This window comes from Podarcis tiliguerta, assembly GCF_965153285.1.
Source record: "Podarcis tiliguerta genome assembly, chromosome: 5".
NCBI lineage: Eukaryota > Metazoa > Chordata > Lepidosauria > Squamata > Lacertidae > Podarcis > Podarcis tiliguerta.
The window spans coordinates 17,723,623-18,011,980 of NC_139538.1; the positions used below are offsets into that span (position 1 = coordinate 17,723,623).

Here is a 288,358-nt window from a genome sequence, read left to right on the forward strand (position 1 = left end):
CAGAAAAAAAATCTGTTTACCACCTTGACCCAGAAAAAACATGGGAATAAAGTGGTGAAATTTGGGGTGGTATACCAGCATATAGTTCTTTCCTGGCGTTTTCATGGGGGAACAGAAGCACCCATGCAATGAAAGAGTGGCTGGATAGCTATGTGGTCCAGTAACGTTGTGCCACACCATGCCCACTGGTATGAAAGGAATTTAGCACAACATGCTGGTATATTGGTCAAAAAGCCACAGTTCCTTAACATGACAGGTACTGCAGTGTGAAAGCAACATTGGAAAATGGGGCAGAAGCAACAGCATTATAATCAGGAAAACTAACACAGTACTATGGTTTTCCAAGTAGTGATGTATGGAAGTGAGAGCTGGACCATAAAGAAGGCTGATCACCGAAGAATTGATGCTTTTGAATTATGGTGCTGGAGGAGACTCTTGAGAGTCCCATGGACTGCAAGAAGAACAAACCTATCCATTCTTAAGGAAATCAGCCCTGAGTGCTCACTGGAAGGACAGATCCTGAAGCTGAGGCTCCAGTACTTTGGCCACCTCATGAGAAGAGAAGACTCCCTGGAAAAGACCCTGGTGTTGGGAAAGATTGAGGGCACAAGGAGAAGGGGACGACAGAGGACAAAATGGTTGGATAGTGTTCTCGAAGCTACCAGCATGAGTTTGACCAAACTGCGGGAGGCAGTGGAAGACAGAAGTGCCTGGCGTGCTCTGGTCCATGGGGTCACGAAGAGTCGGACACGACTAAACGACTAAACAACAACAACGCAGTACAGTCACACCTTGGATCCCAAACGGCTTGGTACTCAGACGTTTTGGCTCCTGACACCGCAAACCCAGAAGTGAGCGTTTCAGTTTGCAAACATTCTTTGGAACCCGAACGTCCGACAGGGCTTCTGCGGCTTCTGCGGCTTCCGATTGGCTACAGGTGTTTCCTGCAGCCAATCAGAAGCTGTGCTTTGGTTTCCGAATGTTTTGGAAGTCTAAAGGACTTTCGGAATGGATTCCTTTCGACTTCCAAGGTACGACTGTACTCCCCATGTGTGCATGTAACCAACGTTGGAGCAATGCTTGCTGAAATCTCAGAAGCGAAAGTGGTGTGAGAATAAGATTTTGCTGTGGCTGAGATAGTAATTATGCATGACTCCTTGCTAGAGGAGCCAAAGTGCCTATTCAAAACAGTAAAAACTGCAGAATCAATTATGCAAAATAATAAGTAATGGGGTCATGGCCAATGGCCAAATAAAACCAAATGTGAATCCTGAAATGAGGGAGGAATTTGCTTGAATTCATATGATTTAAACCAGTTGTAGAGTTCATCTTTTATATAAGAAGTCAAGATTCCAGGACAGAATTTGTATTGCCCGGTTGCAAAATGTCAGTTTCACCTCTCCCCTTCATTTAGTTCTCAGAGCCTTGCTGCAGTTCTCACCAAATAAATACAAATTACAGATACGAAAAATTGCTTTGAACTAATGAACTGCTGGCAACATTGTAAGACAGTATTGCTGCAAATTATTACTTAAGAAGGCATTCAAATTCCATCTTAGTTCTGCTTACAAGCAGTATCTGTTTAATGATAAAAGAAAATCAATACGATTGCTGGAATTTAATTAAAGCACTGCAACGTCAGTTTGAGAAAAGGTAGCTTATGCTATGGGAAATGATGTCACATTTTGCTGTAAGAGTCTGTTCACTATCAGAAGCCCTGGCACTGTGGGTTAAGTGTATTTAAGCCACAAAGCCCTCATTTGTGTATTTTACTTCTTAAGGGTACAATCCTCTGAATATACACCACCATTTTTTTGTAGAAACTTCCATTCCATTCCCCATCCCCACTTCAACCAAATTCTAGAATATTAGATCCTGGGTACCATGGGAATGTAAAATGGTGGCCTTCTTGTGGATTTATAGTTTTAGATTTATTTATTTAACTTCATTCATTTATAAACAGCTTGATGTTTTAAAAATCTCTCAGTGGTGTATGATTAAAAAATGTAATTTAAATAAAAATATGACATCAAAACAACATGATGGAAGTATAAAGGCATATAAAAACAAAACAGTATAAAAACAAATAAAACAGTGTGATAAACAAAATCTGCCCTCATACCCTTATGGAGGACACAAGAGCCCTTATAGAGTTATTTGTAGGTTCTCCATTGGTAGGAGAAAATAACAGAGGCCAACCAGAAAATATTGAGAAGCAAAGCAGCTAGTAAGCCTGATCTTTATTGAACAGTTGCAACAGGGTGCTTCCCTCACATGCAGGAAAGGAGGAGGACCCAGAACCAAGGTGTGCCTGCCCTTATATAGACATTTTAAATTCCCTGCCCTGGAACTCAAGACCACCCCTCCATACATCGTACATACAGCACAGAAGGGGTGTAACCCACGACCCCCCTACCTACACCACAGAAAAGGTGGTCTACAACAGAAATTTGAATGTTGTTGTTTTTCCTGTTTGCCAGGTTATCTGATAATGCCTTATCTGATTGCCTTTCCTGGTAGTCTGGCCATTTCTTTGAGATGGTGATTACCCAATTCCTGAGACAATGGGAAGGTTCCCTCACCCCCTCCCTCCTTGCAGAGAAAACATTTGGTCAGTTTGGGAGTCAAAATGGTTTTAGGACGGTCTTCCTGTGCTGCTCCAGACATGTGGCCCACATATCTATGTACGTGCTTGGTTGGTACATTTATGAACATTTATTATATATATAAGACCTTAATTTTTTTTATTTCAAACTATAAAGGCATATAAAAACAAAACAGTATAAAAACAAATAAAACAGAAATTCACAAGTTTCTGTGGAAACAGGGTCCACTCCAATTTATGGGTCAGGGAAAACCAAGGCAAATAGATAAAGTTTTCACAAGATGTCTGAAGCAACTAGTGGTCACTGTTTCAGATACAGAAGAGGGAATGGTATTCCACAGTACATGGGGATAGCAGAAAATCCCCATTTTGTGGTCCCCATTCTATGAATATTCTGCCACAAATCAAGGCCGAGATGCCTATGCTGCTGATTGAACATTCCTTATTGAAGTAGACTGCTGTCTAGTAACCCAGATTTGCTGGCTGATGAGTGCTGCTCCCTCCGGACATCATTTTTATTGTGCATTCATGACAACTCGTGCACAGAGGCACACAAGTTGCACTTCTGCAAGTAAAAGTGCTACGGAGCACATGTGTCACATAAAAGGCCTAAGAAGAACGTCTATGAGAGAGAGAGAGAGAGAGAGAGAGAGAGAGAGAGAGAGAGAGAGAGAAATTAAAGTTTTTGCAGTTAAAGTGCTATAGCACTGAAAGAAGTTGAGGTGCCTTTTATGTCCTTATAGAGAGAAGGGAGATCTTCTTGCAAAACAATGCAGCTGTTTATAGAACAGAAACATTCAGATAAGAAAGGAGCCCTATTCTTTTCTTCTCCTTTGTCAGCAACATTAGCAGTAGATTATCCAAAGCTACCTAAAGGTTGGAAGCAGCTCCACGCTGTGTTTCCCTCATCAAATGCAGAAGTAACAAGATAGCAAAGTGCCAAGAGGAAAGGAAAATAATTTTCAGAAGGAGAGGCATCAGATTAAAACTTAAAACGCACTGGAAACCACCAAGGGTTCCTGTTCATGAGCGGAAGTTTCTGTAGTTAATTAGTTTCCAAGAGCTGGTGAGTAAAACTCCATCGTGTTAGGAAGACGGGTTCGTGTTTTGGGTATTAGTTTTTTGGTCTGGTGTCTTGGCTATAGAAAGGAAGGTAGCTTTTCCAGGATATTTCATGGTATTTTTAAATGTGCCCTTTACTTATGCTTCAGTATAGTCCAGATTTCAGGCTGCATTTCAGCCTTTGTTGACCCCATTTGGAGTTCTGGGCACCAGAGTTTGAAAAGGATATTGACAAGCTGGAATGTGTGCAGAAGAGGACGACCAAAGAGACCAAAGGTCTGGAAACCAAGCCTTTTGAGGAACGGTTGAAGGAGCTGGGTAAGTTTAGCCTGGAGAAAAGAAGACCGAGAAGTGGTAGAATAGCCATCTTCACATATCTGAAGGCTTGTCACATGGAAAAATGGAGCAAGCTTGTTTTTAATTATTTTGTTGCTATTTAAATTTCCCTGGAGACTCCCCAAAACACATTATGAAAACCTGTACTCCTGTAACATCCACCACAATTTACAACAGTACAGTGATACCTCGGGTTACAGTCGCTTCAAGTTACAGATGCTTCAGGTTACAGACTCCGCTAACCCAGAAATAGTACCTCGGGTTAAGAACTCTGCTTCAGGATGAGAACAGAAATCATGCTCCGGCGGCACAGGAGGCCCCATTGGCTAAAGTGGTACCTCAGGTTAAGAATTAAGTTCTTAACCCGAGGTACCACTGTATACATCCGTAAAACTAGTTTCTATTAAGTGAGCCACAAGTACAGTGGTACCTCGGGTTAAGAACTTAATTCGTTCTGGAGGTCCGTTCTTAACCTGAAACTGTTCTTAACATGAGGTACCACTTTAGCTAATGGGGCCTCCCACTGCTGTCGCACTGCTGCCACACGATTTCTGTTCTCATCCTGAAGCAAAGTTCTTAACCCGAGGTACTATTTCTGGGTTAGCAGAGTCTGTAACCTGAAGCATCTGTAACCCGAGGTACCACTGTATCAACATTTGGAAATTGTCTTTGGTTTTTCTGGAGAATTGGTAAACAAAATAAGGCCCCTCCATTCTTTGTGCTTTGTTCCTCTTCCCAACTTGTTTTCTGCTGTAGGACCAAAGAGTAGGACCAAACTAATGGATTCCGTCTAAACATCAAGAAGAACTTTCTGATGGTAAGTGCTGTTTGACAGTGGAACTGACTCCCTCAGAAGGTAGTGGGCTCTCCCTCATTGGAGGTTTTTAAACAAAGGTTAGATGTCAATAAGTCTTTAGCTGTAGTTCCTGCATTGCAAAGGGTTGGACTACATACCCTATTTTTTGCTCTATAGGACGCACTTTTTCCCTTCCAAAAATGAAGGGGAAATATGTGTGCGTCCTATGGAGTGAAAGCAGGCTTTCGCTGAAGTCTGGAAAGCGAGAGGGGTCGGTGCACACCGACCCCTCTTACTCTCCAGGCTTCAGGAAGCTATCCGCAAGCCTTTGGAGTGCAGCGGGAGTGCCCGCCGGGCTCCCAAGGCTTGCGGATAGCAGCCTGCAGCCCGAAGCCCGGGGAGAGCAGAGCTGGGCTCTCCGGTCTTCGGGCAACTATCTGCAAGCCTTCTGAGCACGGCGGGAGTTCCCGCCGGGCTCTGAAGGCTTGCGGATAGCAGCCTGTTCTGGGGGCCGGGGTCGGGAAATAATTCCCCCCCCCCCCCGCTTTATTTCCCCCCCCCCAAAAAAACTAGGAGCACCCTATGGGCCGGTGCGCCCTATAGGGCGAAAAATACGGTAAGTCTTGGGGTTCCTTCAAACTCTACAATTCTATGGTTTTACGATTCTATTTAATGTCTAGTCTCACTCCATCGGTTCCCCTTGTTTGTCCTGGTAAATGCAGAATGTTAAATGCTTCCCAGCAGTGCCGTTTCATGCATGTGGCGGCTGAATAAGAAACATTTACTACACATTGTATAATTCATTTCTCTTCCATTACCATGGTAACCTGCTGTGTGGCTATATCTTATGTAATTTCCACCCTAATATATATATAAAAAAATAGAATTGGTTGATGAAAAGCAGACTTTTCAAGAAGCGAAAATAAAACAGAATAGAATTGCAGGCGATGGCGCACATTAATGTTACGCACAAAATTGGTTTCCCTCAAGTCCAAAACATTTAATCGTAGTGAGGAAATACCTTTTTGCTATCTGATGAAACTGCCTCTCCTTTTTAGCATGGGCAGCTGTTTCTCGCAATAACTAAGATTTCTCAGTTGTGGAGAAATTTAGCACCTGCTCTCATTTTCAGTCTCCTGAGAAGGAGTTATCCCCACTGGGCTCCCAGTGGGGATAACTCCTTCTAAAATGACATAGTTGATTCTGAAAACTCTACATGCTTTCGGGTGGCTTTTAGTTGTCCCTATTTTCACTGGAGAAACGTTGGAGGGTATGGAGTTATCCGACCCCCGAGCCGTCTGAAGGCAATCCTTTATAGGGACGTCTTTTATGTTTATTGTTTTATTATGTTTTTATAGATGTTGGAAGATGCTCAGAGTGGCTAGGGCAACCCAGTAAGATGTGCAGGGTATAAATAGTAAAATTATCATTAGGGAATGCAACGTTGCTTTTTTCCATCAGAGAACAGTTGGAGGGTATGTGCAATGTGTGCAAGACTGACTCAAGATTGAGGGACCCCGGCCCTTAAAACAAATATTGAGGAGGGCAAGGTGCCTTATTGGCACGCCTGTTAGCAACGCTTCCTAAACCCTCAAAGAAAAGCTTTTCACCCAGCCAGAAGAGCAATCTGTAGAGCCCTGAACTTACCCAGGGACTGGCAGGACGCTGACAAATGTGGTCTGGGGGAAGAGGGGCTGGAGTCTGACTCAGGAAAGGGAACTGTACTGGCCAGAAGGCAGGGGAAGCTTCAGAGCTAGATGGTGGAGCATAGGATAAGTCGGAGGAAGAGGCAGGTCAGGCAAATGAAGGGCCAGGTGCTTCCCCACTGTTATACAAATTTTAAGGTAGAATAAATATTCATAAATGCACACGTATCTAAATATATGAACCATGTGTCTGAAATAGTATGGGAGAGCAATCCTGAAGCTATTTTGACTCTCCCAATGACTTCTAATATTCCTCTGCAGTAAGGGAGGCAATTGGGGAAAGCCTTCCCATTGTATTTTTCCTTGCAAATCCTGTCTTAAGGGTGCATCTGTGTATAAATCTTCTTCCTCTTCTTCTTCTTCTTCTTCTTCTTCTTCTTCTTCTTCTTCTTCTGCGATCACTCATAGCCGAATATGATTGTCTTCCATAAACACGGCTTTAACAATGAGTCCACAAGTGACGGTGGAGGCTAATTCTGGATTCACACATCCTTCCACAGTGGAGACATTGGTTCCCGGGTGAGAGTTGACCACGGTGTGGATTTGCCAAGCATGCCTTCCTCTTAGCACGTTTCTCCCTTGCATCTTAAGTTTGAGTGTCTTCAAGGCCCATGACACCTTTGGTAAAGGCTGTTCTCCAACTGGAGAGCTCACAGGAAAGTGTTTCCCAATTGTTGGTGTTTATGCTACATTTTTTAAAGATTTGCCTTGAGACAGGCTTTAAACCTCTTTTGTTGACCACCAGCATTACACTTTCCATTTTTAAGTTCAGAATAGAGTAGTTGCTTTGGAAGATGATAATCAGGTTGGATTCAGGAACTAAAGTATTGGCCAGACTGCCCAGGGAATGCAATCAGTGATCATTATCGGATACCTTGGCAGGCAGGATTTCTGCTGTAGACCGCTTCCTTCTGTGATGTATGTAGCTATGATGTTTTGCAGGTGTTCTTGGGCTACAGGGTGGGCAATTTCAAAAGTCTATATAAGGGCTTGTGCACCTTTTTTTCAGGGTTCTCCTCCCTTCTGCACGTGGTGAGTGGTGACCCTGTTGCAACAGTTCCTTGAATAAAGATCAGGCTTACTAGCCGCTTTGCTTTTTAATTTACTCTGGTTGGCCTCTGTTTTTTCTCCTACTGAAAGGGAACCCCCTTAAGGACTCTATACAGGTTCTGGAATATCCCATAAGGAGAAAGGAGCAGCCCCCCCCCCATTTCTTATAACACCACTCTCCTGCCCCACTGTCTTCCAGAACCAGGAGCGGATTGAGAAACGATGAGAGGAAGAAATTTCTGGCTGCATATGCACAGCCTAGCAGGGAAAGGTGCATAAACAGGTGGAGGCCCCTGTTGCTGCAATTCCTCCATAGAAGAGGGACCTGGGGAAAGCTGCCTAGATGCTAGATAGGTGTCAGTGGGTATACAGAGCTGTAGAAGTGACTGTGTTATCTTTGACAATAAATTGTTGACTATCTTCCGTGTGCATTACCTTTGGTTGTGAAGTGCCTTTGGCAATGCCCTAGTCTGCCCCCATCCTGGTAAGCAGTAATGGCACCAGTATAGGAAGGGTAGCAATGTAGCACTACTGCACCTGCCACTTGGCCTCATGAAATTAACCGTATCTGGGGGGAAATAGATATTTTTCATTTCCCATGAAGGCATATTGCAGATCTTGCCACATGAGGTGTCAGGAATGAGCCAGCTCCAAGCGAAGGTTTGCAGTCAACTGCAGAAAGCAGCCAGGAACAGAGAGGCTTAGATGTTAGTCAGGCAGGGGAGAGCTGGCAGCTGCAGACTTTGGCTTGTCCTGACCTTGGTGGGCAGGCTGATAAGGCAGTAGCTGAGAGCAGGCTAGAATACAGCCAAATCTCACCAGAAGCACAAATAGGCACAAATAGATTCAGAGACAGCCTTTCAAAAAAGGAGGAGGTTGGAGCTGATCCAGTAAGTCCGAAGAGTCGGTGAATGGGAGGGCTGCCAAATGGGAAGCAAAACAAAGGACATAAAGGTCATAAATTCAATATCTTCTGGAGATGCTGGAAGAAGTCTTGAGAAGGGTCATCTTGAGTAATGATGCTGGAGGCTTTGTCAGAGCCGTCTGGTGTGATCTGTTTTTTGTTATTGCAATAAATCCTCCTTTTTAATTACCTACGCTTACTGTGTCATCAAGCTGGGAACCTGGACTCCTGACATGAGGGCAACAGGAAAGGGGAAAAAATGATCAGGTGCAAAAGTCGACATGTGGTCACTTTTTCACATCGAAAATGTTTGCAGCTTGAGCCAAAGAGACACCTGCCCCTTCCTGATCTTACAGCTTGCAATTCTTGGTTATGAAGATGTTTACATGCCTTAGTAAACTGCTTCTGCATGAACATAGGAAGACAATATGATTAGCTGCATCCCCAACAGAATAGAAAGGGTCAAGCATGGAAAAAAGAAGGTCAGCAGCAACGACAAGCAGCAAATGAATGTTGTATTATTTTTAATCAGCAGCTTATGTTTGGCACACCTGAATTTACACCATCAATTCTCTATAGACTCTCATTTAACAGGTCGTTGTGATCAGAAACCTGAAAGCATAACATGGTTTGCCTCTTCTGTGTACATTTGGAATGCAGCCAAGAAAAATTTCTCTTTTTTTGGGGGGGAGGGGAAAATTATGAGAAAACATTGCCTTGCAGATCAAATTTGCCAATAGCAATAAATAAAGAAAAATAATATTTACAGGCAATGCAGTCTTTTTGATTTCTTTGCTTTCTAGTTTTGCCAAGAATGACCGCTCCCTGCTTAAAACGGGGGGTGCCCTTTGCATGGACGCGCGCAGCCCTAGATCTGGAGCGGCCCCATCAGCATAGGCTTGGCTTTGCCTTCCCTCAGGTGGGATGCCTGGAGGTCTCCGCCTACCTCAGTCAGCTGTCCAATCCCACCTGGGGGAAGCATTGCCAAGGAGACCAGGCCAGGTAGGAGAGGGATTACCTGCCCACATAATAGAAGGAGGGTCTTACCTGGGAATCCTCACTTGGCTCCAGAGCTTCTCCCACCCTACCCACCCTCAGTTAATGTCTTCTTTTGCAGGTTAACATTTCTTCACAGGTTTGCGGGCGCTGCTACATTAAGGTCGCTGTTAAAGGGCCGGAAAGGAATTTCCCTGCATTGGCAGGTTTCGCCTTTCCCGTAGCAAAACGTCACAACTTTGGCAGTATCAGGGCTTGGGCGGAATCCTTTAGTCCATCTTCCTCTTTGCGGCGGCGATACCAGGGTTCCCCGTTAAAGGGGTTTCTGAAGGGAGGCTTTGACCGTACGCCGAAAGGTCATCATTGCTCTCCCCTGCGGTAGCGGCGTAATGGGGGCGGCTATCTCTGCTTGAACATATGTTCTCCAGAGCCGGCCCACCCCCCCCCACACACACACTGGATAACCCTGAAGCTCCCTAGGTCCCCGGCTGGGGACTGGGGAAGGAGAACACCCAATGCCTGAGCCAAGGTATACCCACATTTGAAATTTAATAAAGTTTTGGCCAATTTAATCCCATAGCATGTTGTCTTGAGTCGTTATTCCACATGACGGGGGTGGGGAGTGGGATTTGCCTACAGTGGATGTTTAGGGCAGAGTTTGACCTTGGTGAAATTCTGCAGCTTCATCAGTGCCTGGATTAAAAATCCCATGGACTATGCATCAAATTCCATGATGGAATAAAGGTGGGATACGAAGGTTCTGAACAAATAAGCTTAAAATGGGAGGTTTGAGCCTGGCCCTGCTCCAACCTCTCAGTGTTTTTAGCCAATGAATGAAGTCATAGCAGCTACTGACAATAAGGAAAGCAGATCTAGCCAATTAGACAAATAAATGGTTAGCGTGATATACCCATTGTCTAGACACTAGATTAGAAACTTATTGGCTCTATTTTTAAGCCTTTTGGTCCTTCCTGGTGAAGAAATGATTGCTACCCTGTGGTAAACCATTCTGGTATAGATGATTTAGTGGATTTAGTAACTGAATGGGCAATAATGTACCAACTTCAAACAAAAGGTAGTAGCAAAGACATGATCTTTTTAACTCGAATCTTATTCCACCCAGAATTACCCAGCCATTGCATAAGAAGTCCATCATTATTGAACCCGTATTGTAAACGTGGGACTGTGGTTGAGGGAGTGTGGATTATGCCTATGAAGTAATACAGTGTGGTTATGTTCATTTTGCTTTGGGTAGGGTGGGGGAGATATAGGCTAGAGTTGCATGCCACGGCCCTGAACTGTACTGTAGCATTGCTATTCTGGTGTGGACACAAGGTGAACCCACCAAGAAACAACTTCCCAAAATCCTCTGCAAGAAGCAGAAGCTGCATCGACAATGTGCCAGGGCCCCACAACAGACAAATCCATGCGAAAATATCTCCAAAGCTAGGCGTTTTGTAAAGCACAGGCAAAATCATGTGCTTTATGGCAATATATGAATTTTAAGGGGAATGCTTCAACAATTGACTTTACTTCTACGCATAATAAAAATTAGAATAGCTTATGGAATGTTGACATCATGATCTCTGGTGTCAAAGGATGATGTGGTGTTTTAAGGAGCAATCCTAAAAAATGCTGTAGTGTTGCTATATCTTTAAGGGTCTCTGAGGCCTGTGAGGGTGAGATGAGTGGCCATTTACTGTTTGTTCTTCTTAAGATGCACCCTTTGCTCTCCAAATAAAGTTAGTTGAGACTTTATGGTGGACATGCTGTGAAGCCTATGCTTAGCAGATTCCAAATGAGCTGAGCCTTGAGCTTTCAATTGGTTCCTTTCATGTTTTCAAATGGTTTAACCTTCTCACGTGGGACTTTATAACTTTTAGTTCACATAACTGCTTTTCTACAAAAATGAAACAATTAAAACAAGGTTAACAGGGATGCCAGAATTAACGAACTTGTCTAATCGCATGCCTTTCCTCATCAGGATGCCTTTCTGAATAAATGGTATACATGCTACACGTTTAATGAATATAATTAATTGTGTTAGACTACTGTAGAGTTAAACACTATTAATTAACCAGGCCTCTGCAGCTGTAGTTAATGAATCCATGCAAATTTTCTGATTGCTGAGTGTTCTTCAGTCTCATTCATTAAAAGCATTTTTTCTATCAATTTAATCCCATTATGGTAAATTGAAGGGGAAATTGAATTGTGGGGTGTCCACCCTGACCAACACAGTTTCACTAACAGGTATTTCTATGTACTGTCTTAATCTTCCTGTGGGGAAAAATGAAAAAGATCTGAGATTTTTGTTTCTCTTTAACCCCCCACCCCCACCTAACAGATGCAGACACAGTGATATCAAATGTCAGTCATGCATAGAGTAGGCCAATTGAAACTAATAGACTTAAGCCCATTATTTCAATGAGTCTGCTCTGAGAATGACTAACACTAGATATCGCCTGTTCAATTCAGAGGCCTTAAAACAGCCGATTTTTGCTGAATTTCATTTTCCATTTATTATAGATGTAACCCACCATAGAACTCTATGGCACTCGTGGTGAATGCATGCCTTAAACTTCTATGTAGTATCTGAATTCAGCTATGTAGATCACAGGTGCAACTAGAGACTTGCACGAAACCAATTTCACAACCCCATCCTCGTTGCTTGCTTTATCACCTGGATTTCTGTCCTATCTTCAGAAACCAGCACCAGGCTTTTTCGTTTCATCTCCACCACCTCCAATCATGCTCCTGGGGTGCTTGATACAGTCACTGCCAGTTTGAAGTTCTTTCACTCCAAAGCTTGAAATGTAGTTAGCCTTGTGTAGGGATGGATGAATTGCCAGTTTTGGTTTCTCTTAGTTCCGCATATTTCAAGTCTTTCGTTTGCCCCATTTCTACATCGGTTTGCATTTAAAAAAATAAATAAAAGCTGGCAAAAAAAGATTTTGCACCATTTTTTGGGCACTCATTAAACTCATTTTGTAGGCTATCTTGCCTAATATATACATTTCACAAGCAACTTGTCCTTTTGTGCTGTGCAGTTGTAAACAAGGAAGAGGCAGCTTTTCTAGTTCATCCTTGGCTCCCTCCTCACTCTATGTTTAACCAGATATTACCTTTCCTCCTCAATTGATTCAGGACTTGATCGAGGTGAGGTGGCATGTTCCCTAGATTAGACCAGGTTTGGGTCAATTTGGGCCCCCAGATCTTCTCTCTCTCAGTGTGTTCATTCAGACATTATATGTAAATCTGGGTGTGACCTTTTCTCCTGGATTCATCTCAGAGAAAAACTATGAAAGTGAAGGAAAAATATTGGCTATTTCTTGACGGCTTCTACAGTGATATCACAAAATCACACCAGTTGCTTTCCGGTCTGCTTCATAGGACCAGAAATGTGTAACAACTGTCTTCTGATCCATTGGGTAATAAAATGTGTAACAACATCTGTTTTCCTGGAGAAACTTCACAAATGTTCATGGAGATGCAGTGATTCCAAATGAATTTCTAGATTTGAATCAAGCAGCATTTGAATCAAGCAGTGACCTGAAGACAGCTGCTGATTATATCCATCTCAAGACCTGTCAGTGACAGGTCTACTTACACTGTAACATGGCAGGCTAATATTAGACCCGGATGTGTGCCAGACAATCCTTACTTAATGAATCAGTCAAGAAAGGCACCTGGATAAATAATTATTTATGTTGCTTTTGAGAAACCATTTCCCTGTTTTCAGTGGCGTAGCAAGGTCAAGTGGTACCCGGTGTTGAACATTTCTTCTCACACTCTCCCCCTCCCCATTGAAATCTAGTTGGACTCCCTCCGCTGTTCAACTTCTGAGGCGCATTTGAAAATGGAAGCAATTATTTCCAGGTTTTCGGTGTCCAAAACCGAAATGTTCGGCTTCGGAGATGCTCGAAAACCAAGGTTCCATTGTACAGGCTCAATGGAAAAAAATTAGAAATCCATATAAAATCACTCCAGTGATGGATTAACACCATTCCAATATTGTTCTGCTCAAAAGGAAAATGGCTAGCAGGGGAGGAGCTTGGGACATGGGTTGGGGCAGCCATAATCCCTGAAGTGTGAGAACAGATACTCAGCAGCCCCACTGCCTGGGTGATAATTGTTTTTTCACCTAAAAGGTCACCTGAAAGGACTTCCGGGTTGGCGCTTCTGGTAATGGCGGATTTCCTCCGTCTCGGAGGAATCCGCTCCTTGGAAACCAGGGTCTGACCGCCAAGGCGAGGCCGAGACCCGCTAGAAACCACGGGCGGAAGAAGCCCTTGGACTTGGGATTCCGCAGGTACCTTTTGCGCCTCCCCTACTCGTGGGGAGACCCGGTTTTCTCTCTTTTATATATATACTGTGTTTTCTTTTTTTCCTTTTCCTTCTGTAATTATAAAACTTTTAATAAATATCATTTTTTAAAAAATAAAAAATAAAAGGTCACCTGAAAGGTGGAGGTCAGGTGAGAGCGGGGCAAGCCTGGTATGTTTCTGCCAGAAGACCCCTCCCAATTTATGACATAGTTATGACAAATATATGCTGTTTTACTAAGGGTGTTATGAGTAATTTGGGAAACTTATAAAAAGAGGAGGCATCCTTTGTTGGGGGCTTCTTTCTGCTTCTTCCATGTGGTAGTTTGAAGTCTTGTTGCAACAATAAAGATCAGGCCTACTGGCTGCTGTTTTGCTCCTATAATCTTGGCTGGAGTCTTTGTTTGACAATCCAAGTGAGCCGGGGAATCTTTCTCTAACACAAACAATTCAGGTTGGAAGCTTCGTAGCTCATGTGGTTCATTAGCAACAGATGTTGCTGGACTCTAATGCTGATCACCCTTGACCATTGGCCATGTTGGCTGTGGCAAATGTGGGTGGGGGAACTCCAGCAACATTTGGAAGATCCACAGATTCCCCATTCTTGGATTGCAAAATTTTGCAGGAGGAGCTGTGGCCTGGATGCTGTCGACATTTTACAGATGCATTACTGGAGGTGGAGGCAACTGATTCATGCTTGTTTTCCCCTCCCTTTTCAATCCAGGACTGAGCCTTGAGACTCTGCACCATCTGCTAATCACAGAATCCAAGGGTGCAAGTGACCAAGGGCTCCATATGTGGTTTATGTGGTTCCCAGCACCCTTGTTGCATTCAGATTGCCCTGCATTATTTCTTAAGCAAAATTGGGTGGGTCCATTCATTCCTAACTGGAAGCAAAATGATGAATCACTTGAGCGAGGTTATGATTTAACCCAAATAATACATACTGTATTTATGTAAGTACCCCTGCTGAACTTCCAGTCATGTGATCCAGTCCTAAACCTTCCGGAAGCAACCTTCTATGTAACTGTGTAGGGTGGGATCTTTTAACAAAAGCATTTATACAAATAAGGTGTGCTTGTTCAAGGATACAACTTTAGTGTTTTTGAACACAAAATGCTGTCTCATTCCTGACCTTTCGCTCTGATCACTGAGGAACATTTTTTTCCCCCATTTTCTGTTGCGTGAGATTTTTCAACTGTTCTTATATGTTCTTTTAATGCTGATTTCAAATCTGAAATCAATTTCCGTGTACATGCTATAGTTATCTTTCCATTTCCGACTTTTGCCGATATGTCATATTTACACTGGGGATAAGTGGACACTGATGCGTTGATCTACCCTAACCACATGGAAATTATTATTTTGCAAACTTAATTTTTATAGTTTTGTAACCTAAATATTTGTATTTTTCAGATCTGACCATGGCTTCTTCAAGTAGACAAAAATGTGTAAACAATCTGATTTTTAGAAGACATCTGAAGGCAGCCCTGTTTAGGGAAGTTTATAATGTTTGATGTTTTATCGTGTTTTTAATATTCTGTTGGGAACTGCCCAGAGTGGCTGGGGAAATGTAGCCAGATGGGTGGGGTATAAATAAACTACTACTAGTATTAGTAGTAGTATTTGTTGTTGTTTAGTCATTTAGTCGTGTCCGACTCTTCGTGACCCCATGGACCAAGCACTTCTGTCTTCCACTGCCTCCCGCAGTTTGGTCAAACTCATGCTGGTAGCTTCGAGAAGTAGTAGTAGTAGTATTAAGATATATACAATCCAGAAAGAAAAGCTTGTATCAGTGCAAATATAAAATTAACACTTCTCTAACCACCCACCCCTTTTTATAGTTCTTTAAAAATATGCTGGTCTGGTCAATGGTGCTTATTTGTAAAGGGAAACTGAGAAGAATGTAGACTGAAATGTAAAGTAACTTTGATCTCTTAGCTTGTGATCTGCAAGGGGAAAAAAACCACACCAACTGCTCATCTTGGCTGAAATCCCTAGGGAGACAGAATGCTTAGTAAAGTTATAGGAATGATGCCTGTCTTTGACAAACAGGGAGTGTTGAAGTGTTAAGGCTCCACAGCCAACTGCTCAATCTTGTGTGAAGAACAACATGGTACCATTAATGTTTAACTGTAACTAGCAATAAAACACATTAAATCTAATCTCTAGCATTCAAATCGATAAACTGGCAATGAGGATTACATTTGTCATTTGGGTGGAAGACGCTCTGCATCTGATTGTGCCGGCTGAAGTACAGCAAAATATATTTGCTTCAAATGGAAGAAGAACTATAAAAGATTATAGAATCTTTGAATCATAGAATTGAAGAATTGGAAGGAACCTCAAGGGTCATCTAGTCCAACCTCCTGCAATGCAGGAATCTCAGCTAAAGCATCCAAGACAGATGGACACCCAATCTCTGATTAAACACCTTCAACATGTCCGTTCCACTGTTGAACAGCTCTTACTGTCAGAAAGTTCTTCCTGATGTTGAGTCGGAATCTCCTTTTTTATAACTTGGATCCATTGGCTTCCTCTAACTTTCTCATAACTGGAATCCTTTGGAACAGATGAAAACAAGCTCCATCTTCCATGTTTATACATTTCTGATGGGGAAAAATGGGTAGCAATGCAGGAATATGGAGCTGCCCCATACGGGGATCGAACCTGCAACCTTGGAGTTATCAGTGCCATGCTCTAACCAACTGAGCTGTAGTTCACCAAAGTAAAAAATAAAAAAATAGCAAGTATCCTCTCTTCACACCACAAACATACCTTTAAAAACTTCTACGTTACACACAGACACAATTTATTCCCCAAGCTGTTTGTTTAAGGCATGGGGTTCATGCAGCAAAAAATACCAATGAGTTGTCTTTAATCCAGATTTTAGTTTGGAAAAATCCTCTATTTTTCATTCCCCCCTACCGTCATTTCTTTCTTTTCCATATCCATTTTTTTTAATCTGCCTCTGGGGCAGCCCCCACCCCACCCACCCTGCTTCCCTTTGAAAGGATGCATCTAGTCTCCACTTCAAATGAAAATAAATACCTCCTCCAGTCTAGACTCTCCAGTCTCCACTCCAGACTCTCAGCACTCTAGTATCCCTCAGTCTTTTTTTTTTTTTTTTTTTTCCCCTCACCTTCTAAGACTTGCTTGAGAAGAACAAAATCCAGGTAGCGGAGGTAGCTCCTGTTGCTCTTCCTCACAAGCTCTGTTTGCTTCTGCAGTCCTGGAGCTTACACCAGATGCACTCATAACCCCCTCATCCTCTTGAGCTCAGCCTAGTTCTTTTTCTTCCTCTGTGCACCATCCCACCACTGAGCCGTGGAGATGGAGGTTCATTGGGAGAGATAAGTTGGGAGGGGAGGAATGCAGACCCCTCTCCCCTAGAGAACCTAGGCAATAATTTGTTGTTGAAGAAAGTCCTGAAGCTTACACCAGATGCACTCATCTCATCCTCTCATCCTCTTGAGCCAGCCTAGTTCTTTTTCTTCCTCTGTGCTCCATCCCATCACTGAGCCGAGGAGATGGAGGTTCATTGGGAGAAATAAGGTGGGAAGGGAGGAATACAGACCCCTCTCAGCCAGAGAACCTAGGCAATAATTTGTTGTTGAAGAAAGGTGCTATAGACCTCCTGGAAAATCAAGCCCTCCACCGGCCACCTGGAGATCTGCCGATTGTAATCAAATTAGAGGTTTTTTGGTTGTTGTTGTTTTAATGATTTTAACTGTGAAATATCAACAGAGTGTAGCAAGTGGACAAAATTAAATAGATGTGCTGCACAACCCTACACAGTTACTCACAAGTAAGTCAGTGTGCTTACTCCCCAGTAAATGTTTTAAGGAGTGCAGCCTAAAAATGAAGTTTCAGTATACTTCTCCCCCCTCCCCAGCTGTTCTATACTGAGGTATTTTGAGGATAACCAGACAAATACAGGTCGTTCTGACAAACCATTTGGATTCCAGCAATCTGAGTCTCATTGGCAACATTTGGTCATTCAACGGTAGTAATAAAGGTAAAACAATGAACTACATTAGTGTTTGAGTTAGAAAAAGATGATTTTGAAAAAGAAAGGTGCATATTGCAACAGAACCCAGGGTGATGGTGGAATGATGTTACCTGTGCGTTTCAACATATATTTCCATTGAAGAAATTTAAAATTAACAAACACTGATGCTGGTATAAAGTGCACAATATTATTCATATTTTACATCTATTAATTGTATATGTGTATCCTCGCTCACGCTCCTGAGAGACTGTGTTATGATGTGGAAAGGCTTGAGGTTTCGTTTTTCTGAAGACCAAGCAGTTCATGATACAAGGGAGAGAGAAAATTGTGGGGTGAACTTTCTAAAACTAACCAGCTTCCAGACATAGCTTTCGAGGGGCTCCAACAAACTCATCAGTACTTCACTATGTTCTCAATAAATATATCCTCAAAAATCTAAAATTCACAAGGAATTGATTGTTTATCCTGCTCGCTCTGTTTCTGGGCTTCCTGTGAGCGTCGGGTTGCCCAGTGTGAGAAAAGGAGGATGGACCAGATTATATTATTTGCTCCTGTTTTAATTGGTTTGGCCCCTCCTGCACTGAACACATTTCCTTAAACTGCCCACATTTCCTTGGATGTCAGGACTGGACAACCACCCTCCCATTTATTCTGAACAAAAGAGAGGTGCAAAAAACAAAGCACAGTACTAGCTGCCTTTTCGTTGCTGATTCTGAGGGCATATCCATTCCATTTTGTTATCCTGATTCTCTATTGTCTCTTTCAGATGTAGCAACAATATATATATATATATATATATATATATATATATATATATATATACACATACACACACACACACACACACACACACACACACATTATATTAACTTTTTATCCCACACAGTCCTCTAAAGGAGCCTGAGGCAACCTTTTTCTATTATTCCATGTACCACAGCAGCCATTTTGTGTGATTCAGCGCCCCAGTGGCAGCCATTTTGTGACTGGGATCACCAACACTTTCTTAGAATTCAAAATGGATCACCTGGTCCCAAAAGAACCTGTGCAAACCAACACTCAACCTGTTGACATATTGCTAAAGCTCATAAATTGCTCTGGTTGGATTGTTTATCCACGTATAATTTCACTGGTGTACTGCTTTAATCCTAACTATTCTTCTAACTCCCAGACCTTTATTACTTCTGTTCCTCTAGTTTTGTTTTCACTGTCTCCATCCTTGTTGAGCCTTCCTTATATGTTTCTAGGGTGTGTGTGTGTATATTCCCCTGTTACTATAATTACTCTCTCTCTCTCTCTCTCTCTCTCTCTCTCTCTCACACACACACACACACAGAATCTCAATTGTGGGTTAAATATGGTAATCCCACCCATGGTATATTAGAGTTTAGAACAGCCCTTGCTAACCTGGTGCCCTCCAAAGGTTTTGAACTACATATCCCATCAGCCTTGGAGAGCATGACCAACAATCAGGAATGATGGGAATTTTAGTCCAAAACCTCTGAAGGAACCACAGTAAAGAAGACAGGTGCAGAATAACTATTGGAATTCAAAGCCAGTTGGAGAGATGACATTTTGAATGACTGGACCTTATAGTAGTGTAGTGCCAGTGTACCTACAATATGCTGTTGCACATGGCATGTTAGGGGCTCTGGATATTTTGTATATCTATTGGAAAATTGGCCAAGCAATACTTAAGAATCAATGTTCATTATAACCTGAAGGTGTTAAAAAGCTAATGCTGTCTGTGAATATTCCCTTACCTATGAATTTCCAAGGTTTCTTGTCATGAAATATATTCATATAAAATTAGGGCTTCTGTTGCTTAGTACTTCATCTGTTCCTGTTGCTTAATTCTCATTTGTAATCACTTTCCTTGGCTGGAAACATCATAACCATCTCCTAGGAAGCAGCTGTGATGACAGAAACATGGAATTATGATTTCAAATAAGGACAGTCAAGATAATTCCCTAAAAATAAATGGTATTCAATATAACTCTCTCTCTCTCTCTCTCTCTCACACACACACACAGTGGATACATCTTCTCCCTCCCCCCATGGTGTTCCTGGGAAACAAGGAATCTAAGAGTCTACATTTTGTGTGTGTGTGTGGTGTGGGAGAGGGTTCACATTATTATGGACACATATTATATTGATTCCTCAGTGACACATTGGGCAAAAAGATTTGTGCATTGCAGGGGGTTGGACTAGATGACCCTGGTGGTCCCTTCCAACTCAACAACTCTACGATTCTATAATTCTATGACTGCCATCAATGCTGAATATTCACATGGGAGGGTTGGGGTTAGAATTCTCTCACAAAAGATACATGTAAAAAAAGAAATTCTCAGTATTACATAGAACTACAAAGAAGCTATGATTTCAGAGCGAAGGTGGTGGTTCAGTATGGACAAACATGACGTCCATTCCTTCCTTCAGCAATATTTGTTGTTTAGTCGTTTAGTCGTGTCCGACTCTTCGTGACCCCATGGACCAGAGCACGCCAGGCACTCCAGTCTTCCACTGCCTTCCACAGTTTGGACAAACTCATGCTGGTACCTTCGAGAACACTATCCAACCATCTCGTCCTCTGTCGTCCCCTTCTCCTTGTGCCCTCCATCTTTCCCAACATCAGGGTCTTTTCCAGGGAGTCTTCTCTTCTCATGAGGTGGCCAAAATATTGGAGCCTCAGCTTCATGATCTGTCCTTCCAGTGAGCACTCTAGGCTGATTTCCTTAAGAATGGATAGGTCCATGATCTTCTTGCAGTCCAATGGACTGTCAGCAATATTACAATATACTTATTTGGAAAGCTGTTATCAGTCAGTGTAGGAAATCCTGGGGTAGATGATCTGACTCGATGGAAGGCAAGCATAGGCAAACTCGGCCCTCCAGATATTTTGAGACTACAACTCCCATCATCCCTGACCACTGGTCCTGTTAGTTAGGGATGATGGGAGTTGTAGTCCCAAAACAGCTGGAGGGCTGAATTTGCCTACGCCTGGTGTAAGGAATCTTCCAAGGTTCCCAAGATCCTCTGTTGAAGCTGAAATTATACATCATTTTGTAATGTTGGCAAATATTTCCCAGGGAACGTTACTGAAATTATCCAACAGCACAGCGGGAGCTTGAAAAGGACATGTCTCAGGCATGTTGCACTCAGGTCTTGCTTGTGGGCTTCCCCCCTTGGCATCTGGTATGTCCATACGAGAACAGGCTGCTAGACTAGATGAGACTTTAGCCTGATCCATCAAGGCTTTCTTTGTGTTCATATGCTCTCTGTTCGAGTAATGGACATCTTTGGATCCAAGCCAGAGGCCTCTCTTCCCCCCTCTTTTACTTCTCACTTCTAAATATCTTCAGTGCCTACAGCCAAATGGCTTTTTGTTCCACTTACATTTCTAGTTATCCTCTTCCTGCATTTCCCTAAAGTGTATCTGTGAACTCGTTTGCAAGGCATTATAGAAGGAAAAGGCATGCCGTGGCTGTGTATAATCCAGTGGGTAGTGGTTTGGGAGTAAGTCCCATGAAATCTAATCAGATTTACTTCAGAGTAAACATTAATAGAACTGAGCTGCATGACTGTTTTTATACGACACAATTAAAAACCACATTTGAGCTTCAGGTTATACATATTATATCTACAAGTGCTAGTTCCCTCTGTTCCCTTTACAATCAGCCAACTTTCTCCCAAAGGACATGTAGAGACAACAACTTTCTTTCCTTTCTTTCCTTTCTTTCTTTCTTTCTTTCTTTCTTTCTTTCTTTCTTTCTGTCTGTCTTGGCATTTGATGCTCTCTAAACCTCTGCACATTAACCCCATTGGGTCCTAGCTATGGAGTGCTGTTGAAGGTGTCACCTTCGAAACTCCAAAGTTTCCTTTCCATCAGCAGAGCCTCCTGTCGTCTCCCTGGACCTGTTATGGTACCTAACCCATTGGCAAGTGGCAGCAGTGGCATGTGTGCCCTCCTGGTGTCAATGCTGATTTCATGAATGAGTCTGATGTGGAGCAGGACAGCAATAAGGTCAGGGGTGCACTGGTGGAACCACCAGCATCAACTCGGCTCTTCCATTAATGCACCCACAGAGCCCTGGCCTTAGAGACATCCTTTCCCAGCCCCATCAAGTAAGCAACAGCAGGTGGGGAGGCTCTGCTGCGCCATCACTTCACTTGCACTACTATAGGTAGGTGAAGCACACACTTCCCTAAGAGGATGTGGCAAAATACAGTTATCAGACCCTCCAATTGACCCTATTCTCTAGGGATAGTCCCAGATTTGCAGAAGCCGTACCAGTTTCTGATCTGATCCCGGAATGTCCAGCTTTTCCTTAAGGTGAAGGCTAAAGGGACCACTGACCATTAGGTCCAGTTGTGGCCGACTCTGGGGTTGCGGCGCTCATCTTGCTTTACATGCCGAGGGAGCCGGCGTACAGCTTCCGGGTCACGTGGCCAGCATGACTAAGCCACTTCTAGCGAACCAGAGCAGCGCACGGAAACGCCATTTACCTTCCTGCCGGAGTGGTACCTATTGATCTACTTGCACTTTGACGTGCTTCCGAACTGCTAGGTTGGCAGGAGCTGGGACCGAGCAATGGGAGCTCACCCCGTTGCAGGGATTCGAACCACCGACCTTCTGATCGGCAAGTCCTAGGCTCTGTGGTTTAACCCACAGTGCCACCTGTGTCCCATCTTTTCCTTAGGACATCCCTATTTTCATTGGATAAATGTTGGAGGATGTGCCTGCCCTCAGTAAGGAGTCATCGATCTCCCAGTAATGGCAGCATAGAAATGGATTTACTTGCTCATAGTGGGTCAGGGTGCATTTTGATAATAATTATAAATGATAACAAGAGCTATTTGTGTACAAGTGAACCTTTTCTTCTTGTATCCAGTAATAAAACAATTCCGGACACGATACAGCATCCTTATCAGTACACAGGTAATCACAGAGTGCTCATTCAGTGATCAAAGCATGGTCAAAAGCAATGTACATGCTGGTAGGCATCGTGAAGTATCTTTGATGGTGTGTTCCAAATCCAAAATGTTTCTGTTGTCCGGACATCAGAGCAGTGATGGGTACATTTAGAGCACTTTGATAGCAGCAAATGAGTACATACTGCTCTACTAGAAGTTACAGAGAGTGAACTGGGCATGTTCCTTCTAGAAACCAGGCATTTAGCATAATGTTCGGTTGATGCTACCCCTTCCTCATATATGTGTGTCTCTTGATGGCTTGAAGAACATTGATCTCTAGGCACTCAAAATATTTGGGGGTGTGGTATGAAAAAGGGACAGGTTTCAGCAGTTTGGGAGAAGTAAAATTCTTAAGGTGCAACAATTTAGGGGACAGATGAAAAAAGCACCACTGGTACAGACCCATTTACTTTGTCAGATTAAGGATCATACTTAGGTGGTAACTGGACACAGAGAGGAGATACTCAGGCTGGATCCTAAACCCATTTAGTTTAGCCTTGCGACCTCAACAAGGCTTGTTTCCCCTCTGTCAGACTTAGGCAGAGAAACAGCAGCCTCACTGCTGGTATAACACCAGCTTACATTAGCTAAAATTAAACTGGCATGCTTTATGGTTTTTTTTTTAAAAAAATATTTTTTATTGCTCAATTTCCACATAACAAAATCACAAACATAATTACCCCCTTATTTCCCCCCCACTCTCTCCCCCCCACACACCCAAGACTTCCCTCAGCTCCTCTTCCTGATTTTGCTGCACATATTTTCTCTGCATATTATAAAATTGTATACTGTATATCCTTATATATCTGTCCATCATGTTATCAACAATAAATTTGTGTATGTTTATTCAAAACCTGCCAAGGAGTCCAGTTCATTTTGTTGTATTTTTAAATAATTTGTGAAAAGTACCCATTCCTCCTTGAAGTTACAGTTTTCCTTGTCTTGCAATTTGTATGTCAATTTAGCCAGTTCTGCAGAGTTCATCAATTTCTCTTGCCACTGTTCTTTTGTTGGGGTTTCCTCATTCTTCCATCCTTGTGCTATCAAGACTCTTGCCGCTGTTGTAGCATACATAAATAGGTTCCTTATATTCCTTGGCAGGTCTTGTCCTACAATCCCTAACAAAAATGCTTCTGGTAAACTGCCATGCTTTATGACAGCGTCCTCTGCATAAGATTCTTTCCTAAGTTAGCACTATCGCAGTGTGAAAGCACCGTTCTTAGAAACCTGGATGCTGCATGTGTTCTCCCCTGCCACACACACAGCAACCCTTTATACAAGGGCACTATTTCCCATGCAGAATGTTAGTTTCCACTTAACGTTGCCATCTTCAGGTGATGGCAAATCAGCTATTAGTTAACAAAGGGTGTTGCTAAGACATTGTATTCTCATCACATAATTCTTGACCTTTATTTATTATGTACCTGTGGGGTTTTTTGTGCAGGGGTGAGGTTTGCAAATCACACAGTCAAACATGCTCTTTAATAAATAGCAATGAAGCACAGATGCTAACCAGATCTCCTAACAACTCCAGTCAGCCAGAATAATCACTGCTGTCCCAAGCCTCAATAGTGCCTGGTGGCAAGTAATTCCTGCCGAACAGCAAGCCAACATTCAAGGAGAAGAGTGACCTTGTTATTTAGTTGTTTGCTAAATGCCAGAGCATCCAGAACGCCACCACTGGCTATTTCTGAGAGGGAGGGAAAGGTGGATTCAGGAAGTGATCGATGCTTCACAGGAATGAATGAAGAAGTCCTCCTTGGACCCAGAAGTGCTAAACTACCACTAGTGACTAATATTCCCTTTTTCCAGCAAGTAGCTTGAGAGGGTGGTGGCAGTCCAGCTTCAGCCATGCTTGGAGGTGTCTGAATACGTTGATCATTTCAGTTTGGCTTTAGGCCTGGTCATGGCATTGAAACTGCCTTGGTCACCCTGGTTGGTGACATCAGGTGGGAGAAAGAAGGTGGGGATTTTTGAACAGACATTGGATGGCCATTCTTTTCCTGAATGGCAGGGGTGGGACAAGAAGATCCTTGGAGTTCCTTCCAACATTACAGTTCTTTCATTTTATCAGTGTGATCCTGCTTGTTCTTCTTGACCTTTCAACAGCTTTCAATACCATTGACCATGGTCAATGGAGTGGCTCAACGGAATTGGGGGTTAGTGGCCCTGCTCCTACTTCCAGGGCTGTTTCCATAAAGTAGTTATGGGAGGCCACAGATTGACACCATGGGAGTTTTCCTGTGGTGTCCTGGAGAATTTTGTTTTTTCCCCTGTGTTATTTAACATCTATATAAAGCCACTAGGAGTTGTCATTAGGAGTAGAACATCATCAATATGTGAATGGCTCTTCCTCTCCTTTCCAGCTGAATCAGAGCATAGCTGTCAACTTTTTAAAAGGGAAATCCCCTTATTCCAAATAGGATTCCTCGCAAGAAAAGGGAAAAGTTGACACCTATGAATCAGAGAGGTGATTGAGGTGCTAGAAATGTGTTCGGAGGACGTGGTAGGCTGGATGCAGGCCAACAAACTGAAGTGGAATCATGAAAAGACAGAGATATTATGTGATCTAAGTTCCTGAATCCAGGAGGTGGGAAGACAGCCTGTTTTGGTGTACCTTGGGTATGAACCCGACACATGCATTCACCAAAGATCCATATGTCAGGGCTAAATGTCACACCCACTCCATTTCCCACTAGGTATAATGTACTGGTAGATCCCTAGAGGGTGCCCTTAGTTCAATAATGCCTTGTGTGCCTGGTGTTTCTCTCTCCAACTTCCTCACTTACCTGGACTCAATGCTAAAGATCTACCAAACCACACCCTTCCCAAATGCCAATCTAATTCTTCCCACTAGTATGAAGTGGGTGAAAAAGGAGGGAGCTTAAGGTAAAGAGATCATCCTTGTAACATGCAGCTAATCAGAGTCCCCACGGCATATAGGGAAGTAGGGTGCCAACTGGCTGTTGGGCCCTCACATGGCCCCCCCTTTCACTTGCCCTTTGGGAGTCAATCTGCTGAGTCCTCCTTAAGGAATGGGGGGGGGTGCGTGCTGTAAGCAGAGATGATATTATGAATATTAAGGGATTTAAAAAAGAGAGACCAAACTTCATCTCAAGCAACTCCCAGTTCAAGTACAGAGGTATCTAACTCCCATAGGATGAGCTGGTGGAGAATCTGTCTCGCTATCCTCATTAACTCCACGGGCACATTTGACATCCACCAACCTCTGCAGGTGAAGCAGAGATTATCACTGTGGTTTCACCACATCTGGCATAACTCCACCGATGTGACTGTATCCATAAGATCATTCTGCTCAAAGGACTTTAGAGTTCTGAGCTGATAACCCTGCATAGGGCCTTGCTGACAACACACAGTGATGAAGGGGCTAGTACAAAATTATGCTCAAAAGCTGAACATCCACAACCCATGCATAGTACTTAGATGCTGAGAGACATCTGCATCTGTGTTAAAGGAGATAACACATTAACCTCCTGCATTCAGATGTGGATCGGCAACACAAGAGGACAGGCTCGGTATCGACACTGCGTTGCCAGGGATGCAGAGGCAGCAGCAATACAGGGATGTACATTATTAGTGTTGAAATTTAATTAGAGACAGGTAATAAGCATAATCATGCACCTGGAGTTCTAGTGATTAAGACAATGATATTGCTGCGGATCATGGAGATGCTCATTAAGATGAAATTGATGAAAGCATATTTGTAGGTACAGAGTCTGTGTGTACACTGGGGGCAAGGGCCAGGCAAAAGCATTTGGGGCAATCGTGCTATTCCTTCATGTTCATCCCCCCCCCCCCCTTGAATGATAGTTACCTGCATGGGAATCTGAGCTAATTCCTATCATCTTATTTCTAAAAGCAAATTCATCTTAAACTGCAGGTGTTTAGAGTGTTTGAAGTTCCATGGTTAAAAAAGATGCATTGAAAGAACATTTGAGGAGCTGAGTCTTGAGATCATGCTGCATCACCAATATGCATGCCAGCCAACCCCACCAGCTGCGTGTTTTGGGGTCATGCGAAGGGGCCTTATACACATTAGCAAAAGGTAGAGGCTATCTACCTGAGAGCCAGTGTGGTGTAGTGGTTAAGAGCGGTAGTCTTGTAATCTGGGAAACCGGGTTCGTGTCTCCGCTCCTCCACATGCAGCTGCTGGGTGACCTTGGGCCAGTCACACTTCTCTGAAGTCTCTCAGCCCCACTCACCTCACAGAGTGTTTGTTGTGGGGGAGGAAGGGAAAGGAGAATGTTAGCCGCTTTGAGACTCCTTAAAGGGAGTGAAAGGCGGGATATCAAATCCAAACTCTTCTTCTTCTTCTATGCAGCACAACTCCATGGACTTCTCACTTGTTTATTAAATGTACAAGAGGTTTCAAGTTAACCCACCAGCCATAATTTCAAAATCCAATTGCCAGGAACCATAGGCACCAACTCTGCAGGGGGTCACGAGTGCTTGGGCACCCACAATAATATAATTGTGGGGGCTGAGCACCCACAAAGTCAATGAGAAAAGCTGGCAGGCGGCAGTGGTGTTGCTTGCGAGAGACAAGCAGTTCAGTTCTGCCCTCTGCAGCCAGCCAGTGAGGCACCCTTTCCAGTGGGTGAGGGGCTCAGAGAAGAGGAGGAAAAGGAGCCGCCGCCGCAACACAGATTAGCAATGTCACACACACATGCCTGCATGTCCACATTGTGGCGGTGGGCACCCACAATCCTGAGGGTGAGATGGCACCCCTGTCAGGAACATCAAAAGAGAGAGAAAAGGCGAGGAGAGCAGATGTGTTGACCTGCTTAACTTCCCCAAGGCTAGCCCAACTGTGCAAGCAATCTAAGTGTATTATGTATATGGGTGCATCATGAAACACGGTGCCACCTGGTTATACAAAGGATCCTGCCACACACCACTCAGATGGCCCAAGCATGCATTGCATCCCCTCAAGGAAGCAAAATATCTTGTATCAGTCCTGCAATACCTTCTTTTGCCAGCTTAAGCCCTGTTCAGGCATTCAGATGGCGGATTCAAGTATCACAGGTAAGGGTAGGGCAATGAACAGCCTATACTCAGCCAGTTTGACACGTGGAGAATTCTGTAAATAGGATCAGGAGCCCATTCTGTGACAGGGATCCCCATAACATGCACAACTGTACAAAACATGGGTCAGCTCAGATGTTCAAGGAACTAATCTCAATGAAGAGCCTGCTTCTTTCTCAGTATGTGTGTGCACAGAATGTGTGAGCTCAATGCCTGAAGGGGGTTTAGTTTAATGAACATCCGTCTGATTTTGTTTTTACCTATACCTGTAAATTGGCTTCCCTTTACTACTTCCTGCAAGATATATAAATCCGATCTTTAAACATCGTGTTCACTCAGTGTCTCCAGTTTAGTCAATAAATACCAAATACCCCCTGACACTAATCTCCTGGAACATCTTTTGTGGCTGCCTCTTTCTTGTTTTCTGAGGTCTCGAATTCACTACCGTTCTCTGTGATCCTCATGGTTTGAAATTTCCCTCTCAGGACAAAGACGGAGTATCTGTCTGAACTCAATGGCTGAAAGCATTTTCCTCTCTCGTCTCCCTTCCCATTTTCACTTGCCATGGGCTGTGTGCCAATCCGCCAATTGTCCTGTGGCCACCAGGCGCCAAAGTGGTTATGAGAAGAGCAAGCAAAAGCATTCGACGCACAATAAAAGGGATTCTCTGCATTATTTATTTCTGTGCTCCAGGCCAAACATTTAATGTCTCTGCCTGCTCAGGGTAGCCATCAACTGTTGAACTGTGCATATGGGCCCATCTACCTTAAAAGGTTGACTGTTAAAACAGACAGCTTAAATGGATCTGGCAGGAGAGAGAAAGGAACAGTATGAAAAGGTATGGGAAATCCAACCTACTCCATATGCTTGTTTGGGTCCCCCCCCCCACCCTTAAAAAGGCATTGATGTATTCTAAACCAAGAACAAATATCTGACTTCTACCTTAGTCTATCTAGCTTAGTCTATCTAGCTCAGTATTGTCTACAGCAAGCAGGGAAGCAGGTGGCCCTCCAGATGCTGTTAAACTACAGCTCCCATCATCCCTGGCTGTGCTGGCTGGAACTGATGGGAGTTGGAGTTTGAAAACATCTGGATGGCCACACGTGCCCCATCTATGGTCTATCCCAGGCTTTCTCAACCACAGCCCTCCAAATGTTTTTGGCCTACAACTCCCATGATCCCTAGCTAGCAGGACCAGTGGTCAGGGATGATGGGAATTGTAGTCTCAAAACATCTGGAGGGCTGAGGTTGAGGAAGCCTGGTCTATCCTGACTGACAGTGGTGTCAGAAAGGAGTTTTCTCTCTCTCAGCCTGATTTGGAGATGTCAGGGATCAAACCTTGATCCTGTACTCAACCACTGAGCTACAGCCTTTCCTCTCACGTGGAACAGAATTGTAGAGTTGGAAGTGATCCCAAGTCAACAAGTCCAACTCCCTACAATGCAGGAATCTCAAGTTAAGCATCCATGTTAAGCATCCATTGGCTCAGATCCTACCCTTCAAAGCAGGAGAAAACAAGCCTTGAGAATGATCAGTTTCTCTGCGGAAGTACACATAAATGCATGTGCGCATCTATCTTTTCCTGCTCCGCCTCCTTCCTATGGAGCAGTTGATAAGGGCACAATCACTGGTGGGTTTGAGGTTGTAGCATATCCAGTCTTGAAGCATGTGCGTAGGCAAGATCCGCCTGCCTGAACCTGAAAGCAGATTCCCAGAAGCAAACTATGACTCATATGAAGCCCAGCCTGGATATCAATCATATTATATCCACTAGACTCGGTATTGTATAATCACGTGGCTAAGCACTCTGTGGCTATGTGATCCTGTTATCTAGCGATTATTTTATGAATGCAAAGCCAATTCAGAAATGATTGTACCAAGCAAAATATAACCGCTAGTAACTTTAGAAGCTCGTTATCAAAATGAGTCAGCAGCATTGATACTCATGCTTTTCTGTTGTAGAATGTTTGTTGACGCAGCAAGGATATCTTCCACCCCGTCTGCATTGCATTATTGAGGCAATGCCACAAAATAAATAAATATCACAACTGAGTAAATTATTTAGATTTTTCTGGTACTACGATGCACTCTACTGGAGAAGAGAAACTGCCCAATTTGATCAAACTTTTTAAACAAACTTTTTAAACAAACAGCTGCAACGTCTTTTCAAAACATTTTTTTCATTTTTTGAAAGAAAGAGTAGAATGCTTCAACTGAGGAGAAACCTGAAATTCGCTTTGAAAGTTTCTTTAGGCATAACATGCAATGGCCACTCTAGGACCTAGAATCATATACTTTCAGAGGTGGAGTCCATTTAATCCATTTAAAGATGGGGGAGGAATTTGGATTTCTTAGGATTTTGAAGCAATTTGGAAAGTGCCCAAATTGCACTTTCCAAACAGTACATGAACTGAAATGTAGCCATCCTTTGAAATCTGCATTGTACTGAATTTCGCAATGCAGTTATCCAGTCAAGTAATAGGTGCAAATAAGCAAATGTGCATAAAGGTGTATATGTTAGTGGAAACAACATGCACAAGTGCATTACATTGGGGGAAATTGCTTTGCAAAAATGTGTGCATTAGAGAAAAGTGCATAGGAAAATGTATTGTTGCACACCACCCCAACCTTTGAGCAGTACAAAATTCCAAGCACTTACCCATGGTTCGTCTTGCCTTTGGAATGAGGTACAGCAGAGGCTGTGATATCTTTATGATATATGATTTATTTACATGTATATACAACTTGAGCATAAAGGATGTGTGTGGCGCTGTGGTCTAAACCACAGAGCCTAGGGCTTGCTGATTGGAAGGTCAGTGGTTCGAATCCCCGCGACGGGGTGAGCTCTTGTTGCTTGGTCCCAGCTCCTGCCAACCTAGCAGTTCGAAAGCACGTCAAAGTGCAAGTAGATAAATATGTACCGCTCCAGCGGGAAGGTAAATGGCATTTCTGTGCACTGCTCTGGTTCACCAGAAGTGGCTTAGTCATGCTGGCCACATGACCCGGAAGCTGTACACTGGCTCCCTTGGCTCATAAAGTAAGATGAGCGCCACAACCCCAGAGTCGTCCGTGACTGGACCTAACAGTCAGGGGTCCCTTTACCTTTACAAATTGAGCATACAATAGAGGGGTTCACAGGATTTAACACTCCAAGAGGGCCTTGCTTCCCCCCCGTAGCCGCAGCCTTGGATTCAAGCAGATATCAAGCATCACTCTGGTTCTCTCTGGCTTCCCAATTGGCAGCTTTTCTTCTAGCTTCTAGCACACATCACTCAACTCTCAACCCTCACCCTTGTCCTTTCTAACTCCCTGCAAGTTGAGGGAGCATACCTCCACCCATTTTCTGTTTGGCACAGATCCACTTCCATTTATGTGCCATTATCCAGGCCATCACCTCACCTGGAAGCTAGACTGGCTGATATTTTAACACTTGCTGGATCCAGGGGTTAGAAGGACCTTGGCATACAGTCCAAAGTAATTTTTCTACTTTGCCAGTCCCTGCCCATTCCCCGTGGTTACTCTTCTAGAATCAAAGCAACCATTGTGGGGAGACACTTTCCCCAAGTAATTCCCCCACAGCAAGTCATTTAGTTCATTGCTAAATTCTACCAACACAGGTGTGGTAATTGGGTTGATTGCAATGAAGTCTGTGGTACATAATCATCTCCAGTAGCATTGCTAATCCCCAAGTTAGTGTTTACAATGAATGAACTTGTCAGATATACGTTGACAAATACATGTGTATTGACACATGAACAGATCTTGTAGCAGCTCAGATGTGCTCAGTGCTGTTGGGAACTCTGAAATCTATAGGATACATCTTTCTTTCTTTCTTGTTTCATTATTTCTGGCTAGGTCCATACATCCAGGAGGTATTAAGAACTGCAGTTCCTGGAGTTCCTAAGCATTGGTAGAGTGTGTTTAGAGCCATCTACTGCTGCAGACAAGCACAAGGCTTTCCCCCATTGCAATGCCAGTTGTTGGAAATCACATCTGGGGAAATTGTTGCTGTGCACAGGTTCAGCTGGCAGGTTCCCCATGGGCATCTGGTTGGTCAATGTGACAACAGGATAGTGGACTACATGGGCCACTGGCTTGATCCAGCAGGGCTCTTCTTATTGCAAGGGTATGTAAAACTTTAGGAAAGGGGAAGTTTGATTGTGGTGCTGAGCCTTGTCAACCAAGCCCAATATGGGAGAAATTTGAATTCTTAGAAGAGTTTAGGATATGCAAGGTAGATTCCTTTTTCAATCAAAACACACCCACTTCCCAAATCTGCTATTATCATTAATTGACACCCTTTTCTTTTAATGTCTTCCAAATCTTGCATCTCCACATCCCTTTCCCAGCACAGACACCATCCGCCATGCAAGAGCTCTCAGCTCTTTAACTGTCAGCTGAGTCTCAGGTGGATCAAGATTGCCAGGTATGTACCAAATATGTGGTCACAGAACAAGCTGGTGATGACAGTCGTAAAAGCTATCAATGGAGGTCATGCAAAGATGTGGTCAGAAATGATACCGGGTTTGGAAGCAAGATATGAAACCAGAGCCAAATCAGCCATCGCAGATCAGACAATCTGACTGAGTGACTTCCAGAGGAATGGAGCCAATTTGAGAACAAAGATTTTGTGCTTAGCTGGCCAAAATGGGGCCAAGGTACAGCTGGAACAAGGTGGGGCTGGGACGAAACAAGCTGACGGCATGCAGGACTGGAAGAAAACCAACGCTGAAGCAAACACAAGAAAACTATGAAAAACTATGATCCTTGGAGCTGCTGACTGCCTGAGTAGGTGCCACTTTCCACAGAATGACATCTGTTCATTTCAGTGCTGTGTATAATATACCTTGGTCAGTGGGAATACATGCTTGAAAGTTTTCAGGCTTCCCATGAACAGCACAAGTCTGCATGCCTGCCCCAAGGTTGGTTCAAGGTGCTGCACCAGAAGGGGAAATTGACAATCACTTCATGTGTGAGAAATTGGCAAAGCCAGGCTGTGAAATTTCACCAATAGGTATGGGCATGTGCATAGATTTTATCAGTGCAGTAAAATTGTGCATGTGTTTAATTGCCATTTGGGATTATTCCCCCCCCCCCCCATTAGAATTTGTTTCTTTATTTATAGACATTTATAGCCTGCCCTTCACCTAGGGTGATCTGAAAGTAAACTGGTGCATAACCACCCACAACTCCATTATAATGAATGGATGAATGAATAAACCTACTGGAAGGCACTCTTTCTGTGTCTGTCATCTCACATCAGCTTTGAACCTAAGAGCATATCTGGGTGAAATTTGCCCATTCCTTACACATGAAGAGGTTGTCAATTTCCCCATGGAGGAAGCCTGGCTGATTTCAGCTGGTAGGGAATGCCACAGAACCAGGCACCCAATGCTGAATGCCTTAATCCTCGTGGATACTTGATGTGTCTTTTGTGTCAGGTCTAGTTCGGCCCTTAGGCTTCCGGTTTATTTAGGCAAACTGAATTATTTGTGGATTGCAGTGGACAAACACAAAGCTGATATCAAACTGCGAAGGGAGAGGATGGCTGAATGAGCAGAAAAGGGCTGTAGGATTCTGAAGACTCTTCCGTGGTCTTTTCCATGAATAGCTGATTTCTTTGCTTGCCTATCTCCACTTCCCATCAGACGTAAATGTGATATTTAGCAGACGTGCTCAAGAAAATATAGGTCATTTTTCTACAAATGTCAGACTTCTACTCAAAGAATGTGCTGAAAGTAAATACCATATGCCATACCAAGGAAAAACTATTGCAGTGTTTTTTTTTAAAAAAAAAGAATAAAAAGACCTACTAGGAAAAAGTTGCATTATCTCAAATGTATGATATTTAGGATTATATATGTATGCACATGCATTCAGAACAGGTGGGTATAGCAGACTGAAGATGTATGAAAAAGAAAAAAAGAAAAAAATTAATATGTGTGGGGTTTGTTTGTTTTTAAATCAACTATATTAACTTAACACAAATGTTAAAGCAGAACCAACACTTAACATAATCTCATGAAACAAAATCCACAACCCAAGAGCACGAAGGCAACAACAGAACAGGGTTGGAAGAGAAATGGGATTTTGTTCGCATTTCAGTGAGAAACCATCTAATTCATATTTCTCAAACCAATACATGAACTGAAGCACAATTGTCCTTTGAAATCTTCACTTCTCAAAATGGCATAGAAAAAAGTGTTTATAAGGGGAAATTTGCACTAAAAAGGTGACAAACTACTACAGAAATGCGGAGAGCTGAATTTAAGATCGGGGAAAAAAGAGAAACAGAAAAATTAACATTGAAACATTTGTCCATCCCAACTTCTGTAGCCCTTAATGCTAAATTGCATCTCATAGCCTTTGATAGTCCATTCTTCCAATGTACAGAAATCCTATGGAGTGGAGGTGGAGAGTCTGTGGCAGAAGAACCACGACTGTCTAAGCCCTGCAAGGCTTGCACTGGCCAGGACAGCTTGTATTTGTGTGTGAGGGACAGAGTCCACCCACCCTCTTCTATCTTGCTTTCTGGAAATGTTCCTTCTGTATGTCTCAATGAAAGGGGGAACAACTAAGCTAGATCCACAGCTGAGGCAGTTTTCCTTCCTTTATAGGTATTTGTCAGCAGAACTTGACAACTTTCGGCTCTGCAGATCCAAGGTCTCCCCCAGTCTGTCCCTCTCTCACACAAAACACACATCTTTTCACCTCCCATCACTTTCTCTGCTCACAGACTTCTCTCTGTGTAGGTGGAGAGGAAGGTTGATCACATCCAATGGTCCTTCAAACCTCCTCCCAGATTGCTCCCTTATTTGTCTATTTTGCTTAGCTTGTCTGTTTCTTGTCCAATAGTGTGTGTGTGTGTGTGTGTGTGTGAGAGAGAGAGAGAGAGAGAGAGAGAAGGTGTGTGATAGATAGATAGATAGATAGATAGATAGATAGATAGATAGATGATAAATATATAGATAGATAGATTGACAGATGATAGAGTTCAGCATAATTCCCTCCTTTTCTTTATATCAGGGTGGGCAGATAAATTAGGCCAAAATGTCACCCCGCCCAGCTTTCCTGGCTCAGACAGCCACCCACTCCACTCTGCTGGCATCAAACTCCTACTTACGCTCAATAAATGCCTAGCCAGGGGACATGCTATCAGGTTTCACAGTCATCAAGCAACTGGGTCAGGCTCATTCTCAATCCAATTCTCCTAACCTCACACCTTCTACTGTGGCGGCCAATATCAGGAGGGCTACAGGTGTAATGGTAACACCACCAGTCCACAAAGCACCACTGGTAGGTTGTGCCTTTATTTACGCTTTCTGAAACAATGCACAAAATTTGCACTTCTCCAAATTTTGCAATGCAGTTTTCCAGCAACAGCAAAATGAATATTAAAACAGTCTACATTAGAGGAAGGTGTACCTAAAAATGCATGCACGAGGGAAAATAAAATACAAAGCTGCACTATATCAGGGGGGATTGTTGGCAAATAATGTGTCGATTAGGCAAAACTGCTTATAATAATGTGTGTGTTAGAAGAAATGCACACTGGAATGCTGATGAGTTTCCATGAATATTTTAAAATGATGATGATGATCCAGAAAATTGGAAACTGAATTTGAGATTGGGGTGTGTGTGAGAAAATGAGATGGACCAAAACGGACAGATTCATCCAACCTTAGACCATCCAAACCACAACCAACAAAATGAGCAGTTCATCCAAATAGTCTAATACTTTTCACCAGGTAGGCATTCTGCTTAACCCACTTCCTGAAGTGCGTGCCAAAGGCTATGAAGGGAGACTTCAATGAAAGAGGCTCTCTGTGCAGCTTTAAAAGTTGCTGGGCTTAGCTCTCACATGACTCATGCATCTGCAAGGTGAGTCCAAAGCAAACCTTGGAAAAAAAATATTAATTGTATAGCTCCAAAGAGCGTGAAAAGGAGACAACATCAAAATATTTTGGCATTGTTACCCAAACCAGCAACAGCAACGGCACAAATGGGTTGGATTAAGACTCTGTTTCAGTGGTTTTTCAAGTATGTTCAGAAGCAGAACTTTTAAGACTGAAGCATTAGATCTTAAATGCATTCTGTGAAGGAGATTGTGCTCTCTGAAGAACAGAAGGAGCAGCAACTAACATAACCTAGAAAACTGAAGGGTGAATGAGTGCTATTCCAGGTATGAAACGTTTATATTATTATTAGGCTTTGTCAGGCTTTTGTTGTGTTCTTAAAAGGCATCAAACTTAGGAGAGATTTTAGTAGAATATAACCACATGCTGCCTCTTGAAGTGTTCTCTACGTTTCAAATGTCACATTTTGGGTTTATACAGTGGTACCTCGGGTTACAGACGCTTCAGGTTATAGACGCTTCAGGTTACAGACTCCACTAACCCAGAAATAGTACCTCGGGTTAAGAACTTTGCTTCAGGATGAGAACAGAAATTGTGTGGCAGTGGCGGTGCGGCGGTGGGAGGCCCCATTAGCTAAAGTGGTACCTCAGATTAAGAACAGTTTCAGGTTAAGAACGGACCTCCGGAACGAATTAAGTTCTTAACCCGAGGTACCACTATATACCGATTCCACCCCACTCTAGGTCAGATATTATTATAGGACATGAATGGGAGACTTTTTCCAGCTGCAGAGCCACATTCCCTCATAGACTACAGGTAAAAATTGGTTGGAGCAATAGATATGATTCTTACTTTTGCTGGATACATTCCAGCAGAGCAAAATCAGAGGTTTCGGCGCATCCCATCACACCACTCTTTTCTCTGTCCTTGCAAACAAGAGGCTTTATCATTCTTCAAGGGCACATTCCAGATAACCAAAAGCAATCCAGTACGATGCTGAGCCAATGAGGAATATGGCCCAGGGAGAGTTTCAAGGACCAGGCAGAGAGGGAGCCATACTCATCATCCAAATCTGAGATTACTTACCCCAATATTGGATCTACTTTAGTAGAAGTGCTGTTGATTCATTACTGTGTTTCTGTTTTCCAAATGTAAGTCAGCTCTGAGTTAGTGCTGTGAACTCTGTAAATAGCAACTTGAGAATGAACATGCAATTACGGCATTCTAGTCTCACAAAGTGACATGATCTGTGTCAATTTGTATTGTTCCTGGCTGTGTCACAGCACCCTAAATCTGTCTCTTTCTCCCTTGCATTGTTGCCAATGTGCAAGCAGAACAAAATCAAGAGAAGTGAGGTGGGGGGTGGGGGTGGGTATGATTTGCGCTCTTGTTGCCAACAGGTTTGATGATAATCAACAGATGGTTTCTGAATGAACAACCCAACTGGAATAATGTCAACAGCACCTCAATTGACTTTGCCCTTTACTGTATCGGATTATTCTCAAGATAAACTATAAGCTAAGCCTATTATCTACACAGGCCTGTTCCAAGTCAAATAATGCATGGTGGGGGGGAGAGAATGAAGGATACTGGCTGACAATGGAGCTTTGTGGAAATGGCTTATGACAGGGATGGGGAATGTTTGGTCCTCCAGGCGTCATTGGACTTCAACTCTCATTGGTGCCAGACAGGATGGTTAATTATCAAGGGTAGTGAGTTATGGCCCAACCACATCTGCAGAGCATCAGGTCCCTCATCTCTGGCTTATAAGATCAGCAAACTGGCTTATAAGAGCAGCAAGCCTCTGGGCACTAGAAGTGTTTACAAAAGAACTTAAGAACTGAAGGTGAAAGAGGAAGCGGATGCAGTAACAGTTTCACATCACGGTCCTTTTTCTTTCAACCTATACATGAGTTAGATTTGACGCTGTGCATGCATCTATTCTTTTTAATAAATGCTCCATTATTGTGTAGTCACACAGTTCTGGGCTTTGCAAGAATGTCACAAGACTCATTTGCAGGTTGCAATGAACAGGTACACACGTGTTTGTGTGAAAGAAAGCAGACTTGTTGATTTATGCTTATTTATTTGAAAACATAGGTGTGCAGTGTGACCTCTGCTTAGTTAGCCACACTGCTGTTTTCTTAGTTCTCTCTACTATTTGCTTTAGAATTGATCTTCCAGTCTGGCTTGCCATCAACTTGCTTTGTCTGAAATTGTCTCAACCTCACCTTGTTCTAGCAATGCCTTTGCCCAGTTTGGACCTGTTGAGTAGAACTTCCTTGTACCTAAACTGGCTTTCTTCTCTTGAACTGGCTAGTGATCCTTTTCTGATGCTTGATTGCTGATTTGGCTTTGGTTTCATTTGCTGATTCAAATCGTTTTTTTAACTCCCTGAGCACATCTTTGCTGAACCTCTATCAAATGACACTTGGGTCACCATCATTGCCAGTCTGTCTCTGACCAAATCTTTGACCCCTGCTGTGAGTCTCAATGGACAGATTCACCATGAGATTAGACTTACACATGAATGACGTTTTGCAATGGAAAGGCAGACTCTAGAATAAATTTCAAAAGAAAGGATGAATAGTTTGAAAATTATCAAGAAAAAATACCATAACACGATAAGCATTCAAGCACATGCAAGCCACCACCCTCCAGATGGTATCACTGTAAGGATATAGACACATAGATTCTGGGCTTTATGGGGACAGGAGCAAGCTGAGATTAGTGTTGTCTGGAATACAGTGGTACCATGGTTCTCAAGCGCCTTCGTTCCCAAAGGCCGAAAACCTGGAAGCAAGTGTTCTAGTTTTCAAATGTTTTTGGAAGCCAAAGATCCAATGCAGTTGGCTATTGTTTCAGGGGCACCTGCACCAATCAGAAGCTACGCCTTGGTTTTCAAACATGTTGGAAGGCAAACGGACTTCTGGAACGGATTAAGTTTGGCATTTTTGTTTTGCTATTTATTTTGCATTTTTGTTTTTGAGGCTTTTTCAGTTAATTTGTTTTTGTGACTGTGTGGAACCCAGTTCAGCTACTGGTTGGTTGATTGATTGATTGATTGATTGTGTGACTGTGGAAATGGATAAAAGCCTCCCATCCAAACAATGACTATCATCAGTACAGGAAAGGGGGGGGAAACTTTATTTTTTATCATCTGCAATAGTGTCTTATTTATTTTATAGTACAGTACATTCATTATTGCTTTCATTTTATGGATCAATGGTCTCGTTAGATAGTATAATCCATATTAAATTGCTGCTTGGGGGTTTGTTTTTAAATGCCTGGAATGGATTAATCCTTTTTGCATTGCTTTCTATGGGAATGTGTGCCTTGGTTTTGGAACGCTTTGGTTTTGGAATGGACTTCCGGAATGGATTAAGTTTGAGAACCAAGGTACCACTGTACTGAAATTCTCTCTCTCTCTCTCTCTCTCTCTCTCTCACACACACACACACACACACACACACACCAAAGTCTTCAATGGAAGAGTTACACACTTCCCTCCCCCCAATTTCACTCAAGCCATGAGGACTAACTATTTGCTGAAATGAAAGCAGAAGCTCTGTAGATATTGCAGCAATTTCTAAATATTGTTTGAGAGGCTATGGAATCGTGATGGTGTAAGATTCAGGGCCATCTGCACATAAACCATCGAACAGCTGTTTCTTACAACCTAAAAACAAAACAACAAACAATCCTGGTGCGTAAAACAGAACCTGCTGCAGAAGTCAACAAAATATTTGTCCTTCTGAGCCCAGTGTCAGGATTTATTGTATGTGATTTGGAAAAAGAGGCAATTGGTCAGTCTCACACTAGCTGTATCCAGAAATGATTGTTTTGAGTTTGGAGGAGATACAGAGGGTGGGGGAAACCCTGGCAAAACACAGCGTCACTGCAGATCAAGACTGGAGATCTTCCAGCAATTTTTCCCCCCAGTAAAAAAACTCATCTGATTCTATGAAGGTCATTTAAGCTGGCCTAGAAAACATTCAGCTACTGTGATATTGATGTAAAAGGGCTTAGTGGGATATAATGAGAGATTTGCACTTCTTAAACATCAGCCGAAACAGCTGTAGATTAAAAAAAAGGTTGTGGGTTACTCTAACGCCCCATCTACACTTTCCATTTAAAGCAGTACCATACCACTTTAAACACTAATGGCTTCCCTCAAAAAAAAACCTGGGAACTGTAGCTGGTTTAGGGTGCTGAGAGTTGTTAGGAGACCTCTACCCACAGAGAGCTACATTTCCCAGAATTCCCTGGGAAGTGAGATTCATTATTAAAGCACTCTGGGAATTGTACACCTCTGTGAGGGCGTAACAGGGGTATCCTAGAAGCTCTCAGGATCCTAACCATTTTCAACCCTCTTCTGCACTCCCTGGTACATACACAAACAAAAATGAATTGAAGTTGCGCTGATGAGAACATCTGGAGGGAAAGAGCTTGAAACATATGAGTTGGGGACAACTTCAATACACTTTAAGGTAGTTTTACTACGATCATTGAGGAAGGACAATGGCATATGATCCATATTATCCAGCATTTCATGGATGAAAGCAGACACACATGCATGAGAATTTGAGTTGACCCAAAGTCACTTGAGCTGCACAGTGCTGGATCAGGTGTGGGGGCCAGTGAGTCAGAGGACCACAATAACCACTTTTGACAGATATTTTGTGAACCAATTGGATATTATTTCACATTCAATCGTTCTATAAATTTCATGGAAAATAAAAAAATAAATTTGACACAGTGAATGAAGTATGTCATGGAATAACTACTGTATTTTTCCGTGTATAAGACTAGGTTTTCCTCCTAAAAAAAAAAATATGTCAAAAATTAGGGGGCGTCTTATACACGGATAGTGCTAAGGGTGGCCTGGCAATTGGTTGTTGCCACGAGCAAGATTTTGTCATTGGCGATAGGGCTGTTGATTGGTGCATGCGACAAGGGCTGCTGTTGATAGGCTGGTGCTGCAGCGAGCGGGCAGTCGAATGTGCTTGCTGGTGGTGAGCTGGCAACTGAATGGTGGTTCATGCAATTTTCGACAACCTCCCCCCCCCCCATAAAAATCTCAACAAGTCTGGGCAACCCTCCCTAAAAAAGCTCAACAACTCTGGGCCATCTACCCCCATCGTACAGATGGAAAAAATACAGTATTTCATATTACTCTTTCTTCTCTAGGCAGTCCTCTGAATCATTCCAATGTACTCCTGATTGTTGGTCATGAGGAGAAAGGCAGTGTAAAGATTTCAAAATACCTTGTAGATCAATGGGTTGTGGGTTTCCTTTGAAGGAGCAGAATAATGAATATTTTTTGAGATAGAAAACATTTTTTATGGTATGGCACAAACGTTGATGAGCAGTTCTGTACAACTGAACATTACACACTTCTGCCGTTAGACAAATTCAAGGAGCATAAGGCTATTAATGTCTAGTAACCGTGATGGCTAAGCTTAAGGGTTTCCCATAGTCAACTTGTTGGCCAATATGAGGACAGAATGCTTGGATAAATGGGCCATTGGTGTGATCTGGGTAGCTCTTTTTATGTTCTTACACAAGTTGATGAAATGAAACATGCCACTAGTGCTATTTGTATATAAACTATGGAACAAAGCTTTCTAAGTGATTCACACAAAACCATCACCCCTGTTCTCAGAAGAGACAAGATTTTTTGGCTATTTATTATGATATTCCATGTGTGTGGTACCATCACTGAGAAGGCCCACTCTCCAGTTGCTACAAGCCAGAGAGAGATCTCTGAGACTGGAATGCTTTTTTCAGAATAAGATGCATGCGTAGAGGACACTCAGAAAGGAGCATATCAATGCTGCCACACCCTTTGAGTCAGTCAAGAGGACAGCCAGCCGCATACCATTGATTTGTGCAATGTTCTTAACAGAACCTGTTCAGGTGCGTTGTCTTGCTCATTGGTACATTCTGGAAAGCTGTGGTCCTGATCCACCAAGAGGATGAACAAGCCTGGTAGCTTTACCATTTATCAAATACTGATGTAGATCTCACTTACCTTTGAAAATGCCTGCAATTTAGACTGGGGAATTATCTAACAAGGGAAGCAATGGGGTTTGAGATGTATCACCTTTCTTTTTGATAATGGGGTTTGGTGCAACACAATCTTCCTGATACTCATTTACTAACTTCAAACTCTATTCCAAGCATAGATAACGATAGAAAATTGCTTTGCTTCTGTGTTTAAATGGAAACTAAGAGAAAACACTCTGCTTAAGATAAAAGAATGGGGGAAACAACTGAACTATTAAAAATATGGGTTCCATTCTGGTTTAGGCTTATTAGTATTTTTAAAGTTTCTAACTTTTTTTTCTGGGAGGCAACTCCAAATTGTTTTATGAACTGGCTCAGATACATCTTATATAGAAGGATTATTGTCAAATATTTTCAGTTCTAGTCCTTGTTGTTGTTGTTGTTTAGTCGTTCAGTCGTGTCCGACTCTTCGTGACCCCATGAACCAGAGCACGCCAGGCACTCCTGTCTTCCACTGCCTCCCGCAGTTTGGTCAGATTCATGTTTGTAGCTTCGAGAACACTGTCTAACCATCTCGTCCTCTGTCGTCCCCTTCTCCTAGTGCCCTCCATCTTTCCCAACATCAGGGTCTTTTCCAGTGAGTCTTCTCTTCTCATGAGGTGGCCAAAGTATTGGAGCCTCAGCTTCACGATCTGTCCCTCCAGTGAGCACTCAGGGCCGATTTCCTTAAGAATGGATGCGTTTGATCTTCTTGCAGTCCATGGGACTCTCAAGAGTCTCCTCCAGCACCATAATTCAAAAGCATCAATTCTTCGGCGATCAGCCTTCTTTATGGTCCAGCTCTCACTTCCATACATCACTACTGGGAAAACCATAGCTTTTACTATACGGACCTTTGTTGGCAAGGTGATGTCTCTACTTTTTAAAATGCTGTTTAGGTTTGCCATTGCTTTCCTCCCAAGAAGCAGGCGTCTCTTAATTTCGTGGCTGCTGTCACCATCTGCAGTGATCATGGAACCCAGAAAAGTAAAATCTCTCACTGCCTCCATTTCCTCCCCTTCTATTTGCCAGGAGGTGATGGGACCAGTGGCCATGATCTTCGTTTTTTTTGATATTGAGCTTCAGACCATATTTTGCGCTCTCCTCTTTCACCCTCAATAAAAGGTTCTTTAATTCCTCCTCACTTTCTGCCATCAAGGTTGTGTCATCTGCATATCTGAGGTTGTTGATATTTCTTCCAGCAATCTTAATTCCGGCTAGGGATTCATCCAGCCCAGCCTTTCGCATGATGAATTCTGCATATAAGTTAAATAAGCAGGGAGACAAAATACAGCCTTGTCGTACTCCTTTCCCAATTTTGAACCAATCAGTTGTTCCATATCCAGTTCTAACTGTAGCTTCTTGTCCCACATAGAGATTTCTCAGGAGACAGATGAGGTGATCAGGCACTCCCATTTCTTTAAGAACTTGCCATAGTTTGCTGTGATCGACACAGTCAAAGGCTTTTGCATAGTCAATGAAGCAGAAGTAGATGTCTTTCTGGAACTCTCTAGCTTTTTCCATAATCCAGTGCATGTTTGCAATTTGGTCTCTGCCTCTTCTAAATCCAGCTTGCACTTCTGGAAGTTCTCGGTCCACATACTGCTTGAGCCTTCCTTGAAGAATTTTAAGCATAACCTTGCTTGCGTGTGAAATGAGTGCAATTGTGCGGTAGTTGGAGCAATCTTTAGCACTGCCCTTCTTTGGGATTGGGATGTAGACTGACCTTCTCCAATCCTCTGGCCACTGCTGAGTTTTCCACACTTGCTGGCATATTGAGTGTAGCACCTTAACAGCATCATCTTTTAAAATTTTAAATAGTTCAGCTGGAATATCATCACTTCCACTGGCCTTGTTATTTGCAATGCTTTCTAAGGCCCATTTGACTTCACTCTCCAGGATGTCTGGCTCAAGGTCAGCAACCACACTACCTGGGGTGTACGAGACATCCATATCTTTCTGGTATAATTCCTCTGTGTATTCTTGCTCTGTGTATTCTTGTATTCTCTGTGTATTCTAGTCCTAACTCCTATTAAATGAATATTTAATGAATATTTAACCCCAGTGAAGGTCTAAGCAGGTCTACTGAGAAGTAAGCCCCCCCCCCCCCGAGTTCAATGGACTGTACTCCCAGGGAATTGATTATAGGACTGGCAAGGAGATGTATCAACATGAAGAGGTCCATTTTTTGTGCCCTCCCCCCGGGCCTGCACACAAAGGGTTGTCAGGTTTAATGTTGGGTAGATGACAGAAACCACGTGTGCCCCATGAGTTCAAAGACTGCAATATTTTTACCCTGCCTTTAGAATACCCTTCCAAAGGAAGCCTGGAAATGACACTGTACTCTTACAAATATGAAAGTTAAGGCATTTTAATTTTCCCAGGATTCTTAAATCTTCTGCATCATTTCATTTCTAACAAAAATTATGTTTGTTTCATTATTCCACCGATATTGGAGTATGTTGTATGTGCAGCAATGTGGAATCTGCATTTGGATGAGGATGCAGTTCAGAAAATGTGAAAATAAATAAATGCATATATTGTCAAAATAATCCAGATACGGACTGGAACATTTTTGAAGCTTCATTTGACCAGGTGTCTTTTGCACTCTGAAATCTGAAAAAGTCTGTGGAATAGTTCAAGGTCATAATCTAAACAAGTCAGGCATTTCTGATGGGAGTTGGAGAGGAATATCAGACATACTCCATTCATCATTTGACATATAAGTGTCAAGGAATTTCAAATTAGCCTACAGTTCGGTTAGATTAGCTTCTGACTTTGTGTTTATCTGAAAGAAGCAGCTTGCACATGTAGAAAATGGAGAAATATCAGTCCCAGAAGCCTTTCACCTGCTCCTGCCTGTGCCTTCTTCCTCAATATCTACATGATACATTTTTTTCAGCCACCTTCAGATTCATGCTTATTGACCCACATTTATTTTATTAAGATGGAGATTGCATCCAATGAAATTGTGGTCCAAAGTTCACCTGATCTGCACCACCTGGGCCAGGAAGCAGATTAGATCTGGTGTCCATTTTGGAATCTGCAGTCCTGAGGATTCCACGATGAGGTAGTGTGAGGACTGCCTTTGAATGATGCCTTCCTAGGGATCTTAGGAAATATAAATTGCATATATATTATGTAAATTAATATGCTATTGGATTTATTTGTGTGCTTGTTTATTACATTTAAATCTTGCCTTTCGTCCAAGGTACTCAAGGCAGCACACAGTTATCTCCAGGACCTTTTATTTATTTGTTTTAAATATTCTATGTCACTTGCCGTTCAAACATCTTAAAGCAGTTCATGATATCAAAACTTGGGCTGTCCACCAGCTTCTGACAAGGCTGAAGCCAAACTGGGAAGATTTAAGCAGTTCTGGACTTCAACTGAGTTCTCAAGACAGCCAGAGATCAGCTAACCCAGGTTGGATTAGGAGCCTTGGAGCAACCTGGGGCTATCAGGAGGTAGACCTTGAGCAAGAAGGGTGACACTTTGTTATGGTCTCCTTCTGCACAGGTTCTCCTTACCAATCTGGGTCACATGTTTAATCAGAGCTTTAAACCCTGTTTAAACAGGCAAATGCAAGCAGCGTGTGTAGGGGAGGAGAGAGTAATGGAAACTTCTCATTCTCTCTCCTCCATCAGGACTGCTCCAGAGAAGCGGACACGGAGCAATGGACCCAAACTCCAAGAAAGAAGATTCCACCTAAACATTAGGAAGAACTTCCTGACAGTAAGAGCTGTTCGACAGTGGAATTTGCTGCCAAGGAGTGTGGTGGAGTCTCCTTCTTTGGATGTCTTTAAGCAGAGGCTTGACAACCATATGTCAGGAGTGCTCTGATGGTGTTTCCTGCTTGGCAGGGGGTTGGACTCGATGGCCCTTGTGGTCTCTTCCAACTCTATGATTCTATGATTCTAAAAGAAGAGCCTCTGCTACTTCACCCACTTCTTCATGCAGGTTCAGTCTGGGTTTTGAACCCTGATTAAGCAAGGTGATCACAAGATGAGTCGAATAAATACTCCACACAATCATGATTTATTACTTTTTTTTAGTACCCTTTGGAATGTTATCATAATACGGTAGCCTGAAAGGAAATCTCTGCTATTTTGGCTTTTAAAAAAACCCCATACACACAAGGAGAAAGCATGAATTGTTAACCATTAATGCCGTTGAATCAATTTCCATTTTGATAACAAGTTATAAATCTATATGTGGTTATATTCTGCTTAACATTACTCCTTCTCGATTGGTTTCGCCTCCATAAAATAATCAGTAGATAACAGAATTGCAGAGCCACAGAGCGGACTGTTCATGTGAAACACATTGTAGTGTGCATGTGATCAACATGCCACATTGGAGGTCTTTAAGCAGAGGTAGGATGGCCGCTTGTCAGGGATGCTTTAGTTGAGATTCCTGCATTGCAGGGGGTTGGACAAGATGGCCCTCATGGTCCCTTCCAACTGTACGATTCTATGATATACAGGCATGTGGCATACTGCTCAGGGGTCGGATGACTCTATTCCCTGCAATATTTCTCTGATGAAAATACAGATGTCCCAAAGAAAAGCAGGACATTCTGGGATCACATCAGAAACTGGGATGGCTTCTGTGAATCCAGGTCTGCCACTGGAAAATAGGGGCACTTGGAGGATCTGTAATACTCAATCCATGATTGTGATAAATCAATCCTTTGGTGTGGCAGCACCTACATTTTGAAACTCCCTGCCTAGGGACACCAGGCAGGAAGCTTTTAATGTTTGATGCATTACTGTATTTTAATATTTTGTTGGAAGCCCCCCAGAGTGGCTGGGGAAGCCCAGCCAGATGGGTGGGGTATAAATGATAAATTATTGTTGTTGTTGTTTGTTTGTTTGTTGTTGTTGTTGTTGTTGTTGTTGTTGTTGTTGTTGTTGTTATCTTCACTGTACTCTTTCTTGACACCTGCTTAAAACCTTTTTATTCAGGCAACCCTACATGGAAATGTAAAAATTATGTGTGTGTTTTTTTCTCTCTCTTTTTTTTATCCAGTGGCTTTTGGAATGTTTTTCACTGCTCCTCAGCGATAATTTTTAATGTTTTGCCTTATATTTGTGTAAACTGCTTGGAGGTTTCCCTACTATCAAGTGGTATATGCATTTGTTAAATAAATCAATTTAGATTAAAAAAACAAAAAACCCAAAGACATTGACTTTTAGATCATGGATAAGAAGTGCCCTTTCTGTGACCTTGCATTTCAAGCATCTTCTGTTGAGTTCTTTATCTGAGCTGTCTGCTGCCATCCGACCACCCGAGTTTAGGAATGCGCTGGAAGTGTAAGGGGCGGGGGGAGGCAAAGGTCTGACTTTTAAACACTGACTTGACAGAAATATACCATGATTAAAAACAAGGTGAAAAGGGCTGAGACCAAAAGAATAAATAAAAATCATGGGACTGAATCTTTCTATCTAGCTAATATTTTCATACTTAATATATTCTATGTTGAATATATTATGTTGAATATATGTTGAATATTGGGTGGAGGGAGGAAAGCTCTGCGTCGCATGATCACTCACAAGACACGGCACACACACACACACACCATTTGAATGGCAATGCCCATCAACTTTGGGGGGCTCCTGGTCCCCTCAGATATTTTATGGGGGGGCGAAGGGACCTCAGCACCTAGGACTGTGACTTGTTCTAACTAATTTTAATACTGTATTTTAAAATTGCTGCAACCCGCATTGGGACCTCCTGGTGAAAGGCAAGTAGGAAATCTGTTACTAATTACTACTACTACTACTACAAAAGATAGGTAACGATTAATTTAGTCCTGAGAATAGCTCACCAAGAAGGCTGTTTGCCAAAGCAATAGACTTAACAAGGTTCAGGAAAGCAGAAAAAGCAGCAACAAAAAATGGTTGAGCAAAGGCCTTTCAGCACTTACTATTTATGGTGGTAGAGTGGCTGTTTGATCTGCCATTTTTAGAAGTGAATTTGGAGCTGATTGTCTGCACCTTTGGCCCATGTTAATTTATTAGAGAATGAGTGAGTGCAGGGTTTTCCTTTCTACACTAATGCCAAGCTGTGCCCATCTTGAGAAGTTGAAAAGTCTTGAGAAGTTTTGTGGCTTTAGTTGTGCTTCTTATTTACCTGCTCCCGCAGCCAGCAAATGGCGTTATGGGCCTGCACATAGAGATAACCCTTTCACCACTTCTTAATCTTTATTAGCTTATTTAATGCTTACTATTCCAGAGTACTATTCTTGTCAGTGCATAAGAGATTAGAAGAGCAGCTACGTGTCTGTATGAGCTTTGGAGAACCTGGTTATTATCACGACACATCGTCTAGAGCATGGGTAGGCAAACTAAGGCTCGGGGGCCGGATGCGGCCCAATCACCTTCTCAATCCGGCCCATAGACGGTCCAGGAATCATCGTGTTTTCACATGAGTAGAATATGTCCTTTTATTTACAATGCGTCTCTGGGTTATTTGTGGAGCCTGCCTGGTGTTTTTACATGAGTAGAATGTGCTTTTATTTAAAATGCATCTCTGGGTTATTTGTGGGGCATAGAAATTCGTTGATTTCCGCCCAAAAAACATAGTCCGGCCTCCCACCAGGTCGTGGCTGCAGCGGCAACAGAGGGATCCCAGCACCGTCCGTACAGTGCTGGAGTGGTGCCGGTGGCAAACTGTTATACAGTGCATGTGCAGTGGCCCTACGTACGGCACATGCGCCGCATGTAGCAACACCACACATGCACCCTATGTTGTGAGGCCCTCCCCAGGTGTCACAACGCCTTCCTTCATCTGGGGCTGCCCTATAGCTGCCTCACAGAGACCAGCTTAATCAAGGCTATTATGCTGTATGCAAAATTGTGCCCCTCCATCTGAAGTGTGGAGGGAGAGAAAAGAAGGAGGATCAATGAGGGCCCACAGAGATGATCAAGGAATTTGAAGCCACAATGTCCACCTAAGCAGACAGTGAACTGCATACTACAGGGAACATAGGAGATGAAGCTATAAATGCTGCTCCAGATTAGTGTTCAGAGAATATTTGGCATTTACTGACTGAATTGCAGGCACTGAATGAGCAAGGCATTTAAAGATTGGATCTAAGTAAAAGTAAGCCAATAATCAGGCAATTTTTTTTTTAAAAAAAAAAATCACAAAATGAAGCTGGTGAAAGAGCATTTATCCAGGGCACATTTTCCTGCCTCGGCTAGGTGCAATACATAATCTGAGACCCACTGCATGATGCTTGTCAGTGTCATGGAGAATGCTGGAGCACCCCTTGCAAACGATAAAGTATTTTGTTTGTGGTGCACTTAGAAACATTATTCCCTGTCCAAATTGCTTATTTAAAACTGCTTGTACACATATCTAACTCTGTGTAATTTTCATTTTTCCACTCCTTTGCTTTGCAGCTGTTGTACACAAATCTCTAAACTGGTGTACCTAAAGACACGCGCACACATAACCAGCACGCTCAATACTTTGTGCATTCATTTGCCCTGGAAACAAAATAAAATTGGTCAGCTTCTTGGGGTTCTCAGCTTAGGCAAATAAGTGTACTTCTGAGCCAGAACCTAACCTCACTGTTTTTCCTCAGCAACATGTATGAGCCCAGTGAAGACTACAAGCCACATACCACCAAGTGTTTGAGAACGGAGATTGCTAACCCTTGATATTTTATTATTATTTCTGCTAACTAAGCAGGGACTAGCAGTGAATCCTGTTGGCAGGAGTGCCAACTCTATCGGGAAGAGGCCTCTACAGAGCCCCCATGTCCACTGGGATGGGGCTCAGCCCCCGCCCCATCTTGAGGGGGCAGAGGAGGCCTGGCACGATGTCGACCCGGGTCACACAGTGTTGGGAGATGTCACATGGACCAGTATGGCCTGGCGTGTGATTGTCACATTGGGAGGAGGTCTGGTCGGCCTCTCCCAATGCAATAGTCCTCACACATTCTGCGCACAAGGCATGTGACATCACACACATACGTGTGATGTCATCCCCAATGTCGGGTGCAACCCGGAGCCTGTGCCTGTTGGTATGGAGGTCATAAAAAGAGACTTTGAAATCTAAGACTTTGGAGCAAACGCTCTTAGAAATGTCTGACAGAAAGTAGATTACAGAAGCATGCCTAACCTTTCAAGCAAGAAGGTGAGCAGCGTCTGACAGGTGTCATATCATGTGAAAATAAACAAGAGTTGTGCTGCTGTTTTGCAAAGCAACCGGACTCCACAATTAGAGGCAAGCACATTCAGAGTGAAATTGTGAATTATATATGGGCAGATGCAAAATAATGAGAAACATGAATCCCAAGGCTTTCTTACTATATTCACAGAAGCTATGATAATGCAGGTTTTATTTATAACCCTGTTTTCCTGTGCAAATATGAGAGAAAAGAAAAGAAGGGTGAAACTAGAATGATAAACCAGAAAGAGACGGAGTTGGGAACCTCCAGTCTGGAAACAGCTCTCTAAACTTCTCAGGACCTCTCCCTATGCCACAATCTTCCCAAGCTACATACTTGAGTGTTTGGCTGGAATGTATCCTTAATTTTATGTTTTATTAATTAAATTTGTATACTGCCCTTCATCCATAGATCTCAGGGCGGTTCACAGCATAAAAATGCAAGATAAAAACCTAAATTACATAATAAGGACAAGAACAAAACAAACCCATAATCCCCTCCCCCACACCTCCCACAAAAGCATTTATTAATTATTATTATTATTTATTATTATTATTATTATTATTATTATTATTATTATTACACCCCACTCATTTGACTGTGATGCCTGAGCCACTCTAAGCAGCTTTCAACATACGGTATATAAAAACATAGTAAAAAAATTAAACATTAAAAAACTTCCCTATGCAGGAATGTCTTCAGATGTCTTCTAAAGGTTGTATAGTTACTTATTTCCTGGGCTCAAGGGTCGCAAAACTCCATACCCTCCAACATTTCTCTGATGAAAATAGGGGTGTCCTAAGGAAAAGCAGGACATCCCCCTATCAATGCAAGCTCTTGAATCAAGAGTCTTGATTCAAGAGTCTTGATGAGGAAGAGGCTTGACTTCAGCAAGGTGCAATTTGCTTCTGCGATGATGGAAAGTGTAGAAGCAAGCAATTTTACTGATAATGGGTCAAGGTACGTCTTGATAAAACTTATTATTCGTGGTTGATTCAAGTCATTAAAAAGCAAGGTGTGTTCTATTGACAGAGCCCTCCTCTTTAACCTTCATCTTAGGTTCTGTGTTGTTATTTTTTAATCTCTCTAGAGTGTGACAGAATATTGGGCGCAAAATTTTACCTAATAGCTGAAGGGTGGAAAATGTACTTTCACATATGTGTATTGTCATAGTTACAGTATGGGGTACAGGGTGGGGAATTTTTTTTCCAACTCAAGGGACTTCAGAAGACACATCCCAAACTTGGGCAGATCCAGAGGCAAGGGGGTGTAGCAATGAACATACATGCTATCTTTTTACAATAAGTTATTTTATTAGTATTTGTTCATATGTTGCAACAATTTATATCCTGCTTAACAACAATCGTCTCTAAGCCATTTACAAGGATGCAATACAGAAAAAGGTAATAACCAGTTAAAACTATAAAATCTAACTTCAGCTGACATGCCAGCTGGAATGACAAAAGTATTCAACAGGTGACAGAAGACAGAGAGCTGGATCAGTAGGGAAGGGGACTGTCTGACCTCATAGAATCATAGAATCATAGAGTTGGAAGAGACCACAAGGGCCATCAAGTCCAACCCCCTGCCAAGCAGGAAACACCATCAGAGCACTCCTGACATATGGTTGTCAAGCCTCTGCTTAAAGATCTCCAAAGAAGGAGACTCCACCACACTCCTTGGCAGCAAATTCCACTGTCGAACAGCTCTTACTGTCAGGAAGTTCTTCCTAATGTTTAGGTGGAATCTTCTTTCTTGTAGTTTGGATCCATTGCTTCATGTCCGCTTCTCTGGAGCAGCAGAAAACAACCTCCCTCCCTCCTCTATGTGACATCCTTTTATATATTTGAACATGGCTATCATATCACCCCTTAACCTCCTCTTCTCCAGGCTAAACCTCCACTTGAAGAGAATTCTATAAAATTGGGCCCGCATTACTAACAGACCCTCGAAGTGTCCCTATTTTCCAGGGACAGTCCCAGATTTAGAGAAGCTGTCTGGTTCCTGATTTGATCTCAGAATAATGCAATGCACATTAATGATCCACAACAGTTCTCTAAAAACAACAACCCGACCCAAGATTTTCCTGGTAAACTGGACAAGTTTAACCACTGAATATAATTTTTGTGGATGTATGAGCCCCCACTCTGCAACAACAAAGGACATGAATCACTCTGCTCCATTAGATGAAAGGAAGCCAGTGGATTTATAGTAACAATCTACTGTGAAATGCATCTTCTGGTTAGACTTTTCATGGGCCAGAGGTCAGCTTTGCCTGCTGAACAGCAGCCTGAAGGGGGAGAAGATAGAATGACTCCACCTGTAGCTGATCAGCCTTCAAGGACTCAAAGGAGAAGGGGCTGGTGAGAACCAGCTGGCTTCAACCTTCTTAACCAGAGCTTCCAGCAGCAGTCAGATGCTGGAAACAAGGCTTGTAGTTCCTGGTGCTACCTTGCTGCTTCCTGCTCATCTTGAGCCATGGCCCCATGATCACTGGATTCCCTCACCTCTGGACCATTTGACCATGTGGACTGCTGTTTGCCCAACCCTAGGACTTGAGCTGACTCTACCTCCAGGCAAATACACCTCAGAGATTCTTCTAGTTGGCTGGCTTCCCACTCCACTAAGCTCTACATGTTGTTCCTCAGCAATGAGATTCAGCCTGGTACCTTCACTACTTGGCAGAAAGTGGGGAAAGGATTGAGCAGCAAACTGTTGCTCCAGCATACTGTGGCAAGTGTGCTTATGAAACAGGAACAAATGCAGCAGATGGAAGAATCATACTAAGAGTCCTCTCAAAGTGACTTACAAAAACGAAAATAAATGCACAATAAAACATGGACTGACCTAGACCATGCAATCAACGTGAACCTCTTCTTTTCATACCCTCTCCATGAGAGTTTCAGGGGGTGGCAACATGAAAACAGGCCTTTTCATTGGTGTCCCCTTGAAACTTGTAGAATGCTCTCCCCGTTCCTTTATCTCTAAGTGCCAAGGAAAGACGTCTCACTTGACCCAGGCTTTCGGTCCTTAGTTTTAATGCTTTCATGCATCTGTGGGGGTGGGAGCTGTACGACCCATCATCTATTTAGGCTTTATTGGTTGTGTTTGTTTACATCACTTTTAATGTAAGTCGCTCTGGGTTGTAATATAACAAATTATCACTTGTGTTATTATTGTAAGTACAACAAATAATGATGGTAATAATAATAATAGTAATAATAAATACAAAAAATAAAATATTCTGAAGCAAAGCAAAATGCAAAGTAATCAAACCATAAAAGCAACCCCTCCATACCATAACATAGGCCTAATTAGGGATGGCGGAGGTATTAAACTTGAAATTGGACCACTACCTTGGGCATTATCCTTATATTTAAAAGGGCTCAGCTGATTGTATGCAAAATAATACACAAGCCTAAGGAATGGGCCGTATAGTTAAAGCTATGGTTTTCCCAGGAGTGATGTATGGAAGTGAGAGCTGGACCATAAAGAAGGCTGATCGCCAAAGGATAGATGCTTTTGAATTATGGTGCTGGAGGAGACTCTTGAGAGTCCCATGGACTGCAAGAAGATCAAACCTATCCATTCTTAAGGAAATCAGCCCTGAGTGCTCATTGGAAGGACAGATCCTGAAACTGAGACTCCAATACTTTGGCCACCTCATGAGAAGTGAAGACTCCCTGGAAAAGACCCTGATGCTGGGAAAGATGGAGGGCACAAGGAGAAGGGGGCGACAGAGGATGAGATGGTTGGACAGTGTTCTCGAAGCTACCAGCATGAGTTTGACTAAACTGCGGGAGGTAGTGGAAGAGAGGAGTGCCTGGCGTGCTCTGGTCCATGGGGTCATGAAGAGTCGGACACGACTAAATGACTAAACAACAACAAGGAATGGGCTTTATATGTGGAACTGGGGGTGTGGTGTAGCAACAACTTACTTCTCATCAAGAAAAAGGAGCAAGATGGGAATCGGTGGGAAAAAATCCCTGTGTGGGGAAAATACCTGTTTGGCATTTTCAGAAAATCCTATCCTTTGGTTTAACAGTCACTGACAACCCCCGAAGTATGAGTGTGTGTGGAGGAAGGAGTTGTTATGGAAAGAGAAAAGTGAAGTGAAAGAAATTGTAACAGTGTTTCTTGACATTGTTAAAGTGCTTGGGTAAAAAAGAGTAAACGGGTTGTCTGCATTGAGTGATGTGTTTAAGACCACAAAAGCACTTAGAGAAAAATCAGACGAATTGCTGCAGCAGAAATTTCATTCAATGGGTGGTAAAAGGTGAATTTCTTTTTCTTTGGGTAACAGTATGCTTTAAAGCACAGGTTTGTTCCTATTTTCGATGTTGCAAAAATATTTTTTTTTTAAAAAAAGATTTTACAGAGTCATTTTGATCAACAATGTGGATTACCGTTAAACTTATGGTTAGTCTGGGCAAAGTTTCAAAATGTTTGTTTTAGGCAAAAAAAGAAAAAAAGAAAAAAGTTACCAGTCATGCATTTCTTTGCCCCGTGTACTTGAACTTGGTTGGAAGTTTTTGAAGTCCTCAGTAAGCTCTTAAATTATTTGGATAGAGAAACCATCACCATTCTCCACAAAAACCAGCAGTCAAGTTGATGCATACCAAAATATATTTGAGCTGTTTGTTTTCCATATCCAAAGGTCCCAGTGTTGTCTTCTGCCGGTGACTGATTATATAACAGAGACTACAGGGAGTCTCTTTGGCATAGATCATGTTTTCAATGAGCTGGACTTTGCAGATGACATGGCTGAAATAACTGAACCCTCAATAGGTTACAGCCACATTTAAACAAACAAATAAAAACTCCTAGGAACTAGCACTAAATGTTTTACATTATTTCTTGGTTCAACTCCAACATATGATCGCTAACCATCTTATTTTCTTGTTGTCTATCTCAAGTGACGTTGGTCTACCTGCATCTAAAATGCTTGTACCGTGCCAGCTGTTTTTTGTTTGTTTCCCCTGTAGAATATGTGTGTCAAGTAAGGGATTTAGAGGGGAGCACCTTAGCTTGGACCTGGGGCAGGCAACACCCCTTGCCACTACATTTTCTGATAGTTTTTTGGGGGAGGAGGGTTATTAAATACTGTGTTCCTCCACCAGCAGGTAGGGTGGACCTTGACATCTCTTACTCAGGGTTGTATTCAATTAAGTTCTACGTATTATAAAACCTTTGGATAAAATTCAACATAGAATTGTTCCATTGATGGAACACTCTCCCCTCTACTCCCCACTGTATGCTGTTTTTGGGTCCTTCTGACACCTCCCTCACCAGATTTGGGGAAAGCACAGTGGCAGGGGCTCTCTTGTGCTAGCAGGGGTCCTCCTGGTTTCTGCTAGTGGAATGGGTTTGTTGAATCTGTTCCATAGAAATTAATGAACCTAAGTTGGTAATGTCTATTAGTTTCAATGTGTGAGTCTACAGTCCTATGATTCTATGAATACCACCCATTGTTGACATGTTCAAGTTACCACATTTGCTTCTTGTAGCTTTGTCTACAGCAGGGAAGGGTTATCCAGTTGATCGGTTTGATCCATGAATAGTTCAGCCGGTAATGTTATTTTTCTATGTGACATGGGTAGCTGGAGTGAGAGAAACCAGAAATACCCAAGTGATGGGCTAGAAGATAAATTGTATAAACTTCTGCCTCTCTCTCCAGCCCCTTGCATTTTATTGCATTTCAGAAAACATTCAGCCTGACTCCTTCCTTCCTTCTTCCTTTCCTGCCTGCCGGCTTTCCCTCTGCTTTCTCCCTCAGCCCCATGATTACCATACCTGACATTTAATCAGCCACAAAACCAGAAAAGTACCACTGACAGGCAAAAAAAATAAAGTTGCTTCCAAGTGCTTGAAACCAGATTTATTCCAGGCCCTACAGATTTTGGAATTCTCACCAACCACATGGGACACATGAATCATTACAGTGTAGGGATGGGGCAGAAATTCTGCTTCCCATTTTAATGTGAACCTACTTATTCTTAGGGTGGCACTGTGGGTAAAACCTCAGAGCCTAGGACTTGCTGATCGCATGGTCGGCGGTTCAAATCCCCACGGCGGGGTGAGCTCCCGTCGTTCGGTCCCAGCTCCTGCCCACCTAGCAGTTCGAAAGCACCCTTAAGTGCAAGTAGATAAATAGGTACCGCTTTATAGTGGGAAGGTAAACGGCGTTTCCATGTGCTGTGCTGGTGCTGGCTCGCCAGCTGCAGCTTCGTCACGCTGTCCACGTGACCCAGAAGTGTCTTTGGACGGCGCCGGCTCACGGCCTCTAGAGCGAGATGAGCACGCAACACTAGAGTCGGATACGACTGGCCCGTACGGGCAGGGGTACCTTTACCTTTTACTTATTCTTAAACTTCTGCAAACAAAATAAGAACTGGTCCACAACTCTCTTTTAAAACTCACACATCTTTGAATTTGTTTGCTGCAGTTCTCCAGCCCCAAAACTATGTGTGCAAAATATTAGGGGAAAGATTGTGTAAACTGCATATGTAATAATAATAATAATAATAATAATAATAATAATAATAATAATATCTTTATTGTCATTGCCCCCTTCGGGGACAACGAAATTACTTGGCTGCTCCATAAAAACAGTAATTAAAAAATATAGTAAAATACAGCAAAGGAGATTTGATGACTTTCAAAGTCCAGGCTTCCCATTCAGGGCCGAGATCGCTCTGGAGAAGAAGCTGTTCTTAAGACGGCTCGTTCTTGTCTTCATCGTCCTGTATCTCCGTCCCGACGGCAAGAGCTCGAAGAGACAGTGACCAGGATGCGATGGATCTTTTACTATGTCCAGTGCCTTCCTATGGCACCTTGTGGCTGCATGGCACCTAGTTAGGGAAAAGTAATTAGGGGAAATTGTTGCAAATGTATATTCAGAAAGGTGCATTGAAACACTGGCAAATTTTCATTCAAGTAATTTCCCAAAGGTCTTTCCAAACATCTTATTGGCAAGGGAATTCAGCAAAAGGATACAACACCTAAAAGGGCTATAATTCTTTTAGATACTTCCCTAGTTTTACTGGTTCAATGTTTCCAAAAGCAATGTTGCAGCTGAAGACCAACTTATACCAGGAGATTGAATGGGGAAAACATGTTTATTTAAATCCATGGAGCCAGATCTTGCAAAGAGCTGTAAAGGTTTAAACCAAAGCTACTGCAGATTTGTGGCTTGTACTGGGTAACAACTGGTACAGTTCTCCCTAGGTGTAAGATATCCAGTAAGAATAGCCCACATAAAGGATACTCCAGCTACTGTAAAGCCACTTTATTCAACTTAGGCAGTTTATGAATCATAGGCCTGCCTCTGAGCATGATGAAACTGTTTTGGTATCTTCCAATCTTTTATGCTATTATTCCCTACTTCCTTCTTGGAGACTCATTATTCTTCGCACCTTCCAACACAAAGGAGCAATAATTGATTGTATTTCTTTCAGGTTTCTGAACTAGCATGTGAGGTAAACAAAAAACAAAAAACCCAGCATATATTATTTGATTTTTGTGCTTTGTTTTAATAAAGGCACACCAAACCACAAACCTATTTGTGGGGACGCGGGTGGCACTGTGGGTTAAAGCCTCAGTGCCTAGGGCTTGCCGATCGAAAGGTCGGCGGTTCGAATCCCCACGGCGGGGTGCGCTCCCGCTGTTCGGTCCCACGCCTGCCAACCTAGCAGTTCGAAAGCACTCCCAGGTGCAAGTAGATAAATAGGGACCGCTTACTAGTGGGAAGGTAAACGGCGTTTCTGTGTGCGGCTCTGGCTCGCCAGAGCAGCGATGTCACGCTGGCCACGTGACCGGGAAGTGTCTCCGGACAGCGCTGGCCCCCGGCCTCTTGAGTGAGATGGGCGCACAACCCTAGAGTCTGTCAAGACTGGCCCGTACGGGCAGGGGTACCTTTACCTTAAACCACAAACCAATATTTTCAGTAGAAGGGGATTTGCAGGGCAGAGGGTTGAAAGCAGAGGAGCAGAACTTTCGTTGGCCTTTTCCAGGAAGTGAAGTGCCAGACATGACATAAGCCTCTCATGAATTGAACACAGGAGTATCCTGGTTGGTCTTTTGAAAGGTTCTCCTTTGACAGAAACAACTCTTTAACGTCAGTGAAGAAGGATAGGAAAGCAAAAGGCGAAGACAATGACACAACATGGCAATCCGGACCATGGCTTAGACCATGAAGATATGCATACTCTCAACAGAAATGGACGGGACTGGTGGGGAAAAGGCTTATCTGACTTCCCAACAGTTGTGTTACAACTACTAACCTGGAGGAAAGGGGTATGGGTGGAGATGCGGGCACACTGCAAATTCACGGACAGTATGTCCAACTGGATGCAACAATTCATTTGCACCACACTGGCCTTCCCACTGTCTCCCCGTCTCCTCCGTTAAGCAGCAGCAATTCAGTTGTTGAGAAGTCGGGTGAGCATTGCTGTCCCACCCCACTGTGTACTCCTGACTAGCAAGCCCAGTAGTGAAATGACTGGCAGAAGAAGCCTTGGTCTCAGCCATGGCTGCTCCAGTCACATGAGCTCATGCTTGCTCAATGCGCAAGTATACCTATACTTATGTGGGCTGCACAAGGATATTTGAAATGCTAACTTTTAGTGCAGACACTTTCTTGCAGTTGGGAGTTCACATTTTCATATTTCAAGTTTTCATATTGAGAGGTCGTAGAGAGAGATGCATTTTTATGCCCAGGCACAATACCAAAATGTTCGGAATATGGTATACACTACCAAGGTTGTGTAATTTGTCTCCCTGAAATGCCTGACATCATTATGCACTCAGGAAAAAAGCAAAATTAAAAGCAAACTTCAGTGTTTAGTACTCATTTTTGTGAAAATGTACATTTCACGTGGTATTTTTATCCTTCTTTCCCAGCATGATAGCTTCTGTATTAGCACTAAATGAACTCTTATAATATCACATTTTCTTCGTAGTGATCTCCATAATGCTGGTTTCCACAACCATTAGCTAGGGCTTTGCGGAAATCTGTTCTAGGAGGTGCTTAATTAAAGATGTTTGCCGCCATAAAGGCAATAGTCTTTTCTCTCCCATTAGTAAGGGATTGATTTGCTTTCCGCCCCATCTGTATCCTCATCTTATTGCGAGCTTATACTGTTTAGGGCTTTCAAGATCTAAACCTGTACTTTCCTTTGCACTTAGAAACGAATGCAAAGCTCTAAACACAAATGTAATCCATTCTTGTTATCTAGATTAGCCAATGAAAAACTTCAGAATGTTTTTCAAAAGCTGTGCCCCAGCCCATATAATACCACAGGGCTATGCTTATGTTCACCTTTAGGCAGTGCATTTTCTGGGGGGAGGGGCACGCAGGGGGACGCATAACCCTAAACATATATCTGTACAGATATCTGTACATGTATGCCCCCGTGAGTTCCTTTGACGAAAGGCAGGATATAAATGTGATAAACCAACAAGCAAACAAGTAAGTATTTAATATGGTTTAAACAAATTTCAGTTGCAGAGATGGGGTGGGTTCAGAAAACACACATCTTATGATTCAAAGGTCAGCATAAAGAGGTTTTTTATCAGTTTGATTCAAGAGTAGGGGACTTGGTTGCCCACAGAGAACCCCACTGTAGCCGCAGTGAAGGAAACATGGTAGCTCATATAGGACCCCAAAATGGGGCATTATGGGGGCACATCAGGGCCAATCATGGATCTCCTGGGTCCTAGGCTGTTTCCTTTTCCAGAGTAGGGGTCATTCCTGAATCAGGCCCAGTCTTCTTACACCTGTTGCCCTCCTGCTTCCCTCTGGTTGGCAGAAGCTGGCAGTGCTATGGAAATGACAGAGGGCATCTGCTCTCCTAACCTTGCTTGGAATTGCTCTGTTCATCTATATGTGGAGGCAAGCATGTGTAATGGCTTGATTCTCTCTTCTTTGGGGAAGAGAAAAGGCTTGCTTCTTGGTACTGGTCTCAAATCTTCTTTTTCCATTGCTGTTTACGAAAAACATCCCACTCTTGACTTTATACCTCTTAAATTTTGTTTTATAATTGCTAGATGCACTATTTGCCTGTTCAGACCCAGAACCACCACCACCCCCAAAAAAATTCACACATGATTCAATTTTTGGTTGGGTTTTTGGTAGAATTTAGGCCACAACTTTATTGATTACAGAAAGTGATTGGTTGCATAGGCTCTGGTTCGACTAGCTCACTGCCATTCAGGTAGCACCGACCCAGGGTTCCAGCATAGGTCAGCCAAGTGTGAACACCTGGATAAGCAGAAAGCTGGGAACGGGCTAACTCTGCCAACCAAATGCCCCCCTGGACTTAGGCACAGGCACAACCCCCTCTCAGGGGTTGACCAAACCACAGAGTCCCTGGATTCCTTTAACGGAATACCCTTCACATAGGGATGGCGAGAGCGTTCTCCCATCCCTATCACCTGAACCAGAGCCTATCTGCAACCTTACAAGTTGTGGTGATTTGCTATGCGGCAGGTGAAACCCAAATGGCAACAGCCAATCAGCCAAGTGAGGAAAATTCCTGCCGTGCCCCTGTCCCAATGACAGACGACACACGACAGCATAGCAAGGTCAAGCACAAGCCCTAAAAGTAGGGAGATGTGGGCAGGTGTTCCAAATGCACACACCGAAAGAGGAAGCTCTGGGTCACGTGCATGGGCATAAATAGGTCCCTCGAATCATTTGGACTGCGTCTCATTGGCCAGATTGCACCCAGCTTTAAGGGACCTACCAATCAGGTGTTGTAGCTGTCCAAACGTACCCACCCACAACACAGGGTGTCAGTTGTCCAGGTCTCACTGCAATACATGCCCTCTTTAAGGTAGGATCCAATTTAAAACAAGAAAAGGCTCAGAAAGGAAGAGCAATACATAGACAAGAATTCATTAATAAGGAGCTTTGGCTTCACTTTGTTTTCTTGCTGAGACTCAGCAGGAAGTGCTGGAGCTGGCGTGGGAGCCGTCTTCAGCAAAGATGAAGAAAGCCAGTGAAAGGAAAGAAAGCAGACAAACTTACTGGAAAACGAAAGAGCAAGAAATTCCTTAGAAAGATACTCCGCCTGAATGTGTGGAAAGTCCATAGATCACGTGGCAGGGCACGTGCCTTGCATGTAGTAGCAGGTCCTAGGTTCAGTCCGGGACATGTCCAGACAGAAGGTCTCTGATCTGAAAGCCAGAAAGCTGCCACAAGGGCCAATGATCTGACGCTGTGTGAGGCAGTTTCCTTTGTTCCATCTTCAAGGGAAGCACCAGGATTTCATTTTCCTCTTTGTCTCATGCAAACCTCCCAAATCTGCTTTGGATGATCCTCCAGTCATTTGGAAGCAGGTTTTGAGGGTGTGTGGGAGGCTGAAGCAAAAATGTTCCCCTTTAACCAGGCCTTTGGATGATTGACAACCGATCCCCTTTTAAAATGTGTTGGGGGTGGGAAGATTATTGGGTTTGGCTTTGTTAAGTATTTTGTGATTTTATATTCGGATTTTATGTTGTGAACCATCCTGAGCCCACAAGGGTGGCATATAATTTTTTTTTAATTATTATTATTATTATTATTATTATTATTATTATTATTATTATTATTATTATATAGTGTTTTTTTCTTTAAAAATGTTTAAGGGTACTCTCATTTTGACTCAAGCAAATCACCATTTTATAGTTCAAATCAGGGAAAATAAACACAGTAAATGGACAAAAGTACAAAGATTCACAAAATGTTTAGGGGTATGTGTACCATGTTTTGCCCCAGAGAAAAGCACTAATAATAATAATAATAATAATAATAATAATAAATAAATAAATAAATAATAAATGCTTAGAGTTCCATTGCACCAGCAGAAGCCTGTTCTGCTCATGCAAAGGACAGTGTTGGGTATAACAAAGGTCTGTTGCCCAGAAGCATTTTAACTAATAATACTTTAGAGTCACAGAATCCTAGAATTCTAGAGTTGGAAAGGGGTCCTGAGGGTCATCTAGTCCAACCCCTTGCAATGCAGGAATCTCAGCTAAAGTATACATGACAATTTGGCCATCCGGCCTCTGCTTAAAAACTGCCAAGGAAGGAGAGTCCACCACCTCCCAAGGGAAATAAATGATTTTGGTTCTTTATCAAAACAAGATAGACAATGTTTATTAAAAATATGCATGGGCAGGAGTCCCCCAAATAGCTGCTTCAGCGGAAGCCCTGCACAAGGACCTCCATCTGCACAGTGGGGCTTCCCCATGCCCCCCAAGCACCCTGCAACTGGCTCAGGGATGGGGACGGGGGGTCAGGAGAAACCTCCAGAACAGCGTGTAGAAGGAGAGGAGATTGTTCCATCTGGCAAGCTGAAATGATTGTGCAGACAGAATGCTCATCACAGTGGGGGGTTGAATTCCACCCACTGCTCATAAACCCAAGTGAGAATAAATAAACTTAACATTTTTAGTACTGTACTGCCGTATTACCAAACTACTTAATTAGTAGTGTTAATGCATCTGAATGAAAGCATACTGTTTATGACTGATCATCAATCTATTGGTCTTCAGCACATATAAGAGTGCTTTGCAGCCTTTTCTGTGAGGAAATGTCTCACTTGTATCATCAAAGTTTAGTTTTCTTGCACGTTTTGATTCAACGGCCAAGGTTTCCAAATCTGTGAGGTGCTCTTGGTACATTGTGTGACATGGATGGGGCTGTGGTCTAAACCGCTGAGACTTTTGGGCTTGCCAATCAGAAGGTCGGCGGTTCGAATCCGCATGATGGGGTGAGCTCCCATGGCTCTGTCCCAGCTTCTGCCAACCTAGCAGATTGAAAGCACACCAGTGCAAGTAGATAAATAGGTACTGCTTTGGCGGAAGGATAAATGGCATTTCTGTGTGCTCTGGTTTCCATCACGGTGTCCCGTTGCGTCAGAAGTGGTTTAGTCATGCTCGCTGCATGACTAAGCTGTCTGTGGACAAACACTGGCTCCCTCAGCCTGAAAGCAAGATGAGTGTCACATCCCATAGTTGCTTTTGACTGGACTTAACTGTCCAGGGGTCCTTTACTCTCCCCCCCTTTTTTTTTTACCTAAAGCAGTTTTTGACAAAAGCCAGAGTGCTGATGGCCTCTCAGCTTCAGCAACGGTCACCACAAGAGTGCAAAAGATACACAGCACTACACAAACATTTGAAAATAAGTGAAATTGTAAGTTCATGGCTCTTTAAGAGGTTCAGTGTTTCCAAAGTAATGTCTCCACAGTGAGCCACATGAATTGCTTTCAAATATTGTGCTTCTTCACTGAAGTCCGTAGCGGCATCAGAATGGAACTCTTCAATTAATGTTTGTTCAGTCTGGTTTTCAGTAATCTTTGTGTATTTTCCACAGAAACCCAGGTCTCTCATCTAAAAACTTCAGAGCTGCATAATGCTTTTTAGGGCTGGAAATCAGTTTGTCAACAATACATAAAAAACAAACAAACACCAGAGAACTTGAATAGCTCTTCTAGATTTCTAATTGTTACTTCATCCAGGGATTCATAATGAAAACGCTTCCTCTTCCTAATGTGTTTTTCTATAAATTCTGCCCTGATACTCATTGCATTGACAACAGCCTTAGCTTCAGAGAATGTGGCATTCCTGTTTCCTCAAATAAAGCTGAAGTCAGCTAAGAAGCTTTCTATGTTTTTGGCTTCAGCATCAACAGTAGCATTTCCAGCTTTTGCAGTTAACTTCTGTAGCCAATTCATACCAGCAACTTTAATCAGACTGATGTCATGATTGTGTGCTTGAATAATGCGATACATTCCTAACAAAAAAACCTCTGCCCAGAACGTGTCTGTACAGACAAATTCAGCTTATGCAAACCACATAGCAGTGACAATATTCTCTAAATCAGCTGCAACTTGTCTTAGAGAATCCACCCATGCACTCTGGTGCTTGAGAATCCCATGACTAGCTTTCACTATCTCCCTCAATGCCACATGATGATTTTGAAACATATCCCAGGCTGAATAAACTGGCCAGCTCCCCAGTACCCTGGGTCCTCCAGAAGTTCAGGAACTGGGGCTTTGGCCCCTTTCCATCCCCTCAGGCCTGAAGACAACAAGTCAAACAGTGGTCAGTGCATGAGGAGACTCCCCACATCATTAAGGCCATTTTAGTACATTACTTCTTCTTCTTCTCCTTCTTCTTCTTCTTCTTCTTCTTCTTCTTCTTCTTCTTCTTCTTCTTCTTCTAATGGATGTTGTGGCTTCCTTAAAATCCCAAGAACTGCATGCAATGCCATGTACAAGGCTGCTAGTATACAGGGCATCGTGCCAAGATCTAATTGATAAAATAACAGTAAAATGATAAGCTAAACAGAAGCAGCAACTAACTTTAAAAATGCTGCGTTGTTCACCAAAGGCAGGGACAACTCCACAGCAAAAGCCTAGTCACTATCCACCTGATTGGACAGGACATGTGTCTCAGACAGTAGATTATAGAGCGGCTATTTAACACATCACCAATACAGTGGTACCTCGGGTTAAGAACTTAATTCGTTCTGGAGGTCCGTTCTTAACCTTAACCTGGGCTTGCCAGTCAGAAGGTCAGAGTTTCGAATCCCCGCAACGGGGTGAGCTCCCATTCCTCTGTCCCAGCTCCTGCCAACCTAGCAGTTCGAAAGCATGCCAGTGCAAGTAGATAAATAGGTACCGTTCCAGCGGGAAGGTAAACGGTGTTTCTGTGCGCTGCTCTGGTTCACCAGAAGCAGCTTAGTCATGCTGGCCACATGACCCGGAAAAAACTGTCTGTGGACAAGCACCGGCTCCCTTGGCCTGAGATGAGCTCCACAACCCCAGAGTCGTTTGCAACTGGACTTAACTGTCAGGGGTCCTTTACCTTTACTTTTTTACACTTTAAATGGAAAACTCTTTTAAGTAAAGAATTCACTGCAAAGTAGGTCACATGGCCACCTACAGTGTGCCAGTTCATGTGAGAGCAAAGGAACCTGTTCAGTTGGTATCTGTAATTGTGCCTTTAGCAGTGGCTTGATGCGCATGTATCAGCCGTGATAATGCTTATCTGCAGGTCATGCAGTTCCACAAGCTGATTTCTGCATATCAAGCTGCTGTAAAACACAGGACCAGCCCGGTGGATTTTCTTCTTCTTTGAAAACTTTTAATGTACGGCAATACAGACGAAGCTACACACATAGTTTAGCACTTACTAGATGGGGGTGGTAAAACAACATGCAGATAATGTAAAATTTAAAACACATTGTGCAGGGGAAGAGTGAAGCCATTGAAATCTTAGTGGGATATTTTTATTTTTTATTTTATTTAGGGCCCCTTAGCTGCTTGCTAAGCCTGTGTGAAAATCTGCCTCTGTGTGTGCTTCCGAAAGTGGAGAAACAACCTTTCAAATGAAAGGAATTCCAAAAAGTTGTTTAGGAGCAACATTTGAATTCTTCTCCCTTCTTTCTGTTTCTGATGGACATATTCTGGTTTTCTCTCCTTTTTTTTTTATTTTTTTAAGCATGAATTAGCAGGAAGACAAACAGGGCACAGGTGTTCCTGTCAAGCTCAATGGTAGAGCATCTGCTTTGCATGCAGAATTTCCCAGATTCAATACCTGCCATCTGCAGGTAGGACTGGGAAAATGACCCTGTCCCAAACCATGGAGACTTGTTGGCATTCACAGACCCTCAAGTGTCCCTATTTTGCAGGGACAGTCACAGATTGACAGAAGCCATCCTGGTTTTTTATTTGATCCCAAGTTCTCCTGCCTTTCCTCAGGATGTCCCTAAGAAATGTTGGAGGGTGTAGAGTTATGCAACCTCCGAGCCAAGGAGATAAGTAACTGTACAAACTTTAGAAGACATCTGAAGGCAGCCTGGTATAGGGAAGTTTTTTATGTTTCATGTCTTATTATGTTTTAATATGTGTTGGAAGCTGCCAGTCGAATGGGCACAGTAGAATAATGATAATATTAATAATAATAGAATAGAACATCCCTATTTTCATCAGAGAAATGTTGCAGAGAACGCTGAACTAGATGGGCCAGTGTTCTGACTTGGTTGAAGGCAACTTCCTATGTCCCGAGTGTATCACTATTCCCTGAAAGGAATCAGTCTTTCACATTAGAGCAAGGTGCAGCCCTCCAGGACTCTAATACCCTTCAGTCCCAACTGGGACTGCTAACAACTAAGGATGATGGCAGCTGTGGTCCACCAACATCTGGAGGGCTAGTCAGTGTACCTGAAGGAGCATCTCCACCCCCATCGTTCAGCCTGGACACTGAAGTCCAGCGCCAAGGGCCTCCTGGTGGTTCCCTCACTGCGAGAAGTGAGGTTACAGGGAACCAGGCAGAGGGCCTTCTCGGCAGTGGCGCCCACCCTGTGGAACACCCTCCCATCAGATGTTAAAGAAATAAGCAACTATCTAACTTTTAGAAGACATCTGAAGGCAGCCCTCTTTAGGGAAGTTTTTAATGTTTGGTTCTGTTTTTAATATTTTTCTGGAAGCCACCCAGAGTGGCTGGGGAAACCCAGTCAGATGGGTGGGGTATAAATAAATTATTATTATTATTATTATTATTATTATTATTATTATTATTACCCACCCTTGCTTTAGAGATTTTCTCCCTGCACCTCGAACCACAGTAGAAGATTATTTGTTCCCCTGAAACGTCTTTCATCGTTCACAGTATTCCTCTGCCTGGTTCAGCGTGGAAGTCTTTGCCTTTTAAACTTTCCACTTTTTTCTGTAGTTAGCAGCTTTTTAACCAGGTGTCAGGAGAAATTTGGAGTTGGTTACTGTTCTCAGCACCGTGCCTTTTGCTTTCCTTCCCCAGCAGCCTCTCTCTGTGAGTGGCTTCCTGTTTGTCTTAAGAGTTCACCTGCCTTTTCTCCTCTCTGTTCTCTGCTTCCCAGCAGTGGCTCTTTTATCTTCCTCCTTCACCCACACATACTTCTATTTTGGGTTGTTTTTTTTTAAAAGGAAAAGAAAAGGGGGGGGGGGACCTTCCCAGCCTAGAGAAGAATCGAAATGATAAGGAACAGTCAGAGAGAGTGTTTCTGATCTCATGTTTTTAAGTTCTCTAGTGACACTTTTTTCTCCGTTCTCTCGCCCTAAAGCGAGAGGGCACCTAATTACATCTTGATGTCTGCCAATATTATATCAGAAGAATCCAATAATAAAAAAAGGAAGAAACAACATTCCTCTCAAACCAAGCCATGCATCAAGAGTACGTTGTACCAACACTGGATTGGATCTCTTTGTAAACCACTTTGAGGTTGGTTGGTTTGTTTTGCAATCTAGCGGTGTATAAATTGTGTGCAATGAAATAAATAATAATAAATTGGTTGATGGGAAGAGGGGAAAGGCCTTGTTGCAGATCTTTTGTTTTTAATGTCAGGGCAACTGGATAGCTCAGTCGGTAGAGTATGAGGCTTGTAATCTCAGGGCTGTGGGTTTGAGCCCCACATTGGGCAAAAAGATTAGTGTGGTGCAAGGGTTGGACTAGATGACCCTTGTAGTCCCTTCCAGCTCTAAAATCCTATGATTCTAAGCTTTACACACTTGGGGCTTTGGCGCCACCCACTGCAGCCCTGGCTCCGCCCACCATTGGATCCACCCCATTGATAACTTTCCTTATGTGTCTATGGTTCTCCATTCTGCAATGTTTATGGCAGATCAATTCATTGGCCCAGACCAAGATTTCAGAATGCTTTGGGCTAAATGCAAACTAGTTTGCCTTGGGGCATGCTACTAGCCTGGCAGGGGGCAAGGAGAATTCTGAAAAGAAGAATTTGATAGCTATATGGAAGGAAGGAGCTGTAAAATAACAACTATGCATCTGCTAACTATAGTCTGAATTCAGAGACTTCCTTTTAACCCTCCCAGGTCTCTGAAGACCACACACATCTGCTTTGAACAATGATGTATGTAACTGAAACGGGCACCTGTCCTCTTAGAAGAAATATGTAGAACATTTGGAGGTTTCTGGTAGAACAAATTGCTATCAGGATGAGATGAAGTAGAAGGGGTGAACCCATTCCGTTTCACACACATTCCACTATCATTTTGTTGGGTGGCGTGTAATATATTTTAAAGTACATTGCTCAGCCTGGTTTGGTGGTAAGAATGTTGAATTGTGACCAAGGACACCCAGATTAAAATCCCTGCTCAGTTATGAAGCTCACTGGGTCACTCTAACCAAATTCAGATCATTGTTGTGATATATATATATATATATATATATACATATATATATATATGCAGGTTTTGGTGTCCTCGGGTGTCTTCCCGTGTAAAAGTTGGGGTGTCTAGGCGACGTTTCGACGAGGTCTCACTCGTCATCTTCAGGCTGGTGCTTTCGGCTTCTTGTTACTGGAACAGAGCGTCGCCTAGACACCCCAACTTTTACACGGGAAGACACCCGAGGACACCAAAACCTGCATTCCTGTACCCGTGAAAATCTACGAAAGCATATATATATATATATATATATATATATATATATATATGGTGTATTCTCCCATGAACTCCTTGGATGAAAAACAGGATTTAAGCACAATAAATTCTGAAAGCAAAAATGCATTTTCACATTGTACATCCACACAATCTCTGTTCCAAATTCATTTTCATATGTAGCGCAGTCCTCATTTGAATGCAGAGAGGCTCTACTGTTGCTGGTTTGCAGAGAACTGGAAGGTCAGGTCATACTTTAATTTAGATTTTACGTTGATTTTTTTTTTAAAAAAAATAAGATTCATAAGGCTTATCATATGCACCATGTTAACTTAGAAATGTTTTGTATTAAATTGGGCAGATTAGAAAGAGAATTTCATGAGAGCTCGATAAAGTTGCCCTTTTTTTCCACATAGAAAACATGTTATAAAGCCTCGTAGGCCATCCAAGAGGTTGTCAATTCAGGTCTCATCCATTCATGCAAACAGTGGCATGGCAGCCTTTGGAATACAGCCACTGTACATTTGAAGGTGCTCTAACAGCATGTTATCTCAATGTGTGTGGGGAGAAGCAGGCAGTGGCGAATGAAGCCGCTCGGGCGCCTGGGATGGTGTGCCCAGGGGCGGGGTGAACCACCCATAGGGGTGGGGTGCACCGCCGGGCCTCTGAGGAGTCTACCTGCCTTCTTCCACTCAGCCACCCTACAGCTGAGGGGAGGCAACAGGTGGAATGTTTGGGGCAGTGCGGAGCCTGCGGGCTCTCAAGCCATTGCGTCACTCCCAGGAGAGACGTGTGGCTTGGGCACGCTGCAGGCCCCGCGGTGAGTGCCGCCTGGCATTTTGTCACACCCCCCCGTGGTGACACCTGGGGCGGCCGCCCCTGCCACACACCCCTTCCTCAGCCCCTATAAGCGGCAGCATGCCAGCTTGACTTAAGGAAGCTCACAGGAATTATTCCATGTGCCTTTCTCCTCCCAGCAGCCCTCTGCAGCCTCCACCCACCTTGTTCAGGTGGATTCACCCTGCTATCTGATGTCACTTTTTTATGGAGGGAGGGTGTCCTTTCCAGAGAGCAGGAGAAGTCAGGGAATTTTCATCCCAGGCACCTCTTGAAGCTAATTTATCTTCAGATCCAAGCCATGGTATACTGCATAGACTACTGCTTGGACTACTGCAACACGCTCTATGTGGGGCTACCTTTGAAGGTGACCTGGAAACTACCATTAATCCAGAATGCGGCAGCTAGACTGGTGACTGAGAGCGGCCGCCGAGACATAACACCAGTCTTGAAAGACCTACACTGGCTCCCAGTACGTTTCTGAGCACGATTCAAAGTGTTGGTGCTGACCTTGAAAGCCCTAAATGGCCTTGGTCCAGTATATCTGAAGGAGCGTCTCCACCCCCATCGTCCTACCTGGACACTGAGGTCCAGCGCCGAGGGCCTTCTGGTGGTTCCCTCACTGTGAGAAGCCAAGTTACAGGGAACCAGGCGGAAGGCCTTCTTGGGAGTGACGCCCGTCCTGTGGAATGCCCTCCCACCAGATGTCAAAGAGAACAACAACTACCAGACTTTTAGAAGACATCTGAAGGCAGCCCTGTTCAGGGAAGCTTTTAATGTTTGGTGTATTACTGTATTTTAATATTTGGTTGGAGCCCAGAGTGGCTGGGGAGGCCCGACCAGGTGGGCAGGGTATAAATAATAAATTAGTAGTAGTAGTAGTAGTAGTAGTAGTCCCTGCATGCACAAAAAAAGCAGAATTCCTGATTCCACACAGGGAGAGAGATCTCCGTGCTTACGGCTGAAATTGTGTGGTCACTGTTTAGAGCTTATGGCAGCCTGCCACTCAAATGATCCTGTTCCCACCCTGCGAGAGTTCAGATAACCAGCAAACAGTGCCTAGGTGGCAAGCTGCTTGTGTCTTATCCTGTTTGTTAGTGATTTTGACATGAATGCAAAGTGTCACAGGCAGATACTTGCTGCAACGTGTCAAGTTGTGGTTGAACAGTGTAAAATCCTTCATACAAAGACTTTTAACTGGATAGATCAGTGAATGGTTGGCTCTCATGCAGCCCCACACTGTTTCTTGCACATCTGAGCTTAAACCCTTGTAGTTCCAGAAAAGAATAAAGAAGAGGAGAAAACAAGAAAGATCCAAAGGACTTATGGAGAATCGGAAGCAGAAAGTCCTAAAAGATTTCAGCAACTAGACATATATGCTATGGTAATAGAAGACAGGCTAGATGAAAGGAGCAAACCAAAGGAGGTCAGTATTCAACCCAAATCTGCAAATGTCAGACCAAATTTCCTCAAATGATTTGTGCCTCTTATCTCAACTACTCATTGGCTATGAAGTCTGCCATTTCATACTGCCAAGCTGCAGTACTAACCTTTCCACCAAAGTGGATTTAGCCTCCTAGCAACCAGAGTCATTCTGTAGAAGGAGGAAGGCTGATTAGAACATTATTATTATATTTCCAGGCTCTAGGGACATGGCCAAAAATAAGGCTTAAGGCACAGGCTTCTAGCCTAGTGCCCAAGGCTAAATTCTCCCTTTGGTCCATATCATGCACCTTCTTTAATGTCATGTTTTTAGGACGCCCACTAGTAGTAGCCAAGGGACTAAAATTGCCTGTGTGAGAGAAAAGAATTTTACTGCTGGCCAGTCAACTTTTCAACTTTAAGGTTGCAAAGTGTGTTCTCCCTCATGGAGAGCACAGGTTGCGGGCGGGGCTGACAAGACCCCTCACTGTTACTAGGCAACTGGTTTGGCCATCCTGTAAGCAGGGGCGGGCTGTTACTGGGGAAATTTAGATGTTGTCATTTAGTGATTGACAGCCCTATTTGTTAAATACAAGGCACGCACGCTGCATGCTTCGGATCACCCGCCCTCCCTTCCCTAATGTTAGGCTGTTTGCTTGACCTTGCTATTGCCTGTCATGGGGTCGTCTGCTTTGGGGCAGGGGCCCGGTAGGAATTTTGCCATTTGGCTGATTAGTGTGTGCCACTTGGTTTTCGCCTACCGCGTAGCAAATCGTCACAACTTGTAAGGTTTGCGGTTAGGCATTGGTCTGGAATTGGTTGGTGGAGGGGTATGGATTCGGCTGTGCCTGCCCCTCCAAAATTCTGCTGCTGCTGCTGTTGCTGAAGGGTTTTACCGTTAAAGGAACCCAGGGGCTCGCCCATGCTTTTGTCTGAAACCCCCTGGCAAGGGGCTAGGGCCACGCGAGCCCCTGGGAGCATGCTGGGGAGAGGTGAGGCATGGTTCCCAGTCCCGTCTCTCTCCCCAGGTGACTTACCCTTCCTGACTTCGCGGGGGGGGGGGGTGCGAATGTCAGAGCTGTCCCCGTGCGGGGGCAGTTAGTGCTACCAATGCCTAAGCAACCACTCACATTGCTGTATTTGAATAAAGTTGTAGCCAAAATTATGCCAAAAACCTTAAACAAAAATTAAGTGCCAATTGTGTTTTTCTTTGGGGGGGGGGTGTCTTGGGGACCTCGACGCGCAATCCTATACATACTTTACTTTGTACTATATCCTATAAAACTCAGTGAGACTAACTTCTGAATAGACACAGCTAGGAATATGTTATGAGGCTACAATTTTATGCACACTGCTTACCTGCAGGTAAGCCCTATTTACTACAATTGAGCTTCCTCCTGAGTAAGCTTGCATAGAACTAGGGATGGATGGATCTATTAATTGTAGTGCCTCCCAGTTTCACATTTTTAAAACCTTGAATTCAGTTTGCATCTCTTTTCACATTTTTCTTGGGGGGGGGGGAAGGCACCAAAAGCCACATTTCATTTTAATGCAGATTTCTCCTAATACGTGCATTTTGTGTGTGCCATTTTATCCCATATAGGTATTTTTGCAAGCAATTTATCCAGATGTAATGTAGTTCTGTGCATTAATTCCACTAATATTTTCACCTTTGTGAACACTTTTCGGTTTGTCAACTGCATCACAGAATTTGGGGAAGTGTGAATTCCAAAGGATAGGTGAATTTCGTTTCTCTTATTAATTCAGGATATGAAAATTAGGTAGGTTTGCATCAAAATGTGAACTAAGCAAACTTCTTGCCCATCCTTGCTTAGGAGCGCACTATTAAACTGCAGCCCAGAACACATGTACTGCAAAATCACATTGAATTTTATGGGAATTACTTGGAATAAATGCACATAGGCTTGTGCTTGTCAATAATTATTAACTTCACTGAGTTGCAGACAGGATATGTACCTATAGCAAATCCCAAGGTTGCTGGGGTTAGGAATAATTCTGGGATCAAAAATTCAGAGGTTCTGCAACTTCAAAGGCCCCAGCTCAATTAATCACTATATGTTTCATGAATGGATTTTGTATTTATTCATGTATTTCTTGCTACCTGAAGAAAGCTCTTTCAGGTGTGGGTGCTTTTCCCATCCTTGACTTAGAGGTATTAAATTTGTAAATTTTCATAGTTCTTCTGCACATACAGTTGTATGTATATAGGATTTCTCTGCTTGATGGAGAGCCTTGCCTTTTTTTCTGGTGTTCTCAGTCACAACTTCTGTTAGGCTCCAAAAGCAGTTTCTTTTGTTAATATTTATCCATGGCACTGTTCCACATCAAGTTTCTAGCAGCTATTTTAAAATATTGTTGTGGTGCACAGAAGCTTCCAGATGGGAGCATGGATAGAAATATAACCGCGCTGAACCGCGCTGAGCCAACAGTGTGACGCGGCAGCTAAAAAAGCCAATGCAATTCTGGGCTGCATCAATAGGAGTATAGCGTCTAGATCAAGGGAAGTTATAGTGCCACTGTATTCTGCTCTGGTCAGACCTCACCTGGAGTACTGTGTCCAGTTCTGGGCACCACAGTTCAAGAAGGACACTGACAAACTAGAACGTGTACAGAGGAGGGCAACCAAAATGGTCAAAGGCCTGGAAACAATGCCTTATGAGGATCGGCTAAGGGAGCTGGGCATGTTTAGCCTGGAGAAGAGGAGGTTAAGGGGTGATATGATAGCCATGTTCAAATATATAAAAGGATGTCACATAGAGGAGGGAGAAAGGTTGTTTTCTGCTGCTCCAGAGAAGCGGACACGGAGCAATGGATACAAACTACAAGAAAGAAGATTCCACCTAAACATTAGGAAGAACTTCCTGACAGTAAGAGCTGTTCGACAGTGGAATTTGCTGCCAAGGAGTGTGGTGGAGTCTCCTTCTTTGGAGGTCTTTAAGCAGAGGCTTGACAACCATATGTCAGGAGTGCTCTGAGGGTGTTTCCTGCTTGGCAGGGGGTTGGACTCGATGACCCTTGTGGTCTCTTCCAACTCTATGATTCTATGATTCTATGATTCTATGATTCTATGAATATATCTGACCAAACTTGTCTCGGTTGCTGGCAGAGAAGTTGCTTTTGATCCTGCAGTTCTGAGGAGTGACACATTAAGATTCTAACATCTGTAAGTCTCTGAAATGTGACATAATTGTCTTTTTAAAAAAACCCAGAATTAAGCAACATGAACAGGTGAACTGCTAAGCAACACAGACTTATTTCTATGCAAACATCTTTTGTGACAAGAAACCTTGAAAGTGCCTGGTAAGAATTAAGCAAATATTCCCGATGAAGAATGTTTTAAACATATCCAGAGGATGCAAAAAGCTATTCTTAGGTAAAACCAGGTATTTCCCCCCACAAAATGTTTTAAGTCAGTGGCGTAGCGTGGGGGGTGCAGGGGGGGCCGGCCGCACCGGGCACAACATCGGGGGGGGGGGGCGCTCGCACTCGCAGCTCTCTGCCCCTACCTGGCTCACTCACTCTCTCTCACTGCAGTGCTGGCTGTGCAAATCCGATCCGAGCCACCGGGTCGCCGCCCACTGTGGAGGAGGGGGGGTGCCAGGCATGTGGTGCGGTGCGGAGAGAGAGCGAGGGACTATCTGGGGGAGGGACAGTGCAGCGGGGGGGGGGGCACAAATTACTTGCCTTGCCCCGGGTGCTGACAACCCATGCAACGCCACTGTTTTAAGTATCCAGGGCAGCTGTCTACCAGCTCCATCTGGTACACAGGCTGAGACCCTACTTGCCCGCAGACTGTCTCGCAAGAGTGGTGCATGCTCTAGTTATCTCCCGCTTGGACTACTGAAATGCACTCTACGTGGGGCTACCCTTGAAGGTAAAGAGCACTTTTGTGCATGCACGTGCGGCGAAACCCAGAAGTATACACTTCCGGGTTTGCTGCGTTTGCAACCCGAAGTTTACGTATCCAGAGGGATACGTAAGTAGAGGTATGACTGTACATAATTTTAGATATTGACATCACAGGAATGGACAATTGCAATAAAATAAAAGAAATATGCAGCTGGATATTATCCTGAAATGTATCACTCCTCAGAATCACAAATAAACTCTTTCTATAAATTTATTGGGCTGTTGTTTATTCTTCTCTAATATGTTAATTTAGATATAGTTACTATGTTCTGTATTTCACTAAACCATCTGATAACAGGGGAGAGGTTCTAGCAGCATGAAGGAGATTAATGGCCATTTTCGATTCAACGTTGAGACTTGAGTCCTTGAGATAAAACCCAGTAAGAAAACTTTCAGATCTAGTGGCAATAAGTAACCTATCTTATCCCCATTTTAAACTTTGAACTGCAATCCAGAAAGTTTGATTTATGGAGACTTTTACAAAATCTACGTAGAAAACGAAATTTGCTTGACACTTGCTTTGTGCCAACATATAAATCTTTCTCAGTTTGTATAGTATAATATCAGGAAGGTTTCTAATACACATTCTGGAATTGAAGCATGTTTGATGCAGTTTTATGATCCCTGATTCATTTGCAGCCTACCCTTGCTACTGATATGCACATGTATTCTGACACAACAGCACTCTTAAACAGCCACCATGTGATCTTACGCCTGATTGCACCAAAATACATTTTGTGCGTTATTTTTGATATAACACTGCACAAGCTAAAATGTACAATCACATCAGCTCGGCTTTTCTGTATTGCTCTTAATCAAAATGAACGCGCTCTTATTAATACCGTACGGGCCTGAATATAAGCCGCACCTTTAAAATTCAAGGGGGAGAAAGAAAAAAAGACAATACCTGAATATAAGCAGCTCCCTTAAAATACCGCAGGCACTCACACCCGTAAATGCATTCGGCTTCTGAAACGTTTGATAACCGAGGCTCAATGGGGTGGTCGGCAAGCCCATTGCGAAGTAAAGGGAAATGTGAGCCAAGGAAAAAGGGAGGCAGTGTGTCTCTCCCTGTGTATATATGGCCCGGCAAAGGCAAGCAGGAGGAAGGGTGGTCCTGCTTGCCCCCAAATCTTTCGTGGGTGGGTGGGGGAGTGGCTGGGATCCAGTCTCATTCTACCTCACGAAGGAGACGTGTATCAGCAGCAGGGAGGGGCAGGAAGTGGGTGTGGAGGAAGGGGTTGCAGTGGGTGCAGACCTCCCCGGGTGTCAGCACTGAGGGGGGGGGGTGACAAAATGCCTGGTGGCACTCACCATGGGGCCTGCAGTGTGCCCAAGCCATGCATCTCTCCTGGGAGTGACGCGGTGGCTTGGGCGCCCGCAGGCTCCACGCTGCCCCAAATGTTCTGCCCACTGCCTCCCCCCAGCTGTAGGGCGGCTGAGTGGGAGGAGGTAGGCAGAATCCTTGGAGGCCCTGTGGAGCGTCCTGCCCTGGCTTGTCCTGCCCCACGGATAGCTGGCCCCGCCCCTGGACACAGGGCACGTGCGCCGCCCCAGGGGCTTGCTTCGCTGCTGGAAGGAAGGGCACGCCTCAGCGAAGCACCATGGAAAGAGATGGGGCAAAGGGCAGGGGCGGTGTTGTGATTCCGCTTGCAAAAACTGGGAGCCTCCCTCTTGAATTCCTGGCCCAGCTTTCAGGCTCCTGCTCCGCCCATAAGGAAGATGGAGGAAGGAAGGGATCTGGGTCTGTGGGAACTCGTGTCCAAAAAGAACCTGCAGGGGGGTGGAAGGAGGATTGAGAAGAGATCCCATCTTCACCCCACCCCCCGTCCCCGCCCCGTCATTAAAACTGAAATGGTTGGTGCGTAAAAGCCAATGTTTGTAAGGTTGTGAATATAAGCCACCCTTTAACTTTTAAAAAAGTGCAGCTTATATCCGGGCCAATACGGTAGTTTCATTTCTGATGGCTTGGACAGAGCTCGGAATTTAAGGGTCAAACATTTTCTGTTGAGGCACACATAGTGTGTGTGTTTTTAATAGTTCTCTCTCAAATGAATATCCAGCCCACAGTCTGCCTCTGACTTCCTTAGGGAGGAGAAAGTGGGGATGTCACTTTCAATTTCTCTCACTTCCTCATAATTCCAGCCTTCAGCTTGGCCAGTTTCTGCCTCGGCTTGCATTTGAGAAGAGTAGCCTTTCAAAAAATGTTGTCACGTTTATGTCCCCATTTCTTCTAATATACTCTTTCTTCTATGCAATTGTTTACCCTAATGTGCACCCTTTTGTACACTTCCAGCCGTCCCCAAGGGGTATGTGTTGGAGAACTGCGTTGCAAATTTCAGAAAAGTTTTGATTTCAAAGGATTTTAGTTTTAGTTCATATTTTGAACTGAAGTCAAAATTTAGGAGGCTAAAAAGTGAGATGAGCACATTTTCTCCCATCTAGAGGAGGAGGCAGAGGTAGAGGAGGAAGGACTTTTTAACCCATTCACACCCTGCAGCCTTTCAGCTGAAAATCACAACTGCTTTCTGTGGACAGACATATATGAATAATGTTGTGATTTCTTCTATAGCCACAAATGCATCTGGAGTGAGTGATTTTTTTGTGTATGTGTGTGTGGGGGAGGGTGGAGGACAGAGACTACAGATTTAACAAGCCCACTCTCACACCCCTGCCCTACTTCATGGATGCTCTAAAGCAGACCGCAGCCCCATTACTGTACTGTGTCATTTTTAAAGAAATGTTCCAGTGTTCTCCAGCAGCATTATATCTGACATCACATATAGTTTGCAATGCTTTTATGGTTAGCTGATATTGTGCAAACAGTGCATGCAGTGTTTTGTTTTTGAAAAGTGGATGGGTAGCTAAAGCAAAGTGGTTTTTTTCCCCTTCACAGGGAAAAAAAGATTCAGAGCATTCTCCTCTGCTACCTTCTACATTTTCTTCCTCTTATGGTTCACAGTTGTGTTGTATGAATACTCCCAATTACTGCTTAGGAGTACTCTCCTAGCGATCAAAACTGCATCCTTTGTGTTGCGACCGAACTTTAGGCATCTCTTTTTAACCTCCACGAAACTTCAACTGATTTATGCTGACATTAAGCAGGAGAAATGGAGAAAGACTGATAAGCAAAAGTCCAATTAAAATAATAAACTGGGAGTCATACGGTGGCTCAGGGCGAAGGTGGCGAATGCAGAAACGATACCTAACCGCATGTGTGATTATACCTGCCAAATGTCGCATGACTGATATGCAAGGGGGGGGGAATTATTAATTAACTAATCATTCCCTTGCCTGCAAAGAGAACCCACAATCTGCCTGTGGCTTTGTGTATAATCTACTGATAGCCTAGTTAAAATATAATACAAGGAACTGATAGGGAATCAGTATATAGTTAAGAGTCTGCAAGGCAAGGCATCATTTCTGACAAAGGACTATTTGGCAGCAATACATGGAGGAAGCCACAGGAGTATAGAGGTAGGTTTGCTTGGGTTTTTTAAATATATAACAAACAAACAAACAGAAAGTTTCAGTAGCTTCCTGTGTGACAAATATGTGGGAACTGTAATGTAGCAAAATCAGAACCTATTACTCAAGTTGATCCTTATGCTTCCACAATTGGAAACATTGCAGACAATCAATTGCAGAATCCTAGAGATTGAATTCCAAACCCTTTGTAGCTCAGCCAATAAAACCTGTTCCCCATTGGGGTTGGGAATTCCACCCTCGCTTGGCCAGGACACTATATTTACACCAGCTTTACGATCCCCACCTATGCAGAACCCTTTTCCTTGCAAGATTTAATGTCTTACCGCCTGCAGCTTGCAAGATAGATTTTCGATAATCCCATACTCTGAAAGATTCTGCCTTTGTGGCACAAAACAGGTTGAATCCACCACACACGTTTTATTTTATGGCCCATTTAATGCAAAAATTATTTGGGCCCCTTATTGAAGGAGGGGATATATCGCACTGACTCTTATAGAGTGTCTTATCTGCTGAACAATTGTAGTAATGACGTTGTGGAGAATGTGACAAGATAATATTAGGCTTGCCATATGACAGGAAAATTCCTGATATTTCCTGGTTTTCGGGTGTAAAAGTGGCGTAGAATCAGCAAAATGTCAAGGGAAACCTCAGGGGTCAGCAAACGTTTTCAGCAGGGGGCTGGTCCACTGTCTCTCAGACCTTGTGGGGGGCCGGACTATATTTTGAAAAGAAAAAAAAAATGAATGAATTCCTATATCCCACAAATAACCCAGAGATGCATTTTAAATAAAAGCACACATTCTACTCATGTAAAAATATGCTGATTCCTGGACCATCCGCGGGCCGGATTTAGAAGGCGATTGGGCCGGATACGGCCCCCGGGCCTTAGTTTGCCTACCCATGACCTGGATGTATGGCAGCACGATGGAAAAAAGCAGCGGAAACAGCTCCAAAAGCTTAAAATTAGTCTTTTCAGGGAGGTTTCACCCCAAAAGCTCAACAATTCTGCCTTCTTTTATAGCCCTTGATAATATGCCCCTGAAACTTGCAGTGCAGAGGGCGGCTTAGGATGTGATACAGGGGGTTGTAGATTGAGGAGAAACTGGCATAAATTGTGCCCCCTTTCATTGTACATAAATGTGAGGGTCTTTTGTCACTCTGAAAGTCTATAACGAAATGTACAGTATACTGTAATTTTGCCTGAATTCTGTTCTTATTTGCAATTTTATTTTTCTTTGCGGTACTTTGTTACTGTCATTTAACAATAATTTCAAGCCAATCTGTTAAAACGCAAGCACTGTGTCATTTCTTGTTTCTTGTGGCTGATAGCCTTCCAAACTCATAAATGTAGAAAATCAGAGATTAGGGGGTAAGAACGAATTGAAAAAATGCAGCTGGTAGTTCAGTTTTAACTTATACATTTTTAAATTTATTTACTTCATTGCAGAGATATTTGAACACTCTCAATTATTTTAGAAATCAATTTCACTCATTCACTCATCCTCATTATGGATGTTTTGTTGATGATGTTAAAAAAGCTAGGGGGGTTGTTGTATTTTAGGGAAAATGTGTTCATCCCGTTGACAAACCTAAATCCAGCCGCTGATTTACTGAATGCTAGACACTGGTTTAAATGCATTTTTATTGCTAGATACAGTTAAACATTAATAGTTCCATGTTGTTTTTCACACAAGATTGAGCAGTTGGCTGTGGAGCCCTAACACTTCAGCAGTGCCTGTTTGTCAAAGATGGGCATCATTCCTAACTTTACTAAGCATTCTGTCTCCCTAGGGATTTCAGCCAAGATGAGCAGCTGGTAAATCCCACCCCCACCCCCCTTTGCAAATCACGCTAAGAGATCAAACTTAAATTGTATTTCAGTCCATGCTCATGCTGGCTTCCCTTTCCAAATAAACATAGTCAACCAGGGTTGCGTATTTTTCAAGAACTTTATGGCATCAAAACAGGGAAAAGATTCTTGGAAGTGTTTCTATTTTCACTGGTGCAATGTTTTCTATCCAGGAGGAACATACCTTGGCCCATGAGATAAGACCTCCCTCTCCTCAAAAAGACCCCCCACGAAAATTCACAAAATTCATCTCAATCATTAAGGAGATGGTTCTTTTAATAGCACGGTGCAGAAGAGTGTAAGCCGTATAATTCAGTGCTTTTGAAAACGGCATAGTTATATTTTAACTACAGGGATCAAAGGATACTTTCCCCCTCCCAAGCAAATGCTTTTAAGACATTTACGCCTTCCTCGAATGTTCCTTCTTAATGTTATGTTTTTCTTAATGTTTTTGTTTCTCTCATTCTCCCTTGCTAGATGGGAAGGAAAGAATTTACTGGATTGGAAGTCTCCCTGATCACCCTCTTCCTTTTGGCAGCGATTATTGCCAGTGTTTTGATTGGGCTTTTAGCAACAGGCCATACTGGATTCAAAGGTAATGGTTCAGAAATCCATGAATTTCAGCAATCAGTGAGTCATATGGCAATCTAGCACACTGGTTGTCATAGTTTTTCTGAAACATAAATAAATAAAACTATCTCCGCCCCCCAGTTATTATACTCTTGCTGTTAGCAATGGGTTTTGTTTGCTTGTTGATTTTAGTCCCACTAAGAAGTGAAGAATTTGGTTCATCATGTCTAACAATTAAGCAATAGATCATTTGATAAGATACTGCAGCAGTCTCGCAAATATGGTGTATCTTTCCTGGTGAGATGCTCAAGAACTATAAGGCGACAGTTCTTTTCCATCTCACGTGGAACAAGTTCCAACCTTTCAAAACCCAAGTTTATTTTTATGAAAAGGTATGAAAATATGTCTTCTTCAAAATGTTTGTGGGAAGCAGGTTGCCTCATGGTTAGCAGCAGCGAGGAACTAATGGATGACATGAATGTTAAGCCAATTAATCAGTTTACATGGAGGCTATTATCATGCTTAGTTCCAGCACCTCTTTTTCTAGAAAATTAGTACCAGTCCACACCCAACAGGCAATGACTCTCTTAAGATTTAAGACTGCAATCTTTTGAATTCAACCTGGAGATTGAACCTGAGAGTTTTTGCACTCAAAGCACTGAGCTGTGAGATATGATAGATGCTTCTCCCATGTTTGTGGAAATTGTGTGCTGGAAACCTTGCATCCATAAACCTAGGACATTTCACATATGGAATTTTCTTACTCTTTCTTGTTTGTTCCCCTGATAAACAAACTGATGCTTTTCAGTTTAGGCTGGGATCCACTCAAACCAGTAGGGGCTTATTTTAATAAACTATATATTTTGTAATGTAGTTATAATATGGTACAATCAATTATTCTTTAGTTAGCATCCATTCCAGGGATTTTGATGGGAGAGATTTGGCATGTGCTTAACTCTTCCGCTGAAGTCGGTGAGGCTTTAAAAGTGCTTAACTGCAGCAGGATCCTGCCTGGTCTTTTTAGTTTTTCATTTATCTTCATCTTTAAACCACATTATTCAATCTGAGCAGATGAACAGGTTGGCAGGAGGGCGAAAGCAAAACAAGCAACAATTCATTTTCAATATATATATAGTCACTCTAAGCAAATTGGATTGAATACAAGTAATTTGTCTGAACTGAGAAGTAAATCAGACTTCTAGTCTCATAGCAAAAGAGAGAGGGAACGAAGAAGGGTGGGGGAGAAGAACAAATTAGTTGTTATGAAATAAGCCTTTTTTGTGAAAAATATTCCTTAGATGAGAGCATGGTAGCTTAAACCAAACATTCTGAGGGAAAAAGTACAGAAGTATTTCAATCTCTGCGATATTTTCAGCTGTTAGCTTAAAAGGCAGAAAATGAAAGATTTCTGTTGTTTTTTCTGAACAGAAACAGGCGTCCATTGACATGCTATTGTGGGGTCATTGTGTGTTGTCATTTTAATATTTGTTGTAAGGTAAAATATCTGTTGTACACCACCCTGAACACAGGAGCCAACTCCTAGGAGCCATTGGGGCTTCAGCCCCCACAATGAAATATTTGAGGGGGCCAGGCCCCCAGAAAGTTGATGGACATTCCCAGTCAAATGGTGGGTGTGCACTGCGTCATGTGACTGATTATGCAGGGCGGGGCTTCCTTGCGTCCCCACAATATTTTATTCAAGTTGGCACCCCTGACCCTGAACTCAGTTTAGAGGAAGGGTGGTATAAAAATGCAGTAAAAAAATATGTAAAGTGTTTCTACTCTATAGCTGAATGGGCTCCCACAGAAGATTTCAAAGCTCAGCAATAAATACCTGTCCTCAGGTTTACAGTAGAAGATGACACAGAAGGAAAAGGGAATGGCAGGGAGGAGGAAAAATAAACTCAAACATTAGTTCTTAGATTCAGAGTTGTTGGTTTGAATAAAAACAAGGGCCGAGCCTATGCCAGGCTCAGCCTATTGGTGCAGAAGTACAGTAATTAGTTTTTTGTGACAGACTTCTGATATAAAAAGATAAAGGAAAGCTGGGGCTCTCGACACCCATCATTTGTGTCTTTTTAAAATACATTCTTATATTTTGTTATATTTGCTCTGGCCTCTAACTAATGCGATAAATTGATTGATCTCTTGCAGAATTTTCTCCAACTTGCCCAGTTGTGCAACCGTCGGAGAGAATAGATTGCATCCCAGATACCTTGGCAACAAAGGTACAAATAATAATAATAATAACTGATTTCCTACCCTAATTTTATTATTATTATTATCAGCTGTCTGTGGACGAGAACATATTAGGATACAAAGTTAGCAAGGATGGAAGGATTGAGGAATTGGAAATGGCTATTCCTCCCCATGGAATTATCATTTCAGAGAGGAAGGAGATGCCTAGCCGCACTCTGCCATTGTGGTAATGCCTTATTTCAAGAGGCCTGCTATGCATAAGAATAACAGAATCATAGAACTGTAAAACTGGAAGGGACACCAAGGGTCATCTAGCCCAACCCCTTGCCTGGATCATGTTCTGTTACTCCCATGGAGGAAATTATGGGAGAAAGCATGGCTGCTCCTATGCCACTGCTTATTTTGGATGCTGCTGCTAATTACATCAGGGCAACTTTCCCCCTACCAAAGATCTGCAAGTGGTTTATATCACGCTGTCTGTACTTGCTGCATTTTTCTGTGTATAACATGGTCCTGTGTATAAGACGCACCTCTTTTTTGGGACTCCAAATTGAGTAAACAGGGGGAGATTGCCAAGAGTTGTTGACCTGGGGGGGAGGATTGCTGAAAATCAATCACCCGCAGGACCGCCACAGCCAATTGCACACACATCAACGAAGCAACCAATCGTTTGTACGCTTGCCAAAAGAAGCACCAATCGCCTGCCAATTCCAGCAACAGCAAATAGCCGGCAGACTTTGACGTGCCCACCAATCACCCGCAAATAATGCCGCTGGCAATCTCCTGCTCACGGCAGCCACAAATCGCCCGTCAGGAGTCCCTTTACCTTTAAACCTCATCTTATACACGGAAATATACAGTAATTGTTGTGAAAATGAAAACGCAGGCAGATGAAATCCAGAAACTTGGGCTTGCCAGCCTTCTGTGGTTCAGGAGGTCTGTCAGCAGCTCCTGGACTTGAAAAATCTGCATTGACCTCTGTTCAGTTGGGGAAACTAGAAAGCAATTAGCTCTCTACTATCATTTATTTATGCCAGTGAAGGTTCCTGAAAGGTCTGATATTGAAGGTCTGATAAGAGTTCTTCTCAGTGGCAAAAGTCCTCTCTCCAGTAGTATTTGCTTTCATGAACGATTTATGTGGTTATAGGTGAAATTAACGGTTGGTAAGCTTTAACCTTTTTACTTTCTTATCTTTTTTTAGCTTGGTCAATCATTATCGTAGTGTGGTGACTCTAGGTATTTCTAATACTGATGAGGAACTGGTTATTTTCTGTTCCCTCCCCCTTCACTTTTGATATGGGCTGATTGATTTCCAAAGATATGTTAATCAAGAAATCCACTCTCTGAATTAATTTATGCAAGCTGTGTCATATTGCAGACTGTGGGCCGATTACCAGTGGCGGAGGTGTCCCTGAGGCATATGTCCATCTGTGCAAATGTCCCCATTAGGTACAGAGGAGAGACCCATTTGAAATGCATTTATAAATGGAATTTGATGGCTCTGATCAAGCTTTGCCCACGATGGATTGCCTCTTGCATTGAACATTTGCTTATATCTGAGTCACTTAGGCAAAAACCCATGTATAACATAAATAATATGTATGAAAAAGTCAAGCCCCATGTGTTACTATATTTCTGTAGCATAACTGTAAAACTATTAATACTTAAATGCTGACCTTTAAAGCCCTAAACGGCCTCGGTCCTGCATACCTGAAGGAACGTCTCCACCCCCATCGTTCAGCCCGGACACTGAGGTCCAGCGCCGAGGGCCTTCTGGTGGTTCCCTCATTGCGAGAAGTGAGGTTATAGGGAACCAGACAGAGGGCCTTCTCGGTAGTGGCGCCCACCCTGTGGAACACCCTCCCTTCAGATGTGAAGGAAATAAGCAGCTATCTGATCTTCAAAAGACATTTGAAGGCAGCCCTGTTCAGGGCAGTTTTTAATATTTAATGCTGTATTGTTTTTAACACTTGATTGGGAGCTACCCAGAGTGGCTGGGGAAACTCAGCCAGATGGGCGGGGTATAAATAATAAATTATTATTATTATTAAGGCTTGATTCCAGCATGAGAATTCACATTTGTGCAACATAACTTTCCCTCCTTTCCCCTACATATATTCTGGGTTGCCCCTCGTCCCTCTGGAACATATCTGGGAAGGGTGCTGGGAATAGGGAGGAGAAGAGGGACTGTTCCATTGTGCAAGCATAAATCCTTGCACTATTTGTTGTTGTTATTGTTTAGTCATGTCCAACTCTTTGGGACCCCATGGACCAGAGCACGCCAGGCACTCCTGTCTTCCACTGCCTCTCGCAGTTTGGTCAAACTCATGTTGGTAGCTTTGAGAACACTGTCCAACCAACTCGTCCTCTGTCGTCCCCTTCTTCTTGTGCCCTCCATCTTTCCCAACATCAGGGTCTTTTCCAGGAAGTCTTCTCTTCTCATGAGGTGGCCAAAGTATTGGAGCCTCAGCTTCAGGATCTGTCCTTCCATTATAGAACCAATTAATTAGATATTGCCCAAAGTATTTTTTTATACAATTATATGCATTGATCAATATCCAACTGATTCATTCCGTCAGCTCAATGATTTATGCTTGCACATTTGATTTTCCCTTATCTTGCCCCCCCCTGCCCTGTGCAAAACCTATATTTGTTCTGGGGTTCACCTCAACCTTTCAGAGCAGATTTGGGAAATGTGCAGTATGTGTGGGAGGAGATGAGAGGGAAAGGAAGGCCATTGAGCAGGCAGAACAACTGCCCTTTCTTGTATGCATCTGTTTATGCGGGGGCTACTTTAGAAGGTCAGCGGTTCGAATCCCCGTGACAGGGTGAGCAGGGCTAGGCCCCTGCTCCTGCCAACCTAGCAGTTCGAAAGCACATCAAAGTGCAAGTAGATAAATAGGTACCGCTCCGGCGGGAAGGTAAACAGCATTTCCGTGTGCTGCTCTGAATTGCCAGAAGTGGCTTAGTCATGCTGGCCACATGTCCTGGAAGCTGTACGCCAGCTCCCTCGGCCAGTAAATCGAGATGAGCGCTGCAAACCCAGAGTGGGCCATGACTGGACCTAATGGTCAGGGGTCCCTTTACCTTTACTTACTTTAGAAAACACAGAGTGTATCTGTGTATATTATTATGCATATAATAATTGTATAATATAATATTTGAGGCTTTTTAAAAGCAGAACCTGGAAGGGAGTACAGCCCACCTTTTTATCAAGATCAAGAAGAGAAGGGCGAGAAATCTGTGCAGGTAAACTGGACACTGAGATTTTCAGAAGATTCAATCTTTGTTCCCATGCACTGAAGCTTTAGAACAGGGTTGTGATCATGTGCAGCTCTGCCTTCTCTGCTTCCTCCTCAGTGAACAGGAGGCTGCAGCAGGAAGGAGAATACTTCCTTCCACTCATGCTGGCAACTGGATGCAATCCATTGTGATTAGACTGTAGGTCACATCCAGGGGACCCTTGTGGATAAAGCTTAGTATGGCTTAGAAAAGTGTGAATGTGCAATCCACTGTATATATTTACAAGTGAGGAAAAATACAGCAACAGATAACATTGCAGCAGAACAGGCTACCAGGGCCCAGCGAGTACTGTGATAGAGGGATGTGACAGACCTTGACATTTCAATGGCCTGCAGGGACTCTGCAAGCAGAAGGCAGATATGCTGGTGCATAGATTTAGAAGTGAATTTTTCTAGCACATAATTTCTTCAAGGTAGAAGAAATAGAAGAAAGAAGTCCCCTTTGCTGGCAAAACATACCCTTCCTTCTCCCCTCCCCTTTCAGGGATGGATATTGGTCTTTCAAATTTCAGTGACACTCTGTCCAGGGCCAAAATCTGTGCCTACCGCCTCTCACCTTCCATTCTGCTCAATTCACTATGCCATTGTTGTGACGCCCTTTAGCGCCCCCTAGGCTCAGCACCCAGGGACGCGGGTGGCACTGTGGGTTAAACCACAGAGCCTAGGGCTTGCCGATCAGAAGGTCGGCGGTTTGAATCTCCACGGCGGGGTAAGCTCCTGTTGCTCGGTCCCTGCTCCTGCCAACCTAGCAGTTCGAAAGCATGTCAAAGTGCAAGTAGATAAATAGGTACCACTCCAGCGGGAAGTTAAACGGCGTTTCCGTGCACTGCTCTGGTTCACCAGAAGTGGCTTAGTCATGCTGGCCACATGACCTGGAAGCTGTACACCGGCTCCCTCGGCCAATAAAGCGAGATGAGTGCCGCAATCCCAGAGTCAGTCACGACTGGACCTAATGGTCAGTGGTCCCTTTACCTTTAGGCTCAGCACCCAGTGTGATGGAACTGGTTGCACTGCCCAAAATTTGCCTCTGCCCCTTTGCTTTATGAGAAACAGGGAAATGAAGATGTGTTTCGGAAGCAAGGGCAATGGAGAGGACTTCTCCAGCAGTCCCCTGCCTTTGTTTGCAAGCACACCTTTCTCTCTGCCTTTCCCAACAAGGAAAAAGAAATGGAGGAATAAAGGTGCATTTTGCAAGCAAAGGCTGAGACCTTGAGAAACCTCCTTTTAGACCTCACCACTGCCAAGGAGTGCACTCCCACATAGAGCGCACTGCAGTAATCCAGTCTTGGAGCCACAATGCCTTTAGTACTGTGGTCAAGCTCTCCCTGTGGCCTTAGCTGTCCTACCAGGCTTACAGGTAGAAGGTGTGTCTGGTCAATGAAGGTAGAATGAGAATGTGCATTCATGCTCATCTGAACTTGTATAATCATCTGCATTTAGTCATGCCCAACTTCATGTGATTCCTTCTAGACTGGGTTAAATGTTTTGCAACGAGGTTGTGTTGGGCAGTGAAGCTACCACTGTGGTGTGTCAGTATTGGAGGCTACTGCTTATCTTTATTTTACTGTTCAAAGTGAGGGCAAAGACAGAGCTCCATTCACTCACTCTCTCTGTGTGTGCATGTGGATTTTCCATGTAGCCAGAAATTATTGGATACAGAGCACTCTAATGTCATTGTGTTACTTATGTGAACCTTGCCCAGCTTGAATAAACCCTTTCAATTTATGCTATTCCTTAAGGAACAACAGACTGGGGAAAACAGGTGAGCAGGTGCAAAAACGTATGGATCTCACAGAAACTTTCTCACGTACAGACCATCAATTTTTGCATTAAAAAAAAAAATCATGGATCAAACTCATGAAATGCTGATAATTGAAATGGGGAATTGAAATACAGAAGCTGTGCAATTGAAGTTGGTTGTTGGAAGACCAGGGTGGGGGTTGGGTTAAGAGCTTCAGAAGTGTGCACAAACAATTTTCCTTCCAAATATTTCTCTTGTTAACGGGCAATTTCCTTGTGATAAGGAACTAGCCTTTCTGTGAAGGCAAATGTGTGTTGGTGATTAAGAGCTTCTATATAAATTCATTAGTTTACAATGTACTGTAAGATGAATCACAGAGATTATGGGATAACATCCAAAGGTTGCTTCGCAGTTGATTCTTGATTGATATGGCAATTGTCTGAATGTTTTAAAGTCCTCTTTTACGAATTGGTGTGGGAAGAGAGGTCGTCACTGAATGAATGTGATAGAAATGAAGGAGTGAGCACTTCATCCCAGAGAATGCGACCATTGTATTTTTTGTTGTTGTTGGCGCAGAAATGTCTGCAGAATGGGAAAGATGTGATTGAACATGTATAATTCTCCCCCTTGGCTATATAAAAGGTGAATGTCGGAAAGTTTAGAATTGGCTCTTGCAACTGGAAGATGAGCAGAGGTATTTGCATAACTATTCAGTCTGCATAATAGGGCTTAAATTTGAACTTTTCTGAAGTGTTCAGTCATTTCACTTCCACTTAATGATCAGTGGACCTGCCCAAGTCTGCTTTAGAATTAATCCAGAGCAATGAAATGAGTTTCCTGAGTATCTCAAGAATGCTACAGCTCTTGTGTTCCTGAATGATGTGATAAGAGGACACCAGGGATCCAGGGCGTCTGTCTCTGCCAGCTTAATGGGGCATCGCTGCCACTCAATGTGGTTTGGATCTGGTGCAACTTCACACTGGCTTAACTTGCACCAGATTGCTTTACACTAGCTTCCTATGCATAGGATTGCTCCCTGAGTCACAGAATGGAAGCTTTCTTTCCATTCATGGATAATGCCAAAATTGCAGAAGACGACAATTTAATCTGCTGGCATGAGCATTTACAAAGCAATGACATAAATGAGTCCTGTGGGCTCATGCCATTGTCCAGAAAACAAATTTAGAGAGTATTGCTGCTTCTGAAGTAATGTCACTTTTCTCTCTTTATAATGTAGGACATATGCACGCTCCGCGGCTGCTGCTGGAGCCCTCAGAATGAAACAAGCATACCCTGGTGCTACTTTTCCAACAGCCATGGATACCAAGTGGAAGGAGGCCAGACAGACACAGAAACAGGTAGGCAGAAGAAGGTTGTACTCCAGGAATAATAAGCACACTCTTTCATTAAATAGTATGGAAGCCAGCACCACTAGGCTGATCTGCTGTTTGATATGCATAATGCAGACTGAGGTTGAAAGTCTCTCCAAAGAATTTGTTCTCCATCACATGGTTGTTAACAAAAACACAAAACAAAAAAGGATACTAAAACTGTGAAGTTAAGCACTTAAATACGCTACAGCCGTGACTTCATCCCCTGAATGGCTGCTTGCAGAAGACAATGGGATTGACCCAAATTGTCTATCAGCAAATCCATTGTCTCACTTGCTACTTCCATGTTTCTATTTTGCCTATGGGTAGGTATCCTGGTGATGCATTTGGCCCAAGAGCTGTTAGTTGTTGACTCCTGTGCTACATAGGTTTAGGCAATATTGGAAGCAGCACTCCTTTGTTTATCACTTCTTTTTCTTGATAAGGATTTGAAACTACACTGACAAGAATACCTGCGCCATCCTTGTTCGGAAACGATATTGAAAGGCTTGTCCTGACTGCAGAATATCAGACCGCAAACCGCTTCCGGTTCAAGGTTAGATTGTTTATTAAAGCAATAGCCCAACTGATGGGTCACACTCAGAATTGGGTTGCATGTTGATCAAAGGCATTTCACACTGCAGCTCCATCATACACGTATGTGGTAAAAGGACACGGATGGCACTGTGGTCTAAACACTGAGTCTCTTGGGCTTGCCGATCAGAAGAACGGCAGTTCAAATCCCTGCAATGGGGTGAGCTCCCATTGCTCTGTCCCAGCTTCTTCCAACCTAGTAGTTTGAAAGCATACCAGTGCAAGTAGATAAATAGGTACTGCTGCAGCGGGAATGTAAACGGTGTTTCTGTGCACTCGTCACAGTCCTCCGTGTGCCAGTAGCAATTTAGTCATGCTGGCCACATGACACAGAAAGCTGCTTGTGGACAAACACCAGCTCCCTCGGCCTGAAAAGCGAGATGAGTGCTGCACCCCATTGTTGCCTTTCACTGGACTTAACCATCCAGGGTCCTTTACGTTTACGTTTACCTTACATAGTTAAAGAAAGAGAAAAGTAAATGACAACATTGGTTCCATATTGCATGTTTTGTAAATAAATCTTTATGAGGGTTTAGGGAATCCCTCAAAGTAGACTGTGATTTTATTACTAAAGGAAGCACACATTATAGAATATTATGTCTCAAACAGACCCAAAGTAACCTTCCAAAGCTCTTTAAAACTTAAGACATATTGAAGATCATTCTACATGAATATATGCTGCAACAGGACCTGTCAGATTTATATCAGAATACTGTGGGCATCCTGTTCACATTGTCACTGTCAAATTTCCCGATAATTTCCAAATATTCACTTGAAAAGCTGTCATTGAAAATCACATATTGTCAGGTTGCTGAATCTGGCATGTGGTATTTGAAAACGAATATCAATATAAACACAATTATTTGGAAATTGGGGTAAATCTTAGCAAGGTTGCAGAGTGCTGAGATTTCCCGGTGGTGACAAAAGCAGTTATTAGCTGAGCATCTCCAGCAGTGAGTAGCTAATCCTTAGACTGCCCAAGTATCTTCATTGCAGGAGAGTTCAATATAGGAGAAGGCTCATAGCTCAGTGGTACAACATTTGTTTTGTATCCAGAAGGTCCCAGGTTCATCTCTACTTAGGACGAGACAGTTCCTCTTCTGAAACCCTGGAGATCTGCACCAGAGGAGCTACATTTCCCAGAGTTCCCTGGGCATAGGGATTGCCTGTTAAACCACTCTGAGAACTGCAGCTCTGGGAGGGGAATAAGGTAAAGGTAAAGGGACCCCTGACCGTTAGGTCCAGTCATTGCCAACTCTGGGGTTGCGGCGCTCATCTCGCTTTATTGGCCGAGGGAGCCAGCGTACAGCTTCCAGGTCATGTGGCCAGCATGACTAAGCCGCTTCTGGCGAACCAGAGCAGCGCACGGAAACGCCGTTTACCTTCCTGCTGGAGCAGTACCTATTTACAGTGGTGCCCCACAAGACGAATGCCTCGCAAGACGGAAAACCCGCAAGACGAAAGGGTTTTCCGTCTGCAGAGGTGCTTTGCAAGACGAATTTCCCTATGGGCTTGCTTTGCAAGATGAAAATTGACAAAAAAAATTTTTTTTTTGCTCCCAAACCCCTTATTCTGAATCGCTAAGCTGCTAAAAGCATTTTAGCAGCAAAACCGCTAATCCCCCCCCCAAAAGCCGTTTTTAGCCCTTTTTTAGCCAATAGCGCTAATAGCGCTACTCCGTCAATGGGCTTGCTTCGCAAGACGAAAAAACCGCAAGACGAAAAGACTCCCGGAACGGATTCTTTTCGTCTTGCGAGGCACCACTGTATCTACTTGTACTTTGACGTGCTTTCGAATTGCTAGGTTGGCAGGAGCAGGGACCGAGCAATGGGAGCTCACCCCATCGCGGGGATTTGAACTGCCGACCTTCTGATCGGCAAGTCCTAGGCTCAGTGGTTTAACCCACAGTGCCACCCGCATCCCTGGGAAGGGGAATAGGGGTCTCCTAAAAACTCTCATCACCCTTAACAAACTACATTTCCCAGGAATTTTGAGGGAAGCCACAACTGCTTAAAGTGGTATGATTCTGCTTTAAATGTATACTGCAGGTGGGGCCAAGATTAGAAATTAGACCACACATAGGAGTTCAACAAAATGTCCTGGGTCTGGTGTACCTGCCAAAGAGGGCCAAAAAAATGCATAAAATATACTTTGCTTTGGTAAATATAAGGCACAGGCGGGAAAACCTTTTTTCAATCAATACTGCAGAAATAAATCAGGGATCACACACGTATTAAAGTGTCTGGCAGACAGAATGTTAACTAGTGAAACTTCCCCATACTGAAAGATGAGAGTGTGTTCATTTCTCACAAGGAAGTTGGTTAGATTGGTGCTTGTTTGGTTTCATGCCTCTTGTTCTTCAAGGGCTTGCCAAGACTGATACTTTCTAAAAACAAAATGAGTCAAAGCACTCTGCTTGTTCCAATTCCAGTGGAGCAGTACCCCCTTGTACTCCCCCCCCCAATACACATCTGGTCATGTATGTCCCCCAAATTTAAGCGGGTTGGATCAAATGACCCTTAAACTCTACAATTCTGTGATTTTATAAGCTGATTGAGAGTCATCATTGTAAAGGTTTGAGGTAGTAGAAGTGGAGAATGAAAGTCTCCTACTTCTTTCGATTTTATCGCAGACAGATTGAAACACACCTTTTTTTTAAAAAAAAATAATGGTTAGTGAAAACATGTTGGTCAGAAAAACAATTATTTCCATTCAGTTTATGCTAATGGGATGAAATTGATAAAAATGTGTTTTTAATGAATGAGTCTGAAGAACACGCAGTGTATCAGGAAATTTGCATGGACTCATTAACTACAGCTGCAGAGAGTTGGCTAATGAATACAGTGTTTAACTGTACAGCAGTCTTAACACAATTAATTATGTTCATTAAACATGTAGCATGCATACCACTGATTTGGAATGCATTGTGATGAGGGAAAGATGGTATTCAATAAGTAGAAGTTAATTCTGGGTTCCCCATGAACTTTGTTTTAATTGTTTCATTTTTAAAATAGATTACAGATCCTGATAATAAGAGATATGAAGTCCCCCATCCAAATGTTTCACCCTTTCAAGGACCTAAAGCAACAAATACGAACTACAGAGTTGAAATAACTGAGAATCCTTTCAGCATCCGTGTGATCAGGATGAGCACTAACAACGTCCTGTAAGTCACCTTTTTATTTTTAGTATAAGTAACATTGCAATTAACTGTTCATTAATTGTCCCTTCCATGCCTGCCCCCCATTACCCCATAAAATTAGTACCATAACATAAAAGAATGTAATAAGGCAGCGGATCTCAATATTTCTCGATAAATGAAACCTTTCCCACATTTTTCCACATTGATAAAATTCGTGTGTGAAACCTGCACATTAGCTAGGGGAAGTTAGCTTGTTGAAAAGGATTCTGGGAAATGTTCTAGAGTGAGCAATTATTCTGGGACCCACATCAAAGTGCTTAATCGGACCTGTCAGACCTTGCCGTTGCTCTGCATGCACTGAGACCTGTGGCAAATTTAGCAGTCCACCATGGTTGTACATTTATTGGGTGACAGTCAGAATTAGTGGGCAAGCTGTCATTCAGGGAAGCTTATTTATTATTCCCACTAAATATATATGACTATTTATAAGCTATCGAATATTAAATCATTTTAAGAGTAGCTCAGTCATTTGAAACCAGCAGTTTAAGAGAAGGCAGTAAAATATTAACACATTTTTAAAACGACAGAACCTATGCACATGCATTGGAGATCAAAATAATTCGAATAATGGAATGGAATAATTTGTTTCCCTCACAATTGATGTTCTAATCATAGTTTGGGTGCCTGGAACCTCTGTAACAGCTGGACAAAAGCTGTGCATTCATAACCTAAGAAAATTATAGTCTGGAAACACTCAGTTGTGGGGATAGGTAACAGGGAAAGAGAAAGTATATATTCCATTCTTGATAAACTCTCATGTAGCAGCAAAAATAAAAAATAGGGCTGAAGCACGACTGTGCCCTTTTGAGGTCACAATTACCGTGACAAACAAAAGACAATTAATTAGTTACCTTTCCTAGCTTTGGAGCTGGCTTCAGCACAACCTATTACAGTGAAAACAATCCTAGACTATAGAGCTGTGGAATTTAAAGTTCTGAAGCATCCTATGTATTTGGGAGGCAGGTGCAAGACACCTGCTTTGTATAGCTAACAAAAGCCAGAAGCAGATTACACAGTCCAATTGAGAATTCATGAGAACAATAGCTTATAGCTATATTTTTTTTTACAAGAGGAATTAAATAGGAGTAGTTCCGTGTTTGAGAGATTTCTTCTGGTTAGTACCTCTTGTGAGGTTTTAGCCTCTTTAACACTATCTTTTTAAAGTGCAGGGGGTTTTTGGGACGTGGTTTGAAACAGGAATTGCTGCTTGTGGGTGTAAACACTTACATGCATTCCTTTTTAGACCGAGAAAGCTAGATCTATATCACATTTCAAATTATATTTTCTCCACGTGTACGTATCTGACGCTATTCTCTTTTGTCCTTACTACAAATGGACAGAAGATACTTTGTTTAATCATGTGAACCCATTTCAAAGTTTATAAATTTGGTGGTGTTACAAATCAGTGAAATGTCAGAGGGTATGTAAAAATGACCTCCACATCAGACAAAGAAAGAAAAAGTTTGCTCTTTTCGTTATCGTATATTTTTTATTTGGGAGCATTTTCATATGAGGAACACACTGCATTCAACCTACCTCTGCATGCAATTTGAGATGATGCAGTTCTCACAGATGGCACAAGCAAGTGAGTGAGACACATTCAATTTGGTGCTGAGGAGGAAGAATAGAAGAAGAGGATGGGAAAACTCGTTCCCATCAGGATGTTATCCAGATGAGAAGCCACTCACTTCCTTATCTTCACTATTATAAGTTCAATATATTCCAAGACAGATATATTCCTGTTCATACAGGAACATGTCGTAGCCTGGTCCAAAAGACGCTAGGAACTTCTCATCATTCCTTGTAGAAACGTGAAAGAAGCCCTTCAAGGGCACTGCACAGCCAGCCTGGTAGTGTATGATGTTTGCATGACCTTGACCAATGCTGACTGCAGCCAGTCAGTAAGCCCTTGGATTCAGGATGCAACTGTGGTTCTTCATCAGGCATGGGCAGGCAAGGAACAGAAGGGAAACAAATGGGACCACAGGCAGGTAGGAGGTCAGGCAGAAAAGGGACAGAGAAGCAGTCAGAAGTAGAGTAAAGGAAATGAAAAGGGGTGGGGGACAAGCAGAAAATCAATATCTGAGATAGCAGTAGAAGGCTGGAGGGACTGGAAGTAGATGCAAGGTCAAATGATGATGATGATGATGATGATGATGATGATGATGATGATGATGATGATGATATATTATTTATACCCCGGCCATCTGGCTAGGCTTCCCCAGCCACTCTGGGCAGCTTCCAACAGAATATTAAAATACAGCAATGCATCAAACATTAAAAGCTTCCCTAAACAGGGCTGCCTTCAGATGTCTTCTAAAAGTCTGATAGTTGTTGTTCTCTTTGACATCTGGTGGGAGGGCGTTCCACAGGGCGGGTGCCACTACCGAGAAGGCCCTCTGCCTGGTTCCCTGTAACTTGGCTTCTCACAGCGAGGGAACCACCAGAAGGCCCTCGGTGCTGGACCTCAGTGTCCAGGTAGAAAGATGGGGGTGGAGGCGCTCCTTCAGATATACTGGACCGAGGCTGTTTAGGGCATTCAAGGTCAGCACCAGCACCAACATATGATAACACGGATCATGTTCTGAGGCAGCAGTTCAACAGAGAAAGTAGGAAAGCAGGCAGAGTCCTCACACTTAAGGCAAGTTGCTTAGACTGGTGAGCTGATGTGAAGGCAAGGCCTCCATAGAGCCTGGGAAGTTCCTGTTGGCTTGGGGAATCAGCTAACAACAATCACGCTGGCATGTCAGCTGATACTTTTCAAGCTGGAACTGCATCCTAGAAGCCACTCTTTTCTTTAAGGTTTAGGATGTGTGACTTCCAGAAGACCCAGAGTGCTGATGGTACAGGAGTTAAGGTATTGCTACAGTTCAGCTGCTAGAGTCCTGAGTTAAAGAATCTCCCTGGCATCTTGTACATTCTTTATTTTTTGTTTCAGAGGGAGAGAGATGTTGGGTCCCTTAATAGATTATACATAGTCCTACTATATTGAAAATATTTAGGCACTTCATTTATTTGGTATATTTCTTACCCACACTTTACCATGAGGTCCCAGGCTCCACTTATGTTCTTGTCCCTCTTCAAACAGGTTTGACACCAGTATAGGACCGCTTGTGTATTCTGACCAGTTTCTGCAGCTCTCCATCAGACTGCCAAGCTGGAACGTTTATGGTATCGGAGAACAGATCCACAGGCAGTATCGGCATGATTTTAACTGGAAAACGTGGCCCATTTTCACTCGGGATGCTGCACCTATTGGAGTAAGGGACAAATAAAATGTTTTATTACAAGGTGAAAGATGAATCAGACATGCAAATGGAGCAAATGTGTTTGAAATGTGAAAACATTTCTTCCTATAATCGGATGGAAGTTACAGTTGTTAAAGGGCACTATTAGCAAGGCCTCCAAATCTCTTGCTTATTTTGAGGTGAAGTCTAAGCTTTCAATATTACCCGTGAAAGGAATTGCATCTGAAATATTTTGACTAGAATTCTTACTCATGATTTTAATAGGATTGAATGCCTCATATGGCATTCTGTCTGAGCCATATGTCTATGTATTATGAAGAAACTGCCAGTTTCTGCTCAAACATGCTGCTATGTGTTTATCACTGAAACTGCCTCTCTAAGAAACTGCATAAGAACATAAATTATCCAGACCTGACATTGCTACCAATTGTTCAAAGAAAATTCTTGACTTCTGGAATGCTGAGGTTTATGCCCATTGCAAGAGGAAAAACCACAACACAATTTTAGTTGTCTGATCAGAATTAGCAATGATTTATCAACTATAGCTGGGACGCGGGTGGCGCTGGGACGCGGGTGGCGCTGTGGGTAAAAGCCTCAGTGCCTAGGACTTGCCGATCGAAAGGTTGGTGGTTCGAATCCCCACGGCGGGGTGCGCTCCCGTCGCTTGGTCCCAGCCCCTGCCAACCTAGCAGTTCGAAAGCACCCCCAGGTGCAAGTAGATAAATAGGGACCGCTTACTGGCAGGAAGGTAAACGGCGTTTCCGTGTGCTGCTCTGGTGCCTGTTCGCCAGAGCTCCTTTGTCACACTGGCCACGTGACCCGGAAGTGTCTGCAGACAGCGCTGGCTCCCGGCCTCTAGAGTGAGATGAGCGCACAACCCTAGAGTCTGTCAAGACTGGCCTGTACGGGCAGGGGTACCTTTACCTTTACCTATCAACTATAGCATGTTCTTGCAGAACAAAACAATTAAGTGGTCTGCCAAGACCCAGAACAATTTCCAAGTAATCCATTGGGCGAGGAGGAGTTTAGAAACCACTAGTGTAAGAAAAATAGGAGTTTGCCAAAATTATCTTCCATTCATAGAACCCTTCACCAAGATCAAAGAGTCTTCTGTGAAATGAAATATGGTGTTAGATACAACCCCAATGTACTTCTTCAGGTGGACCAATTTGAAGATGATGAGGGCTCAAAAGAACCATTTACTGATTTCCCCACATCAGAAATTGGCATTAGAATCAGAACTTAATTTATAATTGACAGCTTTCAACTGACCCCACACTCATGCCTTTAACAGCAGGAATTGAGCCTGTAGAACTTTCCCCATATTTGCTCTTAAAAAGCTGGTTCTAAATAAACAGGGTCATTAAAAAGGGACACAACCTGAATGGAAATTTACTGGTCAACCTAACCATGACCTTTAATACAGCTGAATTAAGCCAACTTGATAAAAATGAGCTCATTTAATTTCATTCATTTGGTCCTGGACTAAGTTCCAGTACATCTGTCTCAACTAGATGGCCCTCCGCTCAAAACAGTAAACCAAGATTTTATGCTGGATTACCAAGATAAATGATACTGATCAGTATTAGGGATGTGAATCCTAGGGAACGAAATTTAGTTCAGTCATCTCATTTTGATTCTTTAGATTTTATAAAGCCTTTTAAACTGCATTTCCAAAGAGGTTTTGAAGATTCATGACATGCATATGGGCTCTGCACATTTTAAATTGCTATTTCCCCCTCCCAAAGGAGATGCACAACCTGTATGGTGCGCAGACTTTCTTCTTATGCCTGGAAGATGGCAGTGGACATTCCTTTGGTGTATTCTTTATGAACAGCAATGCCATGGGTAAGGATTATGAATGTGATTATGCTTCTCATCGTGCTTTTGATCAGGGAGCTTCCCGTTCTCCTGCATTATTTTACATATGGAAAGATGCCTCTGACGCCTTAGAAATTATCATTCTTAAATGACACTCTAGGCTATCATTATAGTAAAGCAATTGCAGCAATTGCAGGATTTTTGTCACCTGGAAAATATCAGATATAAAAATAGCCATTGGATTAAAATCAAATCTGTGATTTATTAAATCAATAAATCATTGTATTTGCTACAAATACAGAATATGTTAGAGAAAAGCAAAGTGGTTACTAATAATAATAATAATAATAATAATAAATTTGTTTATACCCCGCCCATCTGGCTGGGTTTCCCCAGCCACCCTGGGTGGCTTCCAGCAGAATATTAAAATACAACGATTCATCAAATATTAAAAGCTTCCCTAAACAGGGCTGCCTTCAGATGTCTTCTAAAAGTCAGACAGTTGTTTACTTCTTTGACATCTGATTATATAAATTTGCCAAGGAGGTCCCCCATGTATTTTGTGGGTAGATAAGGAATCCAGAAAAGTCTCAGAATGTTCAAGTTTTACAAATTGGCCTCCCCAAATTCTTCACACGTGGGTAGTATAATGGTGTGTGGGGAAGGCAAAATTCGCTTTCCCCAAAAGCTCTCTTCTGAGAAATCTTAGATTACTTTGTGCCCAATGAAATTATGTTGTTAGCTCATGGTGGTGGATGAAAGGAAGCACTGGCTTAAGAGAGGAAGACTGGGAGGAGTAGGAGCCAAGCTTCAACAATATTGAAACTGGATTCACCGTTGCATCCAAAATTCCTACATGGCGAAGCTGGGGAGTTAATTTCACAGAATATACTGAAGACTGAAGTTCTTCAAAAGTGTTGGAAAAACTCAAAATGCAGTCATACCTCGGGTTACGGATGCTTCGGGTTGCACAATTTCGGGTTGCACACCGTGCCTAACCTGGAAGTACCGGAACGGGTTACTTCCAGGTTTTGGCACTTGCACATGCACAGAAGTGCTAAATCGTGCTTTGTGCATGCACAGAAGCACTAAATCACACTTTGCACATGCGCGGAAGCGCCAAATCGCAACCCACGCATGTGCAGATGCGGCATTGCGGGTTGCGAACGTGCTTCCCACACAGATCATGTTTGCAACCCGAGTGTCCACTGTATAAAGTATTATTATTTTAAACTGCCCACATGAATTTCCCAGCAGCCTTTCTGGGAAACCTGTTTGGTCTTTACCATATTGAAACAGCACAAGCATTTATGAATTCTCTCCAGTTATTTACATTATCCTCCCACAACATTGTGTCATTCATATACTGTATTATTGGGGTACATTATTGGCTGGGGCTGAAGGGAGTTGGAGTTCAACAACATTTGTAGGCCAGCAGGTTTGCATAGTGAAAATGTAATCCAGTTGTGAATTATAGTCATGGATCACTTTCTATTAATCATTAACTCTAAATACAAAGAACTGCAGGGCCCAGATTGATAGTGAAGTGATTCCCACGCATGATGTGACCCAACAATTCAGAAATAAGACATTACTCACAGGTGTGCTATCATCTCCCTCACATTGCAAAATGATCCCGCCAGCATGGCAAAGGAGAATGCTTTTGTTTTAGCTCACCTTAATATGCTTTTTCTTCCCCTGGCAGATTTTGCTCTCCAACCTGTTCCAGCTGTTACATACAGAACAATTGGTGGGATTCTAGATTTCTATGTCTTCTTGGGAAATACTCCAGAGCAAGTTGTTCAAGAATATCTCTCGGTATGCTTCTGTGGCATGCAAGATTTTACCATTATCTGTGCAAAGCAGTTTCCAGGGGCAGTGTTACTTTTAGTCAAGCAATGTGTTAATCATTATTTTTATGCATATTCCCTTTCTTTGAGCCAAAACTGAACACGCCCATGTGCGATAAATGCCTTTAATTATGCCCTTGAAGACAAAAGAAACAACGAACCAAAGACTCCAGGATGCAGTAAATGATTTTCAAATTAACTACTCCTGTGCTCTTTGGATTTTATACTACGCTCCCTTTCTCTTCCCTTGATTTCTTCCCCTTTTATCTTGTTTATGTGTTCAAATCTAATGTCCTCCTTAGTGTAACAGTAGTTCAAACTAAGGGAGTCTGCTCCTGGCTGACACTGCTAATAGTCCCATTCCAACCCCAGCTCCTCCTCCCCCCACTGTAGTCCAAACAATGGTATAAGAATCAATGGTAGACAGATTATCTGAAGGCAACAGCCTATTTGGAAGGGGAAAGCCCCCATTACCAAATTTGGGCAGACTGGGGTTTTTTTGCCCATCTTCCACTAAACTGTTGCTTTCATTTAGAAATACAGTGATGCAAAAACTACCTTTTATCTTCTTTTCATGTCTTAAACTTGCAGCTGATAGGACTTCCACGAATGCCTGCCTACTGGAATCTTGGGTTCCAGATCTGTCGCTGGGGTTACACTGACATTGCTGACCTGAGAGCCGCGATTGAAAGGAATCGGGAAGCGGGCATACCATATGTAAGCATAATAGGTCTGATCAGTTGGGAAATTTGCCCTTTATTCATATGTGTGCTATTATTGTAATGTGATCTCGGCTTGGGGAAGCAGGTCCCGTGCCACTAGCAGAATATATGAATGGAGTTGAATAACTATGTAAATATTAATAGACTTATTATATCCGATGGGTATAACTCACAGCGACTGACAAATGCCCCGACAGGAGTGGCATAAATTTGGAGTAACTTGAAATTTGTTCTCTGAATGTTGATGCTGTGAACTTGGAGATATCTTTAGCTAGAATTACAACAAGCTCATGTTGGAGAACGCTTTTAGCCTGAGAGCCATATCTCCCCATGGAAAACCTCTTTCCGGAGACTGAATGTCACAAGTAGGTAGAGGAAGTGGGCAGAGCAATGAATTTGAGTTTACGCCTGATTTTCCATGTCAATTGTTTCCGGGGGGTTAAAGATCCATTTGCAACCCCGCCAGCTCAAAAAATCATGGGAATTTCGGGTGTTAATTTCATGTGACAAAATTTGAGGTGGTATCCCAGCATGCAGTTCTTTCGAAATGCGTATTATCTAATGTGATATGGCATATCAATCCAGAAGCCACGGTTCTGTAACACAACAGGTATTGCAGTGCAAAAGGAACATTAGGAATTGGGGCAGAAGTGCTAGCATTACTAAGCAGAAAAACTAAAGCCCAAATCTGAATGCAGCCTAGAGTCTGAAACGTCTTCAATAAAGTTTTCTAAGTTGAGCAAGCAAATCAAAAGAATGTGGAGATGGCAAAATCAAGGATGTCGTTTTTGAAAGAGTTATCCCTACTGGGAGCCTGGTAGGAAGTATGTCTTCCTGGAGGCTGAAGAACTAAAATGAGAACAGGTGCTAATTTCCCTTACACCTGAGAATCTTTAGTTATTGCAAAGAACAGCTGCCCTTGCTGACAAGTCTGTTGAATTAGTTTGTGAAAATGTATTTTCTTGCTATGATTAAAGATTTTGGATTTGGGGAGAACCAGGTTTCTATGTAACGCTAATGGATAGGGCTGCCTGTGATGATTCTTTCTTTTTCGACTTCTTGAAGTCCACTTTTCATCAACCCGCTTTACTTTTCATGTATATTAGGGAGTAAATCACATAAAATACAGCCACACCGTAAGTTGCCATAGTAATGGAAGTTGCGGGGTGGGGATGAATTATATAACGCACAGTAAATGCTTCTTATTTGGGCTTTACATGCATGAACTGCACAGTTGGAAACCATTTAAGTTTCTGAATTTGCCTTTCTAAGCTTGGGGATGGGAAGCAGCCTGAGTAAAATTATACACCAAATATGAACAAGCCACTTTATAGAAAAATGATCTTATTACATGTGGACTCATGGTAGGATTGTAAGATTCTGTCACTGGTTGCTTAAAAATTGGGAGCAGCCCATGGGTCTCAGGCACACATTTCCCCCCATTTTTTCCTAGTGCAAATTCCTCTGCCTTACTCTTTTCAGCATCGATCATAATATTGTGTTACATCCACAGTGACAGTCTTGCTAAACAGAGCCGTTTTTAACTCGAGTTTGAAACCAGGTTGAGAAGGGAGTTTTGTAAATCTTGATTAAAGATCATACCAGGGCAGAAGGAACATCGCACCAGTTTTCTAAATGTATTTATGTCCTACCTTTCTTCAAGATGCTCAGGGCATCCTGTGTGGTTATCACCCATATTACCTTTTCAGAAACCCCATAAAGTGGGGATACACACACACACACACACACACACACACACACATATATATATATACACACATATATACATATACATATATATATATAATAAACTGTCCAGTAGCACCTTAGAGACCAACTAAGTTTGTTCGTGGTATAAGCTTTCGTATGCATGCACACTTCTTCAGATACAATAGAACAGAAGTCACCAGACCCTTATATATAGTGGGAGGGTGGGGTGGGGTTTTTCTCAGTAGGGTAGTAGGAGATGGGTGATTGACTCAATGGTTATGGTAAACCTGTTAACGACTGCAATTAGTCCTACAAGAAAAAGCAAGGGATAGTATGCAGATGAGAGTTAGTGACTAGTGCACTGAGCTGCATTGCTGATTGGGGATTGGAATCCTAGTTTACCCGGTCCTAATGCAGCATGCTAATCACTGTGCTATTCAGAAGAGGACATAAAAAAGAAGCACATTACTTGTGTGGGGAAGGGAGCTCACTTACAAGTTCTTACCCATAAAACATTATTTCTGGACTAAGATGAATATAGTGGTACCTTGGTTTAAGAACAGCTTAGTTTATGAACAACTTGGATTAAGAACGCTGCAAACCCGGAAGTAGGTGTTTTGGTTCGTGAACTTTGCCTTGGAATAAGAACATGATTCACTTCCTGTTGAGTGTGTTCCATTTGTAAATTGAGTCCCCCGCTGCTATTGGAAAGCACGCCTTGGTTTAAGAACGCTTTGGTTGAAGAACAGACTTCCGGAACAGATTAAGTTCGTAAACCAAGCTACGACTGTAGATACAACTGGAAGAGCAAGCTTTGTGCTGTGCTAGCTGGATGGGTGTGTTTAATTCTGGCCTCCTGCTGGCCAATGCACTTACCTGCTGGCCATATCTCAACTGGCAGGTTCAGCGTAAATCCCCAAAATGGGGTTTCGGCGGATGGGGTGTGTGAGAGGCTGTCTCCCAAGCAGGTCTCTCTGCTGTTGCCAGGCAGCATTGCCCTGTGCTTCAGACCTAATTATCCTTTCCCGCAGTCTTCTGCCATGGCCGTTGTGTCTACTTGTCCATGTTGCATATGTGAGGGGGCAGGCTTGTGGAATTGTGCCGTGGTGTCCATCACTATGTCTTGCGAGAGCAAATCCCATAGTTTAACTACAAGCTCTGTGAAGAAGTTATTTCTCTTGCCTGCCCTGGATCTTCTGAAATCTAGCTTCATTGAATGATGAGTTCTAGTGTTGGGAGAGAAGGAGAGAAACTGTTCTCTATCCATTTTTCCTACACAGTGCATAATTTCCTGCATTTTATACATGGTAACTTACCTTGGTATGCATATACAAACTTGGTAAGTTGTCCTGTGAAACGTTGGGGAACCTTTTGGCCATATATGCTCAGATTTCTGACAAGGAACAGAAGAGTGGTAACATTTTTGTCACTGTTAGGCAGTACAGCATCCTTTCCAATATAATACATTGTGTCCATTGTAAAGGGGGAATACGAGACTGGAACAATTTCAAAGTTTCAATATTTTTTTTGTACTTACAATGATTTCCATTTTCTTTTAGGATGTTCAGTACACTGATATTGATTACATGGAAGACAAAAAAGACTTCACTTATGATAAAATAAAGTTTGCAGGCCTCCCTGAGCTGGTTCAAGACCTTCATAACAATGGACAGAAATATGTCATAATACTGGTAATTTTCAGCGCGTTTTACTATTTCATTGATTTTTTTTCTTTTGGGTTAAATATTATTGGAAACTATTGATTCTGGACAGTTTGTAAGAGGATAATATTTTCTGTTCCTAATTTTTCAGGACCCTGCCATTTCTATTAATGGTCTCCGTAATAATACTCCATATATGGCCTATGAAAATGGTAATCAGATGAAAGTGTGGGTCAATGAATCAGATGGAGTGACTCCCCTTCTTGGAGAGGTAAGTAGCTGCTTTTACAAACTTGTAGCTTAATCCCCTTGGAGGTTCTTTCTTGTTGCGATTATTATTTAAATTCATATACCGCCTTCCATCCAAAGATCACAGGGCAGTTTACAGTATTGAAACAAAAAGATGCTAATAATAATAATAATAATCCCTCCCACACAGTTGACCATATTGAAATGAATGAGGATTTGGGAAGAGCAATAAAGGGCTAAACTCAAGTAAATGTCTGAGATGTTTCTATTCTTTCTTTGCAGACCTATGGCTTTGCTCACTAAAATAGTATCTAGACTGTCAGTTTAATCTATAATGTGTCCTTTCCCTGACTACTCTTAATATCTTTTCCCCAAAGAGTTTATTTTTCAGATAGTCCCTTTCATCCTATAATGTTACCAACATTTCCAGTGCCTGCATTCTTTATTATTTTTTAGCCTTCATGGGGAATATTGTTCTTTGCAGATTAAAGCGAGATACATATCTATATATTTTGGAAAGTTGCTTGTTTACTAGGCATTTGGACACTCTTCTGATACTGTAACCAAATTTTGCATAATAGTTCCAGAGATCAAGGAACAGGTTTTCTTCTATGTATTGATACAATTAGATGCTATGTTGAATCAAGATGGTGGAGGGAACCTTTCAAAACAACACTGATTCTTTTTGTTTTGTTTCTTAGAATTCATAGAGTACAAGGATGCTGCTAGTATCATTATAAATAAGCAAATAAGAGGAGTCTATATACGGTCACATCCACACAATAGCTTTAAAGCACATATAAAGAACATGGCTTCTCCCAAAGAATCATGGGGCCAGTAGTTTACCCCACACAAAGCTACAATTCCCAGAAACATTAGCAAATCATAGTTCCCAGGATTCTTTGGGAGAAAGTGAAGTGCTTTAAGTATTCCTTAAATGTATGGGACACGTGACCTTTGAGCGAAGGTCCTTTTGGAGCTGTCTTTTAGGAAATGGGGAAAACGAATAAAAATTGGTGAAAGAACACACACCTCCAACTCCTTTCCCTACACACTAATGATTTTGAGGTCATTCTGGTTTTGTTTTATAAGCAGGAGGGGTGTGTCCCTTGCAACATCCTGCACCATGGGTTGATCAGCAATGGTTCTCACATCTAAGCATCAGAAAAAGATTGCCTTTTGTTCAGTTACTCCTCATCTGAAAGATGAAAGACTTCATTTGTTTTGCTCTTAAGATTTTACACCCGTCTATGTTGGTTCCAGTTTATGGGCCGCTACAGAAGACCTATTTTTTGAGGGTTCATCCTGATTTGCTTGCACAAAGCTTATCTAGTGTTAGGTTATCTCTAGTTTGTATACAGCATTTATTCTCATTTGTTTGTGGGACAGTTATATGACCATGAACATTCACCCTGGTTTCCCTGTGAGGTGTTTGTCTTCCTATTAGTCATTCATTCATCTACATCTTTAAAGCTTTGCAAAGTTCAATAAAAGTCTGATTCTTTTATTGGCCTCAGTCCTGTATACCTGAAGGAGTGTCTCCACCCCCATCGTTCAGCCCGGACACTGAGGTCCAGCGCCGAGGGCCTTCTGGCGGTTCCTTCATTGTGAGAAGTGAGGTTACAGGGAACCAGACAGAGGGCCTTCTCGGTCGTGGCGCCCACCCTGTGGAACACCCTCCCTTCAGATGTGAAGGAAATAAGCAGCTATCCTATCTTTAAAAGACATCTGAAGGCAGCCCTGTTCAGGGAAGTTTTTAATATTTAACGCTGTACTGTTTTTAACACTTGATTGGGAGCCGCCCGGAGTGGCTGGGGAAACTCAGCCAGATGGGCGGGATATAAATAATAAATTATTATTATTATTATTATTATTATTATTATTATTATTATTATTAAACATTGGATCTGTTATGCTAGGGTGACAGAGCCCTTTCTTCCACTTCAGTTGCTCAAACCTTAAGTTCAGGCTTGTGTGTAGAGCCTTCTTGTGAAGACTGACAGGCTGGAGACACCATGTATTTTAAATTGCAGAAATGTTCCTTATGAATTATTTTCCCAAAGCTCCAAATCCATTTCAAATAGAGCTGTTCACTGTTGTATGCCATTTCTTATCTGCAGGTGTGGCCAGGATTAACAGTTTTCCCTGATTATTCGAATCCTGCTGCTGATGAATGGTGGACTAAGGAGTGCAGTGATTTTCACAATCAGGTCCCCTATGATGGACTGTGGATTGTAAGTACTGTACTATGCGTATAATGTGGACATTAATGTTTTGAGAAGGAATCCCATCTACCACTCAGTAAAGACAGCCTCTCAAAATTCTTCACTGTATATCTTCAACTTGCCCCTCCCCCACCATTGAGGGGCCCCGGCATCTTAAGTTTTATTTTCTTTCCAGAAGAAATTCTGTGTTGGCAGGCCTGCTGTCATTTTTATCCCAACCATAGCTTTATTTAAAGGTATCGTGGAGAAAATGGCAACTGTCACAAAAAAGAAGTAAAATCGCCCTCTTGCTTTTGAAGAGAGCTGTTTTTTTACATAAAATAAAAGATTACCGAATAGTTTTAAAGATTTCTTTGTTTCTCCAAATGTTTTCGGACCACAACTCCCCTCTTCCCTAACCATTGGCCATGCTGGCTGGGGGTGTTTGGATCTGCAGTCCTGCCACAGCTGCATGGCCAACCATTCCTCACTCCTGCTTAAAAAAAATCAGATAAATAAAGATGATGATTTAACAGATGCCATATACTCATGCATTTCTGCAAATATATCCTCCTAGGACATGAATGAAATATCCAACTTTGTCAAAGGATCAAAAAATGGCTGCCCAGTGAACAGCTTGAATTACCCTCCTTTTACTCCAAGTAAGTTCTTGTATGTAAATCCTAATGCAAAGGCCGGTTCGTCCCAGGATCAGTTGCCTTTTTGCTTATTTGGGTAATCAATGTTTGAGGAAGAAAACAAACAAATGGGGACTAGAGACTTAAATATATCGCTGAAATAAAATAAAAGATATACAAGAAAGTAAAATAAAACAAAACAGAAAAAGTAAATGAATCAAATAAATAAGTCCAGATCAGTCAGGTGATTGTTCTTGGTAGGCTTGCCATATGTCAGGAAAATTCCTGACATGTCCTGGTTTTGGGGTGTAAAAATGGTGTTGGGGGAATTGTGTCAAATCAGCAAAGTGTCAGGGAAAACCCGGATGCATGGCAATGCGATGGAATAAGCATTGAAAACAGCTCAAAAAGCTAAAAATCACTCCTTTTTTGATCCCCAAAAAGCCTCAACAAGTTTGGGGTCTTCCTAAAAAAACTGGTGGGTGTCAGGAATTAAATGTTTTGAAATATGACAACCCTAGCTCTTGGGCTTGGAATCACCCATGCTAGCCAGCCAGCCAGTAGGAGATGCAGTATTCCAGATCTCACCTGAAGTGTAGGGGCCTGTGCTGATGGACTGTTAGGTAAAGGTAAAGGGACCCCTGACCAGTAGGTCTAGTCGTGGCCGACTCTGGGGTTGCGGCGCTCATCTCACTTTACTGGCCGAGGGATTCGGTGTACAGCTTCCAGGTCATGTGGCCAGCATGACTAAGCCGCTTCTGGCAAACCACAGCAGCGCACAGAAACACCGTTTACCTTCCTGCCGGAGCAGTACCTATTCATCTACTTGCACTTTGATGTGCTTTTGAACTCCTAGGTGGGCAGGAACAGGGACTGAGCAACGGGAGCTCACCCCATCACGGGGATTCGAACTGACAACCTTCTGATCGGCAAGTCCTAGGCTCCTTGGTTTAACCCACAGCACCACCCGCATCCTGATGGACTGTTATCATGTTGCTAATACAGTATCAGTATTGATCTAACAGATCAGGTGTTTTAGGAATAAAAAATAAGAAGCAGAACTGGCAGCAAAATGATGTTGTATGGAGTGCTCCAGTTCAGGAAGCTAGCCATGGCTGCTTCTAAAATCACCCATTCCATTCACTCCACAGTTCCCTGCCCCTCCCAACAGTCAGTGAGCATTCTCTCTCTCTCTCTCTTCAATAGGTTTATTTGGGTTTTCAATTTTACAATCATAGAGAAAACAAAAAGACAATATCAAAAATCCCCTTTGACTTCCTCTCCTTTCTGTGGGTCCTTGGTTTACTTTTTCTCCTGCATCTTCTCTGTTAATCCAGTTCTATTAAATCTTCCCCACCTCCCAAAAACTTATACGGCAGCTAATTCTATTGAAAAGCAGTGGCTTTGAAAACGCTTTCAAATTTTTAGATGGTTTATAACAGGCATAGACAAACTTGGCCCTCCAGATGTTTTGGGACTACAACTCCCATCATCCCTAGCTGACAGGATCAGTGGTCAGGGATGATGGGAGTTGTAGTTCCAAAAACATCTGGAGGGCCGAGTTTGCCAATGCCTGGTTTATAATCTAATGATCTTGCATGTGGAACAAGAGGGAATAAACTGTGCCTTGGCGTGCTAGCATTCATTCCTGCTGTGATACATGTATTTTAATCTAAGTGCTAGAAGCTAATAGGTGGGTTATTGTGTGGTTTGTTGATTGCTAGGAGATTTAAGGAGGGGCAAAACTAATGGTGGGTTTTAGGCTCCAAAGCAAACCCTTTCCATAAAACAATAAAAGAGCCGGTATACATTATTGAATCTAGTGTGGCATATCCAAAGTGCACACACTTGTGACTTTTCTGAATGCAGCGAGTTCCATAAATATGACTAAGTCTTATTTCCTGAAATATTTGAGACAGAGATATACTTCAATGTAACTTGCTCTGCTTTTCTTCTACAGAGATTCTTGATCAAGTCATGTACTCAAAGACACTTTGCATGGATGCAGTGCAGGTTGCAGGCAAACACTATGATGTCCACAGCCTCTATGGATATTTCATGACTATAGCTACTGATAAGTAAGGAACCCACTGTTTTCTTCTTTAGCTCGCTTGTGATGGTTTGCAAAAAGGGTTTTTTATTTTATTTTGCAAGTACAGTGGTACCTCGGGTTACAGACGCTTCAGGTTACAGACTCCGCTAACCCAGAAATAGTACCTTGGGTTAAGAACTTTGCTTCAGGATGAGAAGAGAAATCGTGCAGCGGTGGCAGTGGGAGGCCCCATTAGCTAAAGTGGTACCTCAGGTTAAGAACAATTTCAGGACCTCTGGAACGAATTAAGTTCTTAACCCGAGGTGCCACTGTAATGGGTTTTGATTGAGAAGAATGCAGAATTATTGATGAAATGTTGAGTAAGTCGGAAAAAAGTATCCTATCCTACATTGTAAAGTAGAGTCACAGCTCAGATCTTGCGGTGGGGTGGGGGGCTTTTATGAAAAGTTCTGATTTATATTGGTAATCAAAGCTCAGTTAGATCAGCATCCCCAATCTGCTATACACAGGCTTTCTCTTCCACCCTGCAAAGTCTGGAGCACTCAAACCTGTCCCAGGGTTTGATTGTTAGATCATAGCTGGAAGCTTTGGTACAGAATAGAAGGAAAAGAGAGGAGTGGGATAACTTGCTGAGCCCCACGGCATATGAAGAAAGGCTTACACAAATAAATCCCTTATGTCTTACTTCCCTGAAGGGATGCTACAAAGCACCCCTCTTGATTCCAGTGGCCTGTACATATGGCTGATGTGATCTTCGGAGTACTCTAAGGGGTCGCCCAAACACGATGGGTAGCAGAAGACTATGTCTTCTAGCTGTTGCCCTTGGCAGTATGCATATCCACACCAAGTCAGGAGGAAACTTGCATTTAAAGGGAATGCTACAGATTAGATGTTTGAATAAATGAAGTCAAAATCTAGGGTTTCCCAAGCTTGGGTCTCCAGCTGTTTTTGGACTATAATTCCTATCAACCCTGACCATATTTGCTCTTCCACATTCCTCAGAATGCCACAGATAATATCCTTTAAAAAATAAAGAAGAAAAATTACATCTAGCTATACCATACTCAATATATGCATAAACACCACTTTGTTTTACATTGATTCCTGCATGCAATAAATGGTGTGCACTTTAGTCTGAGCACCTCTTTAGATCGTATCCTTCTGTCTCATAATGGTTTTTGCAGCACATAATTTTCTTCATTAGCATTATGTCCCATATTTTCCTTTTCCACTGGTCCATCGTTGGTAAACAGCCTATGCCCCTATATTTTTGCCTCACAAGGAACTCGTAAGATGAAACTCCACACAGGGTTAGCCTGTTGTAGCTGACTTAAGGCTCACGGCCTGCTCCCTGTCCGAGTGGAGAAACATGCAGACTGAACTGCCATAAGAAGCCAGTGTTGGCACCCTCCACCATCAGCTGCACTGGTCTTATGGACCATATCTACAGCCCCATCCCTGTAACTGATAAAAAATCTCATGGATAAGTGATGGGGGACAAAATAACAATCTCTGATTGTACAGTTCTGTCCTAGAACTGATTGGGATGGCAATATTTCTGAAGGCATCAGTGAAGTAGCATATGATCTGAGAGACATGACCCAGAATGCAGTACTTTCAAGTTAGCAGAAGTCCACCTTCTGCTCTAATGTTACAAATTTGTTTCGTTTTCAGTGCTCTCCAGAAAGTTTTCCCTGGGCAGAGAAGCTTCCTTCTTTCACGATCGACTTTTGCTGGGTCTGGAAAACTCACAGGACATTGGCTGGGAGATAATTTTGCTACCTGGAATGATATTAAATGGTCCATACAAGGAATTTTGGAATTTGGTCTCTTTGGATACCCTTATGTAAGATACTTTAACTCTTCTTCTTCTTCTTCTTCTTCTTCTTCTTCTTCTTCTTCTTGATTCAGGGACGATATCTTTCAAATAATTCAAATAATTCAGTAGCAATATTATAGGATGGCTTGGTAGAATATATCTTCATTTCTGAAATTTTGGATAAATTAGTATTACCAACCAGCTCAAAAATATATGCAAACAATTCAATCAATCATAATAGTCTTAAGACTGAACACCTTACAAGTGTTTTGACTTTGGTCCTTAGGTAAGGTAAGGCCACCCCCAATATAAACCTTCCTTCTGCAGGTTTATAAATGTATTAAATAAATGGAATGAAATAGTGAACTAAATCAAAACTGAGGATTTCAAGATCCCTGCTTACCTTAGTACAAAGTTAGGAATATATACCTAGGCATGTAGATCTAATTCTAAAGTCATTCCATGTTTCAGCGCTTTTCTTATGTGTACATAACTTTCAGATTGGAGCAGATATCTGTGGGTTCTCTTATGATGTTGACGAAGAACTCTGCCGGCGGTGGTATCAACTTGGAGCGTTTTACCCGTTTTCTCGGAGTCACAATGAAGAAATACGCAATGTAGGTCTCCTTTAAAAAAACAAGCAAGCAAACAGATCCCGTTTTTAGTGGCTTAAATTCTCCTTCTTTGTGTCAATAACTATTGTAACATTCCCTTACAGCATAAAGACCCTGCGTTTTGGGGGAAGAACTCTCTTTTGATGAACACAACCAGACACTACCTGAACATACGCTACACTTTGCTACCGTATCTCTATACCCTCTTTTACAGAGCACATTCCCGGGGAGATACAGTTTCAAGACCTGTTCAGCATGAGTAAGTCCCTTGTTTTCCCTCTGAAGAAAAAATGGTTTGTGAAGGGGAGTGACCTTCAATGTTCCTTCTTTTTATGATCCAGAATAAAATAAGATGCATTTCCATTATTCTGTTTTAAATCCAGGGGGTGGTATTCAGCTAAAGTAGACCTATTGAAATTAATGGACCTAACTTAGTCATGTTTCTTTATTTTCATTCGATAGACTCCCGGAATTCCTAGAATTATTTTTAATGTTAAAGATTATTCACAATGTTAAATTCTTTAGAAGTCTCGGTACACAGAGAAGAGAACTGTTGTTGTTGTTAATTTAATTAATTTCTATACTGCCCTATACCTGAAGGTCTCAGGGCAGTTCATATAAAATATCATTTACATAAAATCAAAACAAAAACAGCAACCCAATAACACCCCCGCAAAAGAGCCAGCATTTAAAAAAGGGTTTAGGGTGTAGATCAAGTCAGGCAAAGGCCTGGTTTAAAAGGAACGGTTTCACCCGGCACCTAAAGTTGTATAGTAAAGGTGCCAGGCGAACGTCCCTGGGGAGAGCATTCTACAGACGGGGAGCCACTGCAGAGAAGCCCCTGTTCTTGTGTTGCCACCCTCCTGACCTCTCGAGGAGGTGGCACACGAAGAAGGATTACTGAATATGTATAGTTATTGTAAACCACATTGATTTTTTAAAAAATAAATAAATAAATTGGGGGTTACAATATTTTTTTATAAATGAATCTAAGCAATATGAAGTCAAGCTGGACAGCAGAAGGAGCACTAACAAGCCTCTCGTCTATGCTGAAATAAAATAATGTGCAGAGGTTGATTGCAATGTTGCATGTTTTCAGTTTAAAATATTTTGGGTTGCACACTATGGTCTCCTATTCTGAAGTTCCATTAATGCAAAGAGTGACCCATTAGTGTATGGATTGGTATCTTTTATTTTTAATCATAAGTTACAGTGGGACATACAATGGAAAATGGTTCATATATTTCTTCTATAAATAATTTGGTGACTGGCCAGGAAACCCATGCATTTCCCCCTGAGCTTTGTGGGTGAAAAGTAGGCATATTTTTTGGACAAGGGGGAAGGAATTAAAGGTATGCATTTTACATGTATATTGCAAGTGGGACTGCCAAATTCTGAGATGCCTTCATCTGATAAAACTGTACTCCATTACAAGGGTGTCATATTAAATTATGAGAAGTACAGAAGCGTGTTTCTTGTCATCAGTGGAATTCAAAAATATGCCAATATATTCTAAACTTCCGAGTTTGAAGTTTTGCCATTTTTTTGCCACAGATTTCAGAATTAAGTTGTTAATTGTAAAAGTGCCTGAAATTCCCTAAGAGGTGTACAGATTCACAGGTTCACAATCTGATGCATACAATGCTAAAGGAAAAAGGAACGAGGAGGGGAGAAGGAAAGAAGGAAGGAAGGAAGACAGGACATTCAGATGCCACTAAACCGTGAAGTGTAACACAATAAGTTTTCTGTCAACAAATATAATATTAACATTGTCTTCTTCACTTAGATTCTATGCAGATCCAGCCACCTGGGCTATTGACAGGCAGTTCCTGTGGGGGCCGGGTCTTCTTATTACTCCAGTCCTGGATGCGGTATGTCTAATTTTAATAACCTGCAAGCTAGCCACCTTTAAAATTTGCTTTTTTAAAGAAAGTTAAAAGAAAAAAAAAAGAAAGTGAACCCCCCCATGCTTAAGATACTAGGCATGGACAGGCAGCCTCAGGCAGACACCAGCACACAGCAGCAAGAATATATGTATGAGGGGAATAATACAGGTACAGAAGTCTTTTTTGAGGGACGGATAGTCAGCAATGAAAAAAAGAGTAACATATTCACTGGAGTCACGGAACAAACCTTGTCATATGGGGTAGATTGCAGTGAGCGAGGGGAAAATAAAAATATTATTTGAAATAAATAATGTTCACTGTGATTATCAGAACCATAACTGTCATAATAATAGTAATAATGCTGAATAATAAGAAAATTATTAAGGCTAGCTGATATGCCCACAATATTTGGCTGGCTGACCTGTTAATAACAACAGATAACATGAAATTGTGTAACCTCACTTAGGCTACGTCACACAAGCTGGCTGCTTCTTGTTTGTAGTTAGCAATTGGATATAATGATAATAATATTAATAAGAATTACCAATAAGAAGAAAATTAAATTATTCACCACACAATTAGACTGTTGTATTGCTTGCTATCTGGTGCCTGTTTAGCAGTTGGAAGTACAGTATTAATAATCAGAAAACAGCTATACTGTAATAATGTACTGGACTGTGTACAATATACTCAGAAGACATACAAATGCATAACAAAATATGAATAAAGACAGAAATAGAAAGCCGAACACAGCTATAAATAAACCTTACATAAAACAGAGCCAAAATGGGAGTGGGTGGGAATGCTAAAACAAAGGTAACAAACATTTTATTAAAAACGATAAAGATTGGACTGGAATGGATTGGGAAAGGATAGAAAACAAACACAAGCTCAGCAAATGCCACCTAACACTTTATAAGAGAAGTGATTTTTAAGAAGAGTTCTGCATTTTAAGGATTTGCCACCTTCTCCCCAAGTGCTGTGATTGGAGAGTGTTGAGTGTAGTAAGATCATTCAAACTGTCCTCCCCACTCTCCCCTCCCTAAGGTGTTCCTTATATGCTGCCATAACTTAATAATTGCAACAGTTTGGACACAGTCTGGTTTTCTGATGCACTGTTTTGTGCTACAGATTTGCTCAAATCAGACCACTCTGTGGTGACTTGTAATTCCTTCAGCCCAGTTGGGACTGGGCAGAAATGGGCCTGAATCAGCCCAATTCTGTTTTCATTTTGGCCAAATCTTGAATATAGCCCTACCATGTAATCCTATATGCACTTATCTGGGCATAGGGATTAAGGAGAAATGTATTGGTTCTAAAACGAGAACTTCCTGATTTGCTAAGTAAGCTTTGCAGAATCTCTGAATGTTGCTGAATCAGTCCCAGCAAGCATAACAAATGGGCACAGACGATGGGAGTTTTGGTTCAGCTACATCTGAAGCACCAAAGGTTCCCTACGCTTGCAAAAAATGAACCAAAAATGCATTTATCATTTAAAATTTGAACTTTCTCAAGCATTCTTTTCATTGGCAGTAGGTGGTGACTGGTTATCGGTTTTGATCCACTTACATGGTCTTGTTTGGTCTTCTTGTTTTTCCTGCATTAATGTGCTGGCATTTGCTGACTGGTGTTTTATTTTGAATATGGATGAAAATAATTCTGACTGATTATTTAGCTGTTTCACAGGTCCTGTAGCTAGAAAGAAATCCAGTAGGATACTCACCTACCCAAGTCACAGTGAAATGAATGGGGCAACAGCTCCGAGGCATTTTTGCTGAGGCTTGTACAGGAGACTTTTCTGATGAACTTCAATTCCCTTATGGCAAATATTTTTAAAAATTCTATTCTGTAATTTTATTATTATGGAATTACTGTTACCTATGAATTTTGTCTCATCCCATCAGCTTGACTTCACTTGACAAGTGAAATTCTTGCTTATTTAAATTTCAGGGTACAGATATAGTGACTGCATACATGCCTGATGCTGCCTGGTATGATTATGAGACAGTAAGTATATAACTTTTTGTTTTCTTTTAGAAAAAAAGGGAAATGTTCTGCATAAATTTCCATGTGTGCTGATTCAGACTAAACCCTGATGGTGTCACCCGACACTCCTGTTCTGCTAGGTCAGCTCCCCTTTAGGGAGAGTCTGCTTTGCGGGCAGGAACCAACCCTGGAGTGGGTGGAGGTAAGCCACCCACGTCAGCTGGGTTCCCGGTTGCAGCTCCTTCAGCCCAACCAATTGGGCTTGCTTACAGGCATGGCTCCACCCACTTAAATGTTGGCGCAGCTGGAGATGCTGCCCCTTCTGCTTCCAGTCATCAGATCTCCCAGCCCACCCACCTTCTTTTTCGTGGTTCAACTATGACCTTGCTATTACTTATGTCGGTTGCCTGGTTGTTGGGGCCGGGTAGGAATTTTTCCACTTGGCCCAGGCTTCCTCAACCTCAGCCCTCCAGGTGTTTTTAGCCTACAACTCCCATGATCCCTAGCTAGCAGAACCAGTGGTCAGGGATAATAGGAATTGTAGTCTCAAAACATCTGGAAAGCCGAGGTTGAGGAAGCCTGATCTAGCCACTTGGTTTTTTGCCTACCTTGTAGCAATCGTCACAACTTTGTGAGGCTAGCCATTGGGAAAGCCTTTTATGGGAGGGGAGATTGTTGCCTCCGCCTGCCCCTCCATGGTAAGGGTTCCAGGGGTGTGGTCCCTCTCCGAAGCGTGGGCGTGGACTGGGGCTATGGCACATCCCCAACGGTGACCCGGGGTGTGTGTGCTCATTTGATGTACATCAAAGGGCTCCACCCCTCCGGTGGTTAACCCTTCAAAGAGACTTCCTGCGGGCATACAGGGGTCAGGTTATAGTCTTGCTTCACCCAATTGCCTAAGCCAGTACCACTCACATCTGTAACCAATAAAGTTGTGGCCTTATGTATCCCATTAACCCAGTATATTTTATTTCCGGGGAAGCTGGGGGGGGTCCAGGTCCTTGCCACGCAAGTCAACTGATTTGCACAAGTGGACTTAAACGTCTCTTCTTTGCAGCTCCTTGTGAGCCCTCAAAATCAGCTTTAGAAGGATGCATAAGATTTTGGGGGTGCACTGGGGAAAAGAGGAAATGAAATTCCCTTGGTGCTGTTTTGGTGCTCTGGTGCCTTGGCTTCTAAAAGTTGTTGTATAATTGGATGACCAGCATTTGTAACGAGTAGGGAAATATGGTGTTAAGAAGTTGTTTTCAGCATTCAGCTTTCATAATCTTTTAGTAAATAAATTATTTTTATTATACACTTTCTTGAGATTCTACAAGGAGATTGCAAGTTTTGATATAAGACTTTGGATAGAAGTTATGGATATTGTACGTATCTAACTTATGAATATTGTAAATATCTACTGTGTCCTCCATTTTTCTTAAATATTAGGGCGTAGTATTTCCTTTGAGGAAGCAAACGGTTCAGCTGAGTCTCCCGGCAGACAAAATAGGACTTCACCTCAGAGGAGGCTACATCTTCCCTACTCAACAACCAGCTAACACAACTGTTTACAGGTACTGATGGCTAGGTTGGGAGCCATTAATTTAATCTTCCATGACTTCTATGATTGTAGACCATGGAGTGGAGTTTTCTGAAAGCTATTGTTTCATCTTATTGAGGAACAAGTACAGTAGAATTCATTGGGGTCCATTTCTCCTTCTGTGGATGTGAAATGACCCACAGTAGCCGGCCGACTAAGGTCTCATTCTAGGAGGAATGCCTTACTTATTTACTCAGAAATAACCACCCATGATTTGGGTCGGAGATAGGGTGGTAATTTTTGGTGAAATGGACATCTCTGCATTTGTCTCGTTTAATGACGTATGTGGAAACACATACATGTTTTTGCAAAATGATTGTACAATAAGTGTCCCTTGCTCCACCTAAGTTTACTTAGCATTACAACCCAAAGCTTCTCACATGAGGTAACCTTGTCATGAGCCCATATGTTCTCAGCTGCTCTGTGATTGGAACAAATGAATGGCTCTACAATGCTACAATGAATGGGGGCACTTATTTGGTTTAGCATCTAGATTAAGTTTTCTTCTTACCCAGGACGTTATCAATGTCTGTGACGATGAATGAAATGTTCATATTCACATTCATTACAGTGTAGACAGTAGATCAGTGATGATGTCCACATTCTAATAATGACAACTTGTCAAGCTGTAATCCTTGAGCTTTTGTGAACCCTGTAAAACATAGCCATGTGTTGTTTTTTAATAGCCGTTCAAAACCTATGGGACTTATAATTGCCTTGGATGATGCCGGGAAAGCAATTGGAGAATTATTCTGGGATGATGGAGTAACCAGAGGTAAGCCCACTAATGTAAGAATAATGGAAGTGATAATTGTATAAAAGCCAGATGTCTGCAGATGGCCTCTTCAAATTCTCCATCTTATCTGTGGGCAGAGAAACTTAGAAGTTCTGGGAACAGTATTTTGAAGCATGCTTTGTATTTCAAAGAAATGGGATGGAGTTCAATGTTGCATTATGATTCAATGTTCCCTTTGTGGCAGCATTGCAGTTTGGCAGATGGAGTGATCCCTCCTGTCCTCCCCTTGTGTACTGCTGTGTGGGTCCCCCTGGTCCCCCAGTTTTGGGGGGTACACAGGGGGAAGAGGGGGAGAGAAAGCCACATTGCAGAAGCAGAAGTCATTGTGAAATGACTGATGGGGCTCATAAGGTGAATACTGCCCATGGCCAATATTTATAGCATAGGAAAAGTTGGCTTCTACATTCTCCCTTCTCAACAGCCTCTTTCTTCTCCAGACAGAGGAACAAAAGAACCTACCTTACACAGAGTCAGACTATTGATCTGTCTTGCCTAGTGCTGTCCACACTGAATGACAGCAGCTTTCCAGGATTTCAGACAAGGGGACATCCTTATCCCTACTTGCCAGGGAATTGAACCTGGAACCTTTCTTACGTGCAAAGCAGATGCTCTCTCACTCAGTTTACAACCCTTGTTTTTTATAACTTGTAAACACGCTCCCTTTTATAGTTATATGCGAAATTGTTGGCAATCCTCCCTCCAAGCTGATTAAGATTTGGTTGGATCACATGGGAACTAGAGTTGCCTGGAGTGTTTCCTGTAGTTGTCCCAGTCTTATTAAAAATTTGTGAAAAATACCTTAAAAGTGCATTAGCTCAATATCCATATTAGAGTTCTTGTATCTGATTGGAAGCTCTAGATCAGGACTGTACTTTTTTCTATGCTGGGGCAATTTCTTCAGCTGCACTTGAACACACACAACCACACACACTTGTTAACAGATGTTAGTGTAGGAAAAGAACCCTTGTAACACTGATTCTCTGGGACTGAAATGTAGTGCGACTCCAAACGTTGTGTATGCCTTTGACAGGCATACCGTTTATTAAGCTTTCTTTCTCCATAATGCCATGTTGTTTTGCAATTTTGAACTTTGAAAGTATGAGAGTGGGAGTGAAATGTCACAAGTGCAGTGAATCCCATGCGTAAAGCTCAGGATATTAGAATGTCAGAGTAAATTGTAAATTATTCAACACACACTTTCCCCTTATTTTCCTCCTCGGAGCAGTGACTGCGTCTGTGCTGAGGTGGAGTTGCAAATTGGACAGATGTATTATTATTTTTTAAAAAGGCCTTGGCCTCTTCTCGTGTCTTTTAACAGCACCTTGATCCAAGCAAATCTGAAAGTTTGGTGAACAGCAAACTGATGTTAAAAACCACAGCTGCGGGTTAAAAACTGACAACTCTAGTGAGCCTTAACATATGATTCACAAAGATAATTTGCAGATCTGTACCAGTGCTCATTATGCTTCTGTTCTTGATGTGTAGTGGCAGCAGCTGTACTGCCTTCATGGCATGGTCATTGCCTTTTGTTCCACTCCTGGTCTGATTTTGGAGGGAAGAGAGCTCCTTGGGAGGGCAAGGCAGCCAGAACCATCACTGATAATTGGCAAGGTGGCGGGGGGGGGGGGTAACATCCTCAGTAAATTAGCAATTTGAATCACTTTGCATTTAAAGAAAAAAAATCTAACAGATTCACGCCTTTGAAACAACATGCAAACCAAAAGACTTTTTATTTAGTTATTACATGATTTGCATTTCAGATGTCTTCCAGCAGGAACGGCAAATGTTGAGAAGTTGATACTTGATTCCCCCCCCCCCCCGCCCCGTACAAAAAAACCACACCTACAAACAGTTCTGCAGAGTAATTTACCTCATGTTGTGGTTAATATGAATTAATAAATCTTTGTTTTGTGACACAATGGTTAAAAATTGTACATTCTTTCCCCTGTTTTAGATACAGTGAAAAGTGGACACTATCTCTTATATCAATTTAATGTCACCAATGTAAGTATATTTTCAATATCATTAGAGATGTGATGACATTGCTCCCAAAATTGTCCTGAATGGGGTTTGGATCTGGTGTGCTTTCCACTATCTTAACTTACGTTGGCCTAATTGACTTTGGCTTCCAGTGGTTGGCTGGAATATAAGGACCTAAGTTGTTCAGGGCTTTGTATATCAGCACAGAAATCTTGAACTTGACCCAGTTATCTATTTTACTACAGTCCTAGACTGTAGCAATTTATCAGTACATACATTTGGTTGAATTTAGAATGTAGAATGTAGAATGTAGAATATAGAATGGAGAAGAGCTGATTGGAAGACGCAGCACTCTGAAGTGTTAGACTGCTTCGGATTCATGACAAGCCAGGATGTGCATTTTCACCTTGGTTGGAAATAGACAGAGAATTTATTATAATATTATTACTATTGATTTATTAATTGCCTTCTAAGCCACTGTTTCAAGGCTCAAACTTTTTTGATAATCACTGTGAAATGTGCCATCATTATTATAATTTTTTTAATGTTTCAGCTGGGAAACACTACTTTAGAGAAAATCCTAGAGAAATCAGTTTTGTTCTCTTTTCCTAACATGAAATCAGTGCTACTTACACAGGAGTACTAAACATATGTTCTCCGTTCGTAAGGCAGCAATCCTATAAACACTTATCTGACCGTATGTCCCATTCAACTCAATAGGGTTGACCTCTGAGGCATGCAGTCTAAATTGCATTGATTTCCTTGTGTAAGCTCTAGTGAACCACTTATTTTATAACAGCTAGATTTCAACTGCAGTTTCCCCCAAAATTTGTCAAACATATCATATTTAAAATCAGCAAAATGAAAATGATGACTCGGTGTTCGTTTCTATGTTGCAGGACTTACTTTGGCCTTAAGATTACTCACAGAAAGCCACAGAAATTCATAACTATAGTCGTTCTTGGTTGCAAGATTTCTGTAACAATATTGTCTGCATACCTTTTGTTTTTTCAGAATGTCTTATATATGACAGTGGCACAGAATGGCTATACAGATTCAAATACTTTAATATTTGATGAACTTAGAATCCTTGGATTGCCCTATAATGCCACAGGAGTGACAGTTACTTCAAATGGTGTGGTTCAGAATAAGAATCTCCAAGTCACTTACAGTGCTGCAGATAAGGTAAATAGTAAAAGGAGCACCAACCATTGCTATACAGTGGTACCTCAGGTTAAGTACTTAATTCGTTCTGGAGGTCCATACTTAACCTGAAACTGCTCTTAACCTGAAGCACCACTTTAGCTAATGGGGCCTCCCGCTGCCACTGTGCGGCTGGAGCACGATTTCTGTTCTTATTTTGAAGCAAAGTTCTTAACCTGAGGTACTATTTCTGTGTTAGTGGAGTCTGTAACCTGAAGCATATGTAACCTGAAGCGTATGTAACCCGAAGTACGTATGTCAGGCATGTCCAACCTCAAGTAGGCTGCAATATATTATTCAGCAGGGGTCACCAACCTAAGGCCCAAGGGCCACAAGCAGCCCACGGGGGTCGTTTAACCAGCCCCTGAGCTGCCCCTGAACTATGCCGCCTACTCAGCGAGTCTCTGCACACTGCACTAAACCCACTTGCACTGTGCTAAACCCACTGACCCACTTCCTTCATTTCTTCTGTGATGTGTAATTATAAATTGCCACATTCTTAGCATCAGTGGATCCACATCAGGCATAGGCAAGCTCAGCCCTCCAGATGTTTTGGGACTACAACTCCCATCATCCTTAGCTAACAAGACCAGTGGTCAGGGATGGTGGGAATTGTAGTCCCAAAACATCTGGAGGGCCAAATTTGCCTATTCCTGATCCACATCATTGGCTGCTGCTAAGCAGTAGGGAACTCATGAAGAAGAAGAAGAAGAAGAAGAAGAAGAAGAAAAGGAAGAAGAGTTTGGACTTGATATCCCACCTTTCATTCCCCTTAAGGAGTCTCAAAGTGGCTAACAATCTCCATTCCCTTCCTCCCCCACAACAAACACTCTGTGAGGTGAGTGGGGCTGAGAGATTTCAGAGAAGTGTGACTGGCCCAAGGTCACTCAGCAGCTGCATGTGGAAGAGCGGGGAATTGAACCCGGATCACCAGATTACGAGTCTACCGCTCTTAACCACTACACCACACTGGCTCTCATTCTTATACAATTCTAGAGCGTTAACTTTTATAAGCACCCCATATGCAGCCATGCCCCACCATACTAGCTGTTCCTGGGTCACATGGTCTTTCCACAAATGCCTGCTGGATAGGAGTCCTTCAAAGAGTTCTGCACCTCTGTGGATGCAGATCGGTCACTTAAAACCTGTTTCAAAGGTGGGGGGAATCTATTGGCCCTCTTGTTGCAGTCATAAATAGTTAGCACATGTGCATACATCATGCGCCATTTGGATGGAGATTGGTCTTCTGAATAATAAGAGTCAGGCATCTATTGCACAGTCATTAATCTCAAGGCAGCTTCCCACTTAAGAATTTGCACTCAAATGCAAATGGCAGTTGTTCCCCCAGGTTTACAACCCTTAACTATTACCTCTGCTTTGTCCCTTGCTGTGTCTTACACCTTGATCTGCTTCCCACAATGCCTCTCTTTGTGTGCTGAACTTTAGATTGTAACCCCCATAAAACAGGGTCCTCACCTTTGCCACTTGTAAAGTATCAGGCACAACAAATATGTGATAGATATATTCCAGTCTGTATCTATAGTGGATTTAAATCCGTACAGACTAGAATATACTGTGTTTTCCCGTGTATAAGACGCCCCCTATTTTTGGGGACTCAAAATTAAGAAAATGCACTATGTACTATCCGTGTATAAGACGACCTCTTATTTTTAACTTCAAAAATACCATATCTATTCTTTCTATCTCTCTGCCTATCATCTATCTATCTATCATCTCTATCATCTATCTGATGTTTTCATTTTTTAATAGCTTTGGGATATTTCATGGGAAGCAATTCATAAATGAAATGAAATGAAATGAAATGAAATAAATAAATAAATAAATAAATAAATAAATAAATAAATAAATAAATACAGATTTTATGCATGTGGCATTTACAACTTGGATTTTACTCTTCATTTTTGTAGGTTGCCACCATAACAAACCTTCAGCTTAAACTGGGAGAAGATCACAGAGTCTCCTGGGAACAGGTCTTCAGTGACAGTAACAGATTTGATTGTCATTTTGAGCCAGATGCAACAAAAGAAAAATGTGAGGCTCTTGGCTGTACCTGGAGTGTAAGTAACACACATACATTTTAACCCCCTATATGCTTTTGATGCTTAGGGGTGTGTTGGCCATGAGCACAGCACACTGGTCTCAATCCCTTCCCTTTTACTCACAGTCATGGATGTGAGAGAAGATGCCTCTTCAGACATCAAGTATGCCTGTCCCTCTTGTTCTTTCTCAATATCTTGCTGCATTTTTCTTGAAACTTATTTGGTACTGTTTTTAAAAAGATAAGCATTTCAGTGCAATGGTGGAGGCTTGGTAAATAAATGTAGAAAGTGGGTTTGGCAACAAAATGTTTCAGTGTATCCACCATTTTAAAAGGAGCGCTCCTGTTCAGGGTTCCAAGAAGTCATTCCTTCCAAGCAGGGCATTCTTCTCTTTGTCCATTCTGCTCTATTTCTTCCCCTAACCCCAATAGCGTTATTCAACATTCCATGGTTAGCAGGCACGCTCAGTCCCCATCAGGTTATTGCTGTTGTTTGGTAGCTTCTTGTCTCTTCAGTTTAGTTTCCCTCTTGTTTCCAGATTGCCCAGTTTTGGCTACAGCCCCGGTAGCACTCGCCACCCTGTTGCTATTGGAAGTGCTGCTGCTGATGTTTCCTGCCCTTGCAAATATCCTCAGACCCTGTTCACGCGGCACTGTAACCACTGCAGCCAAGTTATATTTGGCTGAGATCCAGCTAAAGTTTTGCTTACTGGATTCCTCTTCGCTTAAGTGTGTGCTTAAGGGACACAGGTGGTGCTGTGGGTTAAACCACAGAGCCTAGGACTTGCTGATCAGAAGGTCGGCGGTTCGAATCCCCGCGACGGGGTGAGCTCCTGTTGCTCGGTCCCAGCTCCTGCCAACCTAGCAGTTCGAAAGTATGTCAAAGTGCAAGTAGATAAATAGGTACCGCTCTGGCGGGAAGGTAAACGGCATTTCCGTGCGCTGCTCTGGTTCTCCAGAAGCAGCTTAGTCATGCTGGCCACATGACCTGGAAGCTGTATGCCGGCTCCCTCGGCCAATAAAGCGAGATGAGCACCGCAACCCCAGAGTCGTTCGGGACTGGACCTAATGGTCAGGGGTCTCTTTACCTTTAACTCTCCCTACTGAGAGGGATCCAATGGATTTCTTTCTGTTCACACCTCTGCTGCAGGCGTCTTAGAATCTGCCATATAATTTCTCTACTGGGGCATAGTGGCTATGGGTTGAAACTCAGGGAGGCAAATGGTAAGACTCCTCCGGTGGGAGCCATAGAATCTGCAGACCTGGTCAAAATAGACTTGGTGAGCCATTTAACACCAACAAAGGGTTCTTAACAAATGAAAATAGGATTTGTTGCTGGAATTCATGGGGAGTATGGCTTCCAGTACTTCCTGGTTCAACAAATCTGGAGCTAATGAAAATATCATCTTCCATTCACCTCATTGGAAAGCCTGCTCTTGACCATCTAAGCCTTATATACAAGAAGGTCTTTTCTCTCAACAGCCAGCTGTTGAACCTGTCCCATTCTGCTACTACCCATCCAACGATGGTTATACTGTTGAAGAAATTCAGTACACACCTTCCGGTTTAACGGTAAACCTTGGCAGAGGCAATGGACCTGTTAGACGCCCAAGAGTTTCTGTCACACCCATTGACACACTTCGCTTGGAGGTGAAATACCATGAGAACGACATGCTTCAATTTAAGGTAAATTCGAGGCAAATACTGCAGCTAGTTATCTTGAAACAATCCGCCTGTGACTTTCGCATCAATCGCAAAAGCTTTTTGATTCATACTACTAGTTATAGCCTGGCAAAGCAGTTGTAACCTTGCTGGTTCCAAAATATGAAAGAGGAAATATATTCCGAAATGTTGCTGATGGCGCTACCCATCAAGGATTTTGAATCGCGTGCAGCTGTTCATCTGGCCCTAACAACATTTCTCCTTTGCCCCGAAAAAGCAAAAGGAAGATTCTGTTGTTTTTAAAGAGATTTCCTATTATTAATGGGGCAGGGTGGGGGATGGACAGGAAGATTCCAGCCTTGCGATCTATGTTCTGCAACATCTTTGTTCTAAGGAAGCAATACCCATTCCTCCTTGCAGATTTATGATTACAGTAACAAAAGGTACGAAGTCCCAGTGCCACTGAACGTCCCCAGCACACCTGCAAGCACCTATGAGAAACGCCTCTATGATGTGGCAGTTCAGAACAATCCATTTGGTATTCAAATTAGGCGCAGAAGCACTGGAACAGTCATGTAAGTGGATGGTTTACAACTGGGCAATGAATAGAACAAGTGTGAAAACAAACCAAGTTGTTCCCCAAGTTACTACAAAGTTCATGGGGTGGGATGTGGTTGTTGTTGTTGTTTTGCTTCTTTTCTCAAATGGCACTTACACAGATGGTCTTATTTTTACTTGCAGTGTATTTCTGCAATCACATGATTCTGCAAAAATTAGCACACGGCAGTTATATTTATTTAAGAAACTTCCCTACTGATTTTTATTATTATTATTATTTGCTTCTTAGCTAGCTCTGAGTATTTCACTTTCATCTATCCAATCGTCCACCATTTTATCTTACATGCTTATTTTTCACTGACTGACCTTTGAAAGGGTATGAACAAGCCACTTTATACAACTTTATTATCACGGCAACTAGCATGAACTATGAATATCATTCTTAAAACTGAATTTAGAAGGAGAGAGAATCAGGTGGATTGTCGCGTCCGATCCTCCTGTGTCAATTCTCAAGGAAGTAAACAATATTAAAATACATATGAAAACCTTAGAATGTAAGCAAAAATGCAACCAAAAGACTAGGAGAGAGCTAAAATTATAAAACTATAAAATTATAACATACTGAGATATACCGTCAGGCAAAGGCCTGACAGGATAAATGTGCTCCTAAAAGATCCCTAAATGTACGGTAATTAATGTCAGTGCTTCCTTTAGCTGAAAGGAAAGGTGTCTCCATCATATGGGCACCACTACAGAAGAGACTTTCCCTCTAGTGAAATCAGAAAGTGCTTTTCTATGGAGACACATAGCAGAGAGATTTAGGCTGGATCTTAAGCCTCTTCAGCATTGTCATGTGATCTTGCAACTCAATGTAGACCACTGTTCTAGAGGCATGTTTTCTCTTTGCCAGGGTAAAGCAGAGCCCTTCTGCTGAATCTGGTGTAATTTGGATCTGGTGTGACTTTGCTCCATTTTAACTTACACCAGCTTGCTTTACCCCCAGCTTCTTGTGTACAGGTTTGCTCCCTTAAAGGAGCACAATTAACAGATTTGTCAATCCCCAGGCCAGAGGAAGACTGCTATGCATATTTGTTAGGATGTGACTTAATGCTTGCCACACCATTTTAAAGTCTAACTTTAGGCCCATGTCACCCTGGCTGCGGAAGGCAGAATATGGTGGAAAGTTGGGAGATTTAAAATGGCGATTGGTCATGGGGATCCATGGGGTTGGTGGAGAATAGAGATGAGGGTTTAGATAAAGTTGGAAAAGTCTGCAAGGATCACATAATAGATTTCAGTGTAAGTATGCTAGTTTTTAAAGAATGGGTGAACTGAGAAAATATTACTGTTTCATGGTTAAAACCCCTAGAAGTGTTCTGTTCTCCTGTAAGCCTTTGGGTAAATACTGTGTGAACTGCAGTATTCACTCTGTTTCTTTTAGGATCAGCAGGAAACAGACTAAGCTTAGTTTAGCTTTTCCTCTCCATACCTGTCAACTCAAATGATCAGATAGCACAGAGAGACAAGCACACCATTAAGCAGACAGGAGCATCGCAGATATGTTATAGATCATCATAACCCTTTTCAGCACCATTGGTGCTTAAAATATTTCCCTCACAGGTTCTAAATGATTTCTGATTGTTCCTCCCACCTCTGCCACAACAGCTCATCATTTCAAATTTGAAAAGAAGGAATGTTGATGTATATCCTTCCCCAAACCCCATCTCAACCCACTGTTTTGAGAATTGCTAAAATTAGAAGTACTGGTAAAATATTTGATGGGACTCAAATATTTTATCACAGCCAGTTTTTAGGCAGGTCTACCTAGGTGATGAGCTTTCCTAAAGCTTTGTTCTGTTGGGGACACTCTTTACAATTGTAGGTAGGCGAGTGTGACATCACAGGCCTAAAGGCTATTGATATATCTGCAGTCTCCATGATTTTAATACTAGGCCTAGGAACACTACATCTTCCTGGGTTCTTGACATTCAGTATGTCCTGCTCTGCAGTGTGGCAAGGTTCAACTAGAATATAAGACAAGGTGAGGTACAGGCCTGGATACAATATGAGGCAGGGCTGTGCTCTGGGAGGGGGAAAATTATTTTTGCTAGCCATGGTAGCCATTTTGTAGTGGCACCCACAGCAAATTTAGCAAGATATGAGAACCAGCACCTCTTCTTATTAATTTTTTTACCAGAAATAGCATGGTTGAGGCTAATTGTGTTCTGAGAACCTAGGTCCCTGGGGAATGTGCTTAAGCATAGCATCTAAAAGAGGTTTTTTCTAAAGGAACATGGCTAAAATGGGGTCCTCCAGAAGTTGATGTCATATTACCACTGACCATGCTTGGAGGGCCTGATGGGAAGTGGAGTTCAACAGCATCTAGAGGGCAACATGTTGGCTAGCCCTGTCAAGGTTCGAATTTCACACTTTGCTCACCATGAATCATTGGGAAATGACACATCATCAGAATACTGCAGGACTTCACTGAAGTTCTTCTCAGACCATGACTACCCAAAACAGAAGAGGTGTGAAGTTCAACACCCACCCCTACTACACATGTCAGCTACTATACAATATCTGATATAGTCTCATTTGCCGAAACAGAAGTGTAGTGACATGGGCATGGAAGGAAGATTGAAGGCAAACTCTGCATCATCCTGAAGGCACAGTGGAACCCTCAGAGAAAGTTGTATCAAAGCAAATGTAGAACCTAATATTAATTAGCAGTATTTCTTGAGGGGAAAATGTATGCATAACAGGATAGACTTGTCCCTCTTTACTATTGATAGTGTGTCATAGAGGCCTTGTGGAATGAACTCATCAACCATAGCTAATAAATGCCCATTACGATATAATCACAAAGGTTTTTCCATCGCTGTAACATTGAGTGTCGCAATATCTGATGATCAGCAATGACATTCCCCCCCCCTTCACCCTGTGAATGTTCTGAAACCTTGCCCTCCTCATATATGAAATATAATCCAGCCTGCTGTCTACGTCTTTCTAATGAAAACTGCTGAATGTTTTGATTGCAGTTGGGATTCTCAAGTACCTGGCTTCATCTTCAGCGACATGTTCATTCAGATTTCAACTCGCCTCCCTTCGCAGTACGTGTATGGATTTGGTGAAACAGAGCATGCTCACTTCCGACATGAGATGGACTGGCATACTTGGGGGATGTTTGCAAGGGACCAGTCTCCCGGGGTGAGTTCATTCTTTTACCATCTTCATTACAACGTTCAGCTAAAAAGATCGGGATGTGTTGAAACCGGACTAAATTAGTTGCACTTGCGTCCCATCAAAATAAATAGGCTGCAGTCCACGAGCCCCTTACACCAGGCTGGGATGCAAGGCAGTGGATGGAGTGGAAGCATTCTTCTGCTTGCTTTTGCCAGCTCAGCTGCCAAACATGCACAGAGTCTCCAACCAGGGCACTCTGAGGAGGAAGGTGGGGTTGAGGTGATGCCCTGGGATTGGCTAAATCCCAAGCCACTCTTTAAGCTGGTGCTGCCTGACATCGGTCCAATCTGGACCCAATCACTGTGCTGGTGTACTCCCAGAGAAAGGCAACATTTTCTATAAAAATAATACCAAAGGGAAATTATTATGATTGTTGTTATTATTATTATTTCTATATACCTGCCATATAGATGTTACAGCCACTGCTAATGGTGAGTCCCACCCCTCACAATTTCTGCTGCCAGTGGTTAATCTGGAGAGGCACATGGCTCTGGTAGTAATACACAAGAAATCTAGCATCAGCAGAAGTTTACATCAGTCCCAGGTGCTTAGAATGCACTGTGAGCCCCCACACAACCTTGGATGTGTGCATACTTGAGCTGCATGAATGTTAGAGAGCACTACAGCGCAATCTTAGTATACATTGCGCACACAGATGTACACCCACACTTTATTTTTTTTTATTTTTTTGCCTTTTAAATAATATTTTATTGAGTTTTATGACAAAAACTTAAAACAACAATAAACAAACCACCTCACAACAGCACCTAAAGGTAAAAGAAAAAAGAAAATAAAAAAAACAGAAAAAACAGAAAAATAGATACTACAACACACAAACACAAAACAGCAAAAATACAACAAAGAGAATAAACATATTAAAAACAATTTTTGTCTCCTTATATTCTTTACATTGACTTCTTTCTCCGACTTCCCCAGACCTTCCTTCTCTGTATTCCAAATCAAATATTCTGTCTGCAAATTCTTTTCCTCTGTCATATTTTAATTTTCTAATACTCTTAAAGTCTAGTAAATGGTTGCATTTCCTTAAGTCTGACAAAAAATTAAATCTTTCTCTATTCACTTTTTCCCAAATACCCATCCACCCTCAATCCGATGTCATCAAACGTTCATTATCTTATAATGTTTCTGTAAATAGTCCTTAAATTTTCTCCAGTCTTCCTTCACCGTCTCTTCACCCGTACACCCACACTTTATCCCCTCTCCCCTTGCCCCTAAAAATTAAATGTTTTAAGAAACTTTCATTTTATATATATTTTTATGATAGTTTTCTGCTGGAATAATCTCAGCTCATGGCAATCTGAAGGCAGAATATGAGAAAAAAATGGGAAATTAATATTTACCTTGTTGTGATCTTGAAATGTGTAACCCTTGCTGACATGTGTAGAAGCATGCTGGGGAGAAAATCAATTGGCCAAGGCATTTGCTCACAGCATGTCATTTTCCCTCCACGATTACAGTACAAGCTTAATACTTATGGAGTTCACCCCTTTTACATGGGCCTAGAAAATGATGGAAATGCTCACGGAGTTCTCTTGCTGAACAGCAACGGAATGGGTAAGTCGCCCTTCATTTTTCTGAAAACTTTGCATTTCTGAATGACAGTTTCTCTCAGGTTGACAGGTGTATGGCCTGTGAGCCATGCCAGTCCCCAACCTGACTTTTACAGTCCCTGTCCCCCATGCTGGAATGAGATCTTGAGTTGGTGCCTCTTATTTGGCAAGCGCCCTGCCTGTTTACATATCGGCAGCAGGGGTGGTGGAGACAGTGTCAGAGCCGATCCGAAACCCCTTCCACTGTGCCCACGCTGCACTGAACTCCTTGATATTGGTTATAGAGAGCTCAACCTTTCGGTTTCAGAAAGCAAGAGCACTAACAGCGCAAAGGTTGGTGCAACATACCTATTTCAAGTTAAGTGGGTTTCCTGTGACTTGGTCAGGAAACCGTATTAGCAAACACAAAGGTTATTTGTGGAAGTCGCAGGCTAATTCTTAACTGGCAGGTGCCCCTACCTTAAGTAATGAGAGGTTGGCTCATTCACTGAGAATTCTAGGGAGTTTTCATTTATCAATGGGAATGCCCTTGGGGCCCAAGTTATTTTTAGCCAGCCTGCTGGAGCAGCTGGGGAAGAGAGTTATTTTGGCAATTACTGGTCATTTTGATAGTTTCATTTCCTGTTTATGAATTTCCAGAGGTAAAGCTCCAACCAACTCCTGCTTTGACTTACCGTACTATTGGAGGGATCTTGGACTTCTATGTAGTGTTGGGACCAACTCCAGAACAAGTGGTTCAGGAATACACTGCAGTAAGTGGTTCAGCAATACAGCTGAAACTATCTTATAAAGCCTATACTAAAAATACTATCATTTTGCTTTTTTTTTTTTGCCAGAGTAAGGTAACGCAAATATCATGTATTTAATTTTCTTATTTCTAGCTCATTGGACGTCCAGTCATGCCACCGTATTGGAGTCTAGGATTCCAATTGTGCCGCTATGGATATGGAAATGACACAGAAATCTCCGATCTTTATTATGCAATGAGAGCAGCTAAGATCCCCTATGTAAGTTGTGTGTAGACATGACCATTCATTTGTTCTGTTTCAATCCTGCCCTTTTGCTCAGGGCAATAGGTTTCTTCCCCTACATGTTGTTGCCTCAGCAACCATATGAATTAGGTTAAGCTGAGAGATAATGGCTAGGTTAAAGCTATCCAGCAAACTGCATGATGAGCAGGTATGTAAATTGGGACTCATAATGTGATAATTTTCTCTTCATGGTGAGTGTCAGTGGTGATAGTCCATAGAATATTTATTTGAACAATCATAGGAATTGGGAAAATTCCTTTCTTAAGGTTGTGACTCTTAAGAAAGAGTCAACATTTCTATATATGAAAAAATTAAGGTGCCTTAGAATAGTTAGCAACGAAGCTGACAAAATGGAGGACTACCCTGGATTTATCCTGAGTCAAGGCAAGACCTTGTGTGAGATTAAGTGTCAAATAACTACTTGAGAACAATGGCCACAATGCTATCCAATTCTACAAGGTGTAACTGGAAAGTTCAGTGAATGGTCACAGAAATCTGACAATGAGAAATATTCAAACATACAGGCCTTCAAAGTAGGCCCCCCTCTGATACAATGCACCATTGACAACGTTTGTAGAACTGTTGGAAACTTCTGGAGAAGTCCTCTTTTCATACTGCTCTCAGTTCCCCTGTCACAGCAGCTTGGGCATGTGAAATGTTGGAAAATCTGTGCCCTTTCAGTGTAGATTTCAGTTTTAGAAAAAGAAAGAAATCTGGTGGGCCCAGATCGAGAGAAAACAGAGGGTGGGACAGCTCAGTAACCTCAGTAATGATTTCACACTGAATATGCAATTCTTCTGCCATCATTCGGACGGACAAACACGCATCCCACATGAAAAGCTCACGAACTCTGTCAACATTTGCCACCATTCTTCTCATCGACAGTCTGCCAGACCGAAGGTCATCTTCGATGGTTTGCTGCCCTTCACGGAAATGCTTAAACCTCTCATACCCTGTTTTTTGAGTTAGGGCTTCATCTCCGTACATAATTGTGAGCATTTCGTGGGTTTCTAATGCCAATTGTATGTTTGAATATTTCTCACTGTACAATTTCTGTGACCATTCACCAAACTTTCCGGTCCCACCTTGTATATATTTAAGTGGAAAGTTTCCCAGAGGGAACAAGATGGTCACAACTGATTTCAAAACAGGAAAGATCTCAAAAATGAGCGGAGTAGTTAAAAGGAGTAAGTTAAAAGGAGTAGTTAAAAGTAGTTAAAAGGGAATTGAAAAAGAGATAAAAATACACTTGAACATGTCACCTAGCAAACTGTATTAAAACTGAAGAGAGATTGTAGTATTGGTGTAGTATTGGAGCTGCTGTTTAAACAACAAAAAGGAAGAAAGAGAGGTGAAAATTTCACTGGATGTTGCAGAGCCACCTTGCTCTGGCCTATGTGACACTTTGGCTCCTCACCTTTGTCTGTAAATTAGTCATTTAAAACTGTAGATTAAGATCATTTGATCCTATTCTCCATAGGATGTACAATATGCAGATATTGATTACATGGAACGGCAGCTGGACTTCACTATCGGTCCAGAATTTTCAAACCTTCCGGCTCTGGTTGACAAAATGAAACTGGATGGAATGCGATTTATCATCATTTTGGTCAGTACATATATTCTGCTCCTGTTTGATCTAATGACTTTAATGTTGGCATAAGTGGGCTCCTCCACTGTGCCACCCTGAACTCTGACCTGTTTTTTGCTGCGCCTATTTTGCATTTTCCCTAGTGGAATGGCTGCACTGGTAGAGCCTTCTGTTCGAGTGGCTCTTGCGCACCAAGATATCCTAAAAGCTGGCATATTTTGAGAACAGGATTGCTCCTTTAATAACTATTATGCCTTTAGTTCTTAAGCCAAAGTTCTTCATTTCAGGATCCAGCCATTTCTGGGAACGAAACCAAGCCTTATCCGCCATTCACAAGAGGGGTTGAGGACGATGTCTTCATTAAATGGCCCAATAGCAGCGATATTGTGTGGGGGAAGGTAATATTTTTTGCATACTATCATTAGCATTGATTCCATGTACAAGTGCCTTAAAATGCCTTAAATGTTCTTTTTTGGGTTAAATTGGGCCTCTGGTCATCTTAGTAAAGGTGGCTTGTCTTCCCTATGGTTGCCAGGTTGTGGCAACCATAGTCTACCAGCTGAGAAACTCCTTAGTTTATGTAAAAATAAATAAATTAGAATTTCTTCTTGAAAAGACTATTAGAAGTCATCTGATTTCAGATAATAATTGCTGCTAGCAGTATAAGTATAATTATGGTCTGGTATTAGCAAATTCCAATGAAGAAGTATGCATGCTCAAAACAGCCATATGTTGGCATTTTAAGAAAGAAGTAATGAAAGTGAGGAGTGTTGCATCCTTTTATTTATCTCTCCACCATCTCAGTTTTGGAGCAGGATAGGTAACGTAACCCTTGATTTTGTTTTAAAAAGAAGGTTACTCGATTGTTATCACTTGATGGATTTCCACTCCACCTTTCTGAGTGAATTGCAGTGGTTCATTTGTAAAGAAAAGTTCCCCAAACCCTGTCATTTCATTATTTCATTATGCTAACCATTTTCAAATAACTTTGCCGTCATAGGTATGGCCTGATTACCCTGGTGTAGTTGTGAATACATCAATATCCTGGGACGAGCAAACAGAGGTAAGTTTGCACTTGTGTCTCTCCTTTAAAAAGCCCCAGTAATTGTGAAAACAATGCAGTAGTGCTAATAATAATATAATACAATTAATTAATTAATTAATTAATTAAATTTGTATATCGCTCTTCATCCATGGATCACAGGTCCGTTCACAACATAAAAATACAATGTAAAAATACAAAAAACCCACAAACCAGTAACCCTCCTCCCCACATAGAAATGAACTAATGACAGTAAGGCTAGCGGGGGAAGAATTTGGCAAGCCCAAGGTAGTTTCGATCCCCCTTCCCCTAAAAAAGCAGTCCATTTGTGCCATAATGCAAAGTGTATTTGGCACCGTGGAGAGTGATGTAAGCAATTGTTAGTCATGCTTGAGAAATGAATTCATAAATTATTTTGGGCAAGCACAATTCCTATGCAAAAGTCCCAACAATGCAATCCTGTATTTGTCTACTCAGAAGTAAATCCCATTGAGTTTAATAGGAATTGCTCCCGGTTAAGTGTGTAGAGCAGACATGTCCAACCGGTCATCCGTGTTCTACAGGTAGATACTGGGGGTGCTTCAGGTTGATCACTGGCTTAAGAAAATTGTTCGCCTGTGTGCTCCTGATCGATTGATCTATCTGCGTCTCGCCCCTGGCGCTATGTCTCAGAAACGTTGCCGTTGTTGCTGTGAAGCCTTATATTCCCTGTGTTGTACTCCCTGAAAGCTCAAAGCTCAACAACTCTGGAAAATGTTCCCCCCCAAAAAATCTCGAAAACTTTTGGCAATGACAATGGGTAGATCACTGCCAGTTTTATTATTCTGGGAGTAGACTGTAGTCTCCTCAGAGCTGGACGTGCCTCGTGTATAGGATTTCAGCCTGAATGGCTCTTTAGACTTTGTCCATAGTGACCATGGAGATGTGTGTGGGCATATTATGTAAAGCAGGGATAGGCAGAAGATAGAGCACAGATATTGGACCACCTTCTGCCTGCTACCCACTTGCTAGTTTTGAAAAGATCTTCTGTTCTTAAGGAAGTATCAGACACATGATATTATTATTATTATTATTATTATTATTATTATTATTATTATTACCCCACCCATCTAGCTGGGTTTTCCCAGCCACTCTGGGTGGCTTCCAACAAAGATAAAAAATATATTAAAACATCAGTCATTAAAAACTTCCCTAAATACGGACTAGTTCTGCCTAAACTGTTAAGAGAATCTGAAACTGCATTCATAGACAATGAGGAGTCAGATTCTCAAGACTTGGCAGCCCATCTCCGCTTTTGAAAGTTCTGTGATTCACATGGTGTCAGTCTTTTCCAGCGATAGATCGTGCACACTTCTTGCCTATTAGTTACAAATAAGCAATTGTATCTAAGTAATATGTTGTTTTCTTCACATTCTCTATTATTCCAGTTATACAGAGCTTACGTTGCATTCCCAGACTTCTTCCGCAACTCTACAGTGCAGTGGTGGAAAAGAGAAATTCAGGAGTTCCACACCAACCCTACCAATCCAGCAAATAGCATAAAATTTGATGGCATATGGATTGTAAGTCCTGCACCTATTTTAGCATTGTCTATGTTGTTTTCTACAGCTATGGATGTGGAAAACAGATACTGGAAAAAAGCAACTCATATTTCCAGCGGATTAATGTAATTTTAGTTTTCTTATACTAACAGTTATGTTTTTATGCAGAGAAAACTATCCAAATTATCTTGAAAAGTGCTAGTAATAGGATACGTCTACATTAATGGGTAGATTATGATTATGATGATTTAATTTATTAACCACCCTTCACCCTAAGGTTCCAGGGTGGGTTGCAAATCTTTTAAACACAACATTACAATACAATATTTAAAGCAATTTACAATTATAGAAATAAGTTGGATCCTAAAAATATACACTTCAAGTGTCAAAGGTCATGGCAAAGAGGTGAGTCCTTGTTACTAAAGGGCTGTCTGGACCATATCAGACATGTGTGTCTACCCATAAATCATTGCTATCCTATTTCTGCATTCGTCTCCTTTCATCTGCTTTGTTATCTTGACCCTGTGAATGTTGTCCATCATTTCAGTGCAAGATGCAAATAAATGTATATTAGCATTTACCAGAGCCCAGACGCCCAAGGTTTTTGTTATGGGGAAATATATTGACACTGAATTTGCTCCTCAACACAGTACAAGAAATGTTTGGGAGGTGGATGAAGGAAGCCTGTATTTATTTGGATGAAGGATGGGATACAATCCACCCCCCCTAAAATATTTTTTTCTGGAGTTCTAATAACAACAGGCAGGTACAGAAAAAAATGAAAGAATAAATAGATTTAAAAGAAAAAAAGAATAGTCACAACTGTTGATAAAGGAATATAGGGTGCAGCTATGAAATTTACTGAGTCAATAATAAAACATTCCAAGAGCAAAAGGATGTGTGATCTATAATTATAGAGGGTCCCATTTTCTAAATCAAAACAATAGCATTTTAAACAACAACAACAGAAAAATTAACCTTGAACTGTCCTAAATCCAGACACTCACATAGACCTGTGATACCTGATGCTCCCAAGCAATGTACAGTAGAAATACCTTTTTAATAAATCATTTTATAGCTTCCACATATATGCCCCCTACACATACATAGCATATACTTGGGCTCATTTCTTCATTTTATCTTGGCACACCTTCAGTATTCTTGGACACCTTGAATGGAGAGACATGATGCCTCCTCATATATTTTCATAGTATAATCAAAGGCTATCAGAAACACAAAGGATGGTCCATATTGCTTATGTGTTTTGTTTTGTTTTCAATGTAAGGATATGAATGAACCATCAAATTTTGTCAATGGTGCAGTTGGTGGCTGTGGGAACTCCGAACTAAATTTTCCTGTATATATACCAAGTAAGTGTAATTACTATGCCTACTTTTAGATCACTTGTAATGTTGCTGTATACCAGGTGTGTGCTGAGTTTGGGACAAATCATCCTCATCCTCATTTTTAATTTGTATACCATCTTTCTATCTTAAAATACTCAAGGCGGTTTACAAGCTGAAGAAACAAAAAATGTACATCCTATAACAATCTAATGCACTACAAAAATGTAATAATAAAATAAAACTTTAAAATAAGCAACCTATATAAAAAAAGGAACATTCAATTATTAGAATAGGATAAAATAATAATATCAACAAAAAGAAGTTAAACAGAAATCCACTCAACAGTTACAATAAATAATTTCTAAACTATAATCAATAAAATGGCAAGCCACAATACATAAAATAATACAATACAAACTGAGAAGCAGAGACTGGAAGGTGGAGCAAGGTAGGTGGAAGAAGGCCTTGCCTGATGGAGTCTCTCCCCTCAAAGTTCTTCCTCCAGGCACAGCTTCCTTAAGAGGAGTAATCATGAAGGGGCCACAGTCATACCTTCACCACCCCCACATACATACATACATACATAGACATATACGCACAACACAAATTCAGAAGAGTCAGATTAATATTTTGTCTATGCCATTCAAATATCATACCTCTGGAGTCTACTCCAAACCAGAAATTTTAATTTTGATACTCCAACATGACTTTATGAATTGATTTTTAAACATGAAAGCAGAAGATGGGCAAGATTTTGTTTAACCTCTTTTAATGTTTTGTTCTTCATTAGACTTATTAGGAAGAGACGTTGGGCTGAGTAGTAAAACCTTGTGCATGCAGAGTCAACAATTTCTGGCGGATGGAACCCCAGTTCGACACTATGATGTCCACAATCTATATGGCTGGTCACAAACAAAGCCTACATATGAGTAAGTTACATGTTGCTGTTTTTTCTCTTTGGGTACATTGTTTCCCTGGGGCTTGTCTTACCTTTTAAGAATTCAGTTCTCCATTTACTAGAAACAATTTGTACAAATGATTTACAAAGTTATACAAGGCTTATTTTATCTTTAAAAAAAACACATACAGGTGCTCAACATATTTTAATCTTGCCCTTTCCTTTATTTGTACTTGTTTGAACAAGAAACAAAAACCCATCAAAATTATTGAGTTCTTAACTAGTATATACTGTAGGGTATATGTTTCACAAATACAGTTGTACCTTGGATCCTGAACGCCCTGGAACTCGGATGTTTTGGCTCCCGAACGCCGCAAACCCGGAAGTGATTGTTCTGGTTTGCAAATGTTCTTTTGGAACCCAAACGTCCGATGGGGCTTCTGCGGCTTCTGATTGGCTGCAGAAGAAGCCGTGATTTGGTTTTCGAACGTTTTGGAAGTCGAACGAACTTCCGGAACAGATTCTGTTTGACTTCCAAGGTACTACTCTCCCTCACAACTAGCAAGTAAGTGCTTATGCCAGTGTTTCCCAAATTTGGGTCTCCAATTATTTTGGGACTCCAATTATTGGTCCTGCTAGCTAGGGATGATGGGAGTTGTAGTCCTAAAACAGCTGGAGACCCAAGTTTGGGAAACACAGGCTTATGGTTTACCGCTAGAACACTAAGTAAGTCCCACTGAGCTGAATGGGAGTTACTTCTGAGTAGACTTACTTAGAATACTAAGTAAGTCCCACTGAGCTGAATGGGAGTTACTTCTGAGTAGACATGCATTGGATTACACGATTAGCATTCCTTCAATGACCAGAGAACTCTGCAATATCAATAATATCTTCATGGAACATTGGAAGCTGCCTTATACTGAGTCAGAGCAATGGTCTACCTGGCCCAATTCATCTCAACTGACAGGCAGCCATTTTCCTAAGTTTCAGGCAGGGTGTATTTAACCAATCTAGGAAACATTATGCCATTCGTTGGTATTATGGTGCATAGTATTCTGTGGTAGATTCTGAAGGCTGGTAGCCTTGAAAGTTTCTGTTAAAAAGGTTACAATAAGTTTATGAAGAAGGGTCCGATATTGGCCATATTGGTATTCTGTGTACTTCAACTGACCAGTTGAAAATCCAGGGAAGTGGCAGTGGGGTTGAGGTGGGGAAAACATTTTTACATGCTAGGTCTGTAATTTGCCATTCCCCTCCCACTTTCCATCACCAGTGATGTGGATGGCGTCCAAGATCTCCAATTCATGTTAGCAAACACCATGGCAGTGCATGCACAATGTATCTGTAGATGCTGAGTGCCATGGGAACAGCCTGAATAGCCTTTTAAGCATCAAGTTTCATTGTCTTGTTTCTAAGACTGCAAGTACATTGGGGCCCGATATTAAGAGACCTGATTCCTCACTTAGCTGGGAGCAAATTATTTGTACGCATATTCTAATAACCAGATTATGTTGTGCAAACTTAATTGTTGACCTGGTTTGTGAAACCAAATGGCCAGCTTAGTGGTTTTAATATGGATGTTTAATTACATCCCGCCAAACACTCTTGTTTCCGTGCATTCAGATGCAACACAGGGAACATATAAATGGGATTCCTCTTATGAGAGGTATTCAAAGGCCATCTTGAGACAGTCCTATGTGATGCAGATGCAGAAAGTTCCGGCAACTGTAATAAAGACTGCTCTGCCACTCACTGATGTCACAAAGCAGTTTTCAGCATTTTTGATAGGCCATTAAGGCTAGCATAAGAAATTAAAGTTGAAAATAACCCCTTGCTCCAAGCCTCATATGTGATGGACTACTTTAATTAAAAAGCTTGTATTTGTTTGGCTAGGATTCCATGTAGGCTACACTGAATGATTATTTTAAATTAAGTGTTCTGTATACCCATTCTTAAATTAATAACCTTAACAATTCACTTTTTAAAAAGTAAATGTTAAAGAGGGGCAAGAGGGTGCATATTATGTAAAGAAAATGGGCAAGACTTGCTCTTCAACAATTTATTTCTTCAGCTCCGAGGCAACTTTATTACATGCTAATTCCTTATTGAGTTATATTCTCTTTTAGATAATCTCTGATCTAATGGTAATATTTCTAGGTTGTTTCCTTTCCAATTCAATGAGCAAGCAAAGAACAACATCCCATCCCCTTAAACACTCCGTGGAACTGTAATGACCTTGGGGCCCTTGATAAGTTTGACATTACTATGGAGAAAGTGGGGTGTGGGGAGTAGAGGTCAGGAGGCCACCTTTAAAAAAACCAAAACAAAACACTGAGTACACTTTATACGTGGCAGGATCTTGGCATTTTGCTGTCACTCATGACACTTGCAAAACTGCTGAATGGATGTGGGTGAGTGGATTCACATTCTCTAGTATCAGGTAGACTAAAATATGTTTTGAACATTATCAGCAGGCAATAATTCAGCACTCTGGTATCTTTAAAATTGTAAATCATGCATTAAAAATTGCTTTCTTCTGTAGAGAAGACACTGCTAAGCCAAGTATTGCTTTGAAACTATTTACCGGTTTCATTCAAAATATACAAACTTATGAAGATCCACTAAATGAGGGATGTGGGTGGCGCTGTGGGTTAAACCACAGAGCCTAGGGCTTGCCGATCAGAAGGTTGGCGGTTCAAATCCCCGCAATGGGGTGAGCTCCCATTGTTCGGTCCCTGCTCCTGCCTAGCAGTTCGAAAGCACGTCAAAGTGCAAGTAGATAAATAGGTACCGCTCTGGTGGGAAGGTAAACGGTGTTTCCGTGCGCTGCTCTGGTTTGCCAGAAGTGGCTTAGTCATGCTGGCCACATGACCCGGAAGCTGTACGCCGGCTCCCTCGGCCAATAAAGCGAGATGAGCGCCGCAACCCCAGAGTTGGTCACGACTGGACCGAATGGTCAGAGGTCCCTGTACCTTTTAAAGATAAAGGTACCCCTGCCCGTATGGGCCAGTCTTGCCAGACTCTAGGGTTGTGCACTTATCTCACTCTAAAGGCCGGGAGCCAGCGCTGTCCAAAGACACTTCCGGGTCACGTGGCCAGCGTGACAATCTGCATCTGGTGAGCCAGCGCAGCACACGGAACGCCGTTTACCTTCCCGCTGGTAAGCGGTCCCTATTTATCTACTTGCACCCGAGGGTGCTTTCAAACTGCTAGGTTGGCAGGCGCTGGGACCAAACGACAGGAGCGCACCCCGCCGCGGGGATTCGAACCGCCGACCTTTCGATCGGCAAGTCCGAGGTGCTGAGGCTTTAACCCACAGCGCCACCCGCGTCCCTGTACCTTTTATTATCCACTAAATGTGGCTAAGCCAAGACAGCCTGGTTTATTATTGGTTTCATTTTCGTTATTATCAACTTGCCGCTCTCTTTTTTCTATTAATGCTAGCCTAAATGGTCCATTGGTGTGATCCAATATGGCTGTTCTTATGCTCACACTTCTCTGAATGTGACTGCACTTTGTTTGCAACTTCAATGTATCACAATGCATATTATGATTGAAAATTCACAGTTCAGTGTTTTTCTGTCAGGACATATGGATCGAAATATGTATTTTTTAAGAGAGAAAAACATATCCAACTAGAAATAAGATATTAAATACAGAATTAAAAGTCCATATTTTGCGTAGGGATGTGTGACTTTGTCTATATCCAGCCCTTGTCGCTTTTGCATGTGAGAACTCATAAGTTTACTCTGCCCCATCTCCACAATCAACAGCACTTTTTAAACAAACAAACAAACAAACAAAGCCAAAAAAGAATCCAGATTTAAATATAGCTTTAAGAAATCTATCACAGCACATTTTCTCTTAAAATAATATACTCTAAATGTGCTTGCATTTCATATTAAATTTGGTCATGTCTTTTGAACCAAGAACTGCATTGAAACATTTGGTAAGTGCAAAGGCCAGTGGAAAATATTGACTTTAAATGTGAAGATTTAAGTCTGGCAGAGGCAGAACAAGTATTTTAAATAGTGTTTTGGTTATACCACCCTTTTTTTGCTGGTTTAATTTATGCTGAGTTGCCAGTTCATCGAGCTGAGTGGGCTTAAGATACAGCCTAAGTACCACCCCCTCTGTTCTTGCCACACCATGCTTCCGCTATGCCCCCTTTTCACGTTTTACGGCAATTTAAGATCAACTTGGCTTGAGTCAACTGCATAGACCCTGGCTGAGCCGGAATATGCTGGTATATCTCCAGATGAATCAAGGATGTGGGAGTTAAGCTGTCACATCCTGACACAGCTGGCAATCTACTCATCCTGGCAGATTTTCCTATAGGATTGCTTCCTTACAATTGCACTGCTTTGGAGTAAATGTTCCACCCTAGCCTCCATGTAGTAAAATCTGAATAGATGCTTTTAAAAAATGATTTACATACCTGTTAAATCTATATATATTGGTTCTAAATATTCACTGGATTTTATTTCTTTTTTATTTTTTCAAATATTTTATTATTAAAATAATTCAACATTAATACATACATATTACGAATATACAAACAGACATTTCATACAATCCTTAAAAATATTCATACATACCCACACTCAATCCCACAGATACTTCCTTTTCCCACCACCATCCCTCACCCCACCCTTGTGTTAGACTTCCAATCTACTCAATTGCAATTTCTTTCCACTTCTATTTTCTACTTCTTTTTCTGTTACACATTGTTATCCATCTTATTTAGTATTTCAGTACAGTGGTACCTTGGGTTACATACGCTTCAGGTTATAGACGCTTCAGGTTACAGACTCCGCAAACCCAGAAATAGTACCTTGGGTTAAGAACTTTGCTTAAGGATGAGAACAGAAATTGTGCTCCGGCAGCGGGGCGGCAGCAGAAGGCCCCATTAGCTAAAGTGGTGCTTCACCAGACGTACCACTATATTTATAACGGAACTCGTTTATTCTAATAGAAGTTCTGATTTTTCAATATGATATTGCAAGTATCCTTTAAATACCTTCCAGCCCTAAATATTCACTGGATTTTATTTCTGACTCATTTGGTTTCTATTTTACTTTCCAATCCTAGTGCTTTACAAAGTGTCACCGGAGAACGTGGCATTATCATTCCTCGTTCAACATATCCGTCGAGTGGCAAATGGGCAGGCCATTGGCTTGGTGATAACTTCTCGCGGTGGGATCAGCTTTTGAAATCTATAATTGGTGAGTCAAATTATACATTGTTGATACGTTTTATGATGAGTAGTGTGTTTTCCGGAAGTTGTACTTGTTTTTAATGAGCAAGATTTTCTTAATAGTGACATTACAAAGTTGTTGCCTGATGAGAATTGGTATCCCATTTTGCAACAAGAGTGCATAAATAAAAACTGATGGCCATAGAAAAGGTATCTGTCCCTCCCTCCCCACAAACAGGCAGAATGACAGAGTGTTCAGAAAGAAAAGACATATAACAACATTAATGTTGTACTTAGGCATTGTTGTTCTTGCACAATAAGTATTTTTACTGACAACAATGGAAGATCCTAATAAGGTGATGACTGTATTCAGCAGTATTTACAAAGTATGTGCAAATCCTAAGTGGGTCCTCAAGGCTTTTTAGAGAGCTGGTACTAATGTGACCGATTTCATGTCCTTGGGTGAGAGTTCCAAAGGCTAGTGGTCACCACTGAAAAGGCCTTGTCTACTGACAGAATCTTCTGAAAATCTTGATGCAAAACTTGCCTCCACTGATTTGTGTCTAACTTCCATCTCACTTATTATTCTCAGTGACAAGGAAGCTCTCCCCCCTCCTAAAAATGCAAACAAGTTTTGTACGTGTTATGCACACACACATTCCAGGCTTCCAGCACATAAAAAAATGCACATAACTGTATCAAAATGCACATGCAGCAGTCTCAGGGATACAATTATGTGGCGGAAATGTAATGCAGCATGGAGGTCCAATGCATGCCGAGCTTGTTTGGGTCAGAACTGCCAAATTCCATGTATAAATGCAACTGGATTATATCTTCATCCCTAGCCCTGTGCTTTGTGCCTGTCACTTTAAGTGATCTCAATGACAGGCAAACGAGAAGGACTCCTAGAGTCAAACTAAAGCCCTTTTGACATGCTCTGTCCCATGCTTCCATTTTGGCCTACCACTTAACTAACATTCAGCGTAACGGCTTGTATGTATGTGACTGAATAAGACCCAAACAAAATGTTAGATAAGTGTCTTTTACAGTAAAGGGAGATGCATTTGATAAACTTAGGCTATTTCTCTTACAGGTATGATGGAGTTCAGCCTTTTCGGAATATCCTACGTAAGTCTGAGTCATAACCCAACAATTTAACCTATTATCCTATATTTGAAATAATATGTGTCATTAATACTCAGTTATTTTAATATGTTCAGACTGGAGCAGATATCTGTGGTTTCAATGACCATACAAACTACCAAATGTGTGCCCGTTGGATGCAGCTGGGAGCCTTTTATCCATTTGCCAGGAATCACAATGGCATAGGATATATGGTAAGCTTTGCTATGCATTGCTTAATTACTTGTTTTAGTTACATTGTGCAAATCTGCTACTTTCCCATTGCGCCCTCATCTAAAACTGCTATGGTCAAATCCTTACCTCATTCCTGCAGTCTCCTCCTCCTGAGCATTCCTTTGCCGCATCATCTTCAATTTTTATTATTTTTATTATATTTAAATTAATATACTACTTAATGCCAAGATGGCGTCTAAGCAGTTTGCAAAACACCAATTAGACAACATTTTTAAAACACAGATAATTAATAATAGAACGTGCAATAATTAAAATGTACACTAAAACAACCCTACTAATACATTAAAATATAATGATTTAAAACAAAACAATCTAATTGAAACAAGACAGCAATGAAAGCGGGAGTCTCCAGTTCAGAGAAGAAGGGAATGCCATTGTAAACAGGTGTGCCTTCAAAAGCCCGCAGAGTAGCAATATAGATGGGGCATCTTATATGTCAATAAGGAGTTCATTCCACAATACCTGGTCACCACCTCTGAGCAGATCTTTGCTGCCAAAGCATTCCCTGTCCAGTCCACATGATGTCTCTTCTCAGATAATGACACTAGATTGCTATCCCCACTTGATCAGAATGGTTACTGAAACTGGAAGAATATGCTGAGCTAGATAATCTCTCGGAACAGATTAAAGATAAATCTAAGCAGGAGTTCATTTCAAATTGGGAATTTCTTAAGAGATATTTAAAGAATAATTATTGCAATTTAAACTCAGTTGCAGCCTTTGAGCGATCTCTGTAAATAATCCATGTTAAAAGAAAGAAGAAAATATGAGTATTAATTCTTTTTTATTAAATATGTTAATAAGTTCATGCAATAGGTTTATTAAAATGAAAAGAATATGGAAAGGATGGAAAGTCAAAGTTTATGTTGAAAAAAATTTATGTTGTTGAAAGTTTATGTTGAAAAAATTATTGTTAGAAGATTTGTATTCTTTTTTTTGGTTTTTTATGAATTTGGTTGATAGATAACAGTGAAGAACAGTGAAGATACGGTTCTGTTGTACAGATGTAATTACGGACAATAAAGCATGGAAAATGTTAAAAAAGAAAGATTGCTATCCCCTTTTGCATACCACACGGGCGGCCCATCCCGTTTCTCCACCTGAGGTGAAATGGGAATTGCCATATCCTGGCCCACCTCAGGGAACCCCATGTCTCTGTCCACACCCTACTTCTGCTGTTGCTGTGCCCCATTTCTCACTGAACATGGCAGGAGCTGGAGCACTGCTCAAAGAGTGTTGCCCCTTGCTCAATTTCTCTGCCCAGGGGCAGGGAAGGTGAGTGGCAACACTGCAGAATGCAACGCCTCCCTCTCAGCAGTGGTGGGGCAGGTGGAGCAGTGCCTCAAGCACTTGCGCCGCCTGAGGCACTCCACACAAAGGTTACTGTGCTTTGGCATCTTAGCAACCACTGTGTTAAAGGTAAAGGTAAAGGACCCCTGACAGTTACGTCCAGTAGCAAACGACTCTGGGGTTGTGGCGCTCATCTCGCTTTACTGGTTGAGGGAGTCGGCGGTTGTCCGCAGACATTTTTTTCGGGTCATGTGGCCAGCATGACTAAGCCGCTTCTGGTGAAACCAGAGCAGTGCATGGAAACGCCATTTACCTTCCCGCCAGAGCGGCACCTCTTTATCTACTTGCACTTTGACGTACTTTCGAACTGCAAGGTTGGCAGGAGCAGGGACCAAGCAACGAGAGCTCACCCCATCGCAGGGATTCGAACCGCCGACCTTCCAATCGGCAAGCCCTAGGCTCAGTGTTTTAGACCACAGCGCCACCCGTGTCCCTTCTTTTAAAGGAAACGCAATACCTGAAAGCACAGAAAAACAGATCTCGCTTAGAAAATGGGTATTGTAGAAAATGGGTTAAAAAGTGGGGATAAGTTAAATAGAAAAAAACAGGACTATTCTGGAGTAGCAAGATCTATTTTTATTGCACATTTCTAAAGAATTGCCACTTCCTTTTTTTTAAAAAGGCAGTGCTTTATCTTGCAGCAGCACACCTTTCAATAGGTCTTTTAAAAAGCCTTTAAAAATGTAGATTCAGGGTTATCATGTTGCCTCCAGTCTAACCCAATTTGCCAAGGTATTGTTCCTTTCCTTTAATAAAGATTGAAAGGGCCGCTTGACATCACTCATTAGCACTCCTTTCCCCCTTTTAAAAGTCCTGAGTGGTGCCCTGCAGGAAAGAAGGCGAATTTAGCAGAATGTGTCACATGTTCTGTAGACCGGACTGGGAATTTTTCTTCCCTTCTCACTCACACACTTGAAATTTGTAAAATGTTTTCAAAGGTGAGTGGTGCTACTGTGAATCGGGGGCACAACTCATTCCTCCTTATCTCCTTTTCCATTCTACAGAAGATCACTTTGGACCAAGTTCTTTCATTTGTTGTTTAAAATAATGTTGGCCCCAAGAATTCTGCCCATATATTTTGATCTCTTTGGGATGGGGGGCAAAATTGGTGAATAGTAGGAATTTGGGAGGGGGAATTCAAGATGAAGTAGCAGAGAGATTCCTCACCCCACTCCAGAAATCTTTGTTGCTGCCTCAGTCTATGGCAGAGGGACTCTCAGCAGTGTAGCTGCTACATTTTCTAATTTGGGACAGAAATTCCCAAGGCATTTAAGAGGGGTGTTTAGGTTCTCTCCCATCCACAACTGTGTTGTAGGGAATGAACCACCCTGTGAATTACTGTGCAGAGTATCTGGCCCAGCTTTAACATGGCTGATATAAATGTTGAAGCTGGGGCAAATAAAAAGTAGAATTGGTCCAAAGGAGCAGATCATGAGGGTTTTGTAAGACATCATATGAAGAAGGAGAGCAGGTTTTCCCTGATGTTTCAGAAGGGTCTGGTTCACTTATTTATTAACGTACTAAATTCCATTTCTGTATCACCTCCTGTGGCGATCACACAGGTCTCCCGGACGTTCGACAGTCTATTGACCCTGTGCCACCACTGTGATTGTTTTTTTTGCTGCCACCAACCCGTTTCTCCTCATGGGTACACACGGAGACCAGACAGTTGTAAACATTAACAAATAATCAAGTTTATTTATAGGCATGAACAAGCCCATGGTTTCAGTTAATTTTTCTTGGCTGTTTCTTAATCTTAGTTCCTTAACTGTCCTACTCGTTCCTAACAACTTTAAACTGATTATTCCAACAATCTATCTGTCTCCACCTAACAATTCCTCTCACTCCCTCACCACACAACTCAACCAACCCACAGACTTAACCTCCCTCCTCCTTCTTCAACTCCCAACTCTCAACTGACTTTCACACAACTCCCCCTCTAACCCTAACTCCACCTATCAGTTTCCACTGGCCAATCACATCACACTCATTTTAACCCTTTCCTTATGACCCACCTAGGAGGCAAATGCCACACCTCCTATCAAAGCTCTCATCGTGATTTAACAAGAAAAGCACATTTGCATTCTTATTCTGATTTTCATATTAATTTATTTTAATACTATTACGTTTATACCCACCTTTTCCCCACAGAGCTCAAGGTGGAATATTGGGTTCTCCCCAGTGCTATTTCTCTAGAAAAATAGGTGCTGGAGCTCACCATGAACTTCTTCTCCGTTGTTCTTCCCACTATATCCCTGGTTCTTCCCATTATATCCTGACACCAACCCTGTGAAGTAGTTTAGACTGAGTTGTGGTGACTGGCCCAAAGTCACTGAGTGAACTTCATGGCTATGTTGGAATTTGAACCGTTGTCTCTCTTTGTCCAACATACTAACCACTGTACCACACTGGTTCTCATACATGGTGAAAGCTTTCACTTCATGACTTGCCTATGTGAATGATCCATCACAGATCTAACACTGTTGAAATAATGCTTACATGAAGAACAGTGTTTTTCAATGAGGCCAAGCCACTGATTCAGCTACAATTGAAGTATAATCAAATTATAGTCATACATTGAGTAAATCAGCCCTCTGGTGGCAATCGTTGGATACCATAGTTGTGGGGGTCAAATAAAGCTGAGAGCATGCCCAGCTTATGTTGACCTAAAATAGAGATAAAAGAACTCAGATAGCTGAAAGACAACAGTTATATGACTTAAAATCTCTCCCTAATATATGCACAATATATGTGGTTCTAGGTGTGCCATGTATAAATACTGGAGAGAGCTTCAGTAGTTCTAATGATGAGGCTGCTTTGTGTTTTTAGAGGCAAGATCCTGTATCCTTTGATCGGGCTTTCGAAGACCTATCCAGGAATGTGCTCAATACCAGATACACTTTGCTCCCCTATCTCTACACACTGTTGTATGAGGCTCATGATCATGGAAGCACTGTTGTGCGCCCTTTACTCCACGAGTAAGTATTAAATGTTCTACCAAGTTCATTTAAAATGTAAGCTTGTTGGACAGAACAGTCCTGGTCACCAATGCTAAAAGGTTTGCTCTTATTTAAAAGATTAAAATATATGTGCAGACTTGTAGCGTGAGTTGTAGCATGGCCTACGACACTGACTGGTATTTCAGTTCTCTGTGTTTATTAAAGACTTAGGGGGATGAGTTCAACATAGTTCTGTGGGAAACGCTTGCCTGATAGAATGATCTCTCCTCTCTGCCCACTGTTGTGCACCATTTTGAGGTTCTCCCAACATCCCCACAGCCAGTTTGTGGGTAGGGATTGCTATGAAGGTAGCGTGTCTGGGGGAAGAGTATCGTAGCTTCCCACAGCTCCTTGGAGAAGGCGCAGAATAAAAATTGAAATATGTAAATGAAATCACTAAGGATAGGATCTCATAACTGCTTTTGAAGACTTCCTCACTCATGTAGATAATTCCTTGATGAGGTGCCTGTAAAGTCAAGAACTGAGCAAGCAGCACAAATATGTCCAGGGATCTTGGGGCCATGACTTATATATGTTTTAAATCTTGTATATTTTGGCAAACACCTGAAAATAGCTTAAGTGTGCTCTGTATTTGTGTGAGTACATCAGTTTAGCAGCATGTTTATGCTAAAAGCAACTGATAAATATAATAAATAAATACATTATGTGTGCTCTGAGCCCAATTTGTTGCCAGAAAGCACCTATGTCGAGATTTTAGGGACTTTTTACTGGAAAAACTATCTCCTTTTTTTGTCACACATCTGCACCCATTATTGATTAGACCTATAAATTAAACTGCTTCCATATCCTTCAATATTTGGATCACTCTGCTAAGATATTCCAGATCCAAATCTATATCCATTTTTAATATATTGTGAGACTGTTTTTCCAGTAGCATTATCACACTTAATAATTTATTGTGTTGCTTTCAGATTTACAGATGATAGAACAACATGGGACATAGACAGACAGTTTCTCTGGGGACCGGCATTGCTCATCAGCCCTGTGCTGGATGAAGTAAGTAGATATGTAAAGGCAAAGTTTAAGAATAAGAATAATAAAGATTTTTTTCTACAACATTAATGTACGTATTTGATTTACAGAATCAAACAACAGTGAATGCTTACTTTCCTGATGCCCGCTGGTATGATTATTACACAGTAAGTGAAATTCCTTTGAACCATCTTCCAAATGTGAAAACAGATTAAATTAAGGGGAAAATGTAATATGTCGTGTTAAGGGCTTTCCAAAATTCCAGGGAATCACAACTGCTGAGGGTCATGCCTTTAATGCACGTGTTACATAGCCAATATTCATGTTGTATGGTAGCCTATCCTGGGTTTGAAGATGCTCCTTCAGGTATACTGGGCCGAGGCCATTTAGGGCTTTAAAGGTCAGCACCAACACTTTGAGTTGTGCTTTGAAATGTCCTGGGAGCCAGTGTAGGTCTTTCAGGATCGAGAAGCAAGATCCACTGGTAGCTTTGCCTGGTAAAGCACTTTTGCCTTGTGCAATATCCCCTCCCCACCTGTTCAGCTCTCTGTATCATAGCCCATTCTGTTCCAGTGGGTCCCCCAACCCTAAGGAACAGGCCTGGCACCAGCAGAGAGATAGGTCATGGGCCAAGGGACCCTCACCAGCCTGCTCAATTGTGCAGCCATTCACCACCCTCCCCACTAGGCTCCCTAAATGTGTCACCACAGCAGCCAACAATGCTGCTGCTGAATGGGAGCCAAGCTCCCAAAATGGCTGGCTGCCATTTTAAATTACCCGAAATGTAATGTTGGCCCGCAGATTTGTAAAATGTATTGATTTAATAGATTGGGGACATAGTCAAGGGTACTGACCTGTGCTGCCACCTCCAAAGCAGTGAGTCTTGGGGAGGAGACATTTTACTCCTTGTACTTGTAATTAACGATTGGCTAGATGTTTGTGTGTGTGCACAGATTTTAGCATTTGAAAACAAGACTGAAAGTTCCCCCTTTTCATGAACAGAGCAAGGACATTGGAGTCCGAGGAAATTATTCTGTCTTACAAGCCGAGCTTGAACACATCAACCTTCATCTCAGAGGTGGCTACATTATCCCATGGCAACTACCTGATCTGAATACCAATGCCAGGTACAATCAGATATGTGGAATTTTATTTGTTTATTTATTTACAAATTATTTATAGAGGTAGATCAAATATGGATGTGTATGGATTTTTTTTGTAATAAATGTACATAAAGCTACCGGAGAGTCATTACTTCTTATCAGGGCTTGCTTGCCTGCAAGAGATCATTACACCTGACTATGGATCCCAATGACTCCGACCCCTACTGTGAAAAGTTGCAACAAGTATTAGTGTACTAATACTAATAACCCCCCCCCAAAGAAAAACCCAAATGTTGCTATGAGGATGGCAAAAACTCCATCCACAGCAACCAGCACCCTCACTTACAAAGGGAGCGTGAAGACAGGGATGATGCTTCAAGTGTCATGAGGCCTGATCTCAACTTAAGTCTCAGGGACAGATCACAGGTAGGAAGTTCTCTTTTAGGTCAGCTCTCCAGCCTCAGGCCCTGAAGTCCACTGGTGCTGCTGCTGGGTTCCCAAGGGTGGTACTTTTTCTGAGAATGGTCTAGGTGAGCGGCAGAGCACCCGCCACTGCCACATGCCCTTTCAAATCAGGCTTGTTTCCTACTCTCTACACCCATGCAGGGCACAAATTGGGATACAGTATAGGCAGGAATGTAGTGATGTATGGAAGTGAGAGCTGGACCATAAAGAAGGCTGATCGCTGAAGAATTTATGCTTTTGAATTATGGTGCTGGAGGAGTCACTTGAGAGTCTCATGGACTGCAAGAAGATCAAACCTATCCATTATGAAGGAAATCAGCCCTGAGTGCTCACTGGAATGGCAGGTCCTGAAGCAAAGGCTCCAATACTTTGGCTACCTCATGAGAAGAGAACACTCCCTGGAAAAGACCCTGATGTTGGGAAAGATGGAGGGCACAAGGAGAAGGGGACGACAGAGGACGAGATGGTTGGACAGTGTTATAGAAGTTACCAACATGAGTTTGACGAAACTCCGGGAGGCAGTGGAAGACAGAAGTGCCTGGTGTGCTCTGGTCCATGGGGTCATGAAGAGTTGAACACGACTAAATGGCTAAACAACAAATAGGCAGGAATCCATGGCATATTGTATGTCTCAGTATGAGTGGATGACAGAGTACAACGGTTTCCCAGTTTAATTCATAAGAGTGATGAAAACTAAATTATTTGTCATTTAAATGTTTCCTTTTGTTTTTAGTCGAAAGCAACCAATGGGTCTTACGGTTGCTCTGGATGATAATGGTGCTGCTCAAGGGCTTCTTTATTGGGACGATGGAACAACTATTGGTAAGTTTGGAAAGCTGCCATCTACAGAGTCTGACAATTAGAACAGCACCATTGGCAAAGAATGGCAAGGGCTTCCTGGGGTTTCAGGCAGGAGTCCTTCCCAGCCCTACCTGCCAGGGACTGAAACCAAGGCACAGAGCATGTACTCTGTCACTGAGCTACAGCCTTCCACTTCTTTGCAAGGCTGTTGCACAGCTTATTAAGAATATGTGAAATTCAAATTAGATGCTAAATAAGTTCCGGACCACCTGATAAGAAGGTGCAACATGCCTTCTTCTGTGTCGGCATCATCCTCTTGAAATGGGAAACACTGGAATGGGAACAATATTGTTTTAGCAGATTTTGAAGAACACCGCCACATGAACATAGAAAAGTCGCTAATAAGTATTTTAATAGCAGACGTACTGAATACAAATAACCATATTTTTTAAAAGATGATTAACAACATAAACCTACGGCCCTTTCTAAAATTACCAGTACCGTGGGTTCAGCTATACTTCAGATCCTTCTTGCATCACTGATGTGTTATCAGTAAGTAGTTCAAGAGAATATAAGAGGAGCCCATATCCTGATTATTCTCACTCCAACAGCTGCATCCTTCCAATACAGGGGTAACACAAACATGGAAAAGAAACTTGTGTTGCACTTCTCCACATGGCCTGGAGTTCTGATGTTGCCCCAGTGGTGTTCATAGGAACTGCACTACAGTGTCTTCCAGCCCCTTGGATCACATCCAAATTAGATTGGTTCATATACCTAAGTATATAATGTAAATATGTCTTCGGTGGTTTTGAACGAAAGTTCACTTCCATTAATTTCATATATTTACTCCACTTAAGAGTGCTTATATTTGCCTGGCTCATGCCCGGTACAGGTCTGAAGAAGGAAACCCCCATACTATAATGTCCCTAATCAATGTGCCCATAAAGTAGAACCTGTCTACAGAAATAAAAATCCATGATATTGCTAGGAGAGCTGTAGGATGGGGTACTTATTGTTGCTGTTAAGCTTTTTGTAACGTTAAACTGGTGCTTCTAAAGCTTGCTGTCATTGCTTCTTGCATTCCCATGCACCAATGGAAACTGCTTCTTTGTCCTCTTAGCAGTCTTCCCCTTTAATCATTCTGTTGCTGCTTTCTTATTACAGATGCATATGAGAATGGCCTTTACCTCTTACACACATTTAATGTCAGTCAGGTATGTATAATCTCTAACCTTATATCCTTGCTTCTAGATGATGCCGAGTTTTGGTGTAGAATTAGGTCTTTCTGAGACTAGTGATCTCTGCACCTATTTAGAAATTGATTGACTGACAGGCACTGCCCTTAGATGTGCCTCTAATTAAAATAGCAAACCCTTGATGTGATAAATCGGTACATTTGCACCTGCATATAATTATCCTGCACGTAGCAACAGGTTTCAGAACATTTGCAGTAGATGTACAAAAACAAACAATGAAAAAAGAAATAAACACACACACACATTTGGTCAAGAAACCTTAGTGTGCAATTAGTTTCTATTTTAGTTGGGTTGTCCCACAGTAATTAGTGGAGTCAATGGAACCCTTTGCATTAAGTGATGTTCTAATTAAATTGTTCAAAATAGATGTTAAATAGCCGTCTCTGGCAGTTTTAGAAGTCAAAATCTGGCTAACAATCCAAGTGCTTTGAGCATTTATACATGCAAATAGATTTGTAGAATTTGGTATCATAAATGCTTTGCTAATACATTTGTGCAATGTCCTCCATCTTGATGCTATTTCTCAAGCAAACGTTTATATGATGAAATCAGACTGGAGCAAGAGAGAGGCTGTGACAAGCAATTGTGAAATCATAAATAACAGCATGAAATGAAAAAAACAAACCCATACCCTTTCTTTCAGAATGCTTTGGACATCAGCCTCGCCCACGAGGGATATTTTGACCCAAACAACTTAAAATTCAGCGAAATTAAAATTTTAGGACTGTCAAGCAAACCTGTTAATGTTATGGTGTTTCAAAATGGTGCGCCAATCTCATCCAGTCATAATGAGACCTATGATTCTTCAACTCAGGTAAGGAAAAAATGTTGACACTATGAACCACTTTCATTACTTAAAAGAATTTCTCCAAATCTCTACATTTGGTGTGCTTTCATTTTGGTACTATCCTCATGCTTACATAGACACCAGAATACTTACTTTAGTAAAAAGTTCTTCCCGTACACCATTAAATCCCACATATATTTTTTTCTTATTGAAAGGGAAGGGGGAATAAAAATGGTGGTTGTATTCAGTTCCACATTGCTTGGGTCTTGGAGGCAGGTAACAGGGTGCAGGGTGCGCAAAGCATTCTTTGCTTTGTGATTACTTGCTGGGAAAATAAGGTGTCCAGTCAGGTATGAGCCCTTGTGAAGCTGCAAATCAAACCATTCAGGCTCTGTGCCCTGCAGTAAGCTTCATTTGGTGGTTACAGTATGTCTCGGGTCCCAATTAGCTCTCAAGAGTGGCACCTCTTTCAAACTGCACCATCCAGCATCCTTGATATTCTGCCTCTGTCAGTAGCTAAGAATTCAGGTCTTTGCTACCACATTTAATCTAACTTGCTTGTCTTCCACATCCTAGACAGTTTTCTCCTTTGACTGTTGATGATCTCCATCCCTAGACTTCTAACCCAGTTCCCACTATTTGACCTATTGAAATTGCCTAAGCTTGTCTTGACATGGAACCTCCGAGTTCCACTTGGCTGTTGTCCCTGGGGAAATTTCTTCATGCCATCTTGGCTTATTATAGACGAACTGAGAAAGTGGCTTCTTCCCAATGTTCCATTTCCTGCTGTTCCTACCGCCTGCTGTCATATACATTTATAGCTATGTTTGTGTGCTGCAAAGAGCCAGCTCTACTTCATATAAACTAATTAAATAAAACTACATTTCATTTTTTTAAAAATGAGGCTGCTGTTTAATGTACACAGAACTGTGAAATGATTTTTGTCATTTGTTGCTTTTTTATTATTATTCTTTCCAAAGCTCTTGCACATTCAAGGTCTTCAGCTTGCACTGGGGCAAAAGTATACCTTGAAATGGGGGCAGCCTACTGAAGATACAGAAAAATTCAATTGTTATCCATACCCAGAACCAACACAAAGCACTTGTGAAGAACGTGGCTGTTTCTGGCAGGTAAGCAACTGGGAATTGGTGAAACAGGTGAAATGGAACCATTTGATGTGCCAAAAAAATTACCCAGTTTCTGAATCTCATCTGATACCATTTTGTTTTGTGATGATAAATTTTAAGTTTGATCTGAAACTATGGGAATGTAAGACTTTCTTTCTTTCTTTCTTTCTGATTGCAGTTCTACACCAATATTGGCTTTTTATAGGCAGTTTTAGCTGAGTTTTTTTTGTTTTGTTTTAAAAGTTGCTTTGACCATATTTTACTTGTGACAGATACCCTTAAATTGTCCCTTAAGCTCTTTGTAAGCCTTAGCCCTCATTAGTCCTCCCATTGCCCATTGCCAATTCTATTTACTGTTTTTTGCTGAAGCCTCTCTCATAGTGTTGACTTACTTAATATGGTCTTTTATTTCAGGTTGTCTCTACTCCTGGTGTGCCTCACTGCTTTTATCCCAAGAATTATGGCTACACCGCCAGTAACATTCAACACAGTGCTGAGGGTGTGACAGCTGATCTGCAGAGGAACACAATCTATCCTAATCCTTATGGGTCTCAATCACCAGCTGTTGACCAGCTTCGCTTGGTAGTGACCTACCATTACAACAACATGCTGCAGTTTAAGGTAAACTGTAATCTCATGGAGTACACCCCCCCCCTTAAGATGCTGCAGCTAACAAACCTTCCCCAAGGATGGCACTCTTAATAAACCCTTTTGGTGCATCCTCTCAGTTCCATGACATGATAATCCCATCATTGCAGCTGTTGCTGGAGAAAAGTACTTTCAGTATGCAGACATCAAATGCTTATCGGCACTTACATTTTGCTCTGTTTTTTCCAGGCACAGGTTCATGCTTAAGAGCTCTATGTCTGAGTGTTGTTGTTGGGTTTGGGTTTGTTTGTTTTTTGCCTGAGAACTTTCTCCACAAAAAAACCGTTCTTTAGTGCTTAATCGGAGCAAACAGCAATTCAGGTTTTCTGCAGATTGCCATTTGCTCCAATTGAGCTTTAATGAGCATGTTTTTTGCGGAAAAGTTCCAGAGCAAAAATTAAAATTAAAATGGGCCTTTGGACATGGCGCATTTAAGAGCAGACTATACCTGGAAAAAGCAGAGGAAAAGTAAGTATGGATAAGCGCTGGGATGTATCTCCAGTGCATTCTCCGAGAGTAGATCCACTGAAATTAATAGATGATTTAGTCATGCTCATTACTTTCAGTGGGTCTCCTTGGAGTGGAACTAACATTGCAGACAGCTCATTAGAATGTGCATGATAAGAAGCTTTGAAAAGTCAGTGCCAACAAGCAGAGCACTTCTACAATGGGGCAATAATAGGGCCCTTTTTCTCTCTGGCTGTCCTTTGCCAGATTGGTCAATACCATTTTTATAATTCTGTGAGGCTTTTGCCTGCTGAAGTCATTTTTTACTGTGATTTCTACCATGGATGTTTTTGAATATATTTTTAAAAGTACCTTTTACTAGTGTGCAATGTATTAAACTGTGATTTTAAATTGGAGTGAACTGTGCATGGGCATTGGAAAAGCGGGACAGAGATTCTCATGTAAATAAAATGGATAATAAAACAGTAGTTGAACTGTCCTTTTGCATTGACTCTTATAGACAAGCAGGTCCTTGTGATGTTTGGTTTTGTTACATATCTTATGCACGCTGAAGAACGCTCCCTTCTCCGTAGATCTATGATCCCAACCACAAAAGATACGAAGTTCCAGTCCCGCTCTTCACGCCAAGCAGCTCTCAAAGTACAGAAGCTAGCCGGCTCTATCAAGTGGACATTGTGAACAATCCATTTGGCCTTCAGATCCGACGCAAAAGCACAGGAACCATTATGTAAGTGGAACTTTGATTTTATTGATAGATTCATTTCAGCAAGGATCAGCAGGAAAACACCCTGAACCAAGGTCTTAATTTGCTTATGATGCTATGGTATCATTCACACAAATTCAGACAAGGAAGGTGTGTGTGTGTGTGGGTGTGTTGTTATTTCCACTAAATATTAATCAAGCATCCCGGAGTCTGCCTGGCCAACCACTCTTCCTGATCTCAAAAAGGCCCATAGAAGGCATTACCTCATGAACGTCATGCAGATAAAACATACTTAAAGTGCATGGTTTCTCCCAGAGAATCCCGAGAACAGTAGTTTCTGAAGGGTGCTGGGAGTCATAGCTCAGCAAGGGCTAAACTACAGTTCCTGGGATTATTTGTGCTCTAAATGTATCGTGTGGGTGGTGAAATGTAGGCCTCAGGAAAGACTGTTTCATACTACTACAGTGGTACTTTGGTTCTCAAACTTAATCCGTTCCGGAAGTCCGTTCCAAAACCAAAGCATTCCAAAACCAAGGCGTGCTTTCCCATAGAAATTAATACAGAATGGATTAATCTGCTCCAAACTTTTAAAAACAACTCCTAAAACAGCAATTTAACATGAATTTCACTATCTAACAGACCATAAAATGAAAGCAATAAAGCGTGTTCTCCTTCATGGAGAGCACGTTTTGCGGTGGGGGCCGCCAGGACACTCCAAAGTTGCGGGGCGGGCTAATTGATCGTTGGCCACTGATGTGATTGGGGCTTCCCTTGTTGTTGGGAAGAAGTTAATGTTGCCATTTATTGATTGACAGCCAGAAATGCTAAAACTCCTTGCACGAGGCTAGGACTTCCTCTTTTCGCCCGTGCATCGGATTGCCTGGCCCTCCCTCCCTAGAATAGGGTTGTTCGCTTTGACCTTGCTATGCCTGTCATGGGGTCATCTGCTTTGGGGCAGGGGCCCGGTAGGAATTTTGTCCATCTGGCTGATTGGCTGGGGCCATTTGGTTTTTGCCTACTGCGTAGCAAATCGTCACAACTTGTAAGGTTCGCGGTTAGGCATTGGTTTATGGTTTGGTTGGTTGAGGGGCATGGATTGGCTGTGCCTGCCCCTCTAATGCTGCTGCTGCAAGGGATTCCGTTAAAGGAATTGGGGGGTAACTATTGCTTGTCCACTCTGTCAAAGGGGCTCGGGCCATAGCAATGACCACCTGGTTGCATTTGGGGTGAGGGCAGGTTCCCTGCTCCGTGTTACCCCCCAAGTGTATTCCCCTATTCTGACTTTCGCGTTGTGCATAATGTCAGTCTGTCCCCCATGGTGGGGGCAGATAGTCACAACCAATGCCTACACAACCACTCACAAATTTGTATTTTAATAAAGTTGTGGCCAAAATTATGCCAAAAATCTTAAACAAAAAATTCTGTGTGATGTGTGAGTTATTGGGGTGGACCTGGAGACCTCGACACGTAATCAATGTTCTGTACTATAAAATAAATAAGATAGTATTGTAGAGGATAAAAATTTAAAAAAATAATTCTTACCTGTACTGATGATAGTCATAAAATGAAAAACAAGCCACAGTGGAAGTGAAAAACCACACAAACAAAAATGCAAAAAAATAGCAAAAACAAAAGCACCAAATATCACCTCAGAACACTGCAATCAGAAATGGAAGGATTTAATTACAGTGGTGGGGGAGACTCAAATGAGCGGGGCAAGGGCAGAAGCGAGAGGAAAAAAGGCTTAATTACTATGCGGGGGACTCAAATTTGCTGCGCAACAGTAAAAACAGAAGCTCAGGAGTGCAGCGTTCGGGTTCCAAGTTGTTCGGGAACTAAGTTGTTTGAAAACCGAGGTACCACTGTAATTGCCTGACCAGTGGTCTGCACGCAGCAAACAAACTAAACACCCCTCTTGTTAATGTATATATATAAATATATAAAACAACACCCTGCATCTTACCCATGAGAATTTTCTCGAACTTTTCTCTCCCAGTTGATAATTTTAATGTGTGTGTTTTTTCCTCATTAATTGAAGGAGAATGCTTGTTCATTTGTTTTGAAAAGGATAAATGCTTAGCCTAGCACTAGAGAGCTGCCAGTTCTAAATATGTCTCTCATGGATGACATTCCATCATGACATCTATACTAACTGAGATCATTGTGAGGATTTGATGTGAGGTTGCTAAAGAGGGTTTGTGCTGTCTGCCTCCACCTATATTCTGCTTGTACTTTTTAGAATTTAATAAAAAAATACTACAAAAATGCAGTGAGTAATTTTTTTCCAAATTAAGACGAATCCTGGTAAGCATCCCCCCCGGAATGTCTCACCCACTCACTGAAGTGTGGAACATGTAAAGTATGTTCAAATATTTGCTGAGTGTTTTTTTTTTTTTTTTTAATCACTGCAGGCAAGTGCACATTTACTTTGCTAAAACAAATAGAGTATGGATTTAATCTAACATGTATGTTCACATCAAGAGGGCATTGTATTATCAATGTAGTGACGCAGATGTACCGGGGGAAATCGAAGTTCTGAACAAATTTGTAAATATCAAACAGAAACATGGTGAAACCCTTTCCACTTTGGAAGCAAGGACAAGTGTGTCATAACTCCATAAATTTGGGGTGTGGAGATTTTTGGAAGAACCCGTAGGTTTAGCACAAACATTTTTGTTCTAATGACAGCTGGCCAGACAATTACTATATATTCTTTTCCAGAAGAAAAGTGTTCTCAGTTTGAATCTCACTGATTCTGTAATAAAATTAGGAATGACTCAGATCATTTATTTGCACTTAAACACCAAAGAGGTTCAAGATGTGCCTGTACCATACTAAGAGAAAGGTTGAGAATTACAGAGCAGTAACCGGTAATATGTGCTACCCACATCCCAGAAACTGAGACCTCTGGGTACAGGGCGGTATATAACGTCAATAAATAAAATAAACTATATTCTTTCATTTTTCACCACCAGCCCTGATTGTGGAAGGAGATGAGTGGGAATGAGCTCAGTGACCCCTCACCTTACTCATTCACATGTTAATCCACCACTATTCTTGCATTTCTCCTCTGTGTTTTGAGGGCTAGCTATCTAGAGCATGAAACCCACTCTACTTTAGTAGGCTCCCTGTATAATTAAGCATCTTGAAAGAGAAGGTTTTTACAATCTGTGTGAAGCCTATTGGAATAGAGCAGATACCCCACTGCAGACATTCAGCCTCCAACATATGGGGGGCTGCAGGAAGGAGAACATGTGGGTTGGCAAACAGCTAACAATTATGTCCCTACTCTGCTTTGGGGGTGGGAGAAAATATAAGGTTAGAGTAAGTTGGGTTTCTGTGTCATCCGGCCAAAAGGTACACACGCACGAATCTCTCTCTCTCTCTCTCTCTCTCTCTCTCTCTCTCTCTCTGTGTGTGTGTGAGAGAGAGAGAGAGAGAGAGAGAGTATGTATATAGATAGGACTACCTCAGAAATACACATTTGGAAAACAACTTAATGTGAAGTTGCCACCTAAGTTTAGCTGGAGCCAATACCCTGGCTCTTATCTTGAAAATGTGGCCACGTGTTTTTCAGAAGCATTGGTTATTTCTTGGCTATCTCCCATGAGAAATGACCACATTTCTGCTTTGCATGAGTTGCACCATATAATATAGACTAGGCACGTCCAACTCCCAAGAGACTGCAATCTACTCACAATATAAAAGAACTGGCAGTGATCTACCCATTGTCACTGGAGGATTGACCAGAGTTGTTGAGCTTTTTATTTTTATTTCTTTTTAGAAAATTTCACAGCGGGTCCAAAGATTGACCAGGGACATCCTGCAATCGACCAATAGATCGCTATCAACCTGTTGGACATGCCTGATATAGACTAACCATCCTTCTTTTACAGCTGGAATTCTCAGGTGCCGGGCTTCACCTTTAGCGACATGTTCATTCAGATTGCTACTCGCCTACCATCACAATATGTGTACGGATTTGGAGAAACTGAGCACACTCAATTCCGGAGGGATATGAACTGGCAGACCTGGGGAATGTTCACAAAAGATCAACCACCCGGTGTAAGCCGAGTTCTTGCTCACTCTTCTGCTTCTTTCTCAGTTTGTGTCACTGCCTCAGTTTTCCTACTTTGGAAAGTTGCTTCCTTTCCTAAACAGCAAAAATAACTTTGAGTTTTTTAGAAAGCAATGAACATCTTTTAAAAGGAAAACAATGAGTGCTGTAAATGTATAATATGGTAATTTGGTCTATAAAAATGGTTGGGGAAGAGATATTGTTAGGAGTTTCCTATCAGATTTCTGTTATTAGGCAGTCAATATGGGTTTCTCTGGGTCAGAGTCTTGGACTTGAGATAGACCTGTTGACAGCCTTTAATGCTCTGTTCATATATTTCCATGGAAGTTGGGATGGCCTAAGACTAGGAGGTAGTCAGAAAAAAGTACAATGGGATGTGTGTATCAAGGTTACTATGAATGGAGAACAGCACGGTGCAGTTGAAGAGTGACAGAACTGAGTTTAGGCTCCTAAAGTTAGCAGTATTTTTGAAAACAGGCTTCCTCTCCTTCAAGACCTTATGTGGTAGCAATGAACTTTTTTTTAAGTTCCAACAAAAACATCACAAGCTTCTAGCAACCTCCTCCTACAAAGGGAAATCAAACCTGGCTAAGTACTGATATCTCAAATGTACATCTGCTCAAAGAATTGGGGTGGTGGAGCAGTAAGAATTGTCCAGAACTGAGTTTGAGATGGCACACACCCCGGGCTTCATCCAGATATGCGTATATCTGCAGAAGAGATATGTGGACTTAGATGCAGAAGATATGAAATCCTTCTGCCTTTATTTTTTTACAGTACAAGCTGAACTCCTATGGCTTTCACCCCTTCTACATGGGACTTGAAAATGATGGAAGTGCTCATGGAGTTCTTTTGCTGAACAGCAATGCTATGGGTAAAAGAACAACATTTTTTAAAATAAAAAAATCTGTACAGAATTTCATTTTTTGTTCATACATTTATGGCAATTGATTATTAATTTCCTATTCTTTCTGGATTTTCCAGATGTCACTTTCCAGCCAACACCTGCCCTGACGTATCGCACAATTGGAGGAATTTTGGACTTTTACATGGTTTTAGGGCCGAAGCCAGAAGAAGTAGTTCAGGAGTACACTGCAGTAAGACATCTACTGTTATAACATCCCAGTCTATCAATGGAGATTAATTCCTTTTTTACCAGTTTCTCTATATGTCCATCCAATATGGATGGATATATGCATCATGAAGGCCAACTGTACAGACCAGATGCATCCGTTCTTATTTGTTTTGTGGGACTGCTTGTGTGCTACCACATTTCAATGTTTTGTTTTGTTTCAATTCTATGATTTGTTCTTCAATTGTAGCTAATTGGACGTCCTGTCATGCCACCCTATTGGGCCTTGGGATTCCAGCTTTGCCGCTACGGGTACAAAAACACATCTGAGGTTGCCGAAGTGTACGATGCAATGAGGGCAGCTAGGATACCCTACGTAAGTGCCTTGAAATTGCACGTTATTGCTCTTTGAACTGAACTCAAGTCTTTTAGCAAGAAAGGATCGGTCATTTAAGCAACCAAACTGAGATTTCACACAATCTCATTCATTGAAAAGCAACAAGGAATGTAAGAGGGATTTTTATTTCTGTGGTACTTATTATCACAATAAATATAAGGAAAATAGGTGTGGAATTCAGTGCCACACTGTTACAAACCTCCACCTTGAACAAGTATATTAGCTCCCCAGATGAAATGATCCCCCTGCATAAACAATTCTGGGATGTCTGCTGACTCTTTCCCCGAGACAATTCAGGGGAAGAAGTCTCATTTTGCTAGCAAAAAAACCATGAATGAGTATGTTAGGTGAATCCTGCCATAAATTTTGAGGTGCTCTTTGGTCACACCCTAGTGTTCTCCAAGAAACCGGATATGAAATGAGATTGTGCTGAGAAAGGAGTAGGATACAGAAGCTTTGTTATGAAAGTAGAATAGAGAACAAATTTACCTTTCACCCTAGTCCAATTTCTGAGTTCTCCTGTTTATTTTCTCCACTCCACTCCACTCCACTCCTCCATTTGGAGGTTTGGAATCCTATTGCAATGATGTCAAATCTGTCAAAGCTATCATTTATTATTGGCACTAAGTGGCTATCTCCACCACCACCTATCGACAGAGTGGAATTTAATTTACATATTATTTATTTGCATCCTCCTAATTCTTGTTTGGTTTCAGCTCCACAATTTTGAAAAATAATGTTTTAAATCACAGTAAGATTCTGAAATGTGTGGGGTTTTTTTACCCCCTCCCTCAAAAAAGGGGGAGGGGCTAGATATTTTGGCCAAGCATTAGAATATACCTCTGTGATGATGTTTGAAGACATCTATTTGCCATATTCACACTTTACATATCGTAGGAGTATGCTGAAAGGAAGTTAGGTATGCCTCTGGAGACCCCAAAATGTGAAACTGATCTTGAATATTCTTCAAGAGGCGTGTTTGAGACTGAATGTGAACTTCTCGCTTTCTATGTTTTGAACCCTGAACATGCTGAGATTTATTTAAATTACTCATGATAAAATTCTGCCAGAATATATTACCAGAGCTGCATTTTACTTATTTTTCACACATATATTTGATGCTTTTATTTTTTTGTTTGTTTTATTTTATTTATTACAGGATGTCCAATATACAGACATTGATTACATGGAACGGAAGCTAGACTTCACACTTGGCAAAAACTTCTCCGACCTTCCAGCTTTCGTTGATCGAATAAAATCAGAGGGTTCAAGGTACATCATCATCCTGGTTAGTAATTTTTAATCATTCTTGAGTTACCACTATGTGTTAGGGTTATGGCCCGTATGGTTATGGGCCCATAACCTGTTGTTGGGATGCTGCCAGGGAGACAAAGTCCATCATGACTCCACGTCGTCTCCGGACGTCCATTGATCTCCCATAGACACACAGTATCAGCAATTAGCGACACGAGCTCCAGAAATAACTTGCCACATTCCAGAGCTGTGCACACACTATCAGCAGATAATGCACAGCGAAAGATGCACTCAGGAGAGCATTATTTACAAGTTTATTTCTGCGTTGATCAGAACAAAGAAAACATGACTGCCTGCTTCAGTGTCGCCGGCATAGAGAGAAACGAAAACAAAGACACAACAGAAACATCCTGTGAAACAGGAAAATACGCAGGCTGTGACACAAACATCCTGCTTCCTTTTAAGGTGGAACGGAAATACCCTAACATCATGCACTGTTCGTTCTTATGCATTATTGGTCTAGTACCTCAATGCAGACACAAGCTATGTACCTGTTCCTTGAGGGGAAGTAAAACACCCATCTAGAACTATCAGTCTGATCAATTACTCAGCCCTGGGAACTGTCTCTTCACAGCGCCTTTGTCTCAACATGATTCAGTAAATAACTGAAATGTCCACCTCAGTCTAATATGCTATGGGAAATAGAATTCTGAGCAGTGTGGTCAGTCTATATAAAGATCTCCTACCTCCATCAAACCAGCCAATATATAGGATGTTGTGATGTAATGAATATTTTTATTTTCTGGATTGTCCAATTTGTTTTTAAGCTTTGTTGTATGATTTAGTGTTTAATGATTTTCTCCTCCCTCGTGGGTTCTTGAACACTGAAAGGCAGGACAAAAATGGGAATAATGAATTAGGAGAATTAGCATTTCTACTGGTTTATTGTATGAGTACAACTTTGTCTTTCATTTTAGGATCCAGCCATTTCTGGCAATGAAACAGAACCGTATAATACGTACACAAGTGGTGTACAAGAGGATGTCTTTATCAAATTTATCAACAGCACGGACATCGCATGGGCAAAGGTACTGTCACCATATTTGACCCATCCAAAATTCCATTTGAATTTACCGTGACTCCGAATTCAGGAAAGCATTTTCCCACTTGTTTCCAAATAATGAATTGTTTCCAAATGCATACAATAAGGATTTTGTGCGCGTAACTCTGCGTTTCTTCCTTTCCCACAAGGTGTGGCCAGACTACCCCAACGTAACGGTTGATGAAAATGCAAGTCTAGAAGTTCAGCTTGAGGTACTTTTTAAAACTGTGTCTCTGTGGTTACAGAAAAAGTGAATTCTGACCAGAATTTCATTGATCTTCCTTTGTAAAGCTATATGTTAACCATTACAATTTACAGTACTTGTCCATCATAGGTTTATTTGGTTGAATTTATCCTTTAGAGTTTAATGTAAGCTTCAAATTCGTCTTCTTATCACAGCAGATGATTTTGCTCTGCCTTCTCCTAAGCAGTTTCCATGGTTGTTGTTGTTGATTTTAATTTTTTTACATGTTCTCGTTTCTTATGGGCTGAGTGGGTGTCATTTATTATATTTTGATTTTTAGATATATATATATATATATATTAAATATTAAATATATATATATTAAAACCAACACAGAAACTTTGCTGCAGGTTGAATGGAATGTTTTAAATAAATAAAAACAACTTTTTGCCCCTTCCTTTGTTTTCAGCTATACCGGGCTTATGTCGCTTTCCCAGATTTCTTGCGCAGTTCCACATCGCGGTGGTGGCAAAGAGAGCTAGTGGATTATCATGCCAATGTACTCAAATATGATGGGCTTTGGACTGTAAGTATCACACACCAATTCTTTTGTTCCTTCATTCTGTAAATAACTTGATATTTGTTAGGAATTTTGGGCTTTTGAAAAACAAATACACCAGGAGAAATTTCACTTATTTTACTACACTAGGGATTATATAGCTACATATGAAATTTCATGCATATCAGTTAATATCTTGACCCTCCTCTATGAAAATAGCTGTTTACTTGGCCGTTTTCCTATGTCGTGAAGGCTGAAATTTCAACAAAGCACGTGCCTTTGCTTGACTCTTTTCAGACACCTGCTAAAAGCATTCTTCTTTAGGCAAGCATACCTAAATGCTTAGGAAGTTGCAGTAATTTTAATCTTAATATTTTAGCTTTTGTATGTCTTAAAGTAGGATTGTTAATTTTTCTTGATTTTACTGCTGTGGGTTTTTGTGTGTGTGTGTTTTGTTAAGCCACTTTGCAGGTTTTTAAAAATAAATTTCATTAAATAAATAAACAATAAATGTAAATAAAATAACACAAGCCAAAACACAATCCATCCTGTAGATTTTAAGTATCTGTCCATAGTCGCCTACTTGTTATCAGAGGCTCAGAATCCACATTCCTTTGTAAGAAAATATGAAATAACGTAAAACCATTTTTGTAGGCAAAAAATACATAAATGTTGGGGAGGAGACAAGAAATTTTCCACACCGGGTACCACCTGACCTTCCTATGCCTCTGTGTTTAAGTTGCGCTTAAAGGTCTGTTGTACCCTGTGGAGAGTTTTCCTTCTGCCATAAGCATGGATTCTTCACAGTTGGCTCCTTTTTATGTCAAGTCCCTCCACAGGAGATCCAAGAGACGAATTCAGGAGTTTCAAGTGGTTGGTTGGAAAATCTTACTTTTCCAGTCAAACTTTCTGTGGTCTTTGTCCAATTTTATTTTTCTTTATCTGCGGTCAACTTTTGATTAATTTTAAGTATTAGTATGATGCTTCACAGAGCAATCTAAACACTGATCTACCCTTCTTGAACGTCTTTGGGTACGGCAGCAGAGTCCCGCAACCCCAAAATTGCTCGGCATCTACCATCCACTCCTTGTCTTCCATTCCTCTGGACTATAAGCCAAAATAGCTACCAATCATTGGCTAATGTGTGCAGCAGGGCTTCAAATCCAGCGGTGGTTCTATTGTTCCATTCGGCCCTTCTACTACCAGCTGGGACTTAGCATTGCAACCTAAGTAACAAAGCCATAGCATAATGTGAAAGCATTCTTATACCACTTTAAGAGTCATGGAGAAACCGGGGACCTGTTTATTAAGGGTGCTGAAAATTGTAGCTCTGCAAGTTCAGCTCCCTTTAACAAACCATGGTTCCCAGGGTTCATTGACTGTTCAAGTGGTGTAAGACAGCTTTAAATGCATGGTGTAGATGTGTCCTAATTAACTTTAATGCATCAGTGGTGGTTTATGAGGATGTTGCTATGCTTTGATTGTGAGTTGTGAAAGAACTTCATTTTGAGAAAACTGCAGCATACAAATGGGAATCTCAATAAAAATATTTTATCTGAAGGAATAATAAGTCCATTCAGCTCTCCCCAAACTAAAGATTACAGAAATGATCTGAGTTCTCTCCAAAATTATCAGAAAGAATTTAGGTAACCTTTTCAGCATATATGAAGCTTCCAAAGTGATCAATCTCAACCCATCGGAATTATACCTTCACTCCGAACCTGCAGCCCAACACAACAAATATTTTCCTTTACTCAGTTGCCTGGTGATCATATGAGCAGAGGCATCATGCAGACAGAGGGGAAGATCCCCACCCCTTTCCATTGACCTGGCACATTGCAGAGTAGTACAAGTAGTTATTAGGAAGAGAAAACACAAAGTCTCTCAGCGCACTACTGCACAGCCTTGCCAGGGAGCTGAAGAGGGAGGGGGGAAAGATTCAGACTTCTTTCTTAATACAATCAACATGCAACTCTTTTTCTTCCCAATGGACAAGCTAACTGGGGGAGTATGATTTACAGAGTGGTGTTCAAGGTAAATGTTTATGAGCTACTGACTTTCTGCTTTGAGCTGAAGTTTGGGTATGCACATCAAAATATGCTAATATTTTAATATTTTGGAAATTCAAAATATATTTTAGGACATGAATGAACCATCCAATTTCATTGATGGAGCTGTTGGTGGCTGCAGGATTTTATACTTAAACAAACCTCCCTATATGCCAGGTAAGAATGGTTCCTAAAACATGCACGTTCCGTTGGATCAGCATTTTTATTTTTATTTAGCTAAACAGCGAGACTTAAATTAGAAATAATAACCTTGTCCCATGGCCTTGCATGGAATTCATTCATGTCTCACCTTTGCAGATTTGAGAGTATAGCTTGCTTGCTAAATGAGACTTCTGCTATTCAAGCACCAAAAGATATTCAACTGCTTCACTTCTAATTTTGTTTGTATATTTCCTGATTCGTCAAATAGCAACAGGAACCTTACAATTAGTCTTTCACATTTAATATCCCCTTTTAATGTTACCTGTTCTGAACCTTTGGAACAGGCCCTGTTAAGCATCTAAATACCGTATTTTTTGCCCTATAAGATGCACCAGACCAGAAGACGCACCAGGTTTTTGGAGGAGGAAAGCAAGAAAAAAAATATTCTGAATCTCAGAAGCCAGAACAGTAACAGGGATCGCTGCACAGTGAAAGCAGCAATCCCTTTTTCTGTTCTGGCTTCTGTGATAGCTGCACAGCCTGCATTTACTCCATAAGATGCACACACATTTCTCCTTACTTTTTAGGAGGGAAAAAAGGAGTCTTATAGAGCCAAAAATACGGTATATTTTAATTTCCCAAAGGTCTTCAACTGGGCTTCTTACCAGTGTGACAAATAATGTCACAACTAGATACTGACCTAGCTGAGGTCTCCTTACTTTGAACAATGGGACAGCACTATATGCTTCAGATCAGTCTTTAGGGTCTCATAGTACCTGGAACCTTTATGTCTCTTTCCTCAAATAGAAAAGGTTGTATCACTTATGATACAACCATTTAAACTGGGGGACCAGTGCAGCTGAGACAATCAGGCTGAATTAATGGTGCTGTCTGCTACAAATGACTATCTAGCCCTGGACATAAGAGAGAAGTTAATATATGGAAACATGGTACTGCCAAACATTTCTGCCAATGGATCCTGGACTGCATCCTTAGTTCTAAGAGAAAATTAACATGTCCCATTCCCCTTGAAAATGGCCCACCTCATTGTGTGGTCTTACCTTGTCTCCTCATTAGCCTTGGTTTTAAGAGAACGAGGACTGGATCTTGTGACGCTGTGCATGGATACTGAACAACGTCTCTCTGACGGAACACCTGTGAGGCACTATGATGTACATAACCTGTACGGATGGTCTCAAGCAGAACCAACTTACTAGTAAGATGTTTCCCCTGTTTCATATTCTGGAAATCCTGCTTTCTTTACACAATATGATGTTGGTTGTGATAGTAATGATGTGCCACACCCCACGTTCTGCAATTTTTTGCTAGAATTTTTCATTGACATTATCCCTTGCACTCTTGCAGTGGCAAAATGATAATCCATGTGAATTTGATGTTTGTGCATCGATGCCACAACTCATCCTTTAGATTGCTATAGGTTGTTGTGGGGTGGAGTATGGGAAGTTGCAGCAGCCACTTTGAAATCCAAATTGAGTGGAATCTTTAAGTAGCATAATAATTCAGCATGCAACGCTATATTCACGCGTGCCTTTTTATCTTCCTATTAGTGGTATGCGCAACGCCACAAAGGAACGTGGGATCATTATTACCCGTTCAACTTATCCCTCCAGTGGACGATGGGTAGGACATTGGCTTGGCGATAACTATGCAAGATGGGATCAGCTCACAAAATCTGTGATTGGTAAGGGGAATCTTTTATCTGAGATAAGGAAAACAGGTTGTCAACACTGCTGCTTCATTGATCATCTGGAACCTTGAATATGTGAAATGCATAGACCAGTTTCCCAGCATTTGTGCCCTTGGATCTAATTAAGTTTGGACCCAAAGTCCTCCATATTTTGGACCTGAACCATATGCTTGTGTCTGGTATTTGATACAGGGACCTGCTACCTCATTCTGACAAACTTACTGGACTAGGGGAGAAGCTTTGCCTTAGATGCTAGGGGAATGCCTCCATGATTTCTTTTGTGAGCATGTGTAGCACCTGCTAGAAGTAAAAAATGGTTTATTTAAAGCCCTAAATATCTTAGGCCTCTAATATCTGGAAGACTGCCTTGTTCCCTACCATCTTCCTAGTTCCTGTGCCCTCAGAGACTCAAGAGGTTTGTGTCCAGGGAGGAAGCATGTTCTGTGGCAATCCCTAAGTTGTAGGACTCCCTTGTTAGGAGCTCGTCCTACTCTCGAGTAGGATCCTGACAGAGACACATGCCCGACTGGCATATTTTCTCCCTCCTGGTCTTTCATTTGGGAGCTTCAAAGCTTTCTTCTGCCCGAACATCACAGCAACCGATGCCAACACCTTGGCACACTTAGGGATCTGCAGAGTCTTCACAGCTTGCGTAACAGACCTCAGCAACTTAGCATTTTGGCTAATCTACTTTATTTACATATAAACACTCACGGAGCACTGCAACATGGCTCCCTCTCTCTTTAGCATCAGACAGCAGAGAGAAAGAACAAAGGACAATAGTCCCACTTCACGGAACACAGAAACACAAACATCCTGTCTCTGTCACTTCCCACTCTGTGGAGTCAAAACATATACCGTCATGTGAAAGACAACAATCCCATGACTGCAATCACAGAGCAGGACTTCTAACATCCCTCCCCACAAAGGTGCATCTGGCACCTTCTGGTGCATGCTGAATATGCACCTCTTTACCCTGGCTTTTGACACTTTTGTAATTTTAAGTTGTTTTATACTTGTTTTTAATATTTTATTTTAATGTTGCTATGTTCCTAGGACCTTAGAGTAAAGGGCAAGTAAATAATAGCTATAACAATAATATATTTGTTAGTTAAAAGCAAATATAACTTTCAAAAACATGAAAAGTCTTATGTGGAACCTGTGTGAATCAATAATATTTGTATGTTCATGGTCTTTACAGTTTTCAAAACTGCTTTCACATTTTAGAACAGAGATGGCTCTCCAAATTTTGTTAGACCCCTGTCAGTCTGGGATAGCTTAGTTGGTAGAGCATGAGACTCTTAGTTATGGGTTTGAACCCCACATTAGGCAAAATATACCTAAATTGCAGGGGTTGGACTAGATGACCCTCAGTTAGAAGGTAGAAAGGCATGATAGAATTATAGATTTTGAAGGAACCTTAGATATCGCCTGCTCCCAGAACTGCTCATTGCATGATCCACACTGAACAATGACAGCATTATTTATCACATTTATTCACTGCTTAAAATAAATAAATAAAATTCTCAAAACTGTAATATTTCAAACAGAGGATCAAATTTCCCAAACAAGACCCCATCACATTCACTAGGCAGCCTGATTCACTGTCAAAACAGTTCTTACTGTAAGAAAAAAGAATTGTTAACTGCTTTCAGGGTTTTCTCTCTCTTCACAATCAAAGATTTTATATAAATTTTATGGAAAAAATAATAAAATATTTCCTAACATTTAACCCACTGTGCTTCCTTGCAATTTCCACCCAGTAATCCTGTCCTGAAATCTTCTTTCATATCCATTAAATTTTTCCATACAGATAGCTAAATTTCCTCATGGTGATTCTTAGAGCAGAGTACAGTAATTATCAGCATCAACTTGCCAAATAATAAGTAGACTCTGAGGGACGATGTGGTAAAATGGCCATCTCTGTGACAATTCCTTTTCCCTTTATAGTGTGATCCAGTAGATTATCATGGCCAGTCATTATTGCCTCATCATTCTTGATGGCAATTCTACCTTTGCTGATTCCTCAAACATTCATTTTGATGCAGAAAAAATTATGTATAGATTTTTAAAAATATATCATGTTTTAAATAGATAAATTGCCTGAGAAAATGCTATTTTATGTAATTTTGACAGGTATCATGGAGTTCAGCCTCTTTGGAATCTCCTACGTAAGTTCTGCTCTTGGATTCTGTTGTATCTGAAAGCCTTTAACATGTTTTGTTGTAATTTAGTAAGACATAGATCATTCTAACCTCATTCCCCTTTCCATGCTTCCAGACTGGTGCAGACATCTGCGGCTTCTTCAATGACACAACCTATGAAATGTGTGCCCGATGGATGGAACTTGGAGCCTTCTATACCTTCTCTAGAAATCATAATGTGATGGGAACCAGGGTGTGTTTAAATGTTTTGACAGTGCATTGCATGCAGAAATTCTGCAACTTTTACCAATCTTGTGTCACTACCATATGGGTAGAGTGAGTGAGATCTCCCCAGATTAATGTGGAAAGTATCCAAGTTTTCTTGGCAATAAAAAGCAAGGAAATGGATGAGCCCAGACAAATATTTCCACCAATCCCAACCAGCCCTTTCCATACCTAGTATGAGTGTACTTCTTTTCTCTTTTGCAGCGACAAGATCCTGTCTCCTTTGATGCAAGATTTGAAGATATATCAAGGAATGTGCTCAGCATACGTTACAAATTGCTGCCCTATCTCTACACATTGATGCATAATGCCCATGTTTCTGGCAGTACAGTTGCGCGGCCTTTGTTGCATGAGTAAGTATTGTGGGGCAACATGCAGATTTCCAGAGTAAAGGAGCAATATCACATGACATTGATACATTTTAACCTTGCTAAGGTCCTCAACAGGTAGCCCCGGCTCTCTAGTTGGCCCACTTAACAGGTCCACTATATCATGCAAAGATTCCAGCTTAGTTTTACTTAAGGGTCCCTTTGTAAACATCCTAATACAGAGCGGAAATGACCTCTGTCATTTAATAGATAATGCTAATTAAACAGCTGAGTAATAGCAACTGGAACTACAGTATAGCTATTTTATGGCTGTCAATGAGGAAAAATTCCAAGTATATTCACATTTACCAGGTAAATAATACCAATTGCTATGTTTCTAAAGAACGAAAGAAAAACTTGAAGCTTCCATCTAGTGTGGTTCATGGATGAATAAGGGTTTGAACACATATCAAGGCCCAATGAAAGAGATTTTGACCCACAGGTGTTTTTTTCTCTCTCTCTTGTGGATATGGTTTCACTTAAATCCTCCAGGACTTGTCAGGACAAATACATTAAATCAGGATGTTTATAATGTATTAAAAGATGAAACAATCCTTCTTTGCAATGTTTCCTCCAGGTTTGTAGATGAGACGGAAACATGGGGCATCTACAAGCAATTTTTATGGGGCCCAGCTCTCCTGATTAGTCCTGTCCTAGATCAAGTAAGCGTTGCTATCATGTTTGTTGAGTTAATGTGTTAATACCTTAAAGTATCCATACTGTGTTTTGCTTGTCTTCCATTTACCCTCATTACTTTACATTCTAGGGAGCTGTCACAGTGAATGCTTATGTACCCAATGCACGGTGGTATGATTATTACACGGTAAGCAATTAAAAATTTTTTTTTTTGGGGGGGGGGTTGTATACAAATGTTTCCATCAAACTTTCTGGGTAGTCAAATCTACAAATCAATTGAAAAGCTCCATACATATAACCAGACAAAACTGCTGATTTTGTAGGTTGATCTGTACATTTGGTCTCCTGTGTAGTCCTGTTTTCAATACTCAGTTACTACGTCTCCTTTGCAAACTGGTGCCACTGAAATTAGTGTTTGATTTCCAGCAGAGAATTGGTGATTGAGAGGAACGTGCTTAACCCAGTGCTTGTCTATCTGCTTCACTTCTCTTCCAACTTGTCCAGAACAAGTTTAATGTTTCTATTGCATGTATAAGATGGAAACACAGTTTCAGGGAAAGCACTTTTGGGGGTGGAGACCTGGAAGAGAAAGAATGGAATAGTACCTCTACCTTCCCTCCTTATGCTTCTCTTCCATAAATTAAGAGATTCAGCCCTGCTTTGCAAGAAGAAATGACAGCTGGGTTTTGAAGGCACTCTTTGGAGAGCTAACATGTCCTAAGATGAATTGCTTTCAATTGGTTGGGCTTAACTACATACAGTACATAACTCTCCCACTGAAGTTAATGGGATTTTAACTGGGTTGTGATCTTTTGTAGGTTTTCATGCTTGGAAATTCAGAACATCTGTGTGTAATATGTGTGTGTGAAATTTTTGCATGCATAAATTGCAGGACTTGACATCTTTCCGCAGGGCCTGCAAGACAGAGCTGTTCCACCAGGCCTTTGGCCAGGGCGCAGCCTGACTCCCTCCTCTGGCAATCTTTACAGAACTTTAATATGGTTGCCATCAATTTTGATTTTAATTAATTTTTATAATGTTTTTGGAATGTTGCACTATTTTAGTGTTGTTAGCCTCCCTGAGCCCGGCTTTGGCTGGGGAGGGTGGGATATAAATAAAATTTATTATTATTATTATTATTATTATTATTATTATTATTATTATTATATTACAGTAGAGGGCTTCTCTGTTGCACAGAAAGTAGATTTAATTCTACGACTAAACATGCTGCTATGGGAAGTCTTGTACATTTTCAAGCATGTCAGAACATAAAACTATTTTAAATTATTATCAATATTCTTACAGGAAAAAGAAGTTCAAGGTCGAAAACAGTACCATGTGTTGGATGCACCTTTGGAGCATATAAATCTTCATATCCGGGGTGGTTACATTATTCCCTGGCAAGAGCCTGGTATTACTACCAATGCCAGGTAAGTACAGTTTTTAAAAAGAATAGACTAGTTTTATTCAGATTTGGCTCAGCTGAAGTGCTTTGTGGCTATATTGGATTGATTTATTACATTAGTATTCTGTATTTTCTCCAAGTACTTATTTGAGTCATATTTTGGGAGTGTCAATACTTTTGATGCTGGGTACCCAAAATGTTCACTAGTGTTGCCCAGTGCCAGCACAATGTGGGGAATAAATAGAAGGAAAGAGTGGTATTTTAGGTGGCCACCTTTAGGCTTAACCCTTTAAGAAGGTATCCAGTGCTCTTTTATTTAAATTTATGTTTACTAGTGATAGGGTGGTAAAGATTTAAATGGAAAGAGGCACCAGTCATTGGATTTAGAGATGTTGCCAATCCACTTCCTTGAATGTGCTCTGGCCAAATTACAGTGGTGCCCCGCAAGACGAATGCCTTGCAAGACGGAAAAGCCGCTAGACGAAAGGGTTTTCCGTTTTCAGAGGTGCTTCGCAGGACGAATTTCCTATGGGCTTGCTTCGCAAGACGAAAATGTCTTGCAATTCTTGCGATTTTTTTTCGCTCCCCACCCCCTTTTTCTAAGGCACTAAGCTGCTAATAGCCTTTTAGCAGCTAATCCGCTAATCCCTTAAGCCTTTAATAGCCGCTAATAGCGCTAATCCGCTAATCCGCTAATCTGCTAATTGGGTTGCTTCGCAAGATGAAAAAACCGCTAGGCGAAGAGACTCGCGGAACGGATTCTTTTCGTCTTGCGAGGCACCACTGTACTAAAATGGAGGCACACACTTTGTTTTTCCAGACCAAAGCAGAGCTTTTCTTCTCAGGTGCAGGCTAACTTTATTTTAGCAAAAGCTCGCCTTTAGGGGTACTTTGTAACACAGAGCTACTGTGAGACTAAAGTCATATTTCAAATACCTTGGAAGAAGAGACTTTGAGATGTTTGTTTTTCCTTTTGCTGATGGAAAAGTGAATAGAAGCTGATAAGCCTTTCCTAAGGAAGCCTTTCTAAAGTTTTACCCTTTTCATCCAGTCGAAAGAATCCTATGGGACTCACCATTGCTTTGGATGATAACGGCAACGCCGAAGGACAACTGTACTGGGATGATGGAGTTAGCATTGGTAAGTGTCTTTTAGATGGCAAGGGCCCCAAATCTGGTCACTGCATTCTTAATTAATTAATATATTTGTATCCTACACTCAATCAATGAAGATCAGGTTGGCTTTATCACAATTTTTATTGTCACTTGATAAAAGAGACAATGAAAATCCATGAGAGGCTCGGAGGCAGTGACTGGCTTAAGGTCATTCACAGAAGTTTATGCCACGTGGTAAAGTTGCTTAAGAAATTATCCCCCACTTAATCTCTCATTTAATGTCTTACTGAAGTGGAATCAAAAGATAGGAATTGCTCATTATTCCATACCCCCCCCCCAATTTTGTTCAAAGCAATGTGCATGCAAAGGTCTGGTAGCTTCGAGGTCCATTTTGTACAATTGTCTACATCTTTTAATCCAAGATTTGGGTGATAGTAGCTTTAGAATCTCACTTCTCACCTGGGATAAGTGTCTAAATAGCCACATGTGTGCACGCGCATGCATGCGCGCGCGCACACACACACACACACATACACACACAATCATTTTGAGTCTGGCTTGAGAGACAATCACCAGGCTCCCTATTCTAAGCTTCTTCAGATTTAATGTTATGGTGTATGCCCAACAGTTATTCACAAAATTATCCTGCTATTGCTTTCTTCTTACAGATGCTTATGAGAACGGCCTTTACCTCTTTCAAACATTCAAGGCCAGCCAGGTATCTATGATTTTTAATCTTGTATTCTTGCTTCTGTATCCATCACACGCACCACTGTTTCCTTTCAGCTGCCCTTCGTCGTCTTCCAAAACCAACATTATTTGTCTTTCTGCTTTTCATGTGAAAATTATGTAATTTACATATTATGTAATTTACTAAATTACATAAATTAAATTGTGTTATTCCACCCCGTTCATTTCAATGGAAATATCTGGGGGGGGGGGGACGACTTAATTAATTATGTTTGTTTGCAGACTGAAAGCAACAGCAAAAGCTGGTTTGTTTGTTTGTTTGTTTGTTTGTTTGATGGTATGTTTGAGCAAATTCTCCAACTTCCCTACAGGGAAGCACTGCTTTGATTTATTAAAAAAATAAAGAAGTCTTTAATTTAAGGGACATGTCTTCCCTAGCTTTCCATCCTTACAGGAAAGCCTAGTCATGGTTGCCATTTTAAAATTAATGCTCTTTGTAACTAAGGGTTGAAGTACTAGTTACAATCTGGGGGGAAATTAAGATTATATTGTAGAACAGATTTCCCTTTTTGGAAAAAAAATTGAAATGATTTATAATAAATCAACTAGAAATGGGTTCAATATCGAAGGAACATTCCCTGCATAGTCTGTGATTTTCTACAACTGGCTTACATTTCTGTGGAACTATGGTAAAATTTAGCATATTTAAAACTTTTTTGCTCAGACCAATCAGAATTGTGCCAGAATTTTCATGGAAGTCGATTTCTGTGTTTAAGGAGCAAATATATTATGGGCAAGAACATCACGAGAATTAGTGAAATCTAGAGGGATATTTTGATTAAGAGACCTCTGTAGATCCAAACTCAGACAGTGTGATCCAGATACCTAAGAAATAGGGTATCTCCCAGTGCCCAAACAAGCAAGTTTTTAGAACTGGGTATTGTAATATAGGGACGCGGGTGGCGCTGTGGGTAAAACCTCAGCGCCTAGGGCTTGCCGATCGCATGGTCGGCAGTTCGAATCCCCATGGCAGGGTGAGCTCCCTTCTTTTGGTCCCAGCTCCTGCCCACCTAGCAGTTCGAAAGCACTCCTAAGTGCAAGTAGATAAATAGGTACCGCTTTATAGTGGGAAGGTAAATGGCATTTCCGTGTGCTGTGCTGGTGCTGGCTTGCCAGAGCAGCTTCGTCACGCTGGCCACGTGACCCGTAAGTGTCTCCGGACAGCCTTGGCCCCCGGCCTCTTAAGTGAGATGGGCGCACAACCCTAGAGTCGGACACGACTGGCCCGTATGGGCAGGGGTACCTTTACCTTTACCTTATTGTAATATATTTGCCAGGACATGTAAAATGCTGCCTTGTGGTTGCTTTCCAACATAATGCTGTTTCCATATCTGTAGTGGAAAGGGACTGAAGCCAAATAATGATTGTGGCAAGCATTTGTGGATTCATAGATAAAAACATGAGAACAATATTCTGTTTCTCAGAGTGTATTGGACATCACTGTGGACCACCCAGGATACTCAGATCCAAACAACTTGGCATTTAGTGAAATAAAAATCCTAGGGGTGGCAGCGGACACCCCTCCCAGTGCTATTGTGCTTCAGAATGGTGCTCCAATCCCATCCAGTCATACTGCCTCCTATAATTCTACAACTCAGGTAAGAAAAAAATTCACCAAAAAAATTGTACTCTGTGAACTACTTTCAGTACATGGGAGCCTCCTTCCATGGTCACCTCTGTTGAAATATTACTTTCATTTTCTTTCTTAAAAAAGATACCCCAAATAATTGCTTTGATATACTCCCTCCATTTTTGCCCATATATCTTTAAATTTAATTTAATTTAAAAAATAATTTAAAAGAAAGGGGGTCATCTTTCTTCCTGCTCTTCATATAAATTGAATATGCCTTTTCCACCAGAGTCACACACACAGTTGACATTTTCACTAAGCTACGTATATTCACCATGACCTCGAAATCTCCTTCCTTTAGACACTGCCAATTCAGACACCGTCAGTACAGGTTCATTCTGCTCCTTTTAGGCCAGGCTTCCTCAACCTCAGCCCTCCAAATGTTTTTGGCCTACAACTCCCATGATCCCTAGCTGGCAGGACCAGTGGTCAGGGATGATGGGAATTGTAGTCTCAAAACATCTGGAGGGCCAAGGTCGAGGAAGCCTGTTTTAGTCTCTTCAATACATTCTACAAAAGAACATGAAGTTGAATTCGCTGTTTTATTGTTGCTGTTTTTATTTCCAAAGGTCTTCCACATTACGGGTCTTCAGCTTTCACTGGGACAAGCATATTCATTAAAATGGGGACAGGAAGCACACACCGAAAAATTTAACTGTTATCCCTACCCAGAACCAACACAAAACACTTGTGAAAGTCGCGGCTGTGTCTGGGAGGTAAGCATGTTTCTTCTCCGTATATTTATGTTTTCCTGTAATCACAAAAAACCCCAAAGTGAGCATGTTTCCAACAAGTGAAGCAGGTTAAAGAAAACCATCTTCTCTCAAATTAGGAGATGGTGATTTCCGTGCACCATTGTGCACAGTTTTCCATGGGTGAAATTGGTCACAGATTCTCGGGGTGGCAATTGTCGAATGAGACCAATAACAGATCACCCCCCCCCCCTTTGGATGTCTATTTTGTTCTGCTTCTACTGTAATGTGTGGATACCCCCCCCCAAGACAAAATTCTGCTCCTATCCAAGATCAATTACTCACTTCTAGGAGATGGTCCAAGGGCGGTGGCTGAAGCCATTAGCAGTTAGTATGGTGGGCTGCTTTCACACCTTAAATCTTTTCCCTGAAGTTTTTCCTGTGCAAATGCTGCTTTTCCTGTGTATGTTGCAAATACTTCTGGATCATCATGTGTTTTGTATCTCCAGACCACTTGTATTTTGCCTTTTCTACCTTCCCTCATTACCTGAGCTGGAAAACTCCAATAGGAGAACTTATCTTGCAATGTCTTCCCCTGAGCCTTTATCAAACCATGGAAAGGGGGCAGGGGAGGGCTTGATACTGGATGCCTGAGATGCATGCACCCACTGACAGTGGCGTAGCGTGGATTGTCAGCACCCGGGGCAAGGCAAGTAATTTGCGCCCCCTAACCCGTGGATTTGCGCCCCCTAACCCATGGATTTGCGCCCCCTAACCCTAACCCACAGATGTTGCGCCCGGTGCGGCCGGCCTCCCCTGCACCCCCCACGCTACGCCACTGCCCACTGATCTTGATTTTAAGGGAAATTCCTCCTTTTAACTGAGAATTTTCCAATGGAATTTTGTTTCTCATTCATTAATGGAAAACGTTTGGAAAGATGCAGGACAAAATAGCAGCACATCGCTACGTTTTCCCTCATGACCTCCATGAAACAACCACATTATTTGCACAATGCACTGGTGCCACCCTATAGTACTTGCTAAATTAAATGATATTTTATTTCAGGTTGTCTCTACTCCTGGTGTGCCACACTGTTATTATCCCAGTAATTATGGTTACTCTGCCAGTAACGTTCAAAGCAGTCCTGGACGCCTGACAGCTGAGCTCCGCAGGAACACCAGCATCCCTAACCCTTATGGGCCTCGTTCACCACCTGTTGACCTACTTAACTTGGAAGTAACTTATCATTACAACAACATGCTGCAGTTTAAGGTAAGTGTATCCCCCAGTGACCAGGGGCGGAGGGGTGTCACCACTGAGGGGGGTGACAAAATGTTGGGTGACACTCACCGCAGAGTCTGTAGTATGCTCGAGTCATGCGTCTCTCCTGGGAGAGACGTGGTGACTTGGGCACACGTAGGCTCCACACTGCCCAAACGGTCCATCTGTTGCCTTCCCCCCCAGCTGTAGGGCAGCTGAGTGGGAGGAGACAGGCAGACTCTGGAGGCCCCATGGTGCACCCTGCCCCTATGGGGGGCTTGCCAGGCACCCCAGCAGCTCCCTAAACAGCCTTGGTCCTGTATACCTGAAGGAGCGTCTCCACCCCCATCGTTCAGCCCGGACACTGAGGTCCAGCACCGAGGGCCTTCTGGCGGTTCCCTCATTGCGAGAAGTGAGGTTACAGGGAACCAGACAGAGGGCCTTCTCGGTAGTGGCGCCCGCCCTGTGGAACGCCCTCCCTTCAGATGTGAAGGAAATAAGCAGCTATCTTCTCTTTAAAAGACATCTGAAGGCAGCCCTGTTTAGGGAAGTTTTTAATATTTAATGCTGTATTGTTTTTAACAATCGATTGGAAGCCACCCAGAGTGGCTGGGGAAACTCAGCCAGATGGGCGGGGTATAAATAATAAATTATTATTATTATTATTCCTCCACCACTGCCTGTGACATTTACTTAGCAAGGAATTTGCAATATGGTTGGACAAAAGAAGGCTTGTTGGATTCAGGGGTGTTTTCTGGGTTCCACCAAGAACAGATACAGCTTCTTAGGAATGAACCGAAACTGTTTATTCCAGCCTAATAACAAAAAAGGGAGCTTAAAACACTAGGTGTGGTTAATCTGTGTCTCCAGATATTGCTGAACACCCATCAGCAGTGTGGCAAATAATGACAAATAATCAACCCTGCACAAACTGTTTCATTTAGCAAACTTCACAGTCACAACAAGAACAAGGGTCTTCCCACATTGCAAACACTTACCAAAATACTATTTGCATGTATCTGTGGTTTCATGTGTTTGTGCATTCTGTGTTGCGTTTACTATTGCTTTTATTTTCTTTCTGTATGCCTCCCTAGAGCTCTTTAATGAGTTAAAGGGATTGATTCTTTAGAAAACCACTTGCCTTTCACTACTCATCTCCCCATTCAGCTCAGCTGATGGAGGATATGGGACATACTCCAGGGTACATTATCATTTCACTTTGCTAACAGTGGCATGCCTGACCAGTGCCCAGATTAACTGGATTTGTGCGCCATGCTTTAACCAGCTCTGCACTAAGATTAAATACATGCATAAATTTATTTGTATGGCACCTTTCCATTGTTCAAACCATGCTCAAGGTGCCTTGCAACATGAAAAAATACATAATTACAGACATAACAAAAGTAGTCTTAAACGATAAATAAAACAACCATTTAAATCATAATAACATCTAAAAGAAAGATAAAAAATATATAAGTAACAGCAACAACACCCACCCACCGCCTGCCAACAGAATCAAGAGTCAGTTCAGCAACCTCTGCCTTTGTAGCAGGGGCCAGCCAGGGCCCCAACCTCTTGGGACAGGTGAAAAAAGGCCTTCAAGGATGGGAGCACGTCTTCCAGGACTGCCAGTCAAGGTGGTCTCTGACCTCTTCAGTGCTCAGCTTTTATAACTTAGCACTTAAGCTAAGTTTACTGGATGCTGTTGTATGATTAAACCATGCAACAGACGTAAAGGTTCCAAAACCTCTTAAAATGTAGCTTATTTTACACCCACTGAATAGTGCTGCTTCTCCATAGATTTATGATCCCAACCACAGAAGATACGAAGTTCCAGTCCCGCTCTTCACCCCAAACAGCCCTGAAAGCACAGAAGCTAATCGGCTCTACGAAGTGGAAATTGTGAACAACCCATTTGGCATAAAAATCAGACGCAAAAGCACAGGAACTGTTATGTAGGTGAAATCTTTGCTTTTATTGGTAGACTGATAGATATGTTGCATGTGCTTGTCAGTGGCACAATTGTATCATACACACCCAGTTGCAGTGTCAGTTCTGTGATCTCTAGCGCATGTTAAATTTCACAGAGAATAGCTTAGCTGATTTCTTCCAGACCTACATGTATATATTACACCTATATTTGATGACTATTCCATCATGACAGCTAGCCACATTCAAGCCACCTTGAGGCAGGGTATAAATAAATATAAAATGATGATGGTGATGATAGTAGTAGTAATAATAGTAATAGTAATAATAGTAACAACAATAATAAAACTGAAAGCAGCATCTGACCACTTATGCACAGAATTGGAGCTGCACTCTTGGGGTGACTGCACTGCTCTTCAGTTATATTAAGTTTTCCTCACAAGAATCAAGTCTGAGCATGTTCTGGAGAAAGGCACAAAACATCTAAAAAAGCAAATTGGTGCTTAGGGTCCAAGGAAAGAAGCAATGAAGAGTAAATTTTCTGGGGTGTTTTTACGCTTAATTCATGTGTATCCACCCTTGACATTCAGTAGAGTTCAGGTCTGAGCATTTCTGGGGAAAAGGTGTATGATTTATGAAGAGACAGCTGATCTAAGGTTAAAAATTACGAAGGCCACCTTAAAACAAACCAAAGGTTTTGGTTTGTTTTATTGCATCCTCTCTGAGTCATTAGGAATGTTTGGTCCATCACACAGGTAGATGATGCATTCTGTTGCTCACAAATAGGCAAGAGCCAAGATTGTAAAACATGCTTTATCACCCATGTGGAGGAAAACTTTATCCAACTTAGCATTAAACCCCTGGTATTGGACCATTAACAACTTCTTACAGTATTATTTTTTTGAAAATACTGCTGTGCTCTGCACCTTTTAAATTTCTTAGCCATAAGTGGTTCGGCAGGGATATTTTTATTCCGTTGAAGAGAAAACAGACCACCTACTGTATTATTTTCTTTCCATTTTCTCATGAGTTATACATACGATGATACGGAGTAACCATCCTTCTTTTGCAGCTGGAATTCTCAGGTGCCGGGCTTCACCTTTAGTGACATGTTCATTCAGATTGCTACTCGCCTACCATCACAATATGTGTACGGATTTGGAGAAACTGAGCACACTCAGTTCCGGAGGGATATGAACTGGCAGACCTGGGGAATGTTCACAAAAGATCAGTCACCTGGTGTAAGCACTGCTCCTACTTTAAAAAAACAAACAAAACCAAAAAAACTTACTGCTGTTTTCCTAGCTAGTGCCATTGCCAATAAGGAAATCTGGAAGCATTTTTCCTTTCTCCTAAACAGCTAAACCTCTCAGTTTTTAAGAATGTAAAACATTTCTAGAAAGAAAGAAAGAAAGAAAGAAAGAAAGAAAGAAAGAAAGAGAGAGAGAGAATGCAGGAGTATAGAATATTTTGATTTGCTCTATACAAAAATGATATCTGAGAGTAAGTGACTTATAGCACAGTCCTAATAATGGCTACTTAGAAGTAAGTCATATTTAATTCACTGTGCCTTATTCTCAGGTTAAGTGGATTGCACTTGCAGAACATTGTCCAGAAAGGTGTTTTCGGAGCCAGAGCTCAGATATTCAAAATCTTCATGATTGCAGAGATTTCAGATCAGTGTGGTATAGCAGGGAGGAAGCATAGTTCAGGGGTAGGTCATATGCTTTGCAATCAGAAAGTCTGAGGTTCAATCCCTTTCATTTCCAACCATTCACCATTCACTTGAGGAATTGCTCTTAGACATGTGCTGCCCTGGATGGATGAGACATTGCCTGCTCTTGATGGGGTTACTCTCCTGAAGTACATATCTTGGGGGTACTCCTGGATTCATTAATGTTGCTTGAGGATCAGGTAGCCTCGATGGTGCAGAATGCCTTCCATCAGCTTTGGCCGTAGACCGACTGTGTCCCTGTCTGGACAGAGATAGCGCAAATTGCCGTATTTTTTGCTCCATAAGATGCACCTGGTCATAAGACGCACCTAGTTTTTAGAGGAGGAAAACAAGAAAAAAAATATTCTGAACGAAACAGTGGACGTATGATTTTTGTGGTTCATGCTGTGGCCACAGACATGTGATCTGATGGTGAATTTGGGGTGACCCATTGCAAAAATCCTGAGGATCCATGTGGATCTGCGCTCTGCAACAGTGGGTGCGTGATTTTTTTGGTGCAGGATGTAGCCATGGACATGCTATGTGATCTGATGGTGAATTTGGGGTAAATTTGGGGTGACCCAATGTAAAAACCCTGAGGATCCATGGGCTTTTACCTCCCCACTCCCAGGCAGCCTCCCTAGCATCCCTTATCTCTCTTCCGATCCCACTGATCAGCTGTTTCCTTTCAACACTCCCTTCCCTATTGTTTGCCTTAGTGTCTTTTCCTTAGCTGGAGCAGTTTTTTGCTCCTCCTTTTCTTCTAATTTCTCTCCTTATTGCTTTAGTCTTCCTGTTTCCCTCCCTTGCAAGTTTGCTGTCTTTACTTCCCCCCTCCCAGGCAGCCTCCTTTGTCTCTAGTGTCCCTTATCTCTCTCCCTGATCGGCAAACGATCAGTGGCTTTGTTTCAACACCCACTTCCCTCATTCAAAAAAGAAGAAGCATGATCTGCTTTTTGACCCTGGGCAATTCGGCTCCAGGGACCACGCACTTGCTCCATAAGACACACAGACATCACCCCTTACTTTTTAGGAAGAAAAAAGTGTGTCTTATGGAGCGAAAAATACAGTATGTCACCTATGCTCTGATAACCTCTAGGTTAGATTATGGCATCACCCTATACACAGGGCTGCCTCAAGAGATTTGGAATATTCAGCTGGTGCAGAATTCAGCAGCCAGATTGCTCATTGGGGCAAGACAGTTTGAACATACAGTCGTAGCCCAACTGCACTGGCTGCCAGTTTGTTTACGGGCCCAATTCAAAGTGCTGGTTTTGACCTATAAAGCCTTCAGCAGTTCAGAACTGCAATACTGCAAGGACCACCTCTCCCCATATGAACCTGCGATCATCCAAGGCCCTTCTTCGTGTGCCTCCCCCACAAGAGGTCTGGAGGGTGGAAACATGAGAATGGACCTTTTCTGTGGTGGCTTCCCATTTGTGGAATGTTGTCCCCAGAGAGGCTCATCTTTATGCACCAGCTGAAAACATTGCTCTTCTCCCAGGCCTTTTACTAACTAAACAATCTATGGCATTTTAAGCAGGGGTGGGTATAGTTTTTGTTCATTATTTTTGTGTTCTTGTATTATAAACTGTCTTGTGGTTCTCGGAGGAAGGGCAGTGTAGAAACTTTAACAAGAATAACAACAACAGCTACAGCTACATATGAGATATATGGAACAAAAATAGCAAGCCGTTTCAATATTTTGGGTATGAATGGCCCTGCATTAAATGTACACAAATTTGCATAAAGTTGCCCATTTAAAAAGATGCATTCTTGTGCTGCTGGTTTCCAGACTGTGACAATAAATTATGTTTGTCATTCCCTTAGCACCTCTCTTTCCATTGTTGGCTTCTCTTTCAGTCTAGTCAGCAAATAGCCTACTGCTCTCAATCATCGTCATTGTGTTTAAACTTAAACCCTGAGAGCACATTCAATAAGAAATGAAAATAAAGGAGTGGTTTTCTTGATGGTCTCAAGGAAACAGAGTACAGGTTCCAAAAGCACTCAGTACTTAAAGATAAGTCAGGCTTCTCTCTGGTCCACTTGGGGGAATTTAAACAGCCCATACCAGCTCTTTCCCCTCTGATCAACCCATTCACCCACTCCTTTAATTTTGCATTTAAAAAATAATAATTTGGCCTTGCTATGGCTGTGGTGATTGCCGTTATTAGTGGGGCCAGGTAGAAATTTGCCTATCATGTGAATTGGCTATGGCCTTGGGGTTTTGCCTATATCGTAGCAATTGTCACAACTTTGGCAGTTTAGGCATTGCGTAACCTTAGTCTTGGTTGGAGGGGGGGTTGTACCCTCGCTTTCCCTTCCGGAAATAGGGTATCCCATTAAAGGGATCAGTCCATATGCCCTGATGGGGGACCTGGGTCTCAGCGCTCCGAGAGAGACAGCGATCCCTGCAGGGATCCGTGCTGTCGGGTTAACTCTGATTTCATTTCCGGTAGGCAGCCCAGAAATAAATGCTTACTTAATGCCTATGCCAAACCACTTCAATAAATTGGCCTGATTTGATCCCACTCAACTGTGTTGTGTCTTTTGCTGGTATTCTATTGGAGCGGGGTGGGGCAGTGTTCAGCCTAGGCCTGGAAATGTGTTGTAATTGCAAAGGTGTTTTCGTCAATCACTTATCTGTAGTTATTCAGGGTTATTATTAAGAAGGACTGAGGCACTTCTACCAATATAAGGATTTTGCTGCAGCAGAAATGAAATTCTTCTGTTTGTTTTTTTGGTCTCTTACAGTACAAGCTGAACTCCTATGGTTTCCACCCTTTCTACATGGGCCTGGAAAATGATGGCAGTGCTCACGGAGTTCTTTTGCTGAACAGCAATGCCATGGGTAAAAGAATTACATTTATATATACGTATGCATTAAAAAAAAAACCCACGATTGCCTTTGTCACTGTAGCAATTTATTATTAATTCCCAACTCCTCCTTCTGAATTTTTCAGATGTCACCTTCCAGCCAACACCTGCTCTGACATATCGCACGATTGGAGGAATTCTAGACTTTTATATGGTTTTGGGGCCAACGCCAGAAGAAGTGGTTCAGGAATACACTGCAGTAAGATACACCTGCTCTAGTATATTAAGTGTCATGATCCAGGAAAGGATATTAATTTCTTGTAGGAGGCTTCTCCACATGTCAGCTCAGTATAAACACACAACATCTTTTGATGAGAAGGAGTTCATCCAGCAAGAGTTCCTAATTGTTTCATGAGGCTACTTGTACGCTACCAGAATGGGATAGAGTCCACCAAATGTTACTTTTATTCTGTCCCCCCCTTTTCCTATTTCACTTTTGCTTTAAATCTATGATTTGCTCTTCATTTGTAGCTAATTGGACGGCCTGTCATGCCACCCTATTGGGCCTTGGGATTCCAGCTTTGCCGCTACGGGTACAAAAACACGTCTGAGGTTGCCGAAGTGTATGATGCAATGAGGGCAGCTAGAATACCCTACGTAAGTGCCTTGCAGCTGTGATCCGGTGCTCTTCAGATTCCAATCGATAATTATTTTGTTGGAAGAAGATTTCAAAATGATTTAGAAAATCGGGAATATATAAGTCCCAACTGAGTTCTGTATGAGACATTACCCAAAGTTCTATGCAGACAAAACCAAGGGAGGAAGAAAGAGTGGAGGAAAGAGGCACAGACCTAATTTGTATGGTTAAGGTCAGCAAAGAAACAGTTTTGCCCTTCTCTATCCCAGTGATATCTCAAAGTGAAAACCATTTAAAAAATATTTTAAAAAGCAATAAAACATTCTCAGAAATTTTAAGATTTGCATTTTTAGGTGTATGTGTCTTAGCTATGGCTCAGTTTGTGAAGTGGCCCTTCAACTTTCCTAATGTCATTTAGACATGCTTGAAATTGAACCTGGTGGCTTTGCTTTTTGCCTTGTAGTTTTGAATTTTAATAGTTAATAAAACAACAACAAAAAGTGGGGGCTAAATTGTTTGGTCCAATCCCTAGAATACATGATAATCTTATCAAAAATATGATCTATGATACTGATGTATCTATGACACATCTGTTTGCCCCTTTCACCCTATGCATGCTGTAGATGTACGCTGAAAGAATCTTGGGTATTTATTTAATTAAATTAATTTATATACTGCCCTATACCTAAAGGTCTCAGGGCGGTTCACAGAATCAAGTATGCTTCTGGATATATGGATCTGAACTTGAACATTCTTAACTGTATTGAGGCATATTTGATATTGAAAGTCCATGCTTTCTGTGTTTTGCATCTTGAACATGTTGAGATTATTTTAAATTAATCATCTCCAGGTCTTCAGTTTATTTTTCACACATGTCTTTACTGTTTTATTTTAACACAGGATGTCCAATATACAGACATTGATTACATGGAACGGAAGCTAGACTTCACACTTGGCAAAAACTTCTCTGACCTTCCAGCTTTTGTTGATCGAATAAAATCGGAGGGTTCAAGGTACATCATCATCCTGGTGAGTAATGGTTAATCATTCTTGAGATACCATTGTGGAATGCTGGTAGCATGCATTATTGGTCCAGTGCCTCAATGTACACCCAAGCTATGTACCTGTTCCTTTAGGGGAAGTGCAACCCCACTAGAACAGGCAGTCTGCTCAATTACTCAACCCTGGGAACTGTCTCTTCCCAGCACTTCTGTCTCAACATGATTCAGTTTCAGTTTATTGGTTCTCATGAAGCCCATCATTGCCTCAAAGGCACCAATCCAACTTCTGCACAATCTCTCCTGATCAGTAGCAGCCCATGGGGTTTGCTGGAGTTGAATGCCCCCCCCCCCATTTGTGGTTGTGGGGGGACGTGGGGCCAGGAGGTTTGAGCCTACATGGTACACAGGTGGAGCCAATCCAGTGCTCTGCCAGTGTCTCTACCTAGTCCTAACCAGCTTTTGTTTGCTTTATCTAATAAAATCAGTATGTTCAAGGCTCATTGCCATCCTGCTTAGTTCTTCAAGCTTTCTTGAGCTATCATTATGCACTTTGGATAATATGCAGTTTTCATTGTGCTCTGTTGGATAGTTTGCGTTACCAGTCCTGGCAATATAATAACCATGGTTCTGGATCAGACCCAGGGTCCATTTGCACCAGTATCTCATTTCCAACCATGGACGGCCAGATAGCTTCAGGAGTCATCAAGGCAATAGCTTTCACCTACACATTGTTCCCCAGGATCTGATAAACAGAGAGGCGATGCCCCTCAAAACTTATCAGAGTGAAATATATAAACTATGCAAAAGCTGAATAAGGAACTCCTTCTATATAATCCCTTGAAATAACTGGGTGAGAACTTGCTCTGGGTTTCCCTTCCATCAGATGTCATGCTGCTATCCACAGATAATCTTGTTTTTGTGCCGAGGGCCTTCTGGCGGTTCCCTCATTGCGAGAAGCAAAGCTACAGGGAACCAGGCAGAGGGCCTTCTCGGTAGTGGCGCCCGCCCTGTGGAACGCTCTCCCATCAGATGTCTAAACGATAAACAACTACCTGACATTCAGAAGACATCTTAAGGCAGCCCTGTTCAGGGAAGTTTTTAATGTATGATATTTTAGTGTTTTTTGGTTTCTATGGAAGCCGCCCAGAGTGGCTGGGGAAACCCAGCCAGATGGGCGGGGTACAAATAATAAATTATTATTATTATTATTATTATTATTATTATTATTATTATTATTGATTCTCTACCACAAAGAGTTCCATTAGCATCACTTACTGGATTCTTTCAGAAACTCAGACTGAAAACCTGCATCCTCCAAGAAGGTTGGGAGGTGCGGAAGAAGTCATGTCATATACAGAGCAGAATGAATGAATGAGTGGGAAGCATTAGCACTGCTCATTTAATGTAACAGTAATTTTCGATTTTCCTTTAGGATCCAGCCATATCAGGCAATGAAACTGAACCATATAACACCTTCACAAGTGGTGTTCAGGAGGATGTTTTTATCAAATGGATCAACAGTTCAGACATTGCATGGGCAAAGGTATTGTTGCAAAATGTCATTGCCTTACTTGTTGCAACCCAAATTCAATTTGATGAAAAGCATAGTTTGCCCCTATGCACCCTCCTACCCAGCCTAAATGGAGTCACTCTTCATTAAATAAAAGCATAGATTGTTTCCAAATGCATACAAGAATTCAGCGCATCTAACTCTACATTTCTTCCTTTCCCACAAGGTGTGGCCGGATTATCCCAATGTAACAGTCGATGAAAATGCAAGTTTGGAAGTTCAACTGGAGGTACTTAAAAAAAACCAAACCCCCCAAAACCCCAAACCCAGTTTCCTCAATTAACTCTCAATGGTTACAGAAAATCTCAGTCCTGATCATTTCTTTTTCAAAACCTCCTGTGGCCCATGACAATAATGGCACATGCCCACAACAGGGTTCTTTGATTGAATTTATTCTTTAGAGTTTAAAGTATATCGTTTGTCAAAGCAGAGAAGTGCAGTGCACTAACTGGAGTTACTTAATTTGCCAGGCTTCCTCCCAGTCATCTTAGGTGAAGTGTTTGCTGTGGGGGGGGGGGGTCCAGTGTGAATTTCACTGCCTAGAGTTGCCTGTTTGGCACCAGTTTTCAAAGCAGTTTTCTCCCAGCTTTCTCACGTAATATTTGAACACACTGTCAATTGCTTTATTTTTATATTTGTATTCTGCTTTGTTTTGCAAAGCCCCTTGGAATCTTTGTGAAAGGGGTGGTATGGAAATATTTTAATTTTCTTCCTTGCTCTGTGTTTTTGTCAGCTGTACCGGGCTTATGTCGCTTTCCCAGATTTCTTGCGCAGCTCCACATCGCAGTGGTGGCAAAGAGAGCTAGTGGACTATCATGCCAATGTCCTCAAATACGATGGGCTGTGGACTGTAAGTATCACATACTGAGAGTTTTCCTTGCTGCCTCTCAGTCCAAGGTCTCGATATCCCCATTCAGAAATGGCTGAGTCTGCTGCTCCATTCGGTCCTGCCATTCCCAGATGGGGTTAGCATTGCTCCTAAGTAGCACAGCCTCACCATTTATTGAAAGCATTCTTATATGACTTTCACACTCATGGAGAATCCTGGGATCTGTAGTTTGTTAAGGGTGCCAGAAGATGTAGGACTTTTCCCCTAGCGTGCATTAAGCTTGGAAAGTGATTGTCCCACCCATCAGAAATATACTCTCCTTCCAACCCAGGAGGGTGTAGCTCTTCCCCTCTCCTTTTCAGTTGACCTGGCACATCCCAGAGCAGTATGAGTAGCCATTGGGAAGAAAAAAAAATCACAAGGTTTCTCAGCACACTACTGCACAGCAAGGAAGAGGGAGAAGGAAAGAATCAGGCTTGTTTCTTAATGTCCACCAACATGCAACTAATATTCTTCCCACTGGACAGAAAAGTGCAGCTAACTGGGGGTGTATGGTTTAGAGAATGCAAACTAGGAGGGTGGTGTTTGAGGTGAGCATTTGTGAATTTCTGCTGTGAGCTGAAGCTTGGAGATGCTCACCAGCATTTACAAAATGTGCTATTTTTTATATTTTGGAATTTCAAATTATATTTTAGGACATGAATGAACCATCCAACTTCATTGATGGAGCTGTTGGTGGCTGCAGGGATCAAGACTTAAACAAACCTCCCTATATGCCAGGTAAGAGTAGTTCTTAAAACACATAGGTTCCCTTGGATCAGTGAGACTTAAATTAGGAATAATAACCTTGTCCCATGGCTTTCCATTCATTCATTTAATACTCACTACAAGATTTGAGACTACATCTTGCTAACTTAGAATTGTGTTATTCAAACACCAAAAAATTGCTCGGCTGCTTTACATCTAGTTTCATGTAACATATTTGTTGATTTGTCACCTCTGTACTTCCCTTCAAACAGCACCAGAAACTATACATTTGTTCTAATATTTCATTTCAAAAATAAATTCCTCCTTGTAAGGTTATCTATTCTGAACCTTTATAATAACTCCCATTAAACATCTAGGTAAAGGTAAAGGGACCCCTGACTATTAGGTCCAGTCATGACCGACTCTGGGGTTGCGGTGCTCATCTCGCTTTATTGGCCTAGGGAGCTGGCGTACAGCTTCCGGGTCATGTGGCCAGCATGACTAAGCCGCTTCTGGCGAGCCAGAGCAGCACACAGAAATGCCGTTTACCTTCCTGCTGGAGTGGTACCTATTTATCTACTTGCACTTTGAAGTGCTTTCGAACTGTTAGGTGGGCAGGAGCAGGGACCGAGCAACGGGAGCTCACCCCGTCACGGGGATTCGAACTGCCGACCTTCTGATTAGCAAGTCCTAGGCTCTGTGGTTTAACCCACAGCACCACCCTCATCCCCATTGAACATCTAAATAAATATTATTTAATAATTCTTCCACACAACTGCAGACCCCCTTACTGATTGCCTTGACATACAGATGAGATCCTCTAGGTTCTCATAGTTTGTGGAGTCTGCATGTCTCTTGTCTGCCAATAGAAGAGAGCCTATCTCTTATGTAAGAGTCCATTTAAACTGGAAAACCAATATGGATGCAAGAGTCAAGCTGAATTAATGGTGCTGTCTGTTGCAAATGACTATCCAGCCCTGGACATAAGAGGGAAGGCAATAATATATGTGGAAATGTTGCCCTAGACATTTTTGCTGCAGCAGCCTGGACTCTATATATCCTTCGTTCTAAGAGAAAATTAACATGTCCTATTCCCTTTGAAAATGGCCCACCTCATTGTGTGGTCTTACCCTGTCTCCTCATTAGCCTTGGTTTTAAGAGAACGAGGACTGGATCTTGTGACGCTGTGCATGGATACTGAACAACGTCTCTCTGACGGAACACCTGTGAGGCACTATGATGTACATAACCTGTACGGATGGTCTCAAGCAGAACCAACTTACTAGTAAGATGTTTCCCCTGTTTCATATTCTGGAAATCCTGCTTTCTTTACACAAGATGGTGTTGTGACAGTAAAGGTGTGCCACACCTCACGTTCTGCAATTTTTTGCTAGCATTTTTTCACCAACATTATCCCTTGCACTCTTGCGGTGGCAAAATGGTAGTCCATGTGAAATTGATGTTGTCCATTGATGCCACAACTCACCCTTTAGATTGCTATAGGTTATTGTGGGGAGGAGCAGGGAAAGTTGCAGCCGCCGCTTTGAAATCCAAACCGAGTGGAATCTTTAAGTAGCATAATAATTCAGCATGAAACACTATATTCACGCGTGCCTTTTTATCTTCCTATTAGTGGTATGCGCAACGCCACAAAGGAACGTGGGATCATTATTACCCGTTCAACTTATCCCTCCAGTGGACGATGGGTAGGACATTGGCTTGGTGATAACTATGCAAGATGGGATCAGCTTACAAAATCTGTGATTGGTAAGGAGAATCTTCGACGTTATCCAATGTTTGCCACAGAAATGTCTGCTCTGCGGTTTGTTTGTTTTTTAGTAAGGGGATGGAATCTTAATTGGAGTGGTGGCTCCCAGTATCTGCCCCTTGTATCATGTTACCGGCAATGTCCTCACCTGTGTCTGGACTCAACCATAATGGGGTGTGTTTTGGTGTCCCACCAGTGTGTCCAGGGCAAGCTATCTACACTGTCACCCCTTTCCTCCAAGTTCCTGAGCCAATGGGGATGATTTAAACTATTCACTATTTCCATGATTTCCATCTGGCCACACAAACCGTTGTACTTGCAGCAGAAACCGGAGACATTATATTAGCATTCAAAAAGGATCCTGAGAGCATTGGTCACTTCTTTTAAAGAGACAGGTTGCTCAAGAAAATCCCATTGTGCTTCCTTTTGACAGGTATCATGGAGTTCAGCCTCTTTGGAATCTCCTATGTAAGTTCTGCTCCTGGATCAAAGTCTTTGAAACACTTTTGAATAATCTAGTGTGGCAGAGATCATTCTAACAACATTCCCCTTTCCATGCTTCCAGACTGGTGCTGACATCTGTGGCTTCTTCAATGACACAACCTATGAAATGTGTGCCCGATGGATGGAACTTGGAGCCTTCTACACCTTCTCAAGAAATCATAATGTGATGGGAACTAGGGTGCGTCTACCTGTTTTGGCAGTGTGTTGCATGCAGTAGTAAAGCGACTGTAATACTGTTGGTAATCTAAAAATGTATGGTTAGTTGCTGGTTTAGACACTCACTCCTCTTCCGATTTCCTACTCCGATTTTCATTCCTCCCTGATGAAAATAGAGCAGTGAGCTGTTCTGGATGCTGTGTAGCCATGAATTCTCAGCCCTGAATTTTCTCAACCCTGCAATGATGAGTGGACATGTGAAGGGAAGAGCTATGTTGCTCAAAATTGCAATAAAAACCAGACTGATTCTCTGCCTCCTTGCTACTCACTCTTCAACATTACATATTGGCTGTGGTTCTGTGTGTATCCCTGTTTCCCCAAAAATTGCAGTTATCTGGTACCTGCCATGTCTTATCAGGAATGCTGCTCCACAGAATGGGGCAGCCACACTAAAAGCCCTGCTCTGAGTTATGCCCAAAGTGGGAGGGTTTTAGGCCATTGCAAAATGTGAAAAGGTTTGGTGTGACGGTATTGTAGACCTGCGTAACTTCCCTGGCTCTGCCTCTGCTCCCAGCACTGATATAACATGCATCTGTACGTGTCTGATGTGCCACAGGAGGCACAACAAATCCGTCCCCACTCACTGCCAGCAGTCAGGGGAGCACACACATGTGTCTAGAAACACAGATTTCCCTAGTGGTTTACACAAACACAACCTATGGGTAGTTTGGAGGGAATAATGACCCTGGGTCAGTGATGGGTGCATCGCTTCGAAGGCTTACTCAGAACAGGTTTCAGAAAGTGGAGTTGTTTCAAAGGCTGAAAGATAGAAGTATAATCTATATTAATTAATTCCCAAAGGATGTTCCATTTAATATTTCATTTACCTTGTATTTTGTTCCAAAGGCAGTTGATAGAAGGATTTCTTTACTATATGTTTCACCCAGGTAGAGATTAGCATCCAAAATAGCTTTCAACTTTCCTGCCCCATACCCAGGCTGCAGCAAGACTCAGACTAAATCTACAAAATGCAGCCAGTTTCTTATGCTATTCTGTTTTACTCAACATATGTTGCCTGCCCTGTATTCTCTTATATGTAATGATGTGACTTTTCTATGGAAATTTGAAAGCCTTTTGATTGATGCTTACTGGGATTTTCTTCAAGGGAAGGGGGGGAGAACAGGGCAAGATATTCTGCAGCCTGAATGAATTTCTTATCTCTTTTACAGAGGCAAGATCCTGTCTCCTTTGATGAAAGATTTGTAAATATATCAAGGGATGTGCTCAGCATACGCTACAGATTGCTACCCTATCTCTACACATTGATGCATAATGCCCATGTCAACGGCGACACTGTTGCCCGTCCTTTGCTGCATGAGTAAGTGTTAAGTGACAACACGCTATGGGGGATACTGTTGTGAAAATTTGTCATGGGCTCAACAAACCAATTCATCTTCCCCACCAAGTCAGAAAATATCTCAGGTTATGTTTTAGCATAATTATTGCTTTGGACCCCTTGCTACAAGCCTTTAGAGTTTAAACCATGGGTAGGCAAACTAAGGCCCAGGGGTTGGATCAGGCCCAATCACCGTCTAAATCCGGCCTGTGGATCAGTGTGTTTTTACATGTGTAGAATGTGTCCTTTTATTTAAAATGCATCTCTGGGTTATTTGTGGGGCATAGGAATTCATTCATGTTTCCCCCCCCCTTCAAAATATAGTCTGGCCCCCCACAAAGTCTGAGGGACAGTGGACTGGCCCCTGCTGAAAAAGTTTGCTGACCCCTGCTTTAAACCTACACATTGCGTTCTTCCATATCCCCAAACATCGCCAGAAGCATCAGTTAGGGATGAGGGAGAAATTACGATTCAATTCACATTTAACAGTGATCACACCTAATTTGCACTTTGTGAGACTCTTCCAGTATTGACAGGTTCCTCCAAAATCTGTGGAGGCAAAAGGGATATAAAGCTACTACCTTGCTTCCCCCTTGAACCTACAGGCCAGCCCAAACTGTTTCAAGATCACCACCAAATACTCAGTCAACCACCAAGAATTCTCTGTTTTTTTGGCAGAAGCATTGCTGGGTAGAACAAAAAGAAGTTCACTCAGGTGCTTAAAAAAGTCTTTCAATGCTGGAACTAAACAGCTTGATGATAACATCTGGCAACACAGCAAGGTTTCTTCCTATCTTTGGGAGAAAAGTGAGCTACGGTTTTTAACATTCACCTTGTAGATGGATGCAAATTACTACTTTTTTTTTAAAAAAAGTGAAATTAAGAAACTCACTTTCTCTCCCATATCCCTGAGCAGACCTCCCCCTCCCCCCTCCCCTAGAATTAGGCTGTTGGCATTTTTAGAAGTCATGTACAATAACTTGTGCCATCCATCTAGTGAGCTTGCCAAGCTTCAGTGAAATGAATAGTTTTGGGAAGTAAACCTGACTGAGGACTGGTACCAAGACTTGACTCTTTATTTTTGAAAATCAGCTGAAATAGCTACTCTGCATCCCAGTCGGATGTCTCGTTACATCGAGAAGTCCATTTTTAAAAACAAAAAAACAAAATTGGGCAATGTTTTAGAACTGGAATTGATTTATTATGTCCTGAGACTGCCAGTCTGATAAGATGAAATAACCATGGTTTACCATGTTTCTTCAGGTTTGTGGATGACAAAACAACATGGGACATCTACAAACAATTTTTATGGGGCCCAGCATTTCTCATCAGCCCAGTACTTGACCAAGTAAGCCATTAAATAATAGTGTCACTTATAAACGGAACGTGTGTGCATGCTATTTTCTGCTTTGTCTTCATTTTACACTCCTCTCTTTAAATTCTAGGGTGCTGTGACAGTACATGCTTATATACCAGATGCCCGGTGGTATGATTATCACACGGTAAGCAGCTTAATAAATCTTGTCAAGAGTAACTTCAAATCAGGTGATACCTGCAAGTTAGATGCAAGTTAAAAATGTCCTATCCAATCAAGTTAGTTCCTTCCAGGCACTGGGCCAGATATTAACTAACCTGTTCCACTAGCAGAAGTTCGCTCAAGTATTTGCAATTGCTCAAGAGGGATTCCCCCCCCCCTCTCTTCCCCCCAAGGCAGCCCCTGCGCCTCTTCCAAGTCAGCTCTGGGGTAGGGTGGGTGCTTGGGAGAACTTCCAGAAGGGAGAGGCAAGATTGTTCTGTCGGCAGATAAAAATGGTTTTGCTGATGGAACAATCTCCTTAGCGCTTTGTTGAACTCAACTAGCAGGCTAATTTCTACAGATCATTTCAAGGATACATAGGGGCAGTGCTTTTTTAAAAAAAAAATGTTTAGGGGTACTCTCATTTTGACTCGAGAAAATCACCATTTTATAGTTCAAATCAGGGAAAATAGATGCAGTAGTACAAAGAACATTACCTCATGTTACATAGCTGACAGCCCACAGTCACTTCCACATTGACATGAGGTTGTGTGCACTAACATCTTCCTACTCATATTGAAATACTGTCCCTCAATGAAGCCAAACTTTCGTCAGTAAAACACCACACATCCACATTTCACACTGCTTCACACATTAAACGCTCGCTTCCGTCTGAGACTCAGGAAGCACCAGAAAAGGAAATGAGGCCGCCATCGAGGGTAGCAATGGAACTGAGGATTCACCATGCTAGAGAAGAAACTCTATCTATCTATCTATCTATCTATCTATCTATCTATCTATCTAGCCACACACTTTTTTAAAAAATAGTTTCTTCAAAATAGATTCACAAAATGTTTAGGGGTATGCATCCCCCTGCATCCCCCAAGAAAAAAAGCACTGCATAGGTGACACAGTCAAAGTTCAATATCTTGAGGAATATAATTGCACGTTCCTCTTTCGAACCATATCTTTAATGCTCAACTGGTGCCCATCCTTTACAAAGTGGGGAATAGAGGGTTTGGTTTTGAATGGAAGCCCAGTGAAGGACAGGAAGACATAAGAAGAGCCTGCTAGATTTGGTGAATGTTTCATCTAATCCAGCATTGTGTTCTCACAGTGGCCAACCAGATGCCCATGGGGAATATTTTCCAGCTTAAACAGAGGACAGAATTTCCCTGTTTGTAAAATTCGCAGAGAAGGAGAAAATCTGATAGGTTCGACAGCACCATTTCAAAGTTCTGCTTTTATGGTTGTAGGGGAAATATATCGGAGTGCGAAGACAATTCCAGGACTTAGATGCACCTTTGGAGCATATAAATCTTCATATCCGGGGTGGCTACATCATCCCCTGGCAAGAGCCTGATATTACTACCAATGCCAGGTGAGTACAATTTCTCATGGAATGAACTTGAATTTTATGCAGACTTGATTCCGCTTTAGCAGTAGCTGAATGGTTGATCTTAGGTGATCAGCCATTCAGCTACTGGCCAACCAGCTGACTTGTCAGAAATGGACCTTCAGTGTGTGCCTGCAGATCTTTCTCGCTTTCACAGTAAATGGGAAGTTCCTTAAGTTAGGTAGGGAGATTCATGGGCACACAGGAGCCCAACACCCACCCAAGAGGTTTCTTGGACAGTCTTCAGAATTCTCATAGAATTACTGAGTTGGGAAAGGACCTTGGAAGTCAATCAGTCCAACCCCCTTCTCCATGCAGGATGCCTAGGAACAACACAGGAACATAGGAAGCTGCCTTATATCAAGTCAGACCATTGGTCCATCCAGTCCAGTGCTGTCTAAACTGTGGCCCTTGCCCTTTGCAGCTACAAATCAAATCAAATCAGATCGGTAGGCATTTCCTAAGGAATGTTTTTTACTTCTTTTCTTGTACTTTTTCTAGCCGGAAGAACCCTCTGGGGCTCACTGTTGCTTTGGATGATAATGGCAATTCCCGAGGAGAACTTTACTGGGATGATGGAATTACAATTGGTAAGTGCCTTGCCAGATTTGGTGACTACAGTGGTACCTCATGTTGCGAACTGTCCCCCTTATGAATTCTTCCGGTTACGCACTCTGCTAACCCGGAAGTAGATGCCCCTTGTTGGAAACTTTGCCCCGGGATGCAAAGAGAAATCGCACTCCAGCAGCACGGCAGCAGTGGGAGGCGCCATTAGTGAAAGCGCACCTCATGTTACGAGCGGTTTCTGGTTACGAACAGACCTCCGGAACAGATTAAGTTCACAACCAGAGGTGCCACTGTAATTTATTATGTATGAACTTGGTACCCCATCCTTCTTCATTAGATTATGGGGTGCTGCTATCTCATTTTATTCTCACAGGACAAAAATTTAGTGAAAGAAAGTGACTAGCCCAAATTATCCAATGAAATGTGTGTCAAATTGGGTTATGAACCCGTTCCAATATGCTACTGCCCATTCTGTCTCTTGTTCCCCCATCAACCTGCTTTGTCCATCAATGTGCAAACTCTCGAACTTAGTTTACTATTCTGAGAAACTATAGTAATATATATTTATACATATATTTATTTTGCAGATGCATATGAAACTGCCAACTACTACTTTTCAACATTTCAAGTAACGCAGGTAGGCTTATTAACCTATCCAATTAATTTAAGAAAAGATGCATATTCGTTGTAACAACAAATACATTTTTGCACTCAAGTTTTTCATTCCTCCTTCATACCTTTCCTTATAAAACAATTTCAAATAATTCAAACATGCACATAAAGCGTATCTCCACAATGCATCTCTCCATTGTAGAATGTTGGCCTGGATTCAGAGATTCCCAGGCTGACAATATACAACCAGAGGAGATTTAACAGAGACTTGTGTCACACATTTTATGTGAACATGCCAAAAACAGCTCTTTGGACCTCAGTCATTGCTCAGAGATGATGTGAAAGATTTGTCTGTAGTGCTTGATAGGTTTCATGCATAAATGTCATCACCTGACGTGCAGCCTTTGCAAGCTGAAGATAAATGTGTGAACTTCGGGCTACTTGCACATGTGCAGGTGGTTGAGTTAGAAGTTGGAGAGTGCTGATGGAATCTGTCTGGAGCATTTAGGGTCCATTTATTTAAAATACAGCCTCTTTTTCTCAATTTTTCAGAATACATTGAATGTCACTGTGGTCCACAACAAGCTACCTGATGCCCTTGTCTTAAGAATGGGCTATCTGCACGTCTGGGGAGTCACATCCTTAGTTACAAGTGTTACTGTTACTTATGATGGGCAAACAGAACCAGCTACCCTAGAATATGATTCAGCAAACCAGGTAAGTCCAAAAATACTGGAATTACAGTGGTACTTGAGGTTACATACGCTTCAGGTTACATACGCTTCAGGTTACAGACTCCGCTAACCCAGAAATCATGCTTCAGGTTAAGAACTTTGCTTCAGGATGAGAACAGAAATCGCGCACCAGCAGCGCAGCGGCAGCAGGAGGCCCCATTAGCTAAAGTTGGTGCTTCAGGTTAAGAACGGACCTCCGGAACGAATTAAGTACTTAACCTGAGGTACCACTGTATTAGTGAAAACATTTTTTTCCTATTCATGTTGCTTACATTTCCAGTCCTCTAAAATGAACACAGTATTCCTTTCCACTTTATATTCTAAGATTTTCTTATCACCCGGTATGAGAACAAAATATGCATACAGGCTCATAATAAAGATTTCAAATTTCTAAATCCAAACTTGAAGAGATGCTAACATCTGACACAAATGGCACCACTGTGCCTAAGAAATGTCTGTATATTTTGGTGCGTAGTGGGCACATGCTTCTTGAAGGTGAAGGCATGCACTGGTATACTGGCGACCTATACAGAAGGGGCGGGGAGTATTTTCCCCCAGGTTGAGGGCCACATTCCTTGATTTGGGAGTGATGAGGAGGAGTGTGGCCTGGCGTGATGACGTAGTCTTTGAAAACTCCTGAGGGGAGATTTGGTGGGAGGCATCTGGCCTCCAAGCTTGAGGTCTCCTCCTGCTGATATACAGAATATTAGTGTGCTTAATCCAACTTGGCACCTTTCATGAAGCTGCTTATACAGGGTCTATGAATAACCTCCTCTCCTGGTTTTGGCACCGTAGCATAAAACTTGATAGATGGGGCTGGGGCAGAGATCCTTGAGGAAAAAACTGGAATACAATATAGTACACAAAGGAGATGGAGGAAATTGCATCATTTCCACATCTCTGACAATTGTGTAGATTTGCAAAATAGTCTGAAACCACCGGCAAGCACATCTTGTGCATCTACGACATGCAGAGAAGAATGTACAGATTCTCCTATGTCATTAGATTCCAGGGACCCTTGGTTTGGTACCACAGTGTAACCAGGGGACACATAGGAAAGATACCCTCTGATGCTGTGGACTGAGAACCATCCTTTCCTTCCTCAATCATCATTGCGGCTACTTTGCTTTCTCCCCTCCCATCCAGCCCGGTAAACAAAGGATAGAAATCAATGTCACACTCTTCCAGTTGTTCCATCTGCATAAGCATTTCAGCTTGTCATACGGGACAAGCCTTGCTACCTCCCTCCGCAGTTGGGACCCTCTCAAAGCCAGTTTTGAGGGAGGAGAGGGGGGTATGAAGAAGTCCTTGTGCAGAGCTTCTGCTGGTTAGGTGAATCTTCTTCATCTCCTGCTGCCACATTAGTTCTGCTTCCACCGAGACCCCAGTGTAAAAGTGGTCGGCACCATTCCAAGCAATAGGCCTAATTGCCAGTTCTCCTGCAAGTAAATTCATCAAAATCCTGCATTTATATCCTCCTGCTTTACTTCCATTTTGCATTTTTGTTTGCTTTCCTTTCATGTCCTGCATTTCCCAATATTATCACTCAGCTAATTGCTGCTCAGTGCAACAGAACTTCCCGGGAAACAGGCATTAGTCATCTCTATAAGCCTGCTCCTTCTTCTTGCAGCTCTCATTTTCTGCCTCTAATAAAATGCATCTCACATTGGGCTAATCTCTCCCTGCTCTTCCTTTTCTCATTTTCACTGCCAGCCTCCTTCCTTCTTCTGCTGACCTTCTGCTGCTATCAGTCTGGAGAAAATGCTTTCAAGTTTCTGCTTCCTCCATCTCTTTCCCACCAGCTTTGGAAAGCTAAAATATTTTCATGCCACATGTCCATGCAGTAATTTAAAAGGTATCTTATCTTTCCCGGCCCTCTTCTTTTTTCTATAACAAGAGATGTTTTTAAATGAAATTGAGATTATCCACCATACTATAGTGATAGCTAAATCTCTCTCTTTTCACACCTCACATTTGGAATTGGAAGCAAGTGCTTAGTATGGGGAGAGATCCTAAGTTCTGACTTTGAGAACTTTTTTCTGGCACTCTGTTTCCAAGAGGTTTAATTAAAGCTAAACATTTATTTGGGTTACAATGTCCTGTTTTCAACTTGAATAGAACCATTTCTTCTCTTTTGTTTAACTTTTGATCATCTGCCTACCTTTGAACTTTTGGATGACTACCCATTCCTTATTATCTTTGTCCCATTTCTCTCTTCACACTTGCATAACTTTACCTTATAGAACAGAATTCTTCCCAAATCAGTCAGGATGTCCCCCCCCCCAGCTTTTCTTTGCATCGTCTTTTCTAATTTAGAGCAGTGTTCTGCTGTACAGACCTATTAGTTTTCAGTGACAATTATCAGGGGAATTGTGGGAGGGGGACACACATATTTTGAGCCCAAGCTATGTTTCTCACAATTCAGCTATGATTCATCATCATCATTTTTAAAAGCTGCCCCTATGTGGCTTATCACTGATTGGGGAATAAAAGATGGGAAACACAACAGTCTTTTTTTTACAATGAAAGCAGCCAAGTTCCCTTCCTCTAATTCAGAAAAAATTGCCAGCAGTGTAGTTCTAATTACTTAAACATGTTTGGGTATGAGGTTTTGACTAATATGCACATTTTTTGGAACAGAGTTTTCACGAATAGAATGAATCTTTGCATACTGTTTTCACAAATTTTGTGCACATTTTATGCTAGTTGATGCATTTATGTACACACTACTTTTGCTGGAATCGTGCATTGCAAACTTTGGAGAGGTGCACATTTTGAAGACAGCTGTGTTTTCACTTGCATATTGAGAAGTGCGAATTAGGTGGTTTTCTCATTCAAATACAAATAATATCAAAATTCTCCCCCATCTTTAGAACATCCAGTGCAAAGTAGAAAGAATGTGCTTTCCAACAAGCATGAGATCTTTTGTGTTGCATTTTATAATAATACCTGCATGTATTTGCAGTGAGTGTCATTTTGCAAATGGGTTTCAAAATCCTTCTGAGAGACTGGTATTGCTTTCACAAATCAGGCATCTGTGGTTGTAAGAATTTCTCAAAATAGCACTGAATTAACCCACCCACCCCTCTTTTAATCTCTCCTTTTCAGATACTAAAAGTGGATCTCACCAGCAAAGATTACCTCATTCATAAATTAGCCCAGGTCAGATGGGTGACAAGCACTTAACTGTCTGCAGAAAACATGCTCCATGAGAACCTCGCCGTGGCTCTAATGAATGTGTATTGTAATATATTTTAAAAACTGTGTTTTGTTATGTTAGCAGTAAGCAAATGAAGGAAACGGGTGGGACCGAACTGTAGTTAAAATAGAATAAGGCATTTTCATTTTTTAAGACAAACAAACCATTTTTGTTGTATCTGTCAACTCCAGAATACTGCTTTCGGCCTTTAAAATGAGAAGGGATGTTTATTTCACTGAAATGCAGGGGCAGGGGATAAATTTGTAAAATAGGCAGTTGAATGTATTTAATATATATATATCAATTATAGCAGTACAATCTGTATGTCAGGAATCACATTTTTGGTCTGTTTTGCAAAGGAGTTAAAATGCCAGTATGATGCCTAACATGATGAACTATGCAATTGTAGTTTATTATGATGTTTATAAATATCTCTGCAAGAGTGTGTGATAAAATGCAACAGAGCATTATTATTATTTTGTAAATTATACTAATGTGACAATAAAACTCCACCGACAATGTACATAGTTGCACGTTTAGATTTTGTGTGTGCGTGTGCACATTTGTAAAGACTTTAGTAGTGTCACTAAGACTTGGATTTTCCAGCCAATAATACCTCACTTTCAAGCTTCATATACTTCTGAAGCTCAGTTTCTAATCAGAGCTATGGATTATTCGCCCTTCCTCCCAGTCCCTAGATCTCCTCTCACCTATCCAGCAACTTCTAACCACATGCTCCCACCTCACTTATGGGACTGGTACGATGGTGGTTCTGTGACAACAATTGGGGGCAGAATAGGAGACAGGTCTTCTCCCAACCCACCCACCTACACCTGTGTTGCAATAGTGGCAAGACATATCAGGGAAGTATTTCTTCACCTCACTGTTCAGTACTAGGTCCTCAGAAATTCTTGGGAAATGCAGTTTCATTACACAGCCCATCAACATTGTACAATGTGGATGGAGATCTCTTTTGGCTGACCTGCATACATGGTTCATGATCCAGCGCATGGTTCTCGATGAGGAACGCTGCTTACGTGCTTGGATCTGCCAGGGGTTCTTTAGATGTAATTCTTGCATTGCATCTAGATGACCATTTGGTTCCTTCCAAGTCTGCAGTTCCATTTTTCTATGAACTTCTTAGAGCATCTGCTGCACACCTAACACTGAATCACTACTAATGAAATGGGTCTTGTGCTCACTTTAAAATAATAGAATGTTTATAGATTTGTTTGAATTGATTTCCTGTGGGCTCAGGGTAGATTTCATCAATTCCTTTTTTTAAAAATGCAAAAACTTACATCGCTAAAGGGATCAAAATCTTGGTAACTGAAGACCGAAGGGAATCAAGGACACTCCCACTCTCCAAAAATGAAAAGGAGAAAATAAGTGGTTTGATATTTACTTCTGATTCTAGAGCTCAAAGCACACTTCAGACTTCATTTTGTGATTTAAAGCTCCATGCATGACCCCCCACTTTTGCGCTGGTGCTTCCCCCATGAAAACGCGCTTGTTACTGCTTAATTGGAGCAAATGGCAGTATGAAGAAAACCTGAATTCCCATTTGTTCCAATTCAGCATTAAAGAGCAGGTTTTCCCAGGGAAAGCATTGGGGGCTAAAAGGGGAAAGACATGACAATGTAAAGTGTGGACCTGTTTCTAAAGGCACCAAAGGGTGTCTGGGTGGTCCCTCAAGACATCTGCAGCCAATGACCTCTATGACTGCATGGGGAATGTGAACCTTGGTCCCCCCATTTTGCATACACACCATGCATTTAAAGCACCCACCCACCCAGGAAGCCTAATTTACCCCTCGCAGAGCTACATTTCCTGCACCCTTAACAAACTACAGCTCCCATTAATCTTTTGGAGGGGTGCACTATAAATCTATGGTGTGCAATTAACCTTAGTAGGACACTCTGATCCCTGCATAGCAAAGCATGGAATGCATGTGATCAACAGTGGTGGGGTTCTCCCAACTCCCCCCCCCCCAGTTTTTTAATTCACACCTTGGATGCATCACAAGGCAAATTCTTGCTTCATCTCTGCCTTCCATCAGCCACCATATCTCAAGATAGAGGGGTGCCTCTATAAAATGTGGCAGACGAGTGTAGAAAACAGTCATAACCTTCCCCCCCCCCATAAAATTCTAAACAGAGAGCAATTAGTTCAGACAGAAAATGCTTTGAGAGAGATACTTCCACAAGATTTCACTTGAGATATAAATATCAAAGAGCAATGGGCAATTATGGAGATATTATGTTATCATTAAAGGCATTTCTCAAAGAGATTATTATTAATGCCCAAACAATTGCACTGTCAGACTTCAGAGTCGAGAAGATTATTTTAAAAGACAATATAACTTACAAAATAGGGGCAAGTGAGAAAGAAGGTTGGCCAGACAACTGTATTGAAAGAGATTAATAAAGAGATTTCTCCAAGACTGCTAGTAAAATCAAAGGGAAAGATGACTACAGAATTGAGGGAGATTAAAACATGTGCTGTGAGTGATTGTGGTTAGATAAAAGAAAATGGACATAGAAAACCCCAACTGGCCGCAATCTTAACTTTCTGCCCTCATGTCAATTTGATTATGACTTTTGATTAACCAAGGAGATCTGTCAGCTTTTTAAAACCTAACGGCTCTTGAGGCCTTACATACTTTCATACATGAACCCATTCAGGTAGCCTTAGTTTTATGCTGGATGCTGGCTCAACTTAACTCCACCAGAAACCCATGGGGACAGGCAATACTTTCAAGTGGATCTGGAGTGAACCTGTCAGATAAAGGTGGTGCAAACCAGCCATGCATGGTAGTCCACTTGACAAACCACCTGATTTTATTGCGTGACTACTGCACACAATCCATGGCTGCTGGATTGTATCAGCGGTGGACATTGGGCTCTCAAATGGCAGTGCTGCCCTGTGCAACACTAAAATTTTGTTCCCTCTACAGGGTGGTGCCCAGTGTGGCCACATTGGTCACAATACCGTAAAACCGTTCCTGACTGCATTCAATGTGGTGAGTCACAACTTGTGAAGGTCTTCTCTTGAAACAGCAAAATGTCCTCAGCTGGCTATTGTTTAGGGTTGCCACATTTCAGAAAGTGAAATTCCAGACACAAAAGTTGAGTTAGGGTTTTTTTGTGGGGGGGGGGGGAGTTAAGTTGTTGAACCTCTTAAGAAGTTTCTGAGCTATTTTTAAGTAAATTTGCCAAAACTGGATTTTCCCGGATATTTCAACAAATTCTGCATGAATCCTGTCTATGTCCAGGAAATCCTGGACATATGGCAAGCCTACTATTGTTAAAAGCATCCGCATGACTGGAACAAACTGCCATCTGGCTTATCTCTTCCCAGAAATGGTTGCTTTCCCTTTTGGGGTGGGTGATCGTTGGGGCCTGACATGGCTCCTCGGGACCCGGGGGGAGAGCTATCCCTCCCTCCTTTGTGGCTGACCATTGGCTTCAGCTTCAGCTGCAGCTGGCTGCAAGGGACGTCGGGATTGCCTGCCCAAATTGCTAGTTTAAATTGTCCAGTCATGGTCTTCTAAGCTGGCAGGGCTTCAGCAGAAGACCAGAGGGAACAAGGCTTCCCTCTGGTCCTCTGCCTCTGCTCAACCTGGCTGCATCAAACAGAGCAGTGACATGAGGAGGCCCCATCCAGGGGCCTGGCTGGGAGCACAACTCAGTAGAAGCAGAAATGCTTTATATGCAGAAGGCCCCAAATACAGTCCTAGTGTTGGTGCTGACCTTTAAAGCCCTAAACGGCCTTGGTCCAGTATACCTGAAGGAGCGTCTCCACCTCCATCTTTCTGCCTGGAAACTGAAGTCCAGCTCTGAGGGCCTTCTGGAGGTTCCCTCACTGCGAGAAGCCAAGTTACAGGAAACCAGGCAGAGGGCCTTCTCGGTACTGGCGCCCTCCCTATGGAATGCCCTCCCACCAGATGTCAAAGAGAACAACAACTACCAGACTTTTAGAAGACATCTGAAGGCAGCATTGTTTAAGGAAGCTTTTAATGTTTGATGTATTACAGTATTTTAATATTTTGTTCCCCAGAGTGGCTGGGGAAGCCCAGCCAGATGGGCGGGATATAAATAATAAATTATTATTATTATTACTAGGCATCTTCTGGTGAGGTGGGTAAAGATCCTTCTCTGAAACCCTGGAGTGCCTTTGCTAGTCTTGTGTAAACTGACTTAGATGGACCAGTTGCCTCAGTATAAACGGCTTCCTATGTCCTGACACCAGAGCTATCCCTTGCAGGTACCAGAGCTTTATCCTGGAATGATACTGTGTAACTGATATCTGGTCTTGACTGCTCTGGCATAAAGGCTGTACAATCAACCCTTGGTTTTCAAACATCTCGGTTGCCAAATGTTTAGGAAACCAAACGCCGAAAACCCAGAAGTGATCCTCGGTTTTTGAACATTTTGGAAGTCGAACGGACTTCTGGAACGGATTGTGTTCAAAAACTGAGGTTCTGCTGTATCTAAATACATGTAACATTCATTTTCCCATACTTGGCTTGCCCCACTTTCCAGAAACAGCTGGAGATCTTCAATTCCTCAGTTAAGACCCAACTTAAATCTGACAATACAAAGCACTACATAAAACGTGCACCAAGTGTCCACTTAAACCATAGAATCATAGATTTCTGAGGTTGGAAGAGGTCCTGAGGGTCTTATAGCCCTGAAATGCAGGACTATTTCTCCCAAAGTGGAGCTCAAACCCACATCCCTCAGATTATCCTGCTCTACCAACTCAGCAACAGATGGTCACAGACCTGCCCTCACCAATATAGTACACTCCAGATGTTCTGGCCCACAATTCCCATCAGCCCTCAGGCAGAAGGAGCGGTGGGAGTTGTGCTCCAAAATATCTAGGAAGCACCAAGTCTGGGGAAGGCTGCTGAGTATGTTTGGTTTGGCGGCAACCTATTTTTCTGCTGTTACATTCCATTGTTGGGTAAAAAAAGAAAATGTCCTGGGGTTGCTTCCTTGCTCCAAATCAGCCCTGACAAGTTCTACTAATTTAAGTACATCTTCTTTGGGAGCTCCACATCCCATCCCTAGTGCTTCCAAAATAAAGCCCACATTTCAAAATAGCCCCCCTAAAAACAAAACAAAAAATCCACACAATTCAAAGGAGGATATTTGATGCTATTTCTTTTCACTTTGAAACACGACAGGGTGAGCATGTTGATAAGCAAATCTACAGCATCCTCCCGTACGGGCGGCTTTTGTCTGAAGCACGTGGCAGTGAAACCTGGCAAGCGCTGTGCTGCAGCTGTAGCTTGCCACAGACAACTCAGCGGGTAATTGTAACACAGTGGACGTTGCTTGCATGGATGAACTCTTATTACAGCCTCACAGATGGTTCTAACAGATCACATTGACTTTCACAAGGGTACTGCAGAAACTAAACATGCAGGGAGAACTATCTTTCAAAACTGTAGAACAGGAATCCTGGAGACCTGAATGATCAGGAAACTCAACAGCTTATTTATTTATCTTCCTGTGGACACTGGAGTTCCTATCATCTGTCTGTCTGCCTGCCTGTCAAATAAATAAATAAATAAATAAATAAATAAATAAATAAATAAATAAATAAATAAAATCTACCTGTGTTTTATCTGCCTATTGCATTTGTGAGTTCCATCCTACATACTTTCTACCTATGACTACATACCCCTCACACAGGACCTTCACCGTCTTCACTGGTTCTGATTTGAAAGAGAGGTTTCTGATTTGAAAGAGAGGTAGCAACTGATGTAAACCTCCAGAATGTATTTTGTACTGTTAAGTTTTTACCTGTCTTCAGTACATTGTATTTTATTTTATTGCTACGGCTGGCTGATACAAATAAAGATTCTTCTGGTTCTGATACTCATCAGCTTCAGGTCTGTTAAGAATTCTTCAAAAGATCTGCCTTCTTTTTCAGATCTGTCTCTCTTGTTTTGGTTGAGCACTGGTCTGCAGACTTCTCTTAACTTTATTGCTCATCCTGGTTTAGCTGAATGCTATTCAATATATCCATAGCCTCATTTCCATTTCTGTTAATCAATCTGGCTGTTTGAGACTCATCTCCCTTTCTTGCATAGCCTTTTGCTTGCATCTGTATCTCAAAGCTCTGTGATACCAATCTTTTCCAAGATTCAGTACTTTTACCTGAGACTTTTACGTAGCTCATTGGATAGTTTTAAGTGCTCCACGTGGCTCGATATTTGCTTAGAGCAAAGGTAATCTGGTATAAAGGAGAACAGGCAGTAGTTGCTCCATATTATTTGGATAGGCGTCTTTGGAAGGGTGCCGTCTACAGGACATCCTCCTGAGTGGATTGGTCTCCTTGCCAATGTCATAGTTTCCCATTCCACTGCACTCCTCCTGCAGTCCAAATCCATACCACTGTTCATAAAGGGGGTACAGCAAGTGGACAGGGGCAGGTAAACAGTAAGGAAGAAGAGGACCAGGACTAGGACACTGTAGGGATCAATAGTACCACCCCCTGCTGTAGGGAGGGTGTCTTGTCATCTGCTTGACAATGCTAATCCATGACACCACCACTTAAGACAGGGCACTTGTATCTTTAGTGGGGATACCCAACGGTAATTTCAGTGGGTGAAACTTTTCTGATTCATACATGACAACACATTCCTGACCAGTGTTCTCCATTTTGTGCCATTATGAAAGGTGCAGGAGCCAGGAGCATCTTGCAATGCACTTCAAAGACTCCAATCACTGGTCCATTTGGACAAACATCATGTATAGATGCCTCTGGAAATGCCTTTGTTGTTGTTGTTTAGTCGTTTAGTCGTGTCCGACTCTTCGTGACCCCATGGACCAGAGCACGCCAGACACGTCTGTCTGCACGCCAGCCACTTTCTCTGGAAATGCCTTAAGGGTCTCAATTTTAAGGGGACAGTGCTTGTGAGACCCCAGGAGCAGGAAATCAGCAGCATTCATAAAATATTTGAGGCTTGGGCTCCTCCAGCCTCCCCTACCCCAAATAATGTCCCTGCTCTGCTTGCATCTAGCTAACTCTGCCTTCCAGAACCCTGTCCTGCTTCTACTGCAACAACTACAAACCTGCTCCTAAGATGCAAAGAGGGAATGCACGGTTTTCCTTTTCTTATATTCGTTTTCCACCATGGCAAAAGAAGTATAACTTTCCTCGCTGCTGTGTCCATATCTCTGCCTCTGTAGCTTTTCCCCAAGCTGAACAACCATGAAGCCAGACAAACTGCTCTGGTATTACCTCTAGCAGCACAATCACGTTTCAGAAAGAAATCAGTTCTAAAGAGTCTGAAAGCAATTTGATGAGTGGAGCATTCATCAAAATTATCTGGAGTAATCTCTGGAGAAGCTGGATATACTTCCCCCTTTTCAGTATGATGCAATTTCTCTTCACTACTATCCGACGTTTGCTTTGTAGAAATAGTTCTGAGAAGGAATAGTTATTTACAGGACAAGAAATAAACTAAAATAAGAGACTTAAGCTTTCTCCAGTATATATATCCGTTAGCCACAGACTAAGAACACGAGAACTATTTGTTTCCTTTCATTCCTAGCAGAATGATTTATTTTATTTTATTTTTTGCTTTCAAGTCAAAGGTGGTAGTGAAGTGGATCAACAATAACACCAGAAGACTTTATACTTCAGGACTGTGTCTGGAAGAGAAAATGTACTCTCTCCTCACCTAAACCCCACTGTGCATTGACATCAACTGCAGAGACCCCTGCCCCATCATCAAAAGCAAGGCAGTCCATGACTGGGAAAACCTGCCAAAACGATGCCTCCCAAAGGGTGCATTAAAAGAAAATAACTTTGCATTCTCAGCATCTTGCAGTACTTGCCCCAAACATGAGGATGTATCCAAAACTAAAATATATTTTGCACCTGCCATTTCAGTGCAATTTCAGGTGCCTCTTTTGGAGAAGAACCCTGTTATCCTTGCCTGCTTTTATTTATTTGTTTGTTTGTTTTGTTGTATATATCTCATCTATAATCCTGACTCATCAACTTAGGTCTCAACCATTGCTACTGTGTCTTTTCTCCTAGCATATCAAGATAATGAGGTGACTGCAAAAATTTAAGCATGGGCAATTAGAATAAGATCTATTATTTGATTACTGGTGCAAACCTCCAGAATGTATGTTGTATTGTTAAGTTTTTGCCTCTATCTTCAGTACATTGTGGCGCTGTGCTCTCAACCACTGAGCCTTGGGCTTGCCTATCAAAAGATTGGCGGTTCGAATCCCCGTGACAGGGTGAGCTCCCGTTGCTCAGTCCCAGCTCCTGCCAACCTAGCAGTTCGAAAGCATGCCAAAAAGTGCAAATAGATTAATAGGTACCGATCTGGCAGGAAGGTAAACGGTATTTCTGTGCACTGCTCTGGTGTTGGTGTTCCGTTGTGCCAGAAGTGGCTTAGTCATGCTGGCCACATGACCAGGAAAAACTGTCTGCGGAGCAGACAAACGCCGGTTCCCTTGGCCTGTAAAGCGAGATGAGCGCCACAACCCCAGATTTGTTCGTGACTGGACTTAACTGTCAGGAGTCCCTTTACCTCAATACATTGTATTTTACTTTATTGCTATGGCTAGTGGCTGATGCAAATACTGATTCTGATCAGCTTCCGGTCTGTTAAGAATTCTTCAAAAGATCTGTCTTCTTTTTTCAGATCTCTCTCTCAGGTGTCTCACTTGTTTTGGTTGAGCATTGGTCTGCAAACTCCTCTTAACTTTATTGCTCATCCTGGTTTAGTTGAATGCTTTTCAGTATATCCATAGCCTCATTTCTGTTTATGTTAATCAATCTGGTTGTTTGAGGCTCATCTCCTTTTCTTGCATAGCCTTTTGCTTGCACCTATATCTCAAAGCTCTGTGATAAATCTTTTCCAAGATTCAGTACCTTTACCTGAGACTTTTAGTTCATTGGGTAATTTTAAGTGCTCCATGTCTTTAACCATTCTTCTTCACTTCCTCTTTCTTTGTACTCCACACAAGGAAGGACGCAGGTGGAGCTGTGGTCTAAAACACAGAGCCTCTTGGACTTGCCGAGCGGAAGGTCGGCAGTTCAAATCCACGTGACATAGTGAGCTCCTGTTGCTCTGCTCCAGCTTCTGCCAACCTAGCAGTTCAAAAGCATACCAATGAAAGTAGATAAATAGGTACCACTGTGGTGGGAAGGCAAACAGCATTTCTGTACACTCTGGCTTATGACATGGTGTTCCATTGTGCCAGAAGCGGTTTAGTCATGACCCAGAAAGCTGTCTGTGGACAAACGCTGGCTCCCTCAGCCTGAAAAGCGAGATGAGTGTCGCACCCCATAGTTGCCTTTGACTGGACTTCACCATCCAGTGGTCCTTTACCTTTACCTTTTTACTCCATCCAAGGCACCATGTTTTGCTTATTATTGCTGGACCTCTGATTACTAACAAAAAACAAAACAAAACATTATTTTAAATAAAGATTTAACACTGCTAGACAGTGGGGGTGTAATGGTTATAGATAGAGTGTTGGACCAGGACCTGGAAAACTAAACTATTCCCATGGGATCCAATCGGTTCTAAAAGGAAGTTCTTTGAGAAGACATTGTGAATGCAGGTAGCAAGAATTTCCAAATAACTATATAAATATATATTTGGAGCACGGGTGGTGTCAGGCTTCAAGGAATTGGCTTCCTTCCCCCTTGGCAGTAGATAAGCAGAACAAAGTGAATGGAGTCTTCTTACCAGTTAGAATTCTTTCATAATCACACTGAGGGATAACGGAACGTCTCCCTCTAAGAATGGCGGTGCTTTCAATTAAGGCTCCACGCCACGGCCATCTCAATCCACGTCACCCCTACATCTGGTAACCTGAGCTTGTAGTTGCTGTGATTTCTGTTTGGCAACTTTCTCAGCTCTTCTAGAACTTGGGGAGGGAAGGAAGAGGGATGCTATACAACAACTGTATAGCTGTATAGCCATGTTCAAATATATAAAAGGATGTCACATAGAGGAGGGAGAAAGGTTGTTTTCTGCTGCTCCAGAGAAGCGGACACGGAGCAATGGATCCAAACTACAAGAAAGAAGATTCCACCTAAACATTAGAAAGAACTTCCTGACAGTAAGAGCTGTTCGACAGTGGAATTTGCTGCCAAGGAGTGTGGTGGAGTCTCCTTCTTTGGAGTTCTTTAAGCAGAGGCTTGACAATCATATGTCAGGAGTGGTCTGATGGTGTTTCCTGCTTGGCAGGGGGTTGGACTCGATGGCCCTTGTGGTCTCTTCCAACTCTATGATTCTATGATTCTATGAGGGATGCTATACAACAACTGTGAATCTGTTAACTCTCTCTCTTCCAGTGTTTCTTCTCCTAGCTGTTCTTCATCCCGTATTTCCCAGCTTCTGCCTTCTGAACTATATCCCTCTTCAAACAACTGCTCTAAATCTATACTGTCCTCCTACTCCTGGGAAGGTTCAGGGTCGGGGGGGAGGCAGCTCCCACCATGCCTCCTCATTGTAGCCCTTCTCAGCATGGTCCCTGGCAGGTGGGAAACCTTCTTCAGCAAAGGATGTGTCTCTTGTCTCTGTGCAGTAGGCAGACTACATTCCAGCCATGCAAAAATCTCTCCATCCTCCAAGCAAGCAAGCAAGCAAGCAAGCAATATTCTTAGAGTTCAAGGACATATTCCAGCCAGGGAAAATCACTAAAGGAGGTTATAGGAGGGTATAGAGCAGGTTTAGCAAACTGGGTGACTGGGAATGGGGTGCAGCTGGGTCCCAAAGGTCGGATAGAGAGGTCTGGAGGACTTGAGGTTTTCCACCTCTGGTAAAGAATGTTTAGTACCGGGTCTGTGCCAGCATGGCAGGGACGCGGGTGGCGCTGTGGGTAAAAGCCTCAGCACCTAGGGCTTGCCAATCAAAAGGTCGGCGGTTCGAATCCCTGCGGCGGGGTGCGCTCCCGTTGTTCGGTCCCAGCGCCTGCCAACCTAGCAGTTCGAAAGCACCTCCGGGTGCAAGTAGATAAATAGGGACCGCTTACCAGCGGGAAGGTAAACGGCGTTTCCGTGTGCGGCTCTGGCTCTCCAGAGCAGCGATGTCACACTGGCCACGTGACCCGGAAGTGTCTCCGGACAGCACTGGCCCTCGGCCTCTTAAGTGAGATGGGCGCACAACCCTATGGTCTGTCAAGACTGGCCCGTACGGGCAGGGGTACCTTTACCTTTACCTGTGCCAGCATAACAGAATTTGTATTGTATTGCTTTTAGAAAAATGTTTTTTCTCTCTCCACACAAGCACACTCCAAAAAGGACCTTCCATTGTTTACTTAGAACCTTCCATCGAGGAATTACAATGTGCATTTAAATTGAATGTGTTCACCATACATTAATAATTACTGCCATTAAATACCGGGGATGTTGAGCAAAATTAAACACTTGAGACTGATTGCACAGGAGATGGCCCTGATGCAATTTGCAGGAATCCCTCTGCAGAGATAAAAAGAAAATGTGTTATATAATAATGGGAATGTTTTTTTAGAAGCGGATTCCCTTATTCCCTGAACTGACAGGCTCACCCTCCATGGCAGAGTAGGTTTTGCTTTGCTCTGATTTGTATTTGTCCAATTCAGGGCAAATAACTATATTGCAATCTCAGGATCTCAGAACCAAAGAATACTCAAGCTTTTACCAGTTTGACTGCAAATAGTGCATGTGGTCCTCCGACACAATTAAAGCTAGTCCTGTCTAAACAATGTATACATATTTTATTGCAAGCATGATTCAAATGGAGTGACAAACAATGGATAAAATGGAAAAAGCTAGAAGGTACCAGTACAGCAATGACTTTTATTATGTCCAAACCAGATTATTTCTTTTTTAAGTTTAAAGGAACAAGAGTGCAATGATAACAAGGATGGATATCAGCTACCCCAGAGTCAACTTTCAAATATAACAACATCGCTTCAAAGGTTCCACTTTAAAGCAACACAAGGATAGTGAAGTTTACAGCATCTTTCAAGAATATTTTCCAGCACAAAAGGGAGGAAAAAAGACGAATGCCCTCTGCGGCTGACATTTTGACAAGAGATGGAAGACAAAAGATCTAGTCCTGGAAATAAAGATGCAGAGTGGGGGGAGAGATGACACTTTCTCTTCTGCTAATGACAACTTGGGAAGACAACGCATCAAGAAAAGACGATTATTATATTACATAGTAGATAACATACTGCCCGCCCCCATGCAGCCTAGGTATTATTTGCAAAAGAAAAAAAGAAAAAGACAACCTACGTATTACTTTTGATTAAGCATTTATTTTGATCTTTGGCACCAGAGTGGCACCTCTTTGAAAGCAAACAACTCTTGAAGATATCAACAGCTTTAAAACACAGATGTGCTGGGTGTATGTTGATGATTGTGTGTTTGTTGGCTGGAAGAAGGGAACGGCTGCACTCCAGTGGATTGGTATCAGTCTGGGGCTCTGCAATAATCTGCATTTTCTTCTGGTCTCTTAGTGCAGACCCCAGGTCATTAAGCCTGAGTTTCCACAGCCACCGCCTGCCATGAACCACTGTTGGCAGGACTGGCAGCTGATACATTCTGTTCTAAAGTTAATATGTTATTCTCTTGATAGTATGCTGTTTTCAATGTGCATTTTACATTTGGCTTCTTTTACTAATGTTTTGTTTTGAAATGTTTACGATAATTTTTGTGTTAACTTTGATGCATTAAAATGCATTCTTTACTTGACCTCCTTTGTAATGTTTCATTTTGAAATCTTTAAGATAACATTTCTAGATTCCTGTTAATTACATTGGATTGTTTTATTCGATGTCTTAATGTAGGTTGTAAACTGCTTTTAGAATATTTTTCTTTAAAATCTAAAATGGTATAGAAACTAAATATAAGAGTAAAGATTATCCATCCATTTGTCTGTCTATGATTGCATACACTGGGATAGAGGCAGACATCACCTCCCACCAATGCAACGGTGCCTTCAATTCAAAGAAGGCTTTTGATCCATTAGAGAGATCCCACTGGCAGAATTGGGGGAGGGGGGCTTTTTACCTGTAATTTCCAGTTCCCCCGCTGGAGAGCTCCATGGAATAGTATGGAAATAGTCCCAGGGGCTGCAAGGGTAGAGAGCTGGGGAAAATCACCCCCTCTGTCTACCAGTGAGAGAATCCCTTAGGCAGAATTTGACTCACTTGGAAAAGTGAAATCTGATTCCAACCCATTACATTTATTTCTTATTGAATAGTTTCATAGGTTGGGAAATACATTCTGGGGCTTCCTTCCCAATTTAGTTTGTCAGCAAGAGAGAAAGCAAATGCAAATCAAAGAAAATCTACCCGTCAGCTCACTCTGCTACACTAACAGTTGGCTTTCTATACAACAAGCTACCTCTCACCATGCTCCACCTGAATTCAGGATCTCACAAGAGCCCTTAGTGGGTGAGGTGGCAAATAGCTTAAAAGTCTTGGCTGCCCAACTGCTCTTTTCTGCCTTGGTCAGACCACACCTGGAATACCGTGTCTGGTTCTGGGTATCATTATTTAAGGTTATTGTCATGCTGGAACATGTGCAGAGGAGGGCAACCAAAGTAATCAAGGATCTGGAAAACAAGCTTTAGGAAGAACATTTGAGGGAGCTGGGCATGTTTAGCCTGGAAAAGCGGAGATTGAGAGGAAATAGGGTAGCCATCTTGAAATATCATATGGAATTTGGAGCAAGCTTGTTTTCTCCTACTCTGGGAGATTCCCACTAAACACCAGGAAGAATTTTATGACAATAAGAGCTGTTCAACAACAGAATGGACTCCCTCAGATGGCAGTGGACTCTCCTTCGTGGGATGTTTTTAAGCAGAGGTTGGATGGCCATCTGTCACAGATGCTTTAGCTGCAATTCCTGCATTCTGTGTGCTGGGCTAGATAACCCTTAGTGTCCCTTCGAACTCTGTGATTCTGTGATTCTGGGAAGGGGCCATTTTGTCTCATAGCCTGCCCTACGTGCCTGCCCCAAGTGCTAGTGCAGGTTGTGGTGGACAGGGCTGGAGGGGGGGTTAAACGACAGAGGTTTCTAAACACACAAAGGGAGAGATACTGCTCTCTATCCTCCATATATGCATGGAAGAGGCATCATTACAGATCAAAGACACAATCTAATCAGACAAAAGCACTCAAGGATTATGTGGAAAAGGGGATAGTTTGGAGTGTGGCATGATGTGGAGATATCTTGAGAACCAGATAAAGAGGCATGGAGGGCTGCATTTGACCCCCAGCCCTATCTTAAAATATTAATTGTGACACCAGCAGCCTAATTTAGAACTCTGTATTAAACGTTTGCAAGGGTTTTGTTTTTTTTAACCAGAGTGAAAGAGAAGGGAATAAGCAGCGGTCTGTTGACTACTCAAAACTTTTTGACAACATGAATTTTGTAACCAATGGTTTATATTCTTCACACTGTTTTAAGAAAATAATGAGAATAAAGGTCTGAAACCCAGAAACATCTGTTTCATTTATGGACTGGTGAGTGTCTTCCGTTTGGGTCCACATTTGCATTTAGAATGCCACTGAACCATATGACATATCTTAAAAAGAAAAATCTCCTCTTGTTTCTGTCATGCATGCTTACACAAATTAAAAGTGATGTTTCTTTCCAAGCAAAACACTGCAGTATAAATTGCCCTTTGAAAATGGGAATGTCTTCTATGCCCACTTTGAAAGAAAATATGATTGGCTGAGTCCAGACTAAGTTTGTTGCACTCAGATTCAACTTAGGAAATCAATGGGATGAGAGGGTCATGACTTTGCTTAAGTCTCATTGATTTCAATAGGAAGGTAATTCAGCTACCTTAGCCTAGATACAAATTAGTGTCTAAAATTTTCTTCTCTTTGTAGAAATTTGTTTCTGTCATCCGAAATTCATGTTGACTTGCTTTTCTCATCAGCATTCCCCAACAGGAACATGTCTGCAAGTTTTGTTTTGTTTTAAGTCATATGGGTTGCCATTGTTGTTGTTGTTTAGTTGTTTAGTCGTGTCCGACTCTTCGTGACCCCATGGACCAGGGCACGCCAGACACTCCTGTCTTCCACTGCCACCCGCAGTATAGTCAAACTCATGCTGGTAGCCTCGAAAACACTGTCCAACCATCTCGTCCTCTGTCGTCCCCTTCTCCTTGTGCCCTCAATCTTTCCCAACATCAGGGTCTTTCCCAGGGAGTCTTCTCTTCTCATGAGGTGGCCAAAGTATTGGAGCCTCAGCTTCACGATCTGTCCTTCCAGTGAGCACTCAGGGCTGATTTCCTTAAGAATGGATAGGTTTGATCTTCTTGCAATCCATGAGACTCTCAAGAGTCTCCTCCAGCACCATAATTCAAAAGCACCAATTCTTCGGCGATCAGCCATAGCCAAAACAATTAAATGGCAATTAATACAATGAGGGACACTTTATTTAATACAATTAAAATGAAGACAGAAGACGCAAGGGTCAGTGGGTACAAAGGAACGGCAATGGGAACACGAGGACATAAAACAATGTTGAAATAATGCAAATAGTTTGAGAGAGAAGCAAATCCACAACCCAAATTATTAAATTTTGAAAATAAGCATCAAAATCAGCATAATATTCGGGAAAGGCATTGAAATTAAAAACACAACAATGTCCTGGAAGAGTGTTTCAGAAACCAAGTTCATCTTATGCATCTTTTCTTGATGTTACCCAGTGACATATGTATTACTCGGTTTCAGTGCATTATGATCCGAGGGGGAGAGAGACTCCAGCTCTAGTGGCCTTCATGGGGAAGCAGTTTCCAGAGGAAGAACTGTAAGAGGAGTGAGACTTTGTGCTGAGCATCAGGCAAAGGCTTTTCCCACCTGCCTTGCCTCACCCTCCAGTCCTAGGAGCCTGCAGAACCGAGTTGCTGTCATCGACATTATGTGTATTTGCCATTTGATGAACTGAGTAGAAGCTAATGAGTCATGGAGTGGGAAGAGTGTGTGTGTGAATCCAACAGTGCTTAGTTTGTTTTCATTCATGTGCTAGTTTGTTCATGTGGTTAATGTTATTTTGTGGATTATGAGTGCTGCAGTGCTTTACAAAAGTTATACAGTGGTGCCTTGGTTCTCAAATGCCGAAAACCCGGAAGCAAGCGTTCCAGTAATCAAACATTTTTCAGAAGCTGCACCTTGGTTTTTGAACATTTCAGAAGTCAAATGGACTTCCGGAACGGATTAAGTTTGGCGCTTTAGTTTTTGCTATTTATTTTGCATTTCTGTTTTTGAGGCTTTTTTCAGTTAATTTGTTTTTGTGACTATGTGGAACCCAGTCCAGCTACTGATTGATTGATTATGTGACTTTGGAAATGGATAAAAGCCCCCCCCCCCCCGATCCAAACAATGACTATCATCAGTGTAAGAAAAAATAATAATTTTAATTTTTATCATCTACAATACTGTCTTATTTATACTGTCTTATAGTACATTGATTATTGCTTTCATTTTATGGATCAATGGTCTCGTTAGATAGTACAATTGCTGTTTTAGGAGTTGTTTTTAAAAGTCTGTAACAGATTAATCTGTTTTGCATTACTTTGTATGGGAAAGCAAGCCTTGGTTTTGGAACACTTTGGTTTTGGAACGGACTTCCAGAACGGATTACATTTGAGAACCAAGGTACCACTGTAATATGACTTTTGTCATGGTTGCACGGTTTAGCTTATTCTTTTAGTCACTTTGTTAATAGTTTTTCATAGAAGGTGGTTGTTTTACTGATGATTTGTAATTGTTTTGCTGACGATCTATTCTATGTGATTATAGAATAATTATTCTATATGATTTATGTTGTAATTGTGATGTACTCTTATTTATTGCTCACGAACTGCTTTGTGATTTGTTTGAGTGAAAAGTGGCACAAGAGATATAAGAAATGAAATGAAATGAAAACGAGAGCATGTTCACCCACAAAGAAAATATGCATGGTACGTACTTCAGCACTGCCTGCTTCCTCCAGCAACATATATTCCAGCTCAGAAAGAGTGGGTGGGGGAACACATTCTTCCCACCAGGTGACTGATTGTACAATTACTGCCTTCCAATTCAAGTTTAAAAGGATAATTCAAGTTAAAAGATGTGAAATAAGCTAGCAAAAATTAACCAGCAGTTACTGAACAGCAGGATGTGCCATCAGGGCAGGACGCTGCCCTTTTCATCATCAGTTTCCTGCAGAACAAGGTTCTGAACTCTTGAGTGAGTTTAACTGGAGGCCACTTTATTTTCCTTTTCCTTTTTAAAGCATGGTAGGCCCCCTTCCGACCTCACACCATGGGAAGCAAACAGTCTCACACTGGAAGTGGTTGTAAATAAAAGCAATGTAGTGGGTAATTCAGATTTTGACATGGAAAAGTGTGTGTGTGTGTGTGTGTGTGTGTGTGTGTGTGTGTGTTTGGGAAAAGCAGGTGGACCAAGAAACAAAATGCTCAATTTGGAAGGTCCTCACTAAGGAGACAAACAACAACAACCAGGACTCTCACTAGTTTCCACTTACCTTCTTCTTTCTTCTGCATCTATATTTTAGAAAGCTGTTTGTCCGCCCATCTGTTCTCTATGCATTTGGACACCCCTTAAGATAGCTCCACCAAATTTGGCATGATGGTTCTTGAGATCAAGGAATAGGTCTCAGTCTATAATAGGGTGCCATTTTGAAGCACGGTGGTGGACTGGATTTTTTAGAACTGCACTGTTTTGGATACTTATTAAGACGTAACTATCATGTCCCTGCTGGAGGAACACCACCTGATACTCCCCAAAGCAAACGTTACAAAGGACAAGGCTGTGTCCGTCAGGGGCATAGGAAGGGGGGGGGGGCGGTTTGCACCAGGTTCCATCATGGAGGGGAGTGACAAATTATCAAGGAACAATTACTGCCCTACTAGGGCAGTTCATAAAAAACTTTTAAAAAACATGCCTGCTCCAAAGGTCTTATCTTACTACACTAGGGATTATATAGCTATATATGAAATTTCATGCATATGTTTCATGCATATCTTGACCCTTGAAAATAGATGTTTACTTGGCTGTTTTCCTATGTTGTGAAGGCTGAAATTTCAATTCAGTGGAGCACTTACTGTTCCCAACCCTAACCCAGCGGAAAGCCATCTAATCAGACTTTAATTTGATTTTGATATGTTTTTAGGAGGTAATTTAATTATCGTTTGATTTTATACCAACGTTATGTATCTAATGTTAGCTGCCCTGAGCCTGACTTTCGCCGGGGAGGGTGGGATATAAATAAAAGGTTATTATTATTATTACTTATTATTATTCCTTTGTAAGAAAATATGAAATAATGTAAAACCATTTTTGCAGGCAAAAAAAGCCCCAAAACAATGTGTAGGGATGTGACAAGAAATTTTTCGCACCGGGTACCACCTGATTTTTCTATGCCTCTGGTGTCAGTGAGACAGTATGATGAGAAAGCACAGGGGCATTCAGGGCATTGAGGGGTTACCTCAACATCCTCTGCAAAACACAAAGGGTCCCTTCACATAAAGCGTGTTCTCCTTCATGGAGAGCACGTGTTGCGGTGGGGTCTGCTGAGCCACCCCTCTGTTACCAGGCAGGGTCTCTAAAGATGGCCTGATTGGTTCACTGGGTTGCTGGGGTAAAAGTTATGTTGCAATTTTGGTGGGAGGGGTAAAATGTTTAAATACTCTGCACGCAGCCTGGAGCTTTCTCTTTGCTGCGTGCAACGGATCACCCGCCCACCCACCCTTGAGTAAGGGGTTGTTGCATTGACCTTGCTATGCCTGTCATGGGGTCATCTGCCGTTGGGGCAGGGGCCTGGTAGGAATTTTGTCCATCTGGCTGATTGGCTGGGCCATTTGGTTTTTGCCTATTGCGTAGCAAATCGTCACAACTTGCAAGGTTGCGGTTAGGCATTGGTTATAAATTGGTGGAGGAGGGGTTAGGATAGGCTGGGCCTGCCCCTCCATGGTTGCTGTGGAAAGGGAATTCCGTTAAAGGAATCCTGGGGCTTGCCATCTTTTCGTCCAATCCCTGGAATGGGACTAGGGCCGGCAAGCCTTGGGGGAGCATGCGGGTGAGAATTGAGGGTCTGTGACTCAGCTCCATTTCTCCCCGACTTGCTTTCCCCCGCACTGTCTTTCAGTGGTGCCCGGAAGTCAGTTCTGTCCCCGGGGGGGGGGGGGGGGACAGATAGTCTTAACCAATGCCTAAACAACCACTCACGGTTTTGTATTTAAATAAAGTTGTGGCCAAAATTATGCCAAAAACCTTAAACAAAAATTAATTGTGCGTTGTGAGTTATTTGGGGGGTGGCTTGGGGTCCTCGACACGCAATCAGAGGCTGGGTCCCATGGGATCCAGAGCACCGGTGCCTCAAGGTGCAGGTCTACCTTTCTTGAATACTAAATGTGCATCAAGAAAGGGTCAACATTTTTATCTTGCTCCCATAGACCCATCCTTAGCTTTTCACCAGATAGACAGGGATACTTTGGTATAGATTGCTTAATATTCATCTGATATTACTGAGGGGGAGGGGTTGTTAAAGAAAAAACTTTCACAGGTAAAGGAAGAGGAAGGTCTTCAGTAACCACCACAAAAAGGAACAAGGGAGGCACCTGTCAAATATTTATTGGGATAGAATTCGAAAGAGAAGGTGCTGCTTGATATACGAGAGGAGTAGCAACTAAATATTAACATGTGCCTGCTAAATGATGTTGGGACATATGTCTCTTGTCAACCACTTCTGCCAAATGTTCATGTGAAGGATGGGGCAGATGCATGCAATTTGTATAATGAATGAGATGCTCCAGATCTTGCATGTACAGTATGTTCTTAAAAGTCAGTTGTTCATGATTATCAGCTTTTAATCTTTTCGATTTAGTTTCCTTAATTTAATTTACAGGAATGATAGATATAGCAGCCCTTTAATTTCTGCTCCCTTCCACGGATTTCAGGGTCTTCTCTTTGATTTAACAATGAGTGCAGAAAGCAAAAATCTCATTTGACTTGGGCTTCTGGTTTGCTGTGGTTTCCCTACACCATCAGAATTAATTTTGCACAACTCCTCACAAGGAACATCAAGACCAATTGGCTAAGATCAATCTTGGGCAAGATTTGAGGAACATCAGTTGTCCATTCTCTTTCTTCCCCCAGTGATAAATCGAAATGGCTCTAGCTATAATGCAATCTATAGAAGCATGTGCAGAGAACCATTGCAGGTGGTGTACATTTTACAGGATCATTCGAAGAAGCCACTACAAAACCTACTCAAGATCCATCACTGAACTATGGAATATGATAAAGCCGCTGAACTATTGTTGCGGATTGTTTCTATTCCACACTGTCCTCAGTCCTTTGCTTTCAGCATCATTATTGTGCAGAAACAGTGGGGAAATGATATTCACTTGTAGATAAATCCCCAGGAAATAAATTCAAAGTGTGAGGAGGGAAAATATATAAAAAAATAAACTGAATGTCATGAACCTGAAATACCTACCATCAAAGCAACGGGCACTTAACTTCTCATTTTAAGGAGATCCTTCTTGATATTATGGAGAGCTCACATCCTCAAAGACTGTATTTTGTCAAAGGGAAAATGAACCCTTATAAGTTAAAGCTAATAAAAAAACGGTGCCCCTACATGACTCAAGAAGCTTTCAGTGACAGAACTGGGACTTAGATGGAGAGATAATGGCACATCCACTGTGAATAGGAGCTTTACAGAAACAAGTTCAAGGAGGTGAACACATTAGAACTTTCTCTTTTTAAAGAACAGCCACACCAGTTGAAATGCATAGCCAGTGATTTTCTTGTATGCATTTTCGTTTCTTAAGAAAAGCTTTCAAGGAGTATTTCGAAAATATTGACTCACAGAAATATTAGGCTGCATTCTTCAAAGACATATGTGAGCTTCTCAAATCCAGTTGTGCTACTGATGATCTATTTACCATGGAGTATGGCCTTATTTGGTCTATGCACTAATCCACAAACTGCAGAAATCAATACGTAAGATACAGGCCAGACACAATCCTATGCATTAGTTTTCAACTGAAAGTAAGTTCTATTGCAATCAAAGAATCATAGAATTGTAGAGGGTATTCTAGTCCAACCCCCTGCAATGCAGGAATCTCAACTAAAGCATTCCTGAGTGATGGCCATCCAACCTCTGGGATAATTTGGATGCAGTGGATCTTGGGCATTCCCTGCTGTTCCGGGGCGGAGTCCCTCACCCTGGCTAATCTGGCATAAGAGCATCACCTCAGCTCAGCTAGAGGAACCTAAGCCAATGTAATTTACACAGCTGTGAGTCCCCCAAAAGGGGCATAATGGTGATTTAGCAGAGGCTGGGAGAGACTTGCACCTATTTCAAATCCCTTTCCACAGCCTAGCCAAAGTTACCATATTTTTTGCTCTATAAGACTCACTTTTTCCCTCCTAAAAAGTAAGGGGAAATGTGTGTGCGTCTTATGGAGCAAATGCAGGCTGCGCAGCTATCACAGAAGCCAGAATAGCAAGAGGGATTGCTGCTTTCACTGCGCAGCGATCCCTCTTTGCTGTTCTGGCTTCTGAGATTCAGAATATTTTTTTTCTTGTTTTCCTCCTCCAAAAACTAGGTGCGTCTTGTGGTCTGGTGCGTCTTATAGAGCGAAAAATACAATAGTTGTTAAAAATGCATCATAAGTCAAATTCCTGACTGGAGTTTGGAACGTATCATTTGACCTTCTGTGTTTTGGATTGTACTGCTAAACTGAAAGCCCAGCAAGGCCTTGGATCCTATAACTTCAACAAACTTCATTTAATTAACTTCTCTTAGGATCCAGTGGGATGGTTGGACAATGTTCTCAAAGCTACCAACATGAGTTTGACCAAACTGCGGGAGGCAGTGGAAGACAGGAGTGCCTGGCATGCTGTGGTCCATGGGGTCACGAAGAGTTGGACACAACTAAATGACTAAACAGCAACAGGATCCAGTGGGAAAAGGCTAGGCACTCTTCCACCAGACTGATTTTGATGGGGTTTCAAAATCCCAGTCAGAAAATATGAAGGCTGAAATCTTACCTGTGAGTCAGCCCCATTAAGCAAAATAGTGTTTCTGAGTAAGCATGCGTAAGGTTGCTCTACAAATGAGGCTGAAATGAGCATGCTGTAAGGGAGAGAATCTCAAACGCAATCTAACAAACCACCTGCTTCCTTGCTCTTCCAAATCCAAAGGATGCCATAAATCACAGCCAGGAAGCTGGAAGTGAACACAAACCTGAAGCACAAATGGTGCATCAGAGTATGACTGCAGAAAGAGCAGCCAAGCACCTCAACACAATGGCAACCAGCCTTTGTTTCCTGGAGACATAGCAAAGGTTTTCTCTCAAAATGGCCATCTAACCTAGCTCTTAAGTTAGATTTGTTCCTCTTCTAGAGTACCTCTTAAGAAATCTACTTACGAAGAAAGATGAAAAAGGTCTGGCATTTTAAAATATAAAAAGGAAGTCTTCTATGTGCATCGTGGAGAGTGAGAAATCTTCAGAATATATGGCCTCACCATTGTATTTCACAGAAATGGATTATACCCCAACATTTATTCTTCTCTGAATCAATAGAAAAGCCTACGGTGGTTGAATAGAAAGCTGTAAGGCCAAATGCCAGTGTATGTCTTTCATGGGTATTATAAATCCCTGAAAATATAGGTTGTTATCGGAAATGCTGACATCTTTCCATGCCTACCTTCTCTACAACTGATTATGAAAGAGTAAATGGATTTGATCGTTTTGCCCAAGGAGACAGGAAGGATTTTAAAGAAAGAGCCTTTTCAGGAGAACAGACCCAATATATGTAGGCACAGTGTATACTCCTATTAAAAGAAATGTTGTGATCCTCTGTCACCTATGGCAGCTATACAGTGCAGGAACCGAATCTTGCAAGTTTATTTTTCTCTTTTTTTGTCCCCATCCGACCCCCACTCCACCATTTTCTGCTGCTTCATAGTTCTCCTGTCAACATTGCATTTTGGCAGATTTGTTATTTTTGTAATAAAACTGCGGAAAAGACAGTCAAAAGGCAGATACAAATAAAAAAAATAAAGAAATGAAAAGTGGGGTAGGTCTGCTTCAGAGAGCAGTTTGTTTTATAATAATTTATAATAATAATAATAATTTATTATTTATACCCCATCCATCTGGCTGGGTTTCCCCAGACACTCAGGGTGGCTCCCAACAGTATATTAAAAGAGAATAAAACATCAAACATTAAAAACTTCCCTAAACAGGGCTGCCTTCAGATGTCTTCCAAAAGTCAGATAGTTGTTTATTTCCTTGACATCTGGTGGGAGGGCATTCCACAGGGCAGGCGTCACTACTGAGAAGGCCCTCTGTCTGGTTCCCTGTAACCTCACTTCTCTCAGTGAAGGAACCGCCAGAAGGCCCTTGGAGCTGGACCCCAGTGTATAATTGGTTTAACTGACACTGAAATAAAAATGTATGTGTATTAATGAAAGTTTTAAAAGGGAAAATGGCTTAAAAGGGGAAATGGCTAAATGAGAATTACTAACATTGGGGTTTTTCCAAAGTGGAATATGAGCTTAACTGGTTGTTGTTCTCTGGTAGCTAACATGTAACCTTAGATCATGTGATGATGGTATTGAGTCACAAATCCCCATTTTGAAGGGAGTTGCCTTTGAGTCTTTGTCTCCCAAATTCCATGGAGTGAGGTGGAAACGAAGCTCTCCTGAATATATATATAAGAAGAAGAAGAAGAAGAAGAAGAAGAAGAAGAAGAAGAGTTTGGATTTGATATCCCACCTTTCACTCCCTTTAAGGAGTCTCAAAGCGGCTAACATTCTCCTTTCCCTTCCTCACCCACAACAAACACTCTGTGAGGTGAGTGGGGCTGAGAGACTTCAAAGTAGTGTGACTGGCCCAAGGTCACCTAGCAGCTGCAGGTGGAGGAGCGGAGACGCGAACCCGGTTCCCCAGATTACGAGACTACCACTCTTAACCACTACACCACAATGGCTCTCTATATATTCCAGGAATCTTCTTGCTTGGCAACACTATTTGGGTGTCTATTGAAGATTTTGCCAGCAAGACTTGAAGTGAAAATTTGTTTTTGCAATGAATTTGCAATTTTTTTAGATACGAACATGTTTTATTTTCTTCTTTCACTGTTAGAATATACATATATATATATATATATATATATATATATGAAATTATGCAATTGCTTTTATTTCCTTTTTATTGTGAAATCACCTTTAGGAATTTTTCCAGCAGTGATTTAAATAAAATAATGCAAAGTATGTGCTCCACCATTCTGCCATGCCCCAAAGAAACAGCTGCAATAACCAAATGCCAAGCACTGAGGATATCCTCCTGACATAATTTAATTAACCCAGTTGTAGATATTATAAAAAAGCAACATGAGCAAAGCATTTTGGGGGAAAGCACGATAATATCATATTTGATGGCAAAGTGTGAATAATTTTTGATGGGATTTCTACGGTTGAAACAATAGGCTCCAAATTACGTCGTCTGAGACTGAAAGGCAACAGCACAGCAGATCCTATGGGTGCAAAAATGCGATTACAGAGGGAAATCAGATAATGAGAAAATATAATTATATCTTGATAGGATTTCCTAAGGAAGAAGAAAATAATGCAAACACATAATTATGATGTTAGCATCTATTTGCCATGAACCAAATGCACAGTGAAGGGAACAGAGAAAAGAAAAGAAAAACGATTCCATGCCAAAGGGGTCCTTCATACATAATGTGCAGGGGCAATAACAACATAAAAAATTCAGAAATTAAGCTGAGCAAAAGGAGTATTCAGCAGCAGCTGGGGATGATTCACTAGGTGAAATTGCTGATAGATGTCATCTGGTAATCAAGGCAGTAGGACCAGTCCTACTATTAGACAGAGTGAGGCATCAGCCTCAAGCAGATCATCATGAGGAGCAGGCAACAGCAGTGAGGTGTGTGTATTATACAGCCTGCCATCCACTCCCTGAGCTAACCTATTGCTCTCAGGTGTAATATGGTGGGTGCTGTTCCATCACCAGAGCTGAACTGTTGCTGTCCTATTTCCCACCCTTCACTCCAAGGTCCCAGGAGGAATCTCAGCAATATAAATCAGAGTATTCAGAAACAGGGTGGGTCAAAAAAAATACACATCTCAGGAGAGGAACATCTTCAGCATTCACTGAAAATTGTACAGTGGTACCTCAGGTGGCACTGTGGGTTAAACCACAGAGCCTAGGGCTTGCCGATCAGAAGGTTGGCAGTTCGAATCCCCGTGACAGGGTGAGCTCCTGTTGCTCGGTCCCTGCTCCTGCCAACCTAGCAGTTCGAAAGTACGTCAAAGTGCAAGTAGATAAATAGGTACCACTCTGACGGGAAGGTAAACAGCATTTCCATGTGCTGCTCCGGTTCGCCAGAAGCGGCTTAGTCAGACTGGCCACATGACCTGGAACTCTACGCCGGCTCCCTCGGCCAGTAAAGTGAGATGAGCGCCGCAACCCCAGAGTCAGTCACAATTGGACCTAATGCTCAGGGATCCCTTTACCCTTTACCTCAGCTTACAGACGCTTCAGGTTACAGACTCCGCTAACCCAGAAATAGTACCTCGGGTTAAGAACTTTGCTTCAGGATGAGAAAAGAAATCGTGTGGCGGCAGCGCAGCGGCAGCGGGAGGCGCCATTAGCTAAAGTGGCACCTCAGGTTAAGAACAGTTTCAGGTTAAGAATGGACCTCCAGAACGAATTAAGTTCTTAACCCGAGGTACCACTGTATTGTGAAGTTGCCAGATGAACTTCTGTGGGGAGGGACTTCCACAACCTAGAGGCTGCCACAGAGAATGTCCTCTCCCAGGTCAACTCCTTTTTATTATGCTGCTTTGAATGTTTACTTTTTTATTGGACTTTCTTTAGTAATGTTTTATTCTAGCTTGTTTTAGTTAATGTTTTAATGTGCTGTAAACTGCTTTGCAATCCCCCCATCCATATGTGTGTGTGTGTGTGTGTGAGAGAGAGAGAGAGAGAGAGAAATTAATCATCATCATGGCTTTTTTCCCAGCTGGAACTCACTGGAGCTCATTTCTGACACCTCTCAGGTGGGCGCCATTGCCATTCTAAGAGAATGGGGGAGGTGTTCAGTGTGAGTTCCGTTACCAGAATTTGCATTTATCCAAATATTTCAATTCAATTTTGGGCAGTTTAAACTTACAAAAATGTGAATGTTTAAAACATGACTCTGAGGTAAAACCTACAATTAAATAAATGTTTAGAGACAAAATACAAATTTTAATATGTTTAAATATGTATTTTGAGAGTATTTTTTTTTTTAAAAAAAAAAGAAAAGCACAGGTGAATTCTGAAAATGGATGTGTAAGCTATGCAAAATTAACATGGACAGAAAAGAGACAATTTTGCCCATTCCTGGATACAAAATCTCCAACCCACCCCAGGATAAGAGAGCTTTTCCCAAGGTGATTTAGTTGTCTGAATGGGTTCTACTGCTTTTCAAATCACAATTAGTCTTTCCAAAAGCAGGTGGAGGAGGAACCAGGGAGCCTGTCTTGAGTTCCTTGAGATGTCCTGATTTCTCTTGGAAATTGTTCAGCTAGGATGCATTTCTTCCATTCTCCTCATGGTTATGGATATTTCAGCTACTAAACTATTTGTTTCTTTGGAGGTCAGAACTAAATAGCACACTTTGTTCTCCGGGAAGACTAGCTGTTTTCTGAAATGTGTGAAAGCCTGAGCCAAATGTTAGGAGTAAATAAGAAAAAATGGGGAAATAAATCTTTTATGATGACTTTTCTCATTCATTTAAATGGGAGCAGGTACCGGCAGCTGTTACAGGTGACAATAAGCACGGAAGATTGCTGGTTCCCGCGGAAATGGGTTTAGCAAGGGAGGTAATTTCCTAGGCTGCCTTGTTGAAATGTAATCTTGTAAAATTTTGAAGAAAAATGTAAAACCATGAACCTCTAAAAACAATGGTCAATTGAGCAAAATTATACCAACAACAGAACAAGAGTTGGCCAGTGCAGCCAGTTAAACAACAAATTGCGTGAAAACATTGAAGTGAAGAGAGAAACCGGGGCTATTCATCTCCTAGCGTGTCTGCTATGCTCAGGCAGACACTTTAATAGCGCCAGGTATAGATAAAACTACAAAACAGTTTATATGATGATGGTTGCATTTTACAAGGCTTCACAATCCCATTTTACAAAATGTAAGTGTTCTAGGCCACTGGTCTAATGTACTGAGCATGCTCAATGTCGATCGATCACTTCCCTTCATCACTGAGCAGCAGAACTTTAAAAGTTCTGCTTGTAATTAAACATACAAACAAACATGAATTCTAATTCTCTCATACAGCAGTTTGCTCAGGCCATGGCCATGCATGAGAGGGCTAGTGCTATGTCAAAATTTCCCCCTACCATTCTCTATCAACAAAGAGAGAAGATGATGCAGCTGGATAGCTCAGTTGGTTGTAGTGTGGTGCTGATAACACCAAGGTTCCAGGTTCGATTCCCATATGAGACAGCTGCATATTCCTGCATTGCAGGGGGTTAGACGAGATGACACGAAGGGTTCCTTCCAACTGTATGATTCTATGAAAATTATTCTGAAAAATTATCAAAAGTGAGAGAACATTTTGGTGAAATTCAGGGATATTGGTCAGCTTACCTTACCTTTGGGGTAACCCAAGAGTGTTTGTGAGTGTCCCTTTCTCTCTCTCTCTCTCTCTCTCTCTCTCTCTCTCTCTTCCTCTCTCTCTCGCGATTATCTGGGGGAGGGGAGGTGTGGCCATCACTTGCCCCTCCAAGCTTAAGGGTATTCCTTTAAAGGAATCCAGTGTGTGTGTGGATCTTGTCCAAAGCCTGGGGCAGGGCTAGGGCCAAGCCACGACCCCTTCGGGAACCCAGGGGGAGCTCGAGTTGGTTTGCATTGATGGGGATCACCCTACCACTGGTTGACCCTTAAAAGACTCCCTGCGTGATGGGCAGGAGTCAGATATAGTCGGGTCAATTCCAATGCCTAAGCCAATACTGCTCACATTCTGTAACCAATAAAGTTGTGGCCTATATTTGCCCAAGAACATTAACCTAATATCTGTGTCCTTATGGCTTATTCATCAACGAGGGGGTGGTTTCAGGGTCTCAACACGCAACTGATGCAACTTCTTCCCTGGGCCTTTTTCACATCAGGAAGTGTGGGCAGCAGGAGAGATTGCTGAGTGCTGCAGAAATGTTTTCTAAGGAGGAAAACATACATCACCCTTGACCACCTTGCAACAATATGGTAAAATTCTGAACCTTCCAAAATTCTAAAGGTGCCCTGAAAACAAGGCAGAAAAATGGAAGGCTCTTTTGCAGAAGAAGAAACCTTTTGAGAAACTGGAAGACAGGTTTTGGCACCGCATTAGAGGACGGAACCTTTACTGAACACCAAACTGACAACACCGGCTTTACCAAAAGTCCGAACATTATTGCTGCCCACAAAAACAAACACATGTGAGGGATGAGATGGGGATCAGAAAAAGTCCTGAATCATGGTTCAGTGTTGGCATGCACATCTACAACTTGATAGGTTGCCCTGATAGGTAGTCCCGATAGGCTGGGTGATTAGCGATGGGCTGCTCAGAGCCCAGGGTTCTTGGCAGCACCCAACCACATTGACGTCTGATGGCAGGCCCAGCTGCACTGAGAAAGAGCCACACAGAGAGGTCCAACAGCTTTAAATTTCAAAGCAGATCCAATCCCCCAAGCCACATGGTCAGAGTGCTTCAATGCTTCCCTCATCCTCCAGACAGGTAGAAGCAAATCTGTTCTCCCCGCACAAGGTAAGCTGGGAACATGAATGTTCTATGTAGGTTATGAAGGTTTTTTCCTTCCTTCCTTCCTTCCTTCCTTCCTTCCTTCCTTTTCCTTTTTTTCTTTTTTTACGTGGATGCCCCAGATGCAAAACTAATGGCAATTCAGACAGATTCCAAGCATAAGCTGCAAAGCTTCAAAGAAGCTAAGGATTAACTCAGCAGAGTTTTGATTTCAGCATAGTGACACTCTAAGCCCGAAGTATTTATAGAAAATTTCACTGCCAGAAATCACAGAGGTCAGCTGCACCAAATGTCCAACTGGTACATCTATTCAGCACAAATATCAACAAAAATTAGAAAGAGCAAATCCCAAGGCAGTGAGAGAGAACAATTGTGTTTACACAAATCATTAATTAGATAAAAGGTCTAGGAAACATCTTCAGAGATGAGTCAGATGAAGTAAACTTCAATTAGCAGACAAATTGAATCCGCCACCTTATTATGTGAACTGCAAGCCTTCCACTAGCAAACTACTTGTTACAAGGTCATGGCAGGCCCAAGCGATATCAGCAGAAAGAGCCAAACTAGATCCATATATCTGCAAGTTGCTGCCCTGAATGGAATATTATGGCTGGCACTCTAACAGACATTTGTTTAGCTGATCAGTCAAACCAGGCTACTCTAAGAAATGTACTGAAACTGGAATGCAAAGTGCATAAAATGTAAATATTGATCAGCTGAAAAGTGCAGACAGAGTGAAACCATTATGGTTTAAGAAAGATTATGTAGAAGTTTTGGAAGGAGAAGAGTGAGGTGGCCTGATGGATGGAGAAGGAGATAGAGATAGAAGGGCACAGAGACAGAAGGCCAAAGAAACAAAGTGTTGCTAATTTTTCAACTACCTCTTGAACCAGGTTGAGGAAATTGAGACTCTCCAGAGGTTGTTGGACTGCAATGTCCATTATCTTTGGCCATTGGCCATACTGGCCAGATCTCATGGGTGTTGGAATCCAAAAAACAACAGGAGGGCCACAGGTTCCCATCCCTGCACGTGAAGGCATGTCATTAGCAGAAGCATAACTAATATACTTTATTATTTGATTCTTTAAAAAATCTGATACTATCAAACATTTAAAAATGTCGAAGTTCATAAAATACAACATAGTGTAAAACATAATGTAAAACATGGTGTGAAGACAGCGAAATGCAAGATGAGCAATAAACCCAACATTGTTGTTGACATCCATCTGTCTAGAGAGATAATAAGTGTGCCAGGTGTGTGTGAAGTCAAATTGCTATGTTAGCAGCACCAAAATGACCTTCCTGGGGGGCAGTGTGTATGGAGGTGCTGGGCTGCCCAGATGACAAGACACACAACACACACCAAGCCTTGCTGGTGCGGTCCAAAGGAAAGCAGAGCAATACTTTTGGCACTTGCCTGGCTATAGGAGTTTCCAGGAGGTGGCATATAAGATGCCATCCAACCATCACAGGGACTCCAGATTTGCGTAGGGTTTATTCCTTAGCCTTTTCTTCTCTTGAAGATAACCCACAAGGCAGCAGAGGTTTAGGACCAGAGTTTTCCTTCTCCTAGATGGCCTACCTTCCCAGGTTCTTCAGTCCCTCACTTCCCTCTACAGCATGTGCAGAAACCGCCTTCTTGAGCATTGGACCCTAGTCTTGTCCGCTCAGTCCTCCAGAGCCTGTTTTCCCATGCAGGGGAAGTCCTTAACTCACCAAGGTTTTGAGACCCATCAGCTACCCTCACCTGGTTTAGCCAGCCAGTTGTAGCCATTCCTGGGGTGTGGCTGCTGCCACATGCTGACAGCTTCTAGGAGCCACAGGTGAAAGTTGACCAAAGGTGGGGACCAAAGGTGGACAAACTACCCCAGAAGGAGCACAACATGCCCTCCACCAGAGGTACTACCCCTCCCTCTAACACACCAGCATTAGCTGCTAAGAAATCCTGAGCAAAAATACATTTTTAGAAGGGGCGTAAAGCATAATAAAGGAAAACTTAAACTTCCAATTTATATAAATCACTTTTACATTAGGCACTAGAGCAAATGTAGCTGGTCTTATCTGGTCTGTTGCCAATCCTGCAAAGGAACCATTGGGAAATGACATGTAGGTTTTCTTTTTGATAGGAAGATCATCAGTAACTATATAGAGAAGAAAAAAATATGTAAGCCCCCTAATTCACTAGTTTATCTTAATTGTTTTCAATAGTTTTTAATGTCTGGCGTTTGCTGTGTTTTTATTATGTTGCAAGCCACCCAGAGTAGTTGGTGCAACCCAATCAGATGGAGAATAACAACAACAACAACAACAACAACAACAACAACTGCAGATGATGAACACACAGTCCAATGCTACACATGTCTACTCATAAATATAACCCACTGTTGTCTGTGGGTAAGTGTGTACAGAATTGCATTCTCAGTCTGTTTTTCATCCCAATTACCTCCTGCTATTGCCACGAATTGAAACAATTATTTTTGTGTCTTTCTTCTGAATACATTTTGTGTGTAAATGCTATCTTATTATTGCTATTCCAAAAATCACATATGATCCTCACCAAAGAAGCAACACATGCATATTTAAATGAGGTGGAAGAGCACTATTATTGTGCTGTGTGAGTTGCAAACCGCACTGGCACTACTCTGCCAATATTGAAACACACACAGCAGATAAACAGCGCCCCTAAAGAAGATCTGATTACACAGAAGTGCTATTTTACTGTGCAGTATTTGCATAGAAATAGCCCCCTCCCCATTGGCCTGTGTGTTGGAGGACTGGAAAGAGGAAATGTGATCAAAGATATTAAAAAAGAAGAAGAAAAGCACCTGATATTAGACATACTTGAAAGGCAGCTTATACAACAGGCATTAATTAACTTGGAATACTTCTGTTAAGGGTTCAGCACCCCAATCTAACTCCACTTTTCTCCTTCGTATTCAGTTTAGAGTTTCGCTGCAGTGCTGCAATATCTTGCAGTTAGCTTTAATATATCTATTGGGAGAGCTTTTATCTGAGTTAAAGGAAAGAGTTAGAGTTTATGCCAAGGTTAGCTAATGTATTGTCCCCCAGATATCGTTGTACTCCAACTCCCATCAGGTCCACTGTGCATGGTAAATGGTCAGGGCTCATGGAAGGTGTAGTGGAAGAAGAAGAAGAAGAAGAAGAAGAAGAAGAAGAAGAAGAAGAAGAAGAAGAAGAAGAAGAAGAAGATTTGTTTGGATTTGATATCCCGCCTTTCACTCCCTTTAAGGAGTCTCAAAGCGGCTAACATTCTCCTTTCCCTTCCTCCCCCACAACAAACACACTGTGAGGTGAGTGGGGCTGAGAGACTTCAGAGAAGTGTGACTGGCCCAAGGTCACCCAGCAGCTGCATGTGGAGGAGCGGGGAAGCGAACCCGGTTCCCCAGATTACGAGACTACCACTCTTAACCACTACACCACACTGGCACTACATTGCACTACATTGGCTACTCCTGATTTATGCATTTGAAAACTTATGGACAAAAATAGTAAATTAATTGTGCTTTGAAGCCCCGTTATTTATCCCATGTTGATCCTATGGATTAGCTTTATTTTCTCATCATCATCAATGTGAATCACTGCTGCCACTGTCCTAATATTTTATTTGTGAACAACCTAAAATTACTTAGTCTGTACAATATATCCTCCATCCATTTTTATGGGGTTGGGATCCTAGCCCAGGTGTACTTTTCAGTGTATACATAAGTAGACCTCCCAGGTAGTCCTTCTAGGGCATTGTCACAAATTGTCACAACATCGCCAGATTTCAACCTGTTGCCACTGGAAACAAAAACGCCTTCAGCATAAAATGCCCCGGAAATGCATTGATTTTTGCCATGGGATGTGCTTATTCTCCCAGCCAATGTAAGCAGATAGTGGTAGGGGGAAAAAACACCTTTGCCTAATATATGTGATTTTGCAAGAATTAAATCACAGTCTTAAAATCAGTTTAAAACAATGTGGAATGGCAGAAGTGAGATGGGTCTTAAAAATGTACACCTCAAGTGCCAAAAGTCAGGGCAATGAGGTGTGCCTTTGGCATTCATTAAAACTTGTATAATGAAGACACTAGGTACACCTCTGTGGCAACCTAGCAGTTCGAAAGCACACCAGCGCAAGTAGATAAATAGGTACTGCTGTGGCGGGAAGGTAAACTGCTCTGGTTTCCATTATGGTGTCCTGTTGCACCAGAAGTGGTTTAGTCATGCTGACCACATGACCCAGAAAGCTGTCTGCAGACAAACGCCAGCTCCCTCACCCTGAAAGTGAGATGAGCGCCACAACCCCATAGTTGCCTTTCACTGGACTTAACTGTCCACAGGTCCTTTACCTTTCTTTTTTAACCTTTTTACACCTCTGTGGGGAGGGAGTCCCACCACTTGGGGGCTCTGACAGAGAATGGCCCCCGATCTCATCAGGATGGTGGAACATCCAGTTGAGCCTCTTCTGCCAATCTTTATACTCAAGAGCAGGCCTTTTTTCAGCCGGAACTTGCCGGAACTCAGTTCCGGCACCTCTCAGGTGGGTGCCATTGCCATTATAAGAGAACAAGGGAGGTGTTCATGGTGACTTCCAGCACCTCTTTTTCTAGAAAATAAAGCACTGCTGAAGAGTGTTTGTAAATAAAGAGGCAGACTATTTTACAGGCTTGTTTTCCATCTTCCAGGTTTAGGCAGAACATCAGCAGCAGCCCAGCTGCTGAATGGGGGTTGGATCTGAGGTAAATTTACACCAGTTTAACATAAACCTGCTTGCTTTATGCCAGCTTCTTGTGCACAGGATTTCTCCCTAAGTGATGGCTGGAGTCAATTGATTAATCCATTCAAACCATACAATTTTCTCATTCACCTACATTTGATTCTTCTGCATAAGGCATCTGTTTACTGTGATAGGATATGATCTTGGATGGTATGCAATACCCTTATAACAATTTCCATCCCTGCAGAAAAATGGAACAGCCAAGAGTTAATGTCTTTTAGGTATAATTCGGATACCTGTAAAACTATAGTAACTCTGTGTCAGTCTACCACCGTTAAATCAGCTTTAACAAAAGAAAATTTGAGTCTCTCTCCCTCTCCCTCTCTCCCCCCTCCCCGCTCCGGCTTTCTCTCCCATATTACCCTGTTCTATATTTCACATTGATTTGGGTTTTTAAATTACATGACAGCATAAAATAGGTAGGCACAAGAAGAAGATGAAGAAGAAAATAATTAGGCTTTATGTAACAATACTGGTCTGCCCAAGTACAGGTAATAAAGGGGTGTGTAGGTGGACAAAGGAGCTATTATATACTCCTTGATAGCTGTTCACTGGATTGTATAGCAGAACCTATTATCACTAAAAGAGAGAAAAAAAGTTGTCCAAAGAACCAGTTAAAAATGTATGCAATTTCAGTACAACAGGCCAAAAATCTAACTGCCATTATAATAGAACTTCACTCGATTATTGGATTATATATATATATATATAAGGGTTGAAATTAATGGCACTAGTGCCTTGAATAGACATGGGGAAATTCTCTGTCGCTCAGTTTGGATTGTCTTGGAAAATGAGTTGAGCCATCTGGCAAAAAAAAAAAAAAAAAGAGGAAGAAAAAGCAGAAAGAGCTTTGCTTATTATATTCCAAAGCCAGTCTGACTTTTTTTACTCTTCCAATTTGTAATGAAATAGCACTGGGCAGTGGGTGGAGGGGTAATATCTAAATCATACCAGTGATGGAGCCATTGAAATGAATGGGCAGGGAGCAGGTCTCGCAGGACTCACAGCCAATGTCCACAGCAGCCTAAGGTGCTCATCCTGATTAATCTTGCAATTGGATTGACCCCTAAATTGTCAGAAGAAAATTGCCAGTTTTGCTGTCTTCTTGTTTGCTGCTCCGGGGTCCTTTGGAAGGGAGGGCGAAGAAGAAGAAGAAGAGGAGGAGGAGGAGGAGGAGAAGGAGGAGAAAGTTTATATCCACCCTGAAGAAGCACACAGTGGGAAGTGCTCTATCTCTGAGCCATGGCCCTCATATTTCTGGTCTTGTACTATATTGATGCACATGCACAGTTGAATCAGTCTTGAGCAACATGTTGTTTCCCTTTGTTCCAACTCTCAACAGTTATGTATATGAGGACAGGTAAGAGGAGTTGATGAATATGTGGGTTAAAATAGCCCATGATAAAATACAATGTATTCTTTAATGGAAAGGGTATAGTCCTGAGGTCTTACTTTGGATTTCAGTGAGAGATGCTCAAAACCCATTGGAGTGCATTAAAAAAACAACCCTAAAAAAACTTTCTGGGGCTATTAAAGAAGCTTCCCTAATTAAAACATTTGTTGTATTTGAATAGCAGAGCTAATCATTTTATGTGCATGGTAACGATCTTGTCTCCTTGGTTTGAGAACCATTTGTGGGGGGGATACAATGAGAGATGGAGTCATTTAATGAGCCTCCAAATGAGTACAATAGACTTTGCTTTTCTTTGACTCATCTATCCACACTGCCGCATTAATCAGAAAATAATGTGACTCTATAAATGAATAATGCTTTAAATGAATTTTTCAAATATTTGTTATTGCACTAGCATTTCTTGATCATCAGACAATTGACTTAGATAAAGCCGAGACATATAATTCTAATTCTTAAAGTCCTTTGATGCTTGTATAGGGAAACACTTGTGAAACAAACAAAATGGCAAAGCTTCCCTCCCCACTTTGAAAACCAGGGCTCATGTAAATGAGATTTCCCTGTTCAGAGTTCCCAAACCAAATAAAGCCTACTCTATAGGGCTTTAGTGCTGAAAAGAGTGCTAACAGGGGTCAAGGGTCCATAAACATTTTAAATCTCATTAGTAAACTTAATGAAAATAGTCAATGGGACTAATGTAGATGTTCAGCATAATGAAGCAGGCCAGCAAAGAAAATGTCAAGTTGTTGGTTTGTCAGTCGACTAAGGCAGGAGAGGGGAGGAAAAGCCCTTTAGATCATCATAAATTAAATGAGGAATTGCTATCCACAGCTCAGTGCTGGTATATCTGAAGTACAGAGCACATTTAGCTACTCCACAGAGGAGGAAGGCCCTCTGGATGTCACTGGACTGCAACTCCCATCATCCTTGACCACTGGACATATTAGTTGGAACTGATGGGAGTTGGATTCCAACATCTGAAGGACTACAGATTTGCTGCATCTGATAACTCCATTTAAATTTCATTGTGACAGGGGGAATCTAGACAACAATATGTTGCTGATTGCTAATCCTATCTTGTGGGTGGAATACCCTCAGTTCTCCATTCTGCCCTTTGCTCTGCTCCCCCATGCACCCCAAGTCTTCTTCAGAGTGTCTCCCAAACCTATAAAACAGATGTTTGGAGGTCTTCAAGGTGAAGGAAAGGTAGGGTGTCACCCTGGTGGTGAAATACAATTCAGGTAGGTAGCCATGTTGGTTTGACACAGTCAAAATAAATAAAATAAAATAAATTGGAGTTTGGATTTGATATCCCGCTTTATCACTACCCTAAGGAGTCTCAAAGCAGCTAACAATCTCCTTTCCCTTCCTTTCCCACAAGAAGCACTCTGTGAGGTGGGTGAGGCTGAGAGACTTCAAAGAAGTGTGACTAGCCCAAGGTCACCCAGCAGCTGCATGTGGAGGAGTGGGAAAGCGAACCCAGTTCACCAGATTATGAAACTACCGCTCTGAACCACTACACCACACTGGCTCACAGTCCATATAGTCCAGGCTGCAGCAACAAAAATGTCTAGTGCAATGTTTCCACATATAATATCACATTCCCTCTTATGTCCAGGGCTGGATAGTCATTTGCAACAGACAACACCATTAATTCAGCTTGACTGTTGCATTCACATTGTTTCCCCAGTTTAAACGGACTCTTATATAAGAGATAGGCTCTTTCCTATTGGCAGACAAGAGACATGCAGACTCCACAAACTATGAGAACCTAGAGATTGATGCAGTTTTATTGTTATCACTATTATTTACATTAGTTTTCTATATCGTATTGTATTATGGAAAACACACACACAGAATTCCTGTCACACTGACAGGGATGGCAGCTGAGTACCACTGGCAAATTACATAGAATATCTGTAGGCTGTCTTCAGTTCCATCAGGGGAAAAGGTGGAATATAATAAAATAATCCTCATCATCTTTAAGAAAAGTGATGTTGTACAGGAAGGGGGGAAAAACTTTGGTCCATGGAGGCAGCCCACTGCCTGATTAAACACTTTCAATTAAACATAAGGCAGCAGCTCTGAGTTTAAGGCTCCATCCTCAGTATCTCCCTGCTTTCTGCAGTGGAAGCCACAGAACCACACACAATATAATTCTTATTTTTATGTCTTCTGTTCTAAAAGGTTAAATTGATAAGTTTGAAAATCTTGACCCATGTAAGCACTTCATCACAGCTAGCATGAAAACCAAACCTTTCAAGAGGTTATAGCATATCTTTAAACATGTCAGAATGCTAATTAGGTCAAAGGAAATAATTTTCTTGTGATCAATATCACATAGCTATATTTACCGAGTATATTATTAAAGTGTAATGGACCACATTAATTTATTTCCATGGAAGAAATGAAACAGTTGTGTGTGTTTTTAAGCAGGTGCAGCGAGAGTTCAAGCAACCCACATTATAATTATGGTAAACAAATATTAAGGAACACTTTTCAGCACGCTTATCAACCTTAAGCTTTAATTATGTTTGGGAAATAAAGGAACGGAAATGGCATCTTCGGTCTCAGGGCAATTTGTTTCTTTATATTTGGATTGCAACTTAATACATTAGGCAGTGCTGCCCATTTTATTGCATGCCATATTAGCATACATTAAATAGAAACATAACCCTTTCTTCCAGTCCTAAACTGAAAAATGCATAGGCAAGCATCATTCTTACTGAGATGGAGGTTGTGTTAATTCAGAAGACAGCTAAGGGTTCACATGACTGAATGGTCTTCCATATAAAATTCCCTAAAGATGGAAAATTAGCATGTCAGAAAATGCATTGGCTGGATTCAAAAAACCTTTGACATGTTTTTGACATAGATGGGTCATTCTGAGCTCTTTTGGTGGTGTGGAATATCTAATAAAAAACAACAACAGCAACAATTCAAAAAGAATTCAATCTAGTTTTCTCCTGCTCTGGTGGTAGGACTCAAACCAATGGATTCAAGTGACAAGAAAGGAGATTCCAGTTAAACATCTGGAAGAACTTTCTGACTGTCTCCCTCAGGTTGTGGACTACCCTTTCTTGGAAGTTTTAAAGTAGAGTTTGGATAGTCATGTGTCATGGATGCTTTAGTTGAGTCCGCTGCATTGCAGGGAGTTAGTCTAGAGGACCCCCGGGGTCCCTTCCGACACTACAATTCTACGATTCTAAATAGGCAATGAAGTGATCCTGTGATTCTATGATAAACACATGAGCCCTTCTGCACCGTTTGAATTACTACAGTCCAGTTTTTCCACCTTGCTGAGTTCAATCGAGTGCTGGCCATAAAGCTATCTAGGTAATACTGGGAAAGTCACTTGGCTGGATGTGCTTACAATGCTCCCTGTGACTGAGAAAACTTGGTTTTGCGGGATTATTTGGATGTTTTACTGGAAGACTTCTAAAAAAGCAAGGGATATGATAGAAAATAGAAATAGGCACAGGGTTTGTCTGTTCAGGCAAACATCTGAGAACACTATCTCTTAACCTAGTCTAGATCAAGGAGCTGTAGTGAGGATAAAATAGGTGAACCATGTATGCCACTTTGAGTTCCTTGGAGGAAAGATGGAATTGACATGAAATGCAGAGATGGTTTTTGAATCCATTTTGAATCCATTTCTGGAGAGCCAGTGTGGTGTAGTGGTTAAGAGCGGTAGTCTCGTAAGTCTGGGGTTCGCGTCTCCGCTCCTCCACATGCAGCTGCTGGGTGACCTTGGGCCAGTCACACTTCTTTGAAGTCTCTCAGCCCCACTCACTTCACAGAGTGTTTGTTGTGGGGGAGGAAGGGAAAGGAGAATGTTAGCCGCTTTGAGACTCCTTAAATGGAGTGAAAGGCGTGATATCAAATCCAAACTCTTCTTCTTCTTCTAGCCAATGTGTGCTCTCTCATCAACAAGGTCCAACATCCCTGGCCATTGGCCAGGCTGGCTGGGGATGACGCGAGTCCAATAAAATCTGGAAGTCAACTCATTGGCATCCCTGTTCTAGTACAGTATATGTTTCAAGTTGGTATCTACAAAGAGGCAAGACCTAAATTCTTCATACAACTCCTTATGTCTTTTGGGCTTTCATCAAATCAACAGGAAATTTAGTTTGTGCTTGGAAACCAAGAGAGGTCAAAAGCAGAGAAGGTGGCCTCATTTGCCCTTGCGGCAGAAAGGCTATGGCAAATTTACCTGGGTATTTAAACAGTAGCCTGTTGGGTGGATAACTGGATGTTTTGCTGTCTGCTATTGTCTCTGCATTTATTTTGGGCTGACCTATGGTCAAGGCAATGAAATGATTGATGAGGATGGAAATCAAAAGAACACCATGAAAAGGAGCCTATTTTATTCAGGGTATCTTCCCTCTCTAAGAAACAAATGTATCCATAGTGGTCCATAAGGACTCTAAAGCTTGCAAACTACTGTACTTTTTAAATATTTTGGTTGATCCTAATGAAGATCCCAGCTGTGGCTGTTGGAGTCCCTTTCACCCTCCAGGAGGTTAGCATCCTCCTGGAGTCCTTTTTTCAAAGCTCCTGGCTTCCAAGCTCATGCTGTCCGTGTGGTGCAAGGTAAGTCTTGGGATCCCTGAATAATACTTGGTAGGAGCATCATCAAGCAGACATCCTCTCTTCACTCACAACAAAGGACTGGTTGCCATAAGGATGGGATTTTGCCCCAACCTCCACTCAACAACCGGGAGGATTAACCGAGGGAAGTGTGGAGAGTGGCAACACAAAAACAGGCCTTTTCAGTGTTAGCCCCCTGTCAGTGGAATGCTCACCTGGGGAGGTATGCCTGACACTGTCGTTAGCTGTTTTTAGGTGCCAGGCAAAAACACTATTACTCACCCAGGCCTTTGGATCTCAATTTATCAGAGTGGGGTTGGAGTTGGACCTCTGGTTTTTTTAATGTTCATTTTATGTAAGTTGCACTGAGTGTCATTTTTGGGGGGAAATGACTAATAAATATAATAAATATTAGCAATAATAACAGTTGAGGGAGAGAAGTCCCTTTCCCCTCTCACCGCTTCATTCAGCTAACCAGGTGTGTTCATAGCCAATTTCTAATCCAGGGATAACTGGATCTCATTCCGGTAGTAATCATTTTGGTTCCCTTGTGTTGTTTAAAACATTTCTAATATGGCATCCGAACAGTTTGATTCTAGTGATGAGTAAAGTTCCCTCAGTCTGAGAACTGGGCTTATTTATCTCAGTCTCTCCCTCAACCATCCTAGATGTCTTTCTGTAAGCCCAAATAGTCATCCCTTTCACCATGTTATTTGTTATTTAGTGGCAGCAGCTTCTGGCAGCAAGAGCTTTGGAACATGAAGGTTCCAGGAATATAGCATCCATACAAATAGTTCAGGTTCCCACTGCCACAAAAACAAAACAACACATTCCCCATTCTCCCTGGTGGCTAGGACAACGATGCAGGGATTATCAAAGCAACACAGGGAGGGAGGCTGGAAACTGCCAGGTCATATAAGAGAGTGGCAGGAGAAAAGGAGGAATGAGGAGGAAAGGGATTTCCCCTCAGCTTGGACTACAATCCAGACAATCTGTGCAGCTTCATTATTTCTAATGAGTATTTGCCTGCACTACTGGCTCAGTGGTTGATCTATATTCTCCACAAATTAGAACATCAGCACTGCAAAGCTAACAGAAAATGCACTCAAGGGTGAGTGGGTGGGTGGGTGAGTGAGCGAGACATTGAGTAAGTGTGCTGTTCAGCTGTGGTTTAATTAATGAAAAGAACAGCTAGATGCCTACGCTATCCTAAGAGTCAAAGGTATCTCTGCTCCTTTAGCTTTAAAAGCACTGTTAACTTCTGGTAAATAATTAAAAAAAAAAGATGTTTAGTCCCTGGGCATATTTTTCCTGTGGTGTCACAGTTCTAATTACTACGTGCAACATCTTCCTAGTCTCCAGCTTTATCACTCAAAAATATAACAAGAGAGGGAGATCTATTTTGAAAGTTTCTTTGAACTTCATAAGTCAATGGTTTCTTATATAACTGTAATAAAAACCTCTGGGAAAGAACCTATTATGAGGACTGTGTCAGCAATTTTGGCTTATTACAGATGGCTTGTTCCCCTTTCCGCATAACTATTTAATGAATTTAAACTAAAGATTGTATAATTTCATAGCTGATAGCAACCCTGAGCTTTTCTCGCCACGTTTTTTTAAAACTGAAATTACAGACCAATTTAGAAAAGGGATTTAATGAAGAAAATAATTCTTAAATGCTGCTGAGCTGTGTTTGCCTTCAGTCATTTTACTTGGGAGTCAGCGGCCGATTGGATCTTGCAGCAGCTGTTTCCGGAAGCCTAAGCAGCTTTTAAAATTATGTCAGACCTCGAAACACCACAGAAACATGCAGGATGTTGTAACAGAACTCAATTTATCTTAGAAGCATTTCAGCTGTGCTCAAAGAAAGTTTCTATTTCTAAATAGTTTGCCACTATGTCTTAGGAATACAGTGGTGCCTCACAAAACGAAATTAATTCGTTCTGCAAATCTCTTCGTCTAGCGGTTTTTTCGTCTTGCGAAGCAACCCTATTAGCGGCTTAGCGGATTAGCGCTATTAGCGGTTTAGCGGCTATTAGCGGCTATTAAAGGCTTAAGGGATTAGCGGATTAGCTGCTAAAAGGCTATTAGCGGTTTAGCGGCTTAGAAAAAGGGGGTGGGGAGCGAAAAAAAATCTCAAGACTCGCAAGACATTTTCGTCTTGCGAAGCAAGCCCATAGGGAAATTCGTCCTGCAAAGCGCATCGAGAAACGGAAAACCCTTTCGTCTAGCGGGTTTTCCGTCTTGCGAGGCATTCGTCTTGCGGGGCACCACTGTAATTCCAAGACCCACCTATGCACCCTTAAACATTTATGCCATTTCCCCCCAGGTGTTAATCTTGTCATTGTTCCAACAGTAGGTATTTGGACTAAACCAATGATATGTGAAGTCTGTATTAAGTAGGGTTGTATGATTTTATTATTCTGTGTTTTCCCCCCTTTGCTGTATGGAGGAGCAAGAAATTTTATTTAAAGGTGAATTTATAAAATTGTCACTTTTGAAAACAGTTTGATTACAGAAACACAATCACCCCCCACGTATATCTGAATTTTGTTATGCAGTTCTCCAACCAACCCATATTTACAGAAATGCACAAGTTAGGAGAAAGTGTGCATAAAACGAAGATATTAGTGAAAACAACATATAAAAAATGCATTATATTAGGGAGACCTATGTACAAAATACGCTTATTAGAAAAGAAATTGCCCTAAAATGCTAACAAATTATGCAACATTCTCAAAATTTTAACAGAAATATGGAGAACTGATGTTGAAAATTGCTTTAGGGCTTTTCTTTCTTTCTTTTAGTGGGAAGTGTAAGATAAATTTAATAAATATACACATACATGCATATCCTAGGCTCTGCTGTTTGTTTGTTTGTTTTCTCCATTTATTATTAGTTATTTCATATTCTCCTGGCGACATACAACTGTATGCAACTAACCTTAAAAAACTAAATGTAACCATATAAGAATAAAGCCATAAAACCCCAAAATAAGCAGCTAACCTAGCTTGCACAAAACCTAACCAGCCACCAGTCCAGTTAACCCAACAACAAAACAGAGCCCCAAACATGCCAATCACAATCAATTTGCAGAGGCTAAAATGAATGAAGTTAAATAATGATAAAATACCATCAAATGGTGTTTAAAATTATATGGTGTTAGAAGACCTGGGAGAATAAAAAGGGTTTCTTTTTTTACCTGGCATTAAAAAGACTCTAAGGTATCATGGAAATAATGAGTTCACTTTCTCTTTCTGTGTGAAAGTGGTTGCTTTGTGCTAATAGGTCCAAAGCAAGCATAAAATATACTTATCTGGCACACATATCCCCATCTTTTGACTAGTGCATTCCTATGCATACTCACTCACTGACCAGAATGGGACCACAAAGGGCCATAGTTTGGTGGTAGATAATCTGCTTTGCATGCTGAAGGTCCCAGGTTCAATCCCTGCCATCTTCAGGTAGGGCTGGAAAATATTCCTCTCCCTCAAACCCTGGAGTGCCACTGCCAGTCAGTGTAGACAAAATTGAGTTAGATGTTGTAATATGAAATGTATCCCACCAGTTCCTGAAGACACACCCATTTAAGTGAGCAGTCCCTTGGAATGAACTTCTGATCTTATTGTTAAAAGGTAAAGGTAAAGGTACCCCTGCCCATACGGGCCAGTCTTGACAGACTCTAGGGTTGTGCACCCATCTCACTCAAAGAGGCCATGGGCCAGCGCTGTCCGAAGACACTTCCGGGTCATGTGGCCAGCGTGACATCGCTGCTCTGGCGAGCCAGAGCCGCACACGGAAACGCTGTTTACCTTCCCGCTAGTAAGCGGTCTCTATTTATCTACTTGCACCCAGGGGTGCTTTTGAACTGCTAGGTTGGCAGGCGCTGGGACCGAACAGCGGGAGCGCACCCCGCCGCGGGGATTCGAACCGCCGACCTTTCGATCGGCAAGCCCTAGGCACTGAGGCTTTAACCCACAGCGCCACCCGCGTCCCGATCTTATTGTTAGGGGTCAGCAAACTTTTTCCCAGAGATGCATTTTAAATAAAAGGACACATTCTACTCATGTAGAAACATGCTGATTCCCGGACCGTCCGCAGGCCGGATTTAGAAGGCGGATCCAGGCCCGAGCCTTAATTTGCCTACCCATGGTTTAGCTGTTGTTGTTTTAAACTGTTTTTATTGCCATGCATTTTCATGACCTGGTCCCAATGTTATGTCATCAGCATCATAGGTTTGGGGTGCTAATTTTGTTTGGCACCAAAGTATTGGCAGAGGTGAGGCACAACAGTTCCCTCCCCGGTTATGATCGCTCCCCAAAATATACCCTGCACAACATTGAATCTCAGAAAAATATAACATGCTGATATATGTGTCAGGTTTCAGGGAATCTGATGCCCCTCCCTCATGGCAGGCTGCCAGTAATGGAAAAAGCAAGAAGCTCTTACCAAGGTATTTTATTCAATATTCACAGAGAGAGATGTAGGCTGCCATCTCTAGGATAGAATCATAGAATCATACAATCATACAATCATACAATCATACAACCATACAGTCATACAATCATACAGTTGGAAGAGACCACAAGGGCCATCGAGTCCAACCCCCTGCCAAGCAGGAACCACCATCAGACCACTCCTGACATATGGTTGTCAAGCCTCTGCTTAAAGACCTCCAAAGAAGGAGACTCCACCACACTCCTTGGCAGCAAATTCCACTGTCGAATAGCTCTTACTGTCAGGAAGTTCTTCCTAATGTTTAGGTGGAATCTTCTTTCCTGTAGTTTGGATCCATTGCTCCATGTCCGCTTCTCTGGAGCAGCAGAAAACAACCTTTCTCCCTCCTCTATGTGACATCCTTTTATATATTTGAACATGGCTATCATATCACCCCTTAACCTCCTCTTCTCCAGGCTAAACATGCCCAGCTCCCTTAGTCGTTCCTCATAAGGCATCGTTTCCAGGCCTTTGACCATTTTGGTTGCCCTCCTCTGGACACGTTCCAGTTTGTCAGTGTCCTTCTTGAACTGTGGTGCCCAGAACTGGACACAGTACTCCAGGTGAGGTCTGACCAGAGCAGAATACAGTGGCACTATTACTTCCCTTGATCTAGATGCTATACTCCTATTGATGCAGCCCAGAATTGCATTGGCTTTTTTAGCTGCCGCATCACACTGTTGGCTCATGTCAAGTTTGTGGTCAACCAAGACTCCTAGATCCTTTTCACATGTACTGCTCTCAAGCCAGGTGTCACCCATATGGCGTTGCTCCAAGTAAAGTCCCACCCCCTCCGTCTCTCCTATTATACTCATGGCTGTGGCTAGGGTGTGGTGGGCCCCCTCCAGGGGTGCAGGTGAGGGGGCGTGCAAGTTCGGCTATAATATGTCTATAAATAAAAATATCAATTATTGCCTCATAAGAAAAGGTTTTAAATAGAGGGTGAATTGAATCGGTGGAGGAGAGGCGGGAAAAAGAGCTGGCTAGGGGGTGCAATCTGGATGATTCTACCAGGGGCACAAGAACACCTAGCTATGGCTCTGATTATATGTCATCCCTGTGTTGGCTGCTCTGTGCTTTCTGCCTCTGAACTTTCTGTTCTCCTACTCTCAATGCCCACTGGGTCCTGGGAGAAGGGGGTTCTGGAATGCTTTCTAAAGACACTGAGTCTGTCAGCTGTCTCTCCCCTGGTGCTTCTTCTTCCTCCTGCTCCTCTTCCAATATTTCCCAGCTTCTCCGCTCTGCAGCCTCTGAACTACGACCTTCTGCAAACCACTGTTCTAAATCTATACTGTCTCCCTCTTCTCTGCGAAGTGCAGGAGAAGGGGGGAGCAATCTCCACCATTCCTCCTCTGACGTCCAGTCCCTGACAATAAGCAAGCTATAATCCTTATAGCTTCAGGGGGTCAATTTCTCAGGATTGTGGCTAGGAGCACATGTACTATGCTCCTGATAAAGCCAACACCATCACACAGGATGACGTGCAATGAAGTCCTCCCACCTGCACAGCAGAAATCTGCACAATGAAAGTACTGATTTATCTTTTCCAATTCCAGCAGCATGCATGCCCTCAAAATCTGACCCAGAGGGCCCCCAATACTGTGGAGCAGATTTTTGAGCTGCACAAAGAGGTGCATTTGAGGAAGGATAAACCCAGCTACATGAATGAACACCCATTCCTAGTATTTTTTTAAATAAAAAACAAAATACAAGAGTGACACAGGGATGGGGGCGGGGGGCGGGAATCTAAGGAGGATTCTGCAGTTCACTCAGTGACTACCAAAGTGAAATTTCAACACAAGTTTGGATATTTCTGTTTGGACAAAACATCCAGAGAATTTCAAGAGAATTACAAAAGGGGTTTAATAAGACTAGACTGAAGACTCTCTCAGCTACTAGATGTCATTGGAACATAGGAATGAACATTATGCATCTCTGAGTCAACTTTTTAGTCACTTAATACAAAAGTAAAAATATATATCTCTAAGTGACTTCCTAAAAAATAATAATGGTGCATCTGGAAAGTTGGCAAGTCTCTTTGTATTGAATGGATAGAGTTATGAAAACTCCTGGCAAAACTTTCTAGATTCTTCCTTCTCAGCATGACCTTTCTGTTATTGTTTTTGTACAAAGGAGCTGCTGAAGACATAATATTTGGACCAAGTCATAGATGTGCCTTAGGCGGAAATACACTGGGTCTTGTATGCCTGAGGCCAATTTGAGCTCTTTGTAAAACCCATTGTTGTTTATTGCAGAGTTCTGTTACCTGTGGGCCAGAAGCCATGAAGTCAAGCTCAGCAAAAATGAGGGTGATATCCTGCCTTGACATTGTTACGTAGACTGGAATGACAGTACTTTGACTTCAAATGAGAAACAGCATTTAATGAAAATGGGACTCTTACAGATGTTTAGACATTTACGTAATAGTACAGTTTCTTTCTAGAGTGTTTACAGTACTACCTTAAAGGACTTCTGTGATCCACTTGGTATCATGTGGAGCTTATTAGCCTGATCAGATAACAGGAACGGGTGCCATTAAAAAAAAAAAAAAACAAAAAACTTAGAAAAAGCGTGATATAGAATAAGAGTCAGGAACTGGGAGAAAGATTCTATATGATCATATATATCAGTTCTCTGTATATCAAGAGAAGTCTTATCCCACCTTTAACATTGGTTTTATGCTACTAATAGGTCAATAATGGGTTTTCTGACAATCTCATCAAACTATGGCAAAATCAAACTACCATAAACAAATATATAGGTTGTCTCCACTGTAGTGCTACAAGGCATCCCATTAGCACAAAGATTTCTGCTTGCACTTTGGAAAGCCCCTTTCTCCTCTCCCAAGTGGCCCTAAATCTCTCCCAAACCCTCTGAAGCAGATTTTAAGAGGCCATGGGGAGGACATAAGGGGAGGAGAGAGAGTCCCATATTTACAGAAAGTACCATTTTACATTGCCTGAGGAACATCGAGGCAAATCAATGAATGGCTAGCCCAATATCACTTGGTGAATTTGAGATCCAGAATTATTAAGCAGAAATAACTCAAGGTGTGTTGTGGAGCACCCGGAGACTGACTAGTGCTCACAATTGAACCACTGCAGTTTTTATTTACTCACACACCTGGAATTAAGAAGCAGAGTTCTCCTTGGGAGACACAACATGGTAGAGCAAGAGATTCTTAATAGGGTTTTTGAACAAAAGTTGTGCTTTCAGGGGACCTCAAAATGCTCCATGAGAACCCACTACCTTTTGGACTCACTTATTCATATGTAGGTGGAGGGTTTCTTTCTTCTACACAGAGTGATCTCAGCGAATATGGGATAACATAGCGAAGACAATGATACCATGACACTATGTAGCAAATCAGATTTGATTTCACTCTGAAAGTGAATAAAGTTTATTCAAAGAAAGTGTAACACTTTTTGGGTCAGTGACAGCAATGAGGCTAGCCAACCAGAAACATTAGGGCCAAGCCTATTTGGGGCAAGGCTTGCTGAACAGGTGAATCCTTTATCCATTTTGCAGTGATCCATGAAAGAACATAGAAGACGAGACATGCCTTTTGAGGCTGATGAAAACATAATCAAAAAATCGTATCTCCCCTTCCTTTGGGTTCAGTCCTAACAGTAACTCTTGCAGAATCTAATATTTCAGGAATGACCTGATTGACAAGGTCACTGTATCTCCCCTCAAATAAAGCCTCCAGTTGCCCATAACCATTTATCAACTGCCTCTGACAGTTTCTCTGTCTCTCTATTCCTCTTCAAACAATCTCCATGATTACATAGTGCCTTCAAACACTCTGTCTCAATGTAACACATATAAAATGAATTAGTACACAGAAAAAATGCCTTCGAACAACTACTCTCTATATTTCATCAACTAAAAATGTATGGGCACAAGCAATTATGAAGCACTGACGTTATAAACACGTAACTGGAGGAAGGTGCTCCATCACCCTTTGCGTGTCATTTGAGTCCTAAAATTACCGTATTTTTCGCTCTGTAAGACGCACCAGACCACAAGACGCACCTAGTTTTTGGAGGAGGAAAACAAGAAAAAAAATATTCTGAATCTCAGAAGCCAGAACAGCAAGCGGGATCGCTGCACAGTGAAAGCAGCAATCCCTCTTGCTGTTCTGGCTTCAGGGATAGCTGTGCAGCCTGCCTTCGCTCCATAAGACGCACACACATTTCCCCTTACTTTTTAGGAGGGAAAAGGTGAGTCTTATAGAGCAAGAAATACGGTAGTTAAATTTGTAGATGTAACTTATGTGACCTGAGAATTGTCCAAGAATACAAGCAGTCAGGGTCATCTTAACCGTTGGTGCTATGGGTGCATGGCACCTGGGCTCTCAGGGGCGCCAGGCCGAGAGTCCAGGGCTGAGCGTTGGCATCCGGGGAAGAGCCACCAACAGCTGAGCAGAGCCTGTCGGAACGCCACTGGCTCTTCTGCTGTGGCTGGCTCTTCCCCGGACTCCAACGTTCTCCCTCAAACTTGCACCAAGCAGCCCGCAGCAGAAGAGCCCACGGCGTTCCGATGGACTCTGCTCCATTCAGCTGTCAGCTCTTGCCCCAGCTGCATGGTGGCTAACTGTTTTGGAGCCGCGCCCAGAGCACCGTGTAACGTTGTGGGTGCTGCTCGATGCATCTTGTTGCATGCGCCAAGTTTTGGGTTCCTTTGCTGGCTTTTCTGCAGTCAGAGCACACTCCCAGCACCACCCAACATGGGGTGCCAGCACAGAATGATGGGGAATGCAAGCGGCAGTGGCGAAAACATCTCTGGACGGGATATACATTGTGTTGTATGCCTGCAATGCTGACCCATAGTTGACGGGTCTCTTAACTACTCCTACTATAACCTTTACTTCTGTAAACTGGCTCATTCCAACAATACACTGAGACTGTTTTGTTTAGGTTTTTGTTTTTTTTAACTTTCTTAGGATGTTTTAAAGAGATTTTTTAACTTTTGCTTTCTAAAACTATAAAATAATAATATTGTTCTGCTTTCCTGCCATTATATTGCCGTTTCTCTGAAGGAATTATAATTGAAAAGAGACACAATATTCCTTTCAGGTTCTCAACTGGTGCTCATTCTTCCTTCTAACCCCTTAGTTAGATTTCTCCTAATTTACCAGACCGCGAAGAAAGACTCACTTGTTTACCATTCCAAAGCTCACCTTTAGCACATGTATGAAAGAGAAGCAATGCATTCTCTCCCCTATTGTCCTCGAGGTTTTAATGATCATATATTTTACTGAGCAGAGCAAGCACGGCACTTTCAGACTTAAATTTCCACAGAAGCATTAGATAAATATTTCCGTCTGGAGAAGAATGCAATTTAGATGATCAATACACTCAGGCCTACACACCCTCCGCTGACAGCTTGAGTGTCTGACAGTTCTTCAGCTTTAGTAAGTAAGTAAAGAGAACTTTGAAGACGACAAGGCCTCGTAGTCCATTGTGGACAGCTTCATCTCACAAATGGCACCTTTGGGCTTACCGTTTTCTAAATGAGCTGTCTCCCTGATGCTTGACTACCAAACTTAAACCACATTTCATTGCCGCTCATACAGAGTGTTCTTCATAACGTTGCTAGTAATAACCTACAAACTTAATGAGACTCAGTTGAGGTGTGTTAATCAATAAGAAAGCAATATTATAGACTAATTAACAATGCACCTTCGCAAGAAAGCCACAAGAGGCATTTATTTATTTACTTTAAACTCTCTCTTTTTTGCTGATCTCTTTACTAAAGCTCTGCCAAAAAACTTCTTTTTCTATAAAAGCTTTGGGATGTGGTGGTAGTCACTTAACCTTACAAGGCAGCCAATGCTCGCTTGCTCTTTCTTTCTTTCTTTCTTTCTTTCTTTCTTTCTTTCTTTCCTTTTCACTTTTTAAAAAATCCTGAACAAATCCTGCTCAAATATTCTCAAACAATAATCAAGCATTTAAGGCATTATTTTTTTAAAAAAAGAAATAATAAAGGTACTTATAGTTATTGAAGGATGAATCTGTCCATTTTGGTTTACTACCATTTCTCATTTTCCCAGCCTTAACTGGTCAGATTGCCATACGTTTTCACCTATTTGCAGTTTCTTTTTAAAAGATCAGACAAAAAAAGTTAGCTTTTCAATGTACATTTTGCCTAGCCCCTAAAATGTACATTTTTGTGCGCGATTTTGCCTAATACACACATTATCACAAACATTTCCCCCCTAATGCAAGGTAGCTTTGTATTCCTTATGAGCACACTTTTGGATCGGAAAACTGCATTAAAATGTTCAGAGAAGTGCAAGTTATGAAAGACCTCTGTCCTTTAGTTTGCTTATTGGTTTGGGAAGCATATGAATTTCTGCCTTAAAATTCAGACTGAACAAATTTATCCTCCATCCCTACTTGGAGTCAGGGCATATGGTGTGTAGGAGACATCAAATATGAAAGTTTTGTTGAAAGAGGAGTGAGCATAAGCTCTCTAGAGACAACAACAGCACATGGCATATCTCAGGGATGGGGAACTTGTTGCCTTCCAGATTTTGTTGGACTACATCTTCCCTCATCCCTGACTGAGAGTGATGGGAGTTGAAGTTCAACAACATCTAGAGCACCACAGGTTCTCCATCCCTGGTGTACCTGGCCATCTATGAAGGGTGAGACCTTGATTCCTGTGGGGAGCAAGGAGTACATTACCTTCACCTCCATCGTGTGAAGCCCTGCTGCATTCAGTTGATGAGTCAGTGATTACTGTTGTCAGGAACTGCAAACTTATATTTGGTCCCATTGTTATAATTTGTTTTCTATACTGTTTGCTAAAACAACAACAACAACAACAATAATTTATTATTTATTATTTATAACCCACCCATCTGGCTGGATTTGCCCAGGCACTCTAGGCGGCTTCCAACAAAAGGTTAAAAGTACATTAAAACACCAATCATTAAAAACTTCCCTAAATTTATTGATGGTAAAGGTAGAGATAAAGGACCCATGACAATTAAGTCCAGTCACGAATGACTCTGGGGTTGCAGCGCTCATCTCACTTTATTGGCCGAGGGAGCCGACGTTTGTCCACAGTTTTTCCGGGTCATGTGGCCAGCATGACCAGGCCACTTCTGGTGAACAGCACACAGAAACGCCGCTTACCTTCCTGCCAGAGAAGTACCTATTTATCTACTTGCACTTTGACGTGCTTTTAAACTGCTAGATTGACAGGAGCTGGGACTGAGCGATGGGCACTCACCCTGTTGCGGGGATTTGAACTGCCGACCTTCTGATTGGCAAGCCCTAGGCTCAGTGATTTAGACCACAGCGCCACCCGCATCCTAAATTTATTGATGAAATCACAACAAAGCATTAAACATTTTCACTGCCTAGATGTAATCCTTACATTGAGAGGCTTGAGTTACAACAGAAATCCGCCCCCTCACCTTAAGATAAATACAGAGGAGTTTTTGAACCATTTCACATTTTTTCCTCTGTTTTCATCTCTCATAATCAACTGCAAGTTTTCCCAAAGTCTTTAATATGTTGGCGCAGTCTCCTTCTGTAACTTGGCTAATTTGTTAGATTTTGTGGGAGCAAGCCACTTAGGTCCCATCTGTACCATTCATTTAAAGCAGTATCATGTCACTTGAAACTGTCATGGCTTCCCCCAAAGAATTCTGGAAGTTGTAGTTAGTTAATGTTGTTGATTGTTGCTATTACCCTCACAGAGCTACAGTTCTCAGGGTTCTCTGAGATGAGAGATTGACAGTTAAACCGCTCCATGAATTGTGGGGGCAATAGTGGCCTCCTAACATTTCCCAGAATTGCTTGGGGAAGCCATGGCTGCTTAAAGTTCTATGATACATCTGTACTCAGTGACAGACCTACATTTTTAGGGCCCTGAAGTTTGAACTGTTATGGGGGGCCTTTCACAACCAGCAATGAGGTCTGGGCAACCACTGTTATCTTCTTCAATGAAGTGATCATGGCTAATTATAATAACAATATTATCCCACCCATCTGACTGGGTTGCCTCAGCCACTCTGGGCAACTACTAGCATATATGTTTACAACATCTGTGCTACTGACTCTCAGACTTTGGGATTGTTGAAATCCAACAAAGAATTAATCAAATTGAGTCATGTAACTCAAATTGGGTCTACTAGACCCATTTTTAAAAGAAATTTGGACTTGTTGCTTCTAGGGCCTCTCCAGGCTTAAGCGCCTTGAGGGTTAAGCTTCATTGGTTTTATAGTACATTTGCCCCTGTCTGAACTATACATTTAAAGCAGCATTTCCTTCTGATCTACATCAGAAAGGTAGATTGGAGCTATCTAATCATTTCTGAGATGCCTTCCAAAGGGCCATAGGATTTCACCCTTACTGTCATTGAAACTCTTCCTATGTGAATTACACATATGCATCATAGGTGCCCAGAAGTTATTTTCTGTTAAACCCCTTCCTTTGTTGAAATTATCTTTAATTGCCGCTAAAACAATGAGAACTGCAAAGCCAGCTGCTTGACAGAACTATAAAATTCTTTAATGTTTGCTTCTTACACTCAATTAAGCTCTCATTGATTGCATTTGAGCTACATGACCAGACCACCCATCCAACTAGGAAACAAAAAAACCCCACATGCAATGTTTGTGCAAGGAACAAATCAAGAGTGTTGACACAAGGGAAGATACTTATCAAACAAAGAGAGGTACTTTCTTCATTTTTGGTCAACACTCTTGATTTGAACCCTACACAAATATTGTAGATGGCTGCTGCCCACCTTCCACAAGCTAAAAACCTCTCACATTCCCAGTTATCATGGTTTGGGATGAGCGGAAGTGGTTGAATTTCCCAGCAGCTCTCCTCTAGGGTTATTTCTGGGAAGTTACACATCTCTGGGGGAAATAAGTTAAGGCACCTCCATGTGCCGATTTTGTGAAACAGGAACAAACTCTTAGGAACTAAATGTGCTGGCTATTCTCAAACAAGAAGCAAAGAACCATGGTGTTAATGGAGGGTCATAGCCCTGCTTCTCTAGAATAGGATTGTACCTCAGCTTTGCAATGGATTGAGTAGCTTCAACCAGGGATCATTCTAGGGTTACACTATGGTTTGTTGCAGTTCATAGGACCAAGCTATTCATTGAACCACTTCTTAGGACAGGGTTGGGGAACACCTGGGTCAGGGTTCATGAGGAATTCCAGTTTTCTTCTTCTGACCCTTGAGTGCATTGAACTCTGATAATGACTTTTGCTTGCGTGGATAGAGGATACTAAGTGGTGTGTGTGTGTGTGTGCAGAAACTTGCCTATCGTACAAAGGTAAAGATTAGGTTTGTTACTGAGGGACACGAAGTCTGTTGTTTTCAAGTCATCGTTCCAGCATCTTGCTTGTTCAATGAAATAAAAGCCTTAACTAGCCACTCGTTCCATTTTCAAAAGGAAGACTCTTTTTCCATCCAACCACAAAAATGTTTTATTGTACTGAGAAGTCTTTAGCTTTAGCTCTCTTGGACATTAATAGGCACTGGTTCATTTGCAGTAAAACATTTCCCCATACCCGGCTGGTTTAATCGTTTTCAACTTTTTCTCAGCCAAAACATATTTGGTCAGAAGCTGCAGCCTTTAAACTTTAAAGAACATGAAATGGACTTGAGTTGGTGTCAGATTGAGTTAATTCTGGATGAATGGTCTGTAGTGATACCCAGTTGTTCATGTCTGCCGGCAAAACAGATTTCCACTCATGCAATGGAGCTTTCCCTTCCTCTCACCCCTCCACCATATTTGCTTCAGGGGTTTGGGGGACTTCACATCTGTCTGTTTCAGGGGGGAATGAAGTAGAGAACGTAGCTGCAGTCCAGCAATCCAGAACTGCATCCTGCCATTCCATACTCATTCATATACAAGAACATTGCCAGCTACCATGAGAAATTGCTATATCTCTAGACCACAGGTCAAGAGGGACCTGGATATTGTGATGGGGATATTTGTGCCATGAGCCTCTGGTAATAAATCCCAGGTAACCTCTACTATTGTTGAATGGGTAATTTCTATGGTTTAACATGTGAACATTATAGTGATGATTAAAAAGAAATCTGGAAGGGAGTATTCATGGAGGAAAAGAGCATTAACATCTGGCCACTTGCTATTATGGCTATGACCCACCTCCAGTATCAGAGACAGTATGCTTCTGAATACCCATTGCTGGGAATCACAAGTGAGAACATCACTGCTGCACTTGGATTACTTATACTTTTAGTTGACCACTGTGAGAACGGGGTGCTGGACTAGACGGTCCTTTGACCTGATTCAAGAGGACACTTTGCGTTCTTAATCCGTCTGTTCAAGAGTGAACCCATTCCTCTTTCTTTCTGCTGGGATGGAAGTTCTTGAATTAATCTTATATTTGAAAACAGAGGGGTTGCAGATGATAAGTTTCTTTTCTTGGGGAAGGGGGGAAAGAACAAACGGGGTGGAATGAAGAAAGCGGGTTTGCTTGAATATTCAGGTTGAAGTTTTCGGTGTGTTTAACTACAACACTTAACAGTCTAATTGATTTGTGCATCAATCCCACAAAGGATCACCTGTCCATAGTTTCAGGTAGTAATATGAGGTTTTCTTGTTTTGTTTTTAAGGGTGGTTTTCTTGTTTTGTTTTTAAGGGTTGTAAAGGAAGAGGTTCTGAGACGGGATCTATGTAGAAAGGAATGAGAAGTGTCTAAGTGTGCTGGTTTCTTCCACCAGTTCACAGACATTGCTATGATATGTCCTCTTGCGCTCATGTAGACATGCATCCAAAAATTCATTCCCTTGTTATCCAGTTAAGGAGCTTTCAGCTGGCTTGGGTTCAAGCTTAATACTTAGGAAATAAGCCTAAAATTGCTTAATGGAGACATTTCCTTCTGCACAGACTGTCCAAACCTGGTAATTATCACATGGATTATTGTTTGCCTTACCTGAAATGAAAGATACCTGACTGGAAATTCCATTTTCAGAACAAGCTGATACCTGTTTCCCTCCCTCCCCACCATCCCATGCCTTGTGATTACTTTAGGTAAATGCATTCCTTGTATGAAAGTTGGGTACATCATATTTAGAAATGTGGGGGGGGGGGAGAGAGAGAGAGAGAGAGAGAGAGAGAGAGAGAGAGAGAGAGAACTGTTTCACAGGTCAGCCAATGAGGCCGCAAGCAATAGCCATGCCTAATTTCACCAGCATCACATTTTTTTAGCATCGCTGAACACCTGTTCGACTCACGTTATAAATTACTTGCAAAGATTCTATTAGACAATTTATATGCACCATATTGAATATTACTAACTCCAATTTCATAGTAATTTCACAGCGTACATTTAATAAATACCACCCAAGAAAATTATAATCGAGCGGGCTGTTACTTGCCCTATGTAAAATCTATATGTATAGCATATTACTAACAGCTTAAGGTTTCCTTGTCCTAAAAGACTGGTGCAAAACCCATTTAAAACAACAAAACAATTTTTAAAAATCACAATACAATAAAAACATTAAAACACAAAGATGAAAACAATTAAAAATAATAAGATGCACATTAATATAAATAAACAAGATTTGGAACTCCCTGTGTATTAACATTAAACTGGCACAGTTAAACTGTTTTAGATGAAAAAGGTTCCCCATACTGATTTGGGAAGCCTGGAGTCTATATGTGTATAAGTCTTGAGAGACTTCCTCACAAAGAAACGAGGAAGGAGATTCCCCTGGCTGCCAGGGCCAATTGTGGAAGTGTAGAAGTTTGAGCAACCTTGATGGCAGAAAGTGAGGAGGAATTAAAAAACCTTTTATTGAGGGTGAAAGAGGAGAGCGCAAAATATGGTCTGAAGCTCAACATCAAAAAAAACGAAGATCATGGCCACTGGTCCCATCACCTCCTGGCAAATAGAAGGGGAGGAAATGGAGGCAGTGAGAGATTTTACTTTCTTGGGCTCCATGATCACTGCAGATGGTGACAGCAGCCAAGAAATTAAGAGACGCCTGCTTCTTGGGAGGAAAGCAATGACAAACCTAGACAGCATTTTAAAAAGTAGAGACATCACCTTGCCAACAAAGGTCCGTATAGTAAAAGCTATGGTTTTCCCAGTAGTGATGTATGGAAGTGAGAGCTGGACCATAAAGAAGGCTGATCGCAGAAGAATTGACGCTTTTGAATTATGGTGCTGGAGGAGACTCTTGAGAGTCCCATGGACTGCAAGAAGATCAAACACATCCATTCTTAAGGAAATCAGCCCTGAGTGCTCACTGGAAGGACAGATCGTGAAGCTAAGGCTCCAGTACTTTGGTCACCTCATGAGAAGAGAAGACACCCTGGAGAAGACCCTGATGTTGGGAAAGATGGAGGGCACAAGAAGAAGGGGACGGCAGAGGACGAGATGGTTAGACAGTGTTCTCGAAGCTACAAACATGAATTTGACCAAACTGCGGGTGGCAGTGGAAGACAGGAGTGCCTGGCGTGCTCTGGTCCGTGGGGTCACGAAGAGTCGGATACGACTGAACGACTAAACAACAACAGAAGTTTGAGCATTTAAGCCCTCTGACCACTCTTCTTCTCTTCTTGTAGCACATTTGATGGTGTGGGCTGTACTAGTCCTCCTTTGTGAGGTCTGGATAGGAAGTGGAGGGAAGCATCCTTGCACAGCCTTTTGGGTTCCTTCCATTTTCTTTGCCTACTCCAGACCACCGGAAATTAAATTGGCTTCTGTGAGTGATTCCAGGTCATTGGTGTTCTTATTGTGTTGTAATCAACCAAATCCTACTCAGATTAAAGCCATTGAGATGGACGACTCTAAGGTAGCTATTACATTCTACTATTGAGTAGAAACGGCATTGCATACCACTCTTTGCTTGGCATTTGGTACGGGCAGGTGAATGGATTTTGAGATGTAAAGGATAAGTTCTCAGAGGTATCATTGGGTGAAGGGTGCTAATCAACCACCTTCTTTTGGCACTCAGCATGATGGGTCCTCTGTAGATGCTCATTAAGCATGATATGTGTACCGTGCTGAATGCTACACTGCTGAGTGCAGAATGCTACACTGCTGAGTCATGTCTGCAAATACATGACTACCATTGTGGGGGATGAAGTATGACGCTTTCCTCTTCCGCTTTGGGGTCTGAGGACAGCCCCAGAGGAATTAAAGGATGCATCGCTATCTGATTTATCTAGAACCCACATGCTCACACTTTCGTAGTTGGTTGAACTGACTGCAGATTTTATTACTGTTATATAATAATGCATATAGTAGTGTCCCCAACAATGCCTATAATATATGAGACCTGTTTGTATTTTAGCGAAGCAGCTTAAAAAAGTAAAAATAAAATTGCAGGTCTTTGAGATGAAAGAGCAAGATGGGAATTAGAGGGAACAATATTCATGTTGATAAGCTTGGCATTGAGATTTTCAGACATTTCCAGCCTAACTACCAAAGGTCGAGGTGCCTGGAATCAATGAAATGTCCCTACATTCCTGTTCCAAAGGAACATCTCCATTTGCGTCCTGAGCATGTGGTAATCCTAAACTGTGCCTGCTTCTGAGAACTGGCTTGTATCTCTTTTTCAATTTCCGCACTACCCAAACGTAATGTGTTTTCATTTTAATAAAAACCGTGAGCCTCCCTGAGCAATGATTAGTAAATGTAATTTTCCAAGGCAAACTTTCTTATTTGAAAAGGATCACTTAATAGCCAGCTCCATTATGGTTCATAATTCTCTTCCTGTGCTGCCTGAATATTCTCCAGTGATTCTTTTTGTATCAGTGGAACACCAGGAGCGATGGAAGGGGAAAAACAAGAACAGTAATTAAAACAAACAACTGAGCGATATCAACAGGAAAAGATCACAGGCTTTAAAAAAGTTCACAGCCGTGTAAAACTTTAAAAGAAGTGCAAGTCAGTCCCTAAGTGTTCCTGTTTGATATTCTGATCCCTCCTCCTGTCTGCTCTCATTTGCCAAGGGACCATTTATGATCTTTTTCCTGTGTTTGGACCTCTGCTTCTTCCAGCACAGTGGCAAAAAAAACAAAAGCCAAACAGAAGGTCCAAGTTGCATTTCTGGTTTTTCATAGCTAAATTATAATTTGGTGAGCAAAAGAAGATGCAGTCTCACTTCAGCCAAAACAGGTAGTAATTGTAAATAAATATATAGAAATATGTGGTGGGAATGCAGATGGGTTGGGTTGGTTAAGCATGGGTTTGGGGGGAAAGTTTGCATTTTGAGAGGGTTGTTAGAGGGAGATGGGCATGGCAGGCAGTGGTGGAGAATGAGCCCACATCCATTCCTTCAAATGGTGTAACAACAACAACAACAAAAGGATGTCACATAGAGGAGGGAGAAAGGTCGTTTTCTGCTGCTCCAGAGAAGCGGACACGGAGCAATGGATCCAAACTACAAGAAAGAAGATTCCATCTAAACATTAGGAAGAACTTCCTGACAGTAAGAGCTGTTTGACAGTGGAATTTGCTGCCAAGGAGTGTGGTGGAGTCTCCTTCTTTGGAGGCCTTTAAGCAGAGGCTTGACAACCATATGTCAGGAGTGCTCTGATGGTGTTTCCTGCTTGGCAGGGGGTTGGACTCGATGGCCCTTGTGGTCTCTTCCAACTCTATGATTCTATGATTCTATGAACAACAACAACAACAACAACAACAACAACAGTATTCTTGTGTGGGCCAATGGGCCAATTTGCTGCTGGCCTGGTGGGTTATGGGAAGACTTGGAGTGATACAAAGCAAAAGCAAAAACAAATTCGTCAGGTATTTGGGATCAAACTAGAAATTGAGTTAGTAAACAACTGGTTCTTTGATTCTCATGGTGCGTGATTGTGATAGTTACTATCAGCACATCGCCTTAATGAAAACTCAATATCTTGGCCTGGAGTACAGAGTAAAATAGAGAGGAACTTGAATCAGAGAGGAGAGAGAGAGAGAGAGAGAGAGAGAGAGGGAGTTGTAGCAGGTGGCAAACACAGTTACTAGCTATAACAATTTAGCAGGAGAGGAAAGAGCCAAGAAAGGAGGGGTTGTACTGTCTACACTGTGCTGCCCCGGTGATGTGCAATGTCCTTCCATCCCAGTTTTGTTGTTATTTGGTCTCAATTAACAAGAATGAGGGACACGAGTGGCGCTGTGGTCTAAACCACAGAGCCTAGGGCTTGCTGATCAGAAGGTTGGCGTTTCGAATCCCCGCGACGGGGTGAGCTCCCATTGCTCGGTCCCTGCTCCTGCCAACCTAGCAGTTCGAAAGCATGTCAAAGTGCAAGTAGATAAATAGGTACCGCTCCGGCAGGAAGGTAAACGGCGTTTCCATGCGCTGCTCTGGTTTGCCAGAAGCGGCTTAGTCATGCTGGCCACATGACCCGGAAGCTGTACGCCGGCTCCCTCGGCCAATAAAGCGAGATGAGTGCCGCAACCCCAGAGTCGGTCACGACTGGACCTAATGGTCAGGGGTCCCTTTACCTTTACCTAACAAGAATGAACAAGGAGATTTGTGGCACAGCAAAGGAATACTGTGGCACAGCCTGGCTTCCATTTGCAAAGGTGGCTGTGAAGATGGAGTCAAAGGAGATATCAGGGAAGTTCCATGTGGTTTCTGGGGCAAGCCTGCAGCGGGTTGTGTTTAAGGGGCAAATACTGACAATAACAAAAATAAGATACAAATGCATTTTAGTAGCTACTTCTGCTTTTTAAATAAAGTTGCTGTGATGAGAATAAGTAGTATTAGTACCAGACACTGAGCTTTGCTCCAGCTTTAATAATAATAATAATAATAATAATAATAATAATAATAATAATAATAAAATGTTTTTTATTATTTGTCCCCCACCCATCTGACTGTGTTGGCCCAGTCATTCTGAGTGCTTTCTGACATATATAAAAACATAATAAAATATTACACATTAAAAATCTTCCTTATGCAGGGCTGCCTCTAGATGTCTTCTAAAGGTTATACAGTGGTACCTCGAGTTACAAACGCCTCAGGTTACAAACGCTTCAGGTTACAAACTCCACTAACCTGGAAGAGCTACCTCGAGTTGAGAACTTTGCCACATGATGAGAACGGAAATCGTGTGCCCGTGGCGTAGCAGCAGCAAGAGGCCCCATTAGCAAAAGCACGCCTCTAGTTTCAGGTTAAGAACGGACCTCCGGAAGGAATTAAGTTCGTAACTAGAGGTACCGCTCTATAGTTACTCATCACCTTGACACCTCATGGGAAGTTGTTCCACAGTATGGGTGCCACTACCGAGAAGGCCCTCTCCCTGTAGCTTCACTTCTCTCAGTGAGGGAACCACCAGAAAGCCCTCAGTTCTGGATGTAGAGAAAGTGCTATATCCAAGTGGTAGCCTATATTAAAAGCAATGGGTCCCAATACCAATGCACTTCCTACATCCTTCCAATGGGAGATTCTTCTTCGTCCCTCTGGCCCACCACCATCACATTTTAAACTAGTGTTTAAAATCCTAATTAAACAATATGGCTACACACACACCCAGAGAACTGTTGAAGATAACAAGCATATCCAACTGCAGAGTTGAGATCAGAGGTGCGAGAGGTAGGAAACTGGCATCACAGTCAGTCATAAAGCAATCTTTGTGTATTTACCTGCTTTCTTACAGCATCTTCATTCTTCAGGCCCAGCAAGGGCTGGTGCATGATTGATGAGACTCAGCAGGCTGTTACAACTACTCAGGGACTTAGCTATGGGTTCATTTATACTCTAATATCTTAAATGCCAAGGTTCTCCATACTTCGCTGTTTGACTTGGCCACTGAGCCAACAGTGCTGGAAAGGAGGCAGCCTCAGTACACCCTTATTTTGTGTCAGAATCCATGGCGCTAGCTCTCTGTCAAAAAGGGAATGAGTCCCCGAAGGGAGACGTGTTGAGTCTTGAATCTGACGTTGCCTTGCCCAGCAACCTTAGGAAACCAAATACCAACTTCTGTTTCCTTCAGGCAGAAGTGAGGAAGCTGTGACCCTCCAGATGTTGCTGGACTGCAACTCCCATCAGCCTCAATCTGCTTGACCAATGATCATGGACAATGAGATATGTAGTCTAGCAACATCTGGGGGGGGGGGCACAGGTTCCCCACCCCTTCCTTGGGTCTCTCTCTCTCTTCCCCTATTCACAACATACACTTAAAGCTATATGATCCCGCTTTAAACAGCCAGGGCTTCTCCTAAAGAATTCTGGGAGCTGTAGTTTGTTAAGTGTGCTGAGAGGTGTTAGGAGATCCCTAGACCCCTCACAGAGCCACAATTCTCAGAGCCCCTTGTGAAGTGGGATCGATTGTTAAACCACTTTGTAAGCTGTAGCTCTCAGGAGGGGAAAATAGGGGGTCTCTAATAACAACAACAACAACAACAACAACAACTATTATTATTATTATTATTATTATTATTTATATCCCGCCCATCTGGCTGAGTTTCCCCAGCCACTCTGGGCGGCTCCCAATCAAGTGTTAAAAACAGTACAGCGTTAAATATTAAAAACTTCCCTAAACAGGGCTGCCTTCAGATGTCTTTTAAAGATAGGATAGCTGCTTATTTCCTTCACATCTGAAGGGAGGGTGTTCCACAGGGTGGGCGCCACTACCGAGAAGGCCCTCCTAGCAACTCCCAGCAGCCTTAACAACTACAACTCCCAGAATTCTTTGGAGAAAGCCATGATTGTTTAAAGTGGTATCATCGTTCTTTAAATGTATGCTCCGGAAGTAGCCTCTCTCTCTGCAAATACATAGAAATGTGATGCAATATATAATATTGATGAGAATGTGTAAATCGTCCCATTTAATAAAGGGAAAGGAGAGAGAAAGGAAAGAACCTCTGCTTAAGTTTTCTTTGCAATTTAGCAGTTCTCCTTGATTTGAGGATGACATTAATTAACTTGGAAGGATGGTCTTTTTACCTATCTTTATTTTTGGCTTTACATCTGATCAAGGGAGTACAAAAGTTGGAATTTATTTTGAAGTAAAAGAGGCCTTAGAGGTGTTATACAAAAGCTATCAAGATCTCTAATTAAAACCCTGGAGACCCCAGCAAAGTTCTCCCAGTGTGCTCGCCTTCTCAGAACACACATCTTTGTTCCTGCCCTGATAGATTTAAAAATAGGTGACCATTTTTATTTAGGAATAGAAATTGTTGCTCAGTATTCCACAGAGTATGAAAAGAAAATGCTTACTTAGTGGCATTTTCCAAATGTAGCGCCTGGAGTTAGGCTGTTAAAAATAGAACGTCCGTGACTCAGCTGAGAATACACACCTATTTAGTTGGGCTTTATGGGAATCCCCTTTGGAACAAATTTGTTTGGGAAGCACAGTATTTGCAGAATCTCGTAAGATGCAGAGTTATCCTGGCATCCGTCATCTGAGGCAGCATTTCCACAAATTATTCACATGTTAAACTCTGCAGTCACTCTTCCCCCATCCTTTAGCTAAGAGAATTTTATGTTTGGCTCCATGGGAATCAGTCACTGGGTAAGCCTAATTAAATGGATGTATAGAATACTCCAGCATTTCCATCAGGAGGAAACTCCATCCTAATATAGGTCAGTAAATCCCTAGCTGGCATCAGCTACTGCTAACAGGACAGGAGTCTCTGAGTATTATTGTTGGGGGGGGGTGGCATATGAAGTTACCAGTCTGCCAGTCTTTGGCCGCCCAACCTCTTTAGAGGGTGGGCACCAACTTTTACAGTACAGTGGTACCTCGGGTTTAGAACTTAATTTGTTCCGGAGGTCCGTTCTTAACCTGAAACTGTACTTAACCTGAGGTACCACCTTAGCTAATGGAGCCTCCCGCTGCCACCACACCACCACCGTGTGATTTCTGTTCTCATCCTGAAGCAAAGTTCTTAACCTGAGGTACTATTTCTGGGTTAGTGGAGTCTGTTACCTGAAGCGTCTGTAACCTGAAGTGTCTGTAACCCGAGGTACTACAGTGGTACCTTGGGTTACAAACACCTTGGGTTACAAACACTTTGAGTTATAGACTCCGCTAACCTGGAAGTAGTACCTTGGGTTAAGAACTTTACCTCAGGATGAGAATAGAAATCATGTGCCAGCGGTGCGGTGGCAGCGGGGGGCCCCATTAGCTACAGTGGTACCTCAGGTTAAGAACGGACCTCCAGAACGAATTAAGTTTGTAACGAGAGGTACCACTGTATCTCAGGTAAAGAGGCCAAAATAGTAATGCGGCAAACATTTGCCTTATCTGACAACAGCGGTGTAACATTTCGATCATTTAACTTTTCAATCCCAACACTCCATTACCGAGAGCAAGAAATGCCCTGGAAGAAATGTTGCTTTTTAAAACACAATGCCACACCCTCCAATGCAGCCAGGACATCCTGTGTGAGTTACGTGAGTTGTGAGGACATGCACAGCCCTGGATCTGGAGCGGCTCCATCAGCATAGGCTTGGCTTCGCCTTCCCTCAGGTGGGATACCTGGAGGACTCCGCCTACCTCAGTCAGCTGTCCAATCCCACATGGGGGAAGCGTTGCCAAGGAGACCAGGCCAGGTAGGGGAGGGACTACCTGCCCACACAAGAGAGGGAGAATCTTACCTGGGAATCCTCACTTGGCTCCAGAGCTTCTCCCACCCTACCCACCCTCAGTTAATGTCTTCTTTTGCAGGTTAACATTTCTTCACAGGCATGCGGGCGCTGCTACGTCAAGGTCGCTGTTGAAGGGCCAGAAAGGAATTTCCCTGCATTGGCAGGTTTCTCCTTTCCCATAGCAAAATGTCACAACTTTGGCGGTATCAGGACTTGGGTGGAATCTTTTAGTCTTCCTCTTTGCAGCGGCGAAACCAGGGTTCCCCGTTAAAGGGGTTTCTGAAGGGAGGCTTTGACCGTACGCCGAAGGGTCATCATTGCTCTCCCCTGCAGCAGCGGCGTAATGGGGGCGGCTATCTCTGCTTGAACATATGTTCTCCAGAGCCAGCCCACCCCCCACACACATACTGGATAACCCTGATGCTCCCTAGGTCCCCGGCTGGGGACTGGGGAGGGAGAACGCCCAATGCCTGAGCCAAGGTCTACCCACATTTGAAATTTAATAAAGTTGTGGCCAATTTAATCCCATAGCACGTTGTCTTGAGTCGTTATTCCACATGACGGGGGGGGGGGCACTCGTGAGCTGGGGGACTCTGCCTGTCCACGCAAAACAAACAAACAGGATGTCTCATTTTTTCAGGGCAGTTGACAGGTATGCAATGCTGGCGTGTGCTCCACTTCTGTCATAGGTGCAAGTATATGTTTGGTAGAACTCTTGCCCTGTTTTACGTTTCTGTGTGAAAATTATGTGTGGAAGCACTTCATATGGTAGCCCAGTTTGGAGATGCCCTGTAGGCTGCAGGAGAAGTGCCAGGAGCCACACAGTGCTGTCAAGATCAGACTTGTATTGACAAGCTTTAATGCAGCAGCAGCAGGAAGAGGTAGTGAGAATACTTTGATTTCAGCCGCTTGGTAAAAGGAAGCAGGAGTGCTGGCTCTTCCCTCACTCCAACCTTCCTCAGTGGAAGCTGGGGAAGGAGGAGGCAGAATAGGAGGTGGCAGCAACTGAACAGGAGCCTGTACAGGAGCAGATTGGAGCACATCTACAGGCCCTGATGAAGTGTGCATTTTCAATCCCCACATCCCCTCAAAGTCTCATGAGTGAGTGGTCTATGCCTTGTCTTTCAAAGCTTGGTGGGTGGGCAGGGAAACCTGTTGAGACATCTTTGTCACTCCTGTCCAATTCTGCACTTCTTGCCCTGCTCCTCAGCTCCCGAACTGTGACTCTTGAGTCTTGCGTCTGTGGCTGAGCCTGACCCATTACTTGCCTAAATCAAGATTTCTTTATTACTTCCATGAGCCTCTGCTTGCATGTTTTGGGGTGGGAGCCAGGACAAGAACTTACATGCCACTATCAATGAACATTGGCCATGTTGGCTGTGGTTGATGGCACTCCAATAACACCTCATTCCTGAGTTTCAGACTAGAGCCTTTAACAACCCTGGTGTAGACTCAGAGATATATCTTGACGGCACAAAGACAAATCTCAGCCCTACCATTTTGGGAGAAAAGACAAGAGGACATTTTTACACTCATTATTTTTCTACATTGATAGGATACTCTGTCCTGCTCTGCTTTCCCCTCCTTTAAGGCTATTGGAACGCAGACATTAAATTTTAACAATTTAGGGAGCAATCGAACCCAAATCTATGAGAGGCAGCTTGTTAATGGAATATTTTGGAATTTAATTCCTTATTTGTGCAGCCAGGGATCCTATCCAAAAGAACAGCCAATCTCAGAAGACTAGTCTTTCAGAAATATTGTAGAGCAGCAGTTCCTGTTAATCTCAGTTAACCTTGGGTGCCTCTGAAACCCAGGCAACCAATTCAGGCAGCTAAACTAGATCCATAAGTTTTAATGGACCCATCTGCTCATGTAGAGTGAGGCCCAAGTTTACGATTTTGTTCATAGCTAACTTTTAAGAATACTTATGCTGAAATGATAACCAGAATAGCATTTCATTAAAAGCTAGGAAAAATTTAATTGTATTTTTAATGCAACTGTTTCTGAGAGCCTTAAAATGAGCCACCTAGTAGCTATCAACACAGAATTGTATCATAAAGGGAAGATAGAGATGAAAATACCAAGCTACTTTATCTTCTATTGTTTCTTGATGACAAAACACAAGCATCATTAATCTTATACCATGAGCAAAAGTCAAGTGTTGTTTTTCAGGAAAGATCTAATTATATTTTTTAGGTCAGTTTCTGGTTTGACATTAAGAAATCTTTTTAGCTGCATTTGGAAAACTCTGTAATGAATAGAAAACTTAGTTTGGCCATTTTTCCACATTAATAAAAAACCTAAATTATGCATTAGAGAAGGCATTACTAAGATCAAGAACATGCCCCTCAACTGTTGTTTGGGAAAATCCTGTCCACTCGTCAAATGATGAGAGGCTGTGGCAAGATGAAAAATGAGTCCAATTGCTGAATGTCACTCACTATAAGGGCACTACATAGCCAAAACTCTAAATGAAGCAGCGGCAAAGGACTTCTGATTGGTTTTTGGTTTACCCTGAATCTAAATTTTACAATGCTCTGTCCAGCTGATTTTATGAAAGTGAGTGCAGGGCTACATTAGTATTAAAGGGAATGAGCTACAAACCATTGCATCCCCAGTTCAAATTCCATTTCTTTTGTGGGGGGGGGGGTGGATGCTCTAGTTGGATTTCCTGCATTACACAGGATGCCCATTCTATGGACCAGGAGCTACCCACCACCAGGGCATCCAGACAGAAGCATCTTCTCATGGATCCCTTTAATAGGACACCCCAGCATCTGGAGGGGCAGACAGTGTACAACCTCCCCCCCCCCCAACAAAGACTAAGTGTCATGAATGAGCCAGCCCAGCCAGCTCCCAGTGAAGGAAGTAGCCAGGGAGAGAGAGGGTTAACTACGAGACAAGAGAAATGCTGGAGTGGGTGCACCTCCACAGGCACATACCTCCACGTGTGGTGGGAGTGTCCCAAAATCCAACTATTCTGGACAATAGTCATACAGGAAATATGTAAAATAATCGAGTCAGTATTAGAAATCACCACAGAAATGGTCCTACCAAACATCTTCCAAGACAAGAGTGCCCACTTACACCACAAAGAACTCATAACCCACCTACTCCCAGCAGCCAGAAACATCATAACCAGACACTGGAGAGACCTGTCATGAGTAAGCATGGACCAACGGTACCAAATAGTATGGGAAACAGCCTTACTAGAAAAATTAACCAATAAACTGAAACTGGCATGGGAAAAATAGAAGAAGACGCCTTCACCCCGGCATGGCTCCCCTTTATCACATACATCCCAACAAGACAATGACAAGAATCCACCAACAGCATACAAATCAATATGGCTAACCTGATTCAAAACATCCACCTACCCCACTCACACATGAAAACAAAGACCACCACAGCCAACCACAAATGAACAGCCACACCCTAGGCCAACCCCAACCTTTCTCACCACCAAAGGAACACAAGTGAACAGCTAAGAACCCGCACAAACAATGCTGACACAAAACCCCACATATATTAAGTAAAATAGAAACATCACCATCTGACCCCACCCCCACTCATCTTCCTCCCTCTACCTCTTTCCCCCTATTCTTCCTAATGTCTCAACAAATGAAACAGATTTGTAAAAAACACAAAAAACCACCACCAACAACAACTACCAGACAAGAGGAGCATAGCAAGAGGAGTGCCAACTCCCCCACCCTTAGGAATGCCAACTGATAGCAGAGCTGTGGAGAAGTGAAGGACAAAATGCAGGGGCTAGAAACAAAAGCAGCTCAGAGCATGGGAAAGGCCACGGAAGTACACTCTCAGAGAATGAGGAAGTGGTGGGAGCTGACCCCCTTAGCCCAAGGTGTAGGTGTATGGGGGTCTTGAAGACAGAATATGTCACAAGAGGAAATTCAGCTGTTTCTGGTCTTGCTGGAAACACCCTCCTTAGAAGGGACATCTTTGATTTATGGATGGGCAGCTGTGATCGCCGCTCCAGTCAACTCTTTTTGCAATAAATCTTCCTTTTAATAAACTACACTCATTTGTTAACAAGACTCCCTGACACTAAGGCTCACCCAATGCCTAAACAGCCAAAGTTTTGACAATTGCTGTAAGGAGGGTCAAAACCAAACACAGTTTATAATATAAAATGGTTGAGTCCCCCTTCAGGGAAAGCCCTCTTTTCAACACCTGCCCTGCCTAAAAACAAAAAAAAAACCATTAGGCGATTGTCTGTGTTTGATTAGATGTTTATGAGACGCTTCAATCTTCTGCTTCAACTTTGAGCTCAGCAGCTAGGAATGGGAAGCATTCTCCCGCTGCCTTTGATCTTGAGGTAGTTGGAAATGTAAAGAAATGGAAGGTACCTTCTTTCACCTTTGGTGGACGTGCCCAAGGATTAAGACCTTCTGGGAAAAGATATATAATGAAATGAAAAAGGTATTTAAATATACCTTTCTGAAGAAACTAGAGGCCTTTCTCCTGGGCATGGTCGGCCAATTGGTGTTAAAGAAAGATAGAACCTTTTTTATGTATGCCACAACAGCAGCAAGAATACTCATCACAAAGTATTGGAAGACACAAGAACTACCCACCCGGGAAGAATGGCAGATGAAACTGATGGACTACTTGGAAATGGTGGAAATGACCGGCAGAATTCGAGACCAGGGAGAAGAGTCGATGGAAGAAGATTGGAAAAAAATTAAAGTATATTTACAGAAATATTGCAAAATTAATGAATGTTAGAAGAATATTGCAATGAAGCTACATGGTTTTAGCAGAAGTGTTATTAAGAATTATATGAATATTAAGTGTTAATGTGTTAAAGTGGAAAATTTAAAGTTAAATTGTGTTAGGATAAATTATAGAACAAAAATTGAAGACGAGGGAAAGGATTTGTTGAACCAGTTAATTTGAACTAGAATACAGAAAAGGGAGGTGCGAGGAAGTCGAGGAAATAAGCTAATGAAAGATATAGATATAAAATTTGGATGTGTGTTTTTGTTTTTTTTATGTTGTATTGTTGCATTGTATTCTTTTTATTGTTGATGTATTGTTTGTTGAATCCATGTAGTTTTTCTTCATTGTTTTTCTTTTTATAATTATAAAATATCTAATAAATATTTTTTTTAAAAAAAAAAATGATCTTGAGGTAGTACATGGAGCAAGCTTGTTTTCTCCTGCTCCAGAGGCTAGGACTCAAACCAATGGATTCAAGAAGGGAGATTCTGACTAAACATCAGGAAGAGCTTTCTGACAGTAAGAGCTGTTTGACGCTGGAACGGTCTCCCTTGGAAGGTGGAAGGACTCTCCTTCTTTGGAGGTTTTTAAGGAGAGGTGGGATGGTCATCTGTCATGGATGATTTAGTTCAGATTTCTGCATTGATGGGGGCTGGACTAGATGACCCTCAGGAGCATTGCGACTCTACAGTTCTATGATTCTATATAGCTTCTATATGACCAGTAACCACATGGATATATGTCTAATATTCACACTTACTTGGGGTAAGTCCCACTGAATTCAGGGGACTTATTCTGAGTAAGCGTGCATAGGATTGTGCTGCATCTGTTTCGTGTTTCCATGTCTCAAAATTCTAATTTTTATCAGGAAATATTTTGAGGAAAGTAGCAAATCGTTGTGGTAACATTCAAGTCTCATTGACCCAGCTGCAACCTTGCCTTTTTACTGTTTCTCACACTCCAAAATGAGATGATACAGAGATGATAACACAAAACAAACTTGTCTATAAAAGCATTGATAGCTGAACTAAAAAAAGAAATAAAAGCTTCTAGGAAATTATCTGGAATATTACAGTAAAAAAAGAAATAAGTTGTGCTTTTTGCCCGTTTTATTGCTACAAACAAAGGTGACACAGATCTTTTAGGGCACTCAAGTAAAATGCATCAACGTGTATGTGTCTAAGAGTTCCTGAGGTGAAAATCTGGCCAGTCTTAAAGAAGCTGTTAAACCAAGAAAACTATCAGCTGCGCTTCAAGCTGTGAGAAATTGTAGGAGGTAATCAAAACAAAGCCCTCGGTGAGGAAGCGATTCTCACTATGGGCAGGTGGATAGATGGGCAGAGAGGCAGAGAAGTAGACACAATAAAAGAAAGGCGGGGATATAAACCATAAGGATCAGACTTAGATTGAGGGTGGACCATCGCTCAGTGGCAGATCATCTGCTTTGCACGTAGGAAGGTCCCAGTTTCAGTCCCCACTATCTCCAGTTCAGACTGGAAGTGCCCCGTGTCTGAAACCCTAGAGAGCAGCTGCCAGTCAGTTCAGATAACATTGAGCTAAATGTAACACTGAACTAAATGGACCTAAGGTCCAACTAAAAGTTAAAGGACCCCTTAGGTTCAGTCAAAGATGACTATGGGATTGCAGTGCTCATCTTGCTTTCAAGCCGAGGGAGCAGGTGGTGCTGTAGTCTAAACCACTGAGCCCCTAGGGCTTGCCGATCAGAAGGTTGGTGGTTCGAATCCCCACCACAGGGTGAGCTCCTGTTACTCTGCCCCAGCTCCTGCCAACCTAGCAGTTCAAAAGCACACCAGTGCAAGTAGATAAATAGGTACCGCTGTGGTGGGAAGGTAAACAGCATTTCTGTGCACTCTGGTTTCCATCACGGTGTCCCGTTGCACCAGAAGTGGTTTTGTCAGGCTGGCCACATGACCCAGAAAGCTGTCTGTGGACAAATGCCATCTCCCTCGGCCTGAAAAGTGAGATGAGCGCCACAACCCCATAGTCACCTTTGACTGGACTTAACTGTCCAGGGGCCCTTTACCTTTTTTTACCTTTACCTTTAAGGTCTGACTCAGTATAAGGCTGCCAGAGGCAGCATGCCCTGTTTCACCTGAGGCAAAATGGGAAGGAGCAACACTGCCACCACCCTTACCTGGTAGGTTCTGGTGAGATGCGCTTCTCTGCTGGCAGCGGGGCAGGCAGGATGCCCTCAGGGCCAGCGTCTCTCGGGATTCCACCGCCTGAGGCGTCTGCCTCAGCCTCTCGCATGGGTAAAGGTAAAAGTAGGCCGGCCCTGAAGGCAGCTTCTTGTGTTCCTCTGACCCAATTAATACTTTATCTTGCCAGTGTAGCTGCCTCACAATGCTCTTTTATTCTGCTGTCACCTTCCACGTGAAAATGTAGCATTCGGATGCTTTGGTCTTGTGGATAGATAAATTGGGTGACAAAGCTACTTGTTTACTTGCTTAAGCTTTCATTACAGAGGTTGGACAGCCATCTGTCATGGATGCTTTAGTTGAGATTCCTGCATTGCAGGGGGTTGGACTAGATGACACTCGGGATCCTACAGTTCTATGATTCTATGAATCCATATCAGAACTACTGCCCTTTACTGGCAGAACTGGCCTTGATAGAACAGGGAGTGCTATGAGAAGAGCATCCATCTATCTATAAAACAAAAAACAAACAAAAAATAGAGGTGTTCCACCCCTTTTCACTAGAAATCCAGTCTTCCTTTAGGATTTCTTCCCAAGGTGCTATATTGAGATGTCACCCTTGAACATGGTTTCAGAGGTGGGTTGCGACCCCTCTACATGATTATCTCATTGCACCAGGGGTTTCAAGTCCTCCAAGCTCCTGTGTTGTTGTTGTTGTTTTTAAATTGCTGTCATTTTTTATCTATGTCATTTTAAACTGTGATATTAATGCTGTATTCTTAGTTTTAGATTTAGATTTATGTGAAATTTGTTTTCCATTTGGTTGTGTATTTTTTTTTTTTGATGTGCTTTATTTATCATGACTTTTGTAATTATGTGAATCTTGTCATGTTGTTAGCTGCCTTGAGCATTGTTTTTAACTGTGGAAAGGCGGCATAAAAATAAAATGATGATGATTGTGATGATAAAAAAATTCCTTCCAGTAGCATCTTAGAGACCAACTAAATTTGTTATTGGTATGAGGTTTTGTGTGCATGCACACTTAAGCTCATACCAATAACAAACTTAGTTAGTCTCTAAGGTGCTACTGGAAGGAATTTTTAAAGTTTTGTTTCGACTACGGAGGACCAACACGGCTACCTACCTGTAACTAAATGATGATGATGATGTGTGAGCCTGGAATTATAGGGGTCCTAATCACATGTGGTTGGACTACAACTCCCACCAGACCAGCATGGCCATTGGTCAGGGATGATTGGATTTGCAGTCTAACAATATCTGGAGGACAGAACATCGGCCACTCCTGGCTTAGTGCATTAACAATTGTTCAGAAACTGTTTCCAGAGAGGCAGCCATATTGGTCTGTTGAGATGACAGCTTTAGAAGCAGTACATTTTTCTAAGCAAGTTAACAAAAAAAAAAGAAAAAGAAAAGAAAAGTAGGCGCAATAGTTTTTCATTCTGTTGTTGGCAAACCTGTTCCTCCTTGTTTATGCTCAGTTTCAGTCTGCCAAGGGATGTCGGTTCACGCTTACAGTAAGCTCTGAGAAAGCGCAAAATGATATGTTATAGGGCTGAAATTGTTCAGATGGCTGTCACAGATACAGAGAAAGCAGCACGCAAATGGCACAGAGACAGGGATAAGGGATGTGTGGTGTACTTCTTTTTCGATTTGCTAGATAAAAGCAACTGGCAACGCCAGGCTCTCTCTCAATGGCTGTCACTGCATCAGCCATTTTGTCAGCCAAATGACTTCAGTAGGGTTCCTCAGAAGCCTCAGGTTACAAATTAGACATAACTACCTTCCTTTAAGCTTGTTCAACCTCCCATTTACAAACTAAAATTAAGTTACTTCCAGATATTTAGTGCTCTCTCCCTTCCTGCCTCTCTATCTCAAACACTCACCAACTTAGTCCGTCATTTTTTCCATTGGGGTGGATGGATCTATCCTAATCCATCTCAACCTAGTTCCAGGTCTGGAGGTCTTAAAGTACATCCTGCCGCATTCCTGTTCAATTTTTTAAAGGATAATTCTGGGAAATCATAAAAACAAAATAGTGCATAGAACAGTCACAACATGCACTTATTTTTTATGTTTTAAAATTATTAAGCTGTTTGGAGCTGCTTCAGAGTGTGTTACATCTACGGCATCAGGTAAAAACACATTTGAAAATGCTGCAGGAAGCATCTACGCATAATTTCCTATGTGACTGTAGACGCAAGGGGCATTGCACTTACAAAAAGAAATCTGCCTCCATGTTGTACTGAGGGGGACAGGCGTTTTATGTTTGTACAATGTCCCTTTGTACATACAATTACATGGGGAGGGTGGAGTATGTAGTTACTTCCTGCCTGGTTTTTAAAAGTGTTTTCCTCTTCCAGCACAGTGGAGGTGCTATGCTTCGAAGCTGCTCCAAATTAGCTCCACAGTGGTAGAACAAGAAAATGAGACAGCTGGACCTCATTTCATCCAGTGAACTCTCAGACGGCTCTGTAGATCTGCAGACAAAGCCACAGATCTGCAGTCTCTTCCAAGGACTAGTTTGATGGGACAAATGTATGTGGTGCAGGGAGGGCAGCATAGCAAAATCCATGTTGGATTAAAATCCTCTGGCATCCTTAATTCTCACCCAAGCATTTGACTCCTTGCTTATTAATTGGATATTTGTATTTTTTTAAAAAAAGAAGTCTATTTTTTATTTTTGTTTTACTTTATTTTCTCACTGAAATTATAGAAAGATAGATGATAGATAGAGATAGATAGATAGATGATAGATAGATAGATATAGATAGATAGATAGATGATAGATAGATGATAGATAGATAGATAGATGATAGATATAGATAGATAGATAGATAGATAGATAGATAGATAGATAGATAGATGATAGATGATAGATAGATAGATAGATGATAGATAGATAGATAGATGATAGATGATACACACACACACATATTCAGGCCATCTTGCACAGTCCTTCTGAGCTATGGTTGGTGGCAGCATGTAGCTGGGTTTTTACTGCCCCCAAAGGGTGGGAAACTTGTGGTCCCAAAGATGTTTCTGGTCTCCAACTCCTATCATCCCTAACCACTGGACCTGCTAGCTAGGGCTGCTGGCAGTTATAGCCCAGAAAACATCCCGAGGGCACTACATTGACTATCCTTGATCTATACTACAGCAGCATTGCTGGAATTCAAGATGAGCTGAGCCTACGATCCAATACACAAAGAATGATAATGGTGTCTGAGCACCTTATTATGTGAATAAGATTTCTCCTCTCCTCCTCTTTTTTTTTAAAAAATCTCTTGTATCACATATCGTCTGTGATCAAGGAAACCCTAATCTGAGCACTTTAACAACATTAGAAGATGATAGCTAAACTATAGTTTTCGTTTTCTGACCATAATTTAATTGTTGCATATACAGTGTCCATTTGCAGTCTGAGCGATTTTATCTCATTCTGCTTCTGCAGGCATGTAATATAGTTAGGAATCAATTATGTGCTTTTTTTGCAGGACGACCATCCTCATTAAAGAAATACACCATGTCTAAATGGATGTCTCCTAACATCCTTCCCACTTCCATAACAAATGTTCTTCAACAGAGCACAGGTTGAGTGGAGAGTTATAGATTGGTCTGAAGATGAACAAGGAGCGCTTCATGTTTTTGGCTTTGAAAAAAAGGAGAGTTGAGAATCATCTGTACATAGAAAATGTCTGCTTTGAACAATTGTGAAATAACAATAACAACAACAATGGTGGTGATGTTAGTCTGTTGAAGCAAAGCTGTCAAATAAAATTGTGGCACCTTAAAGACTAATTTTATGGTGGCGTAAATTCTAGCCCATGAAAGCTTGCACCATAAGAAAATATGATAATCTTTACAGTGCCATGAGAATCATCATTCTCATTCTCATTTAGCAATTTTATCACATCTGTGCTCTGTAAGGTCCCCAAGGAGTTGGGGTTTCTTAACAATTCTCACCACCTGTAAGAAACTACAGCTCCCAGAATTTATTTATTTTTGGGGGACACACACACGACTATTTAAAGTGGTATCATAGTGATTTAAATGTATGGCTTGAATGTGGCCAAAGTTTTATGAGAACTTTTATAAAGGACACTGATGGAGGAATGCACAAACTGAAGCAGGACAATCTCCGCTTAATATTGGAAAAATGGAAAACTGAAATTGACAAATCATTCCATCTCTGTGAGGTGTTCTCAGGTGGTCAGCAAAATGACAATGAAAATGCTGAGAAAGTGCAGTTGCTGACCACTGGGTGGGAAATTGCAATCATATCGCAATGAAGTGAAGACAGACCAAAGGAATGTAGGAAATCCACATGATGAGTAGTTCTCATGCCGTATAGCCACACCGCATCAAAACAACTACCATAGGGAAGAATTTCAAGCAGCTCATCGCATAGCAACTATAACCTATGAGCCCATTGTAAGTAGTAATGTCTTGGCAGATGACCATCACAGTGACAGCAAAGGCTTATCATGTCCATAGCTTCCTAGCAATAATTTCATTTTCCTTCCTATCGCGTTCATTTATTAGGTCAGAGTAAAGCAGAATAAAGCAGGGACCCGGTTGGCGCTGTGGGTTAAACCACAGAGCCTAGGACTTGCCAATCAGAAGGTGGCGGTTTGAATCCCCGCGACGGGGTGAACTCCCATTGCTTGGTCCCTGCTCCTGCCAACCTAGCAGTTTGAAAGCATGTCAAAGTGCAAGTAGATAAATACGCTCCAGCGGGAAGGTAAACGGCGTTTCCAGGCGCTGCTCTGGTTCACCAGAAGCGGTTTTGTCATGCTCGCCACATGACCTGGAAGCTGTACGCCAGCTCCCTCGGCCAAGAAAGTGAGATGAGCGCCGCAACCCCAGAGTCGGTCATGACTGGACCCAATGGTCAGGGATCCCTTTACCTTTTACTAAAGCAGTACAGCTACACTGGATTGCATAAGGAGTTGGATTTTGAAAAGGGATGTCCAAGAGGTGGGGGGGGGGACTGCCAAGATAACAAGCCACACAAGCCAACTTGGTGGCTATAAAAATGTTTAGGAATGACCAGCCTTTGAGGACAGCATTCCCTAAGGGTTTGATGATGTCACACCGCCGCCACATAGAAGCTTGATATACAACAAAATAATTGAAATGTCCCCTGTACTAGCAATACTTGGGCTCAGGATCCCGTCTGCTCATGATTATCCTAAAGATGACTCCTTAGCCTTTCTATTGACTGCTGCCCGCATGGAGATAGCCAGATGTTGGAAAACCGGTGATGGGCTGAACATTGATTCTTGGTATAACAGAGTATGGTCAGAGTATGGCTGAGAAACTAACATGCCAGGTGAGAGCGGCAAAGTGCAAACACAATCCATATTCCTTTTATAACATATGACAAATGTTTATTGAATACATAAACTGTTCAGACTGTGGCAGGATCCCACCCAGCACTCACAGGGAAACGTGGCGTGATCTCTTAGAATAATCAGATGAAACTTTAACACATGGCATGATAAAAGCCTGTTATTTTATTGGGACGAGTTGCTTGTTGTTTACGGTTGTAACAATTGTGCTCTCAAAATGTATATTCTGTACCATGAAAATAAATTAAAACATTGGTGTGTTGTTGTTGTTTTTAAACAATGACCAACCTAAATTCTGACTTAAGCACGCAGCAAGCGATGCAGTTGATCTGCTGACTTATGGAAAAGCTTCATTAATATTGTAACCTAATTGTGGTTTTAGAAACTGTTCTGGCAGGTCAGCAGAAATACTAAGAGATTTGAGAAAGGGTCGCTGGTAACAAGGAATAGAAGCATTCCAGGATTTGCATTAGTTTCCTATTGGTTCTCCTTCATTAACTTTTGGAAGAAAAGGGCCTGGAAGAAGACAGGAACAAAGGCAGTTTCCAAGCCCTGCCCATGCATTCACCCAATCCTGTGTTTAGTATGGAGTGGGCTCGGGCATTCAACCCTACTGCAATGTTACATTCCTTCCTCCAACAACCATATGTTGTACATAGTTGCCTGGAAAGAAACCCTAGAGCACAGGCAACCACTCACATGGGAATGCTCTTTGTGATTGGGATGCCCACACGGGGTTAAAAGCATAGTCGTGCTCCAGATTAAACATGGCAATGCCCTATGTATTGGTGAGAAATGGGCAAGAATTCAAACTTTATTTCCATTGCATTGATGAGAAATTGCTTGACCCACGCCTGTCAAACCAACACATGGACCAAAACAATAAGCAAAACCTGTCCTTCTCTGAATTTTGAGATGCAGTTCTCCGAACAAAGTGTATGAAAACACATATATTGGTGAAAATAACATACAAACTTATTAAGGAAAATTTCTTGCAGAAATTGTGTATATTAGGCAAATCTGCATGCAAAAATGTGTTCACACTGAAATGGTGATGAATTTCCATGAGGATTTTTTTTAAGCAGAAAGTTGCTAAAGAAATGTGAAAGGATGAATCGAAGGCTGGAAGAATGTGAAATTGAGAGAAACTGAAATAAACAGATTTATCAATCCCTTCATATGAGTGGTGCATGAACAGGCTTCTAATGCCCCTCAAGCATTCAAAAACACCCTCAAAGTTTCCCCCCATGTTTGAATATGACACTCAAAGCTGCAGAATTCTTTTTTGGGTTCAACATGTCGGCATCCGGGGTCGAAGGGCCAGCCTACACTCGAGTAGGACCCTGGTAGAGACACATACCCAACTGGCATGTTCTCTCCCTCCTGGTCAATCGTTCGGGAGCTTCAAAAGCTCTTTTCAGCCCGAACATCACAGCGACTGATGCCAACTGACACCGGCACACTTAGAGATCTGCAGAGTCTTCCCAGCTTGCGTGACAGACCTCAGCAACTCAGCATTTTGGCTAATCTACTTTATTTACATATATACAAACACGGAGCACTGCAACCTGGTTCCCTCTCTAGCATCAGACAGCAAAGAGAAAAAGAACAAAGGACAATAGTCCCACCTCATGGAACACAGTAACACAAACATCCTGTCTCCGTCACTTCCCACTCTGTGGAGTCAAAACATATACCGTCATGTGATAGACAACAAGCCCATGACTGCAATCATGGAGCAGGAATTCTAACAGCTGGGTTGTCTCCTTCCAGTTGTGCCACTGCGAAGATCCATTGACCTCTGGCTCCAACATAAATCAATGACTTAAGCCTCCCAGACTTGAGCACACTATATTCAGCAGTGTAAACCGCACAAGCAGAAGAGGCTGTGGATACATACTATGAACTACGGATTTATTAATCATAAATCAAGACAAAGAAACATGTCATCTCTCCTTGCCGTCTTCTCAGAGAGAGAGTCAAAACAAAAGCAATAGAGCGGAAGTTCCACTTACGCCAGCAAACTGTGCTGGAATGTAAATAGACATGTGACATGTAACTATCCCATGTCTGCAACTAAAGGTGGAATGGAAAATCCCAACACAACAGATAGGAGGTGTGAGCCCACCCACTGGCGGAGGAAGAGGCGTGCGAGGGGAGCACATCACCCAGTAGGATGCCATTGCGGCTGCCCCCCCCCGCCTATGCTGGGTGCTCTGCCCCCAGGATGCACACCAGCCCTGCCCCCACCTGCTCTCCACACACACACCCCAGTGCCGGAGCATGAAGCTCCCCCACTGAGCCCATTCTTCATTGTTCCTGTTGAGACAAGCTTGCCGCACTTGTTCAGACCTCTACTTCCGCTCCTATATAGTGTTGCCATCTACTTTTTGGAATGCTTTGGATCTCAGGAACATGTGCACAGCTTCAGCGCTAGTTATTGCCCAAAGTCCGTATTCTTAATATGTAAGAAGTTCTATGGAGTCCAGTACGCGATAACAGCAGCGAGAATATTAATAGCCCAAAAATGGAAACAGGAAGAACTACCGACTTTGGAGGAATGGAGAATGAAGCTAACGGATTACGCAGAACTGGATAAGTTAACTGGGAAAATTAGATACCAACGAGATCACAAGTTCATTGAGGACTGGGAAAAAATTTTGGAGTATTTGAAGAGTGTATGTGATGAGCAAACAACGCTAGTGGGTTTTAAAGAAGTTTTGTGAAAAAAAATAAGGAATATTGCAAAAATGCAAACAAATCTGTTAAGATATTTATTTATCTATTTACTTATTTACTTTTTTTTTTTAAAAGGTGATACTAAATTTGAGGAATGCGTAGACAAAATTTTAAATACGGATGATTGTCAGAGAAGTTGAGGGAAGTCCAAAAAATTGTAAATATGTCAATTGGAAACTTGTATGATTGGAAATATTTGTGCAAAAAATGAATAAAAAATATAACGTAAAGAGACCAGGCATCATAGACAAAAAAGAAGAAGAAGAAGAAGAAGAAGTTCTATGGAGTCAAAATGTTACTTGCATAGGCAAGCAGTTACATTGCTGCCCAAGCACACTGGGAATTTGCAACAGGATAAAGTCTCTATTGCAGGATCCTCAGATGCTGCATGCAACTTCTCATATCATATTCTTTTTTTAACCTTGTTAACTTTTATGTAGAACTTAGAGGAAACAGCACAACAATGAGCAGCAAATCCATAGTTCTTTTGAAATGGCACATAAATGATTGGATCAGTTGATAATTGCTGCACTTGATACTCTCAGATCTCTATAGTGCTCTTCTAATTGTACTTAAATGATAAATGGAAGAGGAAACATTTCAATGTACATTTTGTTCAATAAGCAGTTTGGAGGACGATATGAAGAACTTTCAAATGGCAATTGATTTTTATTTTTTTTGGTGGGGGGTGGAGAAAGAAGGGACATTTTTAATAGCTTTTTAAGAAGAGAAATAATCTATAGTTGTCTCTTCCCGAACATAATTTCCTTCAGTTCCATTTGCCACTACAGTAAGCCGGTGTTTTTCTTTTATACAGTTCTTAAGTTATTCTACCCGTTATTTGTTTATTGCATTTACAGTATATACCACATTTCTACCAAAGCAACTAAGATAATTTACAATTTTCAAATATTAAAACAGAGAAATAATACAAAATATAAAGTCAGCCCTGTAGGAGTGGGCGGGTGTGGAAACTCTGACCGAATGCCATTAAGGACCCATATCATGCAGCTACAGCTGCATTAAGTTCCCCTAGCTCCATTACCCTTCTGGAATTTAACGCATTGTAATATATGAAGAGTGTCCAGACTTCAGTAATAAATATTAGTCCCTTTGGAGGAAGCCTATGTACTGGGAATGTAGAGTACCAAGCTGTTTGCCCATTGATCAAACCCTTGAAATCCGCTCAGTTACGTTGCTTGCAACTCACTGCTGTGATTAGCTGCATCAATGCATAGGAGAACAGAATCCGAGACGCAAAAATCAGGAGCTTACAGTGACATAATAGGCTGACATGTCATTGCAAATGCTTAGGCTCAGGTGCCTTGGGAAATGGCTCACTTTTTACACTAATGGTCTAACCTTATTCCAAATGCGGGAGAACAGAACATGTTCCTTATAAATTAAGAGCCTACGGTGCACTAAAGCACACTTCAAGGAGCTTCCATTGTCATTTGTTGTCCTGGCATCCGTTCAGGTTGTCAGTTTGCTTATCCTTACACCAAGAGTTCCAGCTCATATTTTATGCATGTTCAAAGACTGAGACAGTTCAAGCTGAAAAATAACTTTCAAGTCTTTCCCGGAGACACGGAGCTGATTTCTCAAATGTGGATTATAGAAGTTAAACATGAATGTTCGCTGATGGAATTAATGCCAGCAAATCAGAGTTGAACCGATGTGGCCGCGTAACCTCCGGTAAGGAGAGGCGTCTGGGAAGTTTGAGCTTGCAGATTCTCTTACACGGATGAGCTGCTTGAAGACACCTTATTAAAACAGCGCTGCAACGACTTACTATGAAGACATTATAAGAGCCCCTTATATCCATAGCTGTCAACTTACAGATTTGAAAATAAGGGACCAGCAGCCTCAAAAATAAGGGATCAGCAGCCAAAATAAGAGATTTTCCAAGCACAGGTATGTGCAACTTCTGAGCCCCTCCGAGCCAAAGGCAGAAAGCCCAGCCAGCAGCCAAACGAAGCCTCAAGTGGTGGTTCCCACAGCACAGCAACCCAGCAAAGGGGATGCAGCAAGGAAAACCACTGTCACCTCTCCGCTGGGAACCGCTGAGCAAAGGCGAGTCCCCAGGCAACATGGCCGATTCGATCGACACAAGGCATGCAAGCTCCACCCCCCAGTCTTTCTTAGACTCCTTATTGGGTAAGCAACGCAGCCAAGCAACACAGTTGGAGTCTCCCTCCTCCCTGGCCGGGAGGGAGGGAGGGAGAGGAGCTGCTTTGTTTGAAACCCGGGAAATTTAAGGGACATCATCAATAAGGGACAGCAGCGGGACATGGCGCTGGGATAAGGGAGCTTCCCGCCAAATAAGGGACAGTTGACAGCTATGCTTATATCTGGAATTCCTTCAATGATTTCTTACAAAGCCTCATCAAAGTAACAGTTCAAACAGCAGAGCATCAGACTAGCTTTACTTTGCTTGGAAATTCTAAATATACATTTGTCGGAATTTAGAAATCAGGACTATATTTGGGGGGACACTGCTCCCCTTCCTCTTTTCCTCCACTTCTACTTCAGCTAATAGTAGTAGTAATAATAATAATAATAATAATAATAATAATAATAATAATACCCCGTCCATCTGATTGGGTTGCCCCAGCCACTCTGGACAGCTTCCAAAGTATATAAAAACATAATAAAACACTACACGTTAAAAAGCTTCCCGATACAGGGCTGCCTTCAAATGTCTTCTAAAGGTTATATAGTTTCTCATCTCCTTGACATCTGATGGGCGGGCATTCCACAAAATATATTTCAGCTGTATAGTTGCATATCCAGCTCCTTGGGCTGCATGGAAATGGTCTAACAGAATTCGTCATTTTATCCTCACTCACACTCATGGATAGCATTGAGTGTGAATAATTACAGTGCTCAACAGGGGATACCTGGTGAAAAAGTTGGACAGAGCTACATAAATAGTTTATCGTTCCAGAAGAGCTGGGGGTGGGGGGATGTGGTTTAGTAAATTGCATAGACACAGCCAGAGGTGGAATTGCAAGAACTCTTAAAAAAAAAAATCTAATTATAAATCAGGAAACGGGATTTCAAACCTGTGGCTTGCTTTGTTGTTCAGTGATTGAAGTGGCTACCTGTATGAGTGAAGATATTAGTTAGTGGATTAAATAACCAAGAGCAACTTAACTTTGATGACAGCAGGGTTAACAGTTACCCTACAGGCTTTGCTGATCTAAAGAGCTAAGCAAATATGCTCAATATGTTTTGAAATAGGTTATTAAAGATACCAGTTATTTAACTACATGCTACTTCTTCTATATGCAGCATCTTCTAATCATATCTTTCTCTCTCTGTGGGGGGAATAAAGAGTTTGTATTACTAATGATGTGACATTTAAAGATGCATTTTTCTTTATAAAGAAAATATATTCAGTATCTGGGCTGTTGAATCTGAGTTAATATTTCATTATTGGGTTTCTTTCTCTTTAACTTTTTTAAACAAGTATTTGCTCCTTGTATATTTTGAAAGCTTTAATAAAATGTAAACAAAATACATAAAAAGCCATAACCATCATGTTAAAAGTCTTATAAATTTACTGCAGATGAAAATTAGATATTGCTGTGAAGAACACCATAATTATTTCTCTCCGCCACAGCAGAGTTATGAAAGACCTTTACTTTATGTTTTATTTGCTGGTGTTTGTTTTCCTTTGCTTCGGTTTTGGTGTGTAATGAAACTCAAAACAATCCAGATCTGTAGACTAAAACACCAAGCATATGCATATCTATCTCAGTAAATCTCAGAAGGGAAGACTTATTCCCAGGTCAGTGTGTGGGAGACTGCAGCCCTCATAACATTGTCAAAAGCACAATCTGGTTCATGTATTATACCAAAAGGCATGATCCCTTATGGGTATTTTAACATAGGCTTAAATGGTTCATGCAAAGCATCTTGCATTTCTTTTCCAAAGTATCTTGTTATTTCTTCTCCAGTGTTAATGCCAGCGTTCTGCAACCTTGGGCCCCCAGACATTTCAAACTTAAGAGAGCCAGTGTGGTGTAGTGGTTAAGAGTCGTGGACTTGTAATCTGGTGAACTGGGTTTGCTTCCCCGCTCCTCCACATGCAGCTGCTGGGTGACGTTGGGCTAGTCACACTTCTCTGAAGTCTCTCAGCCTCACTCACCACACAGTGTTTGTTGTGGGGGAGGAAGGGAAAGGAGATTGCTAGCCGCTTTGAGACTCCTTAGGGTAGTGATAAAGCGTGATATCAAATCCAAACTCTTCTTAACCTCCCATCATTCCTGACCACTGGCCAAAATGGCTGAGAACGGTGAGAGTTGTAGTCCAATGACTCCAGGATGAAGAATACCACTTTACATTAATGCAGAATAATAGGTGCAGATGTAGAGTGATAGAACCAATTATTCTATATCAAAAGTGAGGAAATTAATTTATGATTTATGTTGGAACAGTTACTATTTGGGCTTTTGGTTTTGGGTATATATTGTCTGTGTTTGAGGGCTTTTTGTTCCACCCAGTGGCAAACAGGATGGTGGACTAGATAAGGGGTGGGGAGGCTTGAGGCCAAAGAAAACCTGCTACCTGTCAGAGACTGGGCAGAGGAGGAATGGCGGAGACCACCTCCCCAGCCTGACCCTTCCAGGGAGTGAGAAGAGGAAGACAGTTTAGATTTACAACAGGGGTTTGAGGGAAGGTCGCAGCTCAGAGGCAGATGAGGGGGAAAGTTGGGAAATAATGGGAGAGGAGGAGCAGGCAGAGTCAGAGCCGCAGTTGGCTGTCATGTTATCACTAGAAAGCATTCCAGACTCACCATTTCCCAAGCCTTAAAAGTAGGAGAGCAAAGAGCTCAAAGACAGAGGGCACTTAGTGGCACCCGTAGAAGAGGTAATGATGATGATGACGAATGACAAAGTGGGAGAGATGGGGGTGGAGATTCACTCTGGACAACACCATTATCCAAGAGGCTGGGTTTTATAGCCTCTCTCTGTAAATACTGAATAAAAAAGGATGGTAAGAAATCTTCCCTTGTCTTTAAGGTTTCCTAGGCAACAGCTGGGAGTCACTGACAGCATCCTAACACTACCTAGGCTTCCTTATCTGGCCTTTGGGACCTTCCCTAGGACTCTTTGGCCACACCCCTCATAGGCTCTGCTCCCAACCCTTCACAAGTGTTTTTGCCTGGTTGGAATGTGTCCTTGAGCTCACACAACACCTCTTGTTGCCTGAATGAAGGATGGAGAGATATGTGCCTAGGTGGGTGTGTCCATTGCTCTGCCCTCTCTTGCTCCTGGCCCCATCCATCACTAGAATGTGCCCACCAGCAGGGGATGCAGCCTTTGGGCTGAAAAAGATCCCTCACCTCTGGACTATATGGAGCTGCGGTCTGATCAATTGGGATGTTTCTTATGTTGGGTATCTTCTAATTGAATACATGAACTGTGTCTCATTCCAGGGCTACAACAGTAGACAGTGTGTTGGGAAACTCTGTAGGGATTTTGACAAGAAGAAAGAGGGAACAACCGAGAGTGAAAGGTATGAAGTAAGACATTTCTAATGAAAAATATATCAAAGTAATACATGGAAGTTATGCTTGAGAGAGATAAAATATTAAAACTTAATAGTGGGTGTCAACTGTAATATTTTAATTGTTATAAGGTAAATGGCTGACATATGTGGTGGTGATGAATAATAATAATGTTCAGAAGATAAATGAATGGCCAGGGTGATCAGGTAAGAAGAATACTAAAGAGTTCTTGTAGCTTGGATCGGCTGCTTATTACAGTATTTGGAGAATGATGAAACTTCTTGATTCAGGTGCTATATGAAATGCACCACAGCTTTTTTTTTGGGGGGGGGGGGGAGGCTATTAAAGACTGGAAAGCAAAATGCAAAAGCTCAGGGTTCCCTGACATTATGCTCTGTATCCCCCTTTACCAGTGTGGCGTAGTGGTTAAGAGCGGTGGATTTGTAATCTGATGAACCCGGTTCGCATCCCTGCTCCTCCACATGCAGCTGCTGGGTGACCTTGGGCTAGTCACACTTCTCTGAAGTCTCTCAGCCCCACTCACCTCACAGAGTGTTTGTTGTGGGGGAGGAAGGGAAAGGAGAATGTTAGCCGCTTTGAGACTCTTTCGGGTAGTGATAAAGCGGGATATCAAATCCAAACTCTTCTTCTTCTTCTTTACATTTATATTTTCATCTCTCTCTTTTCAAGGCACCACACACCCTGTTTCTCCTCAGGATCCCCCTTTTCTGCCCAAAGACATTGTCCTCAGCCACAATCCCCTAAGTAAACTGGAATGTACACCCCAACACCATCTCTCCCTCTCCCCAGCACCACAACCCATAGGTCTGTTTTCTTTTCTGAATATAATAATGATGCTTTCTCTGGTCTACTAGGAAACCCAGAAAAGGATGCTTCGATTCATATGTTTTGTTTCACCTCAATGGGTCGGTTGACTGGAGTTAAAGACTGATCATCTGTTTATGTGATAAGATGCAGGTGGTTTTCAAGTGGGGTTTCCTTTGCCCTGAGAGGTTGGATCTTACCACTACTCCCCAAAAACCTCTCTGCCTGGCACACAACATAAAAATAGTATGATAGTGTTGTTTCTTTCTTTAATGACCCAGTGACACTGTTCTCTTCCCTGATGGAACCCAAACTCAGGCTGCAAGATGACTCTACTACATCCTTTAGGCTTTCTTTCTGACTCTAATTGGTTTCCATACAAATCTTTTGCAAACATGAGTGTGCATGGTATTCAACCTCCTAAAGCGCAGCAAAGACACCTTGGTAGTAATACTTGTGTTTCAACTATACTTGTGTTCATCTGAATTTGGTTCAGGGGTTTCACAGTTCTTCCTATTGTTAGGCTAATAAATATTCCATTTTCCAGCAAGGGTTTGTCTCATGAGTATTCATTGTAAGTGTGGGGCAATGGCAATGTGTCAACGTCCTCTTACTCAACTTGATGAAGAAGAACCTCTACCCCACAACATGACTGGAGAGAGAAAAAGTGTCTGTGGTGTGCATTATATTGTTTTAGTATTGTTCAGTTTTATTGTTTTC

General features: G+C 42.0%; 1 protein-coding gene across 1 annotated transcript; it reads left to right on the forward strand.

Annotated features, from left to right (window-relative positions):
- The first annotated feature begins 77,914 nt into the window (after positions 1-77,914).
- SI (sucrase-isomaltase) lies at positions 77,915-203,128 on the forward strand. The gene is made up of 94 exons (XM_083441793.1): positions 77,915-77,983; positions 80,322-80,439; positions 82,569-82,642; positions 88,894-89,014; positions 89,473-89,582; positions 92,635-92,786; positions 95,911-96,082; positions 97,819-97,918; positions 99,597-99,709; positions 100,333-100,458; positions 103,733-103,864; positions 103,986-104,105; positions 106,204-106,317; positions 106,865-106,949; positions 108,886-109,003; positions 110,653-110,824; positions 111,298-111,414; positions 111,516-111,670; positions 113,198-113,282; positions 115,248-115,304; positions 116,715-116,839; positions 117,552-117,640; positions 119,616-119,665; positions 120,656-120,826; positions 122,773-122,922; positions 124,386-124,589; positions 124,986-125,140; positions 128,162-128,330; positions 129,845-129,941; positions 130,577-130,689; positions 130,819-130,944; positions 132,449-132,577; positions 132,847-132,957; positions 133,560-133,622; positions 135,029-135,163; positions 136,428-136,512; positions 137,279-137,417; positions 142,478-142,611; positions 143,677-143,711; positions 143,804-143,920; positions 148,140-148,288; positions 149,242-149,326; positions 149,413-149,469; positions 150,305-150,429; positions 151,604-151,692; positions 152,839-152,888; positions 153,574-153,744; positions 154,698-154,847; positions 155,259-155,465; positions 156,533-156,687; positions 160,560-160,728; positions 161,519-161,615; positions 161,726-161,838; positions 162,064-162,189; positions 163,370-163,498; positions 164,442-164,552; positions 164,716-164,778; positions 165,220-165,336; positions 167,450-167,534; positions 168,597-168,735; positions 169,088-169,221; positions 171,364-171,398; positions 171,508-171,624; positions 171,861-172,009; positions 172,602-172,686; positions 172,791-172,847; positions 173,966-174,090; positions 175,117-175,205; positions 175,849-175,898; positions 177,355-177,528; positions 178,130-178,276; positions 179,319-179,525; positions 181,314-181,468; positions 182,515-182,683; positions 185,911-186,007; positions 186,120-186,232; positions 186,505-186,630; positions 187,511-187,639; positions 189,044-189,154; positions 189,348-189,410; positions 189,915-190,031; positions 190,706-190,790; positions 191,904-192,042; positions 192,391-192,524; positions 192,959-192,993; positions 193,091-193,207; positions 194,415-194,563; positions 195,845-195,929; positions 196,027-196,083; positions 197,354-197,478; positions 197,995-198,083; positions 198,648-198,697; positions 199,225-199,389; positions 202,515-203,128. The coding sequence occupies exons 2-94, from the start codon at positions 80,322-80,324 to the stop codon at positions 202,590-202,592; spliced, it is 10,782 nt and encodes a 3,593-aa protein (XP_083297919.1). The 5' UTR covers positions 77,915-77,983; the 3' UTR covers positions 202,593-203,128.
- Positions 203,129-288,358: the final 85,230 nt, after the last annotated feature.

What these genes read in the sequence shown, in the direction of transcription:
- SI (XM_083441793.1), top strand. Translation starts at nt 80,322, where the DNA reads ATGGGAAGGAAAGAATTTACTGGATTGGAAGTCTCCCTGATCACCCTC. An exon ending in GCCTCTTTGGAATCTCCTAC is followed by an intron (nt 171,399 to 171,507) that starts GTAAGTTCTGCT and finishes CCATGCTTCCAG; the next exon opens with ACTGGTGCAGACATCTGCGG. An exon ending in GGATGATGGAATTACAATTG is followed by an intron (nt 198,084 to 198,647) that starts GTAAGTGCCTTG and finishes TTTATTTTGCAG; the next exon opens with ATGCATATGAAACTGCCAAC.